Source organism: Phocoena phocoena, chromosome 11, assembly GCF_963924675.1.
Source record: "Phocoena phocoena chromosome 11, mPhoPho1.1, whole genome shotgun sequence".
NCBI classification, from domain to species: Eukaryota; Metazoa; Chordata; class Mammalia; order Artiodactyla; family Phocoenidae; genus Phocoena; species Phocoena phocoena.
In genome coordinates, this window is record NC_089229.1 from 75693307 (window position 1) to 75929044 (window position 235738).

The 235738-nt window shown below is 38.6% G+C and overlaps 1 protein-coding gene and 4 pseudogenes across 3 annotated transcripts; 2 read left to right on the top strand and 3 right to left on the bottom strand.

Annotated features, from left to right (window-relative positions):
- Positions 1–10490: 10490 nt before the first annotated feature.
- Positions 10491–198366, bottom strand: FGD4 (FYVE, RhoGEF and PH domain containing 4). Of its 2 annotated transcripts, none has more exons than XM_065886809.1 (17): positions 96543–96733; positions 74744–74896; positions 66655–66838; positions 61352–61859; positions 45526–45615; positions 43404–43549; positions 42790–42946; positions 33427–33565; positions 31163–31221; positions 30703–30849; positions 24802–24974; positions 21305–21335; positions 20994–21086; positions 20529–20654; positions 16231–16371; positions 13353–13493; positions 10491–11250 (listed from the first exon to the last, which is right to left on the bottom strand). In XM_065886809.1, the coding sequence occupies exons 1-17, from the start codon at positions 96568–96570 to the stop codon at positions 10993–10995; spliced, it is 2574 nt and encodes an 857-aa protein (XP_065742881.1). In that variant the 5' UTR covers positions 96571–96733; the 3' UTR covers positions 10491–10992. The 2 variants fall into 2 exon arrangements, with proteins under 2 accessions (XP_065742881.1, XP_065742880.1); XM_065886808.1 differs by lacking the exon at positions 96543–96733 and adding an exon at positions 198201–198366 and having other exon boundaries at positions 10993–11250.
- On the top strand, positions 113336–114094 carry LOC136130392 (14-3-3 protein zeta/delta pseudogene; annotated as a pseudogene).
- Positions 123008–123282, bottom strand: LOC136131190 (small nuclear ribonucleoprotein E-like; annotated as a pseudogene).
- On the top strand, positions 133944–142472 carry LOC136130971 (small ribosomal subunit protein eS12-like; annotated as a pseudogene).
- A 12194-nt stretch (positions 198367–210560) lies between the features above and the next one.
- LOC136131418 (uroporphyrinogen-III synthase pseudogene) lies at positions 210561–211286 on the bottom strand (annotated as a pseudogene). The gene has a single exon (XR_010656352.1). The product of XR_010656352.1 is annotated as a uroporphyrinogen-III synthase pseudogene (transcript).
- Between the last annotated feature and the right edge of the window lie 24452 nt (positions 211287–235738).

A 235738-nucleotide genomic window follows, 5' to 3' on the forward strand; every position in this document is an offset into this window, starting at 1 on the left:
TACTTGAATATTTTCAAGAACAAGGATATTCTCTTACATAACTACATTGCAACTTGCTGAAACAAGAAAATTAACAGATACAATGTGATGATCTAATCCAGATGTTATTAATTTCTCACCAATGGCCTCAATAAAAACTTTATAGTAGAAAAAAATATTCTGGCTTAGGTTCGATCCAGGATTACATACACATTGCATTTAGCTGTAATGTCTCTTTAGTCATTTATTCTGGAAAAGTTACTCAGTCTGTCTTTGTATTTCATGACCTTAATATTTTTGAAGAATATAGACCAGGTATTCCGTAGAATATTTCTCAGTTTGGGTTTGTCTGTTATTTCCTCATGATTAGGTTGAGGTTCTGCACTTTTGGCAGGATTACCACAGAAGCGATGCTGTGTCCTTAGTGCTTCAGATCAAGAGGCCCATGATACCAGTTTGTCCTTACTGATGATATTAACTTGGTTAAGGTGCTGTCCACCAAGTTTTTCCATTGTAAAGTTATTTTTTTTCCCTTCTGTAATTAATAAGAATTTTGTGGGTACAACTTTGAGACTATGTAGATATACTTGTCTTCAAGAATTTTTTACCCATTAGTTATAGTATCCATTGATGATTCTTACCTGAATTATTACAATGTTTTGTCAAATGCTATTTTTTTAACTTTATTATTCCTTCTACATTTACTTGTTTGCACTCTATTATAGGGAAGAGTTTTTCTTTTTAAATTTTTATTTACTTGTTGATTGACTGATTGACTGATTTTTGGCCACCCCATGCCGCATGCAGGATCTCAGTTCCCCAACCTGGGATCGAAGCCATGGCCCCTGCAGTGGAAGAACGGAGTCCTAACCACTGGACTGCCAGGAAATTCCAGGGAAGAGTTTTTCATTTTTCCTCATTCATTCATTCATTATCAGTTTGAATCCATGTGTTCCTATTTTATTCAATGGATTTTAATCAATTACCATCGTTCCTTCCCCTTCCCCCTCCCACTTCAATGACATGTTCAACTGTCCCAGATTTTGCCAGCTGGAGCCTCTTCAAGCTGACTCCTGGGTCTTTTGACATGTCCCCATCATTCTTTGGGTACTTTTTCACTTTCTGGCATTCTAGAGCTAGAGCAGAGAAAATTCAGTTTTCTGTGCTCTAGCTCTAGAATCAGCTAGTTTTTCAGGGAGCTCTGGTTCCTTTTAGTGGAAATGATATTTAGAAACCAACATAGGTATGCTCATTGCTACAGGGTTGTTATTGCTTCTAGACCCTCACAGCAGTCAGCTAGGAAATATATGCTTGTGTACACACACAAACACACACATATACACATATGTCTATAAATGTATTATAACTATCTATACCCAGTTAGCTAGCTAACTTTATAAAATCATGTGTTCATACTGATACATGTAATTCTAGTCCAACAACACAGAATTTAGTAGCACGTTCCTCCTTTTCCATATTGAAACTGCTTTCTCTGACACTGAGAAATTTGGCTCCCATTATGCTCAACCTATTATTTGCACAGTTGAACTCAGTAAAAGTAATGTTAGAAATGCTAAGTCATACCACTGGGTAAAACAAACCAATAACCTAGAATTCGGTATTTATAATTCGATTTGCCTTTAGTTTAAGCATGTATAGTCAACATACTGTGTTCAAAAGTGTGTATTAGTTCTAATTTTTATCTTCAGAGTGGTTATGTTATTCATTTGCTATTATTTGACATATGTTCATTTGTATTTAGATTCCATTTCAGATTTTTTTTTCTTTTTTCTTTTTTTTTGCAGTACGCGGGCCTCTCACTGCTGTGGCCTCTCTCGTTGCAGAGCACAGGCTCCGGATGCGCAGGCTCAGCGGCCATGGCTCACGGGCCCAGCCGTTCCGCGGCATGTGAGATCTTCCCGGACTAGGACACGAACCCGTGTACCCTGCATCGGCAGGCGGACGGTCAACCACTGCGCCACCAGGGAAGCCCCCATTTCAGATTTTTTCATCATTTTTTATTATATGTGTTTGTGTATATAAAACACTAAGATGGCTCAAAAATCAAAACTCAACAAAAAAGGTATACTCAGAAAAGTATCGAGATTTTTTAGCAAATATTTTTTCTTTATTGAGTGTTCCTTCTCCTATATTTACAACTGTGAGCCTGGACCCTTTGGTTCATTCTCCCTGTAGTCTGTGCCTGCCTGCCTTCCACTCCCGAAGCACACACACAGACATACATATACACATACTGATGGAAAAGATATTGAAAAACTACAAGATGATCTTTAGGATGAGGTATGTTTCTTCCACCTTTGGACATGATTCTATATAGAAACAATATACTTAATTTTGTTCAGTGTATTATAACCATATATGTAAGTGATCTAAAAATATTTTTTCTTGTAAAAACACCATAATGGACTACATGGTCCAATCTCACTGTATAAAAGCAGAGTTTCCTTTATTAAGACAAAGCAACCTGGATTTGTTTTTACTTAAATACAAGACCAAAACCACACATGAATCATTTCCTCTATAAGAGAGTGACTCCAGACTGGGAGCTCATTATCCAAACCCTGTGTCAGGTCCACTCTGCCAGCCCCACTTCCTCAGGACATGTATCTTTCATCACTTCTGGCTCCTCTGGAACAGTAACCAGCTGCCTCTAATTGCCTCACAGACCAGGTGTGGTGGTGCTAGTGGTGGTGAGAGTGGGCTGAGACATTATTTAAAAAGCAAGAATCCGTCGTGCGAAGGTTAACTAAGATTTTCACCACTGTATTTTGAAGTCCTTGACTATGTTTTAAACACTATCAGGAATCTAGCTTTGTTATTAAAACAATTTAGCTATATAAAATGTTGATTTCTTAGCCTCTATTCCAAAGGTCTATACCCATACCAATTTGATGTTTTGGAAGAAGAGTTCTGTTCATTTTTGTAATTTTATATAACCTAGCTTTTGTGCAGCATGCGGGATCTTAGTTCCCCGACCAGGGATGGAACCCGTGCCCCCTGCAGTGGGAGCGCAGAGCCTTAACCACTGGACTGCCTGGGAAGTCCCACCACGTAAGTATTTACTGAGTGCCTACAATGTGCCAAGCAACCCCAAGTACTGTGGATTGGGGACATCAGTGGTCGAAACAGATAAAAATCCTTACCTTTATGGAGCTTATGTTCTAGCAGGTGTAGACAGACAATAAAAAATAAACAGCTAATTATCTAATTTGTAACAAGATGTTAAGAGCTACGGGAAAAAAACAGATCAGATTAGGGCAGCATGGGGTGCTGTTGCAGCAGAGGCAGTTAAATGAGGTGGTGGTGAGATCCGAGCAGGCTTTAACTTGCAAAAGCTGTTCATTACGCGGACATCTGGGGAAGGAGCACTGCAGGAAGAAGGAACAGTGTCTGTGATGTAAGGCTGAAGTGTACTTGGCTTGCTTCAGTCAAAGCAAAATGTATGGTACGGGGTGGGAGGGTGGGGGGCGGCAGAGACATAGAACCATGTGAGGGCAAAGGACTTTGGCTTTTATTCTGAGTGAAATGGGAGCCCCTGGAGGGACTGGGGTAAAGAAGCAACATAATTTGATTTGTGTTTTAACAGACTCCCTGGCTGCCTATTTAACAATGGAAGGGTGGAGGGAGGACTGGAAGACTTGAGACTAATTAGAAAGCTCCTGAAATAATGTAGCAAGAGATGATGATGGTTTAGGCCAGAATGGTAGATAGCGGTGGAACTGGTGAAAGAGAATCTGATTCTAGGTATATTTTGAAGGTGAGCTAATATAAATTCCTGATGTACTGGCTGTGTAGTCTCAGAAAAAGAGGAGTCAAAGATGAAAGATTTTGGCCTAAGCAACTTGAAAAGCAGAGCTGCAATTAACTGAGATGGAGAAAATTGTGGATAGAGTAGGTTTTATGGGGAAAGATCAGTTGTTCAGCCTGACTGGAGTACATTCAGGAAAGGATGGGAAGAGAGGAATTGGAAACAGATATAGAAAACTCAACTATTGCTCCAAAAGGGAAGGGAATATGGCAGCTGGCAGGGGAAGTGAAGTGAAGAGGTTTATTTAGGTTGGGAAAAATTACAACAGATGTGTTTGCGGATAGGCATATTCAGTTAAGAGGGAAAACTGATATCGTACAAGAAAAGGATAATGGCTGGAGCAGCATCCTTGAGAAGGTGCATGGGGGTAGGATATGGCACACAAGTAGAGACCAGATTTAAGCAAGAACATGGATGGGCAGGAAGATAGACTACATGGAACCTGTGCTGGTAGATGGGTAGATTCGGTTGTGGGAGGCTGTGGAAGTTCCCTGCCAATTTAATTTTTTGAGTAAAGTAGGGAAGGTCATCAGCTGGGTGGAGGATGAGGGAGAAGGTGTTGGAGGTTTGAGGAGGAAGGAGGTGTGAAATGGTAATCTAGTAATGAATTTAAAATGAGAACAATCAGTATAGTTGTTCATTTTGTTCGGCTGCATGGCTGTAGGCATGGAGAAGACAGAGTTGAGTCAACCAGGTTTTGGTTTTGCCAAACAAGTAAGACAAAGCTAGAGAGTGAACTGAACGCAAAGGAGTGACTGTAATGACTGAACTGTAAGGGAGGGTTAAGGGAGGAAGAGAGGCCATCAAGAGCTGAGTGACAAATTACTTAACCTCTCTAAACCTGCTTACTTATCTGAAAATGTTAAGAGTGCTGTTGTGAGGCTTACGTTGGGATAATGTGTTTATGGAATGCTTAACATAGGACCAAGCACTGAGTAAATATGCAATCAGTTTCTCAAGTGAGGTTTCCCATCAGGATCACCTGGGGAATTTTTGAAAATACTCATGCCCACAGCCCAACCCCCACAAATAGAATTTCTGAGGGTGAGGCCGGAGCATGGCTTGGTTTAACTACTCCCCAGGTGATTCTAATGTATAGTCAGGGTGGCAAACTTCCCTGTTAACTAAATGATCTCTATTAATAATACTAACATCACTTACTGAATGTCTCCTATGGGCCAGGCAATATACTATAGTATTATCTCATTTAAGGGCCACAACTTTTCAAGGAGGAGTTCGTGCCTGAAGTGACAAACAGTAAGTGACAGAGCCAGGGATTTCTAGCCAGTTGTCTATGACTAAGTCCCTTCCACTATAAGCTTGCTACTCCAAGAATGGTTTGAGGAGCATCAACACCACCAGAGACCTTTTTAACAACAAATGCCTCATCACTGACCTTGCTAAATCAGAATCTGCATTTGAGTAAGATCTTCAGGTGATTTCTATGTATATTAAAGTTTGAGAAGCTCTGAAATAGGCCACACTGGCTCTCTCCGCCACAATTTCCATTCTGGTGTAAGGTGGAGGCAAACAAGTCATATCGATGGACCAAGGGCAACAGCTGATGCCAACTGCTTGTAAGTATCAATAAATAGTTCTTCAAGGCCTGAAAAAGGTAATAAATGACTAAAAAGGATTATCTCTGGGAATATTTTACTTATGAAATAATGCTGAATAATATTATTCTTGAAATATTTACACAGGTTTTGGTGGGATTGGAGGTGGAAAGGAACATCAGTACCTTAAGGAGTAACTTTTTTCTGAATCAACCAAAATTTCTGACAACCAAAATCATTGTGAACTGAACATATATAATCCTAGCTCAAATAACAGCTAAGTCTTTCGAATTCATTTAAAGATGTATTTATTTACAAGATACAAGTGTTTAATATTTAATAGGAATTAAAGTGCTTAATTTTACAATGTTTCCAGTTCTCTGCCTTTATAACCAAATATACATATGTTACACAATATATACACTATCTGCAAGTATTTTACATTCATATAGCTAGAAGAGAAAAATTACTTTTTGTGTATACTTTCTCACATTTGAGTTAATTCTAAAATTTTGCTAATATACATTTCAAATTGATCAGTCAACAATTCAAAAACCCAGATAACACTTATTCAAGAATATCAGTCAATTGTCACTCATAAAATGAAATGCTAGTTTGGTACAACAAACAAGAACCTCCAAAGTTTTATATACAGACATGATTGCTAATGAAGGGAGACACCCCTCCCTAAGTGATACATTTCAACATCCATATAATGTGTAATATATAATGTAATTCTGTTATCATAATGGTCCCCATAGACTATTATGTCTCTTCCCAAACCCATATATATGTATATATATATATATATATATATATATATATATATATATATATACATATATATATATATATATATATCACTCTATGTATTTGGTATTTACTTATTCAAATATGCTACAATATTTCTTGATTTAATTTCTCACTAAATCTACCTAATCACACTAATTCAATCTATAATGAATTTTAGGAAGGGGTAAACATCATGTAACTCTCAGTGACCCCCAATGAGTTAAAAACTATCTTGTAGAAGCCATGTGCTATTTCATCTCAAAGACAGAAAGGACACTATTTTCTGCCAAATGTTCAGTCCATAAAGTAGAATACAGACCATGATTGACTTTAGAGGGATTTTTTATGTCAGTAAACAGTGCAGAAAATAGTCCAATAGAATTAATTCTTTTTTTTTAGGTCTAAAGGAAAAGTAATGACAAGATACTAGTGGTATAATTTAGAGGGCAAGGTGAAAGGCCCAGGTGTAATGGTGTGCATCATCAGTGTGCAATTACATAGATTTACATCTTGTAGTTTATATCCCTCTGCAGTTTAAGTGTTTTTCATTTATCTTAGCATATATTGCTCTGATTTGGAGTCCAAGGGACTCTTTCTGTCCACCTCTCTGTCTGTTCTTGCTTGTTTCAGTTCCTAATCGTATTCCTCTCTACCACATCAGTAAAGAAAGCAAAGTTACCCTTTCATGACAACATGATTACAGGGCATACATAAGAATGAATTATACTAAAAATCCATGTATATAATTTATGTTAAAATATTTAAGTTAAAAAGAATACTTTCTATAAAAATTTCATTCCTATGGAAAAACAGAATTGGAAATCAACATTGCTTTTACATATATACATGTATGCATAAATTCAGAGAAAGGGTTTTAAAAGTATATCTAGTGGTCTTTTATATATCATACTCCTATTTTCTAAATCTGGAGACTCTATAGTAGATAGTAATATGAAAATAAAAAGCAATTTGATTTTACTAAAATTGGATGAGAATGAAAAAGTAACATGATCCACTACAGATGTCCAGTATAGTCCTAAGAATAAGAACAGGTTAGCCACAGATTTTATATTAATATATTCTTGAAGAATACAAAAGTTAAGAATGAAGACATTACGACATTCTTGCCTTTTGAATTAATTTTAGCTTATAAATACCATGTGATTAATCTTAGACCCGCTAACAGGAACATTATGTGATGTAGAAAGATTTAATGTATTTTCTACTGTGCATTATAGCAAGGATACCTGGAAAAGAAAAAAAAAAAAAGAAAAAAAGACCTTTGTTCCCTAGAAGTTTATTTGCTCCTGTTGGTGTCTTTTCCTCAGGATATATCCAGCTCAGGAAAATCATTATTACATATGCTCAGAATAAGAACTTAAGCCTTTGAGTATAACCATAAATGAGATCTAAAATTTAAAGGGGAATTTAGATCTGTTTCCTGTTTCCACAAAGAAGACAATAAAAAGTGTGGTAATTTAAAAAACTGTTGTTGTTGTTGTTTTAATTTGGGTAGCTTACCCAGTGAATATAAGTACACCAAGCTATATTAAACTTCATGGAAAATGAAATGTGTAGTGCAGATGTGCTTTAACTGTTTTTAACCACCCATACATACCCTTTGCAAAAAAAAGGCTTTAAAAAACTTTAAAGTAAAATAAAAAGGATTTTGATGGTTACTTGAATCCAAGGAATAATGTTGTCCCTCCCCCACCCCACCCCCGCCACACATACGTTCTTTTCCCTATACTGAGCAATTTGAATCACAGTATCACTCCTAGGAGTTAATTTTCTATACCCTTGTGGCTAGGAACATTCACATTAAAAGTTCAGTGTAAAACCTACCCTGTAGAGTTTTATTGCTTGCATACATGATGGCATTATAGATGCCATTATTACAAAAGTGGCTGGTGGCATTTTTCATTATTGGGTCCCACTTAAAACCTGGAGATAAGTCTGCACTACATTTCATTGGTAGACTTTCAATAAAGCAAAATTTATGTTGAGAAAACTGGAATGTTTTATAAAAAATAGTTTTATCAAAGAAGTATTTTGTTAAGTTTAGAGAAAGGGCACTTTAAAAAAAAGATGATTTAGAGAAAATAAAGAATAAGACCAGAATGGAATGTTGGTTTTAATAGTAAAACAACCAATTATTTTTCTAGGTTCAATTTGTCATGACTGCTCAGGTGTCTCAGAAAGCAAAAGACAGATTATTCTTGTAACCAGACAATCACATTTTGAGGTCCTTTGGTTGAGTGTTTCTAAATGGCTAAGAGTATTCCTTTGCCTTTCTCCAAGTAAAAGCATTTGTGATTCTTTAATAAGAAACAGGTAAGGCTGCTTCATTGCTTCTCTTTGTGCTTGGCAAAAGAACATGTGGAATGTGAAGATGGTGACTGGACAAGCAGAAATTCTCTTCTAATACTAATATTTCTATTTTTTAAAACAAATTAAAGATAATGTTAAGAGCATGATAATAAATATTCTCTTTACATGAGTATTCTTTAAATAATCTAAATTAAATAACATTTGATATTTATTGAGCCAAAGCTTGAATGTGTTCATGTTACTTCCATTCCAGCAGAACTTATTTGTAGGGAAAGTGTAATCTTGTTCAAAATAGTTTTCAAAAATAATCTGGCTCGTAAATCTTCTAATTGGCTCTTACATTTCCATTTTTCTATCCACATTTACAGAAGTCACCTTCTCCTGTTAATCATTCTACATTTCTATTGCTTCTCTTTTCTTGAGATTAAGAAAACCAAAGCATCACCTAGAGCCGTAGTTCAACCTCAATAACCACCCCTGAACACAAATACACACACAGCTGGCAACTAGAAAAGAGAATCAATGTAAAAAATTAAAAATTTGTCCTTAATTTAATAGGGCCTAAGAAGCTACCTTTATCCTTTTTTGGCTCTAAGTATTTGGTTTAATGTTGATGGATCATGGCTGGTGTTCCTTTTACAGAGGAAGGCAACCTAATCATGCCCACTATAATTAGTTTATCTGCTCCTTAGGGGTGTGGGGGGAAGAAAAGAGATACTTCAAATATTTCTTAAAAAAAAAACAGGGCCTGAATAGATGTGTGGCAATCTCAAATTCTGAGTGAAGCTAATCTACATTTAAGGTGTAATCCTCAAAGGCCGAGGATAGTGGGGCCATTCTTGTTGATTTCTAGCAGACAGATGCATTAAAAAGTGACAATATGTGGAAAATGACAGAGTAAATGAGAAAAAAAAAAAAGAGAGAGAGAGATCTAATTTTGAGGAAAGGATTAACTTAAATAGCCAACTTAATGTGAGATTTTAATCACAATTACAATATAATAAAAAGCAGCCTTTGTGACAAGGAATCACATTTTGTCTATTAAAATTCCCCAGAGGATAAAAGGGAAAAGAATGCTCAAACTGTCATCAATCATCTTGTACCCCCCAGAAAAATCTGCCATTAAAATATTGCTTTTTTATATTGTATTTTTCCCCACTCTTCTTTAATGAGGTGGTTTAAAGAGTTGAGGATAAACTTTCTTAATTACCTATCCATCCCCCTCAATCATAGGTTATCCCATGTGAATTTTGTTTCATATCTGACAAACGAATAGGCCCACACAGTTATCTTAAGTGTTAACTATATATAGTCCTCATTTAACCACAATTAACAGTCTTATGGGAAAGAAAAACATAACAATAAATGTAGTTTCCATATGTCCCAGTTCTGTGTAAGGTCAGGTATCTTGTACATGCTGATATTAACTGCTGCAACAATTAGAGGATTGTAAAAGGTAAAATAACCTGTATGACTAGACCATCCCAGTGACCAAAATGCACTTATCTCAGAATAATCAAGACTGAAGCATTAATTAAACCCTCATCTTATATTTAAGTAGGTATTATTAGCACCTTCAAAGAGAGGCACTGTTTTAAATAGGCACAGAACAAAGAAAAATAGTACTTTAAAAATACTGTTGGAATTCACTAATATATCCCATGCCACATAAATTACAGCTTTTTATTATAAAAATATCAAGACCCTTAGATGTCAATCAGTTAAACATAAATCATCAAAAACATTTCTTAAGTTTAGAACACTGGTCAATTCCAAGATAAAACATGCTGTGTATTTAAAAAATAAATTAGAGACAAATATGAACCTAAAGTTGAAGAGAAAAGCATGTATAATGTGTGTGTATATATATATATATATTTGTATTTAATACTATATATACATAATAGCTATATACTTAAGATATTTTATTCTTAGAAGTATTTCTACAAAAACAAGTATCTTAATAAGTTGAAAGTTTGAATACCAACAATTTGTTTTTTTTCTTTTGTTTTAAAAGAATGTACATCATTTATGCAGCTTGAGCTTTATAAACTAAATTAAATAAGTTAATAGCCTAAACTGTCCCTGTATTTTTTATTTTTAACGTGGATCTATTTTGGCAACATGGAGGTATATCTTTTAAACTGTTATAAATCCTACATGTGTAAGTGAAGACATTAAAGGATTTCTTAAATGAAAGTGGCCTTTTCTAACCTGAAGTGATAGAATTGATACCAGTTTTTTCCAAGACAAAAGTACATATTCAAGGAATAGCTCATTAAAAAATGCTCCATTTTTCACATTATTTCAAACTTTATGGGTAGAACGGCTCTACACGTTAATTTCAGTAAGAGTACATAAACATAGGAAAATAGTCCCCCCAAGGATGCATTTATGAGCCTGTATTTTTCAACATAAAGTGCTAAGAGATGAATAAGGAGAGCTGAGAATGTTTTGAGCTGTACATCTTGAGACCCCCCTCCATACTGCAGCAGGCCCTGGAACTCAGCATTCTGATTTTCTCTTAGGTTCAGGATGATCGTCCAAAGTGGCTGGATGCTTACTAGGGCCATCTTGCGTCTCACCTGTGACAGCTAAAAGGATGATTTTCAGCCACTTCTGTTTCAGTTCTTCACTGTCTGCAGCAAAGCTGTGCACAGACTTGGACTGGGTCAGTTTGAAACTGTGTGGCAGGTCTGCACTCCTCAGCATATCATCCACAATGTAGCCCAGGAGTGGAATGGTGGCCTGGGCTCTGACATCCTAAGAAAAAAGCATGGTACATAAAGAAAAAACATGGTGAGATGTGATCCGGCGCCCACTAAACCTCCTTTCTTACAACCATTCCACAGACTCGCACTGTGAACTCTCCATGGAGAGAGATGGGGATCCAGTGCTTTTAGCACAGCTTGTGTATGAGGCCACCCGTAACGTCACCTGAGTGAATTGATGAATGAGTGCTGACACCTAAATCAGCTAGAGTTCATTGACCCCACACCTCTTTCCCTGTGAGGGAGCCCATTCAGTTCTTCATTCAGTGTAAAAGGGAAGAATAGTCATCTTATTGTACAAAACCAGCAAATGTTAATGATGATTTCATTATCAAATGCAGTTCTATTTGGTGTTTCATTCATTCATGCATCAATTTACTTATGGACAGGAAAAGAATGTAGGAAAAACAATGAAACAGAATAAAAAACCAAACAACCCAATCAAAAAATGGGCCGAAGACCTAAACAGACATTTCTTCAAGAAGACATACAGATGGCCAAAAGGCACATGAAAAGATGCTCAACATAGCTAATTATTAAAGAAATGCAAATCAAAATTACAATGAGGTATCACCTCACACTGGTCAGAATGGCCATCATCAAAAAGTCTACAAATAATAAATGCTGGAAAGGGTATGGAGAAATAGGAACCCACCTACACTGTTGGTAGGAATGTAAATTGGTGCAGCCACTATGGAAAACAGTACGGAGAACAGCTCTAAAAATAGAGCTACCATATGATCCAGCAATCTCACTCCTGGGCATGTATCCAGAGAAAACCACAATTCAAAAAGATACATGCACCTCAATGTTCACTGCAGCACTATTTACAGTAGCCAAGACATGGAAGCAACCTAAATGTCCATCAACAGATGAATGGATAAAGAAGATGTGGTATATATACATACAATTGAATATTACTCAGTCATAAAAAAGAACGAAATAATGCCATTTGCAGCAACATGGATGGACCTAGAGATTATCATACTAAGTGAAGTAAGCCATATAAAGACATATATCATAAAATAAATAAATTTTAAAAAAGACATATATCATACGCTATCGCTTATGATATATATGGAATCTAAAAGAAAAGAAAAAAGACACAGATGTACTTATTTCCAAAACAGAAGGAGACTCACAGACACAGAAAACAAACTTTGGTTACCAAAGGGGAAAAGGGAGGAGGGATAAATTAGGAGGCTGGGATTAACATATATACACTACTATGTATAAAATAGATAACCAACAAGGATCTGTATAACACAGGGAACTATACTCGATATTATGTAATAACCTATAAGGGAAAAGAATCTAAAAAAGAAATATATATATATATCTGAATAGCTGTGCTGTATACCTGAAACTTACCCAATATTGTAAATCAACTATATTTCAATTAAAAATACACAAACACACACACACATATCTCAGCATTTTTAGTCTATTTCTAAAATAAAGTTTTACTAGCACTTAATGTAGATATAGGCTAAAACACAACAGGTACATGAAAATTTTTATATGTTTCCAGGTGAGTGCACAATTGATTTAAGTGTTGTTGGTTTTTTAAGCACAACACAATCCATAGTGGCTGGTGCATGTCTGCTGTTCCCATATATTTATCTCAGATCCATTCAAATAAGGTCTCAAAAAATTGTTATTGGATAATGTTAATCCAAGGTTGATTTAAATTCACCTTCTCACATTCCTTTCTTTTTCAAGTATCCCTCCGTGCAGGAAAAAAAAAAGGCTTACTAATATTTCCCATCATTAAAAATGCTCCTTCTTCTTGCCTCTCCCTCTGATTCAACCTCTTCTCCCTATGCCCTTTCCTAATTCAACTCACATTTTCTCAAACCCACTAAATAGGAATGAGAGAAGGGGGCAAATGATTCACAGGCTGAAGAAATTATTGGCTATAGAAGGAATCAGTCTAAATAAACTTGAATTTTAGTTACTTATTATTTTTCAATTGTAATGAAAAATAGTGAAACTGTGTGAATTCTCTTGTTCTATAGAGAAGTAATGGAAGGATTTTAAGTTCAGTGTCTACTGGCCTCCCTCCGTCCCTTCAGAAAGATGAAGTTTAGATACCTGGGGGGCACCATACATGTACAGCACAAGAGGGTCTTGTTTGGGGATCACACACCAAGCTTTCTGCCAAGGTTTTGACTTTTCCATATATTGAAGAAAACTGCACACCACACTGTTTCCAGATACTTCTGCAGATTCGATCTAGAAAATTCGATGGAAAGAAACAGTGAGAGAGTGTGAATGAACACAAAATGAACCAGATAGAGAGGTAATTCAACTTAAGGTAACATTCATAAATTACAATGTGTTTATATAAAATGTCTCCTGGGATTGTCTAGAGAAGGTTCATCTGCAATTATTATTTAAACATTCATCTAGATCCATGATGAATTAAGTCAATTTTAACTGTATTACCAGACCTGTAATTTAAATAAAATTAAACATTTATTGACTGCTTACTATGAAGGCACTTTTCTTAGCTCACTACTTGTATCATTTAATCCTCACACCAACACCAAAAAGTTATTACTTGCATTATTATGAGGTTTAGAGATGAAATAGCTTTCCTAAGATTTAGGAATTGGTGTGCTCGGATTTGAGTCTGGATCCAGAGTCTGAACTCTTAGCCACAATGCTATACCAATGTCACTATGTAAGAATGCAATAGCAAAAAGGCGAATACTTACCAGGAACCTTTGTCCTATACCTGAGATAATTTTAAAGTTTTTTAAATTGCAATAACTCTTTGTGGAACCATGTACGGTTTTCTGCTTTGTCTCCAAATACGTAAATCACTGGCTAAAAAGGGAACAAAACCCTCTGACTAAATGATGGTTTCTATTGCACATATCATGGAAAGCAACTGGTTTGCATCTATTTTCTATCTCTCAAATCCAGTGTCATCCACTGAACAGTGCTGGTTTGCAAACTGCTTTGCTACCAGTTCGAGATAAGCACAGAAAGCAAGAGTAAGCATTTAGAAACTTTTATAGCAATCTGACTTGTGATGATACCCAAGCACATAATTGTGTATTTTACAAAAATACTGAGCTGTGATGGTTTAGAAAGTAAAACTGGCCCTTCATCACAGATAGTTTGAGAAGCACTGACTGGCAAACAATGGACTGCTAGCCCACCACCTGTTTTTATATGGCCTGTGAGCTAAGCAGTTTTTACAGATGACCATTTAAAATCAATCTGATGATCTAGAATACGAAAACTTTGGACTCCAACTAAGTGAAATGTTATCTCCCCTCCCCCAAAGGAATTCCATACTTCTTATTACCATATTACAAAAATTATACTAAATTATTACTTTTAATTTTGTCAATAAAAATTTGAGAAAATTTGTTTTCTCTCTTGTTTTAGAAGTAATATTCTCAGTTTTGCCTTTCAGCCTGCAAAGACTAAAATAGTTTCTCTCTGCCCTTTTACAGAAAAAATTTGTTGATCCTTGGTCTAGAGGACATAACAAACTAGTTGTCATGAGTAAGTTTCAAATATATATGTATATGTGTGTGCATATGCACACATCCACACTTATCTTCTACTTATGGACTTCACACTATAAATACATTTGATTAAATGTGTTAACCTAATAAGTAATTGATTAATTTTCCTCTAAGTACAGGTTTTTCTAGAAAACTACCTAGAGATTTTTATTTCATAGATACAGCCTGAAATGCACCCCTTAAAACAAGTTATTTGACTCATTATTCTATGCCAGTCTCATCCATTGCTGCTGTTCAGTCTTTCGAGACTGTGTTTCTGGAAGCTACTGAAGCATGTCTTTCCACCCTCCCTGCCAGAGAAAGTCCACTCTGGTCTGCCATACAACCAACATCTATATCCTAGAAGAATGCAGAGTTATAGTTTGTGGGCCTGTACTTTAACCTCAAGTGGACATTGAAGTTTATGATCCTTCTTCAGTTAACAGAAATGACTTTTTGTATGTTTATACAGTACAGTGTAGGGTTCAATAAACACTCATTGATTCTTAAATAAATTGTAGAAATTCTTAATAAACCAAGTATGTCTATGATTTTAGATACATAAGAGTTTTTTTTTTTGATACATAAGAGTTTTGATCATGAGTCTATTCTTCACATAATTCCAGGCTATCTTGAACTTTCTGTCAAAAAGCCCTTATTATGTAGTTTATTACTTATGTTGTTAATATCTTTGGGTGTAAAACTTATTTCAGATACTAGTCGCATTACAGTTCCTAGGTTTGGGAGGTCTGAATTTATCTAAAACATGAATCAAGCTTACTTGTGAGACACTTCAGTAATATTTCAATGTAGTTCTCAGATTACTGTCACTGGCCATTAAATGATTCTTTTAATGCAATAAGCTGGAAGAGTTTTTCAGGTAATAAGACTTTAATCTAAATTTTAATAATATCATACAGTATTTTCAAAGCCAATATGATGAAACTGAGAGAAAAGCTTTCCTCTTAAAAAAATATATATAGTAGTAAGTTGGGCATTAGAAGAGATGTCAATTAATACTCTAATATTTGACCACAGCTACCTTCACAAAATCAATACACAATCAGCCCTCCATATCTGTGGATGTAGAACCTAAGGATATGGAGAACTGGCTGTATCACGCCACTGTATATAAGAGACTTGAGCATCCGCGGATTTTGGTATCTGTAGGGGTCCTGGAACCAATCCCCCGCAGATGCCAAGGAAGGACTGGATTTACTCTCAAATGCACATTGGTTAACATAGCACTGTCCCTCATCTTTCTGTACAACTGAGCATGACCGCAAGAGTCAGCAATAGAACAAAAATATAAATCTTGCTCATCATAGTCCAAATTATTAAATACTAAGAGAAATAACAAAATATATTTTTTGTATTCTTCAGAGTTAAAAAAAATTCTGTTTCTAGTATAAAAATCTGAAAGATATCCAATATTTAATATTTCATACCTCTAAAATTCCTTTTCTTTTCTTTTCTTCACTGTCTGTGAATCCACTTATTATCTGATAACAGTCTTTACAAACTTTGCTCAATTTACCACCATCATACTCAAGTTGAGCTTTATAATCAGAACACTTCCAACAAACCACCTTAAATTAAGAAAAAATAAAGAAGAGTGAATAATCATATTTTAAAAATAACAGGATTTAAGCAATAATCAGTTATAGGTAATAATAAATGAGAAAAAGTTAAATGTAAAAGGCAAATTTTTATCAGACTAACAATATCCCCATGAACATTTGGAGTATTTGTCATGTATTATAATGCTGTTTGTGATGGGCTCTGCTTGCTCATCCTTCTCTTCCTGGCCCTAAAGGTAGGAGCTCTTCAAAGGCTTGGTCCAGACCATTACACTTCATACCTCTGGATGTTTTATATCTTCCCCAAATGAATTCATGGTCTACCTTGCTCCCAGCTTTCTCCTTATCACACTTCGTCCCTCCCAACCTGTTCCCCTCTCAGAGTCCTCTCTATCGCTGGAAATAGCACAGCCTCCTAACCAGTTATGGCAAGTCAGAAACCTAGGAGTCATGCCGATACCTCTCTCTACCTCACCCCATAGATTCACCATGTTATAAAGTCCTGCTGATTTTATCTCCTAGATATTTTTTCAATCTGTCCATTTTTCTACATCTTCCTTGCAATTACCTGAGTCCAAGCTATCAATGTCCTGGTTTGGACCATTATAGCCTCACAACTGGTCCTTGTAGCATTCCTACTGGAGTCCAGGCCACTACTCTAAGATCCCCTCCAAGCTATTTTCCAAATGGCATCAGATGCTTCCTTAAAAATGCTAATCTGATATATTTCTCTTCTATTTAAATTTCTTTAAAGTCTTCCCTTTGCTCTTGGATATTGAATAAATTCTTAACCATGGCCTATAAAGTCCTGCATGATTTACCTCTCTTACTCTATCTTCAGTGACACTGGCTTCTTACAGCTCCTAGAGTGCTCTGCTCCCTCCCTCTCTCATCTCTGCTTCAGTGAGTTAGCTCTTGCTCATCCTTCAGATACTGACTCAAATTTCACTTCCTCAAGGAAGACTCCTCCAACTTCCAGAATACAGCCCATCTCTTATCACTGTGCTATTAAAGTTCCATATGCTTTTATTTTTTTTTTAGAAGATGTTGGGGGTAGGAGTTTATTAATTTTTATTTATTTATTTTTGCTGTGTTGGGTCTTTGTTTCTGTGTGAGGGCTTTCTCTAGTTGTGGCAAGCAGGGGCCACTGTTCATCGCGGTGCGTGGGCCTCTAACTATTGCGGCCTCTCTTGTTGCAGAGCACAGGCTCCAGACGCGCAGGCTCAGTAATTGTGGCTCATGGGCCTAGTTGCTCCGCGGCATGTGGGATCCTCCCAGACCAGAGCTCGAACCCGTGTCCCCCACATTAGCAGGCAGATTCTCAACCACTGCGCCACCAGGGAAGCCCTCCATGTGCTTTTTGCATGCACTGATCACAATCTGTAATCATATACTTGTGTGATTTTTCGATTAATGTTTGTCACCCTAACTAGGCTGTAAGCTCTATGAGAAATTGTCCTTGTGTATTTTGCTATTTATAGTAACTGTTTAAAAAATAACCTTGCAGTTTAAAAAATTATCTTCTTGGGGACTTCCCTGGTGGTCCAGTGGTTAAGAATCTGCCTTCCAATGCAGGGGACATGGGTTCAATCTCTGATGGGGGAACTACAATCCCACGTGCTGTGGGGTAACTAAGCCTGCGTGCTGCTATTACTGAGCCCGTGCACTCTAGAACCCATGTGCTACAACTAGAGAGCCCGTGCACCGCAACTACTGAACCTGCATGCTCTGGAGCCCACATGCCACAACTAGAGAGAAGCCTGCGTCCTGCAATGAAACATCACACACGCCACAACAAAGATCCCGCGTGGTGCAACTAAGACCTGACGCAGCCAAATAAATAAATAAATAAAATTATCTTCTTGCTTCTAGAAGAATATTTTCCCTCATTTATAGTGGACAAACTATATTTAAGAAATATAAATATTAGTAAAACTTTCGGTTTAGATTCACATCATGTAAAATTCATAATAAAAAATTGTTCATTGTTTTCTCATACTTTCAATGAAATTACACTAGGATTTAAAATTAGACATGTCTGTATCTGCAAATTCATATCAACTAATATTTATTTTCAAAGTATGTCACAGTACATTCATATTTTTGTTTGTTTACTGAAAGCAAGTATGTCAATATCTGAAATCATTTCAAGCAAACTCAATGAGAGATTTAAAAAAGTCTTGCACTGAGGGGGGAAAAAAAAGATGTTTGCTATCAATTTGATTTTGATTATAAAACTGCCTCACTGAGTCAAAACTTAGGTAAAAAGGAAGAATAAATCTGCAATGTAATTGAGAATAATCTGAATGTACTATCAATAAAAACTGTTGCACGAAAGCATACTAATAATACATTCAGTCATGAAACTACAATGCCTACCCTTCTCTATGCTTATGTGTTGCTTTTTAGAAGAAAGTATTAATCTTCAACTTGGTTTACAAGGCCCTCCAAAACCTGCTGCTACTTCTCTCCAACTTCAGGTCATGCTTTGTTCCTTCTCACTCTTTCCATATGAAACAATTCAATCCCTGAAAACCTGTCAACTGCCTTAGCTGGCTTGAGTCGCTGAATCTTGTTAGAGATATTTCATTCCATTAAATGGACTAGTGTGTCCTTTTAAATTTATAACCATAAACCTCTAATAGGCATCTTTGTTTCTTTGGTAGGCTCACTTTTTCCTGCCCAGAGACAACTATTACATACTTAGCTCTCTTTCTCAAATCTCCCCCCTCCCTCTTACTTCCCCCTTCACTTTCAGATGATGACTCTTCCTCATACTTCAATGAATATGTAGATATTATCAGACCTAAATTCCCTCATTTCCCACCACCAAATCAAAAGCACACCCACATTTCCACTCATCTTTCCCTTTATCCTTTTCATTATAATGGAGGGAAGTTTCCCTCTCCCCATCAAAAGTATGAACTTCTACTTAAGCTATAGGTTCCATCTCATATTTTCTCAAAGTCATTGACTCCTTTGGTTATTATTTATCTTTCTATTTCTTAGATTGCTCATTATGCTCCAGCTACATGACCTTTTGGCAGTCTCAAGAATAGATCAGGGCTTCCCTGGTGGTGCAGTGGTTGAGAGTCCGCCTGCTGATGCAGGGGACATGGGTTCATGCCCAGGTCCAGGAAGATTCCATATGCCGTGGAGTGGCTGGGCTCACGAGCCACGGCCGCTGAGCCTGCGCATCCAGAGCCTGTGCTCCGCAACGGGAGAGGCCACAACAGTGAGAGGCCCGCATACCGCAAAAAGAAAGAAAGAAAGAGAGAGAGAGAGAGAGAGAGAGAGAGAGAGAGAGAGAGAGAGAGAGAGAGAGAGAGACAGAGACACAGAGAGAGAGAGAGAGAGAGAGAGACAGAGAGAGAGAGACAGAGAGAGAGAGAGAGAGAGAGAAAGAAAGAAAGAAAGAAAGAAAGAAAGAAAGAAAGAAAGAAAAATTTAAAAATTAAAAAGAATAGATGAAGCTCTATCCTACCTCAGGGCTTTTGACATACAACTCTCACTGCCTGAACGCTCTTCCTGCCTTCTTTCCTTTTTGTTTTTTTTTTTTGCGGTACGCGGGCCTCTCACTGTTGTGGCCCCTCCCGTCACGGAGCACAGGCTCCGGACGCACAGGCTCAGCGGCCATGGCTCACGGGCCCAACCGATCCGCGGCACGCGGGATCCTCCCAGACCGGGGCACGAACCCGTGTCCCCTACATCGGCAGGCGGACTCCCAACCACTGCGCCACCAGGGAAGCCCCTGCCTTCTTTCTTATGGTTAGCTCTTTCTCACCTTTTAGGCATCAGCTTAAATATCAAACGCCTCAGATAGGTCTTCATTTTTCTAACTAAAATTGGTTCCAAATCTTCTTCCATTACCGTTATTCCCCATTTTAACTTCTTGATTTCTTATTGCATTTATAGTCATTTGAAATGCTTGTCTGTTAATTTGGTCTGTTTTCTCCATTAGAATGTGAGCTCTGTGAAGCTGGCTACCATTTTGCTTACCAGTTTTTCTCCAGGACCTAGCACAGTGCTTTGCATAAAGTTATCACCAACAAAAGTTTATCAACTAAGTGATTTATTGAATGATTTCTTTGTTTTTTTCCAAGTTAATGATTTTACAACACTTATATAGTGACTAACAACCTTAATGACCAAGAAAGCTCACATACATGTCCACATGCTCGACAATGATGCCTTCTCCTCGTCAGGGCATTAAAAGGTTCCTTGCATTTCATACACATTGTAACTTCATTATCTCGGATCCATCTTGGAGCTCTTTTTCCTAGCTCAGCAGTCTAAAAAGGAAAGAGATTCAATTTTAATGGCAAAAACTGTCATTTCCATCCATCCATCCATCCGTTCATTCATTTATTTATTTTAAAAAGAATTTTAACAACATTGCTCATACCATGTTCTGAAACTCAAGATCCAGAAAAAGAGAGAGAAAAAAAAAGTTCAAAGACATTTAAGCAGCATGAAAAGGCACTCTATTTTATTCATCTAAGAAGAAATGAGATCCTGTCCAAATAGCCAGTTTTGGCAATGCAAAGGGAAAAGACTGGGTAACAAAATAACTAGATAGATCTTCTGCAACTGCAAAGAGAAAAGAACTTAAAGAATTTAATTCAACTTACAGAAACCTCTGAGTGAATGTCATTATCCTTGGCAATTGCATTTCTGAAGGTTTCATGCCTCTGATGGAAAGCATCAATAGTCTCTTGAAGTGCCTAAAATATACATGAAATTCAAGGCAGATATTAAAGTATCACATGCAAATTAATAAAAACACTTTATTAAACAAATATCTAGGATGGAAATCACCTTAAAAATTAAATGACCTTATTCTGATAACTACAATATGTGCATAATACAACAATATGTGCACATCTGGGTACACATACAGAGGTTACCACAAAACAAAAATGAAAATAGAAATCAGGTTTACCTTGATCCATTCTTCTTTGTCTTGCTCAGAACTAAAACAAACAACAACGAAAAATTAAAGTGAATAAAGAGAACATTAATGAGTTATACCTGGTGCATACAACTGTATTTATGTTAGTCCAACTTTCTGGAAAATTCAGGGATGTCCAAGAAGGAGTTATAATAAAAATTAAACAGAATCTCTGGCAATTGAACAAATGAATTCATAAACATAGTTTTATACCATCCACTTACTTTGGTACACATAACTTTTGATGGAGAGAGTTAAGTTTGGCTTCTATTAGTTTAACCACCATCATCTAGTTGTATATATCAGGTATCTGTAGATCTAGCATTATACTAGATATAGGCCTAGTCTTCCAATTCACCTTTATGAAAACACATGAGGCTTTGAAAGGCTGCTAGTCACAACCCATCTTAGAAAAGATTGCAATTATCCTTGAGACTATAAATTATCTGTGTAAAGCCTTAGGGAGCTATGTAACATTTCCTTTGGTAAACAATTTAATTCTATTTTGCTAGGCTTCAGGCAATACCATACCTAATTCATTATAGATAAAACACAACGAAGATTTAAATGCCTGTAGGAAGGAGGTTTCACAGATTAATGAACCCCAGTATTTAATAATTTTCTGTTGGGAAAAAATTTCCCTTTTAGTAGACTTTGTACTCAGTAAGATCTCCAAACTGAGGGATTGTGAAGAGTGGGCTCTATTTGTTTGCATGTATTTGGTAGGCATGGGCTAAGTCTGAGTCCCTGTCCCAGCCTGAATGTCACATGCCACAGTCCCACAGGTATCACATATGTATAAGTCTGTGATCATACCATCCATGTGACACCATCCATCCTTCTCACAAAAACTGAGTATCATCATGTGCCAGGAATACTGCTGGAATCCGTGCATGTCAAATGTAAGATTCTGCTTATATTTCACCTGGGTATCCGGAACCAAGAACCTTGGTGGGGGCAGGGGCTTTAATCTTGCCCCTCAAAAAAGGTTTCTCCCTAATGCTATGCCCCGCCCCCACAAAATCAGCTCTATTGCTCCGGAAGCATAGTTATTTGCTAGCTGCTTTTAGCCTTTTAAATGCAAATTAACTTGACAAGTCTTTAATGCCTTTTTACTTTCTCAACCATGGCAGATTTTTAAATTTACTCCTTTGTTTAATTTGCTCATCACTATATTTTTATATCCATTTAGCAATAGAAAACCATTGAATAAAAACTACATAGGGCTTCCCTGGTGGCGCAGTGGTTGAGAGTCTGCCTGCCGATGCGGGGGACATGGGTTTGTGCCCCGGTCCGGGAGGATCCCACATGCCGCAGAGCGGCTGGGCCCGTGAGCCATGGCCGCTGAGCCTGTGCGTCCGGAGCCTTGTGCTCCGCAATGGGAGGGGCTACAACAGAGAGAGGCCCGCGTACCGCAAAAAAAAAAAAAAAAAAAAACTACATAAAATAATTTTGTTTCAAAAGTTTATATTCTTTTGAATATGGAAGGGGAGGCAGAGTGTGAGAGGTCAGTCTTCAGGCTGACTTATTTAATAAGAAAAGTAGAACATTTTTTTCTGTGTTGGCTTCAGAAGTGAATTCTCTTTAAATATCACCAAATATATACCCAATTTGGGGTTCCATGTAATCCTTCAGACTTTCTGAGAATTTCAGTGTTTGTCTACATTCTTGAGAGAGTCATTATAGACCAGAAGATAAGTAATCACACTTCATTCAGATCTTCAATTCATCATATAATCATAAATACAACTAAAGCAATGAGATTAGGGGAATAAGAAATTTAAGGAAAAATGAATGTGTTTTCAGTACTAACTGGAATGTATCCAATAGTGCATATTGGAACTCTACAAAATGATAACTGCCTATACTTAAGAAAAATTTTCATGAATCAGCCCCATCCTGAAGTGAAAACAGCCCAACCTGCTAATGGAGGGGGGCTGGAGTCCGTCTCAACTCAGGCAACCCAAGAATCCTTGATAATCTCTCTTCTGCTGTTCAGACACATCTCTTGGGTTTGCAGATTTGGAACTATGCTGATATTCAGAGCCAGCAGAACCTTCATTCATCTGTAATGAAGACTTCTATGATGATCAGAACAATTGATGAGTCTTCTCTGTGGCCAGGGCCAATCATTCAGGGAGTCAACCACTGAGTGAGGACTTAGGTCAGGGGCTTCCAAGTACAGTAACATAAATTGTTCTCTTGGGTTTGATGGCTGGGGTCCAAATCCCACCATGATAAAGTAGGAAAACCATAACATCCAAGCCAAGTCCTCCACCATTTGAACTCATGCTTGAAATGCTGCCTCCTAATCCTCAGGGCAGCCTCCTGGCAGCTCCCTAAGTAATGCAGGTTCATTATATATTTTCTGTGGGAAATCAAAGAACTGGCTAGGTATTTCTTCAAACTTTCCTAACCTGCCACATGTTCCATATCTATAATCACCAATTCCTTGCCTCCCTGGGTACAGATTCCTATTAAAATAATGTATTCTCTTTTGAAAATGTGAAGTTTAAGCTCGTACATAGTTACTAAACACAAATATCCAGGATGAGTTCACCTAAGCAGCCAGAACCACATGCTATTGGTGCAAAGGAATAGAAAGGAACAGAAGGGCTCTCTGATTCTCCATGGATTCTAGTGTATGAAAACCATCAGAGATGGGATCAGTAGTTAACCTCTGATCTGTGAACTTTTGGTGTATCTCAATTTTCACCATGCTAGGTTTTTTTTTTTTTTATAGGATAAATGGATGACAGTTTCCTAAAGCAGATATTTTAAAACCTGACAGCACTCTGTCTTCTAGAGGTTCACGCATGAGGTAGCTGTGATCTACTACAGTGGTTCTCATGTTTCGTTTCATTTTTTTTCTTTCCAAACAGGGTTATGCTAGGGGGATGGATGCTAGGCCTCCAGCTCTTTCTCTCCCACTCAATAAACATAAAAGAAGAGCCACCCCTTCCAGAAGTCCTGGTTGCTAGAGGCTACTAGAGCCCCAAATGGCCCCCTTCATGTATCCTCAACTGTGGCAGGAGAATCATCTTTTCCAAAATGCCTCCCAAATGATTGATTTCCAAAATCATTCTCTCCATCAAAGTGCCATTAAGTCCTATAAATGCAGAGTCTCTGAAGGACAGATAGTTAAAGCTTCAACATTTATCATGAAATAATAAACATCAATAAACATTTGTGGACCAAAAGGAAGGATGGCAGAAAAAAGGTTAGAGAACTTTTTCCTAGAAGACTCAAAACTTTGGCTTGAATGCAACAATTTGGTCACTTTAATTTACTGAATGCTTACTGACTGAAAAACCACTATCCTAGGCACTACAGAGTAACCAAAAGGGAAGACATAATTCTTGACTTTCAAGAGCTTACCTCTTTCCATTTATGTCCAACCAGACATGGGATAGATCCTCAGAATTATTTTGTCCTACGATTTATTCCGATTCTTTTGTAAAGTTGTGAGATAGGAATGGTTCTCTTACCTGGCTTGCAGTTCCAGTGTTCTCTCTTTCCCAGATACCTGGAAAGTGTGTGGATATTCCTCATTGTGAGTCTCTACAATTTTCATTCCATCAATGCCAACCCTGGTTCGAACTGTGAATTTAGAGCCCACCAAGCTGAATCTTGGCACGCAGTACAGCAACATGTTGTTGAACTGCAAGAAGGCAGAACACATGTCAAAAAAAAGGAAAACAAAGAAGACAGAGGAAAGTGACCAATATTGAAAGTAGCCCTAGACAAAAATTCCAGGGAATACCATATTTTCTATGTGAGAAAAATTACTTAAATACCAGAGAGCTTTTATGCTTGTATCAAAATTGTCATATTTTAAAACTTGTTGGTTCATAAATATTTTATTAATATTTAAGTAAACCAATCATCATTTTGTATTAGTAAGGAAATTAGTTAAGGAAATTAAGCTCAGCAACAATTTATTAAGGACCTCTATATACAAGAAACTGAAGTTCTCAACCATGTAAGTTGAAGCCCTTAGACAATAAAATTTCTAACTGTTGTGTCAGGCAACAAGTCTACAACAGCTGTTAGAGGAAAAGATTAATATTTAGCAATTATTTTTACCAATGTGTTTAATGTTGTTTAAAAAAGTGGGCAAATTTTTTGCAGTACGCGGGCCTCTCACTGTTGTGCCCTCTCCCGTTGCAGAGCACAGGCTCCGGATGCGCAGGCTCAGCGGCCATGGCTCACAGGCCTAGCCGCTCCATGGCATGTGGGATCATCCCGGACCGGGACACAAACCAATGTCCCCTGCATCGGCAGGCGGACTCTCAACCACTGCACCACCAGGGAAGCCCCTGCCCCACATCTTGCTTAAGAATTCATCATGTACGAATTAACAGAAAAGTCATTTATTTTAGCAAAAAGTCTTTATTTAAAATGAAGAAACTTATTTTGAAACTGAATCAAATTAGTGCCTCATTTCTAGTCAACCATGAACAGCTCTTGGTCTTCCCTGGTGGTGCAGTGGTTAAGAATCCGCCTGCCAATGCAGGGGACACAGGTTCAAGCCCTGGTCCAGGAAGATCCCACATGCCGCAGAGCAACTGGGCGCCACAACTACTGAGCCTGAGCTCTAGAGCCTCTCTAGTGAAGCCCGCATGGCTAGAGCCCACGCTCGCAACAAGAGAAGCTACCGCAGTGAGAAGCCTGTACACCACAACGAAGAGCAGCCCCTGCTCAACGCAACTAGAGAAAGCCCGTGCGCAGCAACAAAGGCCCAACGCAGCCCAAAATAAATAAATAAAAAATAAATAAATTTATAACAAAACAAAACAATGAACAGCTCCTGCTAATCAGTACCAAGCAATGATTTGGGGAAGGCAGTTAATTAACTTTTAAATATATTAAAACATGCAAAAGGATGAAACTCTAAATATGGGGGTTAATTTGTAGGCAGATTCCTAAAGAAGGTCCATATTTATCTTTCTACTTCATATTTATTGTTTCTAACACTGTTTCTAGGCTTAAATATATTTTTGTAAGACAAAAGCAACTGGGAACTTAAAACACTTATGTAACCTCTCATGTCTCAGGATCATTATCTGTAAAAGTCACAGGTTGTTGAGAGGATTAAATGAGGAATAATGTCCTGTTTTGTCAGGTCCTCTTTTTAGCTCCAACCATGAAAGAAATGTTGATGGATATTTAAAACATTTCAACATGTTTATGTGACAATGTCCACTGTACTCATTCTGAAAGCAAATTTTTTACCAGTTTGTTCCTTGTACATTATTTTGCAACTTCCTATAACCAACATCATAAATTTCATTTCCACACTGGATAATGTAGAAATAAAAGGGCACTAAATACATTTTTTTTTTTTTTTGCGGTATGCGGGCCTCTCACTGTTGTGGCCTTTCCCATAGTGGAGCACAGGCTCCGGACGCGCAGGCTCAGCGGCCATGGCTCACGGGCCTAACCGCTCCACGGCATGTGGGATCTTCCTGGACCAGGGCACGAACCTGCATCCCCTGCACAGGCAGGCGGACTCTCAACCACTGTGCCACCAGGGAAGCCCAATACATTTTTATCATATATATCTGAGCACCACATTTCACATTTACATTTCTAGAAGGGAACATAATGCTTTATCATTAACTGTCCACTGTATTCTAAGTATGGCAATCACAGCCTCATTGTAGTACACAGAATTTAAAGATCTGAAAATATCTTAAAGGTTCTCATCACCATCCCAGCTGGCAACAGCTTGCTAACTGTTCATGTTAGTATTTCTTTCTCTCTTCTATAAGGCCTTCTCAGGAGGGGATTTGGCCATGTCTGAATGGTACTGCAGGAGTTGCAAAGCGCCACCAAAATGGACAGGACTAGCCAATAAATACCCTTTTTCTTCTACTTAGAGGTGAAGGTGATAATGTTTACAAAGAAGATGCCATATACGTAAAGGAATTAAGTAGCTAGTCCTGTTCCCTCGGTGAACCTGGCTCCTGTGGCAAAAGCCACCATCACCTTCTCTGGGTTTTGCTGGTGCTAAAAGAGGGAGTTATAACAACTGTAGCACCAAGTAGACTGACTTTCCCTTTTAGTGAAAGAAACTCCTTTTATTCCATGCCCGCTGCTCAGAAGTAGTTATTGACAAAGCAGTCTCTGGCTGGCAAGCTCTAGAAGTGCTAGGCTGTGCCGAAACCTAGAAGAAAGTCTCAACTTTATTAAAAGTGTAGGGAGGTTCCTGCTTCTTGATCTCCAGGGTTCCTCGACTAGTTATTTCAAGTCTCTTTAAAATATTTTATTTGATTGAAATAATTCAATTTCATGTCTCATAAGTGACAGTTCATTAAAGTTTGTTTTAGAAGGTAAAAATACATTGTTGGAGAAAATTTCCAGTGCCCGGCCTGTATTCAAAGTTTAAATAAGTCAAGAGAAAAATATATATATAATTCTGTCAAAAGGTATAAGGAAATAAGGACTAGAACTCCAAAGAGCCAAGATAAAACCTCCTATCATTCTATGGGATAATTCAGTGATTTTTTTTTTTTTAACTTTCAGATGTCAGGTGTGGTTATTTACTTACTCAACAGAGTACCCTACATAACATAAAAAGCATGATGTGGAGGCAAGTAAATATGCAAACACATGATGATCATTTGAAAGCTGAAATCAAATTCTAAATATAACTTGGTTTTTCAGATTTACACATGTAATATCCCCAGAATAGGAAATAGAAAACTATTTTCCTTCTAGAGAGAAAGAAAAAATAAAAGGTACTTCTGAAGTTTCTACATATAAGAAGAAAAAGATGCTCCATAGGAATAAATGTGTGCCGGGGAGAGGAGAGATTCTGTGACAAGTACAGTACTAGAGGGGAAGGACTGAAGGAATGAACACTACAAGAACTGCTTCTAAGATGGTCTTCAAAAGATGAATAAGGCTTTCCTAAAGTTTCTGCTGTATGACTCCATTCTCCTGGAAGGCAATGACACGATATGTTTGATAGCTTGTAATAACTGGAACAAGATGGGTACTTTTCTCTAAGTCACTACTGTTGTATTCCCCCAAGGCTCTTTGCCATCTGTCCTCCAAATAGCTGTTTAATTTGGCCCTGAATTAAGGTATTCAATCCAAAGCTATTTCCAGAATAATTCTCAAATGTGAAAATTAAACCAAGACCATTGGTTAGACACAGAGCTGAAAGTTTAACTACAGAAATCGTGACACTGATGTTGAAGAGGGGAAAGGAAAATTATCTAAGCACCTACAGGTAAAGACAAAGGGAAGACACTGGCTCCCAGGCATTTTGCCCAGAACAGTATATTAAGCATGTCTTTTTAATCTGGATTTTTGATGCTTTGACATCTTGGGGCCTTGCTGACATTGGAGGACTGCCCCCTCTCAGGACTACTCAATTCTTTGAAGACAGTGAGTGACTCACCTGCAAGCATGACTTCCATATGGAAACCAACAGATCCAGAACTCACACCCCAAGCACCTCCTCTATTGAGCGCTTACACTCCGAGTCAGTATTCCCCTTCCGTAAGAACCCTAAGGCTAGGTACCAGTCAACAGTCCCTGTGTGCCAGAGCCTGATGAAATTATTTAAACTAGCAAATTCTAAGCTGGTTTTCTCTGCCTTGCCTATTCCTTCTCGCAGAAACCACATACAGGCTCTTGCCCACATTTGCTGCTTGCTTTCTCTGCCTTCTGACCAACTCTGGTGCTTTCTCATGTAGCTCTTCCATGGTGTGGCATGCCCCCTCCTTTTGGAATCTGCGAGTATAACTATCTTTTCAATGGCAATCATCTCCTGATGTGTTGGCCTCACCATATTTGAATAACAAAACCTATATTTCAAAATAAACAGCCCTCTGGACCCTAACATGACATCACATGTCCCTGATTAACATTTAGGTCTCTGTAAAGCTTCTGAAAGGTGAAGTTCTTCTGTTGAGCTCCAATGAAGATGTTTTTATAGTTAACTTGTAAAATATCTATAAAATTTTAAAGTTATTGAGATATAATTCATATACCCTTTTAAAATGTATAATTCATGGGTTTTATATAGTTGTAAATTGTGCAGCCATCACGACTATCTAATTTTAGAACATTTCCTGACTTTAAATGGAAATCCTGTATCCATTTCCTCCTCCCCACCAGCCCCAGGCTACCACTACTTACTTCATGCCTCTATGCATTTGCCTATTCTAGACATTTCATATAAATGGAATCATATCACACAGTGTGGCTTTTTGTGAATGGCTTCTTTCACTTTACACAATGTTTTCAAAGTTCATCCATGTAGCATGTATCAGTATTTTATTCCTCTTTACTGCCGTATAATATTCCAGTGCATGGTTATACCACATTTTGTTTATCCATTCATCAATTGATGGACATTTAGTTTGTTTCCACTTTTTGGCTATAATGAATACTTTTGCTATGAACATTCATGTATAAATTTTGTGTGGACATGTTTTCAATTTTCTTGAGTTATACAAACTTGAAGTAGAAACGCTTTCAAGAGAGATACTGAATACCCTTCTGCATGACAATTAGTTCCTGTAAATCTTCCTTTCAAAGGAAGCTGTAACCAGACAACAGAAACCTCTAAGCCCCCAACAACTCATACTAAGGCTAGTGAGATGACTGCCTTGCAGCAGAAAAGTCAGATGTGAATAACATCCTGAGAATGTGTCATGTGCCAGTTACCAGGCAGCCTCTTTACCAATGTGTCTGTTTCTTTGCCTATAATAACAATCATAGTAATAGCTAACATTTACTGAGCTATTACTCAATGTTAGCTTATTGTTACTCATTGTTAGTTATTATGATTATTATCGTATCATTAGATATAGAAAGGAACTGGAATTAACAGAGACTAAAATATAATGGCCTGGATGCCCCAGGGAGAGCTCCTATATTTTCGATAAGTTCTAGACTAACTGTCATTTCCCAGAAGTTAAGGAAGGGATGGAGATTGATTGCAGTGAAAAGGAACTATGTAGCAAACTCATGTTCTTTTACATAGATATTTGAGGCACAAGTTTTACAACTTTGTCTATATATTTCTTCAACTAGAAGAATTAAAAATAGTGGTCCCCACATATACACTGATGGCTACGATCATCATGGAAAGGTTAAATCATCTTCACTACGAGTTACTGAAGTAAATTATACACGGTAAGTACACAGAAAAATTATAGAAAAATACTTCAAAAAAAGAGTTGTGTCCTTGAAAGAACAAGTTTCAGTTACTAAGGACATTCCCTGATGTGGAATCCTGACAGTACTGACTAAACCAGGTTAGATATAATTGTTCTGGTGAGAGCAAGCAAGCATCCTACTCTTCCAAGATGCATGTAACAATGTTTATGGGTTATTCTTATGTGACTTGCTCATACTACAAAACTCACTAAGAAAAGGTAGCGTTCTTGTGCCGATGTGTTCCGAGCAGCTAGTTTGAGGATCTGTCCTTCTTTTATTAGTTCATTTGAAGGATTTACAATGTCTTCTTCTTCTCCCAACATTTCATAAATCTCTAAGAGTTTCTTTAGGTTCTCCTAGGAAATTAAAACAAAACACAGCAAGATCATATATAAGGAGGTTTCACCTTAGTTCCTTTAATCAATGACCTTAGCTAAAATATACATAATTCAGAAGGGATTGGAACTAAGCATAAATTTTGGTATAAAGTATGTCAGTTATGATCAGATTAAAACCTGGGAGAAGAGGGATAACACTAAACATTTTATAAACAATCTTTTTTGTTCACTTGTATCAATTCATTTGGGTCCAAACCTGTAGATAATATCAGGCTATATTATTGGCAATTATCTAACTAGAATATTCCCATTTCCTCTGGAAACCACTTACCATTTTTCTTATTGCACTATTAGAATGACTTGCTGCTGTAGATATAATTTCAAGTGATTCTAAATGGAAAAAAGGAAAAGTAAATACATTTTGTCTTTACTATGTTACTAGATAGCTAAATAATATACAGTACAATAAGAAGAAATCTGAGGCCGAAGATACACGATAAAAGCAGGGGGCAATTTGCATTTATAAGCTGGATACTTTCAAAAGTTCATTTGTAAGCAGATTATTTGGAACTTGAAGGGTATCGCCTCATTAAAAGTCATATACAGTGAGTAGGCTCTCAGGTACCTTTAATCGATAAGGGACCTTCAAAATAACAAACACCCTGACACTAGCTTGGTACAAGGAACTTTGTCAGGGGCTTTCATATATATTAGGTCAATTCATTCTTATGCAACCTTGAATGGAAAGTATATTAGCTTCATTTGGCAGATGAAAGAAGTAGAGAGTGATGTGACTTGGCTAAGGTCACAAATTATGATACTGAAGGGCTACATTAGAACCAAAGTCTTCTGACCCAAATTTCTACAACATTTCAGCAGTAGTAAGTATTTCACTAGTTTTATGAGCAAATTAACCACCAAGCATAATCATTTTTCCCTGCGAAAACACACTCACATTTCTAGTCTAGGTGAAAGGGAATTTTCTGATGCCAATGTTGATGGAGGGTTTTGTTGCTAGGGCAGGTGGTAGCGAGAGATGGGAATGGGAACTCTGATATGGGCAAGGTAGGAGCTTCGGGACTACTGGTGAAGAGATGTGGAAGCTAAGGCTTCCTGCTGGATTAACCTGAGGGAATGTTCTCAATCCTACATCACGTCCTGCTCTCTTCCTTTCTTTCCTCTCTTATGAATACTGGTTGGGTTAATTCTGTTACCACAACAGCCTCATTATTCTGAACCAACTTTTCTGTCCTCTTCGTTCTACTGCCGAACAAAATGCACTTTTGTTGCTTTCCCCTCTACTTTTAGGTCTCTAAAAGTACTTCTGTGATTTCCTTACAATTTTGGTGTAAGTAGTAATGCGAAACCAAAAAGAGTAATAAAATCCCCTATTACGTTGCTGACTCTCTGATTTTTGACATAGCTACCTTAGCAGGAGTCAAAGTCTTTTGAGTATAGAAGAAGCAGAATTGTTATTTATATTTTAGAGAACTATCCTGATTTTGACAATTCTTTGCATTCCACATAGGATCCAAGGTAGAGGGAGACAAATTAAGATGGGCTGGGGCCACCACCCAAGAGACTAGTTTGAGAAGTAGCAATGGTGATCCAACCTCCAATCCTACCACTACTAAAACCAAGCACTCAGGCCCGGTGAGTGGAAAGTGGAGATGAAGTGGAAAGTGGAAGAAGACAAGTTAGGATAATTCTAAACTTTAGAGGAAGAAAGGGGAGATGAGAAGTTCCTGTGGTCACCAACTCACTTGGATGGTGGGAGAAACATCACAGATAGCCTAGTTCAGAAAAAGACCCAGTCTCTAAGACCAAACATTGTGTTTTGTGTTCATCTCTCAACAAGGTTCACTTATAACAGCAGACAAAAAATTATTAGAGAAAGTAGCAATGCTTTAAGATTGTACACCAGTATTGTTTGTACATGTTGATTACTAATCTAAGTTAAATTTTCTCTTCACAGTTAACTGATTTTTTTTTAAAGTACACAAGAAAACAAAATTCTTATTGAAACTCTTAAGCCCTAAAAAGTCTTCCATTATGATCTAATGTAGCACAGGAGTAGAGCAGGAATAAAGTTTTCTCAGGGAAAATGTTAACTGACACTAAACAGCACCATTGCCTCTTCTGTCTTACAGTAGAGAAAGGTAGAGAGATATCACTTTGCTTAGGCTATTTTTACATAGTAAATATCATCTTAGTTTTCTTGGTATGTATCAACCTACCTAATTAACCAGCAGCACTAGTAATTCTGAATGGTTGTATTCTTCCTGTGAGAAGGTAATTGTGTATTGCTATTCCAGATGTCTCTAAGACTACAGTTTTATATTTCAGAGTTAATGATTAACGTGAAACCAGCATGAGAAATGTGATTTGCATTGCTCCAAGCCTATGATTTGGGCTCAAAAGTGCTTGCCTAATTGAGGTACTGATGATAATTTCCAGTGAGGTTATTTTCTGGCACCAATATTTTACTAAAGTGGCTATGAGACCTATCTCACTTTGAAATCACAAGTCTACTTGGCCACTAAATTATCCCCAAATGGAAAGCAGGGGTGGGGCCGGGGTGGGGGGAGTATTTACTTTTAGCATCATTCCAGTCCGGAGAACCAGGGGGCAATTTCCTTAGGTAGTCCTTAAGGAGCATCTCATACCGGGGAATCCGCTGAACAGGTTCTAGCATGTGATGCTGCAAAGTCAAGCTCCCACAGATCTTCTGTTTCTGTAATGAGAAAGGTTTTTAAAAACAGATTTAAAAATTAGGTTAGCCAGTCTAAAAAAGTTCAACGTAACACAGAATTTTCATTAAGGGGAGCATTTCACTACAAAGTGTGGTCTGTGCATCACCTGCATTAGATATACCTGGGATGCTATTAAAAATGGAAATTCTGAACCCCATCGCAATCTATGAAACCACAATTTTGAGGCCACAGCCTGGGCATATGCATAAAAACGCCTCCAATTCTTCCATTAAAGTTTGAGGACCACCAATCTAGTGTTAAGAACAGAAAGAAAAATCAAGCAGAATTTAAGCAAGAAATTTCCAGATTGATGACATCCACTTCAATTAGTCACTACAAGGGTTTGTCAGGTCCCATTATTAAATCATACTCCAGAGATTTTCAAAAGAAGCATCTATTCAATGAGGTTCACTAAGTAGCACCGCATTAAATGACTCTGGACTCAGCAGAAACTATTTCAAAATAAGGCTACCATAAATGTCATTTCCTTTTAACTTAAAAGACTCCACATGTAGAAAAGTGACAAGATGAGAAAATTTTAATTTTTCATTAGGTCATGGCATTCTTTTCCATTAGAAACCAAACTCTAAACAGATCTCCTTTGCTTAGGGCAAAACTGAGTCTATAGAACATGCTTTCAGTAAGCTGTCAACATGGAAGGAGATAAAAAAGATTACTTGAAAAATAAGGTGTGTTCTTGTTCGTATTAAACAAAGAAGAAACCCTCTTACTATATTTATTGATGACCATGATCAGGGCACTGCAGGGTAAAAAATGTTGTATTAAGACATGATGTTTGCATTCAAAGCAAACAAGAAACTAAAAGCTTCATAGAGAATGGAATATTTACACATAAACTCAAGTGAGGTCAGGCTTTGGGCAGGGAAATGAGGAATACCAGATAAGTGCAGGAAGAGGGACCTTGGAGAACAGGCCCAAGACAGTGGGGCATGAAGCATGTTTAGTGAAAGGGGGCAGTTGAGTCCTGCTCGGAAATAAGATATTTACAGGGAAATAGGGGATAAGGAAGAAAATGTAATCTGGGGCAATAATGTCAAGCTGGGTTTAGATTTACTTCATCTAATGCAGGTTTTCATGCAGGGGAGTGATATCATTAGATATGACAGCTATTAAGATTAACCTACAGCAATGTGGCTTTAGGCAGATGTCAGGAAACTAGTTTGGAAGTTATTGTAGACCAGAAGAAAAGTAAAAAGAGCCTGAAATTAGCATGGAAGCTGAGGGTTTAATGGCTTTCCTTAATAAAATGTAAGATATTAATATTATAAGTTTAGTTATTGCATTTGATTTTCTCCAGCAAGCCTATGGTATATATATACACACATGCATATATATGCATATATATATATATATATATATATATATATCTCCAGGAAAATATTACTGATCCCCCAATTTTTTTTTTGATCCCCAAATTTTTACATGAAGAAACTGGCTCAGAAAAGTTAGGGGAGTTTTCTAAGGTCAAGTGGCTCTAAGTGGCAGACTAGAATCCTAAACTAGATTAGTTGATTCTCAATCTACCATTCCTTTCACAACGCCATCCTTTCTTCATAACATGGAGAAGACAGACGTTGCTGAGATAGTTTTAATATTTGATGAAACAACGATAATGACCACCATCGTGTAGTGAGCACTTACTATGCAACAAGCTCCATGCTAAGTCCCTTGAAAATATTATCTAACAGGCAAATGAACACATACAGAGAATGAGGAAAAGTGACAAATCAAAGATAAAGCCAAGTGGTCAAATTCTGGTGAATAAAAGAATATTGGTGCTATGTGATAAATCCAATCACATAACCACAAGCTACTCTATGCAAGGCACAAAAGGTCAAGTGGAAAAAATGTTTGTAAGCTAAAGACAGGAACGGAACATGTTGACTTTGTATTGACAACAAGATGTTCATACAGAATTGTGTAGCCAGCACTCAGCATTTTGTAACTGGAGTTCAGGGGTAGAGGAATACACTAGAAATAATGACTCTATAAGCATCTATATGACATGATGGTTAAAGGCTTGGGAAACTATGACAACATTGAGACTGTGGAGAGAAAGAAGACTATGAAGGGCAAAAACCTTGTATTCTGCCCACATTTCAATATTAACAAAAGGGGTTAGTGAAAGAACCAAAGAAGGAGCCAGTGTTCAGAAAGGTAGATGAGTGCTTAATCATGAGAGAAAAGAGATGTTCAATAAAAGGAGTGAAGGGGAAGAGCAGGACTTTTGGCTATGGCTGAGTGAGGAGACTGGCAAAATCCTCCCTTTAAAAAGCGACTTTATAATGAGAACCTACTATAGCACTGGGAACTCTACTCAATGCTCCATGGTGACCTAAACGGGAAGGAAATCCAAAAAAGAGGGGATATATGTATACCTATAGCTGATTCACTTTGCTGTACAGTATAAACTAACACAATGTTGTAAAGCAACTATATTCCAATAAAAATTAAAAAAAAATAAAAAGCAGCTTTAAAGCTGGATAAAATTGATTTTAACAACAACAGCAATCATTTCAGCACTTTGGAAATTGACCAAAGGCACAAAACAATCTGAAAAGTGTTTCTCTTAAAAACTGCTGAACTTTGGGTAAGAACAGTAAGAAGCTGTGGTATTCTGGCCTGGGGCTGCACCTCCTCCACTCCCAGCTCAGTCACTGTGAAGATTCTGCAAGGGTGGGGCAGGCTGGGAGGACTGGCAGTTTCTCTGCTGAAGCTGAAGAGGGCTCATTTGATTTACAGCGGTGAACCATATGCCCAGCAGCACCGTCAGTGGAAGTGATGGTCTCTGAGGTGGGCAAGTGGGGAAGACCAATGACTTTAATAGCCTGAAGCTGTGTTGTGGTCAGACAATCATTTCCTTGGCTGAGGCTGTGTGAATAACCAGCAGAGACAGAAGAGAGCCCAAGCCAGCAACCTCCTGGACACTCTGAGGTTGTGGAGATGCAGACAGAAGATACAGATAGGAGATGGGAAAGGGCCACAAGGACTTTGGAAATGGCCCGATCTTTAAATAAGTGTGTGTCCCTCCACACACAAGTATAGGGCCATCAGCAGAGGAGAGAAGCTAACTGGATCTAGGTAGTTAAGTACCTGTGTTTAACAACTGTTTGATCTTTAACCTACACAGATATAGAGGCAACCCCTATAAAGCCAAGATCACATACAAACACAAGAACATTCAACAAAAAACTGAATAGAGACATTAGTGGCTGCATACCAGAGGAGAGATAAAGTTCATAGATTTAGTCTAAGCAAGTTAATAAACAAACACAAAAACAAAAGTAACAGCAGCCACTCTCAGTAGGGAAAATCCAAATCTAGAGTTCCCACAAAATAGGTTATCTAAGATGTCCAGGGCTTCCCTGGTGGTGCAGTGGTTAAGAATCTGCCTGTCAATGCAGGGGACACAGGTTTGAGCCCCGGTCCAGGAAGATCCCACATGCCGCGGAGCAACTAAGCCCATGCAACACAACTACTGAAGCCCGCGCGCCGAGAGCCCGTGCTCTGCAACAAGAGAAGGCAGCACAATGAGAAGCCCACGCACCTCAACGAAGAGTAGCTCCCGCTCGCCACAACTAGAGAAAGCCCATGCACAACAACAGACTCAACGCAGCCAAAAATTAAAAAATAAACAAACAAATAAATAATAATGTCCAACATTCAGCAAAAACAAAAAGAGATATTCAAATAAACAGTGAAGTATTAACATACACTGAAGAAAAAAGGCAGTCAAATAAAATTGTCTCTGAGTGAACTTAGATATTGGATATAGCAAAGATTTCAACATAGCTATTATATGTATGTTCAAAGAAATAAAGGTAATCATATTTGAAGAACATGAAAAGTATAACAACAATACATGCATACATAGCAATTTTCAAGGAGGAATCAGACAGTATAAAAAAGAACCAAATGAAAATTCTGGAGTTGAAAAGTACAATAACTGAAATGAAAAATTCACCTCAGAGACTCAACAGAAGAAACAAGATGGCAGAAGAATCAATGAACTTGAAGGAATATTAATTGAAATTATACAGTGTAAAGAACAAAGAGAAAAAAGGAAGAAAATTGAACAGGTCTCAGAAACTCACATAATGCGACTTCCTTGGTGGAGCAGTGGTTAAGAATCTGCCTGCCAATGCAGGGGACACGGGTTCAAGCCCTGGTCCGGGAAGACCCCACATGCCGTGGAGCAACTAAGCCCGTGTGCCACAACTACTGAGCCTGTGCTCTAGAACCCACAAGCCACAACTACTGAGCTCACGCACTGAAGCCTGCTACTGAAGCCTGCGTGCCTAGAGTACATGTTCCACAACAAGAGAAGCCACCACAATGAGAAGCTGGCGCACCTCAACAAAGAGTAGCTCCCGCTCGCCACAACTGGAGAAAGCCTGTGCACAGCAACGAAGACGCAGTGCAGCCAAAAATTAATTAATTAATTAATTTAAAAAAGAAAGAAACTTGGGTAATAAAAATATGAAATTCAAAGAAACAATGGCTGAAAACGTCTCAGACTGATTTAAAAAAATCTACACAACCAAGAAGCTCAATCTACTCTAAGCAGAATAAATACAAAAAAGATCCACATCATTTTCAAACTGCTAAAAGCCAAAAACAAAGAGAAAACTTTGAAAGCAGCAAGAGAAAAGCGATTCATTACATACAGGGGACTGTCAATACAATTAAGGGCTAACTTCTCATCTGACACAAGGGAGGACAGAAAACAGTGAAATGACATTCAAATTGCTGAAAGAAAAAAGCTATCAGCCAAGAATTCTGTGTCTAGCAATGCTATCATTCAATAGTGAAGAAAAAAATATTTTCCAAATAAACAAAGCCCAAGAAAATTCATTGCTATTCACTCTGCCTCACAAGAAACACATCATTTTCATGCTGAAAGGAACTTATTCCAGAAATGGTAAATATATGGGTTAAAAACATATTTGTAGGGCTTCCCTGGTGGCACAATCGTTGAGAGTCCGCCTGCCGATGCAGGGGACACGGGTTCATGCCCCGGTCTGGGAAGATCCCACATGCTGCAGAGCGGCTGGGCCCGTGAGCCATGGCCGCTGAGCCTGCGCGTCCGGGGGAGGCCACAACACTGAGAGGCCCATGCATAGCAAAAAAAAAACCCCAAAAAACATATTTGTAGACATTTTTCTTGTTTCAAATTGAAGAATAGTTGATTTACAATGTTGTGTTAGTTTCTGGTGTACAGCAAAGTGATTCAGTTATACATATATATTCTCTGTCCATATTCTTTTCTACTATGGTTTATCACAGGATATTGAATATATTTCCTGGTGCTATACAGTAGGACCTTGTTGCTTATCTATTTTACATATAGTAGTTTGTATCTGCTAATCCCAAACTCCTAATTTATCCCTCCCACACCCCGCTTTCCTCTTTGGTAACCATAAGCTTGTTTTCTATGTCTTTGAGTCTGTTTCTGTTTCATAAATAAGTTCATTTGAGTCATATTTTAGATTCCACACATAAGTGATGTCATATGGTATTTGTCTTTCTCTTTCTGACTTACTTCACTTAGTATGATAATCTCTAGGTCCATCCACGTTGCTACAAATGACATTATTTCATTCACTTTTATGGCTGAGTAGTATTCCACTGTGTATATATACTACATCCTCTTTATCCATTCAACTGTCGATGGAGATTTAAGTTGCTTCTGTGTCTTGGCTATTGTAAATAGTGCTGCTATGAACATTGGGGTGCATGTTGTATCTTTTCGAATTAGAGTTTTCTCTGGATATATGTCCAGGAGTGGGATTGCTGGATCATATGGTTACTCTAAGTTTTTTAAGGAACCTCCATACTATTCTCCATAGTGGCTGCACCAATTTACATTCCCACCAACAGTGTTGGAGGGTTCCCTTTTTTCCACATCCTCTCCAGCATTTATTTGTAGACTTTTAAATGATGGCCATTCTGACTGGTGTGAGATGATACCTCACTGTAATTTTGACTTGCATTTCTCTAATATTTAGTGATGTTGATCATCTTTTTATGTGCCTTTTGGCCATCTGTATGTCTTCTTTGGAGAAATGTCTATTTAGGTCATCTGCCCATTTCTTGACTGGGTTGTTTGTTTTTTTGTTATGAGTTGTATGAGCCATTTGTATATTTTGGAAATTAAGCCCTTGTTGGTTGTACCACTTGCAAATATTTTCTCCTAGTCCATAGGCTGTCTCTTCGTTTTGCTTAGTTTCCTTTGCTGTGCAAAAGCTTCTAGGTTTGACTAGGTTCCATTTGTTTATTTTTGCTTTTATTTTTATTGCCTCAGGAGACTGACCTAGGAAAACATTGGTACAATTTCTGTCAGACAATGTTTTGCTATATTCTCTTCTAGTTTTATGGTGTCATGTCTTATATTTAAGTCTTTAAGCCATTTTGAATTTATTCTTGTGTATGGTGGGAGGGTATGTTCTAACTTCATTGATTTACATGCAGCTGTTCAGGTTTCCCAACACCAATTGCTGAAGAGACTGTTTTTTCTCCATTGTATATTTTTGTCTCCTTTGTCGAAGATTAACTGACCATAGGTGTGTGGGTTTATTTCTGGGCTCTCTATTCTGTTCCACTGATCCACATGTCTGTTTTTATACCAATATCACAGTGTTTTGATTATTGTGGCTTTATAGTATTGTCTGAAGTCTCGGAGGGTTATGCCCCCAGCTTTGTTCTTTTTCCTCAGGATTGCTTTGGCAATTCTGGGTCTTTTATGGTTCCATATAAATTTTAGGATTATTTGTTCCAGCTCTGTAAAAAGTGTCATGGGTATTTTGATAGGGATTGTATTAAACCTGTAGATTACTTCTGGTAGTATGGCTGTTTTAACAATATTAATTCTTCCAATCCAAGAGCATGGGATAGTTTTCCATTTCTTTGAATCATCTTCAATTTCCTTTATCAATGTTTTATAATTCTCAGAATATAAGTCTTTTACCTCCTTTGTCAGGTTTTATTCCTAAGTATTTTTTTTGGGGGGGGGGGCTGCAATTTTAAAAGGGATTATTTTTTTACTCTCCCTTCTTGATATTCCATTGTTAGTGTAAAGAAATGCAACAGATTTATGTATGTTAATCTTGTATCCTGCTATGTTGCTGAATTCATTTATCAGTTTCTAGTAGTTTCTGTGTGGAGTCTTTAAGGGTTTTCTATATACAGTATCATGTCATCTGCATATAATGACAATTGTACCACTTCTCTTCCAATTTAGATACCTTTTATTTCTTTTTTCTTGTCTGATTGCTGTGGCTAGGACTTCCAAATACTATGTTGAATAGAAGTGGTGAGAATGGGCATCATTGTCTTGCTCCAGATTTTTGTGGGAAGGCTTTCAAGCTATTCACCATTGAGTGTTATGCTGGCTGTGGGTATTTCATAAATAGTTTTTATTATGCTGAGATATGTTCCTTCAATACCCATTTTGGTAAGAGTTTTTATCATGAATGGATGTTGCATTTTATCAAATGCTTTTTCTGCATCTATTGAGATGATCACGTGGTTTTTGTCTTTTCTTTTGTTGATGTTGTCAGCATCACATTGATCTGCGTATAGATATTTTTTAATATTCTCTTAACTTCTTTAAAAGACATAAAATTGTACAAAACAGTAATCATATCACTATATTAGTGAGTTTAAAAAACATATAAAAATATTTATGTAACACAGGGGCTTCCCTGGTGGCGCAGTGGTTGGGAGTCTGCCTGACAATGCAGGGGACACAGGTTCGAGCCCTGGTGCAGGAAGATCCCACATGCCATGGAGCAGCTGGGCCTGGTGCCACAACTGCTGAGCTGGCACTCTAGAGCCCGCGAGCCACAACTACTGAAGCCTGTGCTCCTGAAGTCCATGCTCTGCAACAGTAGAAGTCACCACAATGAGAAGCCCACGCACCTCAACGAAGAGTTGCCCCCGCTCACCACAACAAGAGAAAGCCCGTGCACAGCAACAAAGACCCAATGCAGCCAAAAATAAATAAATAAATTTGTAAAAAATAAATATATATATATTTATGTAACACAAAAGAAGTCAAGGAGCAAAAGAATCCCCACCCAGGGGCTTCCCTGGTGGCACAGTGGTTGAGAATCTGCCTGCTAATGCAGGGGACACTGGTTCAAGCCCTGGTCCGGGAAGATCGCACATGCCACGGAGCAACTAGGCCCGTGAGCCACAACTACTGAGCCTGCGCTCCGCAACAAGAGAGGCCACGATAGTGAGAGGCCCGCGCACCGCGATGAAGAGTGGCCCCCGCTTGCCACAACTAGAGAAAGCCCTTGCACAGAAACGAAGACCCAACACAGCAAAAATAAATTAATAAATTCCTACCCCCAATATCTTAAAAAAAAAAAAAAAAAGAATCCCCACCCAAATAACCTTATGTGATCTAAAGAATTCCTTTTCAATATTTAAACTTCAGCAAAGAAGAAATGATTAACAATTTTGACTAGAGAATCAAACAGAAATTACTATGATATTATTAAAATGTATTATCCAGGTTTGATGAAATTTTAAGTCAGGACACATATATAAAATGACCAAAAAAACACCCCAAAATGCAATAAAACAGAATACAGTTGATCCTTGAACATGGGTTTGAACTGCACAGGTCAACTTATATGCACATTTTTTTTTTCAGTAAATGCGTACTACAGTACTAATCCATGGTTGATTGAATCCATGAGGCATAACCACAGATATGGAGGGCTGACAGTAAAGTTATACTGGGATTTTCAAACACATAGGGGATCAGCACCCTTAACCCTTACGTTGTTCAAGGATCAACTGTAATTATGTTTCTAAAATGTCAGGGTTTATAGCAATCATTCTTTATATTCATTTATAGTCATTCCAACATCTCAACCTCTGAAAGCAAGCAAGAGAGACACAGAGCTGAATGGGAACTTACTTTGTAAATTAATGTGAACCCTGATAAAGCCAGACTTTCCTTGCCTCAAAAGCAAATGGAGAATTCACTGTTCAGTATATTGCACGTGCTCAATAAATATTTTAACTTTGCAGAGATGATTTCTGCATAATTCAGACCAGAATGGAATTTGGCCAGGTGTCTCAAATCTCTCAATCTAAATTTTAAATCTAGAAGACCTTATGATCTGTACAGAAAAAGTAATTATAGCCTTGAACAAAAGAGTCCTATTACCTGAATTTCTTCAATTGTTGATTTGAACTGGGGAATACGCTCTGTCATGTTTTTAACCAATTCCATTGCGTTATCAAATCCCTTCACATATTCTCCATACATCTTAAGGAATGGGGCCAATTTCTGAAGGATGTCACCAATTCTAGGGGTAGTTTCCCTGTATAAAACATAGAAACAAGTTGTTAAGACTTCTTATAGAATGAGTGAATTAACAGGACTCCAAATGAAGTAATCACTTTCTACATGTACCCTGCGCTTTGTCAGATCCACTTTGCTGTGAGATTGAGAGAAAGCGAAAAAGCACCTTTTTACAGGGAGTTTAGGAATAACACAGTAAAGAGAGATGCTTTACTCTTGGAAATCTTGAAGCTCCAGATTACCCATAATATCTTGTCTCCACTAATCAAACTATAGCTTGGAAAGGAGAGGTGAAACCTTTTTCAACTAAAGACAAAAATGTACCACAAGGTCTTTCAGTGATCTTTAACATAAAAACTTTGTGTAAATGTTTGTTTACAGCTCTGTGTAGCATTATTATTTCAAGTTAACAGCTGAATAACACAGCTTCTAGTATGACTGCCTTAGATATATTATTTGCTATCTATGCCTCTTACCATTCTTGCATTCTTTTCTCCAGCTCTGGCAATAGGAATTTACTATGGAAGGCATTTATTGATGAAATATTAGAAAAGATTTTATTCACCATCTCTGCTGGAAATGAGCCTCGATTTGCTTCTTCCAGTAGTTTGCAATAAAATACCTGAATAAGAGAATTAATGCAAACATTACTTCAAAGTTATTGGTTAAGCATCTAGCACTGTGCTAAGGCATATAGTGGGCTCTTAGTAACTTTTTGTTGAATAAATGGAAAAGTTCGTGATTCAAGAAATCAATCATTTTTGAAATGTAGGAGTGAGTATATGCTTTAAGAAGAACCAGGAATTAGAATTAGGAAGCTTTGACTCTAACCTAGGCTATGCCTCTATCTGTGGGATGTTCATCTTTTCTGTTCCAGAGAATTTCCAGTTGAGGGTAACAGGATTTACCCTTCCTATCCATAGGTAGAGTTAAAAGATGGAAAACTATACAGATACATAATAACTGTGGTATTTTCCACTCCTCTTTATATTTTGATTGACTTCTATGGCACATATTACATATTGCCCTTTATTATAATTTGTTGGCATGTGTCGCATTTTCCCTATTAAAACTGTACACTCCTTGGGGAGGTACAACATTGTGATTTACTTCTCACAGTAGAAAAGGTGCTTAAAAAATACGTGGTCAATGCATGAACAAAAGAGTATTTCAGTTCTCACATGTTTTCCTGCTTTAGTAAATAATAATGCATGGTAACTTAAAACTCAGAAATGAGGATAAAAAGATCTTCTCTTGTACATAATAACAGGTATCTTAAAGACAGTAAAAAAAAATTTTGCAGTCTTAGCTCTACTCTAGTAGGGCTACTATACCTCTTAATTGCCATTCTGTTAAATGTAGGCAGAAGGAGGTCTGTTCTTTCATAATGTCCAGATGGTTGTTTATTTTCTAAATTCACCTCCATTGCATTTTCTTGAGAGGCAAAAAGAATACCAAATTATGTCCTTAGAGACTCCAATAGGATATTTTAGTAATTATGATTAAATTCTAAAAGGTCAGCAACAGTGGCTGACAACACAATATGGATGAAAAAAAAGAAAGAAAGAAAAAAGTGCAACTTGGTAAGTGGAAAAAACACATTTCCACTATGGGAATACCTAAAAGTTTCAGGTCTGTAATCACCATGAGGAGAAACATTGTTTCAAAGGCACAAACCAACATGAATTGATTGACTTATGGCGAAATTCTTTGGAAAGTGAGTATCTGAGTCACAAACACATTATCTCAGAGAACACAAGTCTTAATCCGGACCCTTAAGGCTCACCCTAACAGGCATGTAGTCTGCTCTAGGAACTGATAAAAAGGTGTGCCCAGGATGGCCTGCTCCCACGAAGTTCCATTTTTCCAACTGCAGTAGCGGGACATCTTCTTGCAACTAATTTACTCAAAGTTGGCAACTTTATCTTTTAATAAGAGGAGTCTGTATCAGCAGACAATCTACCAATTATCTTGATCTTTTATCACTGAAACAGGATTAAGAGGCCATCATGTTTAACAGTTATTCTTAATGATGCATTTTCAAACTTTCTTTGCAAATGTATATTTGAGATGATTCACAAGCATCTACCATGATGAAAGTACAAAATGTTATTCACATATTCAACAAATATTTACACCTGGCACTGTTTTGAACGTTTTATGCAAGGCCGAACAAGCGAACTCTCAGAATTCCTTCTGGCCCTATGACTGCAGGAATTCAGATCATTTACAACAGCAAGTGAGACAAGAATCAGTGATGTATTCATGTCAGCATCAGAATCTCCTATTTACTAACACAGCTTTCAGGATCACAATAAGTGGGCAAGAAACAGAGTAGTGTTTAGGATTGAAAGACACAGATAAATGCATTTTGCGACTCCTACAGAGAGTCCTTCAATCTGTTTTTTATGAATTATGAAAACTTTATACCTAATGAATTCACTGACAGAGCTGAAAATGTTAGAGATCTCCTTGAGGAAGTAGCTTTCACTTGCCAAAAATGGCTAGGTCCTTCTTGCAGTTTCTAAAACACTTAAATTACTAAGTTAAAATGATGTATAATGCCAAAAAATAAAATACTGAAAGGGAAAATATTACCTGATCTAAGAGGTCAAGTCGGCTGACGTAAGCTCTTTCTGTAAGCAAAAGTTCATTGGCTATTTTGTGAAGTTTTTGCTCATTAGTCTCCTGAAAACAGAACAGATATTCACATATCAGGAAATAAAGCTTGGACAGTATTTCTCAAGTAATAAATATTATCAAATGGTTTCATCAAGGACTTCCCTGGTGGCGCAGTGGTTAAGAATCCGACTGCCCGTGCAGGGGACACGGGTTCTAGCCCTGGTCCGGGAAGATCCCACATGCCACAGAGCAACTAAGCCTGTGTGCCACAACTACTGAGCCCGCGTGTCACAACTACTGAAGCCCGTGCACCTAGAGCCTGTGCTCTGCAACAAGAGAAGCCACCACAATGAGAAGCCCGGGCACCGCAATGAAGAGTAGCCCTCACTCACAGCAACTAGAGAAAGCCCACTTGTAGCAATGAAGACCCAATGCAGCCAAAATCAAGGAAATAAATAAATAAATAAAAATTTTAAAAAACTGATTAAAAAAAATGGTTTCATCAAAAGTTTTCCTAAGCTTCTCAGGTACCCAATTCCTTTCAGTCATCAAGGAACATCCAACCAGAAATGAACAAAATTAGAAATCAGCTAGATTTAATCTATGATAACTTCTTTGATCTCTGTATCAATTAACACTATCTTCCACCTTTTCTTTGAAACTTCTTTTATCTTTTTTACTTCCCAGACACTATACTTTCCTCATTTTCCCCCTACCTCTCTCAGGCTACTCTTTGGACATGTTTTTTTTTTTTTTTATGCGTTACGCGGGCCTCTCACTGTTGTGGCCTCTCCCGTTGCGGAGGACAGGCTCCGGACGCGCAGGCTCAGCGGCCATGGCTCACGGGCCCAGCCGCTCCGCGGCATGTGGGATCTTCCCAGACCGGGGCACGAACCCGTGTCCCCTGCATCGGCAGGCGGACTCTCAACCACTGCGCCACCAGGGAAGCCCTGGACATGTTTTTATCACTCTCTCAAAGATCTTGTTTAATTATTAGCTCTATGCACAGAACTTTTTACCTTAAAAAAACTTTTTATTATGGAAAATTTCAATCATATATAGAAGTAAAGAAAATAGTAAAACAAACCCCCATGTGTCCATCACCAAGATCCAACATCAATTCATTGTTAATCTTTCACCTTTGCTCGCACCCACCTCCCTCTATCTATATTACTTTTAATTAAATCTAGACTTTAATATTTCTTCAGTTTATATTTACTTAACTCTTAAATATCTTTGTATAACCTTGCTAGTGCCATGAGGACAGGAACATTTTTTCGTTGTTAACTGCTCCATCTCTTGTATCTACTGCAGTGCTTCAATAAAACACTGGCACTCAATAAAATATCACTGAATGAATGAATGAGAAGCAGTCTCACATGACTAACTATTGCTGGACATTTATTACCACTTTGACATGTTGTCAATCTAAGACCAAACTCATCATTTCTGTAAAATCTCCATTCTACCACCACCTTCCAACCTTACCATCCTAGCAATGGTTCCATCCCTTTCCAGTTAGCTGACTTAAATTACTTTAAGCTTAGTTCCCTACCACAAAATCCAGTCAGCCACCAACTCCTATTCATGGCATTTTGTCTTTAGCATTCATCTTTTAAGCTCTCATCACTGCCACCCTGTTTTGCTCATACCTTATCTTAAGCCCAGGCCAATCAATAGTTAGTTGCCCAATTAACTGATTCCATTATTTTTTTTTGGCTCTAACCCACCTTGAATACTATTGTATGAGGAATTTTTCTAAAACTCTGCTCTGGGGACTTCCCTTGTGGCACAGCAGTGGTTAAGAATCCACCTGCCAATGCAGGGGACACAGGGTCGATCCCTGGTCCAGGAAGATCCCACGTGCTGCGGAGCAACTAAGCCTGTGCACCACAACTACTGAGCCTGCGCTCTAGAGCCCCCAAGCCACAACTACTGAAGCAAGCATGCCTAGAGCCTGTGCTCCGTAAGGAAGAGTAGCCCCTGCTCGCCACAACTAGAGAAAGCCTGCACACAGCAACGAAGACCCAATGCAGCCAAAAAATAAATAAATAAAATTAAAAAACAAAACAAAACAAAAACTCTGCTCTGCTCACCTAATGATAATTCCCATAGGAAAAACCAAAATTCTTCAATAGTCCTCTTCTCACTGACAGGAAAAAATCCAGACTCTGCGTACTATCCAGAGTTGTTTCTACCTAGTTACTTTACTGAAATACTTTTCTCATTCTAGGAGACTATGAAATATAGTAAGAGTTTAGTAAAAACTTTAGTATCAAAGCAGACAAAAGTGTACTTTAAACCAGTGTCTGATTTGTGTAAATGCTACATTTTAAACTATGTATAAAATGCTATTAAGTTGTATAAATGCTTCATTGTGTTAAACACATATGACATCTATTTTATGCTTTAGATGCAATATATGTTCTAACGTGGTAAGTTACCACGTTGCTTCTTACAGAACTGAGGTATTTTTATGTGAAGTCTTTAAGTAATATAATACGTTTAAATAATTTGTGGTCTCAGAAACACTGAAATAAGAACTATGTAGTAATCGGGACTTCCCTGGTGGTCCAGTGGTTAAGACTCCTCGATCTCATTGCAGAGGGCCCAGGTTTGATCCCTGGTTAGGGAACTAGATCCCGCATGCCACAATTAAGAGCCTACATGCTGCAACTAAAAGATCCCGCATGCAGCAACGAAGATCCCGTGTGCCACAACTAAGACCCGGCGCAGCCAAATAAATATTTTAAAAGAAACAACTATGTAGTAGTCAAATTCCATAATTAGTCAAAGTTTTGGTTTAACTTAAACTCAGAGTAAAGTACTAGCATTGCTGCTTGCCTACCTGGCATCCCTTCCCCGCTATCTCTTAATGGTATCCAGATTTGGTTAGTGTGTCTACCCAACTACTATGTAGCCCTTCCTTTGGGGAAACTGACCTTATCCACAGATCAAAAGGGGAGCCCTGAATGGTGTTGCAATCAGGAGTATACAGCGATAGGTTCAGGGGCCAATGAGACACGAGGGAATATGCACTGGCAGCTTTGGAAAAGGAGGCTCCCTAGTCTTAAGGAAGAACCATAAAAAAAGAGATCTCTCTTTGCTGCTCCACGTAAATGAGGGTACATGTAGTCTTGAGTGCTATAAGCAGCCATCCCATAACCACAGAGATGAAGCCAATAAACTTCCTTATTGTTTAAGCCAGGTCGAGTAATATTGGTGTTATTTGTAGCATCCTGATTAATATAAAAAACTTAAATACTAAGAAACATATGTAGTATATTCCATGAAACTGATAAACTTTCAAGAAATTTTTAGACAATCACTATTTATAGAGAAGAAAGTAAAATACTTAATGAACTAAAAATGTGACTTTCAAAGATGTAATTAAGTGTAATAAGTAAATACATAAGAATTACATCAACATTTCAGAAAAAGTGATATGCTGTTCTACACACTCACAGGAAATACTGACCTGCACCAACACTACAGCCATTTGTTTTGGTTTTTTAAGCCAGATTTACTGAGGTGAAATTTACAATTAGTAAAAGTCACCCTTTTGGTGAATAGTTCTAGGAGTTTTGATGAATGGTTACAAGCATGTCACCACCACCACAATCAAGATACAGAACATTTCTATCGAAACTTTTCTTAGGTCTCTGCAGTCAACCCCACTCCTCTTCCACCACCAGCTCCTAGTAATTGTTGATCTGGCTTGTTCCAGAGTGTCATGTAAATGGAATCACACAGCATGTGCCTTTTGAGTCTTGCTTTATCAAAATGCATTTGAGGTAGATCCAAGTTGTTATTAGTAGTTCATTCTTTTCAAGCCCTTCATTTTATTCTAATAGTGGAGATATCTTTTTGACCCACTATACTCTTTTGTATATTCTAATTCTAGTTCTAGCTAATATCTTTAAAGAAAACAATCCAGCAGAATTTGTGCCATGATAAAATAATACATCTTTTGTAAGTCAGAGAATTCATTAAACAACAAGTCATAATGTCTATTATTGCTATGCAATGAAGTCACCCCTGAGGTCTTCCATATCCTACGAGATCTTAAATAGGAAGCTTCTAAGAAACAATCTTTTTGCTGATCGCAAATTATACTTTAGCTGAACGTGGCAAATTGTGGGTATCCTGTTCATATTTTGCAAAATCCAAGGGTATGCCAGCAGTTATTAGTAAAAGCTATATTTCTTCCACACAGATGGTCTTCTAACATTAGGTCCCTGACCTTGCCAAAGTCAACACAAAGTAAACTTGCTGACATATGGTTTAATCACTCACATATAAGGTTTGTGAAAAGTTACTAGGGATTTTGTGGTGGAAGTGAGGACATCACAGACTCATGGAGCCTTTCTTTAGGTTAATCACAACAATAATAGCATCACCATAATAAGAACAGCTAACAATTATTCACTCATTGCTTGTTATATGCCAGACTGTTAAAAGTATTTTACACAGATTGACTGGTCCTTACAACAAGTCTATAAAATGGGTACCATTATTATTCCTATTTTATAGGTAGTATACACACACAACAAAACAAAATTCCAGAGCTTAAAAAAAAACATCCAAGGCTCAAAGAGGCCAGGAAACTTGCCCAAGGTCACACAGAACCCAAATGAATCAGATTTTATTCACATAAGAGAGTATGTGATTTTTGAGTAACTCTTCAGTAAATAGTTGGCTCTCACTCTAACCCTTCTTTGCAACAAAAAACAAGATTGTATTAAGTGCCTACAAGTGAACAGACTAACAAAATACCAACTATGCACTTAAAAATGGAATGTGCATTTTAATTTATATACTGATTATTTTTCCAACATAAATTTTATTTAAAGCAGACTTTTTAGCATTTAGTAATAATTATCAGGTATAAAAAATTCAGTCATATTTGATGTAACAATATGATGGCTTCCAAATTTTAAAAAACTAGTTTAGTTTCTGAAACTTAACTATAATGTACAGGGTCAATTACTCTATCAGACTTATACTTAAATAATGCACAAAGTAGTTTTAAAGCTGCTGGTACCTTGGGGCTGTAGCCTGATATTTTTTAAAATAGCACTTTACTAAGAAGTCATTTATTTTTGTGATTCTTTGGAAAACAATAATGGTTACACAATACTGATTTGATGAGTAATCCCATTGGATTCTTTTGCAGCTGAATACACAGGCTTGACTTTTCAAAATAATTATAAATATGCTATTTAAAAAGTATCTTACTTTTGATATTCCTCTATAAAATAAAGGGATTGGTTTTCTTTCTTTTTTTACCTGCAAATATATACTCTATTGAAAGCTGATTCTCAGAGTATTGCCTCAAACAAAAATACACTAGAGTATACCTAAACTATCAGAACTGAGAAAGTAAGATACACTCCTCTTACACTAATAGACTATACAATTTATTTTCCCCTGCTCCTCTCTGCTTATGCATTCCTAGGCTATTACTGTGTACCTTTACACCTCTGAGAATCTTTTCGTAGAGATCTGCTCCATTTTCACTTGGGTTAGGGTCAGCCTAGTTATTAGTCACTGTACCCACTGGCACATGAAGCGTTGCAGTGTCAGTTCTGCCTCCTTCCTTGCAGATGTCACCAGCTCCTGCAGGTCTTTTCAGACCTTTTGGCATGACTCTTCCATATGGCAGGAGCCGGGACAAAGAGCAGCTCTCAGAGTTCATTAACTGGATAGGCAGAAAATGCTTGCGTGGAGCCAGCAATTCACTCTTCAGAATCTTAGTGCCATACGCCCTGCACATGTCTCAAAACCCCAAGCAGGGGAGTAGATATTTTGAAAAGAATTTCACAAATGCCAGTGAGTAACTGTTTCCTGAAAGATGCTTTAAGGGCAGAATATTTAACTGTTTAAAAAGGAATCAGATATTGATACTATGGCTTTATAACTCTTCAATACATGTTCTCATGTGATTTCATTTTAAGCAGGAAGTTTTTCCCCTAAAAACACTGAATCAAAACTACTAAAAGTTCTTATAGCCTTTTCCATATGTATATTTATAACATATTCCATATGTTATATTTAAAATAATATCTATATAAATTATCATGTTTTATAGGACCAGAACAGATGTTTCTTGCTCGTGCGGAATTTCTATCCAAATCTGTCATCAGTTAACTGTATTCTACCATGCAGAAAGAAGATGTGGTTTTGTATAGGTATGTGTCTCTGCATTCCCTAAAGTCCATTCTCTCATAGCAAGATGAGTCAAGTTAGCAAATAAACACTTGATTTTGTACCACAATTCATGAGATGCATCAACATTTTGATATGTCATTTTTTAATGTATTTACAGACATCAAAATCTTCAGTGTGGTTCCAGGTGATAATTAAAAATTAGATCACAATGATATTTAAATGTCACATAATTAGTCCATCATCTCAAAACACAACTTAAAATCTTTAATTTTGTGTTAGACACCTTCATTCCAGTATTCTTTCTCAGTATACTGAAGAGCAAGGTAATCAAGGGAAGTTATATCATAAGTGAGTGCCAGGGGCAACTCCCACTATTTATTGGCACTATTCTACGTTCTTCACATGAATTATCTAATGTAACCCTCTTAATACTCCCATGAAGCAGGTAGCGTTATCCCCTCATTTTATAGACGAGGAAGCTGTGTCCTAGCGAGGCTAGGTAATCTGCCCAAAGTCACACAGCTAGTAAGTGACTAAGCTAGGATTCAATGCAGGTCTGTGAAAACAAAGTTCGTACTCTGCTACCACCTTTTAACTAAGAGAACTCCCCCTGGATCTGGGGAACAAGAAAATGAAAAGGTAAGGGAACAAAACACAGATTTTGTGTTCTATTAAGATCATGCAATAATGCCATAAGTAAGGTCACATGGTCTCAGGGAAGAGTTGTAATCAGGAAGAAATTTATCACCAGGTTCACATTACAAGAAAAAGAGAATGCCCACTATGACATGCAGGCATTATTCCTTTCCCTGCTGCATAATATAGTGTCACAAGCATAAAGAGTCTGGTACTTTAACATGATCCTTCAGGAAGCTTTGGGAGCAAAATCCAAGCCTAATTGTGACCAGCACCAATATTTTTCAAATCTATGTCCTCTATACTGTTTACCCAATTCGAAAGAGGAGAAGAGGCAAGTGAGAGCTTTTAATCTGAAGGTTTAAATTACATCCTTTTAAGAGAGGGTGGGGAGGAGGGAGAAAGAGCCTGCACCGAGAGGGACAGTTTGGTTACTTGCACAAGATCAGACAGGAAGTGACAGCAAAGAGAGAAGAACTTTGCTCTTCTTACACCCAATTTAGTGTATATTAGACTAAACTGTCCTTTGGGTTTAGCAGAAATTAAAGATCAGACACCAAGAAAATGTAATATATACTCACAATCAATAACTGAATTAAACTATCCCAAGCCTAGGCAGAATATCAAAGTAATAAGGTCACATAAATATTTCTGGTGATGATTCCCCAGAGTTAAAACTTTGTACACAGTAGTGAGTGCCTCACATGGCATGAGGCATGCAAACTTATCTCTGTGTATCCTGTAAGGGAGCACCTTAGTTTAAAATAGAACTGAGAGAGAGGGGCTGGGATTTTCAGCAAGTAAGCTATGTTGAATTTTGGTCTATTAAGGGACATCTCAGGTCATGAATCTATTCATCTAGATTTACAAATGAGGAAACAGGATTTTTATTTTATGTTTTATTTAACAAACAGCTCACATTGTTTCAAGGCACTGTTCTATGTACTTTACAACTATTTAATGATTCTATGCCTTGTAAAAATGTTATGAGGTAGGTAATATTACCTCCATTTTATAGATGAGGAAACTGAGATACAGAGATGTTTAAGTGACCTGCTCAAGGCCACGTAGCTGGTAAGTAGCTGAGCTGGGATTCAAACATAGAGAGTCTGGCTCTTGAGTCTATCTTCCTGACCACCAGGTTATGCTGTATCACTGTTTTGTTTTTGTTTTTTTTTTACGCTACATACAACAACCACTGTGTTTTCAAGATCTGACCTTTCCTTTTCTCTCACACCCATACTGAATCTTTGTGTACCCTGTGACCTCCAGGCACCTGACTTTCCAGACTCTGCCTGAGTTCTCCATTTTTGCTAACAACAGGTAATTCATCCTCTCAGCCACGCTCCAAACCTTGGCTTTATCTTTGAGCTCTCCTTTCCCCTTTACCCCATGATACCTTAAGTAATGGTCATTTATTTATCTTAATCCTCCTTCTCGACTAGTAGTTTCCTCTTTGAATTTACTGCAGTGACTTGAACACAGTATATATAGATTCACTGTATTTAATCTGAATACCCAGGTTTACTGAGCTACTTAGCTATAATGTCCCAGTAAAGGCCTAGGTCTCCGGGTTAACTTCTAGTTCCACATTCTAAATGATGACCATCCTCACAAGCTCACCAATACCCCCCCATCCCCCACTCTCTCAACCCCAGTGGTTCTCATGATACTGCTCTCTCTTCTTCTTTCCCCTCTCAGACACATCTCTATGTTCCCCTTTCGATTATGCTTGTGCTCTCTAGGGCTCAGTTCTTGGCCTTCTTCTGGTTCCTACACATTCTATTTTGGCAATATTAATCACATGCTTATGTACATCCTACCCTCTTTCCTGAGCTCCAGGTCCATACTTCATCTGCCTATTTAATATCTCCAAATGGATGTCTTGCAGGTGCCATAAACTGAGTAGCATAAAAGTAACCTAATCAGCAACTCTACTCCCTCCCCTCATTCCAAACACAATCACTTTCCTTCTTGTCTGTCATCTCAACCAAGGCCTGCAGAGTTATACTGAAGTGCCGTGTCTGAGATCACATAGCTGGGAAGTAATGGGGCTGGGACTGGAACTCATCTCTTAATTCTAAAGCTTTCATCCTTAACCAATAACCCATAATGTCTCCAGAATATTCCATTTTTGTTTTAGGTATCTTTACCTGGACATCCCACAAGTCCTTTAAATACATTATGTCTAAATCTAATTAATTTTTTTGCCCTCCAAATATGTTGTTCTTTCTATTCTCTTGTAGTTCAGTAAATGGTACACCGTCTGCCTCTTCATCCAAGCTCGGAGTTGAACATGACTCATTCTCTACATCCAGTCACGCAGTTCTCAGAAATCTCTCTCCCTTGTCCTAACCCTCTGCTTCGTCCAGGACCTCTTCCTTTCACACCTGGACTACAACAGTTGCTTACTAACCATGTTCCCTGCACCATCTGTTTTTCCTTTCATCTGAGTCATTTTTCTAAAACCCACAGATGTATAATCATGTCACTTCCATGCTTTAATTAAATGCCTCTTAGGCCAGATAGTATTAGGCTTATGGAAAGTTTGAAATAACATGGGAAAATACCTATGTTTAATCCTACAAAACAGGATGCAGAATGACCGTACATTATGCTACTGACATATATTTTTTTTAAATATCAGCTGAGAAAAACAAGCTGGAATGTTAGATATCAAAGCATTTTTCTCTGGGTGGTGGAACTATGAGTGATTTTGTATTCTCTACGCTTTGCTGCATTTTCTTGATTTTCTATAAGGATTATTAATTTTTATTCAGACTTTTAAAAATCTTTAAAAAAAGGTCTCCATTGTTTTCAGGGGAAAAAGTCCAGCTTAGGCACACAAACCCACTGCAATTTATCCTTAGCTTACATTTTCTTTTTAAGCCTATCCTTCTACTCCCACACTCATTTCACTAGCCCTTCTGGCCTCTATTATGAGGCCAGAAAACCCCTAAGCATGGCAGCTACCCTCTTGTCTCTACTTCTCACACCTGCTCTCCGCCTAGATGCACTCATCTTCCCTACCTCCGTGTTCCTGCCTATTCTGGACCACCAGCACCTCCCACTCCTCCTTCAAGCCCAATTCTGCTGCTTCTCAGCAGTCTGCCCCTCACCAGCATTCCTCCAGGCACAGCAGTTTTCTCATCTGTGTTTCCCAAGCCCTTTTTGCAACATATCATGCTGATTTACTTATGTCTTTCTCCCCTCAGCAGACTGAGGCTTTGTGGAAAGGGCTTGCCTTGTTCATTTCTGTTTCCAGCACCAAGGAGAGTGAGCCTGCATACTGAATTTTTAAAGTGAACAATAGGTTGTTTTATTCAGGTGCAGGCTCTCTGAAGCACACTTTTTCTCATTTCTTTCTTATATCTTTCCAACATACTAAATGGAGTCACCACAACATAAAGAAATTTCTGGGGCTTCCCTGGTGGCGCAGTGGTTGAGAGTCCGCCTGCCAATGCAGGGGACGTGCCCCAGTCCGGGAAGATCCCACATGCCGCGGAGCGGCTGGGCCCGTGAGCCATGGCCGCTGAGCCTGCGCGTCTGGAGCCTGTGCTCCGCAACGGGAGAGGCCACAGCAGTGAGAGGCCCGCATACCACAAAAAAAAAAAAAGAAGTTTCTGAGTTCCCCATCAATTCTAACTGAATAATGAAAAGCTACCCTCAAGGCATTTATGAACTATCCACATGGTTAGTGAGGAAACTTTTCCATTATTCTACACATCACTTTAAAATGCCTACGACTTTAGTTGGAGCTGTCATTACAATACTAGCAACAATGAAAGATCGATTAGTAAAGCTGGATAATTTCTTCGCTTGTGTTGCCTTTCACTTTCTTGGAATTAAAGCTGATTTGGCAAAAGAAACAGAGGTGTAATTTAATACTTGCCTTCAAATCTAACAAGACCTCAACAGTTGTCCCCTTATCTTTCAAGAAGTGAGCCAAAAGAAATTTAAAGCTTTATGGGGGGTGGTATAAATTGGGAGACTGGGATTGACATGTACACACTACTATATATAGAATAGATAACTAATAAGAACCTACCATACAGCACAGGGAACTCTACTCAATATTCTGTAATGACCTATATGGTAACAGAATCTGAAAAAGAGTGGATATATGTATAACTGATTCACTTTGCTGTACAGCAGAAACTAACACATTGTAAATCAACTATACTCCAACAAAAATTAATTTAAAAAATAAAAAGTAAAGCTTTATAAAAAAAAAGGACTTGTAGCCCATCATAAGAAATGGATAAGCAAAGTAAGCATTATGTTTTACCTCTCAGAAAACTTTGATATCTCATATTACACCCTATAAAATTAATCAACAATTTTAAGAAATATAATTAAACTTAGTGAGGAGAAACTGAAGGAAAAAGAGGAAAAGTGAGTTAACTTGTATTACACCACTGGTTTTCTGTTTGCAATTTACTTTTTTTTTTCTAATCAAGCCTCACTTTTTCTTTTTTAAAAAATTAATTAATATATTTTTATTTTTGGCTGCATTGGATCTTCGTTGCTGTACGTGGGCTTTCTCTAGTTGCGGCGAGTGGGGGCTACTCTTCGTTGCAGTGCGCGGGCTTCTCACTGCGGTGGCTTCTCTTGTGGCAGAGAGCGGGCTCTAGGCACGCGGGCTTCAGTAGTTGTGACACGTGGGCTCAGTAGGTGTGGCATGTGGGTTCAGTAGTTGTGGCCCACGGGATCTAGAGCGCAGGCTCAGTAGTTGTGGTGCACAGGCTTAGTTGCTCTGCGGCATGTGGGATGATCCTGGACCAGGGCTCGAACCCATGTCCCTTGCATTGGCAGGCAGATCCTTAACCACTGCGCCACCAGGGAAGTCCTGAAACTTACTTCTGAATGTGCTTTCCGTCATTTTTTTCCCCTAGGAGATAATTATCTTTCTTAACTTTTGAGTATGTTCAAAAGTTATAAACCCTCAAGGCTTATATAAAAACATAATAAATAGCAATTAAAAAACCAGAAATAAGCAGGAAATAAACATTTATGTTTTTTAAAAAAATATATGTTTCTATAAGTCTCTACATTGTGGACACCACCTTCATCTATCTGCCAACTTCACTACATAATTTCTTTCATTTTTGGTGAAAGGAAAGATTAACTTTTAAAAAATCTGCTTCTTTTACATTCTTGATAAAATTGCTATTATTATAGTTTTAATACATTGCTACTTTGAGCTTATGTTGGCAATAACAGAGATTTTTTATTTATATAAACGTTAGTCTTAAAAAGTGCATATCTACACACTGATATTTGGCTTGACGTATGAAATACAGAGGAAGGGAATACTTTGAATAAATCTCAGAAAAAACTACCAATCAACCCATGGAAATATAACCTGGATATTAAAAGACTCGTGAAAACCGTGAAGAGAAATTTTCATTTCCACGGCACAAACTGACGAGTGCAGCATTCAACATAGTGCATTTCTACTAAAGCTCACCCACTGAAGCCTACAAATCTGAGAAAAAATAACTATTTTTAATGAAATTCATTCTAACCCATTTACCTGAGTCTCCTAATATAGTTTAAGCTATTTATGATAACCCAAATTCATCATGACAAACAAGAATTATAATACTGTTGTTATCCCCTGATGCCCTCAAGTACCATCCCTGAGCGTGCACATGCATACACACTACGATAGTCGTTGTACCTTTCCTGTACCTTACGGGTTTTAGTATGTTTCCTTATAATATTGTATAGATGTTATGGAAAAAACCTAACAAACTTTTTGGCTCACCCAATGACATCTTCCTTTTAGTAGATTTCAATCTGTAATCTGCTGCAATACATGATTAACCTTAATTTAAAGATACTATTAACACATTGTGGCTGAAAACTAAAGGTATCATAAGGTGCTAAAATTTTTCTTTGATTCTGAGATTTTAAAGAATTATCTGATTACTTTGAGGTGTCTGGCTATATTTAGATCACTGGTGCAAAAAGTTTAAACATTGGAAAAGTGTTGCTTTGCTAAAGTATAGTAGAGTCAACAGTTTCAATGAGGTGGGTATTATCTTTTACATGGTAAAAATAACATTATTCTATATTCACCACTGTAAGTGATTCTTGATCAAAATACATCAGATAATCAGTGAAAGAGTTACACAAGCTGAGACTATTTTCAAGTCTGTACTCAATTATTAATGATGATTGTTCAAGATATATTTTAATATGTATCTACTTTCCTGAACTATCTTTGCAATTCTATTGTACCCCCACTTTCCATCCCCCAGTCCCTCAGTCTTCCACTCCTGGTGCACAATGTCCATTAAATTTAATTCTGGTTTAAATGAAAGCCAGTAAGACTATTCTGATGTAAACCTCTATATCAAGTTATATAAAGACTGAGGTAACTTTTTTTCAGTTGTCTGCATAGTGAAACTCGAATACTCCATGATGTCTTAGAAGTTCAACACATTAGATGGTTTAAGAAGCAGCTGACAATCTGGAGGGCTATGCTAACAAAGGAATATACCTACATACAACAGCACAGAATTATTATATTATTATCACTAAGGAGAGACTTTCAGACTCAGTTTATATTCTTCAACTAAAGAATTTTAGAACCCTTTAATTAGAGAATTTAATTGATTTGTTCAACGTCATAATGTTGGTTAGTGGATGTACAAAGAAGTAGCATCAAGATTTCCCGGTTCCAATTGTTTAGTCTACTATATACTACTAACTTAAAATTTTTTTAAGTTTATTTTTTATTTTTAATTGTGGTAAAATACACTTAACATAAAACTTATCACCTTAACACTGCTAACATTTATGTTTGCATTTTGGAACAAGGAAAGGCAATGTAACAAGCACTAATGCTTGCTACTCTAAAGCAGCAAAAGAGAACACATTCTTACCATGAAGAAATTACATTCTAATACTCGTTTTTGGATGGGAGACTCATATAGTATTTAGATCAACAGCTCTGCAGAGAAAATTTCCTTTTTCTTCCCACATATAGCATGTGCCAACCACTGCTTAAATGCCCATTAGGAGAAAGACCAGATGTACTATTCCATGTCTCACTAATTTAATAGGAAGCCCTATTAAGTCTCTCCCAAACCAAAGAAGACTCATCTATGAAAATGTATACATAATAATATATGACATGGGAAAAAAAGTAGTACCCAGCAACCACAGGCATCATCACCAATTAAAATATTTCTCTTAATAAAAACAGCTCTTACTGTTTTACAAATACTTGCTGGTGGCATCATCCCAAGTGTAAAAGGACAGATGTGAGTCTTGAGTTCCTTGGTTCTAAACTTCTTTTCCATTCACCGTGATTTAAACACAGAGACACTAAAATCTACTACTATATCGAGATGTAAAGAGATTCACTTTGCAAAGTCCTGTTTCTTTAATGTTTCAAATATTGTTACCAAGTATGATTCACTTTCTCCCACTCACTTCCTTATTTAAACTTTCTCTGCTTGAGTCAGCATTTAAAATTAATTCACTAACTGGAAGAAAATAAGCTACTGGCTCTTTGCCTATTTGTGATTTTTTTCAGGATCACTGTAAATTGAACTATAAGATAGACTTCACTTTAAAGTTCTGAACATATCAGTCAATCATTTTTTATTCTAATATTTTAGTATCAGTCCTTTTGAATTTCTGGCTATGTTAGTGCCACTTAAGATACAGTACCATAAAAAAATTCTAAATAGATTTAGGACTTGGATTTATCCTTTACAAATTTTCCTATAACTGTCCAATTTTCAATTATCAGCTCTCCTACAAAGATTGTTATTTATAATATATAAGAGAGACTAAACAATGGAAACTTTTTTCTTGTCTTCAGAATTATAAACAACTCCCCACTCCAGGGAATGCTATGATAATGCTTATATACCATCTTTGATCCAAGACATTCCAAGTGCTTTGTAAAAGCCATATTTATTGATTTTTCCAAAGCACTATATTGACATGAATAAAGAATACAAATGCAATCGTCTTGTTACTGAAATTGTATAAAAGTTTCTGCTATAGCCCAGGTAGATTATGAACATATTTCACCAGCAAATCAGCTCTTCGTTAGCTCAGAAATGCCATTCAGGTGGTTCATCAAACTGCTGCTCTGATTAGAAAGGAAATGAACTTCTAGTTTGCCAGTCTCACCTCTCTCTAGTCTATACCTCATGGCCGCTGCATTCATTGACATTTCCTGCAATTAGGCATTTACACTTGTGACTTCTTGCATCAGGACACAATACCGGCCTGAGAGTCAGAACACAAGGAGTCTGGGCTTTTACTGTGAGCCTGGAAAATCACTTAAGCTTCCTGGGACTGTTTTTTCTTCTATAAATGAACTATGAACCAAGATGATCTTCAGGATTATATAATTTCCTGTTACTTAGACCATAAATATTAGGGATGCAGCCTTAACATTTGGGCAACAAATAACATTTTCTTCCAATGTAAGTAAAAACAGTATGTTTGTGGTTTTCCTATATCAAAGTCTTCACACTGTTCTGAATCTTGAAATCATAATAGAGAGATCAACAGAAATTACATAGAAGAAAAAGTGGAATATCTCCTCAGAGTAGGGAAAACATGCATCATCAGCTAGAGCTTGAAAACTATTCAACCAGTGGTGTGGGTGATCTGACTTACTCATCACGTAAGTGCTATAAAATAGTTTTCAAACCATAGTGGAATAGTCAGTCAGTGCTTGAGACTTCCCTGGTGGTCCAGTAGGTAAGACTATGTGCTCCCAGTGCAGGGGACCTTGGTTCAATCCCTGGTCAGGGAGCTAGATCCCACATGCACGCCACAACTAAGAGTTCGCATGCCGCAACTAAGTCTGCATGCCGCAACTAAAGATCCTGTATGCCACAACTAAACATACCGCAACGAAGATCCCGCGTGCCGCAACTAAGACCCAGTACAGCCTAAATAAATAAATAAATAAATATTTTTTTAAAAAAGTCAGTGCTTCTTCTTACTTATGCTTTACCTTCATCTCATGGTGCTGGTCCAGCTGTTCCAGTTCTAGGGGGCTTTCTCCATCTTCCCTCTCTTGTACCTTGGCTTCTGTGTCTGCCCTTCCTTCTACCAGGGGGAGCAGTGGGCCGACATGTAAAGTCCTGCAGCTACTGTCAGAAGCATTTTCATCACAGTCATTTGTTGTGGGGGATGCAAGGTCTGTGGCTGTTTCCTGTCTTTCTCCATTCACTAAGTTTGTATCGGGCAAGGGCTCAGAAGTTTGAATAGGAGTATCTGGGCTAAGAGTGGCCGCTTTATCCTCCTCACATTCCATCTGGTTTTGTGCTGCTACCATACCATTAGCCACACAAGTCTGTGCCCCCTGAGATTGATCTGTATCATTTCCCTGCTTCTGTCGTGAGTGTTGGGAGAGGAGTTTTTGCTGAGGTGTGGTTGTCAATCCATGCCTTCCCGGGGTTCTAGGCGCATTTAGGTTCACAGCAGAATCTTTTTTCAAATCACTGTAATTTGATAATGAGCTAAAAGATAAAATACAAAGGAAGTATGAAAATGTTGGCATGAACAAGTTCTAGAATAAAAACAAATTTATTCTAGCTGTTTAGGGATATTTAGTGAAGACATTTTTTTTCCCTCTGATGGTTTTAGAAACATAGGTAAGAATATTCCAGAGTAATTCTCAGTCTTTTAGGATGCTAAACATTTAAATAAAGATGATAAGCCTGAGCTTTACGTATAGGGTTGGAAACATTTCCTTGGGCTGTTTATTAACATAGCTAGTTAGTGAAGACTTAGATGTGCGAAATATTTAATAAGGCCATCTTATCCCAAGATTTTTACTTTCTTAACATTTTAAAAACAAGTATAGTTAGCCCTCAATTTATGGACAGGTTAGAAACAAAGGTTATTTTTCTTTGGAAAGCAGAACACATTTCTCAAAAATTTTATTGCACATGTTTCCATAGCCTCCTAACTTGTCTCTCTGCTTCCACACAGATCCCCTCCAACTTAGTCTTCCCAAGTTGGCCACAAAGATCAAACTCTCAGGGTTTGCCCAAACACTTGAAGGTAAATCTGGCATCCTGATCATGGCCTGTAAGACTCTATATACTATAGCCCCCACTAGCCCTGGCCTCATTATATGCTATTCTCTCCTCACTCACTGTGCTCTTGTCATACTAGTCACCTGCTGTTCCCATCCCCAATAAGCAAATGTGCATATCTAAGGGTATTTGTAGCTGCCATTCTCTCTGTCCAGGGCAATCTTCCCCAAGTCAATGGTGTGGTGTACTCCTTCCCATCATTCAGGTTTCTGCTCAGACGTCACCTCAAAGAGGCTTAATCCTAATAGTACGTTGGAATTTAACTGCCAATATATTACAATGTTCCTATGGAAATATATATAGTACTTTAATCTAGGATTCTAGTGAGGACAAATACAAAACTCTGGACTTCAGCCTTGAAGAGATTCTTATGACCTAATGAGGAGAAAAATTAAAACAGACTAATGCTCTGTGACGGTACAAAATGTGCTCGTCTTGTTCTCTGCTTTATCCCCACCTCTGAGCACAGCACTTGACATGTGACAGTGCTCAATAAATAGCTGAGGAGCAATGAATAACTCATCGTGATAGTGATCATGACAGTAATTCAATAATAGCAGCTAACATTTATTAACTGCCAGAAACTACATTAAGCCCTTTACATTGATTACCTTGTTTCATACTCATAATAATTCCAAAATAGGGACCCCACAAATAGAGAAACTGAGGCTTAGAAACTTATATAATGGGGCCAATGTAACGTGGCTAACAAATAATAAAGCCCGTGTTCAAACCGTGAAGTCTGACTCTAAATTCTGTAGTCTTAACCCCACATTATAATAATACACTGGAATAGGAAGGATGGAGTGAGAAACAGGTGAGCAGGCCACATACAAAACATGGGAAGAGGGCTTCCCTGGTGGCGCAGTGGTTGAGTCCGCCTGCCGATGCAGGGGACGCGGGTTTGTGCCCCAGTCCGGGAAGATCCCACATGCCACGGAGCAGCTGGGCCCGTGAGCCATGGCCGCTGAGATTGCACGTCCGGAGCCTGTGCTCCGCAATGGGAGAGGCCACAGCAGTGAGAGGCCCGTGTACCGCAAAAAAAAAAAAAAAATGTGGGAAGAAAGTCCAGGGCTGGCATCTTCCTCAGCACAAGCAGAGGTTATGGGGTGAGGGCTCATGAGGGATGTGGGGAAAGGGCACAGCAGAAAGGTCCAGGAACAACGCTGAGATGTGTGTTACTGTCTCCCTTCACTGTACTCCTCCCAAATACTGCTGATCTGGACTGGAGAACGGAACAGGGAATAACAGTAAGAAAGTAAGTAAGAAAGCAATAAGAGAAGAAAAAAGACACAGTAAAGTTTATCAGCACAGGAAGGAAAGGAAAAATCTGGTAGGGGAAAATGTCATATAAAAGTTGGAGGTTGTCAGTATAAGTAAATGTGACACACTCCACCGCTGATATCTGCCTTCTAAGAGCGGATACCTTAGGCCTAATTTCTCCAAAAGTCCTTGAAGATTTGAATCAAACTGTACTCCTTTTCTTGAACACATCAGTGTCCAGCAACACAGTGGAAAGATCCTTAGGAGATCCTCTGAACCAAACTTTGGACTTACTTAGGATTTTTGGAAAGGACCACTTTGGATGACAAGTAAGAATTTCCTGTAATAAGTGATATCCAGGGGATATGTGTGTGTGTGGAGGGGTGTAGGATAAGGTGGGGAGGGAAGGTTTAGTAAAAGCAGTGGTTAAACCAATAAGTAGCAGATTCCTGTAGATGACAAACCATGGGGAGAAACAGTTGGCCTTGCAGTGTCATTGGGAAAAAACAATGTTCAGTTTTGTGAGAAAATGTTATTTACTTCTTTCTAAAATCCTAAAGACTTTCATAGGTCAAAAATCCTAGTTTCTCTTACTCTCAAAAAATGAAAACAAAAACAAAAAATGGAATAATAAACCACAGTAAAAAATAAATAAACAAAGTTCACTTGCTCCAAATACATCCTCCAAATCACTCCTATTAATAAACCAGAGGGCTTCCCTGGTGGCGCAGTGGTTGAGAGTCCGCCTGCCGATGCAGTGGACACGGGTTCATGCCCTGGTCCGGGAAGATCCCACATGCCGCGGAGCAGCTAGGCCCGTGAGCCATGGCCACTGAGCCTGCGTGTCCAGAGCCTGTGCTCTGCAACAGGAGAGGCCACAACAGTGAGAGGCCCGCGTACCATACACACACAAAAAAAACGAAAGCAATAAACCAGAGATACTTAGATTATTGCAACGAGCAAAACTATGACGCATGGGTAAGGTTTTAATAGTGCCATATGGTCTTACATGACCCCACTGTAACAGACATTGGTTCTTCCTGTCAATTTACTGTGGTAAATCAGAGCCTGCAGAATCTCGCTCTATTCCACCAAGTGCTAGTTTAAGCTGTAATAACTGGGGTAAAATCGGACAGCCACACTGCAGGCACATGGACCTCACTGAAAAAGGAATAAAAACTTCCATTCAAGTCCTATAGATCCAATGCAACACTAACCCATACTTTTTAGGGCCTGTTCCTACTGGAAATACCTCATTAAAAACATATAATTATTTTTCGTACTGGCAGTGGACTCTGCCACAGGTAACATCCCTTCAGCAGATTGGCCCAAATGCTCACATTACATCCTATCTGCTCTTAGAACAATTTTGCTTAAAATGCCATACATTACATCTCTCCTTAGAGCCAACCTTCAAGTTTTGCATCAAAAAATGACTTTGAATCTGTTAACGTTGGAAGAGTAAAAGAAAACTGATTTGGAAAAATATATTGAAAAAAGTTGATATGGAAAAACTGCATGTTTTGTACATGGAGAGGAGGAATACAAACAGTGGGTTACCAAAATAGTGAGGATTAGAGGACTCAGTCTTTGGAATACTGACCCATTCGGGGCTTCCCAAAGCTACCCCCAAATCTGAGGATACAGGCTCTGGCATGCACTATGGATAGGGGTCAGGGCTCCATCCCCTCCTTTTATTATGCAGTCACTGGACACGGCCCTGGGAATCTGCAAACATGCTATTGAATCAACTTGCCATGAGAAACAAAAACATTTTCAATGGAAATAAATCATTCTAGGAAAGATTACTATAATTTAAGATATCAAAGGTATTAAAAATCCTACTTCTGAGGGGGAGATGTTGAAGTTTAAATATTTATGACTCAAGTTCCCATAATTGATTAAGAACAGAAACTACTTTTCTCTAGAACTTGTTAGTAAATATAGTCTCACAAATGAGGGACACTGCAGTTTTGTACTTGGTCACAATTTCCAGAAGATCTTAAAGTATTTCTAAGCTATGATTCATTACATAAATAATGCATCCTGCAAATAACTATTGAAATCACCTAATGGGAAACCATTCCCAAATATTTCACTAGAATGAATGGAAATATTTGGCTTCAAGGATGAAAGTGAAATTATACATACTGTTTAACTATATACAGACTTTTGGTGATACATAAAAAATCCTTCTGATAAAATTTTTAAAAAATTCTATTTAAGTCAGTGATGGGAATTCTAAGAAAAAACAATTGAGTGTCATATAAGTAGAAAAGCAACTTATGTGAGCTTTTTTTTATCTTTAAGTGAGAAATATACATTTCGGCTACCTTTGTGAACCATCAGGACTAAAGAATATAAAATTACAGCTAATAATACGAATGGAAATTTAGCATGAATTTTGTTATTGCCAGTATCTCTTCACAATCCTAGTACAGTACAGGGGTATGGGGAGAGGGGAAACAGGGACTGAATGGATACAGAAGACCCACATTAAATAAAATGGGTCAGAAAGAAGAGATGGGACAGGCCCACAGGAGTTAAATTCAAGCATATGAAGTGAGAAGCAAAGAAACAGAGACAACTTCCTGCATTTCCAACCCAGATATCTACTGACCAATGGAGTGACCCCAAGGAGTAACAATACACAGAGTGACATACGCAGATACGCAGGAAATGAGATCTACACAGCACACAATGTGATGAGAAGGCTGGGGCACAGAGCACTGCACATAGGTAATATATAATATAATATAATATAATATGAATGGGAATTCATATTAGGGCAAGATTAGCATTTTAAAAATTCACTCTTTCTAAAGGCCTACCAAACCTAATGGAATAAAATACTCTATTTTTTATTTTAAAATCTGTAACTCTATCATACTTTTTAAAAAACCAGCTTTCTTCTCCCCCCTGCTTTCTCCCATTGTAAGTTAGCTCTTACCTGCCTCCTTCAAAGCGACTGATGAGATCTGATATCTTACTGGGTTTTTCTTTTGAGACACAAGAAGCAGAGGCAGGTTTAACTTCCTCCATCCTTGGTTTTGCACTAGATAAAGCTTTATGCCTGGGGGTTTGGTGTATATTGGACGAAGGTGAATTCTGCAGGTGTAGTGGCTTTGGAGGCACTGTAGAAAAAGAATTAATAGAAATCAGTATTTAACTGATATTTGTTCCTTAACAAAAGAATTCTGGTGTCCTGAGTGTAAAAATCTTTACCATTATCAACCTTTTGTAAAGGGGTCTGTCAAATTTGTACTGAACCTTAACCAAGAGAACTTTTATCTATCTTGGACATTTACTCTGTGTCCTGTAGAAATCCCATCTCCAAGATTCAAGTGGTTCTTTTAATTTTAAGTGACTTTAAATATGGCTTTATTAAACATCTATGGATCTACATATGGCTATGACATTCCAAACTCTATTAGAGATAACATAGCAGTTATTTATCTACACAGAGAAAGGAAAGCACTAAATTTGAAACTAATTCTTAGACATACATTGCTTGCTATAAAACAGATTTTCTAATAACAGGGTGATAACAGATATACCAGAAACCAGAGCTAGTAGGTTAGACATAAAGGCCAACAAAAAACCCAACGAACAACAGTAATATAATATTGCACTACTTAGAGCATCTTCCCAGTTAAAAGCACCTTATCTCATTTGACCTTAGATGAAATTTTTTCTTTATAGTCCTCTGAGGTAGATCATTATTTGCCTCCTATGTCTATGAAGTCTTAGAGAGCTTAAGTGATTGGCCTGGCGTAACAAGGCTGATCATATTTCATAACTGGTACCCAGACTCTAGCTCCTTCCATTATTAGCACTGCTCCTCATAATACATCTGCAAAAGGTGGTTATAGAAGTTCTATTACTATTGTCTGCTACATTAATAGTTGCCTAGCATTAAAATACCACAAATCATTTGGTTACTAATAAGTCCTCCACTCAATTAATAGAATAGTAACAGATCTTTTCCAAAATACTAAAATCTACAGGTTTTCCCTAACAGATGAGAAATTCTGTAGATGAGAAAATATAATATGTCACAAATGTTTAATCAGTACAGGAATTACTTCAATTTTGAAAACCAACACAGTATCATTTTTCTCTTCAATTAACATTCCGGGTAAATGAATATATAACTATACATGTTTTAATAAATCAAATAGAATCATCTCCTTTTTTCTTTTTTAAACCCTTTTCCTAACTTCTGGAAAAAGGGTGGGAAATCATGTCTTCTTCTAATTACATGCCCCATTTTCCCAGAGCTGTTTACCCTGGTTTTCAGTAATCTCATCTCTTTTATGAACTTAGCTAGCTGACAGCTGCCTGATGCTCACTGGCCCAGATTTCATCATTTCTGTGCTAGTTATCAATTCTTACAGAGAAGGGAGAAAAAAACATATACACACACACATATATACCTCTGTGTGTGTGTGTGTGTGTGTGTATATATATATATATAAACACACAATGAGCTACAGCTGTAACAATTTACCTCTTTCCCTGTCAACACAAAGAAGAAAATTCCAGTGAAAAAATGAAATGTTTCTTTTTATGAAAATGATACTATTTTCCAAGACGTACTTGGGGGTGGGGGTGGGATGGTTAGTATAGTATCCATTGGAAAGGAAGAGGCTTACACAAGTGTGACATTTGTTCATTTTAAGGAAAAAGTTCCTGTGTAGAACAAACATATACCAAATAGTAAACCAGGACAATATTCCACCCCCCCAAATAGTTTTAATATTAGGAATAATTTCAATATTCCTAACTAGAATATTCAAAGAAGTGAATGTGTTCTTTATCATTCTGTGTGTAAAGATTGTTATAAAATAACTCTTCCATCTAGAGTTTACTCAGTGAACATTCCTTCTTTGATACTTGAAAGATGCAAATAAAATGATATGTATCAGCCAGTCAGTTTCTCAGAGATGACTCCACCGACTTTTCCCATCTCAATTATGCCTCTTTTAAACTGCATCATAGCACTGTGTACTTTTTCTCTAAAGTGCTTATAATAAATTATTATATAATTATTAAGTAGTAATAAGCAGCATTAAATAATAAACCAGCAATAAAATATTAAATACATTATAGATATAAAGCTTTCTCTTCCACAAGTCTGGAGTCCTGTTAGGGTAAGGAATATGTTTGTTTTGATCATAACTATATTCACAGTAACTACCTGCACAGAGCTTGGCAAATTTGTGGACTACATGCAGAAACTAATGTGCCATCAAGGAGCTCATATTCTAATGGGGAGACAGTTTAAAGATGTTGATAAAGCAGAGCACGGGGTACACAGTTAATTTAGAGGCACAGAGGAGGCATCTATTTCAGCAAGAGAGACCGTCCAAATGTGTATATTCACTGGTTTATGATACATTTTAAATAAAAGAGCACAAATGCTACATGGTATATGACAAAAATCCCAAGAGGGTCATGAATGGCTAAAGTGTCAGAAATACTGTCTTAGAGGAAAACAATGCATACTCTGATGAAAAGACATAACTGACAAGTGAAAATGATCCTTTTCTCTTACTCTCATTATTTTTGATTTTTCTTTTACACTATGGAGGTCAACATTTCCAAATGCTCTCTGGACATCTCCTAGGTGTCCTATCAGCACCTCTGGTTCATTACGTCTGAAACTCTACTTACTACTTCTTTCCCCTGCAGCCCAAAGGATGTAAACAGAAAAAAGTGTTCAATCTAACCAATAATCAGAGAAATGCAAATTAAATCCACCATACGACTTCAGCCCCATCAGATTAACCAAAATTTCAAAATCTGACAATACCAAATGTCACTGAGGCTGTGAAGAAATGTGAACTAATACATTTTGAGAGGGATTATAAATTAGTACAACAGCTAAGATCTCTCCCTCCCTCCCTTCTCTCTCTCTCTCTCTCTCTCTCTCTATATATATATATATACACACACACACAAACTTACACACATATATATGTATATATTTATTTCCAAAATATATATCATAGAGAAATTCTTACATATCTACACAGGGTTTTTAATTTTTTAAAACTTTTTTTGATCCCAACAAATATTTATTGAATACCTATTAAGTTCTGTGCACTTGACCATATCAATGAACAAAGGGAAAGATAAGAAACAAAAAAAATAATAAGTAAACCATGTATCAGAAGGTAGTAAATGCTAAGAGGAAAGGGGAGGGGCTAAAAGAACAACACAGGGGATCTGGAGTGTAGGGAGTGGGGGAAAAGGGCATACTGCAGTATTAAGTAGGGTGTTCAGAGTGGGCCTCTTTGAGAAATTCAGATTTGAACAAAGACTTAAAGAAGTTGAGGGAATTATTTGGGGAAGAGTATTCTACCAGGTAGAGTGAAAGCTAGAGACTAGTGCAGGGCAATGTGACTGGAGCCAAAGGAACAGGCAGAGCAGGTATTGAGGTCAGAGGGAGGGCCTGAGAAGGCAGAACCTGTGGAGTGCTGTAAGGATTTAAATTCCTGTAGAGTTCTGAGCTGAGGGATGATAAGATATAGCTTAAATTCCAACAGGACCACACTGGCAGCTAGGTACAGAATGTAGGGAAGTAGGGTGGGATCAGGGTAGGAACAGGGAGAAGAGTTAGTGATGCTGAAAGCTCGGCTTCTGTGCACTGGTGCCGTATTGAATCTCAGAGACAGAGTTTTGGGTGAAGTATAAAAGAATTGCTTTATTGCTTTGCCAGGCAAAGGGGGCACAGAGGGCACCTGCCCCAAAACGCTGTGTCCCAACCTAGGAGGATTTGACGAGGAGTTTTATAGCAATGGGTCAAGGGTGGGATTGCTGATAAGATTAGGGTGTGTGTAGGGCCTGCACTCCTCTAATCTGGTCTCAGGTAATCTTGATGAGTTTCTCTGGTTCCTTTAATGCAGCCTCAGTTGGAATTCTCTGGTATGAAGAAAGCTGACATCTAAAAAAGCTTAAAGACATAGTTCTGTGTATCCCTTGAGGTGGAACCAGGACTTTTCCCCAAGGCTGCACTATTGTTTCTTGGCTGCCTCTCCCTTGTCTTTGCATCCCTTCCCTTCCCGGATTAGCAACGGTTGGAATCTGTCCTTTGGAATGCAGAGAAGGTCATGAAGGCTGGAGTCAAGAAATGGGGGACAGAAAGGCTTCAGTGCCCAGGAGCCCCACAGGGTCTTGCTTGGTTTCATTATGAGGTTACTATATAATGGTGTTTAAAATGAGGCAGTGAGAAATAGATTCCAGATATATTTTAAAATTAGTTTTCCTGAAAAAAAAAAAGTAGTTTTCCTGAGAGATTAAACGTGAGGTTTGAGAGAAAGAAAGAAGAATCAAGAATGACTCAGACATTTGGCCTGCCCAACTGGCAGGATGGAACTGTCATCAACTGACACAATAGGTAAAGCAATTTTTGGAGAGATCCGGTAGTCTAGTCAAGGACATGCTAAGTTTGAGATATCTAGATGACTATAAATAAAATGGGCTCTACTATAGCCAATTTTACGGATAGTAAATAAACCAAAAAATTTAATTATTCAGAAATTTCCAAGTATGCAAAATAATTATTGAGAATGAAAAAGAAACTAATTGCCACTGTCTACTGAAAGAAAAATGCATAAGGAAAAGTTATAAATTAAGTTTTATTCAGGGACCTTACTAAGGACTCAAGCCAGGGAGACAGCCTCTCAGCCCTGAAGAACTGCTCCAAAGAGGTAAGGGAAGAACCAAGATATATATGAACTTTTTTTTGCTGGGAAAAACATGTAATCAAGCACAGAATGATTACTGCTCATCACAAAGAATAGACAGACATCTCATGTTAATGATTTTAGTGCTTTTCTATGTAGGGAAGATTCAAGAATCTGGGGTCATTGAAATTTTTCCTTTGATAGGTATCTTAACTTTCTAGGGTATGGTATATCCAAGCAAAGAATGCTTCCTGTTTTTCTCCATCCTAAATTCCCCTCAGGGTGTGCAGTCGGTGGGTTATTAGCTTGATTCCTGTAGAATTGGAATGGCAGTAACAGTTTTTTTCTTTACACCAGTTTAAGTTTGGGGACTACCATTTGTAACATATTATACTTTAAGAATGAAACATTACACATAGAATGCTTTACTTTAGAAGCAGATGAAATGAATTACTAAGTTGAGTAAATTGAGTGTATTTACTTAAATTATTTGAACAATAATGTGGCTTTCAAAGTTGATGAAAATTTTTTAAACATTAAGGCTTAATGATTGAGAAGTAACACTATGTGGACTTTATCAAAATAATTAACTATGGAGGATGTTGTGGATCAAAGCTCCTAAGAGAAAAAGTACAACTATCTTTAATTGCTAAGGAGTTTCAATTATATAATACAGTATTATTGACTATAGTCACTATCTAAATCCTCAGGATTTATTTACTTATTGGTAAATAATAAACACAAAAACATAAACTTGATGTTGTTCCAGACACATTACTACATAATCACCACTAATAAGTCAGTTCTCTCCTTTTAAGCATCACCAAAATAAATTGTAACCATATTATCAGCACTCCACATGAGAAGCAAACACATAAATAAGATTCAAGTATGAGCCATTTTAGGATCTAGATCAGAGTTTCTCAAACTACTGACATTTCGGTTCAGATAATTCTTTGTTAGGGCAGTGGAAAAGGCTGGTCTGTGCATTGTAGAATGTTGAGCAGCATCCCTAGCCTCAACCCACTAAATGCCAGTAGCAACTCCCAAATGTTGTCGCAAGCAAAAAAGCCTCCAAGTAATACTCATGGGGTCAAGAGGGGTGCAACAGGCCTGCAAAACTATCTCCAGCTGAGAACTACTGATCTCGAATAACATTTTCTGAATGAAAATTCCATAATGGATCTTGAAGCCTCAACAGCCTCATCATGCATAACTTATAAGGGAGTTGCAAGGAAGTGGGCAGAAGGGTGTCAGTGTGATAATCCCTAACTCTGAGCAGCAAGTCTCCGTTAGCATCCCCTTCATTTCTCAGCCTCAGTCACCAAAATGGTCCTAAGGATTTGGAGAAATTAAAAGTAGCTTCTCTCTACTAGAGGGTGGGAAATACTATCTGTCAGCAAGTCAATAAGTAGTGCTCAATCTATTTGGCAGCTGATCTGACAAAACCAAGATGTAGCCTCATTTCAGGACACTGCTCTCTTTATGGCACACTGTCTCAGTTTTAAACAAAGAACAGCCGAAACTAAAAGAGACATGATGATGGAGCAGGATTCATTCAGTAAGTATTACTGAAGGCCTGCTATGCTGTGTGCTAGGCACAGGGGATGTAGTAGTGTAAAAGGCAGAAAAAATAACCAACATGGATGAGTTACATATATAGTAGACCAATCTGTAATGAATGAGAAAAACCAAAGCAGGGATGATCAAATATGAGATTTAAGGGGTGATGGTGGGGTTAAAATTTTAGCTAGGGGGGCCAGGGAAGGGCCAAACAATGAGTGAGAATATTTTGAAAAAGAAGTATAAAGTACTCTATGTAGTTTATTTACTATCTGGAAATACTCTGTCGTTATGTAAAATTATATATATAAACCCATATTCAAGATAGGAAATAATTATATATATTTAAATAGCAATACATTGACTTCAATATAACTACAAACAGCAAAAAGCAAGGTCAGTGTTTTGTCCCCTAAAGAATGGGATTATTTGGCACATGGCAGGTCAGAAAGGACACTGCTAGAATTTATCTCAATGAACTAAAAAAACAATGAAGTAATGCAATGCATCTTTCCAAAACAGTCTTTATAAATAATGAAATTCATGCTTTTGATCTGGGCAATTACATAAAATTGAACTGTATTTATTTCTTATATATATTTTTTTACCTTATTTGAGGTCAGCTCAGGTCTAATGAGCAATATGGAATTTTGTATTGTGCAAATAAAATGGCTTAAATCATGATCAGAAAAATTTCTATTTTCATATTCACAATGTTATAAGGAATGTGGCCAAAGATTAAGGTTATAAACTCATGAATGCGCTAGTCATTTGAATCTCCAATTATCTGACCTTGTTTGATAGCCATATCCCATACCACGACCAATAGAGCTAGCAGTGAGAACAAAAAGAAAAATATCCCATAACCTGGAAGACTCCATTCTACCCCCATTAAAGATCTCTTTCAGAAATTCTTAAAACATAAGAACAAGAAAGAGACCAAAGTAAATACAAAATAATCCAAAAAAAAAATTGGTTTTTCCAAAGTATAGTGATTCTGAAAATGCCTAGTATTGTTTCTTGGCTGAATGTTCAGCATTTGATATAAATGAAAATATGTTAGAAAGAAACTACACATTAAGCCACAGTGTAGCATAGTTTTGTGTTTGTTACACTTCAAAAGGCCTTGCTCTTAATCATCAAAATTATAATTCTGTGCTTCTTAAAGTTAATACACAGTTTACTAGAAATTTATTTGTAAAAGAAAGTGGTCACTGAAACAAAGCATTCAGAGATTTCCACCATATAATTTTTCCCCTTGTTGGATGCTCAATTCCTGGACAGAGGGACTCTTTTAATTTCTGTGGATGACTTTACTAGGAAGCCTGAAAAGCCCCAGTTCCTTAATATTGCAAAATCACATTCTTGTTAAGTATATTAAAGCACTGTTTTAGAACAATCTGTTTCACCGACCCTCTGACATCTAGCAAGTCATGATGACTTTCCGACACACACGTTAATTTGTTACATATTTATTATGCAAACAGTAAGGCTCTTGTACTATGTCACGCATAATGCACGAAGAGATCACATTTCCATTAAGGGGACATGTAAACAATTTACGTAACATGAAAAGAACCATAATAGAGAAATATATAAGGTGTTTTAGGAGTAGAAACCCCGCCTGAGTAGGTTCACAGACTGACTTTTCTCCTGAAAAAATAAATGCACCCAGTTCCTCCCATTTAGAGCTTAAAACTCTTTCTTAGTGATCATCATTCTTCTGTGTTGCCTTCATCAATGAAGAAAGCATGCAACCTGATCAAAAAAACCCGATCAGCATACCTTGTGGCTTTGGACTTGCAGCTGAGTGTTTTGCTGGAGTTTTCCCATTTATTCCCTGAGCCTCTTCATCAGATACATTCTGATCAATCAGTGTGGTTGTGCTGCTTTTCAAGCAAGGTGAAACTATAGTGATCTTTGGACAGGTACTGCTGCCTGGGAGAGTTCAAAAAGAAAGAACAGGTAAATGCAGAGGTGGAGCATAACTACATCTCAGGACTTAATTTCTTCTGACCCCATAAAACAAAAACAGTCACAGTTACAAGAGTATGCATTGAAATAATTTTCCCACGTGTGCTGGCCTTGACAAAGAGTTCTCCTGAGAAAGATCTCATTCCACGTGCTTGAGAAACCTTATAATACACGCTGACAGAGACTGCTGACTACTAAACACACACACACACACACACACTCTCTCTCCCCCCCCCCCCCGCCCCCGCCCCTTTTCTTGCAGGGCCATGGAAAGGGCAGAATGCAGCTGCTATGATGCAGGTGAAGGAGAGGACCAGAGGGCCCCAGCACTAATCTGTTAAAAGCGTTCCTTTCCAGCATCCAGTCAGTCACCAGTCATTGAGTGGTTCAAAAGAACAAAGCAGGAAAGCACGAACATGACAGCTGACCTAAAGACTCTAGAAGAATGGCTTGATTAAAAAGGAAGAAATCACACACACACACCATGACCCTCTTTCACTAGCTTACTCAGACTCCAAATCAACGTATTATTAATACCCATGTTTTCAAAAAAAAAAAAAAGAATGACGAGAGTATGTAGATAATATTCATATTTAGTTACAACTCAAAAATCTTTGAAACACTGCAGTGCTTTAAAAAACTGAAATACATCATGAAGCATAGATGGAGAACAGATCAATTCTTAGTTCAATTTCTGATATAAGAAGTTAAATACTGAATTTCAGAGACTTTTAAAGAAATCATAAGCCAGTGTTTTCTCTTTAAACGCATGCTAAATTTTCCTTTCTTCTAGTTGACATGGTGATATTAACAACAGATTAGACCCTGTTTAGGAGAAAATAAAATTTCTACCAGGAAATTCACTATCGTTAAATAAAAGTATGCCATTTAAGAAACTATCATTTGACTAAGAAACAGTTACATTTTTACAGAATCCAACTGTTTAAAATGAGAACTATTAGAGATAAAAGGCCTTAATAATTATTCAAAACAAGAAAAGCTAATAAAACCCAATCAGCTTTTTGTTGAGTAAAAAAATTCCCTTTTACTTCAATTGATTGGGTAATATTGATTAAAAACTAAAATACTGCTTTATTTTCTGCGCTCCCCTTAAAATATATCTAGGTAAAACAAATTTTAGAAGATATTAATAGTTCCAAGTATTGTCTGAGAAGTTATTAGAGACCCAATGCTGAAACACATTAAATGAGTTTCATCAGACACCCTTCTGCTAAAATGGGCTGCCAACTAAATAAAGCATTGTTTAGCCAAATAAAGGCCTTGAATGCAAGATTTAAGGAACATTTGACAGCATATTATAAATTATAAACAGAAGAAATTATAAACAGAAGAAATAAAAGCTCAGTCTTTAAATGTGTGATCCTATCTACCTTCTTAGAAAAACCACATGAAGTAGGCAAAGCATATTCCTAAAATCCACAGTGTACCATCCAACCACTTAGTCTTTTAGGGGCATTAGGATGTTTGTTCCACAGTGATCCCAAGAATGGCTTAGTATCTGAAAGGCCACCTGCTGGGGTCTAGTGAAGGATGGCCTTGGGGCAGAAACAGTGAAAAGCCACAGCCCAACTACAACTGAGAGGCAGAAACTGTAACTTGACAGTAAAATGAGACACTGAAAGCAAGAATGCAGCTTTAGAGATGATTTATAGCAACAAAACTATAAAAGGGGGCAGCTAAGGGGTAAATGAGAAAACAAATTAAATTGAATATTTAAAAAATAGATCACCACTGTAACATATTAAAAGATGAAACTACTTTAATAATTAACCTATTTAGAAACAAAACATGTCTTGAATAAATAATAATTTTTAATTGAAAACTAGGCACTTAATTTCTGGATAGCAAGCTTGCAGGATCTGATGGGTTTACAAGATCATATTTATTAGAGAACATCTCAGATGAATGTGATGAAATGCCTGCAGTAGGAGATCAAGTACACATCTATTTTCTTTTGAATCCATTAAAGTCATGATTACATATCTTTTGCCAGTGATAATAAATCCACAGCCAGAAACTTCATTTCAGATCACTATTTAAAACCCATCTCCAAACTTCAGCCATTATCACAAGGTATGAAAATATGGTGAAAGACACAGAAAACACATTCTTAAAAGGTTGTTAAAAAAAAAAAAGCAAAGACAAATATGCAACAGAGACCATGCAAAGCCCAAAGTCTTTACTATTATTTACCATCTGGTCCTTTACAGGAAAAGTTTGCTGACCATGGTCTAGGTCAAACACATAATGGTAAAGGAAGTTTGACTAAAATTAGGCAGCACCATTTCATTAAATCATCTTTTAACATCCTGGATATTAGCAACACAGAGGAATACTTTTTTTTGCTTGTTTATGACTGACTCAGCCTATTCACATTTGGAGACAGTCCTTATTTGGGTACCAGTTGCATAACAGGGACTTGAAACCAAAATTGTAACCAGATGGTCTACCTATTCAAGAAATTTTATATTATAGAGGCTTTCAGATTCCAATTTACCAAGAACCAGTTGAGTGATTAAACACGTATCTCTGGGCACAGATGCAACCAGTTACATTATGTTAGCCCAGGGAGAGGGGTCCTATTTACTGTCTCTTCTTGAGGATTGGTAATCTATTTAGGTACTGGTCTTAACCATTTTGCATTTCTCTGTCTTATGCTTGCTGGGTCATATCTCCTGTAAGAACTGCCTAGACAGATGTAACTGCAGGGTATCCTCAGATATTCTCAGTTAATCCAGCCTCATCTTTGACTGCATAAACCTCCCTGTTCCAACTGGAGAGGTTCCCACTATGGCTTAACTTTCATTTATGTGTCTTTTGCATAGTACTTGTGAGTGGCAGATAATCTCTCTGACTGGTTAGGGTAACTTTGTCTGCTATTTGCAAAATTTTGTGTTGGGTTGTTAACGTTTTGCCAACTTATTCTTGAATGGCTCGTTCACAAATTAAGGTTGGATTTACTCCAAAGCAAAGTCCGTTCACTTCTTGATTCTTCAGGCCTGATCTCTTGTCATGGTATCCGTGATCTCAGATCACATCTTTATGGCCATGTCTATAGTGCCTCACCCAACCAAATATCTCTCCCAACTGCACCAAGTCTCTAGCCCAGAAGATCTCCATGGACTCCACCCCTCAGGACAAGAGGATCTCTTGATTTAAGAGCACAGAGTAGTTTTCTAAGGGAAACAATCTTCCTAGGTGTATATTGTCCAGAAGGAAAGAGATACTTAAAAAAGAAAAACAAAAAACAAAAAAACACCAATCTTTTGAAATAATCTTAGATTTACATAAGAATTGTGCCCAGGCTCTTAGGTTAGCATCTTATGTAACTACAGTATGTTATCAAAACTAAAAATTTAATATTGGTACAATACTAGGCCACAGATTTCATTCAGATTTCACCATTTTTTTCACTAACATTCTTTTTCTGTCACAGGATCCAAACCAAGATATCATGTTGCATTTAGTTGTCCAATCTGTGAGAGTTACTGAGTCTTTGCTCGTCTTTCATGACCCTGGCAGTTCTGAAGAGTACTGGTAAGTATTTCGTAGAATGTCCCTCAAACTGGGTTTCTCTGATGTTTTCTCATGATTAGACTGGGTTTACAGGTTTGGAGGAAGAACATCACAGAGGTGATGTACCCATCTCACTGCATTACATCACTGCATGATACCAACATGATTATCATGTGGTATTAACCTTGGTCACTGAGTAAGGTGATGTCTGACAAGTTTCTACACTGGAAAATATTCTATTTATAAGACATTTTTCAACAGTCTTCTCCTATCATCCCTTCAAAGTCTCCCCACCTGTCTCACAGTTCTGGATATGGGTCACATCTCCCATGTGCTATTTAAAATGCCTGGATTAAAAGATCAATTGCACTTTTTAAAAAAGCAATTAAAATTATAAAACTCATGGTTCACAACTCATTTGTCAATGAGGAACAAATCCTGAGCAAGGAAATTTATTTCAGAAAACGACTTCAGTTTCCCAAACTTCAAGACCTCAATAATAAAATCCATACCCACATCCACTCCACCCTGCCAAATAATAAGCAAACCACAAAGGATCTTAAGAAGAAAATATGATGGATAGTTTAAGAAATTTCCTTGGACCTAGAAAATCTAATTCTAGGAATCTAATCTACAGAAACAATCTTGTGTGTGTAAAAGTATATGCATATGGACAGTCAATGCAACATATGCAGCTGTGAAAAACAGAAAAACAAAAATAAGACTGGGAAGATTTCCAAGATATTATTAAATAAAAGACAAAAAACTAGAAAAATATGTACAATATGATCCCACTTTAAAAAAAGAAATAACATACATACAAACGTGTATAACTGTACTGAAATGAATGTAAGGTAATATGGCAAGGGGACAGGGGTAGGGTGAGAGAATGAATGAGAACTTTTATGTTTTGCTGTCTATACAGCAATATCATTTAAATCTTTTATAATGAAAATGTACTTATTAATTACTTATATAAAAAAGAGAAAAATCTATGAAAGTCGCCAAGTATATGAACTACAAATTATTATTATTTTTTTGTTTGTTTTTTGTTTTTGCGGTACGCGGGCCTCTCACTGCTGTGGCCTCGCCTGTTGCAGAGCACAGGCTCCGGACGGGCAGGCCCAGCGGCCATGGCTCATGGGCCCAGCTGCTCTGTGGCACGTGGGATCCTCCCGGACTGGGGCATGAACCCGCGTCCCCCGCATCGGCAGGCGGACTCTCAACCACTGCGCCACCAGGGAAGCCCTACAAATTATTTTTAAAAGTATATCCTTTACATGTGTACACCAACGTTCATAGCAGCATTATTCATAATAGATAAGATGTGGAAGCAAACCAAGTATCTGTTGACGGATGAATGGATAAACACAAATATGGCATATACATACAATGGAATATTATTCAGCCTTAAAAAGGAAGGAAATTCTGATACATGCTATAACATGGATGGCCTTGAGGCCATTCTGCTAAATGAGATAAGCCAGTTGAGAAACACAAATACCTTATGATTCCATTTAAATGAGGTACATAGAGTAGTCAAAATTGGAGACAGAAAGTAGAATAGTGGTTGCCAGGGACTGGAGGGATAGGAGAATGAAGTTATTGTTTTACAAAAGTTAAGTTTTACAAGATCAAAAGAGTTCTGTGGATGGATGATTGTCACAGTAGCACAACGATGTGAATGTACTTAATGCCAATGAACTGTACACTTAAAATAGTTAAGATGGGGCTTCCCTGGTGGCGCAGTGGTTGAGAGTCCGCCTGCCGATGCAGGGGACGCAGGCTCGTGCCCCAGTCCGGCAGGATCCCACATGCCACGGAGTGGCTGGGCCCGTGAGCCATGGCCGCTGAGCCTGCGTGTCCGGAGCCTGTGCTCCGCAATGGGAGAGGCCACAACAGTGAGAGGCCCGTGTACCAAAAAAAAAAAAAAAAAAAGTTAAGATGGTAAACTTTATATTATGCATTTTTAACATAAAAATTTTAAGTAAAAAAGCATATCCCTTGCTTAATTAAAAAAAAAAGAAATACTAACATATTCAATTGCCTAGTTAGCATCTCTACTAGTATGTCTAAGAACTAACTCACACCCAAATCTGACACCCTTGTCTCCCAACTCTCACTCAAAATTAACTGCCTTTACCATCCTCTCCATCTCAGTTAATGGCAACCTCATCTGTGCTTAGGACAAAAAGCTTGGAAGTGTCCTAAAGTCCTCTCCTCTTCTCTCAGACTCTACAGCCTATCCATCAAGAAATTCTGTTGACTCTACCATCTACCACTACCACCTGCTCAGCTACTATTCTGGCCTAAATTACCACAATCTTTGACTGGATTACAGCAAGACCTTCCACCTGGTCTCCCTGTGCCTACCCTTGTCCTCTGTATGTGTTTTCAAACAGGCCACAGAGATCCCTTTTAAAACCCAAGTCAGATCATGTCCCTCCTGTGCTTAAAATTCTTCCATGGCTCCACATTTCACTCACAGTTTAACAACTCAACTCTTCACAGTGGCTGACAGGCTCTACATGATCTGACCTTAGTCCCCTTGCCACTGACCTCATTGCCTAGTATTGCTCCCTTGCTCACTCCATGCTAGTCATACTGGTTCCCTGCTATTCCTCCAAGGGGCCAAGCATGCTTTACAGCCTTTGGTCTAGCTGTTTTCTGCTGGAATGCTCTTCCCCCAGATAACTGCTTTCTCCTCACATCTTGGCTCAAATTGCATCTTGTCAACATGGGCTACCCTGACCACTCCATCTAGTATTACTGTTACTCACAGGGTTTCCCGCCCCCCACCCCATAGCCCTTACCACCTTCTAAAAGACTACATTATTTATTTTCTTAATTGTCTGTCTCCCCTGGTTAGAATGTAAGCCCTGGGAACATCTCAGGAATACCACCTGCCACATAAGTAGAGGTTCAGTAAATAATTGTTGAAGAAATGAATTCTAGATACTTCAGGAAAGTTTCTCTTCATTTGCTTACATTCTCATTTTCTATTTCATGAGAGGTGCTTTCTAAATTCCAACAATAAAGGAGACATGTAGCTGTCTGAGAGCTTAATCTATACAAAATTTCAAACATTTCCATTCTTAGGTAAATTTTTAAACATTCTAGGTTATTTATACACAAATTCTAAATATCGTGGGGGAAAAAAAAACAACAAAAAACTTTACCCAAGTAATCTTCCTCACAACCCAGCAGATTTCTAAACATCTGGAATTGTAGAACTATCCAGATGTTTGTCTTGATAAAAAAAAGTAGCAGCCAAAAACCCCAGCAACTGACTGAAATATTTTTATTTATTATAATCTGTAATTTTATTTACATTTATTAGAGTCACTAACTAAAATGCACTATGGCTGCCAATGCTTCAGACTCAGCATCTGATGCTACCTAAACTTATAGTATAGTACAGAGTTATACTGTCAGGAAAAGCAGATTGCTTTAGGTCTTTGAAGTTCAAAAGTAATATGAACTCAAAATAAGCCTTGAAGGTAGGTAACTGTAGATATTATTTTTAAAGGTCCCATTGCCGTATGATAAAATAAAATATGTAAAAAGGCAACTGTTACTATTGTATCTAAGGTATATGCAACAACATATGTAATGAGATAAGATAAATGCAGCCTCTAAAAACACAAAAATCATTTGTTTTTAAACTAGAAATATTTTACTTTCCTGAAACATGCTCCATAATTTTATTGAAATTTTTGCTACTCAAAAAAAAGGATAGTAAAATTTTTAAAGAATGCTACTGTGACTGAAGAATTCTATTGTGACTGATCCTTTCAAAGGTAAAATCTATTAGATGAACTGAAACACATCTCACTAAGACTGTCAAAATTCCAGTTTTGAGTAGGAGCTCACAGATGAGGCCCACAGTCATAGTACGTGTTATGTATTAATACATGTATGTATAGCAGACTATGTATATCACTACAATTCAACCATGGGTTCTAGGGGTCTGAATCCCTGCTCCCCACTTTCAGAGTGACCATTCATTAGGTGCCATGAGTCCCCGCATAGAAAGTGTTGAAAGTGCACATTCCACGATGCCTTCTGGGTTGGTGCTGGGCCTGGTTGGTCAGTGCGTTTTGCTGTGCCTTGGCATGGTGTTATTTTAGGTAGAGACCAAACTTCCTCTGCATACCCCTGCGTAGGGAAGGGAGCTGGCGGCAGCTCTTCCACCCCCAACTATACACCGATGGAGATTCCCCTTTCGGCTATAGTTAACTAAGAATGTTGGTCAAGATTACAGAAAAGTTCTTGCCATTTAAAGCACAAAATATTACTCTATGCCTGCAGCCATGACCAGAGGGGAAGGTGGGAGTAAAGAGAAACCACAATCAATTACATGCTGCTCCTTCTGCCTGCTTGCAAAGGGCAGTTCTAGTTGACACCATCTGAGTTGGAGAGGTTCATAGCCTGCTGTGCTTTACCCGATAAACTGATGCCAATTTATAATAACACCCATTTCTTGGTTCCTTCTTTTTTTATAACCAAGTGGAAGAAACTGGGCCCTAGATTTGTCAAAAGAACCTGCATTACTGCTGTACTGACAATGAGAAATATCCCTGAGAAGCTGCCCATCCATGTAATCAAGTAAGTGCTGTTTTGAAGTCATCACACTTTTTGCCAGAGCCTAAGGTTCATAACAGTTTTAAGTTTTGAAATCTATGAACATACATACTATAAAAGATCTCTAAGTATATTAATGTGCATACGGGCCTGCTAACTGGTGTTAGATTTCCCCAATATGATCATCTGTATCAAAAAGTCAGCTCAGGGACTTCCCTGGTGGTGCAGTGGTTAAGAATCCACCTGCCAATGCAGGGGACACGGGTTCAATCCCTGGTCCAGGAGGATCCCACGTGCCATGGAGCAACTAAGCCCACGTGCCACAACTACTGAACCTGCACTCTAGAGCCCGTGAGCCACAACTACTGAAAGCCTGAGTGCCTAGAGCCTGTGCTCTGCAACAAGAGGAGCCACTGCAGTGAGAAGCCCATGCACCGTGATGAAGAGTAGCCCCCGTTCGCCACAACTAGAGAAAGCCCACACACAGCAACAAAGACCCAACACAGCCAAATAAATACATACATACATACATACATACATACATACATAAATAAATGTCGGGGGAAGGGGAGTCAGTTCAGATGCTGCGCATATGCACGCCTAGGCAGCTTTCCTTGATCCCCAGAAGCGTAACACTTGGCTGTTTCCAGGTCAGTTGTACTAGTAATTGTATATACTAAATATATCCTTAGGGCAATATAAACATTCTTCAGGGCATGTCAGTAATATAACTCTAATTGCCTAAATTCAAATCCTGGCTTCACCATTTAATAGCTGATTGACTTACTTCAATTTCCTGATCTGTAAATGAGAATTCATAGGATTCATAACAGTACCCCTCTCACAAGGCTGTTGTGAGGATTATGATTTAATTAATTCTAGTGAAAGTACTAGAGCAGTAGCTGGCACACGGTAATTGCTATATAACTACTTGCTATTACTGTTACAACTTGTATAATACGCAATGCTGTATAATGCCCAATGCTGTATAATGCCAGGGTAGTGGATCAGGGGACCAGATCTTTACTCTTTCCTCCCTCCAGCCTCTTAAGAACCCTACCTTTTGCCTCCTTCTGTGCCCGCCCTATCTGCTTATATTTGCCCTTACCACTGCCTAAATTATGATTTACTACCACCCAGCACTTGCTCACGCTGGTTTACTCTCTTAGCAGCTGCCATTTGCTTCAGTGCCTCTGCTACTTTCAGGGATTCCCAATAGGTCATTTTGGATAAATTCCGGCCAATTAATGACTCTTTTGCAAGTTAATACAATAATGAATTACTTACAAATATGTGGCCTGGTGCATTAAACATGGTAACAGTATTAGTAATGACAATGTGATGTCTGACTTTTTTTTTTGGCTGCCCTGCGCGGCTTGTGGGATCTTAGTTTCCTGACCAGGGACTGAACCCGAGTCCTCAGCAGTGAAAGCGCAGGGTCCTAACCACTGGACCACCAGGGAATTCCCTAATGCCTGACATTTGACGTGGAGTAGAATTTACTACAGACCATTTTAATCCCAAACAATTTAATAATTATTCTTCACCCTTTACCATGATTGTAAATATGTGTCCTGGATTCCATAACTTTCTTCATTTTTCCTATTTGACATTTCTTCATTTAATATGAGGCACAATTGCTGGTTTTTAAACAATTAATCATTTTCTGAAAAGCACATTTAAGTGCTTATGACCACTTAAACTCAGTATTTAATAGCTCTCATCTTTATGCTTCCAAAGTACAAACTGTTTTTGTAAGCTCTGAGAATATCCAGTGATCAACTGCAAAATAAGTAAGAAAACTTATCAAGCTTCTACTTTATTCTATTCTTTCTTTTTTTCTTTTTGTTCCTCCTTACATGTACTGAGTGATAACTCCCTAATTAAAAGTGCCAGGTACTCTGCTAATTACTGGGGACAGGAGGACAAATAAGACATAATTCTTACCCTCAGGTAATTCCTAGAGATATGCACAATTCCATAGGTGTCAGTCCCCCTGCCCCCAACCCCTTGTTAACTGCAACTAGGAAGCAACTGCACTATTCACCCTATCAGCAATGGCAGAGGGTGAAGAGGAGAGGAATGGATCTGAGGCTTACTGAGGAAAGAATCAGTAAGGGACTGGCTTAAGAAGGAAGGGACAAAGAGGAGGAAAGGATAACACTTACTTAGGCTTCTGACTAACAAGACAGGGAAACAGTGCCTTTCACTTTAAGAATGCAAGAAGATGGGGCTTCCCTGATGGCACAGTGGTTAAGAATCCACCTGCTAATGCAGGAGACACGGGTTCAAGCCCTGGTCTGGGAAGATCCCACATGCCGCGGAGCAACTAAGCCCGTGTGCCACAACTACTGAGCCTGCGCTCTAGAGCCCACGTGCCACAACTACTGAAGCCCAGGAGCTTAGAGCCCATGCTCTGCAATAAGAGAAGCCACCGCACCGCAACGGAGTGGCCCCTGCTCACCACAAGTAGAGAAAGCCCACGCGCAGCAACGAAAACCCAACGCAGACAAAAAAAAAAAAAAAAAAAAGAATGCAAGAAGAATAGAGTTTTGAGTTTTGTGTGAGATATTTTAGGAGCCTGTGAGACTGTTCAGGATGAACGGTCTGCCCTGATATTCATTAGGTTTGGCCAATCTTAACGCTCCACTTGCCTCATTTTCCAATCTCCTTGTTAAAGTTTTCGGACATATTCCCTTTGATATTTTCTTTAAAATATCATTTTATTGACTATTAAGGGAGGGGGGGAAAGCCTATTTGCCCCATGCAGGGCCAGCTGTAAGAGACTCTGACCCATTTTGTTGTTGTTTTTGGTCTCAGTAATTATGGGTTAAATCACCTGTCTTTTCTTCTATAAGAAGAACTGATTTCCTTAATTTTAATAACACTAACAAATATCAGTTTCCCTGGAGGGAGGGAAAAGGCACTTATTGAGAGCACGGACAGGTTTCTGGGTGTTTGTGGGTTCCTTCAGGACTCCACAGGGCTCAGCAGTCCATTAAAGAGCCCAGGTGAAAACGTAAAATAGATAGCTAGTGGGAAGCAGCTGCATAGCACAGGGAGATCAGCTCGGTGCTTGGTGACCACCTAGAGGGGTGGGATAGGGAGGGTGGGAGGGTGGGAGACGCAAGAGGGAAGAGATATGGGAACATATGTATATGTATAACTGATTCACTTTGTTATAAAGCATAAACTAACACACCATTGTAAAGCAATTATACTCCAATAAAGATGTAAAAAAAAAAAGAGCCCAGGTGAAAAGTCACAGGAGTCTTCACAGCAGGTGTCACATGTGCTAGGACAACTTTCCCCAAAGTGTGTTCTGTGAACAGGATTCCGCAATTCCCCCCTCCACCACCCCACCACAACCAACCAACCAACCATGATTCTATATGAAGTGTCTGTGACCTCCCAAATTTGACAGTTTTATCTTGTAGACTCATGATGCCAGTGGGCATACTAGAGGCCAATGCAGAGCACTACAGTAAAAAACAAAAACAAAAACCTATTTAACTTTGAACCCACTATACATCCATGAAACCTTTCCACCATTTATTACAAATTAACATCCCATGGAGCATGGAACACATTTTGGGACAAGTTGCCCCAGGGACTCCTCCCCTTCTAACAACTGTTGCTTGGGCTACTTCTCATACTTTCCCATCTCTACTGCTCCTGACTTCCCGATAATCATCTTGGCTGCCCTCATGACTGTGACTCTCAAATTATGAACTGAAACTCCAACCCGGCCTTGGCTTTTTAGACATGACCCTGCTGTCCCCAGCTTCAATGCTGCCCAATCCCATAATGTGCTGACCACAAAAGCAGCATTAGGGGCAGACCCAGGATGCTTGAGTCCTGCACATGGAGTCTAAAACTGGAGCAGCGCTCAGCTTAAAAAATCAGATGAAATTACATTCTGTAATCCTGCCAGTCTATACTTCCTCTCCATTCTCTCCACCTCCCTCTTCCTCTCACATGCATAATCCCACAGCCTAGCAGACAAACACATGTAATTTAGTAAACACAAAAAAATCTCCAAAGGGACTTTTTCTTTTCTTAAAGTGGTTATAAAACAGGATGTAAAGTATTATAATAATTAACAATGCAGAGAACAGTAATATGTAGAATAATGCAGGCAGTTTCATTTCATTGAGACAAGTATCATAAGACCTCTGAATATAAAAGTACATCACTGGGGCTTCCCTGGTGGCTCAGGGGTTGGGAGTCCGCCTACCAGTGCAGGGGACACGGGTTCAAGCCCTGGTCCAGGAGGATCACACATGCTGCGGAGCAGCTAGGCCCGTGTGCCACAACTACTGAGCCTACACTCTGGAGCCCGCACTCCACAACTATTGAGCCCGCGTACTGCAATACTGAAGCCTGCGTGCCTAGAGCCTGTGCTCCGCAACAGGAGAGGCCACTGCAATGAAAGGTCCGTGCGCTGCAACAAAGAGTAGCCCCCACTCGCTGCAACTAGAGAAAGCCCACGGGCAGCAACAAAGACCCAACTCAGTAATAAATAAATAAATAAACAAATTTATTAAAAAAAAAAGGACATCACTGGCCTTTAATTGGGAGAGTGGCAAGCAGATACAACTGTTCCTTTGTTCTGTGACTTCCCTGTGTGTTTAAACCCCAAGATCAGGCAAAACATTTTATAAGAAGCTTGACTTCTTCCTAAAGACTTATAACCCACATACAACAGGGTATTAGGACAGACTGTGCTCCCTGAAAAAAACAATTTTTCAAAATAGCCTTTTCTTAACTGATTTGTTTTCTAGACATCAAGAGTAGTTTATATAAATGCAGTGCAATGCATAGCTTCAGACAGGCATGCACTGATGCTAAGATGTCCTTCAGTAACACACACACACAAATATCTATCCTGAATGTCACAAAAAAATTAACCATCATAACTTGGGATTTCATAGTGCTTTAAAACATACACAATATACAACCAGTATGCTTGCAAATGCTAGTACTGTTCTTACTACTAGTAGTAATAATGGTAGTAATAAAACTGAACAATATTGTTTATTCTGAGCCAAGTATGAGGTACGTGAAGTACTTTATATGCATTATTTCATTTGTTCCCCTCAAGAATCCTATGATAGGATAAAGTAAGGTAGGCATTTTAATGTCCATTATAAAGATGAGTCAACTGAGGTGGTGTTAAGTGACTAGGCTGGTGTTAGATGTCATATCTACATATAGTTTGTAAGTACCTTCGGGGCTGGGACCCTAGCTCATAATCCTTTGGCTTTCACTCAGCAGGTAACAAAGTGATTACATCTCTGTTATAGTATAGCTATCTGCCATGACTCTGTGCCTCTATTTCAGCAAACACTATGCAGCCAGGAGCTTCCAAATATCCAAGACATTAAAAAAAAATCATACGAGATTAAAAAAGAAGTATGAGATAAGAATGGGAATCTTATCTGGAGTCACTAAACAGCGTCCCAGACTTCCTTGCCTCCTCCAGCTTTGAACTTCCTCCTCACTTGCTCTTCAGTTCTTCCAATTTCTGATCTCTTTGCTCTAGGATGAGTCTCTCCATTACAGACTCTTAGACGTTCCCTCTGGGAACTAACAGGCATAGTCCCTTAGGTTCACTCCATGCTAGTCTAGTCCTACTTAGCTCTTGGCTACACGGCTGTCGCTTCTGCTAGACCTGACCTGGACCTCTTCAAGGAGAGGTCAGAAAGACCCCATGAGGCACTTTCACATGTCATACCATATTTCACCTTCAGCATCCATAAAAGGTATGTAGGACAGATATCTGCATATTATAGTTGAAGAAAGTAAGGTTGGTAAATAGTGGTAAATCCAAGAGTCACACCAGGTTTTTGATTCCAAGGTCAGTGCTCTTTCCACTACAACTGATGGCCCTATTGTCAGGCTTGTTTGTATTTTGCACTGGAAATGAGCTCATGATCTGGGGCTGTATTTCCAGTATTTCTGGGGCTGTGAGGACTCATCAGTATTTGCTCTGCTTGGCCAAAGACTCCGCTCACCAGATACACTGTAGTGATCTTAAATCCAAATGAATTGAAATTGTTTTGAGAAACTAAACATACTCTTTAAATTGTTAATGACCCGCTAGTTGTCACAAAACCAACTTTAAGAAATATTTTGAGTTTTTAAATAAAGTCTTAGAATCTACTCTAAGAAATTAGGATAATAATAAATGTCCTCAGGGAATCAGGCCTCTATTCCTTTCAAAAATTCTACTAAACCCAGCAATTACAACCTGCCACAGACCTCAAAGAACTAAAGTGCGTTTCTTCTTCATAGCTGGAATATGTGCCAACTTTTCTCCTACCCGAAGACTGGTTATAAGAGTAGGCTGGAGGGCTTCCCTGGTGGCGCAGTGGTTGAGAGTCCGCCTGCCGATGCAGGGGACGCGGGTTCTTGCCCCGGTCCGGGAAGATCCCACATGCCGCGGAGCGGCTGGGCCCGTGAGTCATGGCCGCTGAGCCTGCGCGTCCGGAGCCTGTGCTCCGCAACGGGAAAGGCCACAACAGAGAGAGGCCCACGCACGGCAAAAAAAAAAAAAAAAAAAAGAGTAGGCTGGAGATAAAAGTAAAAAAGTTAAAAGTTGCATGTATGCATTAATTCAGTAAGCATTTATTTAGCACCTTGCTAAACTGTACAATATGGGGAATATAGCCAATATCTTATAACTATAAATGGAGTATAATCTTTAAAAACTGCAAATCACTATATTGTACACCTATAACTTATATAATATTGTACTTCAACTATACTTCAATTAAAATGAAGGAAATGAAGAAAAATATTTAGCACCTTGCAAGAATCAGTTAACAGAATCAGTGCCAGGCACTGTATAGGATCAGTAAGATCTTCAACCTGCTTTCAAGTAGGAAGATTAGAATGCCCTTCAATCAGGGAACTGCAAACTACAGCCTGTGAGTCCCTCAGAGATCTACAATCCACAGTTAACAGGCCAAATCTGGTCCACCACTTATTTTTGTTAATGAAGTTTTATTGGAATACAGCCACATTTGTTCTTGTACATACTGCATATGATGTTTTTCGCTAGGTTGGCAGTTAAGTAGTTACAACAGAAATCATATGGCCCACAAAGCCTAAAATATTTATCATCTGGCCCTTTACAGAAAAGGTTTGCAGACCCTGACCTAAATAATCAAGGCAACAAACCATGGATTAGTACTATAAATGATACAATGTTATCACACTATTATTATAGCACTATGTTATAATACATTTGTACTTTAATTTTCCAGAATCAATCTTGGTTCTGTCCCCAGCTAGCAATGTGACCTTGGGCAAGGAAAACCCTCTAGGTTTCAGGGAACTCACTGGCAGCATCATAGCACAATTGATCTAGCACAGCTGGAGTTACAGATGACTCTGGGATGTATTTGGTAAATTAACAATGTTATAGGGTATAATCTTTAGTTTGTTATTGGTCTAAGTCCCACATGCCTAGCATGCTAGTGATTCTTTTGTCTTCCAAATATTTTTCACAAGAACTATCTTCCCCAGCTACCTACTGCATGTGAACAAATAAGCCAACCGGTCATGCTCCTTGGTCAGTGCTGCTCAACCATGAATCACCTGTGGAGCTTTAAAAAAGAAAACTATAAATACCTGGGCTGAAACCCAAGCCAATGAAATCACTATCTCTAGGGAGTGGGACCCAGGTATCAGTGTGTTTTAAAGCTTCCCAGGGGATTCCAATGTGCAGTTGAGATTGAGAACCACCATTCCTGGTATCCTGGTAACAGGCTTGGATCAAATTAGTATTTTCAGTAGAAGCCATATAAAACAGATTTCCAACATCTGGTTGATAAAGTTATCTGATTTTAGAATCTACTACTGAAAAAAAAATAGACATCCCCTGGTTCATATGAAAAGCTACTAATTAGGAACCTTGAGAATTCAAAAGAGAGGTTATTTCTGGCCGATGGAGAGTATGGCAAGCTTTGCTTTGAAAGAAGACACTTCTGAAAACAATAAAATTAAAAATTTTATTGCCTTTATAAACTCTGAAAGAAATAAAAACAGATGTAAGAAATGAACTTGAAGGGCAAAAGTTAGTTTTTCTCCTAACAGCTATAGCCAACTCATTTATTCAAGATGTCTGGTTTATAAATTAACCAGAATCTTGGCTTTTCCTCTTCCTTTTACCCACTGCCAAACTATTTTCCATTTATTCACAGTAAATTTATCTGCAGGTCCAGAGAGAAGAAGAAAATCAAACTGGCCAAAATGTTTCATAAGGTTTGACAAGGATGTTGTTAAAACCACATAGAATTGTTTTTCATAATGTCAATCACAGCAACCAAGAATGGACTACTATTTCTCATCACAAAGGGAAAAATACACCCTTTTCATAAGCAAATCCTTCCTGACTTAGCTCGATTTTCAGTAATTTTGTATCTGCTTTTCTGGTTTATTTTTCTGAACTTGATTTCTCTAAACCTGGTTCCCAATGGCCAAAACATTCTAGCTTAACGCTCTCTATAAACTTAAGTTCTATGAGCTCCTGTCTACTTCACGTTGCCTGTTTAAAATTACTGGCTGAGTTCTGCTTCTCAGCCCACTTTGTTTTGCAGTTTTTGACACAGTTCATTCATTATTCAAACCTAATTTGGCTTCATGGTAGTAATGGATAAAATGAACTCTACCGAGTAGGAAAATCTCTTTAGGGCCAGCCAGTCCTTCAACCTGAACTGCTATTTCAAATGCACCAATCCTATCACTGTAGTCCAAGGCCCAGATCAGCCAGGCTTGGGAAGAAAGGCTATGTTTATCTGGGAAGTGCATGCCCCCCCCCCCCACCCCCATCAGGAGAAAACAGGGTGGATTAGGAAAACTAGAGGTTGAAAGGTCAAAATTTTGACATGATTATTTACTTTGTGACCATGAGAAAGTTACTTAAGTTCCTCATAAATTAGAGAAATTTTTACTGCTCTAGTATCATTGCTTAGGCACAGTTCACAGGTAGATGCAGACCTTGATTATTGGTAGTTTTTAAAAAATCTGACAAGGTAGGTGGTTTTAGAAAAAGGGCTTGGTGACAATCTCTAATCTATCCCAACTCTCCTTTTTATTTTGATATTCTTTTAAGACAAACATTAATATAAATCTCATTTTACTAAAATTTAATATTTAACAGCTTACATGGATATTTGCTTTCCTTACTCGTTGCTGTGTAATCAGACCAGCAGGCCACATATTTTTCCCCTGGCTACATTGCTAGACCAGGAGCACAATAGCATTTGTGTTTAGCTTCTAACAGTGTAGGGGATTGTTTCAAGTCATGCAAAACTTAAAAAGCAAATACTGATCTAGCTTATCGTTTATTTCCTATATATATTTTTTGGCTGACAGAGGAAGGAAATTAGGAAGAAAAATAATCCAATTTATCAAATATAACCATTTTTCTAATTCTGAGTTTTAAAACTGCATTACATAACTCATGTTTAGTTATGTCTAACATGACTGATCCTACAAAGAAAAAGTTTGTTTTATTCACTGAATGATGAAACCAATCTTATTACTCCCTTGCTTAAAATCCTTTAATGGGACTGCAAGATCCGTAGGGAAAACTCTAATTTCCATACAGGACCCTTTACCATCAGCCATCAGCCTGTAAATGCTTCATATCTATCTTCTCACAGCCATGCACCCCTAACGCTCTAGCCACATTCTGATCTTTGCGGTTCCTGTAACACATTATACTCTTTTCATGCCTGTATGGTTTTGCATATGTTGGTTCCCTTAGCTCAGTAAGGTATCTTTAAACACATTAATCTAGTTCCAATGTCACCTTTTTGAGGAAGTTTCCTTGAGTCAAATAAACAGTCAGTTGCTCCTCTTTTTCTGTTCTCCAAACACGCATTTTGTACCTATACTATGACATTTGTCATGTAGTTACTGCTTTTACTGATTTCCTACCCTTTCAAATCAAGTTTCACAAGAACTGTTAAAGAGGAAACATTTCTAGATTGTTACATTTTATTCTGTTTCCTTTCTTTCCCTATCATCCTCATAACAGGAGAGTTTCAAAGAATTAAATGTTTTAAACACAGGAGGGGAAAAAAAAGAAAAACAAAAAAGGGAGGGAGTATACCCTTAGACCAGAACAAAATATCTTAAATATTTTCTCTTCATCTTGCCACAATTTTCTCCATGCAAACTATTCCCCAAATTTCTTGGTCTCCCACTCAGAAACGTCTCCCATCTACTTCCTCTCTCAACACAACCCCGTAACACAAAACCAATTATGGAGCCCTCCACAGGCTGCATCTTCATTACCCATGCCCAGCGCACCCCCAAAACTTTGTCTCAGTTCTTTATAATTAGGATCAACTTGGCCTCTCAGACTTCATGGACAGATCAGAATGAGCAGGGAACACATTGAGGTCAGAGAATTAACAGGGTAGAGGCTGGCATCAGGACACGCAGGGCCTTGCACGTCACTGAGCGGACACAGGCTTTTCCTCTGAGAGAGATGGGAATCCACTGAAAGGTTCCGAACAGAGGAGAGACAATTTCTGTTTTCCTTTTTTTTTTTTGCGGTATACGGGCCTCCCACCGTTGCGGCCTCTCCCGCCGCGGAGCACAGGCTCCAGACGTACAGGCTCAGGGGCCACGGCTCATGGGCCCAGCCGCTCCGAGGCACATGGGATCCTCCCGGGCCGGGACACAAACTCGCATCCACCGCATCAGCAGGCGGACCCCCAACCACTGCGCCACCAGGGAAGCCCTCTGTTTTCCATTTTTAAAGGAGCACTCAGGCTGCTGGGTGGAGAACAGACCTCAAGAGGCCAAAGGTGGATAGGAAGGTACTGGAATAATCCAAGGAAAAGTTGAGTGTGAACTGAACCAGGGTAGTAGCAATGGAGGCATTAAGACATGCTTAGTTTGATATCTTTCAAAGCAGGACTGATTGACAGACTGGATTGGCAGACTGGTAAGAGAAAAAAGTTTCAGGAAAACTAAGGCTTTTGGTCGGAGCATAAGAAATAACTGTTGCTATATTATGACATGGAGACGAGCAGGCTACAATGGCTTAGTGGTTTTTTTAAGAGGAGAAAGAGAGGTTTTCTCCAGGCCAAGTTTTAATATAACCATCATGTAGAATGACCAGCTTCCATGACTAACATTATTTTTCTTCTCAGAGGCGCTTTCCTTTGGTCTGCTTCAATATATGACCGACCAACTACAGACCCTGGGTCAATTAGCAGAGGAAAAACCCTTAGAAGGATCTGATCTAAACAGGGCTTAACAGGGATTGTGGGAGGAAATAAGTTTGAGAACATATTTAAATGAGGGTGAAGACCTTACAAATATATTTCAGACCAATAAAAATTAGCTTCCTATTTTATATATAAGAAATAGCCCAGAGAGTAAAGATGACTACCAGAGGGTAGATCAGAAAGGTGGTAGGGATGGATAAGTCTATAACCACCTAGGAAAAGGCCTTTTTATTTTTTGAATGAATGGTATATTCCAGTGTCTAAGGAAAACTGTTCAAGTTTAAATCTTAATCTTGAATTAAAATTTAATTTACCTATACTTTGGATGAATATCAACTGAAGACCATGTTATCATCCCTGCAAAGACTTAAGAATACTTCCCACTGAGTCATTCCTCACATTCCATTTTTCTCTTCAATTTTTACGTGAGTTTGTCTACAAGCATAAGTTTTAAAAAGGAAAGTTTCTTCAAGTCATAAAAAAAGATAAAATGTTTACAAATAACATGTACACTAAATGCACATATTTACAAATTTTCTTGGACAACTTAATAGCAATAAAATGACCCAGTAGTGTGGGCAGGAAGTGCTACATTACTGTCTTTTCAGTTTAAAAACCGTAAAAGGAACTTCTAAAGCCTACATTATTGTAGTGGCCACTCACTATAGGGAGTTGTCCGTTAGAGCAGAAAATTCGAGTAGTACTTCTCTCTCCAATTGAGGCTGCCTTTCAGGAAGGAATACTACTTCTCTCCAATCATCCCTAACTATTTAAAGGTGGAATGAGAAGGGACAGAATTGTTCTAGGGAAAGAGAGAACTCACTAACGGAGAGTGAATTCATCCCTTTTGCAGCTTTTTAAAAAAGTTTCATATTTAGGGGCTTCCCTGGTGGCGCGGTGGTTGGGGGTCCGCCTGCCGATGCAGGGGACACGGGTTCGTGCCCCGGTCCGGGAGGATCCCACGTGCTGCGGGGCAGCTGGGCCCGTGGGCCATGGCTGCTGGGCCTGCGCGTCCGGAGCCTGTGCTCCGCAACTGGAGAGGCCACAGCAGTGAGGTCCGCGTACCGAAAAAAACCACACAACACACAAACCTTGGGGAGATCACACAAACCTTGAACTTAGAACCCCTGCGAAGAACTGAGGCTTCTTCCTGGATAATGGAGGGAGTCAAGGCAGACATGGGCTGGGCTACTCAATCTCTAGCAACTACTGGAACCTGGGAACAGAGCCAGTCAAGGCCTTCTAGCTGGGGGAGGGAGCCTCAGCTTCCCAGCTGCAGTACTGTGACTGGCCCCGCCCCTGGGCTTCCAAACTCAGTGCAACTCCCGTCCCCCCGGTCCGCTGCCCCCCAGGCAAAAAGAAGGAAACAGTGACACCACAAGGAAGAGAATCTTGGTAACTATGAAGACTTGCCTATTCTAAGTTTCAGTTCATTTTATTTAATTAACAGTGTAGACAGCAGGGTAGACATTCCTCAGGAAGGTTAATATCCATGCACAAACAATGGGAAAATAGCATCACAAAATGAACCCATTTCAGTTTTAAAAAATATTTTTAGCAGAAATTTCCTGTCACATGATTACATTTCTACCACACAGTATTTCATGCCTCTTTGAAAGAATCAACTTCTCATTAATATACTCTCTAGAATATTGTAGGAAAAAAACGGTGTCTTAATACCACTAACAACAACAACAACAAAAAATCCATGCCTGTCTCTACGATGTTATCTTATATTGAAAAACAAGTAATATTCACTCTTCTGAACTTTGCTGAAACAAGAAGACTGGGATGGTGGGGATGTGTGTGTGTGTTTGCTTGAACAGAACAGTATTCCATGCAGTAGTACTAGAAAAGGATTAGTGGTAAACATTTCTTAGCTTTGTTCACACCAGAAATGGAAGAAAAAACTTTTGCTTTCTTTGTCTGTATTCTCCCGTCAGTGACTAACTTTTCAAACTTCTAATGTTAGTAAGAATGAGTCAGAGAAACAGAACTATTAAATTTGTATTTCGCTAAACCCAGAAACAGCCTCCTGGAAGAAGCAGAAACTATGAATACAGTACATATTTTAACATTAAAGTTGAAAAATAATGTGAACCTTATTCTTAACTTAAAACCAACTCTGCAACTTTCATGTCCCTCAGCATGCTGTTATAAATTGACCCACAGAAACCGGGTGAAAAAAACAAAACAAAAACGAGAAAGATACACCAGAAAATGAAACTACTTACCTTGATCAGTGGACATGATTTCACACATACTGATAATTAGTTTACTTTGGTTTGATAAGAAAATATTTGGCTTTACTCTTTAGTTCATGTGATAAAATCTCACTACTGGCTCTAAAGCCTCTCACAGCTTGGAGACCTACAGGTTAGCCAGGAGCTCTGATGGTGCACTGCTTACTTCAGGACCTCCTTAGACCTTAACTGCTCAAAGACAACCTCATGCATAATATGCCACACCTCCCCAGAGGAGGGCTGCTGCAGTGCTTTTCATGAGACCAACTTTATGAGGATGGAGAGAAAATAAACAACAACGGAGGCCCATGGAAGCAACAAATGCACTAGAAATACATTTGGGAATAGGACAGTTTATAAACTGAATAATTCCTTAACGATTAGTAATGCTCTAAAAAAGCCAACATGAAAACAGTTTGTTTCCACTTGAACTGGGTCCATGCTCTAGACCAAAGAGGTTACAGATTCAGGATTCACAGGCTTAAGATGTTAAAACGTCATTTTAAATTATTTCAAATGCTTTTTGTGCCACTTAATACTTTCCATTTTACCATAGGTCATTGATCTTAGTGCAGAGTGAATAAATACTACTCATAAATTTCCTAAGGAAGTCAAATTTTATGTTATTTCAGAGCATTGTTTACAATCACAATGAAGTAATGGGCTATAGACATCACGCTCACAGTTGAAAGTAGCCTCTCCAAACCCCTCCTTAGTGTGTCCAGATGCAGTGGTTCTCACATACCAGATCATCAGGATGGCATTTTAAAACACACACTGCCTGGTCCCATCCCAGGAGTTGAATTCAACCAATCTGTGGTACAACCCCAGAATCTGCACTTCTAACAAGCTCCCAGGTGACGCTGACACTGCTGGTCTGGGACTGCACTTCAGGGACCATAAAGGAGAACCACTGGGGCACTCACTGGTGGCCTGAAGCTCTAGCTCAATTGCACCTGCTTAGGAATTGCTTAATGTCAGGGCAGGGGGGCAACACTCAAGATACGGTACTGGGGACTATGTATTATACATTCAGATAAGACACAGTAACATCCAACTGCATATTAGGAAATGGACTTATCAACTTAATTCTTAATAAAATAAATTTGCATACTAGGCATGAATAGGTTTTAATCTTAAAAGTATAGACAATTAGAAAATGTAGAAAAGGAGTCAAAGAAAGAGAAGAAACCTGAATTGTCCTTTATGTCTGTCAGGAACTCCACCAGTGTTTAAAATTCACTGTGACAGGAAAACTATTAAAATTTGATTCCAAAGACCACTTAGCCTGGGCAAGTTTCAGTACCATAAAAAGTAGAATGTTTCCCTGTCATAAAAAGGCACCAATTCTCTGCTTCCCAAATTTTGATAGCAATGTTTAAATTATAATCTCAGGTTAGGTTTCCAAAGAAATACCTTTTTTTTAACATGTTTATTAGAGTATAATTGCTTAATATTGTTGTCTTAGTTGCTGCTGTATAACAAAGTGAATCAGCTATACAAAAACATATATCCCCATATCCCCCACCTCTGGCAACTCCCTCCCACCCTCCCTATCCCACCCCTCTAGGTGGTCACAAAGAACTCAGCTGATCTCCCTGTGCTACACGGCTGCTTCCCACTAGCTACCTATTTTACATTTGGTAGTGTGTATATGTCCATGCCACTCTCTCACTTCATCCCAGCTTACCCTTCCCCCTCCCCGTGTCCTCAAGTCCATTCCCTACATCTGCGTCTTTATTCCTGTCCTGCCCCTAGGTTTTTCAGAACCATTTTTTTTTTTAAGATTCCATATATATGCGTTAGCATACAGTATTTGTTTCTCTCTTTCTGACTTACTTCACTCTGTATGACAGATTCTAGGTCCATCCACCTCAATACAAATAACTCAATTTTGTTTCTTTTTATGGCGGAGTAATATTCCATTGTATACATGTGCCACATCTTCTTTACCCATTCATCTGTCAATGAACACTTAGGTTGCTTCCATGTCCTGGCTATTGTAAATAGTTTTGCAATGAACACTGTGGTACATGTCTCTTTTTGAATGATGCTTTTCTCAGGGTATATGCCCAGTAGTGGGATTACTGTGTCATATGGTAGTTCTATTTTTAGTATTTTAAGGAACCTTCATACTCCACAGTCTCCATAGTGACTGTATCAATTTACATTCCCACCAACAGTCCAAGAGGGTTCCCTTTTCTCCACACCCTCTCCAGCATTTATTGTTTGTAGATTTTTTGATGACAGCCATTCTGACCGGTGTGATGTCATACCTCATTGTAGTTTTGATTTTCATTTCTCTAACGATTAGTGATGTTGAACATCCTTTCATGTGTTTGTTGGCAATCTGTACATCTTCTTTGGAGAAATGTCTATTTAGGTCTTCTGTCCATTTTTGGATTGGGTTTTTCATTCTTTTGATATTGAGCTGCATGAGCTGCTTGTATATTTTGGAGATTAATCCTTTGTCAGTTGCTTCATTTGCAAATATTTTCAGCCATTCTGAGGGTTGTCTTTTCACCTTGTTTATGGTTGCCTTTGCTGTGCAAAAGCTTTGAAGTTTCATTAGGAGCCATTTGTTTATTTTTGTTTTTATTTCCATTTCTCTAGGAGGTGGGTCAAAAAGGATCCTGCTGTGATTCATGTCATAGTGTTTTGCCTATGTTTTCCTCTCAGAGTTTTATAGTGTCTGGCCTTACATTTAGGTCTTTAATCCATTTTGAGTTTACTTTTGTATACAGTGTATGGGAGTGTTCTAATTTCATGCTTTACATGTAGCTGTCCAGTCTTCCCAGCACCACTTATTGAAGAGGCTGTGTCTTCTCCACTGTATATTCCTGCCTTCTTTATCAAAGATAAAGTGACCATATGAGTGTGGGTTTATCTCTCGGGTTTCTACCCTGTTCCACTGATCCACATTTGTTTTGATGCCAGTACCAAACTGTCTTGATTACTGTAGCTTTGTAGTATAGTCTGAAGTCAGGGAGCCTGATTCCTCCAGCTCTGTTTTTCTTTCTCAAGATTGCTTTGGCTATTTGGGATCTTTTATGTTTCCATAAATATTGTGAAATTTTTTGTTCTGGTCTGTGAAAAATGACATTGGCAGTTTGACAGGGATTGCATTGAATCTGTAGATTGCTTTGGGTAGTATAGTCATTATCACAATGTTTATTATTCCAATCGAAGATCATGGTATATCTCTCCATCTGTTGGTATCATCTTTAATTTCTTTCATCAATGTCTTATAGTTTTCTGCATACAGGTCTTTTGGCTCCTTAGGTAGATTTATTCCTAGGCATTTTATTCTTTTTGTTGCAATGGTAAATGGGAGTGTTTCCTTAATTTCTCTTTCAGATTTTCATCATTAGTGTATAGGAATGCAAGAGATTTCTGTGCATTAATTTTGTATCCTGCTACTTTACCAAATTCATTGATTAGTTCCAGTAGTTTTCTGGTAGCATCTTTAGGATTCTCTCTATATATAGTGTATCACGTCATCTGCAAACAGTGAGTTTTTCTTCTTTTCCGATTTGGATTCCTTTTATTTCTTTTTCTTCTCTGACTGCTATGGCTAAAACTTCCAAAACTATGTTAAATAACAGTGGTGACAGTGGGCAACTTTGTCTTGTTCCTGATCTTAGTGGAAATGGTTTCATTTTTTCACCATTGAGGATGATGTTGGCTGTGGGTTTGTCATACATGGCCTTTATTATGTTGAGGTAAGTTCCCTCTATGCCTACTTTCTAGAGGGTTTTTATCATAAATGAGTATAAAAAGCTTTTTCTGCATTTATGAGATTATATGATTTTTATCCTTCAATTTGTTAATGTAGTATATCACATCAACTGGTCTGTGTATATTGAAGAATCCTTGCATTCCTGGGATAAACCCCACATGATCCTTTTAATGTGCTGTTGGATTCTGTTTGCTAGTATTTTGTTGAGGATTTTTGCATACTTTCATCAGTGATATGGGCCTGTAGTTTTCTTTTTTTGTAACATCTTTGGTTTTGATATCAGGGTGATGGTGGCTTCATAGAATGAGTATGGTAGTGTTCCTCCCTCTGGTATATTTTGGAAGAGTTTGAGAAGGCTACGTGTTAGCTCTTCTCTAAAAGTTTGATAGAATTAGCCTGTGAAGCCATCTGGTCCTGGGCTTTTGTTTGTTGGAAGATTTTTAATCACAGTTTCAATTTCAGTGGTTGTGATTGGTCTGTTTATATTTTCTATTTCTTCCTGGTTCAGTCTTGGAAGGTTGTGCTTTTCTAAGAATTTGTCCATTTCTTCCAGGTTGTCCATTTTATTGTCACATAGTTGTTTTTAGTAATCTCTCATGATCCTTTGTATTTCTGCAGTGTCAGTTGTTACTTCTCCTTTTTCATTTCTAATTCTGTTGATTTGAGTCTTCTCCCTTTTTTTTTGATGAGTCTGGCTAATGTTTTATTATTTTTGTTTATCTTCTCAAAGAACCAGCTTTTAGTTTTATTGATCTTTACTATCATTTCCTTCATTTATTTCTGATCTGATCTTTATGATTTCTTTCCTTCTGCTAACTTTGGGAGTTTTTCCTTCTTTCTCTAATTGCTTTAGGTGTGAGGTTAGGTTATCTGAGATTCTTCTTGTTTCTTGAGGTAGACTTGTATTGCTATAAACTTCCGTCTTAGAACTGCTTTTGCTGCATTCCATGGGTTTTTGGCCATCATGTTTTCATTGTTATTTGTTTCCAGGTTGTATTTTTTTTTTTTTTTTTGCAGTATGCGGGCCTCTCACTGTTGTGGCCTCTCCCGTTGCAGAACACAGGCTCCGGACGCACAAGCTCAGCGGCCACAGCTCATGGGCCCAGCCGCTCCGCGGCATGTGGGATCTTCCCAGACCGGGGCACGAATCCGTGTCCCCTACATCGGCAGGCGGACTCTCAACAACAGCACCACCAGGGAAGCCCTCTAGGTATTTTTTGATTTCCTCTTTTATTTCTTCAGTGATCTCTTGGTTACTTAGTAGCATAGTATTTAGCCACCATGTGTTTGAATTTTTCACAGTTTTCTTCCTGTAATTGATATCTAGTCTCATAGCACTGTGGTCGGAAAAGATACTTGATACAATTTTCAATTTTCTTAACTTTACCAAGGCTTCATTTATGACCCAAGATATGATCTATCCTGGAGAATGTTTCATGAGCATTTGAGAGGAAAGTGTATTTTGTTGCTTTTGGATGGAATGTCCTATAAACATCAATTAAGTTCATCTTGTTTAATGTATCATTTAAAGCTTGTGTTTCCTTAATTATTTTCATTTTGGATGATCTATGCATCAGTGAAATTGGGGTGTTAAATCCCCTACTATTATTGTGTTACTGTCAATTTCCTCTTTTATGGCTATTAGCCTTTTGCCTTATGTACTGAGGTGCTCCCATGTTGGATGCATAAATATTTACAATTGTCATATCTTCTTGGATTGATCCCTTGATCATTATGTAGTGTCCTTTGTCTCTTGTAATAGTCTTTATTTTACTATTTTGTCTGATATGAGAATTGCTACTCCAGCTTTTGATTTCCATTTGCATGGAATATGTTTTTCCATCCCCTCACTTTCAGTCTATATGTATCCCTAGGTCTGAAGTGGGTCTCTAGTAGAAAGCATATATATAGGTCTTGTTTTTGTATCCATTTAGCCAGTGTATGTCTTTCGGTTGGAGCATTTAATCCATTTACATTTAAGGTAATTATCAATATGTATGTTCCTATTACCATTTTCTTAATTGTTTTGGGTTTGTGATTGTAGGTTTTTTCCTTCTCTTGTGTTTCCTGCCTAGAGAAGTTCCTTTAGCATTTGTTGTAAAGCTGGTTTGGTGGTGCTGAATTCTCTTAGCTTTTGCTTGTCTGTAAATGTTTTAATTTCTCCGTCGAATCTGAATGAGATCCTTGCTGGGTAATCTTGGTTGTAGGTTTTTTCCCTTTCATTACTTTAAATATGTCCTGCCACTCCCATGTGGCTTGCAGAGTTTCTGCTGAAAGATCAGCTGTTAACCTTATGGGGATTCCCTTGTATGTTATTTGTTGCTTTTCCCTTGCTGCTTTTAATATGTTTTGTTTTTAATTTTTGATAGTTTGATTAACATGTGTCTTCGCGTGTTTCTCCTTGGATTGATCCTGTTGGGACTCTCTGTGCTTCCTGCACTTGATTGACTATTTCCTTTCCCAAAGTTTTCAACTATAATGCCTTCAAATATTTTCTCAGTCCCTTTCTTTTTCTCTTCTTCTTCTGGGACCCCTATAATTCGAACGTTGGTGCATTTAATGTTGTCCCAGAGGTCTCTGAGACTGTCCTCAATTCTTTTTATTCTTTTTTCTTTATTCTGCTCGGCAGTAGTTATTTGCACTATTTTATCTTCCAGGTCACTTATCTGTTCTTCTGCCTCAGTTATTCTGCTATTGATTCTTTCTAGAGAGTTTTTAATTTCATTTGTTGTGTTGTTCATCATTGTTTGTTTGCTCTTTAGTTCTCCTAGGTCCTTGTTAAACATTTCTTGTATTTCCTCCATTCTATTTCCAAGATTTTGGATCATCTTTACTATCATTATTCTGAATTCTTTTTCAGGCAGACTATTTCCTCTTCATTTATTTGGTCTGGTGAGTTTTTACCTTGTTCATCTGCTGCATATTTCTCTGTCTTCTCATTTTGCTTAACTTACTGTGTTTGGGGTCTTCTTTTGACAGGCTGCAGGTTCATAGTTCCCATTGCTTTTGGTGTCTGCCCCCAGCGGATAAGGTTGGTTCACTGGGTTGTGTAGGCTTCCTGGGGAAGGTGACTGGTACCTGTGTTCTGGTGGATAAGGCTGGATTTTGTCTTTCTGGTGGGCAGGATCGCGTCCTGTGGTGTGTTTTGGGGTACCTGGAACTTAGTATGATTTTAGGCAGCCTCTCTGCTAATGGGTGGGGCTGTGTTCCTGTCTTGCTAGTTGTTTGGCATGGGGTGTCCAGCACTGGAGCTTGCTGGTCATTGAGTGGTGCTGGGTCTTAGCGTTGAGATGGAGATCTCTGCGAAAGCTCTCACCAATTGATATTACATGGGGCCAGGAGGTCTCTGGTGGTCCAGTGTCCTGAACTTGGCTCTCCCACCTGGGCCTCAGGCCTGACACTCAGCTGGAGCACCAAGACCCTGTCAGCCACATGGCATCTTGACCCCTAAGAAAGCTGCTCACTGGACGTACCACCACAGTGGGGATCTGAGGGGCTCGCTGGGAACAGGAAATGACGCCACTAGTCAGCCTCAGGCACCTGAGGGATGACCTGGATGCCCCAGGGGCACCGTCTAGGGCAGGGCAAGAAGAGCTCCCACACCAAGGGACACCCCCCCACCCTCTTTTTTTTTTATAGCTAACATTTACTTTGTGCCTGGTGCTCTGGTAAGCACTTTCCATGCAGCATTTCTTTAAATCCTCACTGTGAGGTAATAATTTATCACTATATTACAGAAGAGAACACCTTCCTACAAAAGGAATAAATAATACAGGTAAGATAAGGAATAATAATTACCATTTTGTACAAGAGAAAACTAGGTTTAAGATGTTAAAAATCTTGGCCAGTAACACAAGTAAAATGATAACCTTTAAGAAATTCAATTCTCTTTTGCACAATATATTAAGATATAATGGAATCCACATTTGAATCTATATAGTGAATACCAAAATATGATTTGCAGCTAGGAAGTGATAAGTAAAGTGAGAAATAAAATATCATTGACTCTCATTGTTCACTGTGGATAATCTGAAATTATATTTGGAATCTACCACAAACTTGTGACTAAATTAAAGCTACCCAATAGGAGCCATGGCACTTTCTTATAAAGTTAAACAAGCATTTCCATATGACCCAGGAATGACACTCCTAAGTACTTACCCAAATGAAGTGAATACTTACATTCACACAAAAAGCTGTACATGCATGTTTACAGAGGCTTTATTCATAGTTATCAAAAGCTAGAAAATACCCAAATGACCTTCAATCAGTGAATGGATAAGCAAACTGTGGTAACTCCATACAATGGCATAACACTCAAGAAATGAACTAAGGACACTTGCATGGGCATTAGAAGGAAGCCAATGTAAAAGGCTACATATATAAGATTCCATATGACATTCTGGAAAAGGCAAGCACACAGGGACAGAAAATAGATCCCAGGTTGCAGGGGGCTGGAAGAACTGACTGATTACAAAAGGGTATGACAGAATTTTCAAAGGTAATGGGACTGTTTCTTATCTGCATTGTTGTGGTGGTTATATAACTGTATGCATTGTCAAAACTCAGAATTGTACCCTAAAGAGGGTGAATTTTACTGTATCCCTTAATTTAAAAAAAATAATGATTTTTGGTACAACTATTGCCTTTCTTGTGATCAATAGTAGAGATAATCACTGGTTCATTGTATCTGTTTCCTGTGATTTTTAAAAAATATTGAAAAATTGAAAAGTGACTTCATTAGCTCCCCACACAAAGTCCATTTGTGAACAATGAAGTTTATGATAGTGTATTTAAAAGCATCTTTCAAATTAATGTTTAGATAATTTAGTTAATTAGATCATTTGTCATAGACATCAGTCCTGAAAAATACCTGAAATCCATGCTAACCAACTCAGTTATTCACAAAATTCCCTGTGCACTGAAGACTTAATGGGCTCTTTCCCTGCTGTTAGGCTTCTCCTCCTTGTAGAGAGATTATTTCTTTACAAATTGTGTTGAGTGAGTAAGGAACATAGAAAGTTCTGCCAAACATCCACACGGTATTTCATAACCACCTGCTTTTTCATTATATTAAACTTAGTTTACTTTTTATTAAAGGCTACCTGTATTATTTTCAATAGCTTACCATTTCTAATGGAAATTATCTAAAACAAAAATTTCACCATGTAACCTGTGCTTCCTGAATTAAAATTTATTAATTTGTAATGCTAAGGGGTGGGGGAGAGACTGAGTTGGTCTGCCCCAGCTTTTTTTTTTTTGGCCAAGCCACGTGGCATGTGGGATCTTAGTTCCCTGACCAGGGATCAAACCCATGCCCCCTGCAGTGGAAGTACGGAGTCTTAACCACTGGACGCCCAGGGAAGTCCCTGCCCCAGCACTTTTTTTTTTTTTTTTTTTTTTGCTGTACGCAGGCCTCTCACTGTTGCAGCTTCTCCCATTGAAGAGACCAGGCTCCGGACGCGCAGGCTCAGCGGCCATGGCTCACAGGCCCAGCCGTTCCGCAGCATGTGGGATCTCCCCGGACCGGGGCACAAACCCGTGTCCCCTGCATCGGCAGGTGGACTCTCAACCACTACGCCACCAGGGAAGCCCCCCAGCATTTTTATTTAAAGGTACCTAGCACATCATCTATCATATAATTGAAAACTTCCATGTATCGATACTAATGGCAAAGTTGGCTTAAATAATTATTTACTAATAAATATATTTTGGCAGTATAATAACAGGACAATTATACCAAGTGAATATTCAAACAGAACGAGGAGTAGGAAAAAATAATTGAAGTACTTCTGACTTTCAGTTATCACACCTAAGGAGTAAAATCCTCAGACTGATTCTCCAATGATATTTAACTGGGGGGCAATCTCCATTTTCATAGAATGAAATCTGAATCTTAACCCATTTTGCACACTTTAGTATTCTAATAATAATCTAATAAAATCAAACAATTTGGTATTAAACTGATTTCCTCAGTGGCTTTAAAAAGCCACATTTTAATTTAAAAATCCAATCAAATGATGTTTAATTTCCATTTTGTATGTCTGTGAGTCTTAATGAAGTAAGGCCTGTAAGTTCTTGAATCAGCTTTACAGAAAATGCTAAACTAAGTTTCAACCCTGAGATCAACTTACTCTTTAAGGAGCTATGCCTTTTTGTAATAAACAGAAAGAATATACCTTTAGTATTACTTTACTTTGGCAAAAAGATGACAACAACAACAACACATACACACACACCTCAGTAAAATTAAAAGTCTGGCTCCTGTGCAGTTCTTTGTAATTTCAAAGACTTTTAATGTCTGAGAGTTAAACAAGCAGGTTCAATTTATGGAATAGCTGTTAATGTATTACTGCCATAATTTAACATAACCACCAAAAGATAAAAATCATGGCGGCTAATCCTAAAGTATTTTTTCTAGAATGCAGTTAGGCCCACAAACAAGCAGACTGGCTTGACTTTGCTCTCTTTTTCTAAAGTGTAAGTTTTATACCACTTCACTCACTACAGGATGAACAAGGAAAATGTTCTCCCATTTGTCAAGTCAGCTTGAGTACTCTCCTTTATCCATAAATGGCCAGTGGAATCGTAATTCTGCCTTAGTGTCAATCACTGTAGACGTTAAAAGAACTTCCATCACATAATCCAATCCCTGCATATCACCTTTTTCAAGATGTGACTGAAATTCATTTCCTCCTGCTTAATCCCACAGACTCTGGCATCTCCTATGAGAATTTCATATCTCTTTCACAAAAGCTACTTGCTTTGTATACCTTCCCCTAACATCTAATTGAATTTTTTAAAACAAGCACTCCAAAGTAAATCTGTTTTCCTAACAGAACATGGGGGTTGAAAAGGACTTTAGAAGTCATCTAATTCTTCATACCTGATAGATGAAGCTTTTCTACAGTATCTTGTCTAATTACTATTTGAACAACACCAGTGATAGGAAAATAGCTCTTGAATAGACCATACTACTTTTAAAAAGTACATTAGGAAATCCATCCTTAACTTTTTATTACACAATCTATAACACTAATACATACTAGTTATTGGTTACTATTGGTTACTATAGGTATTGGTTACTATTACTATTACTTTACCTAGAACAAGTTTATCCTTCCTACCAGATTGTAATTTGCTTTTTTGAGTATTTTTTATAAGTATAAAATTACTATATGGGCTTCCCTGGTGGCGCAGTGGTTAAGAATCCGCCTGCCAATGCAGGGGACACGGGTTCTAGCTCTGGTCCGGGAAGATCCCACACGCCGTGGAGCAACTAAGTCCATGCACCACAACTACTGAGACTGCGCTCTAGAGCCCACGAACCACAACTACTGAGCCTGCGCTCTAGAGCCCGCAAGCCACAACTACTGAAGCCAGCACGCCTAGAGCCCGTGCCCCACAACAAGAGAAGCCACTGCAATGAGAAGTCCACGCACCACAATGAAGAGTAGCCCCCACTCTCTGCAACTAGAGAAAGTGCACGTACAGCAACGAAGACCCAACGCAGCCAAAAATAAATATATAAATTTTGATAAATAAGTAAATAAATAAAATTACTATGTGGCTTTTGTTAATCATTTAAAATCTATAGAAAAATTATAAAGACAAAAAAAGTGATTCTAAAATCTAGTAATAATGTTTGATGTAATTACCTCTAGTATTTTTCTATGTATTATATAAAATGTAACCTAGTACAGCATACATACAACATGTATATACATTTCATTGTAAGCATCTTCCTATATATTTTGAGAACATGTTTTTAATATTTGCATAATTTACAATCTCATGAACAGATCATAATTCATTTAGCCATTTTCCTGTTGTTGAACATGTCAGTGGTTTCCCATTTCTTCCCATTCCCACTAGAGCACCTGATGTGATGTGATAAATCATTTGTGATCACTTAATAACTTACTACTGGTAGATTTCTAAAACTGGAACTGTGAGATCAAAGGACATAAACATCTTTAGCTCTACCGACACATGGAGCAAGTGTGTTCTTCTATTTCCTTGTTTTAATTATTCCCCTTTCAAAGAGTTCCTGTTTCACAGGACATTCTGAGTAGGTAGTTAAGTCAAGTGACCTTGTGTTCCATGGTCACATTTGATGGGACCAAGGGTAAGTGCTGACCAAAGCTTAGCCCATCAGAGTCTAGCTCCAAGGAATCAGTAATTGGAACTTCTGTTTCTGCTATGCACTGGTACTAAGAACTGGTATAACTGAGATTTGTGGTAGCCATGTTTTTTTGCCATCCACACAGAGATGCAGAAGAGGGCGGTCTGAAGGACATGAAGTTGTCCTGGTTCCAGGCTCCTGTGAGGCCTGGATGAACTTACTGTCCCTTGGCTCCTAGAGACCCTTTTTTATTGTTTCTATATATCCCCCTTTTCTCTTGAGTTATAGTGGGATTCTTTTATTCCTTGCAACAAAATGTTCTCTAATTCAAATAATACATATTACTACATTGTTTCCCAAAAAGTTATATCAATTTACACTGTGATCTGAAGTTACATTGTTATCTGACGTATATAAGGGCGCCAATCCAAAATATAACCATTCAGGAAATCTTTCCCAATGTAATAAAAGAATATTTTATGTATTTCTTTGACTGCCAGTTATATAAAACTTTTTTCTCATTTATTAGGCATTTGTGTTTCTTCCTTTTTGAAATATTTGTTCATGTTCCTGGACAACTACTAACTACCTAAAGGCTTCTTAAAGACAGTAGTTATTAATTCTCTCCCTTCATCTCTTTGGAATCTTGTTTCTATACAACTCTGCTACTATGATGTTTAAGTTTCTTATATTTTTTTGACTAGGTTAATGCAATGGCTTTCTAATTGAAACTGAGCTTTTAAGAATATGAGATTGAAGCAGAATAGATCAGGGTTTTAATCATTTAATTACCGGTGAACTTGAAAATAGTATGTATCTAATAGCAAGTTTTATTTGTTCAATGAGGATAAATTCCAATTATCTCAAATGTTTGTTAAAGATTAAATGAGATGATAAATGTACTTTGCATCATCTGACATACAGAAAACACTGAAAGTTGGTATCGCAATTACAGCAGTTGTGTTATAAGTGTATTTAAACTGGCTCAAATTGAACTACATATGCTTTGCAAATATAAAACAGCTGCACAAGAGAGCGCACAAACACAGTTGCAATAGTTTAAGTCATTCAGGCAACAGTGCTCATGTGCTCTGTTGTAGGAGTGAGACCCAGAGATCATGAACCTGCTGCTCCCTCATACTGCATACAGCATGACCCCGAAATACAAAAGAAATTATTTCTTCTGGTGCCAAAGCAAAGAAGCAGCAATCTATTCCAATCCTGAAAAAAACACACATACTAGATTGGTCTTAACGAGAGAGTTGATCTCCAAAGCTATGCCTTCCTAAGGGAATTCTCAAGGACTTTATGAACTCTATACAAGTTTTACTTAATGTGCTGACTTTAGAACCTAAATATAAGAATAAGATATGACTTAATTATATTGTGGTGGTAATGATAGAAGAAGAAAAATTCTGGCCTGCTATGGATGAAGATGAAGATGAGAAAAAGAACAACTCAGGCTGCCTTGGGTGTTGTTCTCTCCAACGTTTCCATCATTTTAACTGCCAGTTATCTTTTTAGATGACAAAACTAAAGATCTATTCCTTGAATGTTTAAAACTATTCAAAGGTTCCTCATTCTTTATAGTAAAAATTTCTATGCAAACCAAGGTCTCCATTCTCAAATCCTGTCCTACCTTAGCTCAAATTCTACTCAGCTACCAGCAGTTCCCAGGCCCATCATGCCTCCTTGCTTTTGCTGCCTCAGACTATAATTCCCAGCCCACTTCACCTGTAGTCAATCACCTGTTCCTGTCTCCTACACCCCTCCACTGTGTCACCAATCATACTGAATGCAACTGAATGGTTAACAGATTGTTAGTCGAGCACCATGTGAGTACAGACCATTTCTAATCATGTTCTTTATCCAGAACCTAGCAAAGGCAGAAGGACATGCAAAAAGTCTTCTTTTGGAGGTGATGAATATGTTTATGGCATAGATTAGGGTGATGGTTTTACAAGTGTATACTTATCTCCAAAGCTCGTCAAGTTATATATATTAAATATGTTCAGCCTTTTGTATGTCAATCATGCCTCAATAAAGTGTTGTTTTCTTTTAATCACTTGAATAAATGAATGTGAGGAGTGAGAGAGTGAATGGAAGAGATCAAAGAAAAATTTATCCTATAGAGAGAAGGCAAGTAGTACTCCCAGGTTTTCACTGCCAACCGTAGAAATTACACTGTTCATTTATTTGTTTAATTGTGTATTATCTGTCTCCCCCTCTGTTATGTAAGTTCACTAAAGACCCTGCACCCATTGTGTTCCATGCCCTGTCCTCCACACCTGCAACACTGCCCAGCATAGAGTACAGGTTCAATAAATATTTGATAAGTGAATGCAAGGTTAACACTGATAATAGTAACACAGCCGAAGAAGCAATGTCTCAATAGGCAGTAGGGTGGTCCTGAGCAAGGTGAAGCAGATGGGTGGGGTGGGGTGAGCAGAGCAGAGGGAAGGGAGGCTGGATAAGCAAACACAAGTTGTATGTCTCCAGCAATGTCCACAGAAGAAAGTGCATTAACTCACAACAGAAATATACTAACCAGGTGACAAGTGTGCCCTAGAATGGAACTGTATTTGTCCTTCAGGCTGTCCTTCCTCAGTGCTCCACCGCTACCTGCTCTGGGCTCCATAATCACCAAGCAACGTCCTGATCATGATTTTACTTCTATAGATACAGATACAAGGGCGAGACCCTGCAAACTAAAAAACACAAACATCTAGTTGGCTTGGCAGTTACATTTTTTTAAAAAAGTTTAGGCAGTTATGAAAAATATGTTTCTTATGACCTTGGTTACTGAGGGAATCATCTTTCAAAGCTGCCCTCCCCCTGGGCACATTGAAAATTGCATCTGTGAGGCTTTAGGGTGATACTCCCTATGTTCTGTGCCTCATCAAGGTAACAATGTAGGAAGTCAGTTGGCTTTACCCATATCTTTGTATTCCTCATGCAATACTGAACATTAGCTGTTTCTGCAACTCAAGTTCTGTGACCCTGGACAAGCTGCTTAATCTTTATGGACCTCAGATTCTTCTCTGACAGATCCTCCCAATCTCTAAATTATGTGAAAATAAACATCTAGCGATGTATAATAGGGATCTGAAAAATCTCTCATAGATTCCATCTGTTTGCCTTATGGAAATACATTTTTATGGAAATAAATCTGGGTTCAGGATCAGGAAACAGGCAAAAATTTTAAAAGAGCACAGGGTTTAAGCAGACAGGGAGGAAGGAAACAACTGCTTACAGGGGAAGTCAGTAACTCAACACCTTTATTACAATAGAACAATTACAGCCCCCACAGAGTAGGGGTTATTTGTAAAAATATGGAATTTTTCTAAGGATAAGGTATTGCTAGATACCCTCATACAACTCTATCAAGCCATCACTGGGCTTAAAGCGGTGACAACTGAATGAGAAAGGTATGAGTGTGTTACACAAAACTGTTCCAAGGATCTGCTGGTGCCTACATAGACCCATTGCCAATTTATAGAAAGTTTGCCTTTTTATTTTACAGAAGCATAGGAGCAGGTATAAAAACAGAAGAAGAAATATCTCAGAAGAAACTGAAGATAATCAAATATATGGCACACTCACAGAAAGAAAAATCCTGCCAAATGCAACCACCTTTGAGCCATAGCTTTTGGGTGAGTTTACAACATTCATGTGCACACTGTATATAGGTGTCACACCCTGTAGCTCTATAACTAACACAGCAATGCAAAATTTTTACTGATGCACAAAATTAACTCATTCTAAGCGTTTCTTGAAACCATGGCAATATGGAACTGTAGGAGAGGGCAAAAGAAGGCAATTTTTACTACATCTATTTTAAAAAGTCACATTTTTATGCAAACAGCTTCAATACCAGGGACATGTGAACAAAGCAGCATCAGCAATGACAGCATCAACAGGCACTCCTTTCCTTCAAATCCCTAGTGTTCCATCGTCTCAGCGCAAGGGCCAAATGGACCACCATGGCCAAAAATAATGAATGGCAAAAATGGATTATAAATCTGTATCCCAAAAGCAAAAAAGACTCAATTTAGAAGTTAGACAGAATGTGGCAATAACAGGAAGAAAAATGTAATAACTTAACTGCTGTTTATGAGCTCTTTGGTCTACTTATTCAAATAGTTAAGTCAGGCAGCATTCCAGCATAATGTGTCAAAGAAGCAGAAAGACTTGACTGTTTGTCCCGAACTAGTGGTGGGTTGACATGCTGTCTACTCAGACTGTTATGGATTTGAATCATTCCAGGCACTTTATTCAGAGTTTCTAATTTGTCATCTATATAATACTTTTATAAGAAATAACTCTAAATAAGGGTTGCTTTACATATTTACAAACATAAAGCTAAACTTGCCATTTAGTAAAATCTTAAGTTGTACTGAAGGACTGAAAAGTGTCATGCCATCGAAGAGCTTGAAGAGTTGGAAGAAGGGTCACAAAGCACTGAAATCTAGCACCTCCCTCCACCCTCAGAGACAAGGACAGTGGGAACCAGGAAGCAGTGCTTCACAGCTGACCTGACATTCTCAACTTGTTACCACAAGACTGTGGACATGGTGGTGGGTCTGACCGCTGACAATGTTTGTGAATGGAAGTGAACACATCACCATGAGCAATAAGAGACACCAGGTCCAAAACCCACACCCCCTCGAGGAAATTAACGTCATGGGACTCACTAGTAGGGATCACAGGTGCTTCAGGGACTGTCCCACTGCCCATTCCTCTTCACCAATTTCAGAAAGTGTAACCCTAAGCTTCTTGTCTTGTCAGTGGCTGATGGAACAAAGTTTTTCAACACATTTTGAACACCCCTGTGGCTTTATTCTTTATTACTCAGAAAAATCATGCAAGAAACATATTAATAGGAGGCTGCTGAGCCCCATCCGTCCTTCGTCACCCACTCCGGACACAGAACATCCAGTCATGGATAAAAATGAGCTGGTGTAGAAGGCCAAACTGGCCGAGCAGGCTGAGCGATATGACGACATGGCGGCCTGCATGAAGTCTGTAACTGAGCAAGGAGCTGAATTATCCAATGAGGAGAGGAATCTTCTCTCAGTTGCTTATAAAAATGTTGTAGGAGCCCGTAGGTCATCTTGGAGGGTCGTCTCAAGTATTGAGCAAAAGACAGAAGGTGCTGAGAAAAAACAGCAGATGGCTCGAGAATACAGAGAGAAAACTGAGACTGAGCTAAGAGATATCTGCAATGATGTGCTGACTCTTTTGGAAAAGTTCTTGATCCCCAATGCTTCACAAGCAGAGGGCAAAGTCTTCTATTTGAAAATGAAAGGAGACTACTACCGCTATTTGGCTGAGGTTGCTGCTGATGACAAGAAAGGGATTGTGGATCAATCACAGCAAGCATACCAAGAAGCTTTTGAAATCAGCAAAAAGGAAATGCAGCCAACACATCCTATCAGATTGGGTCTGGCCCTTAACTTCTCTGTGTTCTATTATGAGATTCTGAACTCCCCTGAGAAAGCCTGCTCTCTTGCAAAAGCAGCATTTGATGAAGCCATTGCTGAACTTGATACATTAAGTGAAGAGTCATACAAAGACAGCACACTAATAATAATGCAGTTACTGAGAGACAACTTGACATTGTGGACATCGGATACCCAAGGAGACGAAGCTGAAGAAGGAGAAGGAGGGGAAAATTAAAAGGCCTTCCAACTTTTGTCTGCCTCATTCTAAAATTTACACAGTAGACCATTTGTCATCCATGCTGTCCCACAAATACTTTTTTGTTTATGATTTATGACAGGTTTATGTTACTTCTATTTGAATTTCTCTATTTCCCATGTGGTTTTTATGTTTAATAAGAGGGGAGTAGAGCCAGTTAACATTTAGGGAGTTATCTGTTTTCATCTTGAGGTGGCCAATATGGGGATGTGGAATTTTTATACAAGTTATAAATGTTTGGCATAGTACTTTTGGTACATTGTGGCTTCACAAGGGCCAGTGTTAAAACTGCTTCCATGTCTAAGCAAAGAAAACTGCCTCGTGTTGCTTTGTCCTGGTGGGGAATAAAAGGGATAATTGGTTCCAGTCACAGGTGTAGCTGTGGGTACTTTTAGGTCTGGAGCACTTACAAGGCTATAGTAGAAATAGATATCCCATGGATATTACATGTTAAACCATGTGTTATCTGTGGAATACTCAGTCTCAATGTGCACACCATTGACTACAGCTACAGAAGTGCTCCTTTAGTTGTGACCCCATTTACTCTGGATAAGGGCAGAAACGGTTCACATTCCATTATTTGTAAAGTTACCTGCTGTTTGCTTTCATTATTTTTGCTACACTCATTTTATTTGTATTTAAATGTTTTAGGCAACCTAAGAACAAATGTACAAGTAAAGATGCAGTAAAAATGAATTGCTTGATATTCATTACTTCACATATATCAAGCGCAGCAGTAAAACAAAAAACCCATGCATTTAACATTTTTTAGGTTTTTTTTTGCTTTTGTGGGGTTTTTTTGTTTTGTTTTGTTTTTGTTTTGTTTTTTGTGTTTTTGTGTGTGTGTGTGTTTTTTGATACTTGCCTAACACGCATGTGTTGTAAAAATAGTTACCAGGGAAATAACGTGAGATGATGGCTAGCTTTGTTTAATGTCTTATGAGATTTTCATGAACAATCCAAGCATAATTGTTAAGAACACGTGTATTAAGTTCATATAAGTGGAATAAAAGTTTTATGAATGGACTTTTCAAAAAAAAGAAACATATTAATAAACATATTTATAAGTGAAAACAAATGATTAAATGCCTGCCAATACCTATAAAATACTGGGATACATTCTGACATAAATACCCACTTAAAAAAACACAATCTTATAACTTTAACTTAGTAACAATCAAAATAGTAAAGAAATTCACAAACACTTAGAGAACTTTAGAAGTGTACTGATTTGCTCAGTTCACCTCAACTGCTTGAGTAACCACATCCCAGGCACACAGATGCTCACACACTTCATACCCATTCACTCATAGGCTTTTCAGGTTTCTAAGACACAAGGTAATTAAGGCAACATAAACAGCCTAATGTTCTTAAATTATCTCATTTCCTCCCCAAACTTATATTGCTTATGAACAATTGTTTATATGGGTGAAAATTTCATCTAAATAATACAACATTCACTTAAAATTTTTTACAGATGCTGCCAAGGAAAATTTCAGGCAGATACATATCTATTATTACTGAAAAAGATGCTTTTTTAGAGCCAGTATGTACCTAATCTAATTTTGCATATTAAAAACCTTTAGAATAATAAAAATAATATAATGTATTAATTAGACCAGTAAGCACAAAAGAAAGTAAGAATTTTAGCTACAATAAGTCAACTACAATAAATACCAAGAACCCACAATTAGCAGTCAGGCCTGAAAACCTGTTCTTGAAGTAAGAACATGAGTCCTTGACCAATTCAAGGTTATCTAATTTTATATTATAATAAAAAAAAACTCAAACAAGTAGGGCCTGTTGGCAATGACCCTTTCTAGCTTAGCTCTCTGGGCAGCCACTGACCCACTGGCATGAATGTCCAAGATGACAGCAGAACAGCAGAATTAGAGGAACTAAAGCTGCATTAGCAAATCCTCTCCTTGCAACCCCTTCCTATATCAAATAAAAATGGCAGACCCAGCTAGGCTCACAGATCCCTGGCGCTACGGTTTAAATGATAGGAAAACTTACACAAAAGAAGTATCCAGAGTACAGACAGCACTCTTTTTGTTTTTCACTTTCATGTTTTAGGGCACAGTTTTGGGGAAGGGGATACAATGCTGCTTTACAAAGGACATAGAAGTCCCTTGTTTGAGCTACCAACCTCTTAGCCACACAGAAAAATGTCAGTCATCCATTTGTTAGCACCAAAATCTCCTTCTACTGCTTACAATATGCACCACACATTTTAAGGGGCTGTTCAAACAGAAAAACAAAGGCAGCCCTTGAAATAGAAGCGGATCTTCCTAGCTTTGCCCCTTCTTATCACTTATGCCTACATGCCTGCCGTTAAAGCACTGTCACATTGTTTCCACATGCTCAGGCCCTTGAAACTTGTGCAAAAGCATTGCAAAATAAAACTGCATAAACATCACATTACAAAACATGAGCTAGTAATAGTAGATCAGTCATGTGGGCCAGAATAATGATTAATAAAATCATAACTTACAAATGTCCCTGACCTGAGACATTTTTTTTACTTGAAGAAGACATTGAACACGTTGTGGTCATGGGTGTATTTCAAAAAGCATATTGGTACAATTCACTCTGAGAAACCATTTAAAATGATTGTCTTTTTGCCAATTTCAGTGGTCATAATACAATTTCACAGGCATGAAAATTTTTTAAAGATTAGAGAATAATTCTTTCATTTTTCCAACATCAACTTGTAATTGTATAGGTATAACTGAGCTGCTTAAAATCAATCAACAGAAGTGTGTAATGCTGGAGGCTCCTTCCAGAAAAGCTTATAGCTCCCTTTCCTTGGACCACATAGAGATAATGCCCCACACCAAATGTAGTACACACTGGATACACAGTACTAGGATTACTTACCTTATAAAAGCTGAATTTATTCCTCTTGGTTAGAAGTCACAAATGGTTAAGAAGTAAAACTCCCTTCATTTGTTCTTCTAGTGAGCCAAATCTAGCCTCCCATTAACCCAGTCCATTGCAGATAATTTCACACAGCACACGCTCCCGGTTTCCAGCCCAGCAAGGATAATCACATTCCGGCGGGGAGTGAACAGATGGTGGATTCCATGGTAACCAGCCCTCCTAAGGCGATTGGTAGAAGTGTGTGACTACTGCTTATTGGGTAACAATCGCTGTCTTTGTACTCCAGCCTTGCAAATCCTAAAGGAAAGAACGAACATATAGCCACTCACATGCGCAGGGGCTTGCCTAGCAGGTGTTTGGCTATTTAAACAAGGCAATACAGGCCAATTAAAAGCTGTCCTGTAAATCTACCCTTGGAGGTACAAAGTCCTAACATGTCAGATAGCGTCCACTGCTCATTCAGGGAGAAAGGTCACATGAGGCTTAACTTGACAAACAGAAAATAAAACTTGAAAGTTAACTTGAAAATTCAAGATAACGCATTCCAGAAATCTAAGCTGCATCAGTACTTTTCCGATTTACAGTCCACATCAGAAGTGAAACTGGTTTTATATTTAGATCTCCTTAAATAAAATTTTGAAATTTGCAAAACTTAGTTTGAAAATGAAAGTTTTCAAAATCAATTGTCTTATAAATGTACACGTAATAATTTTTTAAAACTTACATAAATTCATTTTTACTGTTTTTGTTGATTTGGAAGGAGAGGGAGAGGCTACTAAACTTCAAATTTTCATAAGGGGCTTATGCAATTATTGGATTGAAATCTCTTGGTTACGTACTCTCTACTGGGTTTAATTTGTTTCTGCATCCATGAAAGTTAAATGTCAATTCAGCAGGAAAAGAGCTTTCCCCCAATCCGTGGTGCTCAAGGAATCAGAGAATACGTCCTTGGAAGAGCAAAATGGCTGAAAACCAAATATATACCACACCTAAACCAACTACTGGAAATAATGCATAAATCTAAAACAGATAAACTCTAAGCACTCAAAATAAATCCATCAGAAATAAATTTTTTAAAGGCAAGGAAAAGAAATAATTAGGATATAAGCTTAAAGCAAAAACTAAATAAAACAAAAATTGTGAGCTGTGACTAGACCTTTACGTCTTAATTACCTCATTACTCTATGGTTACCCACTATCCTAAATTTAGGACTTCTTTTCTTGGCATGAACAGAAATGAGACACAAATGTTGAAAGGAAAAAGACAAAATTATTATTTGCAAATGATACAATTCTACTGTAGAAAAATAAATTCCAAGAAATCAAGGATATTATTTATAATACCCGAAATTTAGTGATGTGGCCAAACATATCAATATAATTCCTTTATAAGGCAAAAACTATCAGAATACTGGTGAAATTTATGAACAAGGGCATACAACAATTGGGAATAATATCAAGAACTGTGTATGAACTATTTGGGGAACAAAGAAATGAACTCTTATCAGAAGAAATAAAACTAAATGGAGAGAAATAATGCACTGCTAGATACAAAGATCCATTTTAAACATGCCAATTCTTCTCAAATTACCAGATAGTCAGTCTTCTAGTAAATTTACATATATATATGTATATATGTGTGTGTATATATATATATATAGTTTTCCAGTAAAATTTCCAACATACTTTAGGAAATAAATTTAACAAAGTGATTCTAAAGTTTATGTGGATTAAAAAAATGAAAATACCAATGAAAATTCTATGAGAGGAGTAATAATGGGTAAAATAACTGTACCAAGTTTTTTAAACATGTTAAAAATACTATAAATATACAGCTATCTCCCAGATTTATAACTCCAGGACAAATCTCTTTCCCCGTGAATTGCAGATTCCTACATCTAACTACTTACTGAACATCTCTGCCTGATTAATGTTTAATAAATATCTCCAACATAACATCCCAAAACTCAACTCCCAATTTCTCACCCAAACCTGCTCCTCCTGAATCCTTCCTTGTTTTTGGAAACAGCAACTCCAACATTCCAATCACTCGAGCTGAAAGCCTGAGAGCCCATCTTTGACTTCTCTCTTTCACTGACATCTTCACATACAACCTGACAGCTCATGACATGAGCTATTTCTTCCAATACGGCCACTTCTAATATGGCCCCTCCACCACTTCCACCTGGTCTAGGTCATACCACCTCTCACCTGGATTCCTTAATAATTTCCTAATTAAACTCTCTGCTTCCACTTTGCCCTGTACAGGCTATAAAACCTAAGCAGATAATGAGAATTCTCTTCTCAAAACTGACTTTCCCCTTGCACTGAGGATGAAAGTTCCATTCTGTATGAGGGCTTAAAAAGCCCTTAATAGGGCTTCCCTGGTGGCACAGTGGTTGAGAGTCTGCCTGCCGATGCAGGGGACACGGGTTCGTGGCCCAGTCCGGGAAGATCCCACATGCTGTGGAGCGGCTGGGCCCGTGAGCCATGGCCACTAAGCCCGCACGTCCAGAGCCTGTGCTCCGCAACGGGAGAGGCCACAGCAGTGAGAGGCCCGCCTACCACAAAAAAAAAAAAAAAAAGCCCTGAATAACCTGCACCTCACCCCCATCAACTCACTTGATTCGTCTCCCACAACCCTCTCCTCCCTTCCGTGAGCTCTCCAGGCAGAGTCTGACATTGTCTCTTCTCAGCACCTTTTCAGTAACTTGGACAGTGACAGTGTTTACTACAGGCCAGAGTTCTCTGCACATATCTCCATTTACAAACCAATAGCCCCTCAAAGCCAGGGACTGTGCCAATCTGATCTTTGTGCTCCTGGTGTCAAGCAAAGGTCCTTATACACAGTGAGTACTTACTGAATCTGCTGAATGAATAACAGCTTGCTGAAGAATTTTTTATTCTAGGGCAAATTTAGAGGCAACTTAAGAATCTAATAATAGATGAATGGTTATACAAATAAGAATGTATTCAACTTGATAGAATATCATGCAGTTATTAAAAATATGGTCATGGACTTCCACGGTGGTCCAGTGGTTAAGACTCCGCCTTCCAGTGCAGGGGGAGTGGGTTTGATCCCTGGTCGAGGAATTAAGGTCCTACCTGCTGCAGGGTGCAGCCAAAAATTTTTTTAAATAAAATTAAAATATGGTCACAAAGACTATATGGCATAAGGGAAATGTGAATGGTATAGTATTAACAATGGGGACTTCCCTGGTGGTGCAGTGGTTAAGAATCCACCTGCCAGTGCAGAGGACATGGGTTCGAGCCCTGGTCGGGGAAGATCCCACATGCCGCGGAGCAACTAAGCCCGTGCACCACAACTACTGAGCCTGTGCTCTAGAGCCCACGAGCCACAACTACTGAAGCCTGCGCACCTAGAGCCCGTGCTCTGCAACAAGAGAAGCCACCCCAATGAAAAGTCTGCGCACTGCAATGAAGAGTAGCCCCTGCTCACCGCAACTAGAGAAAGCCTGCACGCAGCCAACGAAGACCCAACGCAGCCAAAAACAAATAAATTTATTAAAAAAATAATAAATGTTCTATTTACTGAGTCCCTAGTATGTGCTAGGAACTATAATAAGCACTTTACAAATATTTTATTTAAACCTCACAGAGATTATGAAGTAGGTATTACTATCCTCATTTTTCAGTTATGAAAACAGACTCAGAAACTAAGTTCTTTGCCCTACATCTCACTGCTGAGACTAGAACCTCATGTAAGACCAAAGCTTGGGTCTGATCATTAAGCCACACTACCTCCTGGAAGTGTAGGGGAAAAAAATACATAACTGAGTACTAACTATGAACAACTACATAAAAAAGAAAAGATTCTTAGGAAGAAAAGGCTAAGCCTTCGTATCTCAAAATTATAAGAGCAGCTGTGAGGATGAAATATTGGTGATGTTTTCCTTTCTCTGTTTTCCAAAATTTTTAATGTCATAAATGATAATTTTCTAAAAATAATATTTATTGTTCCTACACATATTTTTCAATGTTCACCCCACTATGTTCTTGGGTGGATCTACTAACTATCAAGACAATAAAAAAAAACTAAAAAGGGGCTTCCCTGGTGGTGCAGTGGTTTAGAGTCCGCCTGCCGATGCAGGGGACACGGGTTCGTGCCCCGGTCTGGGAAGATCCCACATGCCGCGGAGCAGCTAGGCCCGTGAGCCATGGCCGCTGAGCCTGCGCGTCCGGAGCCTGTGCTCCGCAACGGGAGAGGCCACAACAGTGAGAGGCCCGCGTACCGCGAAAAAAAAAAAAAAAACTAAAAAGAATCTGGCTTATAGTTTCCAGGAAATTGATTCTGTCAGAATTACTCAGAAAGAAAAAAACGTCAGATCTAAGAAAGGCAAATAAGTAGTAGTGTCCTCTTTAGCTCCAGGTTCACCTCTGGCTGTTCTAACATTGTCTCCACAACAGCACCTCAAGCCACTCTGCTCAGAATCTAATAATAGGGTCCCCAAACTTAAGCTGTAGGACACGTGTCAAATAGCCAATAATCCCCACAAAGGTTCTCGAGATAAAAAGGTGTTGGAAGCAGAGACGCCTGATAATTTATCTTCTTCAAATACTGGGCAGTCTGCAGTGTTGCCTAGAACTTGTTATAAGTAGCCACTGTGCCAGCTGAGCAGTGATCAAATAACCTTGGGAGTATTGTTCTATCTCCCTTCACTATTGAATCTATACCTAGTCACATATTTTTGGAATGTTTTTAAGCCCTTAGCCTTTACAAAGCTCAATAATAGAAAGACTCCCTAATTAGAAATTCAGAAACCTGGACTCTAGTCCCTGCTTAACCACTGGTATGATATGGCAAGCCGTTGCCCTCTCTGGTCCTGTGCACTTCAGTCACAGAATGAGAGCACTAGGTTAGATCATCTTCAAAGATCTCTTCTATTCTAAACTAATGAGAATGAATGTTGGAGGAAGGAGGATCCCTCCTCATTCTTACCGGTTTCAGCAGAAAAGGAGAAAGGGGCTAGAGCAACAAGGACAAGAATAAATATTTATTTGTTTTCCAAAATGAAATGGCATACTAAAAATTTCTGGGTACAACCCTTAGGTGTAGTATGACTGAAAGGTCTGAGCAGGAGGTATTACTAAAGTACCAGGTGAGATGGCAATTGTACCCACAACAAAGATGCCCTGTGCAGGTGCACTTCGAGTAACATTACCACCAGCTCAGTTCTCACCACATTCTCTTTTTCTTGCTGAAACTCCTTCTTGACAAATAGTTCATATTATGAAGTGACTGGATATTGTTAGGGTTTTGTCTGTGAATATGAAACAGACTCAAGTTACCTATCCTAATTGGAGATAAATTTATCATGTAAGCCTAAGAAGCACCAGGTTAAACAACAGAGTTAACCAGTCACAGACACTGAAACACAAAATGCAACGTCTGAAAAAGGTGACATTTTCTTAGACATTTTCAGTGTGTACCAAGAATTTTGTATTTTTGCTTAACATTCTGTGTAAGAGTTTTTTTATTTGACTGTTTTGCAATTAGTTCTATGAAGATGATTTAGAGCAAAAATATATTTGCAAGGTACGAAGTACCTGACAAGCAAAAGAAAACATTGAAATAAATGGAACTTCTCTGCCCAGTTTGCAAGGTGTTAACAACGATGGAGTAACAAATACCCTGACGGTCCAGTGGTTAGGACTTGGCTCTTTCACTGCTGTGGCCTGGATTCAATCCAAGGTGGGGAACTAATATCCCTCAAGCCACATGGTGCGGCCAAAAACAAAAAACAAAACAAAAACAAAAAACAATGATGGAGTAAAAAGTCTACCCTGATTTGGTGGAAGCATTTTTTTTTTAAGGAAACAATGTAAATATTTTAATAAAAACAATCCCACAGCATTTATTGTCATCTGGTAACAACATAAAGGCGAGCAAAACAATATGAATAAATGCTTCAGAACTACACTTCTAACAAAGGACACCTAAAAAAACTGTATTGCCTTCTCAACAATTTCTCAGTTCATTGATCATTTCTAGTTGGAGACACTCTGGAGCAGAGTAATGTTACCTCCTTTTAGCATGATCCGACCCAGTTGTTTTCTTGACTTTGTTTTAGAATGAATCTCTTCTGCATCATCTAATACGAGGTTCATATACTCATCAAAACCAATGATACAGCCCTCTATCCGCATATTCACTTGCTCATAAAGCCACACCTGAATCTGAGATTTTGCAAGAATCTGAAGATGAGATTGACTAGCTGCACCATCACCTTCTGCACCTTCTGGCCCTGGCCCCAGTATGCCATGGTGGAAGCTCACAAAGACCACACTATCCCGCACACTACCTCAAAAAGCAACTTCCGGAATTAGAAGCATTTCTTTTTAATTGCCCATCATTCCTCTGATATGGTTAGCATATCAGAGAAGTACTTTCCTTTCCCAGCTACCACACTGCAAAGAAAACAAGTGTTGAAGATAAGTCTATGTCAGAGGGTCTCCAGCCCTTTTTCGTCAAAGTCCAACCATTGGGACTTGAACCCAGATCTACCAATGCCCCAGGGATATTTTTTTATTAAAATCAGAAGGATAATATATCTTAGTCAAATGAGAATAATTGGATCCAATTCTTCACATCATGAGATCATTGCTATCTTCATTAGGGTAATATTCCCTCTCTTTCCATATAATTAATGTTGACTCTAGAACAGAGGCTGGAGGAAAGTATACAAATATCTGGGTCCTAGTCTGTTGCCTTCCCCATTCTTCATTCTTATCCACATTCTTTTAAGAAGTGATGCATCTAAATCGGAATCTAGATGTTTTAATTCTTTTTTCTTTGTCTAAGAAACTTTCTGAAATATATGAAAGTGAAGACTCTCTTTGGGGAGTACATATATATAACATAATAAATATTTATGTTAATACATTAATTATATTAGTAACTATATTTTTACAAATATTTGTGACAAGTGGAAAAAGGATTAAGAACAAAGACTGTTCTATAAACAAGACTTATTGGGGATCTACAATTTGCAAAGTTCCAACCTAAACTTTACAGACAAAAAAAGGAGACACTGGTTCCTTTCTTTTGATGAGTTTTTTTTTTTTTTTGTAGTACGCAGGCCTCTCACTGTTATGGCCTCTCCCATTGCAAAGCACAGGCTCCGGACGCGCAGGCTCAGCGGCCATGGCTTACGGGCCCAGCTGCTCCGCGATATGTGGGATCTTCCCGGACTGGGGCACGAACCTGTGTCCCCTGCATCGGCAGGCGGACTCTCAACCACTGCGCCACCAGGGAAGCCCCCTCTTCATGAGTTTTTAATATGTTCACACAACAAAGACTTTCACCTCTTTGAGAGGTGAGGAGTGGAAACGTGTTAACAACTGTTATAGATGTCTAGCACTAGGTAAGTGAAAAAGATATACCACACAAACATCACTCTGTAAAAATTATCAAAATATCAACATTATGAACCTTCTTTTTTATACTTTAGGTGCTGAGATCACGCCACAATGAAAATTATGTCAATCCCAGTTTTGTGCTCATAAAATCCAACGCTGAACAGTTAATCCCCACAACTCAAAAATTATCCTGAAGGACCAAAGCATACAAACATCTATTGCTCTAGATCAAAGCTATGCAAAAACTGTTTAGCATAAGTTCTACAGGGTCTCCTTTGGGAACGAAAGCAAATTCAGCAAAAACTGAATGATCAACTGAACTCTTACTGTTGAAACCTAGGGATTTATAGGCATGCCTCTGAGATAGTGCAGGTTTGGCTCCAGACCACCATAATAAAGCAAATATTGCAATAAAGCAAGTCACATGAATTTTTTGGTTTCCCAATGTATATAAAAGTTATGGTTACGCTATAGTGTAGTCTGTTAAGTGTGCAATAGCATTATGTCTTAAAGAAACAATGTACATACCTTAATTAAGAAATACTTTATTGCTAAAAACTGTTAACCATCATCTGGCAACGCAGGGCTGCCACAAACGTTCAGTTTGTAAAAAATGCAATATCTGCAAAACTCAATAAAGTGAGGCACAAGAAAACAAGGTATGCCTATATTTATGGTCTCTCATCTGATCTCATAAAATCAATTCTTTCTAACCTAACTTTACCTTTTTATCCCAAATCCAACCCCAGAAAGAGGAAAGTAGTCTAGTTTTGTGGGCAAGGGTCCTTTGAGACTAGGACTAAGGTGTATCCAACTGTGAACATTTGAGGCTGTGTGTGTGGCAGAGATATGTACGCGGGATGAGTGGTGTGTGTGTATATATGAGGGTGCACAGGTGGGTGAGAAGGGTGTGTGTGCAGGGGGATTTGGGAAAGCTTCTTAGTTTGCCTTATGAATTATATCTAAACACCCTGGATTTACTTTTGGGGTAACCAGAGGATAACCACTTGAATACAGGGCAAATCATGGTCAGTTAATGCTGCGAATACAGATTCCCAAACTCTGGGCAAGATAGGGTATACTTAAAAATTTCTTGCCCCACAACTTATCAGTGGGGAATGACTTCTCAGCTACAACTTCTGAGCTTTGAGGCTTTCATCTAAGAAACAGGTAGATTAATATTTGGTACCTCCCTCTCAAGAAGATCAGTTAGACCACATAGGTGAACCCCCTATGAATACCTAGAAAACTATATAGCTGTAAGAAGTTTTAAACATGTTTTAAAGGGGCAGCAGGGAAGGGAGACACAACTGTCTACTCTGAGACAAGAATAGCAAAGGGTGACTTCCTGTTACGGGAAAAAAAAAAACCTTAAGTCTCTTTCAAACCCCCCCTTCCCCCAAAACCCAAAATATCAATAAAACAAAAAAGTCCTTTCTTGGCTCCATTTATATTCTTGTCAAGCTATCTAATCGCATCGCTTTTCTTGTTGACAGTTCTCAAAAAGTGGGAACTCCAAGGTCACTGCCTCCACTTTCTCACCAGTTAGTTGCTCCTTAGCCTACCAGTCTAACATGCACCTGACCCTACCCCCACCAAGGCCAGTGGGACATTGCAATCAGCAAACCCACAGGTCACCATTCAGGTTTTAGTTTTTTTTTTAATTTATGTATTTATTTTTGGCTGCGTTGGGTCTTCGTTGCTGCGCGTGGGCTTTCTCTAGTTGCGGCGAGCGGGGACTACTCTTCGTGGCGGTGCGCGGGCTTCTCACTGTGGTGGCTTCTTTTGTTGCAGAGCATGGGCTCTAGGCGCGTGGGCTTCAGTAGTTGTGGCACGTGGACTCTAGAGCACAGGCTCAGTAGTTGTGCCGCACGGGCTTAGTTGCTTCGTGGCATGTGGGATCTTCCCGGACCAGGGCTTGAACCCGTGTACCCTGCATTGGCAGGCGGATTCTTAACCACTGTGCCACCGGGCAAGTCCCACCATTCAGTTCTTGAACCCCTACACTTCTCTGGGAGCACCTGACAGTGCTGACCTCGTTCTCCTTCTTGACATTCTTTCCTCCTGGGCCGCCTCACAACCAACTCTCCTGGTTCCCTAGGACTCTCTCCAGGAACTCCTTTCTTCTTTGCTTTAATCAGCAACTCTTTCTCCACCTTCTCCCTCCTCCATACATCCAATCAATCAGGTCTGTTCAATAAACGTTCACTGAATAAACATTCATAAAACATCACCAGTAAATGTGTTTAGATATTATACAGCAATTAGTTGGCCAAATATGAAGTTATTAGTTCAAACATGGAACCCCACTGACTGAATAAAAGCCTTTGATCTTTATAAACAAGAAAAAAAGCCAAATAATACCTTACTGAGTGTATGGTTGGAGGTGGGTAAAAGTAAAGACCTTCCCTTCCCTCACAAACTGAACAGTTGTGTAGGAATTTAAATACTTACTTCCCTGCCAAGTTCTCACTGCCAAACCTCATTCCTGCCTCAAGTCCCTTGCACTCGCAGTTCCCTCTGCCTAGAACGTTTCATCTAGATTTTCCTCTTGCTTCTGTAACACAATTCATGCAAATCTGCACTTCGATGCCACTTTCTCAGGTAGGTCTTTCCTTCCTCACAACCATCTGTCCGTTTCTATCGATCCTAGTACCTTGTTCTTTGTTATTTAATAGCACTTATCGCTGCCCAACTTTATATTAAATGTTTCTTTTTCACTCTTTTTACTTTCGGCTCCCACCCTATTTTTTAATGGACAAAAGCTTCGATTGGGAACCTCACAAAAGGTCTCCAATAAGCATATAAAAATCATTAATCAGAGATGTGCAAATTAAAATCACAAAATGATACCACCAGATACCTGCCACATGGCTAAAATTTTTTTAGACAAGCAAAGTATTGGCTAGGAAGGGGAACTAGAATATTCACACCCTAAAACCACTATGGAAAACCTTTAGGCAACGTCTCCTAAAGCTGAACATACGCATAACACAATAATTCCACTAAAAGATGTAATGTTCTTAGAACCTTTCATTACATAATAATTGATGTTCATCAACAGCAAAATGGAAATAAAATACTATTCATACACACAAAAAATTGCTGTACAGTGTGTAATGGATAGGCTACAATCTTTGGGAACAGACGATCTTGGACTTGAATTCCAGTTCTGCTATTTACCATGTAATACTGAATATGTAGATATGGGTATATAACCTCATTGAGTCTGCTTTCTCCACCTGAAAAATATGGTCATATCAGCTATCTTACAAGATTATTCTAAGGATTCGAAATAATGTGCATATAACACCAAGCACTGTGTCTAATAGGTACTTAGTAAACAATAAGACTAGGATTTAGGAGATATAACTTATATCACTCAGTATCAATTACCAATACTTTTTATACATAAACTTTCTTCCTGTAAAATAAAGATGATGTTTCACCTGACCTGCCAAACATATCTGCAGCATTTCTGAGTTACCAACACAGTCATCATTGAAACTATACAAGAACCAGGTCATAGCATTTTATTATTCAGCTACTTTACGGACCCCATGTGCAACTGCAGCTGTTGGTCCTAATGCCAGAGGAGCAAATGAGTTGGAAAGATGAAAACAAATGTGCAGGAGAAATGCCAAGAAGTGTGTAAACGGCTGGACAGGAGTCCAATTGGTTCAGTGACAAAGCTGATCCTGAGAACACTGTGTGCACTGTATGCACGCTCCGAAGAAGCATACACAGGTTGGCATGCCTGAAAAACAATGGGGGCCAAAAAGACCCCCTTGAACTACTGTGGTTTTCAGCCTAATTCTGAGTCCCCTTTTGTCTTATACATAACTCTATTTATACTCGTTATTAGAGAATAAAACCTACAGGTCCTATAATAAATCCTACTTTGACTTTTTTTAATATAAAATATATATGTATACATATAATCTGGTGTTTAATAGCAACCAGATCCTAAATTTTAAAGTTACAATAAAAATTAGGAGAAATGACTATTTCTAAGTATAATACATGTTCAATAAAATTTTACTCATCATAATAAAGAAAAGTCGGATAGTAACTTATATTACCATCTAAACTAGTGAGGAGGACGCAGAGCAGGGCAAAGAAAAAATAAATCTCCTAAAATCCTGAAATCAAATTTTCCAATCCAAAATAATTACTTGAAGAATAAGACTCCAAACTTCCATATTTTGATTGTATATTCACATTACTCTAGCTATTTGTATTCTATTAAAATTTATCATCATGCGTATAAAGTTTTAAATGCAAGACACATTTAAGAATTTATAAGTAACTCAAAGTACTCTAAACTCAGTTCCATTCATTCCACAAGGTAGGTCAGTACTCCACGTTGGTGCAAGTCTGTGACATAAGGGGCCTCTATACAATGGGAACGAAGAACAACAAGCTTTTTCTTTCTTTTGTGGCTGAATTATTGGGAGAATCTCAGGCCATTTCTAACCTAGTGAAACAAGGAAAAACTAAAGGCTTTGGCTAAAGTCTTTTGAATCTGTGTTTTTCCCAGCACCAGTATTTTCATAGCCCATCCTTTTATGCACAGATCTAGTTTTCCATTCACATGAGGCTTGTGGCATAGAAGAACCTGCCTTAGTTAGGGAAGTTCTCTTTCAATGTTCCTCAGTGATCACCTATCTGCAAATATTCTATAGAAACCACTCCAGTTTTTCTCTATGAAGAAAGCAATGTCATCTACATTTGAAAAATAGCTAGCACATAGGCTCCCTGCCACCCAGAAGTAAAAGTTTTTAAAATGTGTGATTCGTAAGTTTAAACCAACATGGAACCTAACACGTTTGTTTAAAATCCTAATTCAATGTCCTTAAAATTCTAAGGTATAGCTATTATTAATATCTTAAATCAAGAATACAAACACAATGGGATTTTTCCTCCCCAAGGCACCTTGCAAAGACAGTCTTTAAAAAATGGTGGTGTTCTCTCAGTTATTTATAATCCAAAAACTTGAAAGATGTTAAATATCTAACAATGGAGGATATATTAACTAAATTAAAGTACTACTTTTTAACAGAATATCATACAGCTATTGAATTTTTACTAAGAAGTTTTGTAATGTGAAACATCTAATGTTATGTGGGAAGGGGAAAGCATGATTTTAAAACTCCATGTAAATTACGACCTCAGCTTTGCCAAACAACAGATACAAAGAGGAAAAACACATCAAAATGTTATCAGTAGTTACACCTAAATGTTTTTCTTTCTCCTTACTACAAATCTAAAATCTGTTTAAAAATGTTTTTCTGAACAAAACATTCATCTAACGTTGTTTTTCAGTTAAATAGAAAAGGACCACGAGAACATTAAAGCTACAACGCTAGGAGGATCTAGGCAAGTCAACTGACTTCAGAGTCCAATAAATCATATGTAATTTCAAGAAATCCTTAACCTTGTGCGTTACCAATGTACCTTGCTTATGTTTTAGAAGTAGAGGGAATCTTTCCCCAAATAACTGATGAATGAGAGAATATTAAGTGCACAAATAAGTTCTAAGAAACTTGAAGTGTAGCTTTTATATATTAGAAACAGAAGGAAGGAGGAGAAATAGAAACTAAAAACAGAAGGAATGAGGTTATAATAAAAAGGCTCAACTAAGAAAAGCCAACAGCGATTGCACTTAAAGCACAGTTCACTTTCACTGCTCTCAGGGAACACTGCTATGCTATGAATCCTCAGGAAGAAATGCCATTATCTCAAGTAATCGTACTTGGGCCATGAAAATAAGAAAAAGTGTACCTTTGTGCTAAAATCACAGTATGAAACCATTCTAGACAAGAGCCAGGATAATTTTTCAATAATGATACAAATTACTTATAATTTAATAGTAAACAAAGAGACAAATACCAGTTACTTCATCTACTCATATACTTTGCATACTCAAAAATTTCAAATGTTTTTAACCTAAGATATTTCAAAAATGGAAACTGTAAAAACAATACTCACAGCCCCCCATAAAGGATTCCTTTCAAACAACATCCAGCAGTGCCTTTTATTCTTCTGATTAATCATACTTATTTCCTGCTTGTGGAGGAATTCGTTGGATATACAACTTGTAGGTACAATCTATAGGCATTCTGTATTTAGACACCAAACACGCACACATCTTCTGTTCAACATGGTGAAGAACTAACTAAGGGGAAGTGCACAGCTATGTTTCATAACTCCTCTTCTAGCACTGATGCATCCTCAAAGAACTACGCAAGTAACGAATTTCAAAATTCCACGAAGGTATTTCAAAATGTGGTGAGAGAACTCTAGAATACTGTGGTAAAATGGGAAGGATGGGGCCAACTACCCGTGATTTTATTGTAGTTAGAGTCTTTAAATTTATAACAAACTATCCTTTAAAACTAGGTCATAAAGAATCTTAGCATATTTTTTCATGGTCATAAGAAAGTCATAAGAAATGCTGAATAGCAAAACCAAGGTCCCCCCAAGCAAAGGGGCCTTGTTTCCTTCCCAGGTTACTAGCAATCCCAAATGACTTCTTCATTTAAAAAAAAAAAATCAGGATTTTAAAGGAGAGGCACCAATGAGCAAACTTTCTATCCCTGCCATGCTTGTAAGAGAAAATTACTAATTAAAGTCAATGTTTTAGATAATGTATCACATAACAGACTTCTCAAAACATCTAAGGTTTACCACCACATGGATTTAACATTTACATAATAACCCAAATTCTAATTTCCCTTTCATGTGATATTTAGATGGTGTAGTCAGAATCAAACTGTAATATCTAGACTCAGTACAACTTTGCAACAGCACTTCTTCAAATTATTCTGTTTCTGAAAGAATAACAAACTGAAAATAGTGTATTACCTTAAAGTACTTGAGGAAATTTTGGCAGGTAGAATAAAATAAACATTAATGTAGCTTATGAACCAAGAAGTGGAAACATGGAGAAAACTACTTGGAGAAACACATGCTAAAATCACAAAGCCTTAGAAATTTAGAAATCCTCCCTTTGTCTGGATAAGAAAACTGAGGCCAGGAGTGTTAAGGTAGGATAGATACGGACATACTGATATTAGGGAGACAAGATACATACATTTCAGATATTCTGATAGATTTTTTTCAGTTCAATTTCCATAGCATTATATTTCTAAATTAGCTCTTTCTTAAACGTGCTGTCATCCAGTATACTACTTTCACAGGGTGGTGGTCTTGAGAGCTAACTGGCCTGTAACAATCACTTACTATCAATGAATATTGTTATTATAAGCTTTGAAAGCTTATCTCTATGAAATGAAAGGTATAGTAATGAGACATGGCATGTTCATACAGTGTGAGGTATCCAACCGAGGGCTAATGCTTTCCAAACTTCACCAACCCAAGCCAGCATCCCCATCCAGATCAGCTGAGGGCTGAGAGTGTCCTCTGCAGAGTCAGGGTAGATTTTGCACAGGAAGTGTTGGTGTATGTGCTCAGGCATGAGTGATGAAGATGAAGTCAAATGAGGACGTCAGCATTTTTGTTTCCTTCTCTCTAGTTCAGAGAAATACAGCAGGAAACTTCAAACTGACCACACGCCAGTGAATGACTGGCTGAAACTGGAACTGTTCTGCTCTGCTACAGTGTACAAGGGCTGGAAGGATCCAAATAAGTATGTTGGCTCTGGTTCTTGACCTCTTTTTCAATGGTTTAGCAGTTTAGCAGGCAAAGAAAAAGAAAATTCATATGGAACATTTTCTGATAATTTGACATTGTACATTGTAGATTTTTAATATATCTTTATAATTAAGTAAACCCTTTCTTTTTTTTTTTGGCGGTACGCGGGCCTCTCCCTGTTGTGGCCTCTCCCGTTGCAGAGCGCAGGCTCAGCGGCCATGGCTCATGGGCCCAGCCGCTCTGCGGCATGTGGGATCTTCCCAGACCGGGGCACGAACCCATGTCCCCTGCAACAGCAGGCGGACTCTCAACCACTGCGCCACCAGGGAAGCCCCTAAGTAAACCCTTTCACTGTTCATTCAGATATTATGTGAATATAGAAACATGTTACAGGTATTGCACTGAAATAAAATTTCATAAATGTGTGCTTTTATTTGTCTTAGTTTTCTGCTTACACTTTCGTCTGCTAGATTTTACAAAAACAGACTTATCCCTCTTGGCTTTAAATCAAGTGATTTTGATCCATTTAGCCACACATTAAGAACAGCTTTAGGAACCACAATATCAACCAATTTGTTATAAAGCCAAAATTAGTACTCCCCCAAGAAAACCATTATTATGTGGCTAAAAATAAATCTTCATAAAAGAGTAAACAAAGCTATTTGTTTGCTCCTAACACCACCATCATTCCATTCCATGTCTTGATAAAATTAATATTATCATCAGTAATTACAGCTCTGTATTATTATATACCCTTCTCATAACAACCCTAACAAAAAGGCATTAATTAGTCCCATTGTATAGATGGTAAAACTGAGAACTAAAGTTAAATAACTTAGACAGTAACTGGCAGAGCTGCAATTCAAACCCTGGACTTTTTAACTTCAAAACCTGATATCTAAAATGCAAACTGCCTGCCATTCTCCCAAAGTTTTCCCAAAATTACTAACCTGTGAAAGGATAAGAAAAACTTTTACCCTATGTCTGAGTTTTCTTGACTTTAACCCCCAAACTCAAATACTAAAACTGTTCATGCCTGCTAAAACAAACTTCCTCTTTCTACTTCATGTGACTCTTGCCATAAGTAAGTTCCTCAAAACTTCGTATTTAATCTACTTGTAAGTGAAGAGTTTTATATATAGCCTAAAACATTAGAATAATTTTAGAATAACTTATCCTATAGTCCACCAGAGCAATAGTCAGTTTTATCTTAATTTGCTTATTAGTTATGAGAATGAGAAGAGTCACTTCCCTCAAGGTCACTTTGAACCAGAAATAGAATTCTGGTTTAAGGTCTGGTCACTAAACCATGCTTCCTCTGCAATAGTAAGCTACCATTGGTAAACTGGTCACTAAGAAACAGAAAATAACAAAAAATATGGGATGTTTAAAGTATTTTTCCTGCTGATACCTCTTTCCCCTACCTTCTATTTTGCCCATTGCCTATATATTCTATATTGTGATTATGGAAAGAAAGTGCAACTGCCTTGGCAGATAAGGAAAAAAACCTATTCCTATTTCAAACATGAAGCAAATGTTTCATTCCCTTTTCTTATTAAAATATGGGATATAGCCTCAAAAATCATGGTAGCTTTTAAATGCATCACATTAAATCCATTTTTTTCTATTTAAATTTTGCTGGTACATACTAATGTCTTTTGATTTATAAATTTAAGATAGTTCACTAAGAAATGTGTAGGTGCCCACATGTATGGCAAATGGCATTATTGATTTGTCTAAAGCATTTGTGCCAATTGAACTTTCTGTGTTGATGGAAATGTTCTATATTTGTGCTATAGTATAAGGTAGCCACATGAGCACTTGAAACATGACTTGTGTGATCAAGGAACTAAAATTTTATTTTAATTAGTTTTAATTTTAAAAGCAACTTGGGGCTAGCGGACCACACATGGCTAAGTCTGGGTATACGTATATATATTTTGAATAAAATATATAAAGTACATAAGTGTATTTTGAAATAATTATTGACTCATAGGAAGTTGCAAAAATACTACAGAGAGGCCCAGTTTCCCCTAATCATTATGTCATATTATATAACCATAAATACAATACCCAAACCAAGAAACTGACATTTGTACAATGTGTATGTTTAGTTCTATGCCATTTTATCACTTGAATAGACTTGTGTAACCTCTGCCACAATCAAGATACTGAACAATTCCATCATCATGAAGAGCTCCCTCATGCCACCCCTTTCTAGTCATACCCAACACCCTTCTCCTCACCGTCCCTAACCCCTGGCAGCCACTAATCTGTTCTCCACATCATGCTGTCATTTACAGAATGCTTTGTAAGTGGAATCATACAGTATGTGACTTTTTGAGATTGGCTTTTTTCACTCAACCTAATGCCCTTGAGATCCATTCAAGTTCTTGTATGCATAAACAGTGTGTTCCTTTTTATTGGTGTGTTGAATTCCATAATGTGGATGTTCCACAGTTTAGCCATTCATGTTAATGAAAATGAGTTTGTTCACAACTTCGGGCTATTACAAATAAAACTGCCATGAACATTTTGCACAGGTTTTAGTGTGGATCTAAGTTTTCATTTCCCTGGGATAAATGCTCCGAAGTGCAAATGCTAGATTATATGATGAGTGTCCACATGTGCTTATTTTCATTTGTCATCTGTATATCTTTTCTTGGTGAAATGTGTCTTCATGTTGTTTGCCCATTTTCTAATTAGACTGTTTGAGTTGTTTCTGTTGAGTTTTGTTTGTTTGTTTTGTTTTGTTTTTGCAGTATGCGGGCCTCTCACTGTTGTGGCCTCTCCCATTGCGGACGCGCTCCGGGCTCCGGACGCGCAGGCTCAGCGGCCATGGCTCACGGGCCCAGCCACTCTGCGGCACGTGGGATCTTCCCGGACCGGGGCACGAACCCGTGTCCCCTGCACCGGCAGGCAGACTCTCAACCACCGCGCCACCAGGGAAGCCCTCTGTTGAGTTTTGACAGTTCTTTATATATTTTAGATAGGAGTCCTTTGTCAAATATAGGGTTTCCAAAAATTTTTTTAGTCTATAGCTTTTCTTTTCACCCTTTTAACAGGCAAAAGTTTTAAATTTTGATGAATTTTTTCTTTGGCTGCATTGGGTCTTCGTTGCTGCGCGCAGGCTTTCTCTAGTTGTGGCGAGCGGGGACTACATTTCGTTGCAGCACACGGACTTCTCACTGCGGTGGCTTCTTCTCTTGTTGTGGAGCACAGGCTTCAGTAGTCGCGGCATGCGGGCCCTAGAGCGCACGGGCTTCAGTAGTTGAGGCGCGCAAGCTCTAGGGCACGTGGGCTTCAGTATTTGCACTGCATGGGCTCAGTAGCTGTGGCGCGTGGGCTAAGCAGTTGTGGCTCGAGGGCTCTAGAGTACAGGCTCACTAGTTGTGACACATGGGCTCAGCTGCTCCGCAGCATGTGCAATCTTCCCAGACCAGGGTTCGAACCCGAGTCCCCTGCGTTGGCAGGCGGATTCTTAACCACTGTGCCACCAGAGAAGTCCCTTGATGAGATTTTATTTATCAGTCTTTTCTTTTATATTCATGCTTTTGGTCACATGGCTAATAACTTCTTTTTTAATTTTTTACTGGAGTATAGTTGATTTACAATGTTGTTAGTTTCAGGTGTACAGCAAAGTGAATCAGTTATACATACACATATATCCACTTTTTAAATTTTTTTTAATTTTTTTAATTTTTATTTTTTGCAGTACGTGGGACTCTCACGGTTGTGGCCTCTCCCTTTGCGGGGCACAGGCTCCGGATGCGCAGGCTCAGAGGCCATGGCTCATGGGCCCAGCCGCTCTGCGGCATGTGGGATCCTCCTGGGCCAGGACACAAACCCGTGTCCCCTGCATCGGCAGGCGGACTCTCAACCATTGCGCCACCAGGGAAGCCCTCCACTCTTTTTTTAGATTCTTTTCCCATATAGGCCATTACTGAGTATTGAGTAGAGTTCCCTGTGCTATACAGTAGGTTCTCATTACTTATCTATTTTATATGTAATAGTGTGTATACGTCAATCCCAATCTCCCAGTTTATCCCTCCCGCCTTATTCCCCAGTAACCATAAGTTTGTTTTCTACATCTGTGACTCTACTTCTGTTTTTTTTTAACTTTTTATTTTATGTTGGAGTATAGTTGATTAAAAATGTTGTGATAGTTTGAGGTGTACAGCAAAGTGATTCGGTTATACATATACACGTATCCTTTTTCAAATTCTTTTCCCATTTAGGTTGTTCATAGTTCCTGTACTATACAGTAGGTCCTTGTTCGTTATCCATTTTTATTTTCTTTTAATTTTATTTAATTTTGGTCATGCCACACGGCATGTGGTATCTTAGTTCCCTGACCAGGTATCGAACCTATGCCCCCTGCTATGGAAGCGTGGAGTCTTAACCACTGGACCGCCAGGGAAGTCCCGGTTATCCATTTTAAATATACCAGTGTGTACATGTCAGTCCCAAACTCCCTATCAATCCCTTCCCCCCTGGTAACCATAAGTTCATTCATGAGTCTGTTTCTGTTTTGTAAATAAGTTCATTTGTACCCTTTTTAAAAATTCCACATATAAGTGATATCATATGATATTTGTCTTTCTGTGTCTGACTTACTTCACTCAGTATGACAATCTCTAGGTCCATCCATGTTGCTGCAAACGGCATTATTTTGTTCTTTTTATGGCTGTGTAATATTCCATTGTATATATGTACCATACTTTCTTTATCCATTCCTCTGTTGATGGACATTTAAGTTGTTTCCATGTCCTGGCTATTGTAAATAGTGCTGCAATGAACATTGGGGTGCACATATCTTTTCAAATTATGGTTTTTTCTGGGTATATATGGCTAATACCTTTTTGCCAAGCCCTAAGCCCTAAAGATTTTCTCCTATGCTGTCTTTTAAAAGTTTTGCAGTTTTATGTTTTACTTTTTTTTTTTTAAGATTTAACTTTTTTTTTTTTCGCGGTACGCGGGCCTCTTACTGTTGTGGCCTCTCCCGTTGTGGAGCACAGGCTCCAGATGCGCAGGCTCAGCAGCCATGGCTCACGGGCCCGGCCGCTCCACGGCATGTGGGATCTTCCCGGACCAGGGCATGAACCCGTGTCCCCAGCATCGGCAGGCGGACTCTCAACCACTGTGCCACCAGGGAAGCCCTATGTTTTACATTTAAACTGATAAACTATTTTGAGTTAATTTATGGATATATTCTAAGGTTTAGGGTTTCGGGGTTTGCTTGTTTTTTTTGGTCTATAGATATCCAATCGCTCTAGCACCATTTGTTGAAGAGACAAACTGTATTACTCTTGCAGCTTTGTCAAAAATCAGCTGGCTCTACCTGTGTGAGGCTACTTCTAAGTTCTCTATTCTGTTGCATTTATCTGTTCGTCTATCCCTCTGGCAATACCATAGTCTTGATTGCTGTAGCCACATGTCTTAAAACTGGATAGAGTGATTCTCCCAACATTGTTCTTCTTTCTCAAAACTGTTTTAGCTATTCTAGTTACTCTTTCTATGTAAATTTTAGAATAATCTTATCCACACCTATAAAAATTTTCCTAGAATTTTGATAAGAATTGTGTTAAACCTTTATATTAATTGGGGAGATCATCTTTACTATATTGAGAGTTTTCTAATCCATGAACACAGTATGTCTCTCCATTTATTTAGATCTTTGATTTCATTTATCAGCACTTTATAGATTTCATGGCTATATTTTTTAAAAGCAACCCAAATGAAGAACTAGAAATAGCTTGTAAATGCTACCAAAATAAAAAGTGGTAGTTCAAACAAGTTCTGGGAGTCAAAATGATCTTGGTTAACTAGAGTTAAAAATCAAGAATATCACAAGCACAACAAATATACCCATTGGGGCAAATAAGCAGATTTTGTTGAAAGACTGGCTTTACATAATTTACAAAGAAATGAAAGGGCACCATAGGGCATTGTGCAATTAAAACAATAAACAAGGCAGATTAAAGGTATAAAACAGATAAAGTATCCTCCAATTACATGCAGCACTGTCTTCCTCCCTTTTTTGATTATATTAATTCTATGTATCAAACCTGTGCATTACTTATGCAACAACAGAAGAGAAGGGCTCTAAATCACATAATTTCAAAGGTCCCTTCCAAGCCCTACATTAAATTATTTTACGAATTATATTTTTAAAGAGTTCATGGTTAAAAAGGTTTTATGAATTTTGCTGCTTAGTTATCTATGGAGGGCAGGTCAAGTGGAAAAATAATTCTGTTGAATGTAAATATATGTAACTATTTGGACAATTTACTAAAGCTATGGGGAAAAGCGGGATATGAGAAAATCTGAAGGGATTAAAATTAGTTAGTCCAGAAATGAGTATTCTATGAAAATACCTGGAAGGTAATCAGGAACTACCCAAGGGAAATAAAGGACAATTTTTAAATATATACAAAAATACATTCTTAACAACTGGAGTTCAAAATAGTGAGACTACAGTAGGCTGTATAAACCCTGAAATAAGTAAGATCCTATTTAATGACTAGTGAAGTACAGTTGTGAAGACAGCAACCCCCCCCCACCCCCCACCAACATTCTACAGGTGTCTAATCCAAGCCTTCAGAAAACCATGCCAAGCTTTCAAATCTGACTGGGAAGGAAGAATTTGAAGACTGGAGAGTAAGTGATCATTTCCTATTCACCTAAGTGTCCCCAGAATGCTTTACTAGTTCTCACACTCACACTAATTGCTTGATGGATTGATGAGTACCTGAGACACCCCAAAACATGTGGAACTTTAATTTGTAAAGAAACAGAAGATGATATTTTCTGACAACGAAGAGCACAGGCATCATTTTCCAAACTGTTGGTAATGATATCATGCCAGGGAAGTTTGACGCTGAAGAGTATCAAGAAGCTAGGGGCTTCCCTGGTGGCCCAGTGGTTAAGAATCCACCTGCCAATGCAGGGGACACGGGTTCGAGCCCTGGTCTGGGAAGATCCCACGTGCCGCAGAGCAACTGAGCCCGTGTGCCACAACTACTGAGCCTGCACACTAGAGCCCGCGAGCCACAACTACTAAGCCCACGTGCTGCAACTACTAAAGCCCGCGCACCTAGAGCCCATGCTCCACAACAAGAGAAGCCACAGCAATAAGAAGCCTGTGCACCACAATGAAGAGTAGTGCCCGGGGGCTTCCCTGGTGGCGCAGTGGTTCAGAGTCCGCCTGCCAATGCAGGGGACACAGGTTCGTGCCCCGGTCCGGGAAGATCCCACATGCCGCAGAGCGGCTGGGCCCGTGAGCCATGGCCGCTGAGCCTGCATGTTCGGAAAAATTAAAAAAAAAAAAAAAAAAAGAGTAGTGCCCGCTTGCCACAACTAGAGAAAACCCGCACGCAGCAAAGAAGACGCAATGCAGCCAAAAATAAATAAATTAAAATAAATAAATTTTAAAAAGAAAAAATGAATGGTGGACCTTCTGGGCTGGAAAAAAATTTTAAAAAAAAAGAATAAGCTAGAAGGATCCCTCATACAGAATCATAAATACATGTATAATAATCATCTCATCCACACCACCCATTATCTCATTCCTGAATATATCACTGCACCAGACTTCATAGGGTAGTAGGAGAATAAAGAAGAAAAACATAAAAAGAAGAACGAAGGAGAGACAGAAAGAGGAAGCAAATTATTAGTCACACTTGACAACTACTGTGGAAGAGTAAAACTAAAAGCAAGTGAGGGAAACCAATGTTGCCCCAAACATTTTTATAAACAATCAAATTAAAGAAAACATGCTCAAATTATTTCAATATTTAACAACTTATCAGTGCTATCAAGATAACGTATAACGAAACCTAAAAGCATGAAATCAAAGCTAAAAAAGGAACTAAAGTTAAAGGTCAAAGATTTAATACCAGTCAGATTTTATGAATTTTAAAGCTACAAGATGTATTTAAACTCTTTTGAATCACTATTGTAATAGAGCATTAATTTGATTTTAAGAGCTTCAAATTGGATAGCGAAAAATTTACTAATGTAAGTGCTTAACAAATTCAGGAAGTCATTTACTAGCCTGTATGACCTTACCTAACAGATGATTTGGGTGAATAAGCAAAAGCTTGGGAAACCATCGTCTGTTTTGTCCTCTCTTGCCAATCTGGAAAGAGCTGCACACAAAAGTTCCAAATGATAGAAAACCTTGGGATCCTTTCATCCCATTATTCACCCTCTGCTTTACCACAATCACTTCAACAAAGCATCCAGAGTCCCCCTTTCATTGCACACAACTCTTAAACAGCATTTTGTCCCTATTTCAAGAAGGGAAATCTTTGGAAGGGGACTATTTCTCTACATGTGGTAACACAGAAGGCAACCTTTACTAAAAACAAACAGGTCAGTGTTAAGACCAAATAAGATACATAAGTGCATTCAGACATCCCTGTTGCATACAAATCTTGATACCAGAGGTGCTTAAGAGTAAATAAATAAATAAATATTGGTTACCCAATGCTTAGTGCAGTGCCTGGCACAGAGTTCATAATTAATAAACATTTGTTAAATGAAAAAAAAAAGTATTATTCTGATGAGAAGGAATTTTTTTTTAAACATCATTATTGGAGCATAATTGCTTTACAATGGTGTGTTAGTTTCTGCTGTATAACAAAGTGAATAAGCTATATGTATACATATATCCCCATATCCCCTCCCTCTTGCGTCTCCCTCCCACCCTCCCTATCTCACCCCTCTAGGTGATCACAAAGCACCAAGCTGATCTCCCTGTGGATGAGAAGGAATTTAAAAATTCTACCCCCCCAAAATGACTTTTGTCCACTAGTAAAATATAACATATAAAATTTTCACAGATATTGAAATGCTCTTTATATATAAAAGTTTTCTTTTAACCTTCTTCCAGAGCTCACGACTTTACTTCAAATAATAAACAATTATTTTTCACCATCTCATAACTTGAGCCAAGAGTACCTTTTCAATACTGTCAAAAAAATAAAAAACCCTAACAGAGTAGAGTGGATTCATGACAGCCACATATTCTCTGTCACTACTCCCACCAAGAGGTGGGGTCTATTTTGCCACCTCCTTGATTCTGGATTGGGCCTATGACTGTCCAAAGGAAAAAGGGCAAAAATGACATTGTGCCAATCCTGGGCTAAATCTTTAAGAGGCCTGGCAACTTCTGCCTCCTTCTTTTTGGAGTCCAACTGCCATGCTGTGAGCAGGTCCAAAGCCACATGAAATGAGACAAGCCCACATGGAAAAGAAGAAATACCCAGCTGACAGCACCTACTTGCCAGGCATGAAAGTGAGCTATCTTGAAAATAAATCCTACAGCCCTAATCAAGTTGTCTCAGCTGACAGCACACAGACTGTGAGATACGGTGAGCTGTCCTTATCAAACCCTACCAAATCCCAAAATTGTGAGCAAAAACACTATTGTTGTTTTAAGCCACTAAATCTGGAGGTGATTTGTTATGCAGCAATAGATAACTGAAACAAAATTTGGTACCAAAAGTGGGGTTCTGCTGCAACAAAAACCTAAAATATGTACTGGCTTTGGATCCACGTGGTGGGTGGAAGCTGGAAGAGTTTTGAGGAGATTGCTAATAAAGATTTGAAAAAGTGAAGAAATGTATCAGTGCCTGAAGAAAAGGGACCCAAGTTATGTACTGTGAGAACAATTAGCAAACCATTGCATGCAGTGATGTGGAAGGTGGAAATGGTACCTAATGAACTCAATGATCTAAGGAAAATTCAAGGAAGAAAGTTGAAAGTATCAACTGATTCATTTTAACTGCCTATATAGTGAGATGAACTAAAAAAGGCACTGTTTGGTTCCTTTTCAAACAGAATTTAGAGGAAATATAAAGGGGTCAGATTTGACCGGTTCAAAAATAAAACCATTGCTCATTTCAGCATCTTAGCAAAAAATAAGCTCAAAGTAAGAAATGGCTCCAGGTAGCTCTTTCCCTGCTGTGGCAGTCCCGCGGAGGTGGAAGCTCGGGTGCATTCAGGATTCAGCTCCACCCATAAGCCACTGCCATAGCCACCACCATAGCCGAAAAAAAGCACTGCTGCCAGAGGTATAATGGATGTTAATACTGCTCTGCAAGAGGTGCTGTAAGACCGCCCTCATCCACGATGGCCTAGCATGTGGAATTCGTGAAGCTGCCAAAGCCTTAGACAAGCTCCAAGCCCATCTTTGTGTGTTTGAATCCAACTGTGATGAGCCTATGTAAGTCAAGTTGGTGGAGGCCCTTTGCGCTGAGCACCAAATCAACCTGATTAAGGTTGATGACAAGAAACTAGGGGAATGAGTAGGTCTCTGTAAAATTGACAGGGAAAACCCCGTAAAGTGGTTGGTTGTGTGGTGGTTAGGGACTATGGCAAACAGTCTCAGGCCAAGGATGTCATCGAGGAGTACTTCATACGCAAGAAATGATCAAATAAAAAAAACGGGCTCTTGGGACTTTCCTGGTGGTCCAGTGGTAAAGGATCTGCCTTACAATGCAGGGCACATGGGTTCGATCTCTGGTCACGGAACTAAGATCCCACATGCCGCGGGGCAACTGAGCCAGCGCACCACAACTACTGAGCTCGCAAGGCTCAACTATAGAACCCGTGTACCGCAACAAAAGATCCCGTATGCCTCAACGAAGATTCCGTGTTCCACACCAATGCAGCCAAAAAGACCCGATTCAGCCAAAAATATAAAAATAAAATAAATAAATAATCTTTAAAAAAAGCACAACTGGGCTCTTGTGGAAGGGAGGGAGGGAGGAATGGCTCAGGGCAAAGATCAAATCCTGCATTGCCAGTAAAATGTGGCCTTGAGGATGTGGCTGTACAACCCTTTGTTGACCCCTCATAAAGATTTTAGGTTCCTCATAGACTTTTTCCTTTAGACCAGTGGTTCTAAAATTTTGTGTACACACTTCTAGGTACTCATGTCCTTGTAGAGTCCCTTCCCACATTGACTCTGGGCTGAGCCTATTACTGCTTAGACGATTAGAATAGGACAGAAATGATGCAGTACCAATTCTGGGCCCAGACCTTATTTGGTTGGGCAGCATCTATTTTGGAACCCAGACACCTCAGGTGACCTAAGCAGCCACTGGGTCCTACCTGAGCTCCTATCCAAACCTCAGAGGACCACAGCCTTTCTAGCAACCAGCTGACAGGACATGAAAACAGAACTGCCTGGTCAACCCACTGAACCACAAAATAACAAACTGCTGCTTTAAGCTACTAATAAGTTTTGGAGCGGTTTATTACACTACAATAAATAACCAAAACACAGGTCCCTTTTAGTGGTGTTTTAAACTTCACTTCTCTCTAGTCATGATAGACTAGATAATTATGAAGAAATGTAATGGAAACTCTTTGTTCTAAAAATTTAATGTCCAGCATGGATAGATCTAGAGATTATCATACTAAGTGAAATAAGCCAGACAAAGACACATGGTATCATTTATATGAAGAATCTAAAAAAAAAGAAAAAGATACAAGTGAACTTATATACAAAACAGAAATAGACCCACAGACATAGAAAAAAAACTTATGGTTACCAAAGGAGAAAGGGGGGAGATGATAAATTAGGAGTTTGGGATGAACATATGCACACTACTATATATAAAATAGATAACCAACAAGGACTTACTATATGGCACAGGGAACTACACTCAATATTTTGTAATAACCTATAAGGGAAATGAATCTGAAAAAGAACATATATATATATGTGTGTGTGTATATATATGTATAACTGAATCACTTCGCTGTACACCTTAAAATAACACATTGTAAATCAACTATATTTCAATTTAAAATATATATATATTATACCTAGGATCAATTTAACCATCATTTAAGCAAATGAAACATACCTTCTAAGTCTCAGGCTTAGAGGCTATCTTACAGACAGATCTTAGAGTCTAAGCCACTAATAATAACAAAAACTTAATAGCTTCCATTTTCAATAGAAAACAATAAGCACCTACACAGGCCATCAGGGAGGACTGACCAGGGAAGGAGATCTTAGCAAGGCATACCAGGGGTACAGACAAAACTGAGGAAGGCCCTGTGTATCAGATAAATTCACAATAGGAATTTGGAAGTCAGCAGGGGACACACAGACACCAAACCATCTGTGGTAACAGCCAGGGAATCCTCAAGGCACAGTCACAAGAGTGAAGATGGCAGGTCTTCCAAAGCCTGTTGTTATGGCAACCAGCAAAGATTTTTAACATCAGAAACTCCAATAAGAATTTGTAAGCTCTGCTTTCTCTTGTGTTGATGCAGTTGCTACCCGTCTGCTTAGCTCCTTTGGATTTAAAGAGCCCTAAATGTCTGAGCCATCACCCCTCTTTCAGTCCATCCTATGGATGACCATGATGGCATATAGGGAGGCTGGAGGCTTTCTGCATCTTGAGAATAGGGACAATAATAGTAAATCCCTCATAAGATGGTAGCATCATTCTTCTAATTTTCACAGAACAGTGCTTAGAAGAGTTCTAGGCACACAGTAAACTCTCAATATGTTACACTATCAACAAATTACATTTGGTAAATTTGTTCAATTACAAGTGCATCTGCCCTAAAAACAGTAACTTTCAAAGAAAAAAAATTAAAAGAATATCAACTCATAAGCCTATTAATAGGGAACTGGTTTAAACAAATTGTAGTACAGCTATAAAGTGAAACACTATGCTGCCTTAAAAGAGATAATAAATAAAATAAAGGAAGAGGATTTTAAAAGATTTGATGTGGGAAATTTCTAATATAAGTGAAAAACCAAGTTGAAAAAAACATATAATTCCACTTTTAAAGTAAGTATATACTGTTATATATGCATAGAAAAGAATCTGTTAGAAGCCACCAGACTAAACAGACACCACAATCTGGGTGGGAATTCCACTTTCTACATAATATACCACTATAACATTTGTTGCTGTTGCTGTCTTTTAACAGTAAGAACAAATGACTCTTATAATCAGAAAAACATTAATGTAAAGGCACACAGATCCTTCTTAAAACAAAGCATGCTTTTACCTGAATTTGTCCACAAGTTTTCAGTGCTCATTCTTATTCAGCACACAAGCAGCTCAGGTCTGTTTTTAGAACAGTGTCAGAAGCTGCTATATGAGCTGTTTCCTGTACTGGGCAGCTATTTTTAATTAATGAACATTTTCTTGTTAAGAGTTCACTGGAAAAATAGAAACACCACCATTGCTGCAAGTTAAACTAAAGAAAGGCTTATTCTCTAAAATAAAATGATAGGTTTAAGTTATAAAAAAAAGTATTCCACTTTAAAAAGTATTGAGGTATATAGTATTTAATATTTCCACTATGATATTGAGATAAATTAGTTTCATTTAAAAATTCCTGAAGGAGATCTAATTCTATTTACTTAGTTTCTCCTAAAAAATAATACAGCTTTCTTTATATAGTGGGGACTCAAATGTGAGCTGTGGAAAAATCAGAGGTAAGAGAAAAGAGGATGAATACAGAAATAGAATAAGATTTCTTTCAAACAAAATATTTATTAAGCAAAAATGTGCAAAATGCTGCCCTATACTGACTAGAGAAAGTAAAATTGTGGTTACTCTGTCAGTATGAACAGCAACAAAATCACCCTGTCCATTTTATTATTTTCTCCCAAGGTTTATATGAGATAATATGGCTCAAAAGATAGCTGCTATATAAACAAATAATATTTTTCATCTATTCAGTTGTTCAACCCATGGGTCACATAGCACCACAAGAGTCCTCTGGAGAACCAGCAGCAGTAAGAGTTGGTGAGAATTCAAATAGCTGGGTAGCAGAACAAGAATTCCCAGGTCCCACCCAAGCCATCCTCCCATAGAATGAAGATGGGATTTTCCTGTAAACATAAGAGAAGGTTCTAAGAAGGCCTCACTGCACTGGGTATGATTATGTGCAGTCCAGTCACAAAAAGAAAGGTTTATTGTTCTCTTGCCAACCTATAATCCTCACGACAGGTGGCAATCCACCCAATTATGCTAAACTCTACCCACACCCTCTTCACTCACCACATCCCTAAATTCCGTGCATTTGTAAACTGCTTCACAATTTTTTTAAGTGCTTTCTTATCCATTAATTTGATTCAGAAAGGTTATAAGATTTCTTCCTAGTGTGTTTAGTTAAAATTGTTTGCATTTGAGAGAAGTTCTGAGAATGGGATAGGATCAACATCTGGCTCCCAAGGGGTGGTGAGGGCTCCCAATATCCTCTAAGGAGGCCTTGCTTTAACATGTCCCATGGCGGGGTGTGAGGGGGAGGTATTAATACTATGCATCAACTTGGAGGGTGTTTTGGACAACATAAACATTTAAACCAGTGAACTGTGAGTAAGCAGACTGACTTCCATAATGTGGGTGGGCCCCATCCAATCAGCTGACAGCCCGAATAGAACAAAAAGACTGGCTCCCCTGAGCAAAAGAGAATTCTTCAGCAGACTGCCTATGGACTCCATCTGCACCACTGGCTCTCCTGGGTCTCTGCCTGTTGGCCTTTGGACTGGAGCTGCACCACCAGCTCTTCTGGGTCTCAAGACTGCCAACCGACACTGCAGACTTGGACTTGTCAGCCTCCATAAACACATGAGCCAATTCCTTATAATATATATATGTATACACACAACCTATTAGTCCTGTCTTTCTAAAGACTCCTGACTAATACAGAGGGTTATTTACCTTTAAACAACGATAGTTGAATAATTCTTTCTTGTGCTATAGTCTTTTAACTAATTTGTCTCCCAAAGAGTTAGTATTTTAATTAGTACTTAATACACAACAAAGGTACTCCTGACATTAACATTTTTAATTATGAAGGGTTTTGGTATCAAGGTTTTTAGTAATAAGGCAGACCTGGTTGAAGCTTTACTCTCTCCTATAGCTATGTGACTTTGAACAAGCTAGCTAACCTCTTGAATCCTTGGATTTTTATTTGCTTGTTTGTTTTTCAGTGGTGATGGTGGTTTTGAATAAAGAAGACGATTTCATCTCTTCTCTCACAGGGCTATGGGGAGCAAATGAGATCACACACCTCAGGGTATGAACAAGAAGGCACCAGTCAACACTGCTACCCTAGTCCATCAGCAGCTGAGGCAGCAATCTGTTTTATTCAACAGTTTATACCTTATAGCACAGGGAACTATATTCAATATCCTAGGATAAACCATAATAGAAAAGAATATAAAAAACAATGTATATATGTGTATAACTGAGTCATTCTGCTGGATAGCAGAAATTAACACAACATTTTACGTAAATCAACTACACTTCAATTAAAAAAATTTTTAAAAACCCAACAATTCACACCTGAATTTCCTAAGCTGTCTCAAGTGGGTTTGATAGGTGATATGAGTTAACACAAGCCCATTGATCCAAAAACTGAAAGAAATAAGGTTAAAATCGACCCATGAAAGAAAAACAGGGTGAGTAAAAGTTTTAGCAAAAATGTTGGCTGTGATTCACAGTACCTACGTTGCATTTTCTTTCTGTTCTCACTGCCTTTAATCATGGCTATGGCACAACTAAGTGTGAGGTGAGCTAATGGAAATGTCAATACCCCTCAAGTACTACTGGAAGCACCAAGGTCTAGGATCCAAACTTACATGGTCTAAGAGGTATAACCTTCTCATTTTGAACTTGACCCTGGATTTGCCAACCTGAAAGGTCTTTAGTTAAGATAGAAAAACAAGCTCAAAACGAATGTTTTCTTATCTTTCTTTAAGGCAGAAGATTTTTTAAACTGTGGTCACATCTCCTTAGTGGATCTGATAGAAAATAGCAGGGTATATAAACACACAGAAAGGATTAAGTTTTATTTCAGACACAAATACACATGCACATGGACACACAGAGTTTTGTACTGGGTTGTGGTTAAAATGTTTGAAAGCAACTATTAAGAAGCATAGTTATGGACTGTTCTCCTTCTGAAAACAAGTAGGAAAGCATTATGTATTCAGTTTCCACAGTAACACTACTTTTTTCAAAGTCCATTGCTGTGACAAAGAAAAGGAAGACAATTTAAAAGCCTGGACTCTTGAAAAGAAAGTTTTTCCCCTGACTTCAGCATGTTGGTTCCAACTAATCATTAATATGCCCAGATAACTAATATATTTTCAAAACAAGAGACAAACATGGGGGGAGAGGCAACTACAGAGGGAAAAACATTTTATTAAATTCAGGTATTATGCTAGGTTATACGCCAGGCACACGTATAGGCGTCCTCCCTCAATCTTCACAATTCTGTAAGCATCACAATGTGGTAGCTGCTATGACTTCATAGGTTTGCATTTTAAGTGACAATCTAATGAAGGTTGTTTTCTTATAGTCACAGGACAGGCAACTTTGGTCATTACTACCTGCCTGGTTTGGGCTGCATCAGGGCGTACATTCAGAACTATGGAAAAGCAGAAGGTAGAATCCAGAACGTCTTCTAGTCTCTACTTTTTCCCATAAATAGACTGCACTTAAAAGAATAGCTTAACTGGCACAGAACTGTAATTCAAAGAACAAGACCAGCCAGTGACTTACTGTGAGATCTTGTAAAAACCAACTTCTATGGACATCTATTTGTGCATCTATAAAATAGGGATAACACACACGCACTTAAACTTCGGTTGTTGTATGTCGAAGAAACATCACTACGACCTAAGGAGACCAGTGAAGAGGGACCACTGAGCCTCACGAAAGGTCCACTGAGTGGGCTCCCATCCAGAGCTACTCCAGGCTGCCGCGCACCCAGTGGAGCCCACGCCCGGCAAAGGTGTGGGACCCCAACCTTACTGTCTTCACAGAGGAGTCCTCACGTAAAACAAAATTCTGCAAAGAAGATACACAGATTGCCAACAAACACATGAAAGGATGCTCAACATCACTAATTAGAGAAATGCAAATCAAAACTACAATGAGGTATCACCTCACACCAGTTAAAATGGCCATCATCGGGCTTCCCTGGTGGCGCAATGGTTGAGACTCCGCCTGCTGATGCAGGGGACGCGGGTTCATGCCCCGGTCCGGGAGGATCCCACATGCTGCAGAGCGGCTGGGCCCGAAAGCCATGGCCACTGAGCCTGCACGTCCAGAGCCTGTGCTCCGCAATGAGAAAGGCCAAAAGAGAGGCCCGCGTACCACAAAAAAAAAAAAAAGGCCATCATCGAAAAATCTAGAAACTATAAATGCTGTAGAGGGTGTGGAGAAAAGGGAACCCTCTTGTACTGTTGGTGGGAAAGTAAATTGATACAGTCACTATGGAGAACAGCATGGAGGCTCTAAAAAACCTAAAAAAAAAGAAAAAAAAACCTAAAACTAGAACTACCATACAACACAACAATCCCACTACTGGGCATATACCTTGAGAAAACCATAATTCAAAAAGAGTCATGTACCACAATGTTCACTGCAGCTCTACAGAATATGGAAGCAACCTAAGTGTCCATTGACAGATGAATGGATAAAGATGTGGCACATATATACAATGGAATATTACTCAGCCATAAAAAGAAACAAAATTGAGTTATTTGTAGTGAGGTGGATGGACCTAGAGTCTGTCATACAGAGTGAAGTAAGTCAGAAAAAGAAAAACAAATATTGTATGCTAACACATACATAAGAAACCTAAAAAAAAAAAGGTTCTGAAGAACATAGGGGACTTGAGGACACAAGGAAGGGGAAGGGGAAGCTGGGACAAAGTGAGAGAGTGGCATGGACATATATACACTACCAAATGTAAAATAGCTAGTGGGAAGCAGTGCATAGCACAGGGAGATCAGCTCAGTGCTTTGTGACCACCTAGCGGTGTGGGATAGGGAGGATGGGAGGGAGATGCAAGAGGGAGGAGACATGGGGATACACGTATACGTATAGCTGATTCACTTCGTTATAAAGCAGAAACTAACACACCATTGTAAAGCAATTATACTCCAGTAAAGATGTTAAATAAATTTTAAAAATAGGGATAACAGTGCCTTACCAACCTGACGTTAGAGCTTTTTTTTTTTTTTTTTTTTTTTTTGCGGTACACGGGCCTCTCACTGTTGTGGCCTCTCCCGTTGCAGAACACAGGCTCCAGACGTGCAGGCTCAGCAGCCATGGCTCACGGGCCTAGCCGCTCCGCGGCATCTGGTATCTTCCCGGATCAGGACACGAACCCGTTTTCCTTGCATCGGAGGCAGACTCTCAACCACTGCGCCACCAGGGAAGCCCTGATGGTACAGCTTTGCAAAGTTTCTAAAAACTAAGATTTTATGATTTATGCTTTTTAAAAAATTAATTAACTAATTTATTATTAGTCTGCGTTGGGTCTTAGCTGCGGCAAGTGGGATCTTTGTTGTGGCATGCAGGCTCAGTAGCTGTGGTGTGCAGGCTTAGTTTCCCCACAGCACGTGGGATCTTAGTTGCCCGACTAGGAATCGAACCCACGTCCCTCACACTCGAAGGGGGATTCTTAACCACTGGATTACCAAGGAAGTCCCGTGATTCATGCTTTTAAAATGACACATTCTATACTCTAAACTCCATCACCAGAAACTTCATTACCAGGGGTAGAATTAAAATTAGTAGTAGAGAAATAAACTTTAGGGCACAAGTTCTTTCCCTGTGTCACCCTGACTGGCCACACCCTACCTCCAAAGCCTGAAGTATGGCTAACCAGGCTTCCTAATCTTATAGATCTGCCTGGAATTTTTGCCTCTATCTTGCCACCTAGTGGCAGCAGGATTCACACCACTATAACCAAATGTTGATTCCTGGTGCTCAAGAGGAAGAAGGGTTTGGGCCGTTCTCTGAGCCAAGAAATTCTTTCCTCAGTCACCAGGCAGGAGCCACAAGCCTGGAAGCCCCGCTCTCCCGGCTGGAGTCTAGCCTTCAGATGCTTCCACCTTCCAAAGCTTGTCTTCATTAGCAGAAACTTCATTGTTAGATAGCCTCATCCACCAGAGGGCAGAGAGCAGAAGCAAGAAGAACTACAATCCAGCAGTCTGTGGAACAAAAACCACATGCAAAGAAAGGCAGACAAAATGAAATGGCAGAGGGCTATGTACCAGATGAAGGAACAACATAAAACCCCAGAAGAACAACTAAGTGAAGTGGACATAGGCAACCTTCCAGAAAAAGAATTCAGAATAATGATAGTGAAGATGCTACAGGACCTCAGAAAAAGAATGGAGGAAAAGATCAAGAAGATGCAAGAAATGTTTAACAAAGACTTAGAAGAATTAAAGAAAAAAAAAAAGAACAAATAAATAGAGATGAACAATACAATAACTGAAATGAAAACTACACTAGAAGGAATCAATAGCAGTATAACTGAGGAAGAAGAACGGATAAGTGACCTGGAAGACAGAATGGTGGAATTCACTGCTGTGGAACAGAACAAAGAAAAAAGAATGAAAAGAAATGAAGACAGCCTAAGAGACCTCTGGGACAACATTAAAAGCAACAACATTTGCATTATAGGGGTCCCAGAAGGAGAAGAGAGAAAGGACCAGAGAAAATATTTGAAGAGATTATAATCGAAAACTTCCCTAACATGGGAATGGAAATAGCCACCCAAGTCCAGGAAGCACAGCAACTCCCATACAGGATAAACCCAAGGAGAAACACGCCGAGACACACAGTAATCAAACTGGCAAAAATTAAAGACAAAGAAAAATTATTGAAAGCAGCAAGGGAAAAACGACAAATAACATACCAGGGAACTCCCATAAGGTTAAGAGCTGATTTCTCAGTAGAAACTCACAAGCCAGAAGGGAGTGGCATGATATAATTAAAGTGATGAAAGGGAAGAACCTACAGCCAAGATTACTCTACCCGGCAAGGATCTCATTCAGATTCAATGGAGAAATCAAAAGCTTTACAGACAAGCAAAAGCTAAGAGAATCCAGCACCACAAAACCAGCTCTACAACAAATGCTAAAGGAACTTCTCTAAGTGCGAAACACAAGAGAAGAAAAGGGTGTACAAAAACAAACGCGAAACAATTAAGAAAATGGTAATAGGAACATACATATTGATAATTACCTTAAACGTGAATGGATTAAATGCTCCAACCAAAAGATACAGGCTTACTGAATGGATACAAAAACAAGACCCATATATATGCTGTCTACAAGAGACCCACTTCAGACCTAGGGACACATACAGACTGAAAGTGAGGGGATGGAAGAAGATATTCCATGCAAATGGAAATCAAAAGAAAGTTGGAGTAGCAATACTCATATCAGATAAAATAGACTTTAAAATAAAGAATGTTACAAGAGACAAGGAAGGACACTACATAATGATCAAGGGATCAATCCAAGAAGAAGATATAACAATTATAAATATATATGCACCCAATATAGGAGCACTTCAATACATAAGAAAACTGCTAACAGCTATAAAACTGGAAATCGACAGTAACATAATAATAGTGGGGGACTTTAACACCTCACACCAATGGACAGATCATCCAAAATGAAAATAAATAAGGAAACAGAAGCTTTAAATGACACAATAGACCAGATAGATTTAATCGATATTTATAGGACATTCCATCCAAAAACAGCAGATTACACATTCTTCTCAAGTGTGCATGGAACGTTCTCCAGGATAGATCACATCTTGGGTCACAAATCAAGCCTCAGTAAATTTAAGAAAATTGGAATCATATCAAGCATTATTTCTGACCACAACGCTATGAGATTAGAAATGAATTACAGGGAAAAAAATGTAAAAAACACAAAAACATGGAGGCTAAACAATACGTTGCTAAATAACCAAGAGATCACTGAAGAAATCAAAGAAGAAATCAAAAAATACCTAGAGACAAATGACAATGAAAACACGACGATCCAAAACCTATGGGATGCAACAAAAGCAGTTCTAAGAGGGAAGTTTATAGCTATACAAGCCTATGTCAAGAAACAAGAAAAATCTCAAATAAACAATCTAACCTTACATCTAAAGGAACTAGAGGAAGAACAAACAAAACCCAAAGTTAGCAGAAGGAAAGAAATCATAAAGATCAGAGCAGAGATAAATGAAATAGAAACAAAGAAAACAATAGCAAAGATCAATAAAACTAAAAGCTGGTTCTTTGAGAAGATAAAATTGATAAACCATTAGCCAGAATCAACAAGAAAAAGAGGGAGAGGACTCAAATCAATAAAATTAGAAATGAAAAAGTAGAAGTTACAACAGACAACGCAGAAATACAAAGCATCCTAAGAGACTACTACAAGAAACTCTATACCAATAAAATGGACAACCTGGAAGAAGTGGACAAATTCTTAGAAAGGTATAACCTTCCAAGACAGAACCAGGAAGAAATAGAAAATGTGAACAGACCAATCACAAGCACTGAAATTGAAACTGTGATTAAAAATCTTCCAACAAACAAAAGTCCAGGGCCAGATGGCTTCAGAGGTGAATTCTATCAAACATTTAGAGAAGCGCTAACACCCAGTCTTCTCAAACTCTTCCAAAATATTGCAGAGGAAGGAACACTCCCAAACTCACTGTATGAGGCCACTAACCCCTGATACTAAAACCAGACAAGGATACTACAAAAACAGAAAATTACAGACGAATATCACTGATGAATATAGATGCAAAAATCCTCAACAAAATACTAGCACACAGAATCCAACAACACATTAAATGGATCATACACCACGATCAAGTGGGATTTATCAAAGGGATGCAAGGATTCTTCAATATACGCAAATCAATCAATGTGATACACCATATTAACAAATTGAAGAGGAAAAACCATATGATCATCTCAATAGATGCAGAAAAAGCTTTTGACAAAATTCAACACCCATGTATGATAAAAACTCTCCAGAAAGTGGGCATAGAGGGAACCTACCTCAACAAAATAAAGGCCATATATGACAAACCCACGGCAAACATCAATCTCAATGGTGAAAAACTGAAAGCATTTCCTCTAAGATCAAGAACAAGACAAGGATGTCCACTCTCACCACTATTATTCAACATAGTTTTGGAAGTCCTAGCCATGGCAATCAGAGAAGAAAAAGAAATATATGGAATACAAATTGGAAAAGAAGAAGTAAAGCTGTCACTGTTTGCCGATGACATGAAACTATACATAGAGAAGCCTAAAAATGCCACCAGAAAACTACTAGAGCTAATCAATGAATCTGATAAAGTTGCAGGATACAAAATTAATGCACAGAAATCTCTTGCATTCCTATAGACTAATGATGAAAAATCTGAAAGTGAAATTAAGGAAATACTCCCATTTACCACTGCAACAAGAAGAATAAAATACCTAGGAATAAACCTACCTACAGAGACAAAAGACCTGTATGCAGAAAACTATAAGACACTGATGAAAGAAATTAAATACGAAACCAACAGATGGAGAGATATACCATGTTCTTGGATTGGAAGAATCAATATTGTGAAAATGACTATACTACCCAAAGCAATCTACAGATTCAATGCAATCCTATCAAATTAACAATGGCATTTTTTCCAGAACTAGAACAAAATATCTTAAAATTTGTATGGAGACACAAAAGACCCCAAATAGCCAAAGCAGTCTTTTGGGAAAAAAACAGAGCTGGAGGAATCAGACTACCTGACTTCAGACTATACTACAAAGCTACCGTAATCAAGACAATATGGTACTGGCACAAAAACAGAAACACAGATCAATGGAACAAGATAGAAAGTCCAGAGATAAACCCATGCACCTATGGTCAACTAATCTATAACAAAGGAGGTAAGGATATACAATGGAGAAAAGACAGTCTCTTCAGTAAGTGGTGCTAGGAAAACTGGACAGCTACATGTAAAAGAATGAAATTAGAACACTCCCTAACACCATACACAAAAATAAACTCAAAATGGATTACAGACCTAAATGTAAGACCGGACACTATAAAACTCTTAGAGGAAAACATAGGAAGAACACTCTTTGACATAAATCACAGCGAGATCTTTTTTGATCCACCTCCTAGAGCAATGGAAATAAAAACAAAAATAAACAAATAGGACCTAATGAAACTTCAAAGCTTTTGCACAGCAAAGGAAACCATAAACAAGACGAAAAGAAAACCCTCAGAATGGGAATAAATATTTGCAAACGAATCAATGGATAAAGGATTAATCTCCAAAATATATACATAGCTCATGCAGCTCAATATTAAAAAAAAAGAAATTCAATCCAAAAATGGGCAGAAGACCTAAACAGACATTTATCCAAAGAAGACATACAGAAGGTCAAGAAGCACATGAAAAGCTGCTCAACATCACTTATTATTAGAGAAATGCAAATCAAAACTACAATGAGGTATCACCTCACATCAGTTAGAATGGGCATCATCAGAAAACCTACAAACAACAAATGCTGGAGAGGGTGTGGAGAAAAGGGAACCCTCTTGCACTGTTGGTGGGAATGTAAATTGATATAGCCACTATAGAGAACAGTATGGAGGTTCCTTAGAAAACTAAAAATAGAATTACCATATGATCCAGCAATCCCACTACTGGGCATATACCCAGAGAAAACCATAATTCAAAAAGACACATGCGGGCTCCCCTGGTGGTGCAGTGGTTGAGAGTCCGTCTGTCGAAGCAGGGGACACGGGTTCGTGCCCCGGTCCGGGAAGATCCCACATGCCGCGGAGCAGCTGGGCCCGTGGGCCATGGCCACTGAGCCTGCACGTCCGGAGCCTGTGCTCCGCAACAGGAGGGGCCACAGCAGTGAAAGGCCCGTGTACCTCAAAAAAAAAAAAAGAAAAGACACGTGCACCCCAATGTTCATTGCAGCACTGTTTACAATAGCCAGTTCATGGAAGCAACCTAAATGCCCATAGACAGACGAATGGATAAAGAAGATGTGGCACATATATACAATGGAATGTTACTCAGCCATGAAAAGGAACGAAATTCGGTCATTTGTTGAGATGTGGCTGGATCTAGAGACTGTCATACAGGGTGAAGTAAGTCAGAAAGAGAAAAACAAATATCGTATATTAACGCATATATGTGGAACCTAGAAAAATGGTACAGATGAACCAGTTTGCAGGGCAGAAACTGAGACACAGATGTAGAGAACAAACATATGGACACCAAGGGGTCAAAGCGGCAGCGGTGGGGGTGTGATGAATTGGGCGATTGGGGTTAACATGTATACATTGACGTGTATAAAATTGATGAATAAAAAAATAAAATTAAATTAAAAAGGAAAATGTATAAGACACAGTTATAAGAGCTTACAGTTCCTTGATAAAATATATGTATATATGCATATATACACATATGTATATACATACATATTAAAGAAAAAAGGAGAAACTTCATTATCCAAGAAGCCATCAATTTGCAAACATTTTTTTAATGGTAAAATATAACATATAGATGGGGTCTTAAAGAGACTTAAAGACCCGTACAACTAGAAAGTGAACTCTTCTTAGAATTTATCCATCTATTAGACTCAAGGCCACTGTGCTACACAACTCTGGGGGACATGATGGGGCATTCATACTTAGTTTATGTGAATGGCACCCCACCCTGATGAGACTTGCTACTACTCAATACATCTCTGCATTTACTAAGCAAAACCTGTCAGGGCTCCCCCTTAACTGCTTTCTTTGTATTAGGAGCCTCCCTGCCTTAAAAGCTAATATCTAGAAATGCTTGATTAAAAAAAAAAATTCTTCAAACAAACTTCTAATAGAACCCTTGTTACTAAAGTGTCAAATTCGCTCTAGCTTTCTACAGCTCTCAGTTGGCTCCCACTTAACACTCAAAATAGAAAGGCTCTCTGTGAGCGGTCCCCCCATGGTTAGCCAAAAACGGATAAAGCAACATAGGGTTATGTAGGACATTTCATTTCCTCAAGTTGCCCCTTCTCCCAAAGGAGGAAAGGAAACACAGCAGCTATCCCCTTTGCATCTTTTTAAATTAACTGCTTCACTGAGAGGCAGAAAAGTTCAGAAAAAGAGAAAGAGAGGAAAAGGGAATCTACGATTATTAAGAATCTATATCAACTATATTTCAATTTAAAAAGCCAACTACATTAAAAAAAAAAGAATCTAATATGTGACAGACACCAAGCTAAAGCTTTTTTATATTGTATATAGGTTATCTTTTTCAAGAAAAAGTACAGCAATGGTACCAGAGTCAGAGATCAATCCCCTCTTTGTCAGTAACTAGGGGTACAACCTTGAAAAGCCTGTTATTTATATTCTCTGAAGCCTAGCTTTCGCCAGTGTAAAATGGGGATTAATACATTCTATTTTTACTAAACAGCAAAGCACTGTGCCAGGGAAGTGTTGACTGCATTCTCTCCCTTACTACCGCCCTGCTTCTACTTAAAACAATGGGGAAGGGGTGGGGGTTGGAGAGTCCCAAGCATTTTTGCACTGATAAACTGCCTCCAGCCTTTTGTCTATTTTTAGAAATATTTGGAATTAAGTTTCATTTAAAATAAAAGTACATAGTAGCTTCCTCAAAGATCAAAAAGAAGGCAAATGTTAGTGCACAGTAGGAGTTCAATGGCATTGATTTAAAAGGTAAGCAAACCCTGGAGAGAAAGTATAAGCAAATAGTGAAAATTAATGGCCTTCAACCAGAAAAGGGAGAGAGTCAAATACAGGAGAAAACAATGTAATAATAGCAATTAATTACTGAGCACTTAAAAGTTTTGCATGCACACTGTATTTGATACTCACCAGAAAAGGCCAACCATGGAACAAGCTGTGAAGGCTTTTAAAGCTGCCACATTGGAAATGGAAAAGTAACTTATCTACCAATTTTCCTATGACAAATATGTAGTGTTTACTTGTTATTAACCACCTGATATAATGCAGAAACCAAACCAAATCCATAACTAAAAAAGTCACAGTGAAAACCTTTAAAAAGCCCAAAAGGAAGGATCACAGTCACAGGGCAAAGGGCAAAAACTGGAAACAAGAAAAGCAGATACTTCCATTTTAAATGCACAACATTCTTGAAATTGCCCCAGGAAGGTGTCTGTTTCCCTTATAGCATCTCTCAGTGCTCTGTGCAAATATGTGGATTCAAATTCCACTCTGCTAGTTGTATAAATTTACAGCAGATAAATAAACTACCTGGCAAAAAGACATCAGAAGAATCAGAGAAACAGATGAATAAATTGAATTATTACTATTAAACTCAACAGGTAAAAGCCTCTTATGCATTGTGGCATTTTTCTGCATCTTGTTAGCTTCTAAGACTGAAGAAAGAAAATCTTTTGAAAGCTTTTGTTACAAGCCTAGAGATATATGAATCATAAGTGGGCATGAAAATCTTTACCTGAAAAGGGCAAAAAAAAAAAAAAAAAAATCAGTAAATTTGTATTAATATAAGTTTTAATTGCTTGAATAGTTATAGTTTTTCCCACATGATCCTGATTCAAAATATGATAATTTACCAAGAGTAAAATATTTTTTCCTAACTGAATATTTTATTATCAAACACAAACTTAGAAGAATCAGTATTAACTTTGAACATGATGAATAAGTTATGGACCCTCAGACACAGAAACAACACACATCCTGTATGGATTAGATGTCTTATCTAATAGGTAGAGTAATATGATAGGTAGGGTTACTATACATATAACTTCATTAAAAATTCACTAGTAATCTACTGGAGAAAATGAGTTATTTATATTCTTTATCTCAGCTAATAGCACTTACAAATGCCCAGTTATTCAATAGAAACAATATGTAGAAAGAGTGTGCGGATTTTTTAAGTTATTTTTTTATTCAAGTATAGTTGACTTACAATATTATATTAGTTTCAGGTGTACAACATAGTAATTTGATATTTTTATAGATTATATTCTGATAGAATAATTTTTCACATATTGAGGTTTGAGAAGTCATTCTGACTTATACATGATTTAACTTAAACTTTATGCTAATTGGTACAGCCTGTTTTGGAGCATGGGTTGCCTTTTTTTTTTTTTTTTTGCGGTACGCGGGCCTCTCACAGTTGTGGCCACTCCCTGTTGTGGCCTATCCCGTTGCAGAGCACAGGCTCTGGACGCGCAGGCCCAGCACCCACAGCTCACAGGCCCAGCCACTCCGCGGCATGTGGGATTCCCCCGGACCGGGGCACGAACACGTGTCCCCTCCATCGGCACGCGGACTCTCAACCACTGCGCCACCAGGGAAGCCCGGAGCATGGGTTTTAAAGTAAGAGACCTAGGCTGAAATACTGAATCTGAAACACAGTAATTGTGATCTTGGGCAAGGTATTGAACTTCTCTGAGCCTCCGTTTTGCCATCTATAAAATGGCAATATCTACTTCACAGGAAAACCATTATCATTATATCACATGATATATGCAAAAAAAAACTACATAGTCTATTAATACCTAGTGGAATCTAAATAGATACTTACATGACCTCTTTGCCTTAGTTTTTCAGCATCTTTCTCTAAACCACTCATCTCAAATTTTTTTCATCATACAACCCATTAAAACTTTTGGCTCTGCACCCCAGGAATGTACATTTATAAATTCTGTACTATGTACTATTGTGCTATTACAAAATACACAAAAATAGAACTTTTAACAAGATGATAGAGACAACATGAAAAGCAGTTTTAAATATTGGCCTCATAGTATTACTTAATACTATCTCAAGGCATGATAAAACTTAAGCCAAAATTCATACTTAACAAAAGTAGATGTAAATTCAGACTTCAAAGAATCTTCATGGTAATTCTGACTTTTTGTTTTTTGGGGGTCACCTTCTTGTCCTATGTGGTTAGACAGTCTGATTGTTTTTACATCATAATATGACTCAGAGTTACCAGAAGTATAAACTGTACTGTTTACTTACTGTTCATGTGTCTTGTATTCTTAGGCTTATCTTCAAACTGTGGTTTCTTTAAGAGAGGCTTTGAATTTGATATCATGTATCATTTTATGAGAGTTTAATTAAAGCTAAACAATATATCCTGTAATCCTGTAAGTCCACTAAACCAAGCACATATAAACTACAATGTTTAGCAAAATGCTAAAAAGAAAGGGCAAAAAAGGCCTGCCATCCCTCTGAGTCATGCAATTGCCATTCTCCTTTCAGGAAGCCTTCCCTACCATATGGGATGTGACATGTGGCACTGTGATATTCAGACTAGGAAGTCACCATCAACATATAAAATTATGATTTTTCAACATGTATAACAGCTGTTAGTAAGGCTTATTTTTTAAACAATAAACAGAAGTTCTAATATTTTCTCCTAACACCTGGATTGTCTAACATACATTGTGTATATACATCCTACACCCCACTTGGCCTTCAAATCTTAAAACAGCCTCCTGACCAATGTCAGCCTCTCCCCTCCTCCAGTCTATCTTCTACACTGCTTACAACTGTTCCTTTCTAAATTATAAATCTGATCATTACCCACTCCCTCTCAGAAATCCCCACTACTCTTTAGCATGGCATAAAAAGTCTAGCTCCTAACTCATGTACATACAGCCTCATCTCTTATCATCTCTTCATCTTACAGCTCACACTATGCCTTATTCTGGAGCCCCACCAAAAGGTTAGATGTTTTTCCCAAGCATGACCTCACACACCTTCCTTCATTCAGCAAGCATTTATTGGCTACCTACTATATACCAAGCACTGGGGAAGATAAGACTACTCGTTGCCCTTGAAGGCACCAGTCTCCCAACACGACAATCAAGTAAATAAAATTGCAGCATAATGCGAAAAGTACTCTGATGGAGATTTATACCAAGTACATACTGTGGAAGTCTGGGGTCAGGAACGCTTCTTGGTGTTGCCAGAGCTGTGCCAGGTCTTTGCTCAAAACCTGCCAACACCCACCTTTAGCAGGAGTTAACACAAATCTTTAAGTCAAAGTATCCAGAGATTCAAAAAAAAGGAAGCTACAAACAGAAAAACAGACAGAGCCATCTGGAACCAAGAAGGTGAGGAACCTGACGTGCAACAGACCCCAAGTCTCCTTATATGCTGATTTTACTACCGGCAGCCATGACAGGCCATTAAGGACCAAAAAAAGGTAAAAAGGGGGTGGCACCCTACTCCCTCAAAAAGCCCTGCCCCTTCCCCTGGTAGACTAAAGCATAATGTCTCCCCATCATTAGCCTCACTCCACTTCCCTTTGTCTTTACTCTTTACAATGAAATCCCTCTCGCCTAGTAGGTTGATCTGTGAACAGTTCCCGCTTCTCTGTTCTTTGGTCACTGAACAAAGCTTGTGCTGCATCAGTCTCAGCTTCAGTTTTGTTATTCGGCTGCTCGAACCCAATCCAAAAAAGAACCATCTCCTGCCGCCTCAGCTGCGGAGACATTTGCTCCTTGTATCATGTCAGTGCTATTCCTTCACCCAGAGTATACTTACCTACCTTATTCCTTGTATGATAACCTCTTACTAATCCTTCAGAAATGTAAATTTTTACTTCATAAACTGCCCTGGAAAGATGTGGTCTCTTCTTCCCAGAAGCTCCTGTACCACTCTGTCATGCTGTTATAACACCTACTGCTATTTCATAATGACATCTTCAAAACAAGTTTTGTACAAAGGAAATCTTCAAATGTTAGTTAGGGGAAACCTGCAAAATAATAACTCCACTTAATGACAATTATCAAATTTTTAAAGATAAGATTAACCATTCAAGAAATATACTTGCTCCTCAGGGGTTTTACGTTTCCAACCTTCAATGAAAGTATAATATACACAGAGAAAAGTGCTCATATAATGCTCAATGGATTTTCACACACTGAACACACTCCACCAGCCTTGCACCCATCCTTAGGTCTTTATGAGTCCCAGCAACTATCTGACCATCCATTTTTAGACACTATGAAACCGATAATCTAGTTTTTAACCATTGGAGCTTCTTCAAAATAAGAACTCTTTTCGGCCTTAGCGCCATCTTTGGAGAAACCTCCGCGCCATGAGAGCTAAGTGGAGGAAGAAGTGAATGCACAGGCTGAAGTGCAAAAGAAGAAAGATGAGGCAAAGTCCAAGTAAACTTGTACACCCATGGAAGCCACAGGAGCAGAAACAAGGGAAGCCAGAGGCCAGGGACGCTGGTACAAATTGTTGGACTGCTTGCCTACTGTCTAGAACTTGTCTCAGTGGATCTGGAACATCGATGGCCATTTTGATCGCCTCGACCACCTTTGAGAGACCCACCTTGCTTGTATCAAAACTGTCCCTTTTGGTCCTTTGCCCTAGACCTTTGATATACTGGACTAGTTCTATTCTCAGTTGTGGCTGAATGTAACATGTAACAATAAATTATCTCTTTTGCTGTCTTAGCTGAAGAAGAAAAAAAAAACTTCCTTTTAAATATTAAATTGAGAATTCAAAGAACAGAAAAATTATAGCAGGAAAATATTTTGTGAATAAATATGACACTTTAAGTAAGCTGCATAATCAATGTTTTCATTTCTCATATTCATCTAAGATAGTGTAATTTATTTCAAAACAAATATCTTTTTTCTCGAAAATACTTTGATTTTTAAATGCATATGCTTCCTTTTTCAAATTTTTACTTTTGTTGAAGGAGATAAATCTAGGTGTAGAAGTGTCTTTAAGTGCCTTAAAAATATTTTTTATGATCCTTATATTAAGCAATAGTCAAACATTCTCAAATAACCAACCAAACTGATAACCTCTTTCAAATAACCATCTGCTGGCCCAGCTCTTCCTGCCATCTAAATCCTTGAAAATTTTTAATTTTAGTAAGTCGGTGACTCAAGAGATTTCTGAAAGTATCATCACTCCTGTTGATAATTTCTAGCCAATTATATGAAGAAAGGAACAGCAATTTCAGTACAAGACCTGACTTCTTTAACTAGCAGAGAAACTTTAGCAAACTTAAGCAAATCCCTTAAACTCTATGAGCCTGTTTCATTGTAAAAATGAAAATTACATTAGTGAAGAATAAGTAAATGCTTCTCAAACAAAAATGCTCCCTCCAAATTCAGTTATACTGTCTGTGAAGTATTGCTGTTAAATCTAGAACATATGAATATAAAGTTAGAAGCGGTATGATAGCACCATTGATTTTTTGGGTGACCTTAAATCGAGTCATTAAATCTCTCTGGGCCTCATTGCTAAGTAAGAACACTGGACCAGATCACCAGTTGTAGTTAACTATTGGGTAATGGAGACTTGAAATTCATGATGCTCTTTGCAGAACATGTTCTTGTAAAGTATTGATTTACCAGCTAAGTTCAGTCTTATCACACACAAGGGACTTATTAGCAGAAAATATAATTATACCTATTAGAAATTTTAAAAATTACAGCCACAGCAAACAAGGTCACAAAAAATAAGCTGTTTGAATACAAATTAATTTTCCCATTAATTTGTATTCATTTGTACAAGTACAAATTTCACATTGAATTCAGTTAGTGCTCCCAAGCAGACTGATAAAAATGGCAGGAAATGATTAAAAAAAAAAAAAATTGAGTGAAAAAAATGTAAATGAAGAAATTCTATTAATTATCTAATTAACAGAAAGGAAAGCAATCCTGTCATTATTTAATTATTAAACATTTAGTTATTTAATTTCAATAGCAGAACTCCTGACTCCAGCTCCTGGGAACAGAGCTAGAGGAAGGAAGCACCAGAGGCTCTCCAAGGTCCCTTTCAGCCCTAGGACTCTGATTTCCACTGAAATTTGCATTCTATTTGTATATGCTACATGCTGTTCTGGGTGCAAATAACGATATAATACTTTTTTTTTTTTTTTTGCGGTACGCGGGCCTCTCACTGTTGTGGCCTCTCCCGTTGCGGAGCACAGGCTCCGGACGCGCAGGCTCAGCGGCCATGGCTCACGGGCCTAGCCGCTCCGCGGCATGTGGGATCTTCCTGGACCGGGGCGCGAACTGGTGTCCCCTGCATCGGCAGGCAGACTCTTAACCACTGCGCCACTAGGGAAGCCCCGATATAATACTTTTAATAGTGCCTAATAGGCTGATTATTTTTAAGGAAATAGCCCAGCACACTCATACATAAACACATACCCACAAAACTCAACCCTTGAGTACTGGGTCCACTGAAGACATCTTGAAGCTCAGTGAATACTGTACCAGTGCATATTATTCCATATTAATTTGACAGACCAAGTTAGACTGTCTTTTCTTGCAAAAGACCCTAGCGATTAGATGTGAGAAATTTCCCTCCACAATCTATACACACTATGGCGTATTTGTGATGTATGCTTGTGGCACTGGATAGACTAGTTCCAAAATGAGGACAGTTTTTTGTAGGGGGGGGCACGGGGGGGCGCTGTGAAGCATGCAGAATCTTAGTTCCCTGACCAGGTATCGAATCTGTGCCCCCTGCGTTGGAAGCATGGAGTCCTAACCACTGGACTACCAGGGAATTCCCAAGGGCTACCGGAAGTTGATTTTTTTTTTTTTTTTTTTTTGGCTGCGTCACATGGCATTCGGGATCTAGTTCCCTGACCAGGGACCAAGGATCGAACCTGTGCCCCCTGCAATGGACTACCAGGGACGTCCCGAGGACAGTTTTAAGTGGTAAGAAAAGTAATCTAGTTACTGCAGTTCCCCATCTTAAGATGATCATGACACCTTTAGGCATTATTATTTCAGTGGTAGTGGTCCTGAATTAAGTTAATGGACAAAAATAACCCTAGACACACTTTGGCTAAAATATAAAATATTTCACAATAATTCTCCTTCACGTAACTCTGATTTCTAGTTAAAAACAGAAAACTTATGGTTATCCAAGGGGAGAGGGAGACAGGGAGAGTGGGAGGGACAAATTAAGAGGATTGTATTGACAGATACAAACTACTATACATAAAATATATAAGCAACAAAGATTTACTGTATAGTACAGGGAATTATATTCACTGTCTTGTAATAACCTATAATGGAATATAATCTGAAAAAAATAACTGAATCACTACACTGTACACTTGAAACTAACACAATATTGTAAATCAACTACCCTTCAATTTAAAAAATCTAAAAACAAACCAAAAAAAATTATAAACAATATTGGAATAGAATACTTCTTTAAATTGCAGTTTTTCTTGTTAGAAATTACATGTTTACCTAAAAGTAACCTTCTAATGACATAATGTAGAATACATGAAAAGTAGAGAATAGAAGCCCTGTTTTGCTTTTTAAAATCCAAAGGTTTCCAAATAATTTAATTCCTTCATCAAGTACATGCCTACTCATTACAGAATTCAGAACAGGTTATACCAGTTCATGTTCTCCATTTCCATTTTGTCCCAAATATCACCCAGTCAATATAGAAACAATGAACATTTATTTATTTATTTATTTTAAAGCAAAAGCAGCCCAGCTCATTAGCTGACTGAAGACCTTTGTGTCTCAAATTCTAAAGGGGAGGCGGAAGTCTCAGACCATTCAAACAAGAAAATGTCAGATTATTTGTTCACAGAGACTTCCATTTTACAGCACCCCATCCTTTTCTGGAAACAGAAGTAGTGAACTTCTTTAGAATATATGGCACTCTAATTTTTCTTAACATTTATCACTTCTTTCAGTATAACTTTTTATTACTTTGGTTAATTCTTTCTGCATTAAGCATATTCAAAGGTAAAAGAGTATGCTGAACTTTATGAGGTTTTGGTTGAAAAAAGATCTAAAATTAAATTAATGATAAAAACAATATCAATCTCATAAATAAGGTTATAAATAAATCCTCCCACCAGTGCCTTTGCCTTCTGAATACCTTTGAATTTTGAGCGGAACAAATTCTTCTAAAAGTGGTAATTCCAGGAGAACCAGGGGGCATTATCCTTTTACTACAATACTCTCAGCCAAGTCACTAAATAGCCATTATTCAGGTGTTGTGAAAACAGGAAAAGGAAGGAAAATAGAGTAAAGGACTACTGCTCTCACATTGTCCTCATACAACACATTCACAATCCCTGTTCTCCTGAAGCCAGCAAGTCACATGTCACAGTATATTTTGATCACATGCAAAAGTATCTAATTACAATGAAGAAATTGGCATAATGTATCTCCTGAATTTCAACCAATGTTAGATAGCTTTTAATAATAGCTGTAGAACTACACTTGCTAGTAGGAGAGCTATAACATTTGCTAATTTAAATATGATTATTCAAATTTTATACAGGGGACTTCCCTGGTGGCTCAGTGGTTAAGAAACCACGCTCTCAATGCAGGGGGCCCGGGTTTGATCCCTGGTCGGGCAACTAGATCCCACAGACATGCTGCAACTGAGAGTTCGCATGTCGTAACTAAGGAGCCCACAAACTGCAACTAAGGAGCCCGCCTGCCACAACTAAGGAGTCCGCCTGCTGCAACTAAGCAGCCCGCCTGCCCCAACTAAGACCTGACGCAACTGAATAAATATTTTAAAAAAATAAAAATAAAACAAATTATATTTAAATCAACACTTAACATAGTACTTTAGCAAAAACACCAGCTAGAAATGAGAGCCCTGAACTGTTAATGACAGTAATGCTCATAGAGCATTTACACAAGAGAACTGTGGTCTGCAAATGGAAAAATACCTATCCATTAAAATTATTAATTCCTTTACTTTCTCAATCATTAGGCTACTGCTATGGCAGTCACAGTAATTCCTTTTCAAGTAATCACAAAGTGAATGACATACTCACCAAATCTCCTTCTCTAGGACTCTATCAGCTGTTATTTTATTCATTCCCAGTGTAACGATATGATTCAGAGGGCAAATAATTTCATACAGGAAAATTCTTCAAATGACAAAAGACCAAGTTTCCTTATTCAGGATCCAGAAGTTTTACACTGGATCATGCTGCCTCCTAGAGGCCAAGGTACATAAAAACACCTCTACATTCATCATATTGTCTTAACAAACATCACATATCTTTGAAATCAAATCTTGATGATGACCAAAGGGAACATGCCCCACTTATTTTATTATTTTAAGTGACTCTTTTTCTAATTTCTATATCTACTTGCATTTAAAACCCTGAAACGATTAGGAAAAAAAGTCTACTGCAAATGACCCAACCCTAAAGAAAGCAAATGACATAGATATTCTGTCAATCAAAACATCAAATATTAATAAGTACAAACATTAAAAAATGTATACAGTATACAATTTTAAATGTATACTGTAAGTTAAATACAATTATCTTGATAGTTTATCTTTAAATATCTAAAAGGACTAACTGCTATATTCTTTAAAATGGCAATTTTAGGCACAGAGCCATACGCCTAAAAAAGATCTAAGTACAAAGTAAAATTTTCTCTATATGCATAATGTCCTATTAAACAAAATGCATAAAGATGTTTCTCAAAACAGCAATCATATTGAGATGGAACACGTGTAAGCAACTGCTACTGTGAAATCCTCGTTCAAAATATTATTGTTAGAATCTGTAGAACTGAGATGAATAAAACTTCTTAATTTAAGGAAGTCAAGTACAATGCAATCTTCCTCACTTCTTTTTGGCTGCATGAAGCTTCATTGTGTTTGTGTAATAAAAAGACTTTGCAAAGTGGGAAGTTTCAATGCATTCACACGGGGCAATTCTGTAGCAGTTACCCTGGGGATAAACATGCTCTCCAACACAAAGAACCATTCTAAGTAGGTCAAAGCACCCCCAAAGAGTATTGAGATCGCCAGGACCTTCATAAAAGACTTTAATACTCTGTTACTTCACCCAGAAAGGAAGAAAATTGCAAAGAATCACAAAATACATTGTTAGAAACAAGAACATTGAGGAATTAAAAAAAAAGGCAACTATTAAATTCTGAGATTCTAAATTGCAGTCTAGTGAATTTAAGATATTAACCAGCAAAATATTTGGTCAAAAGCATGCTTATGATCTTATCAAATTAAATAAAAGGTTTGTTTTTTTCTTAACTATTAGGTTAGAGATACAGACAAACAGCAATCAAAACTTGTTTAAGGGCTTCCCTGCTGGCACAGTGGTTAAGAATCTGCCTGCCAATGCAGGGGACACGGGTTCGAGCCCTGGTCCGGGAAGATCCCACATGCCGCGGAAAAACTAAGCCTATGTGCCACAACTACCGTGCCTGTATTCCAGAGCCCACGAGCCACAACCACTGAGCCCACATGCCACAACTACTGAAGCCCACGTGCCTAGAACCTATGCTCCTCAACAAGAGAAGCCACCGCAATGAGAAGCCCATGCACCACAACAAAGAGTAGCCCCCGCTCGCCGCAACTAGAGAAAGCCTGCGTGCAGCAATGAAGACTCAACGCAGCCAAAAATAAATAAATAAAATTTTAAAAACTTGTTTAAAACAGGGACTTCGCTGGTGGTCCAGTGAGTAAGGCTCCACGCTCCCAATGCAGGGAGTCCAGGTTCGACCCCTGGTGGGGGAACTAGCTCCCACATGCCGCAACTAAACAAGATCCTGCAAGGGGCAATGAAGATCCTGCAAGCCGCAACTAAGACCCGGCGCAGCCAAATAAATAAATATTAAAAAAACAAAAAACAAACCACGAGTGATTTTTTTTTTTTTTAATTTTTACTGCTTTTTTTTTTTTTTTTTTTTCTTTGCGGTACGCGGGCCTCTCACTGTTGTGGCCTCTCCCATCGCGGAGTACAGGCTCTGAACGCGCAGGCTCAGCGGCCATGGCTCACGGGCCCAGCCGCTCCGCGGCATGTGGGCATGTGGGATCCTCCCGGACCGGGGCACGAACCCGTGTCCCCTGCATCGGCAGGCGGACTCTCAACCACTGCGCCACCAGGGAAGCCCCACGAGTGATTTTTAAAGGATTAAAAAGGCTTATAAAAGACTAGTGATTAATGAAAAGGCAAAATCAAAGATGCTATCTAATAACAATCAAAACATAGGGCATTTTGTAGAGAATGCTAGAAAAGCAAATAGTGCATATACAAAACCCTAATTTTTCTGGTACACTCAAACCAACGTTGACATTGAGGCACTTGCCACTGTTTTCCTCATTTCTTCAACAATTTCTGGCTGCCTGGGCACTCTAGATAGTGAGAAAAGGAACTAACTTTAAAAGCTATAGCATCTTTTTCCTCCATGACTTAACAGAAACCCAAGGCCTTAAAGTTCCCTAAGAAAACGTGTTGAGTATCCCAAAGATGATGGGCCTAGAACGGCTAAATACTCACAATTGCCTATTATTTCTGTTCTTCTGTCTAGATTTGACAACTTCATCATTTACATTTACCCTAAAATAAACAAGAAAGAAAATTTGGAACTTTTTTTTTTTGGTGACAATTTCCAAGAACATGTAGAGCTAGCTTAAAAACAACTAAATCTACTCTAAAGATGAAATGGTTTTCTCACAGAAACCAAATGTAGGGAGGGCTGCAAATCAGTCTCAGGAAAGACTATAACAGGAAATTGGAAGACCTCCAGAAACGAAGGGAGGTTTTCTGGTGTCACCTTTGTATCTCATTTCACAGACTAGTCTTCCTCTGCTCACAACCAACCTTCTGTCATTCAGTCCCCTTGGCTTACCAAATGTAGGCCCCAATTTCATATAGTAATATGATTTTCTCAGTCCAAGTTCCTCATTCCTAGAAACACATTCTGAATGACCAAGCTAAGGTCTGCCTGTTTATGATCAAATCATCTCTGCCCAATCAAATAGGGAACCTGAAAGCCCATCCATTTGGTGATGAATTCTTTAGGCTTTTGTATGTCTGAAAATGTCTAAAATATGTCCTTATTTCACCTTTACTTTTGAAAAACATTTTCAATGGGTATAGACTTAGGAGTTAATAGTTTTTTCTTTGAGTACTTCAAAGATGTTGCTCCTTTGTTTTCTTGCTTTCCTTGTTTCAGAGGAGAAATCTGCCAAAGATCCTTATCTCTATTACTTTATATGTAATACATCTTTTTTTCTCTGGCTGCTTACTTCTACTTATGATTAAAAACTCTCAACAAACTGGGCATAGAGGGAATATACCTCAACATAATAAAGGCCATATAACAAGCACACAGCTAACATCATACTCAACCATGAAAAGCTGAAAGCATTTCCTCTAAGATCAGGAACAAGACAAGGATACCCACTCTCACCACTTTTATTCAACATAGTATTCAAAGTCCTAGCCATGGCAACCAGACAAGAAAAAGCAATAAAAGGAATCCAAATTGGAAAGGAAAAAGTAAAACTGTCACTGCTTGTTGATGTGATGCTATACACAGAAAATCCTACAGACACCACCAAAAAAATACTAGGTAGGACTCATCGATAAAATCGGTTAAGTTACAGGACACAAAATATACAGAAATCTGTCAAATTTCTATACACTAACAACAAATCATGAGAAAGAGAAATTAAGAAAACAATCCCACTTACAATCACATGAAAAAGAATAAAATACCTAGGAATGAATCTAACTAAGGAGGTAAAAGACCCATACCTGGAAAACTATAATACACTAATGAAAGAAAATGAAGACAACACAAACAGATGGAAATACAGTGTTCTTAGATTGGAAGAATTGTCATTGAAATGACCATACTCCCCAAGGCAATCTACAGATTTGATGCAATCCCTATGAAAATACCAATGGCATTTTTCACAGAACTAGAAAAAATACTTCTAAAATTTGTATGGAAACACAGAAGATGTCAAATAGCCAAGACAATCTTAAGAAAGAGGAACAAAGCAGAAGTATTATGCTCCCTGATTTCACACTATATTACAAAGCTACAGTCATCAAAACAGTATGGTGGTGGCACAGGAACAGACACATAGACCAAAGGAACAGAATAGAGAGCCCAGAAATGAATCTACAGTTATATGGTCTATTAATCTATGACAAAGGAGGCAAGAATACACAGTGGGGAAAACTTAGCCACTTCAGTAAATGGTGTTCAAACTGGACAGCTACATGCAAAAGAATCAAACTGGACTACTTTCTCACACCATGCACAAAAATAAATTCAAAATGAATTAAAGACTTAAATATAAGACCTGAAACCATAAAACTTCTGGAAGAAAACAGAGGCACTATGCTCTTTAGCATCAGTCTTAGCAGTATTTTTTTGGATATGTCTCCTCAGCCAGGGGAAGCAAAAGCAAAAGCAAAACAAGTGGGACTATATCAAACTAAAAAACTTTTGAAAGCTATCAACAAAACAAAAAGGCTGCTTACTGAATAGTAAAAGATATTTGCAAACGATATACCCAACAATAGTATTATGAAGACTAAATTACATAAAAATATAATACTTAGTGTACTTTTGGGGAGAAACATAACATAAAATATATTAATTTATAATCCTACTTTAGAATATTCTGTCTCAGGAGACGTCTTATGGTTTCAGGTTTTCCCCAGTTTTTCTTCATAGCCTTCTTGCACATCCTCTCCTATAATTCAGCCTACAGGAGGTGATCAGTCTGCTCCTATGTCCCCCATGATCTGCCATTCTCTTCCTTTCAACTTCCTTCCCTTCCCCTTGCTGAATACACATTAATATTTCAAGACCAAGCTCAAGACACTCATTTTTCTATGAGCCCATCCGACTCTGCTCCATCTGCTCAGACAGAAATGAGGTCTCTCTTATTTGTATTCCTACTATACCTTATACATACATTCATCACAATACTTCTAACACCATATAGCGCTGTGATCTGCTTCTATTCACTGTTCTACTACGATGATGGCATGGGCCCAAATTCATCATGCTTAAACCAGGGCTTGGCACCTATAGGTGCTCAATAAGTGAATTCTGACTGAATGAATCAACCAAAGTGAATGAGCAAGTGAGGGCAAAACGAAAGGCGCCAAGGTTACAATTTGAGGAACCTGAAGATCTGAGGACAGATCAGGCAGGCATTCACTTCTCATTTTTGCCAAACAGTTTTTTGTCTTATACCTGTGTTATTTCCCCCTTAATGAGTGGTTTGGGGGAGAGGGGTTGTTTGTTTTTGGTTTTGTTTTTTCCCTCTCCTAACACCACAGGGGGGAAAAAACGATTTCTCTTCTACATTGATTTTAACCAACAAATATCTGAGTGCCTGTTATGTGTGAAGATTCCACAGTGAACATATCAGACAGTGTCCTGGGGGAAGGGACAGCATTTTTGTTTGTGTATTCCAAACCTTGCCTTATTAAGTATTTAGCCAGGTTACATTCTATTTAACAGGTGAAAAACAAAGCAAGTCATTCAAGGTAAGTGATATGCCCTGTCACTGGGCAAGTTAATGGATAACCCAGGACTAGAATATTAAGCCTTTCACTATAGATTTAATTATTAGTTGTGTCAGATATCTCTCATATTTCAAATGGACAGTCTCATTTAATACAGCACAACTGTGTATATATAATAGTGTCACCTTAAATCAAAAATCTAATGCTTAAAGGACAATAAACTTTAACTCTGGGAAGGTGAAAGAATAACTTTAATAGCCTTTATTTGAGTCATTCCAACCATACCCCAGAGACTACTCCTTGAGAAACATAAAGGTTAATTCTAAATCATGAAAATATAGTGAAGGAAAACAAATTTTAAGAGACCAAAGACTTAAATTCTTCTAGTACTGAGCCAATATCTTCTTTACTTAAAGATGTGTGAAGGTTTTATTTTCAGTCCAGTGACTCCTCAGATGAAAACTGGGTGACTACTTATAGAACAGTAGACCAAATAGCAGCTCCCAGATAGAAAAGTGCATGATTCATCTGGGGAGGTTTTGGGGGGGGTTTTGCTTTTGGTGGGAGAGGCAGCTTATGCAGATTATGGGAAGGGCTTTGCTTTATCCTTTACTTGGAATATCTCTATAGCCCAGGGCTGGTGGCTAACTAAACTAACTGCACTCACCATAACCAGCCTGTGCTTTCCCACTCTAGGCAGGGCGAACTTCCCTCACTGATCCAAGGCTAAATCCCACCTTCAGGGGTGGAACTGGTGCCACCTCCTCCTCTGTGGACTGTTCCTTGTGGCCCCTGCTGCAGATTTTTGGCACCTCTACGCATTCTAAGTTGATCACTTTCTAGTTTGTGTAACAGGTATTGATGTTCTCTCCATTGAGGGCAGAATCATGCCCCACACTGCCTAGGCTAGGGAGTGCACATGAGCAAGACAAAACAACATTTTAAAATTAGTTGCTGGCTTCCCTGGTGGCGCAGTGGTTGAGAGTCCGCCTGCCGATGCAGGGGACATGGGTTCGTGCCCCGGTCCGGGAAGATCCCACATGCCGCGGAGCGGCTGGGCCCGTGAGCCGTGGCCGCTGAGCCTGCGCGTCCGGAGCCTGTGCTCCGCCAACGGGAGAGGCCACAACAGTGAGAGGCCCACGTACCGCAAAAAAAACAAAAAACAAACAAACAAACAAAAATTAGTTGCAACCACTAAAAAAATTTTACATAGCCTTTAGGCTTCCCTAGAAAAATTGTAAGTTCTACAAGCAGGAAGTCCTTACAGAAGCTGTTTGAAACTGTGTTTAACAGATAAATTTTAGACTCTTGGAAATAATATATATCTTATTCACAACTCAAATTATGCCTCATTCTCCAAATGATTGTTTGCATGAAATGTGTAAGTTCATTTCCAAAATAACCAATGCATAAAGACCTATTGATGGAATGCAATAAATATGTTTTCCGACTGCCATTTTCAGCACTCACAGAAACAACAGTTTTTATTCAGTATCCTAGCATGGGATGTTTCCTTCAGCTCTTACCCATATAAAAAGCCATTGTACTATAGGCACCCCCCAATCTGCAATCTAATCATTCCTAAGCAATGGTCAAAGGGTAAGAATTATGTAAGTCAAAGTCAAATTTCCTAAATACCTATTTTATACCATAGAAATAGCAAAATAAAAAGAAAACTTCAACATGGGCTTTTACAAATATTAAGCATGTAAAAACTTATGTTTAACAAGCCATATTATAAATATTGTATATTTTTAAAGGATTTTTTTCTTGTAACAACTAGACAAGACTGAGTTTTACTAAAAACTTCACTGAGGACCAACTTCTTTTTCTAACAGATCTTATTATAGCAACTGCAGGCTTTCCTATCTCTTAAAGGACGTCTGAATCATCTTTCCACTTCATTCACCTCACATTCTTTCATGGCCAATTATGAACACACCCAAAAGTCTTCAACTGGTAAATGTTAGAGGAAGGTACATATTTCCATAGGTGCTTACTCATCAGTGACCCTTGCTCTTCTATCCCACTTTGCTAAGCTTCTGTGCAAGATACCACAGTAAGTCAACGTATCTATTTACATTATCAATCACCTCAACATATCTATTTACATTATCAATCACCATTTCAATGTTACACAATTTGGTAGAAAGCATTAAATGGTTACAAATTTGAGACAGAGTGTCTTCTTAAAGGTTGCCAAACCTTTCTGAATTCTGAAGAAATGCCCCCCATCCTTTGTTTGATCTTTACCTCAGTTCTTACCTTGCCAGGATTAAGCACCTTTGAAGAGAAGAAATTCCTTTGTCAAAAATCATCGCCTAATTCAGAGTTCTATGGGACAGTATTGAAACAATTCAAAGTTTTTCCATCTCAGAAGTCAGCCTGTCTACTTTATTTTTTATTTTATTTTTTTTGGCTGCGTTGGGTCTTTTTTTTGTGTGTGTGGTACACGGGCCTCTCACTGCTGTGGCCTCTCCTGTTGCGGAGCACAGGCTCTGGACGCGCAGGCTCAGCAGCCATGGCTCACGGGCCCAGCCACTCTGCGGCATGTGGGATCTTCCCGGACCGGGACACGAATCTGTGTCCCCTGCATCGGCAGGCGGACTCTCAACCACTGCGCCACCAGGGAAGCCCTGCGTTGGGTCTTTGTTGCTGTTCACAGGCTTTCTCTAGTTGCCGCGAGAGGGGTCTACTCTTCATTGCGGTGCACGGGCTTCTCATTGTGATAGCTTCTTTAGTTGCCCAGCACGGGTTCTAGGTACGCGGGCTTCAGTAGTTGTGCCTCGTAAGCTCTAGAGCGCAGCCTCAGTAGTTGTGGCACAGGGGCTTAGTTGCTCTGCAGCATGTGGGATCTTCCTGGACCAGGGCTCGAACCCACATCCCCTGAATTGGCAGGGAGATTCTTAACCACTGCACCACCTGGGAAGACCCAGCTTATCTACTTTATTTATTATTTTTTTGGTATATCTTTGTTGGCTTTTTTTTTTGATTGATTGATTGATTGATTGGCTGTGTTGGGTCTTCGTTGATGTGCACGGGCTTTCTCTAGTTGCCTCGAGTGGGGGCTACTCTTTATTGCGGTGTGCGGGCTTCTCACTGCGGTGGCTTCTCTTGTTGTGGAGCACGGGTTCTAGGCGCACGGGCTTCAGTAGTTGTGCAGGCTGTCTACTTTAAATGGCTAAACTGTACAGTATCTGAACTCTACCTCAAAAAACCTTTTTTTTTTTAAAGTCAGCCTGTCAACTTTTTTTTTTTGATCACAATGTATTACTTTAATTTTTTTAGGTCCTTTTTAAATACTGTTCCTTCTTCAAAACTGTCATCACAGTCAAATGCAAAAGAACTGAACTTGAAAGCTGTATCATTCATTTTCACCTGGACTTTAGATCACTATCAGTACTATGCTCTCCTAGGATAAAAGATTTTCTTGACTTGACATTCTGTTTCTCACAAACTCTTTTCTTCATCATAAAGAAAAGGAAAAACTTTTGAGGAATGTGACAATTTACAAACAAGAGCTTTAAAGATAAAACTTTTTTATTAGGAATAGTTGGGGACAGGAATGAGCTGAGCCACTATGACCATATCCCAGGGTTGATGGTTCAGTGAACTTTGCTTAACTAGAGGGACAGAGGAATTTATTTACCATAAAACATACCATAAAACCAGAGGGCTACTAGCCTATTGTTCATAAATTGGGATCACCTGAAGTAATTCTCTAAGAATGATGCAGAGATTTTATTTAAGCAGATGACAGTGGGCAGGAACAATGGTCTGAGATATATCTAGATGATTTATACATTTATCTTATCATAAATCAACAGTTAACAGTGCATGTAATCTCCTTTCTAGCCTTAAAATTATCTGTCCAAAAATATTTTTAAATCTACCTATATATCCACCTAAATTAACAAGCTACCAACCCAAACCAGGAAGCCACATACACACACACAAGGAGGAGGAGTAAGAGTGGTATTCTGCTAGAAGACATGGGCTCTCACAAGGCCAGGGAGCACTCTATTTCTCTTCTCAGTGGTCTGATAAATGGAATATTGCCTGCCATATCAGTAAACAAAGGATGCCATATCAGTAAACAAAGGATGTTACAAAGTCATCAGTGACTGCAACCACTGCCATAGGTGAGCTGCCATAGGTGAGCCCTGAGGGAACTCAGGAAGGAAAAGAACACTTACCATCTAGCAGTCATCAGACTGCAGCCACTCCCCACAGTGAGCCCTGAGGAAACTCAGGATATGAAAATACAGGATACAGGCCCGAGACAGCTGAGATGCATATCAAAGGAATGATTTCAGTGAGCCCAGACTCTTGCATGAACCATACATAGAAAAGTGCTAAGCTTGAGATTTCTAGTTTTCTTTAACTAACAGTAATCTTTTGTTCCTACTACCTGCACTTTGTTGTAATACTCCTATATATCCTAGCTCCCCCTTGGCCTGTTTGGAGCAGTTCTCTCAGGGTTACTTGAGATGCTGCCTCCCGTAAAAATTCCCACTGAATAAAACGTAACTCTTGGGGCTTCCCTGGCGGTGCAGTGGTTAAGAATCCTCCTGCCAATGCAGGGGACACAGGTTCGAGCCCCGGTCCAGGAAGATCCCACATGCAACAAAAGAGCAGCCCCCGCTCGCCACAACTAAAGAAAGCCTGCGTGCAGCAACAAAGACCTAACGTAGCCAAAAATAAAAATTAATTAATTAAAAAAAAAACACCGTAACTCTCAACTTCTAGGTTGCACATATTTTTTAAGTTGACAGGTCCAAAGTATTTTAGTTTCTTTTTATTTAATTAGAATAAAAGATAAGTTTCCACTATTTGTGTCTCTAAATCTCACGAACTAGAAATGTAGTATCTAGCAGCATATTAACTGAATCTGTGGTTACGACTGCAGGCTTCATACCTGGACCAGCCTGGATGTGTCCTGGTTCTACCACTTAGTAGCTGTGAGCCTTTGGGCCAGTCAATCACCCTTCTGAGGCCTTGGCCTCCTCATCTGTTAAATAAATATAACAGTACATGCCTCAGAAAATTGGTGGGAGGACTAAATGAAGCTGTGTATATAAAACTCTTTGCTTAGCACCTGGCATGTAGAAGGCCTTCAAATATGAATATGAATAAAATGTCCACTCTATAGCAACATCTCAAATCCCCTCTGATCGCCCGTGCACTTCTCACATTCTGCCATTATTTCTGGGCCTATTTAAAACTCCCTCAAAGCATTCCCATAGCTCTAGCCTCCTCTGGTGCTTTTGCGCATCCCCTTATCTGGTTCACGCTACTGCAAAACCAGTATGGAAATGATAAAACTCTTGATGGAATGAGAAAGAGGAGAAAATGAGATAGCAAGGCCAGCAGCACCCTCTCTGGCCAGGGCAACAGAGGCTGGCAACATTCATCTCTCTCATAGGTTCTCTGGTGCTCTCTCCTGCTGCGTTCAGCATATCCAGAGACTGAATTCAAGAGCACCAGCTATTTTAGGGCACCAGGTAAAATTAGGCAAGTTGCAAGTGCTCTCCCCTTCAACCAGCACTTGGCACTCTACTAGGAATTATATGGCCCACCAAAAAGTCTAGAAGCTCCTATAATGTGAAGTTAAAACAATGATGTACACTTCCCTGTGAGTCACAGAAATCTTTTTCAGTACTTTCAAGTTACAATATGGACAATGTAAGACACACAGGCAGTTCTCTCCTCCATTCAACAACAAAAAAAGTGAGACCAGAAGGTACCCAAAATGACCAACCAGAAATGATGGTAACTGGATGTTCTGCATAGCTAAAATGACTAATGATGCATTTGGTTCATACCTAATTTATTTTTTTTAATATTTATTCATTTTTATTTATTTATTTTGACAGCGCCGGGTCTTAGTTGCAGCACACGGGATCTTCACTGCAGCATGGGGGCTTCTTAGTTGCGGCATGCACGCGGGATCTAGTTCCCTGAAGGGATCAAACCCGGGCCCCCTGCATTGGGAGCACGGAGTCTTACCCACTGGACCACCAGGGAAGTCCCTGGTTCATACCTAATTTAAATTTAATTTAAATTTAAGTTCACACCCAACTTAAACGCATTTACACTAAACCAATAGTTCTCAACCTGGGGCAATTTTGGCTCTCTAGGTATATTTGGCAATGTCTAGAGCTACTGGTATCTAGTGAATTGAGGCCAGGGATGCTGCTAAACATCCCACAATGCACAGAAGAGCCCCTCACAACAAAGAATTATTGAGCCCAAAAGGTTAACAGTGCTGACTTGAGAAATCCTGCACTAACCAAATACCTTATGGATGGTCATCTGAAACATCATAATCAGTATCAAAAAAGAAAATTCTTTGTTAACCAACCACATTCATTTGTAGAGAATTTTAAGACCCTTTAATTAAACACTCTTCTGATCTCACAAAGACTTAAGAGGTGGGGCCAATGGAAACTAAAGAAGAAAAAGTGGCTGGTTGGATATAATGGTCAGAATGCTATTTCTAATTATGTTACACTGTATGTGTAGTCTGCTATATGAAGGTAAAACTGAAAATATTTCAGTTGAAATTTCTAGGAAATTATATACTATCTTGCTTTCTACAATGCTGAATATTCTTTAACATTTTTTTGATGACAAGGATATAATTATGACTGTCCATTACTGAAATGTTGGGTGGTATTTTGAGTTTTTTCTCCTCTTGATATCAGATTGTCAGACAATTTCCACTGTCATGTCTAAAAGCATACTCCTGTAGCCACTTCCCATCAGATCAACTCTCATCCCTTTCCTCATTTGTGGCATTTTATTTGCCATGCATGAGCAGTGAAAAATTAAAACCAAGCTTATTAAAGAATTTGCTGAGTGCAGGCTAACATGAATAAAGTACAGAGCTTTCAACATTATTTTAAGAGCAGATACTTTTTCCTTTTTCAAGTTGGGCTGATGTTCTAGGGGTTAATACTGTTATGCCAAGAATGACCTATGGAAGTGCAGTGTTATTCGATACTATAATTTCCAAACCATTTCTATAACAAGTGAGATATTAATGTTTTCTAAGATGTGAAGAAATGGTTCAAGGACAGACACATTCCTACCTGCCACAATAGAGAACAATAACATTGTGAAAAGTAATTTTTACAGTGACAAAGGGTACATATGTGGTATACAGAATGTATATGTGGTAGGGTGAAATAATGTGCAATAGTAGGGTTGTGTGTCTAGAAAAGATATTTCACTTTTACCAAAAACAAAAAGACTCTGGTCAAATGGGAAATATCCAAAAGGGTAAAGGGGAATTCATACGACATGTAAATGTAACTTCACTTTGTAAGATTTTAGGAGCAAATAAAGACATCTGCTAATGTGAAATCAGCTGATTGTACTTACTTAAATAACATGGGTATCTGCCTAGAAGTTTTGCTACATTAGTTTTATGAGACATCTTCAAAAGGGCCTGGCCCAATTCCAGTATACATACCACACATACACAAAATATATATATAATTTATAGTTAGCATTTATTGCATACTGATTATGGAAATGTATCAAGCTTTACATGCATTACTTCATTTAATCCTTCACAACCTTATGAAATAAATACTTTCATTATCCCAGTTTTATAAAGGAATGGCCTTAGGGAGGTTATCAGCCCTCCCAAAGCTGTAAAGTGGCAGAGGCAGGCTTTAAGCTAAGGCCATTCTGATTACTGAGCCAGATCTCTCAACCACTTTTACCCCAGTTTCAAGAAACGAAGTTACTCCTCTCAGAACAGAAATTTCTATCATTCATCATTATATTTGATTTTTTTTATCTTGTGCATATTCCATGACTTACATACAGTGCACGAAATTCAGTCAAACACCATATTGTACCTCATCATGTTGTGCAGATTTTTGCATTAGAATAAAGTTGAACCATGTTCACAAGTTTAATCATTTTAAATGTCAATACCTACAAAAGTTTAAAATAGTTCCCATTTTCCTATCATAAAGCACTGAGAAGGCAATTAAGTTAATTATACCCATAAAGAAACCACAGAGTGGACCCAGATGCAAAAATATCCTAATTTACATGAAGGAAGTGACCTTTTGTAAGGAAGACAGTATGATTAAAGCTTTCTTTTTTGAAAAGGCCAGACTATTTCAAAGGAGCTAAGAAATGAATTTAACCTACAAATTTAAAATTATTTTCATGTGCATGAAGTTTACCCATGGAGGGAGGGAACAAAACTATTTTAAATATTCCAGCTGTAAAAAGTTATTTGGGGCTTCCCTGGTGGCGCAGTGGTTGAGAGTCCGCCTGCTGATGCAGGGGACACGGGTTCGTGCCCGGGTCCGGGAAGATCCCACATGCCGCGGAGCGGCTGGGCCCGAGAGCCATGGCCGCTGAGCCTGCGCGTCCGGAGCCTGTGCTCCACAACGGGAGAGGCCACGACAGTGAGAGGCCCGCGTACAGCAAAAAAAAAAAAAAAAAAAAAAGTTATTTGTATTTAAACTATTACTGCTTACCTGAGCCTCATATTTTAGTTACAGGATAACCAACTTTTCTGTGGCTAAGGAACATCTAATGCAAGCTAATAACACAGAACATATTACTGTGGTTTAGGGTTCTCCTCCATCTTGTAAGTGTAGACAAAGTCTGAGAATATAGCATTAATTAAAAGAGCTGAAAAGGAACAGTGTGTGAAGAACCTTAGAAAACCAAGGGAAAAGGCTCAGCTTGTTATGCAGTTCAAGTTAAATTTACAATGAGAGAGCCAGTCCCTTTGCTTTGCCAAGAATTTTTTTTAGTTGCACCCCACCCCCAACCCATGATAGAGATCCTCACAGATGTAACTTTGTCTCAAAGAAACAATTAACAGTAATGTTAACTCCAACAGCTATAATTAGAGAATACTTTGTTACATAAAACATATAGTTTTGAAAGTTATATAGTTAATGCACTTTTAAATTGAATCATCTCTCAAATATACCGAGGAAACTTATTTAAAGGAATGCTATGTTGGAAAAGTAAAGAAACTGAGTAAAGAAAAAATTGAGATAAGATGGTGATAAAGCTTGCATATTAACTAGATTTTTATATATCGGGCATAAAATATGCATTTTGAATTTTCTTTTTAATTGAAGTATAGATCATTTACAATGTTTGTGGTAGTTTCTGGTGTACAGCAAAGTGATTCAGATATATATATTTTTCTTATCCTTTTTCATTATAGGTTATTACAAGATACTGAATATAGGGCTTCCCTGGTGGTGCAGTGGTTGAGAGTCCACCTGCCGATGCAGGGGACGTGGGTTCATGCCCCAGTCTGGGAAGATCCCATATGCTGCGGAGCGGCTAGGCCCGTGAGCCATGGCCGCTGAGCCTGCGCGTCCAGAGCCTGTGCTCCGCAACGGGAGAGGCCACAACAGTGAGCAGCCCACATACCACAACAACAAAAAAAGATACTGAATATAGTTCCCTGTGCTATACAGTAAGACTCTGTTGTTTATCTATCTTATTTTTTTTATTGGAGTACAGTTGCTTTACAATATTGTGTTAGTTTATACTGTACAGCAAAGTGAATCAGCTATACGTATACATATATCCCCTCTTTTTTGGATTTCCTTCTCATTTAGGTTACCACAGGGCGCTGAGTAGAGTTCCCTATGCTATACAATAGGTTTCCATTAGTTATCTATTTTATAAATAGTATCAATAGTGTACATATGTCAATCCCAATCTCCCAATTCATCCCACCTCCCTCTATTTTATATATAGTAGTTTGTATCTGCTAACCCCAAACTCCTAATTTACCCCTCCCAGCCCTTTTCCCCTTTGATAACCATAAGTTTTCTATGTCTGTGAGTCTGTTTCTGTTTTGTAAATGAGCTCATCTGTACCATATTTTATATTCCACAAATAAGTGATATCATATGATATTTGTCTTTGACTTACTTCACTTAGTATGATAATCTCTAGGTCCATCCATGTTGCTGCAAATGGCATTATTCCATTCTTTATTATGGTTCAGTAATATTCCATTGTATACATATACCACATCTTCTTTATCCATTCATCTGTCAATAGACATTTAGCTACTTCCATGTCTTGGCTATTATAAATAGTGCTGCTACGAACATTGGGGTGTGTGTATCTTCTTGGATTAGAGTTTTTGTCTTTTCTGGATATATGCCCAGAAGTGTTGGATCATATGGTAACTCTGCTTTTAGAGAAACCTCCATATTTTTCTCCATAGTGGCTGCACCAATTTATATTCCCACCAACGATGTAGGAGGGTTCCTTCTCTCCACTCCCTTTCCTGCATAAAATATGCACTTTGAAATGTTGCACTCAACATGGGATTTCATTCACTCACTCACTCAATTAGAATTTCACAAACACCTAACATGAACCAGAACTCTGCTAAGTGCTGGACAAACAGCAGGGAACAAGAAAAGTATGGCTACTGCTCTCATGATGCTAATGGAAAGTTTCATCTTCATGTTAAAATTATTCAACAAATTACTAAAAGAGGTGATGAAAAAAGCTCCTCTGTATACACAGCTCAACTTGATGAACTGAAGGCCTCCTATGTCTACCTTATTCTCAGCTCGGTTTGATCCCACACTGACTTCACCTATTCCCATTAAAATACCAGCCCATGGTGTCTCTGTTGCTGTGACTGCTGGTGCTTTGGTGCAAAGGGCCCAGACCTGGCACTTTACCTCTAAGACGTGTCAAATGCTCACCTTCACCCCAAACACAAACACCTGCCACCTCCTTCCCTGTCTCACAGACCAGCCGCTGAGAACAAGTCCTTAGGCCCAAGCTCGGCAGCATCCATATTGAACACCCTGACTGTACCCTGCCTTTGGAAAAGAGAATGCAACAGACAAAAACCCCTGCTCTCATGGGATGTAGTGTATATTGGGGTGGAGATGGAGGGACAGAAAATAAGATTTTAAAAAATTAAGAGTTAGTGGTAAGTGTTGTAGAGAAAAATAAAACAAGTAAAGTACAGGAGTGGGGCTTCCAATTTTAAATAAGATGGCCAAGGAAAGGCTTCAGTGAGGTGTACTTTAGTAAAGATGTGAAGCAGATGAACTCAATACTTTTTAAACATTGCAAGTAAGGTTTCAATTGACTGAAATTTTGTATTAGTCAAGACTTTCAGGTCTACAATAAAAAGTTGTGTCATTTAACACATGAGCAAAAGGAAAATATTAAAAGAAAAAATGTAATAAAGAGAAATTATGCTCTTTTAATCTATTCTGAGGGGGGCAGTTTCTGGATAAAGGAAAATAAGCAGATAAAAACTATTCAACTTTTCCAGATGTCCATAACAAAGCCTATTTTCTCAATGAGCCACTATAGCATTTGCAGGAACTAATGGTAAGGAGCTAGCTTTGAGACCCAAAATAAGGAGATTAAAAATCCCTTTTCTAGATGCAAAAATATAAACTGTAGTGACCCAGGAATCTATGCCAGAAATGAACAATTAACAAAAGATATGCAGGAATGACTATTCTGAAATAAGTACATTTACTGCAGCAGTGATAGATGGAATTGCCAGTACAATTTTTTTAAGTTTACAGAAATGAGCCACCATCAAGACCATGAGGGAAAGAAGCACCTCCACCATCCCTGCCAGCTGCTTCATCAGAGGCCTTCAGACATTGTATGATGACAGCTGCACACTGAAGGTGGGGATTATGTGAATATCTTTTAATTTTCTATTTCTTTTTTCTACCTCCCCACTGCCCACAATGTGGTTAAGCAAATCTCTCAGGTTAACAAAAACATACAAGTTGGTCATTCAGTTCCAAAACTCAGAAACGGGCATTAGTTCTCAATGAGAATGAGCTTATACTGGGCGCCACACCGACTTCAGAACAGTGACTGCCATCATTGGCAGTTTCCTCCCTGCTTCCTCCTGAATCCTTCTCTTCCCTTCTTTTCACTGTTTTCATAACCAGTGGCGTGAGTTTACCGCTTTCTGTAAAAGGACTATAAAGGGTTCTAATTAGCACCCTAGTCAGTTCCCTAGTTCTTCCATGGGGGACAGCCTGTCTGAGTGTAACTCCTCACATCCAAGTTTTTATTACACTAAGATGTTAAAAGAGTGAAAAAAAGCTATGCATAATTCTCTTAATTAGAAAAATTAAAGTGGTTTGCCAACATATACCAATAGGATCATGGTATTGATATATTAATACTACATATACATATGTACCTGTATATATAATAGTATTAATATATATTATGTTAATATATACATTCTATATTATTCTATGCATTGTTATATAGCTATCCATTTTCGTTTTTTTAATGGAATAAAAGAGGAGAAAGGCAGTTTTGCCTGTTTTTTCAGAACATCTCAAATTTAACAGGATTCTTGAAAATTAATACTATTTACATAATTTCAAAGTTTAGTACATAACCATCACCCTGCTAATGAGATATGACAAGAAAGCAGTAGAAGCCTGAATAAGGTGAGTATTCCCAAGAGGTCTGGTTGCACAGCAAAGGCCAGAAAGCTACTTTTTGTTTCCATCTTCAGAATCTTTTTTAAGAATATTGGGCTTCCCTGGTGGCACAGTGGTTGAGAGTCCACCTGCCGATGCAGGGGACACAGGTTCGTGCCCTGGTCTGGGAAGATCCCACATGCCGCGGAGCGGCTGGGCCCGTGGGCCATGGCCTCTGAGCCTGCGCGTCCGGAGCCTGTGCTCCGCAACAGGAGAGGCCACAACAGTGGGAGGCCCGTGTACCGCAAAAAAAAAATAAAAAGAAAAAAGAATATGTTTCTCCTTTTCCTTGAAATGTCTCTTTTTCCTCTTCCTCACTAGCTGCAGTTGACCAGAGTTACTCTTTTTAATACTCTGGATAAACTAGACAAAAATATCAGAGACAGTATCTTCCCCGTTACTAAAGATCAATAATTACTATCCTTATATTCAGAGATGTTTAAAAAAACTGGCAATAAGGGACTTCCCTGGTAGCGCAGTAGTTAAGAATCCGCCTGCCAATGCAGGGAACATGAGTTCGAACCCTGGTCCAGGAAGATCCCACGTGCCGCGGAGCAGCTAAGCCTATGTGCCACAACTACTGAGCCTGCGCCCTAGAGCCCACGAGCCACAACTACTGAAGCCCACTGCCTAGCTCTGCAATGAGAGAAGCCACCGCAATGAGAAGCCAGCGCACCACAACAAAGAGAAGCCAGCGCACCACAACAAAGAGTAACACCTGCTTGCGGCAACTGGAGAAAGCCTGTGTGCAGAACAAAGACCCAATGCAGCCAAAAAAAAATGGCAATAAGAAATTGATGGGAGGTAGGAAAGTACATGGGTTAAGAGCCTGAGTTTAAAATCCTGGCTCCCCAGCCAGGTAAACTTGGACAAATTATTTAATCTGTCTGGACTTCTGGTTCCTCTTCTGTATAATGTGGATTACAGATCTTACTAGTGATGATTGAGTTTATGCATGTAAAGCACTTAGGATGTCTGACCAAAAAAGTAATTGCTCAATAAATGATAGCTATCATTGTTTTGACTCTTATGATTGTTAATTATAATTAAGAGGCAGAAGGAGTAGTCACAGATATAGAAGATATAATCACACATAGTATGTTTGGGTTTAGAGAAGAGGGGTGGGGATGTTAGTCAATGTTTTCAGTTGTATATTCCACAAATTCATAATCTTTGCTACTATTCAGAGGCAGTAAATATTTTACAGTTACGTTTTAAAATTTAGGCCAGTCTATATTTCAATGTCTCACAATTTTTTAACCAGCACCAACTGAAAAAAGCATCCCAATTTCAGAGATGTTAAAATGTTAAAAAGACTTGATAAAATATTTTCGATTTTATGAAATACATTAAGAGACAGAAAACAATACAGTGATGCTTCAGGTCTCAGATGTTCTACAATCTCATCTTTTTGTATGAGAGCTGGAAATTAAAATCTTGCTTCTGATCATGCCTAGTTTCTACGTGTCAGATTGCTTTTTAAGGTATGCCCTTTAGAGATGGGAAGAAGAAAGGAGCACTATTAGAAGTTTTGACCTTAAAAGCCAAGTCCTAATAGTGAGAAATAACAGGCAAAGAAAAGAAAAGACTGTTCAAGGAGAGGACACCTGGAATGGTAAGTGATAGGTATAAGATAATGAAACTCCTGACAACATGACGAAGCATTCTGAGGCCTTTCAGTGAAGGAGCAACCCAGGGCCTACAAACTCCAGTATACTCTCGAATCAAGACATATAACAGCATCAGAAAGGATGCCAGGAATAATAAGAACTGTTACACTAAAAGGGATATCTAGTCCATGAAATCTCAAGGAGAACAAAGTATACTATTCCCACGCCTTTCCTCATAATACACCCCTGCACAAAACTAGTACATATTGCTGATAGGAGAACATGAATGGTGCAGACACAGGACAGCTGAGACCACTGACAGAATATTTTAGTGTGCAAGCTGGGATTATTGGTCAGAAAGGTTACATCTGACATTCTGTCTCCTCTATAGCCACGAAGCCATCTTGCCTCTCCTTGAATATCCTCATTAATAAGGAACTCACAACCACCAAAGGAAACCAATTCCATATTCTTTCAGTGTTGTCAGAAAATTCTTATGTTGAAGCAAGATAGGCCAAGCTAGTTTGGGGTTCTTCTGTTGACAATATTTACTGAGCCCTTGAGTGGACTCTGAGGGGCCCTTGAGGAGCAATGGCAATGGATGACTCAAGTTAGGGACTGGTGGGCCAGGCACAGGAAAAACAAGGAGAAATTTAGTGAAGATGTTGAGGTGGCTGGCAAGAGTGAATGCAGGAGGATTTTTTTCCAGGAGGGTAGAAGACAAATATCAGGAAAAGCTAAGAGAGAGCTGACCACAGGTCCTGACCAGCAGCTATGTGGACCGTGGAAGATCAACTGCCACTTGAGTCACCAGGCAACCAGCATTAAAGGTGAGAGCCAGGCTTCAGTCAGGAAACAGAGGCAGGGTGTGGTTCTGTGATGCAATTCAGGCTTTAAAGAAGTCTGACATAAATGTGGGGCTCAAGACAGCACAGGAGGAAATACTGAGGAGAGAGGCCAGCAGTAAAAGGCAGTTCTGGCAGGAACTAAGGGGAGGAAAGGACTAGGCAGGAAGTGGATAAAAGGGGGTGGGAAAATATGTGCCTAAAAGAGCTTGTACCTTGGGCAGTAACATGTACTCAGTAGGTACAAGTGTAAACAACCAATCACAATCCAGAGAGACAGCACTAGATCAGAGATACACATAAGATGCAAAAAGAAACCGGAACTGTGAGAGTAGTATTTGTGTTAATCCTAACAAAAACACCAAAAAAGTTATTATTTGAACATTTCCCAAGCACTGTTCTAAGCCCTTTAAAAACAATAACATTTTTATTCTTCCGACAACTCCACAATGTAGGTATCATGTTATCATTTTATAGATGAGGAAACTGAGTCAAAGAGTTCCAAGTCACCCAGTTGATTACTAGAGAAGAATTCAAATCCAGCCAGTCCAACTCCAGGGCCCACACTCTAAACCACTAGCGTGTATTCTTCTCACCTTGATTTCTAGGCCCCAACACAACTGCCTGGTCCATAGTAAACACTGAAACACTTGTTGAAGGACTGAAAGATCCAGCTTTAGTGGGGTCTTAGGAAGGAAAATTTATAATGAAGGATATAAGGGTCTGAAAAGAGAACACAGAGATACTGATGGAATTAATTGGCTAATGGCTCTGAATGGAACCTGTGGGTAGATTTGTTTTTCCAGCCTGCCATGGATTTTCAGCTTGTGTCAGCAGGAAGGTGCTCCAATCAGATGCATGAACCAGCACACGGGCTCATGGGTAACTCCAAAGGTACGAGTCAGATGTGCAGTCTTCCTCAAAGTGAAGACGCAGCACAGTTAAAAACGTGCCTTCCGGGATCCCCTGGTGGCGCAGTGGTTGAGAGTCCACCCACCGATGCAGGGTACACAGGTTTGTGCCCCGGTCCAGGAAGATCCCACATGCCGCGGAGCGGCTGGCCCCGTGAGCCATGGCCGCTGAGCCTGCGCGTCTGGAGCCTATGCTCCGCAACGGGAGAGGCCACAACAGTGAGAGGCCCGCGTACTGCAAAAAAAAAAAAAAAAAAAAAAAGTGCCTTCCAATGAAATATGATCACTCTGATCACTGTTCTTATACCCAACGTGACCTTATACCCTGGTGTTTATTATACATCATATCCCCCTTCTAGGATGGAAATTTGTTCCATTCATCTTTGGATTCCCAACATCACTTATCAATATTGGTTCATCATCAATATGACACCATTAAGGTAAGGCAGCATGTTTTAGGAAAAGAAATGTTACATGTTAGTCAATTTTCTGCAGAGGAAATAAAGATGACTTTGTTTAAAAGTTGTATTTTTCTACAAGTGGTTTTTAGTAATTAATTTTAACTGAATTCGTCTATAATTTGATAACTTCCCATACATTATACTACACTGCACTTGAAACTATAAGCGTATTCTTCAGCTGGAGTATCTTATAATTTATTTGGCTCTACATACTGACTTTTCACCTCCTAAACATACTCACTAGCATATATTTTAAAAATACAAATAACATATGGTAAAGTCATGGCACTTTTAAAGGCTACTTATTAACATGTGTCCTAACACAAAATTCTGCCAGGGGCCCCAGTGAACAACCCAGCCTTGCAGAGCAGACTAGATACCTGTCTGCAGCAAGGCTTCACTGCGGCTCGGTGCAGTCCCCAGAACGGAAGCAGCTCCCTGGTTTCTGCAGATGCAGCAGTTGGTGAAGTTGACAGTTTAATTCCAGTGAGTGGGTATGTGTATGAGAGGGGCACAGCAGTTGGGTTTGTATTCACTCTATTCCTGCATAAGTGAGGCAATAATACAAAACAGATTATGGGCTCTAAGAGTACTTACTGGTGCTAATGTCCACCCACTATTAACTGCATTCCAAGGACAGATGACTAATTCTGGACAATGCTCTACAAACAATGCCAAATTTATTCCTGAAAACACACACACACACACACACACCTCCTAAAGCATGAGTAATGCATGATTATTCTAGGTTTAATATTGAATAGTTCAAATAAGATTAAATGTTTATATGAATTTTGAAAGGTCTATTTCTATACTGAAGGGTTACTGGTAAAGGTTTAACCAAAGTCACTAAAGTGTATATAGAGTACTCCATTATAAACATCAATAACAGGCAGTTAGGAGCCATAGAAAGCTTTGACCATGGGAAGGAGATGAACAATACCCAGATTTAAGAAAATTAATTGGGGGAGGGGGGCGATGTAATGTGGATAGCTGGTGGGAGAAGTGCCCTGAAATAAGACAAAGGCCACCATCATGAAATGAAGAAGAATCAATAACAACTGGGTGGCTAACTCGGTAGCAAGTAGATAAGAGGGAAGAGCAGATTTAAAATAAACTTTGAAGTCTAACAAAAGCAAGGTTAATAATTCCTCCAAGAAAGTCAGGAGGATGGGCTAGATTGCAGCAGAAAAAGGAGCTGCAATTTGGTGCCCTTAGGACATTTACATTTATTCAGCAGTAAAGAGAAAGAAGCCCAGAGGGTGGATGACACCACCAAGTAAGAGGTGGCAGGAAATAATGGGAATGCTGGAGGAGAGAAAGGAGAAAAATGACCTAGTCAAAGGAATAAACTTGGAGATCCAGTTGAAGTATGAAAATCAGGACCAAGGAAAGAGCTTTAAAAAGAAGCAAATACGGGAATTCCCTGGCGGTCCAGTGGTTAGGACTCTGCCCTTTCACTGCCAACATCGCGGGTTCGACCCCTGGTTGGGGAACTAAGATCCCACAAGTCACGTGGCATGGCCAAAAAAAGAAGGAAATACCACCCAGAAATTATGAATAAGGACCACAGAATTCCCTGGCGGTCCAGTGGTTAGGACTCGGCGCTTTCACTGGTCAGGGAAGCCTCGCCGCACGGCCAAAAACAAAAAAAACAATAAGGACTACAAACAGGCTACTGGATGATGATACGTAGGAATTCACTGCTGACTTAGAACACTGATCAAGTTTAGAACAGAAGCCAGCCTAGACCAAGAAAAGGAAGTAGGGAGAAGGATGGGATGAGGGGATGAAGAAGCGGAGGCAGCAATGGAAATATATGTAGCAGTTTAAGGAAGAAAGCTCCAGAGAATATCAAAGTTTAAAGTCTTGCAAGACCTCATTTGGAGAGAAGTGGAGGTGTAGGACAAGGAGCCTGTGAAATGAGGAGTGGATTCATCCTCCAGATTAGGAAAGAAAGAGAGGGCAGCAATAAAGGACACTAAGAAACCAAGACTGAAATGAAAGGTCACTTGTGTTCACGTCAGATACTCCAGTCGTATATAAATTGTCTATCAGCGTAAATTAAAGTCTACTTCAACTTAACAGGTTAAGTCGAGAAAAAAGGACCAAGCAAAATAGTATACCAAATGTAAAAAATACAATTAGAAACCAACCGGAAATGGGCAAAAAGTTTGCTAAAAATACAGAGGGCCAATATGATGTGTTAGTTGAGGGACAATCTATATCATTCTTTGCCTTGCACCTAAAAAATATTGGTTGTCTGGGCTCAGGACCAAAGGTGGGGTTTACCCTAGCTTGGAAATGCACAGTAGTTGATGAAGTTGGTTGCACATCAGAATCATCTGGGGCTCTTGTCAAAAATACAGCTAACCCTACCCCCTGGAGATTCTGACTCATTCTATCTAAGGTACTGCTGGTTTTTAATTACCACTCCAAGTAATTTTGATGCAGTTGGTAGGATGGCATTTGGAAACCAAGCTGATTATCAGAATTATCTGATATACTTTTAAAAAATACAGATTCATGAGCTTGTGTCTAAACCTACTGAATCTCACACACAATACTCACATCCATAAAATTAAATGCATTATGTTTAAATCCTTTTTCAATCAACTTTCCAGCAAATGCATGTAGAAAAGAATTTTCAGGCAAACCTTGGAGATACTGCGGTTCAGTTCCAGGTCACTGCACTAAAGTGAATATTGTAATAAAGCAAGTCACAATTTTTTGGTTTTCCAGTACATAAAAACTATGCCTACAGTACACTATAGTCTATTAAGTGTGCAACAGTATTACATTTCCAAACACTGTACATACCTTACTTTAAAAATACGTTATTGGACTTCCCTGGTGGTGCAGTGGTTAAGAATCTGCCTGCCAATGCAGGGGACACGGGTTCGAGCCCTGGTCCGGGAAGATCCCACATGCTGTGGAGCAACTAAGCCCATGCGCCACAACTACTGAGACTGCACTCTAGAGCTCGTGAGCCACAACTGCTGAAGCCCACTCGCCTGAGCCCACGTGCCCCAACTATTGAGCCCACGCACCACAACTACTGAAGTCCGTGTACTCTAGGGCCCGCGTGATGCAACTACTGAGCCCGCATGCTGCAACTACTGAAGCCCATGCACCTAGAGCCTGCGCTCCACAACAAGAAGCCACAATGAGAAGCCTGCGCACCGCAGCAAAGAGTAGCCCCCGCTCACTGCAACTAGAGAAAGCCAGCACGGAGCAACAAAGACCCAACGCAGCTAAAAAATAAATAAAAAATTTAAAAATACTTTATTTCTAAAAAATGCTAACCATCATCTGAGCCTTCAGCAAGTCGTAATCATTTTGCAAGGTGGAGGGTCTTGCCTCGATGCTGATGGCTTCTGACTGATCAGGGTGAGGCTGGAGTGCCTGTGACAATTTCTTAAAGATAAGACAATGAAGTTTGCTAACTTCAATTGACTCTTCCTTTCATAAACGATTTCTCCGTAGCATGCAATGCTGTTTGATAGCATTTTACCCACAGTGGAACTTCTTTCAAAATTGGAGTCAATCTCAAACCCTACCACTGCTTTATCAACTCAGTCTATGTATTGATCATATTCTAACTCTTTGTTGTCATTTCAACAATCCTCACAGCATCTTCACTGGGAGTAGAGTCCATCTCAAGAAACCAGTTTCTTTAGTCATCCGTAAGAAGTGATTCTTCATCCATTCAAGTTTTACTATGAGACTGCAGCAACTCAGTCACATCTCCAGGCACAATTTCCACTCTAATTCTCTTGTTACCTCCACTGAAGACTTGAACCCCTCAAAGTCATCCATAAGCGCTGGAATCAAAGTTCTCCCAAATTGCTGTGAATGTTGGTATTCTGACCTCTTCTCATGAATCACAAATGTTCTTAATGGCATCTAAAATGGTGAATCCCTTCCAGAAGATTTTCAATTGACTTTATCCAGATCCATCAGAGGAATCACTATCTATGATAGCCTTATAAAATGCATTTCTTAAATAATAAGACTTGAAAGTTGACACGACTCCTTGGGGAATTCCCTGGTGGTCCCGTGGTTAGGACTCTGCACTTTCACTGCTGAGGGCGCAGGTTCAATCCCTGGTCGGGGAACTAAGATCCCACAAGCCACACTGCACAGCCAATTAATTAAATTAAATTAATTAATTTAAAAAGAAGAAGAAATGACTCCTTGATCCATGGGCTGCAGAATGGATGTTGTGGCAGCAGGCATGAAAACATTAATCTGGTTGTACATCTCCATCAGAGCTCTTGCGTGACCAGGTGCATTGTCAATGAGCAGTGATATTTTGAAAGGAATATTTTTTTTGGAGCAGTAGGGCTTAAAATATTCAGTAAACCATGTTGTAAACAAACGTACTGTCACCAGGCTCTGTTGTTCCATTTACAGAGCACAGACAGAGTAGATTTAGCATAATTCTAAAGGGCCGTAGGATTTACAGAATGGTAAATGAGCACTGGCTTCAACTTCAAATCACCAGCTGAATTAATCCCTAACAAGAGGGTCACCCTGATTACACCAAGACTGAATCCACGTGCCCTTTAAGTACAGAGGTAATGGCCTTGGGCCAACCCCTAATTCCTACCCCAATAAGTCCAAGTCCTCTTCTCTGTCACCAGTTAGATCCATGACCCTGAGTTTTTCTCAGTAGAGGAAAGGAATGCAAGCAAATAGGTGATTGTGGATTAAAAGTCTCTCAATGTTCCTAGGTTCAAAGTTTACATGGCTATTCATTGAAAGACGACTGACTACTCTTTAAACTGCTCTTGGCCTTCCAAGAAATAAAAAAACTTCCTGGTTCCTGATTCTCTGAAGGACTTTCCTATTTCAAAGTCCATCTTAAGCAGCTTCTAAGAATCACTGATGAAATTAACATCACCATTTTATTATAAATCTTTAGATAAATTGTGTTTAGATCACTGTTTCAAATATAATATGCATTCATTAATGTTACAAACAATATTAGCCCTAACATATATGAAACACATATATGTTATATGGAGGCTTTGCCTCCAAAGCCCTGGGAAACCTTAAGAACTAGTATTATAAGCATGTGAGTACTGAAGCCAGAGAGATCTGGTTCAAATGCTATCTCCGAAGCTTAGGCTGGTTGTAGAGCACTGCAACTTGGTTTTTCTTTTTCTCTAAAATGATAATACCATCTATCTTGCAGCGTTGTCATAAGAATAAGTAATATACATACAGTCCTGGTTCAGAATCAGCATCCAATAAACAGTAATTACTCTTATTGGTATAACCCAAATCTTCATCCCTCCTCCTCCAACAAAGGTAAAATTAGTCCTCAAAAAGTGCTCAGGGGGCTTCCCTGGTGGCGCAGTGGTTGGGGGTCCGCCTGCCGATGCAGGGGACACAGGTTTGTGCCCCGAGCCGGGAAGATCCCACATGCCGCGGAGCGGCTGGGCCCGTGAGCCATGGCCGTTGGGCCTGCGCGTCCAGAGCCTGTGCTGGGGGGAGGCCACAACAGTGAGAGGCCTGCGTACCGCAAAAAAAAAAAAAAAAAAAAAGTGCTCAGGATATTGGAGTATGTGTTGAAAATCGAGTATTCTAACCATGGTGAGAATTGGAAAAAGGAATTCTACTTACAGAAAGTCTGCACAAATAGTGTAAAGAGTCCTTCACCACGAAGCACCCAGATGCTGAATAAATTACAACAGATATACTTTCAAATGTACTGCTGAAATTCTAAGAAAATAAAGGAGATTCCCAAGGACAAAAGAAAAAAAAGAAAAAGAACAATAAACCTAAACTCTAGTGGGGGAACCTAGAGCCCAGGAACTGCAGCTCTTGCAATGGAAGGGGAGACATGGGCCTTGAGCTTGTGAAATGGGAAAGGACTGAACCTGGGACCCATACTGAAGAGGCTACACCTTGGATAAAAGGATGGTGTAGGAAAAATCTGCCTTCCATCCAAGCCAACTGATAAGAAAGTCTGCAGACCTACACTAATCCAAAGTGGAAAAATTAATGACAACAATGCTGATCTCCCCTTAGCAAACCTGAACTAAATTTACACCTTCTTCAAGTCAAAGAAATGCTTGGCTAATCAAAGTGGTCATGGGTTGGAAGTAGAAACAAACATATTTTATAAAGAAAGGCATCTTCAATAAAGGTCCTTCAGGATTCCCATAAAACGAAGGAATAACTGAGGAAATAAGGTACCTTCAGTGATATTCAATAGACAAACTCTCCCCCCGCCAAGGGTTTCAGATATTCAGACTATAGAAAAAAGGGAAAGGCACAGAAAAAAGCTGGACCCAAAAAAAAAAAAAAAAACCACACACACATACACAAAATAACAAAATTTTCATCCTGTGTGTGTATAAAATATCCCTTTAAATGTATGTTCTTACCATAATGGAATTATATGCTTTATGTGATGTGTGGTAAGAGCACTGCCTTTAATGCCAGGCACACTTGAATTTGAATCTAGCTAAACAAGTACCAGTTTACGATTCCAAGCAAGTTAGTAAAACTTTCTGTGCCTCAATTTCTTTAGCTGGAAAATGGGCATAATACTACCTACCTATTAAAATTGTTGTGAGACAAATTCATACACAAACACATCCAGGTGTGTATGTATCACAAAGCACAGTTCTTAGATATAGAAAATGCACTCAATAAACAGTAGCTATTATGAACACCATAGGGGAAGGATTTTCATTCATCCAACAAGTATTTACAGTGTCTCTTATGTGCCAGTCCTAGTGCCAGACATTTTGGGAAACAGAAACGGATAATGACTCCTTGTTATGGTTCTAACCTGCATACTTGTTTTGTGCCAGCCATTTATCTATATAATCTTACTTTATTCTCCCCACAATCTTATAAAGTACTGTTATCTCCATTGTCCAGATGAAGAAATTGAGAAATTAAGAGACTTGATTCAATTCATAAAACCGGTAGTATAAGGATTTGAACTTGGGCACTATATGACCCCAAAGCCTATGTCTTAATTTAATTACCTCACCTAGACGAGGACACTGCCATTCAGATATATATGGAGGATGTGGTTGGTAGACATTTTTCTTTGTCTTTCCCTTTCTTTCCTTTTTTTTTCCTTTTTTTTTTTTTTTTTTTTTTTTTTTTTTGAGAAAAAGCAAAGAACTCTAAAAATAACGGATTTCACAGTCATGGAATATAACACAACACCACTAAACTGAATTCTTAGTTTTTGTTCCTTCTTCAAGAGGGAAAGTAACACTTCGATTATGAGTAACATCCACTATACATGTAATGGGTCTAAATGTTGTAGTTTCCATATATAAATACTTTTCTAGGTACTACAGAGTAAATTGGCACTTCTTGGGAATTTAAACCTGGTTTACTTTTTGATGAAGGGAGGATCCTACTTGTATAATGATAAACAGTTGGATGAAACTTAATAGGCAGGCAGATTAGATTCAAAGAAGGAAGCAATTTCTAAAATGTTTTTACCTCACCAAATTGAATGGGGTGTGGTCACTCAATAGTGTCAGACTACTTTTCAAAACATTAGGTCACTCTCCAACAGATACTATAGATTACATCATGGTAAAGAGGAATAATCATACCTAGGAAGATCGAGTAATTAATTTTCAACCCTGAAAATAATGGCAACAAGAACTTTGAGTTCCTTTAAACAATACTGAGACACCCTAACAGATTAGAAAAGTTATTGCTAGGTCCTCCATCTTGTCAAAAACAAAAAAAAGAAAGTGTTCTGGATTTTCTGTGTAGAAAAAAGAGAATAGAAAAGAAAAAAGGACTCTTCCATAAGCACAGCTGCCTTGCAGAAATGATTTATACTGCTCCCTCCTACTTCTAGGAGGCAATTCATCTTTTGCTCACCTACTCAAAGAGTTTGAAACTAAGCACGAGATTTTCAGTAAAATAATGATGTAAAGAAACTGGATCCCTTTACCCTCCAACTGAAAACTGCTGATGATTAAGAAATCGAGTAGGGCTTCCCTGGTGGCGCAGTAGTTGAGAGTCCGCCCGCCGATGCAGGGGACACGGGTTCGTGCCCTGGTCTGGGAAGATCCCACATGCCGCGGAGCGGCTGGGCCCGTGGGCCATGGCCGCTGAGCCTGCGCATCCGGAGCCTGTGCTCCGCAATGGGAGAGGCCACAACAGTGAGAGCCCCGCGTACCACAAAAAAATAAAAAAGAAAGAAATCAAGTAGCTCAAACAATTAAAAAATTCGTAAATAAGTAACTTCAAAACAAAGTAATGAATTTTCACTTAAAAGGAAGAAAACACCCCTCTACTCATTTTAGAGTGAATCTGAGAAGAGATTTTAGAGATTATTTCACCAGAGTCTTCATTTCGAAGATGAGGAAATTGAGACCTAAAGCACTGTGATTCGATTACTTGTTTATATATTTTCTCACATCACTATTTCTGCCCTTACCTAATGTGGCTATAAATTTGTAATTCATCACCCACCATGCTTTTCTGTCCTATGAGTAAATACTACAGCTTCAGAACGGAACAGAAAAAATTTTAAAGCTCCAAGACTTCACAGTTAAACCATCATAACAGCTTTGCTTAATAAGAATAAAATGAGGGCTTCCCCTGGTGGCACAGTGGTTGAGAGTCCGCCTGCCGATGCAGGGGATGCGGGTTCGTGCCCCAGTCCGGGAAGATCCCACATGCCGCGGAGCAGCTGGGCCCATGAGCCATAGCCGCTCAGCCTGTGCGTCCGGAGACTGTGCTCTGCAACGGGAGAGGCCACAGCAGTGACAGGCCCGCGTATCGCAAAAAAAAAAAAAAAAAAAAAAAAAGAATAAAATGAGTGTAAGTGAATAAAAGCATTTGTATTTCTGCTACTCAAATAAGGTTTCTGCCTCATAACTGGTCTATACACAAGCCACCTCTGCTTATGGCACAATAGGAGCTCAAAAGCCGTGGGTGGGAGTTAAAGAAAAGTTTTGCAATTCAAGAAAAAAAATCCCTAATGTGTTCTACGTAGCTTCAAGCCCGCCTAGGGAGAACAGAATGCCTTTAAAGAGCGAAGAAGTTGTGGGCTGCAACAGATCATTTTGAGGATTTCTTCCAAGACTAAGAGTCGATGGAGAATTCAGAATTCAAAATACCGCATTGCTGATATCTTAATTTATCAATACAAAACCACAACAAAAACTGAATTTCTTGAGAGTAGGAACATGTTTCCTTCTGAGAGACCTACAGCTTTTCATACTCAAGCGTCTTTTTCAAAAGGGAAAACCGGAGCACTCAGGATTGCTGGTCCGAGGTCACTCAACAGGTAGGCGGCCGGACCAGGACGAACATCGGCCTCCCGCATTTATTGTACTAGTCCTTCACAAGGTCTGCCGAAAGCAACTTAGCGAAAAACCTTAAACTTCAGTATCTAGAAAACTGGTTATTAATTCCTAATCAAACTTAAAAAAAGAGTTACCCTTTACTTCCGGAATTCCCTGGTAAGTGACCTCCAGGACTGATAAGTTCAGCCTCAGGCGCGCTCCCGCCAAGGACCTTTGGGGTAAGGGACAAAATAGGTAAAGTGGGTGGGCGGCCCGGCGCAGCCCTCTGGGAAGGTTTCCGAACTGGCTCACACCGCTGCGGTGGACGGGGCGCACCTGCAGGGCGCTCGGCGGTCCATCAACTGCGACAACACCCCCGCCCACCCCTTACCTCCCGAGGCGCTTACCTGGGGCGTCTGCGGGGGCCTGGCCCCTGAACGTGGCCGTCTCGGCCCATTCCAGGTGCGACGAGGGCCGACTCCACGGCCGGGGGGTCCCAGGCGGCAGGTAGGAGGGGTTGGACTTCCGCCGGATCGCCACCCGTCTGAAGTTGTAGTCGCCCTCGCCGCTCATTTTGCTGCGTTCGCTCGCGACTCGGCACCCTCGCCCGCCCTCGTCCGGCCGCAAGCGCGCGCTCGGCGGGTTCCTGAGGGGCGACCGGACCCCCGGGGGCGTCGTTTGCATGCCCAGGCTCGGCGCGACTCGACAACTTCGGGGCTGCTCAGCGCCGGCGCCCTTCTGCTCCGGCGTCTCCTCTGCAAGTGCTTCCTCGTCCCTTCCTCCCGGGACTCCCAGGGCCGCGCAGTGAGTTTGGCTCCGACTCCCTGTGCGGCAGCCGCCACGCCCGGTCTCTGCGGCTCGCGCTCTCACCTGACGCCGCCACTGCAGCGGCTGACTTGGGCTACCACCACCCGCTCCTCTCTGGACCAATCGCCAGCCAGCGCCCGAGAGCGCCGAGAGTTCGGCCTGTGGTCGCCGCTGCCGCTACAGCAGCCGCCGCGTCCTGGTCCCGCCAGGGCAGCAGCCTAGCACGCTCGCGCGGTGCCGCCGGGAGCGTGCGCGCGGGGCCGCCGGGAGCGTTCCGGGCAGCTCCTCCCCTCCCCTCTCCCCTCCCCCTCTCCTCCCTCTCTCCTCCCCTCCCCCTCTCCTCTCCTGCCTCTTCCTTCTCTCCTCCCCCGCCTCTTCCCTCTCTCCTCTTCCATCCCCAGCGAACCCCGGCTCGCCCTCGGGTCTCGACCGGAGCCACGAGGGCGAGGGTGCTCACCTGCGGACGCATACCTGGGGTGCTCCGAAGGTCAGCCGCGCTCACCTGTGGGCCACGCCCTGGACTCGGGGAGAAAGAAGAGATTACAGCTACTCCGGACTCTGTACAGGGCCTGCCATTCTCGCAGAGCCACACGGCAAGGGTAACACGTATGTCTCAAGCTGCTTTTGAGCCCTTGATAACGATCTTACCAGTGAAGTATTTCAGATAAAGAAACCGAGGTGCGGAACCTACACAGAGTCACACAGTACTGCAGAGCTAGAATGCTTACCCAAGACTCTGCCCCAAAGTCTGTCCTTATCTCACTGAACTAAAAAATCTTGTCAGGAGCTTCGAGCCAGAGAAAGATGAGGAGGTGCGTGGAAGTAAAAGAGAAGGTGGAGCTGACCGTCCACAGGTTTCCTGCAGAGCATCACCACGAACACTTTAGGGACTTCATTAGTAATGCACTTTAGAGTCCTTTAATTTGTCAAGTCTTTTTTTTTTTAACTTCATCTAAATACTAAGTTGAAAAAATTTTAAACTGGTTTGCTCACCTGCATTTTAAAACTCATTACTCTAATAATGAATAGGCTGTGTTCCAAAACCACAGAGGTAGGAGGGGAAAGAGCAGCGTTCCGAGTATACCAGCTGAAGCAGAAAGAATTCCCCAGCCATCGCTCCCACCTTAGAAGCCACCCCACATTTTTTCAGATGGACTTTCATCCAGGTAACTTCTTCTCCAGCTCCCTGAAGTGTATCCCATAACCCAGTCCTCAAGAAACCTTTCAGAAGGCAGTTCAACTGTCTCAGTCTCCTTGGCTGTTACTCCAATAAATGTACCCCTTAGGAGAAGGAACTACCCCCATAATTTCTAATGCATCCATTCAGACCTTGTTAAAAGAAGCTTTTGCTCCCTTTGAATTTCTTATCCCTGTATCACTATATTGTACCTAATTACTGTTTCTCTGTAATTGTGGTGTTATCTACTATGCTATATAGTATCAAATAATTTAAACAAGTGGTTTCAAATATAAATTAATAATGAAAGGGCTTTTACCTCCATATGCATAAGATAACTATAATTTAAGTGCAGGTTTTTGACATAATTTATTTGGTTCAATAAAAAGGTGGTGTTGTAATCAAAAACACCATACTAGCAACCTAGCTCAGACCTAATTTTTTAATTAATTAATTTTTTACATCTTTATTGGAGTAGAATTGCTTTACAATGGTGTGTTTCTGCTTTATAACAAAGTGAATCAGTCATACATATACATATGTTCCCATATCTCTTCCCGTTTACGTCTCCCTCCCTCCCACCCTCCCTATCCCACCCCTCCAGGTGGTCACAAAGCAATGAGCTGATCTCCCTGTGCTATGCGGCTATCTATTTTATGTTTGGTAGTGTATATATGTCCATGCCACTCTCTCTCTCTGTCACAACTTACCCTTTCCCCTCCCCATATCCTCAAGTCCATTCTCTAGTAGGTCTGTGTCTTTATTCCTGTCTTACCCCTAGGTTCTTCATGACATTTTGTTTTTTTTCTTAAATTCCATATATATGTGTTAGCATACGGTATTTGTCTTTCTCTTTCTGACTTACTTCACCCTGTATGACAGACTCTAGGTCCATCCATCTCATTACAAATAGCTCAATTTCGTTACTTTTTATGGCTGAGTAATATTCCATTTGTATATATGTGCCACATCTTCTTTATCCATTCATCCGATTATGGACATTTAGGTTGTTTCCATCTCCTGGCTATTGTAAATAGAGCTGCAATGAACATTTTGGTACATGACTCTTTTTGAATTATGGTTTTCTCAGGGTATATGCCCAGTAGTGGGATTGCTGGGTCATATGGTAGTTCTATTTGTAGTTTTTTAAGGAACCTCCATACTGTTCTCCATAGTGGCTGTACCAATTCACATTCCCAGCAGCAGTACAAGAGTGTTCCCTTTTCTCCACATCCTCTCCAGCATTTATTGTTTGTAGATTTTTTGATGATGGCCTTTCTGACTGGTGTGAGATGATATCTCATTGTAGTTTTGATTTGCATTTCTCCAATAATTAATGATGTTGAGCATTCTTTCATGTGTTTGTTGGCAGTCTGTATATCTTCTTTGGAGAAATGTCTATTTAGGTCTTCTACCCATTTTTGGATTGGGTTGTTTGTTTTTTTGTTATTGAGCTGCATGAGCTGCTTGTAAATTTTGGAGATTAATCCTTTGTCAGTTGCTTCATTTGCAAATATTTTCTCCCATTCTGAGGGTTGTCTTTTGGTCTTCTTGATGGTTTCCTTTGCTGTGCAAAAGCTTTGAAGTTTCATTAGGTCCCATTTGTTTATTTTTGTTTTTATTTCCATTTCTCTAGGAGGTGGGTCAAAAAGGCTCTTGCTGTGATTTATGTCATAGAGTGTTCTGCCTATGTTTTCCTCTAAGAGTTTGATAGTTTCTGGCCTTATATTTAGGTCTTTAATCCATTTTGAGCTTCTTTTTGTGTATGGTGTTAGGGAGTGACCTAAGCTCATACTTTTACATATACCTGTCCAGTTTTCCCAGCACCACTTTTTTTTTTTTTTTTTTGGCGGTACACGGGCCTCTCACTGATGTGGCCTCTCCCATTGCAGAGCACAGGCTCCAGACGCGCAGGCTCAGCGGCCATGGCTCACAGCCCCAGCCGCTCTGCAGCATGTGGGATCTTCCCGGACCAGGGCACGAACCCGTGTGCCCTGCATTGGCAGGCGGACTCTCAACCACTGTGCCACCAGGGAAGCCCCCCAGCACCACTTATTGAAGAGGCTGTCCTTTCTCCACTGTACATTTCTGCCTCCTTTATCAAAGATAAGGTGACCATATGTGTGTGGGTTTATCTCTGGGCTTTCTGTCCTGTTCCATTAATCTATATTTCTGTTTTTGTGCCACTACCATACTGTCTTCATTACTGTAGCTTTGTAGTATAGTCAGAAGTCAGGGAGCCTGATTCCTCCAGCTCCATCTTTCTTTCTCAAGATTGCTTTGGCTATTCGGGGTCTTTTGTGTTTCCATACAAATTGTGAAATTTTTTGTTCTAGTTCTGTGAAAAATGCCAGTGGTAGTTTGTTAGGGATTGCATTCAATCTGTAGATTGCTGTGGGTAGTACAGTCATTTTCACAATGTTGATTCTTCCAATACAAAAACATGGTATATCTCTCCATCTATTTGTGTCATCTTTCATTTCTTTCATCAGTGTCATAATTTTCTGCATACAAGTCTTTTGTCTCCTTAGGTAGGTTTATTCCTAGATATTTTGTTCTTTTTGTTGCAGTGGTTAATGGGAGTGTTATCTTGATTTCATTTTCAGATTTTTCATCATTAGTGTATAGGAATGCCAGAGATTTCTGTGCATTAATTTTGTATCCTGCTACTTTACCGAATTCATTGATTAGCTCTAGTAGTTTTCTGGTAGCATCTTTAGGATTCTCTATATATAGTATCATGTCATCTGCAAACAGTCAGCTTTACTTCTTCTTTTCTGATTTGGATTCCTTTTATTTCTTTTTCTTCTCTGATTGCTGTGGCTAAAACTTCCAAAACTCTGTTGAATAATAGTGGTGAGAGTGGGCACCCTTGTCTTGTTCCTGATCTTAGTGGAAATGCTTTCAGTTTTTCACAATTGAGGATGATGTTGGCTGTGGGTCTGTCATATATGGCCTTTATTCTGTTGAGGAAATTTCCCTGTATGCCTACTTTCTGGAGGGTTTTTTATCATAAATGGGTGTTGAATTTTGTCGAAAGCTTTCTCTGCATCTATTGAGATGACCATATGGTTTTTCTCCTTCAATTTGTTAATATGGTGTATCACATTGATTTATTTGCGTATATTGAAGAATCCTTGCATTCCTGGAATAAACCCCACTTGATCATGGTGTATGATCCTCTTAATGTGCTGTTGGATTCTGTTTGCTAGTATTTTGTTGAGGAGTTTTGCATCTATGTTCATCAGTGATATTGGCCTGTAGATTTCTCTCTTTGTGACATCTTTGTCTGGTTTTGGTATGAGGGTGATGGTGGCCTCATAGAATGAGTTTGGGAGTGTTCCTCCCTCTGCTATATTTTGGAAGAGTTTAACAAGGATAGGTGTTAGCTCTTCTCTAAATATTTGATAGAATTCTCCTGTGAAGCCATCTGGTCCTGGGCTTTTGTTTGTTGGAAGATTTTTAATCACAGTTTCAACTTCAGTGCTTGTGATTGGTCTGTTCATATTTTCTGTTTCTTCCTAATTCAGGCTTGGCAGGTTATGCATTTCTAAGAATTTGTCCATTTCTTCCAGGTTGTCCATTTTATTGGCATAGAGCTGCTTGTAGTAATCTATCATGTTTTTTTTTTTTTTTTTTTTTGGTGGTACATGGGCCTCTCACTGTTGTGGCCTCTCCCGACGTGGAGCACAGGCTCCAGACACACAGGCTCAGCAGCCATGACTCATGGGCCCAGCTCCTCCACAGCATGTGGGATCCTCCCGGACCAGGACACGAACCCGTGTCCCCTGCATCAGCAGGCGGGCTCTCAAGTACTGTGCCACCAGGGAAGCCCTATCATGATCTTTTTTATTTCTGCAGTGTCAGTTGTTACTTCTCCTTTTTCATTTCTAATTCTATTGATTTGAGTCTTCTCCCTTTTTTTCTTAATGAGTCTGGCTAATGGTTTATCAATTTTGTTTATCTTCTCAAAGAACCAGCTTTTAGTTTTGTTGATCTTTGCTATCGTTTCCTTCATTTCTTTTTCATTTATTTCTGATCTGATCTTTATGATTTCTTTCCTTCTGCTAACTTCGGGGTATTTTTGTTCTTCTTTCTCTAATTGCTTTAGGTGCAGGGTTAGGTTGTTTATTCGAGATGTTTCCTATTTCTTAAGGTAGGATTGTATTGCTATAAACTTACCTCTTAGAACTGCTTTTGCTGCATCCCATAGGTTTTGGGTCATCATGTCTCCATTGTCATTTGTTTCTAGGTATGTTTTGATTTCCTCTTTGATTTCTTCAGTGATCACTTTGTTATTAAGTAGTGTATTGTTTAGCCTCCATGTGTTTGTAATTTTTCTAGATCTTTTCCTGTAATTGATATCTAGTCTCATAGTGTTGTGGTCCGAAAAGATACTTGATACAATTTCAATTTTCTTAAATTTACCAAGGCTTGATTTGTGACCCAAGATATGATCTATCCTGGAGAATGTTCCATGAGCACTTGAGAAAAATGTGTATTCTGTTGTTTTTGGATGGAATGTCCTATAAATATCAATTAAGTCCATCTTGTTTAATGTATCATTTAAAGCTTGTGTTTCCTTATTTATTTTCATATTGGATGATCTGTCCATTGGTGAAAGTGGGATGTTAAAGTCCCCTACTATGAATGTGTTACTGTCGATTTCCCCTGTTAGTATTTGCCTTATGTATTGAGGTTCTCCTATGTTGGGTGCATAAATATTTACAATTGTTATATCTTCTTCTTGGATCAATCCCTTGACCATTATGTAATGTCCTTCTTTGTCTCTTCTAATAGTCTTTATTTTAAAGTCTATTTTGTCTGATATGAGAATTACTACTCCAGGTTTCTTTTGATTTCCATTCACATGAAATATCTTTTTCCATCCCCCCACTTTCAGTCTGTATGTGTCTCTAGGTCTGAAGTGGATCTCTTGTAGACAGCATATATATGGTTCTTGTTTTTATATCCATTCAGCCAGTCTGTGTCTTTTGGTGGGAGCATTTAATCCATTTACATTTAAGGTAATTATCGATATGTATGTTCCTATTCCCATTTTCTTAATTGTGTTTTGGGTTTGTTATTGTAGGTCTTTTCCTTCTCTTGTGTTTCTTGCCTAGAGAAGGTCCTTTAGCATTTGTTGTAAAGCTGGTTTGGTGGTGCTGAACTCTCTCAGCTTTTGCTTGTCTGTAAAGGTTTTAATTTCTCCATGAAATGTGAATGAGATCCTTGCTGGGTTGAGTAATCATGGTTGTAGGTTTTTCTCCTTCATCACTTTAAATATGTCCTGCCAGTCCCTTCTGGCTTGCAGAGTTTGTACTGAAAGATCAGCTGTTAACCTTATGGGGATTCCCTTGTGTGTTATTTGTTGTTTTTCCCTTGCTGCCTTTAATATGTTTTCTTTGTATTTAATTTTTGACAGTTTGATTAATATGTGTCTTGGCGTGTTTTTCCTTGGGTTTATCCTGTATGGGACTCTCTGTGCTTCCTGGACTTGATTAACTATTTCCTGTCCCATATTAGGGAAGTTTTCAACTATAATCTGTTTTTGTTGTTGTTGTTGTTGTTGTTGTTGTTTTGCAGTACATGGGCCTCTCACTGCTGTGGCCTCTCCCGTTGCGGAGCACAGGCTCCAGACGTGCAGGCTCAGCGGCCATGGCTCATGGGCCCAGCTGCTCTGCAGCATGTGGTATCTTCCCGGACCAGGGCACGAACCCGTGTCCCCTACATCAGCAGGCGGAAACTATAATCTCTTCAGATATTTTCTCAGTCCCTTTCTTTTTCTCTTCTTCTTCTGGAACCCCTATAATTCGAATGTTGGTGTGTTTAATGTTGTCCCAGAGGTCTCTGAGACTGTCTTCAGTTCTTTTCATTCTTTCTTCTTTATTCTGATCTGCAGTAGTTATTTCCACTATTTTCTCTTCCAGGTCACTTATCCGTTGTTCTTTTTCAGTTATTCTGCTATTGATCCCATCTAGAGTATTTTTAATTTCATTTATTGTGCTGTTCATCATTGCTTGTTTCATCTTTAGTTCTTCTAGGTCCTTGTTAAATGTTTCTTGCATTTTCTCTATTCTATTTCCAAGATTTTAGATCATCTTTACTATCATTATTCTGAATTCTTTTTCAGGTAGACTGCCTATTTCCTCTTCATTTGTTAGGTCTGGTGGGTTTTTATCTTGCTCCTTCATGTGCTGTGTGTTTTTCTGTCTTCTCATTTCGGTTATCTTACTGTGTTTGGGGTCTCCTTTTTGCAGGCTGCAGGTTTGTAGTTCCCATTGTTTTTGGTGTCTTTCGCCAGTGGCTAAGTTTGGTTCAGTGGGTTGTGTAGGCTTCCTGGTGGAGGGGACTAGTGCCTGTGTTCTGGTGGATGAGGCTGGATCTTGTCTTTCTGGTGGGCAGGTCCACGTCTGGTGGTGTGTTTTGGAGTGTCTGTGGACTTATTATGATTTTAGGCAGCCTCTCTGCTAATGGGTGGGGTTGTGTTCCTGTCTTGCTAGTTGTTTGGCATAGGGTGTCCAGCACTGTAGCTTACTGGTCATTGAGTGAAGCTGGCTGTTGGTGTTGTGATGGAGATCTCTGAGAGATTTTCGCCCTTTGATTTTACACGGAGCTGGGAGGTCTCTTGTAGACCAGTGTCCTGAAGTTGGCTCTCCCACCTCAGAGGCACAGCACTGACTCCTGGCTGCAGCACCAAGAGCCTTTCATCCACACGGCTCAGAATAAAAGGGAGAAAAAGTAGAAAGAAAGAAAGAAAGAAAGAAAGAGAGAGAGAGAGAGAGAGAAAGAAAGAAAGAAAGAAAGAAAGAAAGAAAGAAAGAAAGAGGATAAAAGAAAATAAAGTAAGGTAAAAAAAAGTTATTAAAGTAAAATAATAATTATTAAGAAAAAAAATTTTTTTAAACTACAACAAACAAAAAAACGGACGGATAGAACCCTAAGACAAATGGTGAAAGCAAAGCTATACAGACAAAATCTCACACAGATGCATACATATACACACTCACAAAAAGAGGAAAAGGGGAAAAAATAATCTTGCTCTCAAAGTCCACCTCCTCAATTTGGGATGATTCGTTGTCTCTTCAGGTATTCCACAGATGCAGGGTACATCAAGTTGATTGTGGAGATTTAATCCGCTGCTCCTGAGGCTGCTGGGAGAGATTTCCTTTTCTCTTATTGGCTCGCACAGCTCCCGGGGTTCAGCTTTGGATTTGGCCCCGCCTCTGCATGTAGGTCGCAGGAGGGCGTCTGTTCATCGCTCAGACAGGACGGGGTTAAAGGAGCCGCTGATTCAGGGGCTCTGGCTCACTCAGGCTGGGGGGAGGGAGGGGTACGGAATGCGGGGCAAGCCTGCGGCGGCAGCGGCCAGCATCACATTGCACCAGCCTGAGGCCCACCGTGTGTTCTTCCGGGGAAGTTGTCCCTGGATCCCGGGACCCTGGCAGTGGTGGGCCGCACAGGCTCCCCGGAAAGGAGGTGTGGAGAGTGCCCTGTGCTCGCACACAGGCTTCTTGGTGGTGGCAGCAGCAGCCTTAGCATCTCATGCCTGTCTCTGGGGTCTGCGCTGTTAGCTGCGGCTCATGCCCGTCTCTGGAGCTCCTTTAAGCAGCGCTCTTAATACCCTCTCCTTGCGCACCAGGAAACAAACGGGGAAGAAAAAGTCTCGTGCTTCTTCAGCAGCTCCAGACTTTTTCCCCCGACTCCCTCCCAGCTAGCCGTGGCGCACTAACCTCTTCAGGCTGTGTTCACGACACCAACCCCAGTCCTCTCCCTGCGCTCTGACCAAAGCCCGAGCCTCAGCTCCCAGCCCCTCCCGCCCCGGCGGGTGAGCAGACAAGCCTCTCGGACTGGTGAGTGCCGGCCGGCCCTGACCCTCTGTGGGGGAATCTCTCTGCTTTGCCCTCCGCACTCCTGTTGCTGTGCTCTCCTCTGGGGCTTCGAAGCTCCCCCCCTCTGCCACCTGCAGTCTCTGCCAGCAAAGGGGCTTCCTAGTGTGTGGAAACCTTTCCTCCTTCACAGCTCCCTCCCACTGGTGCAGGTCCAGTCCCTATTCTTTTGTCTCTGTTTATTCTTTTTTCTTTTGCCCTACCCAGGTACGTGGGATGTTTCTTGCCTTTTGGGAGGTCTGAGGTCTTCCGCCAGCGTTCAGTAGGTGTTCTGTAGGAGTTGTTCCACATGTAGATGTATTTTTGATGTATCTGTAGGGAGGAAGGTGATCTCCGCGTCTTACTCCTCCGCCATCTTCCCCCTCTCCCCCGAGAGCTATCTATTTTTAAGTAAGAAGATGATGGCAATCTTCTCTTTTAGAGAACTGGTTACTCGATGAAACTTAAAGGTACTCCCCTACAGCCCCCTCTCCCACTACCTCAGTAGATACTTACTCTTTCTGTAGAGAACTGCAGTAAACATACTTGTATGGGGCAAAAAGGTATCTTACCCCAAGTATTTGCAGCAGCAGTTTAATGCTTCCTCATTTGGCTATTTTGACTTGTTTACAGTATATGTATTTCTATTTCTTTCATGGCTCAAGTTGTTCACATTACCTAATATAATGTTAGTTCACATCAGTGGATGTCTGTATTTTCAGACATCATCTGACATTTCCTCTCTCAATGTTATGATGCTTAATATTTTCTGATAGAAACCATTTCTCAGGGACTTTGCATTTGATGACTATGTTTTTGCAACACTAAATGAATGGATCAACAGAACTTTATTTGATCTCAATTTACCGTAGGTTAGAGCAGAACAAATTTTTTGTGTATCATCTTATACATATAGTCCTTATATAATATTTTATTCGCTTATATAGCTAATAGAAAGTTTGGTAGTAATTCACTTAACACATATTGAATGAGAACTGTGCTGGGTCCTGAAATACAGAGACGCATGCAATACACAGGTGCTTATACTCCATGTCTCTGTGACTGAAACAATGCTGAATGCTGACTAAATCAGGTATCATTTTCCTTGGGCACACAAGGAGACATTTAAACCTTCCCTTGCAGTTAGGTGAAGCCATGTAACTGGATTCTTCAAAATTTTGTGGGCAGAAGTTATAATGTGTCACCTCCAGGCCTGGCCATAAAACTCTGCTCCTCTTTTCCAACTACCAGTTAGAATGCAGAGGGGCCAGTGGAAGGACCTGAGCCCTAGACCATGTGGAGCCACTGTATGGAGAGGAGCTGACAGTCCAGAATCACCCCTTTCCTATGAATTCACATACAAGATCAGACTAGCAAAATGCATAGCAAGGCTATGAACTAATTCATATTCCTTAAATTTTGTTTTTATGTTTTCCAGTGTAGAAAAAATTATATACATTGATATGTCTTTTTATTCTAATTAAAATGTTTTAAACAAACATTCAATTTAATTTTAACAACATAACCAGTCTCAGATTGATCTAGTCCCTAATAAATAAGATAAAACCATAAAAGAATACTCAGGTGAAAAATTATGAATCAATAAACTGCTTCAACTGCTGACAGAACATCACTTCCAAAACTAGAGTTTAAGAGAAATCAAAGGGCTTCCCTGGTGGTGCAGTGGTTAAGAATCTGCCTGCCAATGCAGGGGACACGGGTTCAAACCCTGGTCCGGGAAGATCCCACATGCTCTGGAGCAACTCAGCCCATGCGCCACAACTACTGAGCCTGCGCGCTAGAGCCTGCGAGCCACAACTACTGAGCCCGCGTGCCACAACTACTGAAGCCCGAGTGCCTAGAGCTCGTGCACCGCAACAAGAGAAACCACCGCGTTGGGAAACCCATGCACTGCAATGAAGCGTAGCCCCCACTCACCACAACTAGAGAAAGCCCGTGCACAACATCGCAGACCCAATGCGGCCAAAGATAAATAAATTAAAAATATATATATATAAAAAAAAGAGAAATCAACACTTTGCAGCAGATTCACTCATTTTAATCTCACTAGAGAAAGAAAAAATTTATCGTGCTTTAAAATAGTATTATTTCCTCAGTAAATGAATTATAAATTTATTAATTACTTTGATGCTGTCACTGGGTAGGAATTTATATACCATTAAAGTAGTAAAGGCCACTAAAATGCATGAATTACGCTGACTTTATGTAGTAGTATTAGAGGCTGACAAACTTTTGACTTAAAGTAGAACGCACAACATGAGTGTTAAGAGTTTTAAGTTTTATTCAGGGTCTTGCTGAGGACTATAGCCAGGAGCAGCCTCTCAGCAGCGCTGAAGAAACTGGTCTGAAGAGGTAGAGAGGAGTCAGCCAGAATTTTTTGCGTAGGAAATACATGTAGTCATGCATACATCCTGGCAAAAGATTACTACTACAGTAGTCACAGTGAACAGATATCTTTTTTTTTTTATGTATAGCTGATTCACTCTATTATACAGCAGAAACCAACACAACAATGTAAAGCAATTATACTCCAATAAAGATGTTTTTTAAAAAAAAGCAAAAAAAGAAAGAAAGAAACTCCCTGAGATTGGGAACCAGCAAACAGCAGACATAATTCCAGGAGAAGCAGTTTGGTCACAAGATGACTTTTCCCCGTGAGCCTTTTATTCCCTCTGAAATCGTCTGGTCACAGGAGAGAGGGCGTCTGGAGAGCTCCGCTCTCGGACTCACCACCACGGGCCTGGCTGGGGCAACAGAGCCTTCCTGCAGGGCTGGACCCAGGCTGCAGACAGTGTCCCAGAGCAGTGCCCCGGACAGCCCAGTGCTGATGCCTGTGCTCCGTCCCTGGGCACCGACCAGAGTGAGCGTGCCAGCCGGGGTGGAGGGAGGGGCCGTCAGTGTCTATACAACTGAGACAGTCCTGACCCCCCAGGGGTGCTAATCTGGTCAATGTTGTCACCAGATAACTCTTGAATATGCTTGAGACTGTGTGTCAGGCCAGAGGGTCTGAAAAACGTGATGCTGGCTGGAATACCCTGCTGGGAATAGTAGCTGTTGAGGTTCCCCTGGATTCCTGGGTGTGGGATCGTCTGGTAGACGGTTAAGCTCTCCCCAGGAATCCCTTTGTCCTTGAGCATTTTCGGCAGGATTTCTCTTTTGAGGGTTCCACAGGGAAACAGAAGAGGCAGTGCTGACGACTCCCTAGAACAAATGCACTCTGCAAGCTTTTCTGCATTTCCACAGTTTTCTCCTTCTGTATGCAGGCCAATTTTATTCACTAGAGAAGCAGTAGCATTTCCCACCACATACACTGACTTAGCATTCCATTTTTCTTTCAGAGACTTTCTCCAGACTTCGGTTTTATTGTCTTTCTCCAAACACAGTTCCACTACTTCCACTGCTCTGGGGCTGGTAAAAATGAGGCCCCCGTAACCTTCAGGGTGAGACAGCTTCTCCGAAAAACTGGGAAGAGACAAAAACTCAAGTGATAAAACAGAGATCAAAGTGGCTTCAAGTCCATATAATCCTAATTCCCTGATGTAGGGATCCTGGCCACAGTCGTCCTCCTTAGGGTCTTCCAGTAAAAGAACCTTCATTATTGCCTGGCAGTCTTTACAGGGTGATCGTCTGGCAGCGAGGCTGCGGGAGCGACCAGCAGGGAGGGCGGCCCCCTCACCGAGTGGCCAGCACTGCCATGGCGACAACCCTCCCTGGGCCCCAAGCACCAGCACTTGCGCGCGGGGGGGGGGGCTCGCAGAGCCCCAGCCACGCTCAGCTGGAGCTCACGCATGCGCACCGACACCCCGAACAGATAAGATTACTACTACCGTAGTCACAGTAAACAGATATCTTAAGTTAATGATTTTAGGGCTTTTCTATGTATGGGAAGACGTAAGAATCTGGGGTAATTTAAATTCTTCCTGAGATATACATCTAACTATCTAAGGGCCTGTTTAGCCAAAGAACAGAGTGCCTTATCCTGTTTCTTCATCCTGAATACATCTCAATGTGTACTGTCAGTGGGCAACTGCAGTGGGTTGTAACTTAACCCTTGTATAACTGGTTGGTGAATGATGCTTTTTCTATTTTGTTTTTTTTTGTTCACAATACAGAAGATAACCTCCCGAAGACCTAATTGAAGAAGATGATACATTTATTTTAACAGAAACTTAGTAAATAGTATGATATTTTGAGTTGGCACAAGTTGAGATTCCAATTGTTTTATGTATATATAAAGTGCATAATTTATAACATGTTAATTTAATTTCTGTGTCTATATTTTGACCAGGTATTGCATATATTAATGACCTTTGTAAGGAAGTATATATACACACCTCTTAGAAGATTTGCATAAATTTGAGGTGTCACCTGAAAGTGTCATGGTACAAGTTTGGCCTTGTACTTAAATTGACAACTATTGCTTCTTAAAGGGAAGTGATCAGTCACTATCTTTTTTTAATCATTTGGAAACTGGAAAGAAAGCAGTTACTTTCTAAAAAACACAGTACGTGGCATAATGGAGCCTGGAGTTCCATGAGATTAGGAGAGAGGCACCCAACTTGAACCTGGCCTACAAGAAGAAGTTTCTTAAAGGACTTGAAATTAAAAGAGACCTGAAAGTGAGGAGTTGGCCTGGTGGAGGAGATAAATAGTTACCCTAGTGTAAGAAGCAGGACACACAAGGAAGAAAGACAGAAGGGGCAGGGTTCAGGGGAGAGAGAGAGAAAGTTGCACTTACAGGGCATGGGAAGAGAGAAATGAAGCTGGAGAAAAAGTAGGGTCAGATCATAAGAACCATGTATGTCATGGTAAAGAGTTAGGACTTTAAACGAAATAATACCATTTGCAGCAACATGTATGCAATGAGAGATCATCATACTAAGTGAAGTAAGTCAGAAGGAGAAAGACAAATACCATATGGTATCACTTATATGTGGAATCTAAAATATGACACAAGTGAACCTATTGATAAAGCATAAACAGTCTCACAGACATAGAGAACAGACTTGTGATTGCCAAGGAGCAGGAGGAGGGGAGGGATGGACTGGGAGTTTGGGGTTAGCAGAAGCAAACTATTACATATAGAATGGATGGACAACAAGGTCCTACTGTATAGCACAGGGAACGATATTCACTGTCCTGGGATAAACCATAATGAAAAAGAATATAAAAAATATAACTGAATCACTTTGCTGTACAGCAGGAATTAACATTGTAAATCAACTACACTTCGTTAAAAAAAAAAAAAAAAGAACTTTATTCTGATGCCAGGGGAATGATTTTTAACTTTTAAGCAAGAAGTGATGTTATCAGATTTGCATTTTAGCAATCTCTTTAGCTGTCCACATCCCTCATTTTTAGCCCATTAGGTAAAAAAATACTGATCAATACTGAAATGTTTCATCTCAAATGATATACCACCTCCAAGAATGAATGAATGAAATATTGGGGAAATTTACTTAAATCTGGCACAGATGGGAAGTTTTTTGGTTTTTTTTTAAATTTTGATGAAGTTTATTTATTTATTTTTCTTTTTTTTTTTTGCGGTACGCAGGCCTCTCACTGTTGTGGCCTCTCCTGCTGCGGAACACAGGCTCCGGACACGCAGGCCCAGCGGCCATGGCTCACGGGACCAGCCGCTCCACGGCATGTGGGATCCTCCCGGACCGGGGCACGAACCCGCGTCCCCTGCATCAGCAGGCGGACTCCCAACCACTGCGCCACCAGGGAAGCCCTAGGAAGTTTTAAAACTGCTACCTACATCATGGGTTTTGTTTTGTTTTGTTTAATTTAGTTTTTGTTGTAGTGGTTTGGTTATGATTTGTTAAACATCTCATACATAAATGCTGCTGAACTATCACTGGTTGCCAGGACAATAAAAGCATGGAATAACAGAATGCAATTCTGTACTACTACATTCCTCTTTCCTGACCAGGAAACACAACTCTAAGATTCTGAATACTCAAGCTTTCCATATGTTATTGACTACTTTGGTAGTTTAAATATAAGTAGGTATTGATGTATATGCTTTCCAAAGACTAGTGCTATGAAACAGTAACCCATGAAGTGGGCAGGTCCAGAATATAAAGATAAATTTATTAGTTCCAGGAGCTACATCCCATAAAATGCTTGGTTTTTTTTTCAAGGAAATACAGAAATGCAGTCAGTCCTCTGACAAATATTTGCTAATACCACATTTGCACCCATTACTAATGTTAATATCACATTTATACCTGTTGCTCTGTTTCTGTTTCTTTCTAAATACATTCTAAGATTTTTGTTTTATTTCCACATTATAGTGGAATCTCTTTGGAGACATTTTAAATGCATTTAAACCCACCATGCAGATATCTGCAATGCACAAACTCAATGATCATGAGGTATTTAAAGTAGTCAAGGGACTTCCCTGGTGGCGCAGTGGTAGAGAATCCTCCTGCCAATGCAGGGGACACAGGTTCATTCCCTGGTCTGGGAAGATCCCACATGCCGCGGAACAACTAAGCCCGTGAGCCACAACTACTGAAGTCCGCGCGCCTCAATGAGAAGCCTGTGCACTGCAACTAGAGAAAGCTGGAGTGCAGCAACGAAGACCCAATGCAGCCAAAAAAATAATAAAGAGTAATAATAATAAAATAGTCAAACTCTTAGAAACAGAAAGTAGGATGGTGGGTGCCAAGTATTGGGAGGGGTGGTTGCCAGGTGTTGGGAGAGGTGGAAAGGGGAGCGACTGTTCAATGGGTATAGAGCTTTGGTTTTGCAAGAGGAAAAATGTCTAGGGTCTGTTGTGCAATAATGTGCAGAGAGTTAACACTACTGTACTGTACACTTAAGATGGTAAATTTCATGCTATGTATTTTTACCATTATTACCAAAAAAAACCCTCAATGACCAAGTTTACAACACATGCACAATGATATATTTTATCAGGAGCTATTTGGTTTTCAGCAATTATATGATGCCATAGAGTATAAGATGCAACCCAGTTTTGGAGATGTTAAAAAGTAAAAAAAAGAAAAATGTGTCTTTTTTTTTTTTTTTTTTTTGCGGTATGCGGGCCTCTCACTTTTGTGGCCTCTCCCGTTGCGGAGCACAGGCTCCGGACGCGCAGGTTCAGCGGCCATGGCTCACAGGCCCAGCCGCTCTGCAGCATGTGGGATCTTCCCGGACCGGGGCACGAACCCATGTCCCCTGCATCGGCAGGCGGACTCTCAACCACTGCGCCATCAGGGAAGCCTGAAAAATGTGTCTTAAGATGGATGAAATGTGGTATACATATATTTGTGTATAAATACCTTTTTTTGCACTTTTATAAATTAAAATAACATTCTGGTAGACTTCTTCTAAAGCTTCCTATATGTGCCTGATTTAAATAAATTTCCTTCATCAAAATTTATTTATTTATTTTTATTTACTTACTTATTGCTAGAAGAGGTATATTCTTTGAGCTGAAATATTCCAGGATTGATCAAGAGTGAATTAGTGGTGCAGTATATAAAGAAGTCAGAAAATTTATTACAGAGTTACAAAAGCCCCATATCTCATCCAATAAAGTGTGTTTTTCCTATTTGGTTTTATACACCTTAAATACATCACTTCAAAAATTAATTACAAATTAAAAGAATGTGACAAGCACTCTTGGCTACCTACTCAACTGCCATCCCCACTTTTCCTTGTTAACAAAACCCAGTTTCATTCAAATGTTGGCATCAATGTGGTCAGGCAAGTTGTGCTTCTTCGTAGAAAAACTGGTTGAGATCAGGTGATCATGGTGATCTTATTTTCTTTGCCAGCTGTTGATTTAGGGGAGCATATGATCTGGTTCTGGGTCTAGAGCGGAAATATGCTGTGGGTTTCTGAGAAGGATTTTCTTCCTCAATAGGAGAAGAACTTATTAAAAGGAACCCACTCCATACCCACCTTCTCCTTAGCCTCCTGCTTTTAGATGTGGTTTTGTAAAGATACAGACATAAGTTCTGAACTGCTGTAGCCGTCTCGTGACCAAGAGGGAAGATGATACCCATCTACTGAGGGTGGCAGAACAGAATGATGGAAAGAGTCCTGGGCATTGCTATGTTTAATACACTACTGAATCAACCCTGAAACTTCCTGCCTCTTGAATCCTCGATAAGTGACAAGATAAACTGTCCTAATTGTTAAGCCACTGTTAGGCTTTTTTGTTACCTGTAGCCAAAAGCAAACATAGGAACCTTCAAGTTGCAAACGTTCAAAGATGCGAACGTGTGTTCGAATGTCAAATCACGTAAGTTAGTTCACGTGTCTGGCATACATTGTCACATGCATGCATCCTCTACAAGTGGTTGTGCTTTTGTGTACTTTACTATATGGTACTGTACAGCGTACAGTAGTACAGTATCTTTATTTCAAGCCCAGAATGTCCAAAAGCAGTGGTGATGTAGCTGGTACTGAGAAGAAGCACCAAGAGATAACGATGGAAACAAAAGTGAAAATAATTGAGAGTGGAACGAGGCAAAAAGATGGTAGAACTTGCTCATTATAACCATGAATCGTTCAACCATCAGCACGATTCTGAAGAAGAAGGACAAGATCATGGAACATGTGAAGTCTGCTGTGCCTTGTCAACAATAATATCGAAGAAGAGTGGAAAAGTGATGGAGGAGATGGAGAAACTTCTCAGTGTGTGGATGCAGATCAGCATCAGCATCAATTCCTGCTCAGCTTAATGCTGATTCAAGAGAAAGCTAAAAGCCTTTATGAAGACTTGAAGAAGAAACAGGGGAAAGAATCAGAGGGTGCATCTTTTACTACCAGCCGTGGCTGGTTTCATTGGTTCAAGGCTAGATCCAACCTTCACAATATAAAAGTAAGTGGAGAGGCAGTGACTGCAAATAGGGTAGCTGCCTGGGAATTTCCTGAAATGCTTCGAGAAATTATTGATGAAGGAACATACTGTACTAATGAAGACCTGATGGAATTGGAGGCCCAGAGAAAGGACAAAGAAAGACAAGAGGAAGAAGAAGTAACTGAAGAACCAGAGATTCACGACACGGGAAACGGCAAGGGAATTTTCTTTATTTGAGGAGGCACTCTTAGTTTTTGAGGTACAGGACCTGAATGTAGAACGGTACATGAAGGCTGCAGCAGCCATTCAGAATGCAATCCGGTGCTACCGTGTCATCTATGACGAGGGAAAAAAAGGAGCCACTACCCAGATATAACTGGATCGTTTTCTCAAGAGGGTAGATAGAATTAAACCCAGCAAGGAACCAGTACCTGTGCCAGCAACGTCAGGCGTGAGTGAAATTGCCGCTTGCCCTCCATCTCCTATTGCTGACGATCCTTCAGCTCTACCATCTCCCACCTCCCATCCCTCCTCCAATCAGTAACTCTTCTCGCCTGTTCACTCGATAAAAGCCCCTGTAAGCCAGCTGTTGTACTATACTACTGTACTTTTCAAGTACTGTACAGTAAGATAAAAAATCTTTTCTTTATTTTTGTGTTTGTTTTTTATGTATTATTGGTGTGAAAAGTGTTATACACCTATTACAGTACAGTATTTTATAGCTGATTGTGTTAGTTGGGTACCTAGGCTAACTTTGTTGGACTTACGAACAAATTGGACTTAAAAACGTGCTTTCAGGGCTTCCCTGGTGGCGCAGTGGTTGAGAGTCCGCCTGCCGATGCAGGGGACACGGGTTCGTGCCCCGGGCCGGGAAGATCCCACGTGCCACGGAGCGGCTGGGCCCGTGAGCCATGGCCGCTGAGCCTGCGCATCCGGAACCTGTGCTCCACAACGGGAGAGGCCACAACAGTGAGAGGCCCACGTACCGCAAAAAAAAAAAAAAAAAGTGCTTTCAGAACGAAACTCTTTTGTATGTAGGGGGCTTTCTGTACCGATACAGGAAAAATGGTTTATCCAAATTTTAAGAAAAACTCCTGAGAGACTTCCCTGCTGGTCCAGTGGTAAAGACTCCACACTTCCTTTTTTCTTTCTTTTTTTTTTGAATTTTTGAATTTTAATACAGCAGCCTTCTTATTAGTTATCTATTTTGTACATATTAGTGTATATATGTCAATCCCAATCTCCCAATTCATCCCACCACCACCACCACCCCCCACCACTTTCCCCACTTGGTGTCCATACGTTTGTTCTCTACATCTGTGTCTCTGTTTCTTCCCTGCAAACCGGTTCATCTGTACCATTTCCCTAGGTTCCACATATATGCGTTAATATATGATATTTGTTTTTCTCTTTCTGACTTACTTCACTCTCTGTATGACAGTCTCTAGATCCATCCACGTCTCTACAAATGACCCAATTCCATTCCTTTTTCTAGCTGAGTAATATTCCATTGTATATATGTACCACATCTTCTTTATCCATTCATCTGTCGTTGGGCATTTAGGTTGCTTCCATGACCTGGCTATTGTAAACAGTCTTGCAATGAACATTGGGGTGCATGTGTCTTTTTGAATTTTGGTTTTCTCAGGGTATATGCCCAGTAGTGGGATTGCTGGATCATATGGTAATTCCATTTTTAGTTTTTTAAGGAACCTTCATACTGTTCTCCATAGTGGCTGTATCAATCTACATTCCCACCAACAGTGCAAGAGGGTTCCCTTTTCTCCATACCCTCTCCCGCATTTGTTTTTCTTTTTGTTTTTTTTTGTTTTTTTTTTTTTTGTGGTACGTGGGCCTCTCACTGTTGTGGCCTCTCCCGTTGCGGAGCACAGGCTCCAGACATGCAGGCTCAGCGGCCATGGCTCACGGACCCAGCCGCTCCGCGGCATGTGGGATCTCCCCGCACCGGGGCACGAACCCGCGTCCCCTGCATCGGCAGGCGGACTCTCAACCACTGCGCCACCAGGGAAGCCCCAGCATTTGTTATTTGTAGATTTTCTGATGATGCCCATTCTAACTGGTGTGAGCTGATACCTTATTGTAGTTTTGATTTGCATTTCTCTAATAATTAGTGATGTTGAGCAGATTTTCATGTGCTTCTTGGCCATCTGTATGTCTTCTTTGGAGAAATGTCTATTTAGGTATTCAGCCCATTTCTTGATTGGGTTTTTTTTTTTTAATATTGAGGTGCATGAGCTGTTTATATATTTTGAAGATTAATGCTTTGTCTGTTGATTCACTTGCAAATATTTTCTCCCATTCTGAGGGTTTTCTTTTTGTCTTGTTTGTAGTTTCCTTTGCTTTGCGAAAGCTTTTTAGTTTCATTAGGTCCCATTTGTTTATTTTTGTTTTTATTTCCATTATTCTAAGAGGTGGATCAAAAAAGATCTTGCTGTCGTTTATGTCAAAGAGTGTTCTTCCTATGTTTTCCTCTAAGAGTTTAATAGTGTCTGGTCTTACACTTAGGTCTCTAATCCATTTTGAGTTTATTTTTGTGTATGGTGTTAGAGAGTGTTCTAATTTCATTCTTTTACGTGTAGCTGTCCAGTTTTCCCAGCGCCACTTATTGAAGAGACCTGTCTTTTCTCCACTGTATATCCTTGCCTCTTTTGTCATAGATTAGTTGACCATAGGTGCATGGGTTTATCTCTGGGCTTTCTATACTGTTCCACTGATCTATATTTCTGTTTTTGTGCCAATACCATATTGTCTTGATTACTGTAGCTTTGTAGTATAATCTGAAGTCAAAGAGCCTGATTCCTCCAGCTCCGTTATTTTCCCCTCAAGACTGTTTTGGAATAGCTAGTGGGAAGCAGCTGCGTAGCACAGGGAGATCAGCTAGGTGGTTTGTGACCACGTAGAGGGGTGATATAGGGAGGGTGGGAGGGAGGGAGACACAGGAGGGAAGAGATATGGGAACATGTGTATATGTATAACTGATTCACTTTGTTATAAAGCAGAAACTAACACACCATTGTAAAGCAATTATACTCCAATAAAGATGTTTTAAATAAAAAGACTGCTTTGGCTATTCAGGGTCTTTTGTGTCTCTGTACAAATTTTAAGATTTTTTGTTCTAGTTCTGTAAAAAATGCCACTGGTAATTTGATAGGGATTGCATTGAATCTGTAGATTGCTTTGGGTAGTACAGTCATTTTCACAATAGTGATTCTTCCAATCCAAGAACATGGTATCTCTCCATCTGTTTCTGTCATCTTTGATATCTTTCACCAGTCTCTTATAGTTTTCTGAGTACAGGTCTTTTACCTCCTTATGTAGGTTTATTCCTAGGTATTTTATTCTTTTTGTTGCAATGGTTAATGGGATTGTTTCCTTAATTTCTCTTTCTGATCTTTCATTGTTAGTGTATAGGAATGCAAGAGATTACTGTGCATTAATTTTGTATCCTGCAAGTTTATCAAATTCATTGATAATGCCTGGTGGCATTTTTAAGCTTCTCTATGTATAGTATCATGTCATCGGCAAACAGTGAGTTTTACTTCTTCTTTTCCAATTTGTATTCCTTTTATTTTTTTTTTCTTCCCTGATTGCTGTGGCTAGGACTTCCAAAACTATGTTAAATAATAATGGTGAGAGTGGACATCCTTGTCTTGTTCCTGATCTTAGAGGAAATGCTTTCATTTTTTCACCATTGAGATTGATGTTTGCTGTGGGTTTGTCATATATGGCCTTTATTATGTTGAGATAGGTTCCCTCTATGCCCGCTTTTTGGTGAGTTTTTATCATAAATTGGTGTTGAATTTTGTCAAAAGCTTTTTCTGCATCTATTGAGATGATCATATGGTTTTTATTCTTCAATTTGTTAATATGGTCTATCACATTGATTGATTTGCATACGTTGAAGAATCCTTGCATCCCTGGGATAAATCCCACTTGATCATGGGGTATGATCCTTTTAAGTGCTGTTGGATTCTGTTTGCTAGTATTTTGTTGAGGATTTTTGTGTCTATATTCATCAGTAATATTGCTCTGTAATTTTCTTTTGTTGTAGTATCTCTGTCTGGTTTGGGTATCAGGGTGATGGTGGCCTCATAGAATGAGTTTGGGAGTGTTCCTTCCTCTGCAATTTTTTGGAAGAGTTTGAGAAGGATGGGTGTTAGCTCTTCTCTAAATGTTTGATAGAATTCACCTCTGAAGCCATCTGGTCCTGGACTTTTGTTTGTTGGAAGATTTTTAATCACAGTTTCAATTTCATTACTTATGATTGGTCTGTTCATATTTTCTATTTCTTCCTGGTTCTGTCTTGGAAGGTTATACCTTTCTAAGAACTTGTCCATTTCTTCCAGGTTGTCCATTTTATTGGCATAGAGTTGCTTGTAGCAGTCTCTTAGGATGCTTTGTATTTCTGCAGTGTCTCTTGTAACTTCTCCTTTTTTCATTTCTAGTTTTATTGATTTTAGTTCTGTCCCTCTTTTTCTTGTTGAATCTAGCTAAAGGTTTATCAATTCTATTTTCTCAAAGAACCAGCTTTTAGTTTTATTGATCTTTGCTATTGTTTTCATTGTTTCTATTTCATTTATTTCTGCTCTGATTTTTATGATTTCTTTCCTTCTGCTAACTTTGCGTTTTGTTTGTTCTTCTTTCTCTAGTTCCTTTAGGTGTAAGGTTAGATTGTTTATTTGAGATTTTTCTTGTTTCTTGACATAGGCTTGTATAGCTATAAACTTCCCTCTTAGAACTGCTTTTGTTGCATCCCATAGGTTTTGGATTGTCGTGTTTTCATTGTCATTTGTCTCTAGGTATTTTTTTATTTCCTCTTTGATTTTTTCAGTGATCTCTTGGTTATTTAGTAATGTATGGTTTAGCCTCCATGTGTTTGTGTTTTGTACGTTTTTTTCCCTGTAATTCATTTCTAATCTCATAGCATTGTTGTCAGAAAAGAGGCTTGATATGATTTCAATTTTTTTAAATTTACTGAGACTTGATTTGTGACCCAAGATGTGATCTATCCTGGAGAATGTTCCATGTGCACTTGAGAAGAAAGTGTAATCTGCTGTTTTTGGATGGAATGTCTGATAAATAACAATTAAATCTCTAAGGTCTACTGTGTCATTTAAAGCTTCTGTTTCCTTATTTATTTTCATTTTGGATGATCTGTCCATTGGTGTAATTGAGATGTTAAAGTCCCCCACTATTATTGTGTTACTGTCGATTTCCTCTTTTATAGCTGTTAGCAGTTGCCTTATGTATTGAGGTGCTCCTATGTTGGGTGCATATATATTTATAATTGTTTTATCTTCTTCTTGGATTGATCCCTTGATCATTATGTAGTGTCCTTCCTTGTCTCTTGTAACATTCTTTATTTTAAACTCTATTTTATCTGATATGAGTATTGCTACTCCAGCTTTCTTTTGATTTCCATTTGCATGGAATATCTTCTTCCATCCCCTCACTTTCAGTCTGTATGTGTCCCTAGGTCTGAAGTGGGTCTCTTGTAGACAGCATATATATGGGTCTTGTTTTTGTATCCATTCAGCAAGCCTGTATCTTTTGGTGGGAGCATTTAATCCATTCACGTTTAAGGTAATTATTATTATTATTATTATTACTATTTTGCGTATGCGGGCCTCTCACTGCTGTGGTCTCTCCCGTTGCGGAGCACAGGCTCTGGACGTGCAGGCTCAGCGGCCATGGCTCACGGGCCCAGCCGCTCCACAGCATGTGGGACCCTCCTGGACTGGGGCAAGAACCCGTGTCCCCTGCATTGGCAGGCGGACTCTCAACCACTGCGCCACCAGGGAAGCCCCGTTTAAGGTAATTATTGATATGTATGTTCCTATGACCATTTTCTTAATTGTTTTGGGAGTTTTTTTGTAGGTCCTTTTCTTCTCTTGTGTTTCCCACTTAGAAAAGTTCCTTTAGCATTTGTTGTAGAGCTGGTTTGGTGGTGCTGAATTCTCTTAGTTTTTGCTTATCTGTAAAACTTTTTTTTTTTTTTTTTGTCTGTAAAACTTTTGATTTCTCCATCAAATCTGAATGAGAGCCTTGCCGGGTAGAGTAATCTTGGTTGTAGGTTCTTCCCTTTCATCACTTTAAGTATATCATGTCTCTCCCTTCTGGCTTGTAGAGTTTCTGCTGAGAAATCAGCTGTTAACCTTATGCGAGTTCCCTGGTATGTTATTTGTCGTTTTTCCCTTGCTGCTTTCAATAATTTTTCTTTGTCTTTAATTTTTGCCAATTTGATTACTATGTGTCTTGGCGTGTTTCTCCTTGGGTTTATCCTGTATGGGACTGGTTGTGCTTCCTGGACTTGGGTGGCTATTTCCTTTCCCATGTTAGGGAAGGTTTTGACTATTACCTCTTCACATATTTTCTCTGGTCCTTTCTCTCTCTCTTCTCCTTCTGGGACCCCTATAATGCAAATGTTGTTGCATTTAATGTTGTCCCAGGGGTCTCTTAGGCTGTCTTCATTTGTTTTTTCATTCTTTTTTCTTTATTCTCTTCTGCAGCTGTGAATTCCACCATTCTGTCTTCCAAGTCACTTATCCATTCTTCTGCCTCAGTTATTCTGCTATTGATTCTTTCTAGTGTATGTTTCATTTCAGTTATTGCCTTGTTCATCTCTGTTTGTTAGTTCTTTAATCCTTCTAGGTCTTTGTTCTTTAATTCTTCTAGGTGTTTGTTAAATATTTCTTGCATCTTCTTGATCTTTTCCTCCATTCTTTTTCCGAGGTCCTGGATCATCTTCACTATCATTATTCTGAATTATTTTTCTGGAAGATTGCCTACCTCCACTTCACGTAGTTGTTTTTCTGGGGTTTTATCTTGTTCCTTCATCTGGTACAAAGTCTTCTGTCTTTTCACTTTGTCTATCTCTCTGTGAATGTGATTTTCCTTCCATAGGCTGCAGAGTTGTAGTTCTTCTTGCTTCTCCTTTTTTTTTTCCTTAATTAACCATTTTATTTAATTTTTGTTGTTTATTTTTGGCTGTGTTGGGTCTTCATTGCTGCATGTAGGCTTCATCTAGCTGCAGCGAGCAGGGGCTACTCTTCATTGTGGTGCACAGGTTTCTCATTGAGGTGGCTTCTCTTGTTGCAGAGCACGGGCTCTAGGTGCACGGGCTTCCATAGTTGTAGCATGCAGACTCAGTAGTTGCAGCACATGGGCCCTAGATTGCATGGGTTTCAGTAGTTGTGGTGCATTGGCTTAGCTGCTCCGCGGCATGCGGGATCTTCTCGGACCAGGGATCGAACCTGTGTCCCCTGCATTGGCAGGCAGAGTCTCAACAACTGTGCCATCAGGGAAGTCCCCAAGACTAGTGCAGGGGGCATGGGTTCGACCTCTGCTCTGGGAACTAAGATCCCACATGCCACATGGCGAGCAGCCAAGAAAAAAAGCACTTGATGTTGTAACATTGCAAAACCGTACATTTAATGTTTTTATTATTATTTCTTGGAAAGCTTTTATTTCAGGATTTATGCATATCTCTTTGTTGTTGTTGTTGTTTTTAAACTTTTTATTTTATATTGGAATATAGCCAATTAGGAATGTTGTGATAGTTCCACCTTTGTTGTTTTTGAATGATACCATCTAGATAAGAGGTCAGTGAACTGTGACCTGTGGGCCAAACCCAGCCCACAGCCTGTTATTTTAGTATGGCCCATGAACTAACAATGTTTTTTTTTTTTGTAGTATTTTTTTTGGCCCCACTGCGCAACCTGTAGGATCTTAGTTCCCCCACCAGGGATCGAACCCACACCCCCTGCTGTGGAAGCACAGAGTCTTAACCACTGGACTGCCAGGGATGTCCCCTAACAATAGGTTTTAATTTTTTTAATGGTTGGGGAAAAATCAAAAGAATACTTCATAATATATAGAAATTATGTAAAACACTAATTTCTATGTCCAAAAATAAAGTTTCATTGAAGCCCAGCCAACAGTTTATGGCTGCTTTTATATTACAACAGCAGAGTTGAGTAGTTTAGACAGAGACCAGATGAACAGCAAATCTGAAAATATTTACTATCTGGTCCTTTACAGAGAAAGTTTGTTGACTTTTGATGTAGATGGAAATAAGAGACATATAAAAGTTCCATTTGATTTTGAAAAATGATCAAAATATTATCAAAACTTATAATTTAAGCTCTGCTGTATTTTGCATATGTATGTATATGCCATAACAATGTCAATAGAAAGTGACACACACAGGCTATATGACTAGTGCCAATCTATATTTATAAATTTATATCTTTCTCCAATGACACCATTGCTTTAATACAAGGCTCACACCTCTATAGGCATTTGCAGTAGCCCGCATAGCTCTGAATCATTAGAATACAAAATAACCATATTCAATACATCCTAAAATTTCCCATGAAAGAGATAAAGTATAAACTTGAAATCAGTGATATTTACGTGATACTTCCAATAGAGGGCTTTTTCAAAGTAGACACAAATAGATAGATGATAACATTTTAATCAGAATACTGGGCAATCAGAAATATTTTTAAAGCAGGGAATTAACATTTTCATGTGGATGATTTTCAGTTCGTTGTGAGAAAGCAGACTGCTAATTTTTGAGTCTCCAAAGCACAAATCAAAACCTTTGTTCATGGAATGTATCCCTTTCCACCATGTATTATAGTTATATATACTTTGTCTGGTTTTCCTTTCTAGATTGTAAGCTCCTTGATGGCAATTCATCTAATTCATATTTGTATCCTCTGTAGCATCTTGCACAGTGACTTCCACATAGTAAAATACACAGTGAAACTTACTGAAGAAAAATGCATGAAAGGATAAATATTCATGACCATTAACAGTATTCCTCCTAAAGGAATGGTCTGTAAGTAGTCAGAAATTTAGATGACAATTTCTGTATAAAGATTTTAATGGCATCATTATTTAAAATAGTCTGGAAGTAACTTAAATATCCAATAATAAGACAGTATTTTCTTTTTAAAAAGTATCATTTATCCATCCCATAGAATATTATGCCAGCCTTGAAAATAATATAGTTGAGGACTTTCCTGGTGGTCAAGTGGTTAAGACTCCGTGCTTCCACTGCACAGGGCATGGGTTCGATCCCTGGTCAGGGAACTGAGATCCCAAATGCCGCACAGTGCAGCCAAATAAATAAATAAATAAATAGAATAATAATAATGTAGTTGAAAACTTTTGATAACTTAGGGGAAAAATCTCCATTAAAATGTTTAGAGAAAATTGCAGGATTCAGAATTAGGTATTCAGTATGATTTCAAGGAAAGTCACCAAAATGTTAACAGCAGTTTTCACTGAGAGATAAGATTATGGGTGAACTTATTGTCTTCTTTCTACTTTTGCACATCTTCTAAATTTGCTACAATAAGCATGTGTTGCTTTTATACCTAGGAAAAGAGAAATAAACATTTTGGAAATAAATGAGTGGGGTTTTCAGAAACTCATCAATGACTAATCTGAAGGAAAATAATCTGATTTGGTTTTTTTATCCTGAACTGAGCAGGTTTTCCCAAACTTGCTGGCAGTGAGGGAGAGATGAAACTCCCATCCAAGTAAAGAGAAGCTCTGCCAGGGACAAGTATAATGAGCAAGGCTGGGCTGTGAACAGGATCTTGAACTTAAAAAGCTGACACTGCCTCCACAGCCTCACTGGTATGATCATCACTTACCCAGCCAATTATCACCCTGTGTCGTTGCTGATTAGAGAATATTTAAGAACACAATCAGTGCTTGAATAATTTGTTCAATATCTTAGACGTCATTTTTCCACCTGAAAATAGATGCAGTCGTAGGCTTTCTGTGCTTGTTTTCAAACTTTATCAGATATTGGTACATATTATAAGTATATTATGTATTATACATAATACATATATTATGTATTATAATATACTTATTATATATAAGTATATTATATATTATAAGTATATTAAGTATTATAAGTATATTATGTTGCAGTCATATGTCCTAAATAATAGGACTGCTCTAGAAGCATCAGTATTGTTCAGTGTAGGGTTGCAAATGACAGGAGAATGCCATTATTTCAGCACATGTTCTAGTTTTTAATGTTTGGTAGCTGTTATAATTTTGCTCAGTTGCAATCTTAAAGAAATCTTTGAGGTTCTGTTGATGCATGTAGTATGCAGTCAATAAATGTTCATCTACTAACTGCCATAAGAACTTTTAGTAGTAACTAAATTGTTTATAAGAGAAAACTGCAGTTTTAATGTTCATATACAAAGTGAGAAGAAGTTATGTCATTGGGGCTCATTTAGTTTTTAATTTCAACAGTAGAAGAAACAAGAAGTTACTCCATTTCACTGATCTGATCTCACCTTCAAAGTTCTAATGAAGTACATTGAACAAGAAAATATTTTTTAAATGTAAGGTACTTATCTTTTAAAATATAAAATATATAGAAATTATATAGTAATGTGCATGACATATTCAAATGTGGACTTTGGAATATTCAACATCCAATAAAAATGTGTTTCTAAGGAGTATTTCAGAAAAATCTTGTTTTTGCCATCAATCATTAGATGTGGAAATCAAATGATATTACAAATAATGGTAGGTTGCCATCATCCAGTCCAAAGAACAGCCACTTTCCAGATAAAGCACACTTTTAAAAGACAACTTTTGGGCTTCCCTGGTGGTGCAGTGGTTAAGAATCCGCCTGCCAATGCAGGGGACATGGGATCGAGCCCCGGTCTGGGAAGATCCCACATGCCGCGGAGCAACTAAGCCTGTGCACCACAACTACTGAGCCTGCGCTCTAGAGCTGGTGAGCCACAACTACTGAGTCCATGTGCCACAAATACTGAGCCTGCACTCTAGAGCCCGTGCTCCACAACAAGAGAAGCCATCACAATGAGAAGCCCGTGCACCACAACGAAGAGTAGCCCCAGCTCTCCACAACTAGAGAAAGCCCGCACACAGCAACAAAGACCCAGTGCAGCCAAAAATAAATAAATTAAATTAAAATAAATTTAAAAAAATAAAAATAAAAGATAACCTTTGACTGGTTTGATGTATGTAATTAAAATCACATAATCATAATTATACCCAAATTCAAGTCAGCTTTATTTTTGCATCTGCTAGAAAGAAGTGACATTAAAGGACACTTCACAGGAGATAATAAACACTTTTAATAGGTAATATTTTTATCAGTTGGATTTTATTTTCATCCTTGATATTTGTTAAGTATCCATACTTATCTAGGCATGTAATTTGATGAGATCCTTTCCATATTACATAAATATATTTAGTTACATGGCCTTTATTTTCTAATAAGGTAACCCAGAATTAGGGCAACTATTCATGACAGAAAGCTGAGTTTTAAATATATATTACTTTCTGTCAATTTTAATGAAATAGCCAAACTTGAATTCTGGATCTCTATAAATCTAAGAAAAATGGCAACACTCAGCATCAAGCTGATGCAAAGCTTAGCAATGTGATACTATCTCTCTTACCTTTGTATTAGGAAGAAAGTCTGTGAGAATATATTTTAAAAGATGCCCTTGATTTTACAGAAAATTTGGATGAAAGGGTCATTCAAGGAGAAGAGAGTTGGAATTAAGGACCAGAAGAAAGAATAGCTTAATCTCTGACTATATATTGAAAACCAACTTTGAGTTATTTTAAGGATTATTTATAGGGTCAATTACAAGTTCATTAGCATTGACAATTATCAATAAGACCAATGAATAAAATTATTTGACTCAAATTTTTATTGGCAAAGCACAAATAAACATGTCCTACAGCTTCAAGAAGGCATAATATCTATTTGTAAAATAAATATTGGAATTTTAAAGCAACATTGTCATGAAATAAAATATATGCATATTGTTGTAATGGTTACTCCAAATTATTAGAACATTTTAAAAAGACATTGCTGTTTGATATTTTAGAATAGTAACTTCTAGAAATTTGAACAACCTATGTAATTTTTTTTCAACCTATGTAATTTAATAATTTTTAAAACTGAAGCAATCATGATGTAAACAGAATGATTTTTATCTTATTTATTCTTCTTTTTAATAAGGCCCAACCTGACCACACCATTTAATATTGTAATCTGTTTCACTTTCTCCCCACTCCAACCCAGCACAATCTCTTTTCCCTGTTCTTTTTAATTTTTCCATAACAGATTCACTAACATACTTTGGTATTTCCATATTTATTATGTTTGCTGGCTTTGTATGTCTCCCTCATCAATGCTACATAAATGATACAAACTTCAAAAAGGCATGAACCTCCTTTGTTTTGTTCTGCTGTATCTTAAGCTCCTGGAGCAGTATCTGGCACAAGATACGTTCTCAATAAATATTTGCTGAATTAATGCATGTATAAGTGAATGAACGAATTTCATATGGGACTCCAGTAGCCTATGCACTGTGTTATTGGAAATAATATTAGCTACCAAAGGCTAAACACTGTTTGGAAGATGTCATGTATGTTGATCTTGGCAATAACCTTGCCAGGTAAGCATTTTTATCCTCTTTTTAAAAATGAGACAGTTGAGCCTTGGAGACGTTAAGTATATTTCCAAAGTCTCAGAGCTGGTAAGTAAGTGCCAGAGCTAAAATTTGCACAAAATTCCATGCTTTTGAAAATACTTCTACTGACATAGCCTGCTTTAGAGCAATTATTTCTCTAGAATTTATGCTAATTTTAATTTCTGACTTCATTGTGAAAAGTTTGAGAGCACCTATTTTCTTTATTTTTCATTTTTGTATAGATACTATATTTCCATGGTTGAAATAGGAAAACAATATAAAAACGTACTCACCTACTGAGGAATCTGGCTCCCCACTTGTTCCCTTACACCAACCCTTTGCTCTTTTACAGATAACCATTTCTATAGGTTTCCACTGTTACTTTATCAAAAACAGGAAAAATTACATAGATTTTATTTTCTCCCTTTCTTACACATAGGGTAGCTTATTTTCAGTTTCAATAGGTTTCATGAGGTAAATAAATTTTCCCCTTTGATTTATTTAGAAGAAAAGTTGATATGAATCACTTATTAATCTTGGACTAATAGATCTTTTTTTTTTTTTTTTTTTTTTAATAGATCTTTTAAATGAGGTGACTATTCCTGTGACATTTGACTGACATTAATAATTTATAACTTCAAAGGAAGTCAAATGATGAAGGTATCAGTAGGGTTCTTAAATTAGTTTTACTTCAATATACATTAATTAAAATGTCTACTGCTAACAATTTTGAAGATTTCTTTTAATGATTTTTATAATCTCTGTACAACTTGGTACGTATGTGAGAGTTCAGAAGTTTTGAGTTGAAAAGTATGACTGTGTTGGAATATGGGAGTATTGCAAGATTGATTTATAACTCTTTGAGGCAATAGCATTAATTTTTTTTCCCAGAACAAAAGCACATTATTTTTTCTTCCAAGCACAGAAACTGGAAAATCCATTCTGTTAAAAATAAAGCCCAGGTTCTGGATAGCTACATTGTATTGCGGTTCTGAATCATTATTTCAGCATATTCTGGGAAAAGGCTGGCTTCATGGGCATGTGGACTTCTACAGTCACACAGGGCCCTGTGCCTAGAACTCCCTGTTAGTTTAATGTCTGCTGTCACTGTCTTGAAATTCTTAATAATTTTTGAACAAGGAGATCTGCATTTTAATTTTGCACTGGGTCTCACAAATTATGTAGACCGTTATAACATTTCTTTACTATTTAACAGGATGTCACTATAGTTATGATTTGTTTATATTGCTTTTTACATTTAAATTACATTATAAATTTTGTTTACTTTTGAAACCGGCAATATTTTTTTACAGTGAGATTTATCTTCCTTGACAGTTATGTTGTAGATGAATTATCCTGAGTTTCTTCTTAAGGTATTTAAGCGATAGTTGATTCATAAAATGTTTAAGAACGGACTCAGTCAGATTACTTCACTGTACACATTAAGGCTCCTTCAAATATAGCATTAGAGGTACAGTTTTTAGATTGACAAGGAAAGAATGATAGGAATAGCCATTCACTTCATTTAAAGACCATTTCCCCCAGTGAGCTGGCATTTAGTGCCAGCTCATATTATAGTAGATGACATTAGGTTCCATAAAAATTCCACGTGTTATGAGAAAAGCTAGATGGCAAGGAGCCAAGGAATTGTACTGAGTTCCTACAAACGTGCTAGTCAATGTGTGTATAACCAAAAACTAAGAAAACCCCTTGCATGAAATCCCATCAATTCTGGCCTCTTATCCTCAGTGGGGTTGCAGGAAACCTCCACATTACTCTCTGTATAGTGCTATCCCAGTTGCCTACAAAATGTAGGATGAGACGAGAGACGATGCTCCTGGAGGCTGATCCAGTTTTTCTAGCTTTTGAATATAGCAGGCTATCAGCTTTATTGTATATGAGAAGATCAAGGATCAAATACACTTATAATATCAAAGAAAAACAATAGCTTTCAGAGACAAAAACAGATTTTTAGGGAAGTTTACACTATTATTTCTAGTGTCGTATTTATTCAACAGGTAAGCAGGCAACTTTAGCTGGGACCGTTGCAGTGCCCATGGTGGGTTAATTCGATTCATTAAGACGAGGATTGCATTAGAGGTTTCAACTCCTTGGAACCTCACGTTAAGTCCATATTCTGGCTCTCCCCGCCTCCAGAAATAAAGCCAGGTCAGAGCAGGTGGCTCCCAAAGCAGCCCATTTGCCCCAGTACATATCTGAAGTGGGGGGCTAGCCAATTAACTTTCCTCAGGTTTGAGACTCTGATGTTTCTTCATACGAAAGAGGACAAAGCATTGTCTCCCAAAATAAAGCATACAAGCTTCTTTCTTCTTTCATTAAAATACTGTTTCCGTTTTTTAAGAACAGGCATTTCCTTCATGTTGGTACATTTCTAATCTAATTCAGCTAAGCGTATCCTCCTGCCAAAACAACCTTTTAGAAAAGATTACAAGTAGGAGTGATGATACATGGAGAAAATGGGCAAAGTTGACACACATTTCTTAATAAGATTGTGTAGAAACGTCAAAGCGAAGCATTCCGTTTTTAGTTTGAATAAGCATTCACTTCGAGTAAATATATAAATCATAGAAATTCATAAATTTTTCCTTTTTTTGTAAGTACAAATCAACATAAAATACAGACACACTGCTCAAACTGATAAAATGGTACCATAGATGAAATGAATGAAAGATAACCAGTTTATTTACTGGAAAGAGTTATGCATTACATCATATGCAGTTGGTAACATAAACCAAGATAAAAGAATTGATGTATTGGCCTCGGTTATTTTCTTAGCACTGTAGTGCCTTTTCCAACCATCGAGTGCATGATCAAATACAAATACAAGCACATATTGTATGGATTCTCCCATGAGACATTCACTTAGGATTGTCAACAAAAAAAGTTTAAAAGGACAAGCAAAAATAAATTCATAAAATAATTTTTTGGATTTAAAATAAAGGCATTTGTCTTCGAGAACAAGTTTCCTATGAAATTTGGATTTAAAAAAATAATTAGCAACAGAGAGTTTCTTAGGTCAGTCTTTTAGTCAAGTTTTCATATGGTATTATCATTAGGTGCAAACACTTCACATCATTTAACACCAAAAGGCATAATAACAAAATTGCAATTAAATGTAGGAATAGCAGGACCATTACAACAATAATCATACAGTGTACAAATCAGGGTTGGCCCCACATTACACAAGTGTTAATACTGGAAAGAAATACAGTGTTAGAATTATGTATGGTTCATCACATATGCATAATCATGCAAATAAAAACACTGAGTAGATTACAAAAATGTCATAAAATATTTTCAAAGAATTGTTTAATTGACTAACAGTCAAACCATTGAGCTAAAAACTTTGTGACAATAAGTTAAAATCATTTACTTCCTCTAAGATTTGGTGCACAATCATATCTTTGAACTCAAACAACAAAATGATTCATTCTGTATCTCCATTATCACTGAATAATGATTTGTCAACAAAATGCCATTTCTCTTTATAGTTCTCTGATATTTGTTTTAAAATGACTTTTTAAAAAGAAAAACAGTGACACTAGAAAGTGTCAGATTTACTTCTCAGTGTTTTCATTAAAGAAACATAACAGAATAATTTTGAAAGAAAAAGAAGTTAAAATAAAAACATGTTCTCAACCAATGTTCTATAGCAGTTAAACTCCAACCACAGAAATAATCTGGCTCAGCAGTTTATCCAGGCTTCAGTTTAAGTAGGGCAAATTTCAAATAACTCTAGAGGAAAAGGATGAAAATACACCAGGGATTAGAGCCATGCATTTCAATACGGGAAGGAGACCAGATATAGGAAAGAATCTCCTTACATTCCTAATGGAGAGATCACAAGAGAAATAAGATTTTCTATAGTGTTCATATTATGAATATGGGAAAGCTTACATGATGTGAAATATCTCATGCAAACATTTTACACGGCATACTTTTATGCACTCACACCCTTACACTAAAGGCAGTTAATTGCTGCTCTTCTTCATAAGTAGAATATTATTTCTGGAAAATCCTTGATTAGGGAACACATCTTAATACTAAATATCTTTTTAAGTTATTCTTTAAGAAGGACAAAAGAGATGTCTAGATGAAATCTTTTAGATGTAAACATAATAGGATCAGGAGACAAATGCAATGTATCAAGGACTGTGGCAGTTAACCTGTCATTTAAATAAAGATGAATTAAATTACAGATACAACTCATCTGGGGGCATTATTACAAACAATGGAAAAGGTCACTCGGGAGCTAGATTGGTCTTGTACGTCCACAGAAAGTGATTTTAAAATAAAAATTGCTTGTCAATATCAGTACTGATCATGTTATCTATCACATCTTCAATTTAACAGCTTTTTGAAGAATTATATTCTATTTAATGAAAACATATTCTTGTAAATTTTTTGAAATCTTAAATATAAGGACTATTTTAAATCACTCTGGTTTATAAACAAACAAAAAACATAGAGGGTAAATTTTTTAAATTATGAACTTTATCCTAAGAGTTCCTTTTGAATCTAGTCCTACTTTATATCTACAATATTAACACATTTGTGGCATCAGGGGTTGAACTAGCACAGTTCCTTGGTGGAAATCCATCAGTTTCCCATGATGTGTCTTTCTGAGATACAGATTATATCTTTTGGCTGATTGATTATAATAATTACACATTAAATTTGCCATTCTTAGCTCAGTAGAAAATATATTTCATTTCTTCCTTTTCATATTTTGTAATATCCAATTGAGAATTGTAAAGATTTTATTTAAAACAGAATATCAGGAAATGTCCACATTCATAGTTGATTAATTTGACTGGTGTTTCATGCTTGTTTGAAACAGAAAGACTATCTGTACAGGAAAATTTTTCAAAGCGTGGAAAAAGCAAATATTGTAGACTGAAGATCCTTTTAAGAAAAGATAAAATTTGAGAAGAATTTGTCCCCCTGAGGGATTGCATACCTATTTCTGAAGTATTCCTGAGGACGTTTGTTTTTTTAGACTCTGACAATTGAGGCTTTTTATGGTAAAATTACTACATTCTGGACAACTTTAAAGATATTATGAAATATAGCTGGAAGGAAAAGTAATACTGACAACCCTGTTTTGTTTTTTATCCAAATATCTTGGAAAAATTAAGATTGCTATCCTATTTTCAAGGGATAAAATATTTTATGACTAACCAGTATAACTTTAATGTATTTTTAAATTTTAAATAAAAGAACCATAGAATTATGGAATCCCAGAATTATAATACATTATCGTAAGATTTCTTGCCACATAACTTAATCCTTACTAGACCACCAGTAATATTTAATTCTTAAAAAACAAATCTTCCTTATGATTATCAATTTTGATGATTAATTTCCCACTGTTAAAAGTCTCCTTCCAAGAGTTAATATAAATCCTTCAGACCGAAGACTTTCTTTTATTCTAGTCTTTGTAACGGCAGCCATAGTTGGTACCTATCCTTTGTTAAATTTTCTTGATGATCACTATTGTACCTCTTCTTCCCTAGGCTAAAGTATAATCTTTATAAATCTTTTCTTAATTATTTAATAACTTTCTATTTTCACCAAGTTCTCCAAATTCCTCTTATTGAAACAGAACTGGATATGAAAAAGGGATATGATGAATCATGAGTTGATTGGAACGATTAATTCTGGGTCCTGTATGCCCCTGTGCACCCAGACCAAAGGCAATTTATTGCTCCTTTTTATTTTAAATATTTTATTTTTTTAACTAAGAAAAATCCTCAGTTGTAAAGTATTTCTGCATCCTATTCTTTTCAGTATGGTAATTGTGCTTACTTTTAAAAGTCTTGCTAGTTATCTTTAATCTTTGCCCACTGTGTTTGCAATAATTAGCCAGTATTGTCATTATACTTCTATAGTTGGTTTTTCTTCCCCAAGTCTGTCTTCAACTAGTCTTACTGAGGTTTATTCTTTTTTATTTTCACTAGTTCTTCAGTTTTCCAGTTTCCTTTTAAATCCTGATGTTTCTTTACAGGTACTGATTTTTATCAATGCTACACATATTTGTCCATTTTAAATGCCTATAAATAAATATAGATATGGCTCAGTTTAAACTATACTAAGTGAAGCCACAGTATAAATACATGGAACTCTCTCTTACTGCTTAGGAACTACAATCTAGTTTTGTGCTGAAAATTAGAAATTTATTTCCAAGTTTCTATATCTTTCTGGCAAAGTTTGCTAAAATTAACATTTTTATAGAATTACTATTTCAAAACAAGCATTTCCCACTCTGTTAATATAATGAACTGAAATAAAACTAGTATATAATAGACTTAATGATAAACTTTTTATTGGAAGAAATAAGTGTTTTGTCTATGACCCAGCTTTTCAGCTGGTCACAAATATAGCGTAAGAGAGCACAAATGCCCTATAGTTACACACAGACAATACTCACCGCTGAATTCCCTGCACCACCAACAAAACTGATGAGGCAATATAGGAAAATGTTCTGAGGTACTTTTTAAAAAGGCATATTTTCCCTCAGGCACAGTTTTTAATTAAAAGTCAACTTAGCAGCTATGCCACTTCTCAGGTCCAAACACATGATGCTTGAAAAAGAAAAAGCAGGGATGGGGGTGGGGGAGCTTCCTTTAACTGAACTCTAATAAAATCCACACAGTCTCACTAAGATTGGTACCAGGCAGATACAACACCAATAAAATAAAGAAAATGTTTA

Coding starts and splice junctions, on each gene's coding strand:
- FGD4 (XM_065886808.1), bottom strand. CDS start 198,366: ATGAGCGGCGAGGGCGACTACAACTTCAGACGGGTGGCGATCCGGCGG. Junction 45,616..61,351: donor ACCAGCACCATGAGATGAAG/GTAAAGCATAAG, acceptor TTCTGTTTTCAG/GAGACTAATGAGCAAAAACT. Junction 42,947..43,403: donor GAGAAAAGAATGCAAGAATG/GTAAGAGGCATA, acceptor TGTTTTATACAG/GGAAACTACCCCTAGAATTG.